At 57.9% G+C, this 245,974-nt stretch overlaps 20 protein-coding genes across 38 annotated transcripts; 9 read left to right on the top strand and 11 right to left on the bottom strand.

The window, feature by feature from the left end:
* The first annotated feature begins 3,147 nt into the window (after window positions 1-3,147).
* On the top strand, window positions 3,148-8,566 carry LOC117650875. Of its 7 annotated transcripts, none has more exons than XM_034394496.1 (5): window positions 3,148-3,302; window positions 3,383-3,416; window positions 3,513-3,563; window positions 6,223-8,297; window positions 8,385-8,566. In XM_034394496.1, the coding sequence occupies exons 1-5, from the start codon at window positions 3,243-3,245 to the stop codon at window positions 8,406-8,408; spliced, it is 2,244 nt and encodes a 747-aa protein (XP_034250387.1). In that variant the 5' UTR covers window positions 3,148-3,242; the 3' UTR covers window positions 8,409-8,566. The 7 variants fall into 7 exon arrangements, with proteins under 7 accessions (XP_034250387.1, XP_034250386.1, XP_034250385.1 ...); XM_034394495.1 differs by having other exon boundaries at window positions 6,220-8,297; XM_034394494.1 differs by having other exon boundaries at window positions 3,492-3,563.
* Window positions 8,567-21,981: 13,415 nt separating this feature from the next.
* LOC117651180 lies at window positions 21,982-37,346 on the bottom strand. The gene is made up of 7 exons (XM_034394988.1): window positions 37,173-37,346; window positions 31,426-31,667; window positions 28,686-28,894; window positions 27,061-27,196; window positions 25,530-25,666; window positions 25,078-25,369; window positions 21,982-22,079 (listed from the first exon to the last, which is right to left on the bottom strand). Exons 2-7 carry the CDS (start codon window positions 31,481-31,483, stop codon window positions 21,982-21,984), a joined length of 930 nt encoding a protein of 309 aa, XP_034250879.1. The 5' UTR covers window positions 31,484-31,667; window positions 37,173-37,346.
* A 27,136-nt stretch (window positions 37,347-64,482) lies between these two features.
* LOC117651179 (glutamate receptor ionotropic, NMDA 2D-like) lies at window positions 64,483-72,069 on the top strand. Its single transcript, XM_034394987.1, has 11 exons — window positions 64,483-64,553; window positions 65,235-65,479; window positions 65,585-65,699; window positions 66,131-66,314; window positions 67,396-67,505; window positions 69,243-69,355; window positions 69,449-69,572; window positions 70,570-70,730; window positions 70,809-71,202; window positions 71,279-71,449; window positions 71,827-72,069. The coding sequence occupies exons 2-11, from the start codon at window positions 65,316-65,318 to the stop codon at window positions 72,067-72,069; spliced, it is 1,779 nt and encodes a 592-aa protein (XP_034250878.1). The 5' UTR covers window positions 64,483-64,553; window positions 65,235-65,315.
* Window positions 72,070-72,938: 869 nt separating this feature from the next.
* LOC117650498 (meiotic recombination protein DMC1/LIM15 homolog) lies at window positions 72,939-75,339 on the bottom strand. 2 transcript variants are annotated; one of them, XM_034393967.1, is made up of 7 exons: window positions 75,193-75,339; window positions 74,657-74,839; window positions 74,327-74,556; window positions 74,078-74,242; window positions 73,742-73,907; window positions 73,378-73,670; window positions 72,939-73,236 (listed from the first exon to the last, which is right to left on the bottom strand). In XM_034393967.1, the coding sequence occupies exons 2-7, from the start codon at window positions 74,756-74,758 to the stop codon at window positions 73,167-73,169; spliced, it is 1,026 nt and encodes a 341-aa protein (XP_034249858.1). In that variant the 5' UTR covers window positions 74,759-74,839; window positions 75,193-75,339; the 3' UTR covers window positions 72,939-73,166. The 2 variants fall into 2 exon arrangements, with proteins under 2 accessions (XP_034249858.1, XP_034249857.1); XM_034393966.1 differs by lacking the exon at window positions 75,193-75,339 and having other exon boundaries at window positions 74,657-74,936.
* Window positions 75,186-86,824, top strand: LOC117650497 (nucleoprotein TPR). 4 transcript variants are annotated; one of them, XM_034393963.1, is made up of 22 exons: window positions 75,186-75,433; window positions 75,830-75,992; window positions 76,062-76,283; window positions 76,358-76,517; window positions 76,598-76,772; window positions 76,844-77,068; window positions 77,144-77,637; window positions 77,706-77,999; window positions 78,121-78,228; window positions 78,315-78,629; window positions 78,705-81,557; window positions 81,639-81,751; window positions 81,833-82,169; window positions 82,254-83,201; window positions 83,281-84,060; window positions 84,147-84,309; window positions 84,587-84,706; window positions 85,183-85,299; window positions 85,400-85,576; window positions 85,664-85,783; window positions 85,925-86,212; window positions 86,327-86,824. In XM_034393963.1, the coding sequence occupies exons 1-22, from the start codon at window positions 75,268-75,270 to the stop codon at window positions 86,509-86,511; spliced, it is 8,523 nt and encodes a 2,840-aa protein (XP_034249854.1). In that variant the 5' UTR covers window positions 75,186-75,267; the 3' UTR covers window positions 86,512-86,824. The 4 variants fall into 4 exon arrangements, with proteins under 4 accessions (XP_034249854.1, XP_034249853.1, XP_034249856.1 ...); XM_034393962.1 differs by having other exon boundaries at window positions 85,397-85,576; XM_034393965.1 differs by lacking the exon at window positions 84,587-84,706.
* Window positions 86,825-87,027: 203 nt separating this feature from the next.
* Window positions 87,028-88,913, bottom strand: LOC117650500 (craniofacial development protein 1). 3 transcript variants are annotated; one of them, XM_034393968.1, is made up of 7 exons: window positions 88,800-88,913; window positions 88,329-88,394; window positions 88,097-88,232; window positions 87,877-88,010; window positions 87,587-87,770; window positions 87,266-87,505; window positions 87,028-87,177 (listed from the first exon to the last, which is right to left on the bottom strand). In XM_034393968.1, the coding sequence occupies exons 2-7, from the start codon at window positions 88,387-88,389 to the stop codon at window positions 87,081-87,083; spliced, it is 852 nt and encodes a 283-aa protein (XP_034249859.1). In that variant the 5' UTR covers window positions 88,390-88,394; window positions 88,800-88,913; the 3' UTR covers window positions 87,028-87,080. The 3 variants fall into 3 exon arrangements, with proteins under 3 accessions (XP_034249859.1, XP_034249860.1, XP_034249861.1); XM_034393969.1 differs by having other exon boundaries at window positions 88,783-88,864; XM_034393970.1 differs by lacking the exon at window positions 88,800-88,913 and adding an exon at window positions 88,550-88,568.
* Window positions 88,914-89,132: 219 nt separating this feature from the next.
* Window positions 89,133-91,511, top strand: LOC117650496 (transmembrane protein 170A). Its single transcript, XM_034393961.1, has 4 exons — window positions 89,133-89,272; window positions 89,533-89,731; window positions 89,835-89,940; window positions 90,026-91,511. The coding sequence occupies exons 2-4, from the start codon at window positions 89,614-89,616 to the stop codon at window positions 90,219-90,221; spliced, it is 420 nt and encodes a 139-aa protein (XP_034249852.1). The 5' UTR covers window positions 89,133-89,272; window positions 89,533-89,613; the 3' UTR covers window positions 90,222-91,511.
* Window positions 91,512-92,254: 743 nt separating this feature from the next.
* On the top strand, window positions 92,255-101,474 carry LOC117650495 (E3 ubiquitin-protein ligase ZNRF1). Its single transcript, XM_034393960.1, has 4 exons — window positions 92,255-92,980; window positions 99,945-100,040; window positions 100,144-100,249; window positions 100,339-101,474. The coding sequence occupies exons 1-4, from the start codon at window positions 92,476-92,478 to the stop codon at window positions 100,394-100,396; spliced, it is 765 nt and encodes a 254-aa protein (XP_034249851.1). The 5' UTR covers window positions 92,255-92,475; the 3' UTR covers window positions 100,397-101,474.
* Window positions 101,475-101,602: 128 nt separating this feature from the next.
* LOC117650494 (putative inositol monophosphatase 3) lies at window positions 101,603-104,263 on the top strand. Its single transcript, XM_034393959.1, has 5 exons — window positions 101,603-102,594; window positions 102,659-102,824; window positions 102,909-103,063; window positions 103,148-103,265; window positions 103,353-104,263. Exons 1-5 carry the CDS (start codon window positions 102,268-102,270, stop codon window positions 103,598-103,600), a joined length of 1,014 nt encoding a protein of 337 aa, XP_034249850.1. The 5' UTR covers window positions 101,603-102,267; the 3' UTR covers window positions 103,601-104,263.
* A 357-nt stretch (window positions 104,264-104,620) lies between these two features.
* Window positions 104,621-134,008, bottom strand: LOC117650491 (cation-independent mannose-6-phosphate receptor). Of its 2 annotated transcripts, none has more exons than XM_034393952.1 (23): window positions 133,802-134,008; window positions 133,343-133,560; window positions 133,132-133,244; window positions 132,793-133,008; window positions 132,538-132,700; window positions 132,307-132,461; window positions 131,957-132,215; window positions 131,722-131,876; window positions 131,076-131,295; window positions 130,676-130,839; window positions 130,282-130,589; window positions 130,043-130,202; window positions 129,785-129,954; window positions 129,567-129,706; window positions 129,234-129,487; window positions 128,921-129,142; window positions 128,678-128,836; window positions 128,411-128,590; window positions 128,075-128,327; window positions 127,920-127,990; window positions 105,986-106,073; window positions 105,749-105,906; window positions 104,621-105,578 (listed from the first exon to the last, which is right to left on the bottom strand). In XM_034393952.1, the coding sequence occupies exons 1-23, from the start codon at window positions 133,948-133,950 to the stop codon at window positions 105,531-105,533; spliced, it is 4,023 nt and encodes a 1,340-aa protein (XP_034249843.1). In that variant the 5' UTR covers window positions 133,951-134,008; the 3' UTR covers window positions 104,621-105,530. The 2 variants fall into 2 exon arrangements, with proteins under 2 accessions (XP_034249843.1, XP_034249844.1); XM_034393953.1 differs by having other exon boundaries at window positions 105,439-105,575.
* LOC117650493 (protein toll) lies at window positions 120,756-127,857 on the top strand. 4 transcript variants are annotated; one of them, XM_034393956.1, is made up of 8 exons: window positions 120,756-121,147; window positions 123,502-123,869; window positions 123,955-124,820; window positions 124,903-125,449; window positions 125,536-125,931; window positions 126,014-126,178; window positions 126,265-126,558; window positions 126,652-127,857. In XM_034393956.1, the coding sequence occupies exons 2-8, from the start codon at window positions 123,528-123,530 to the stop codon at window positions 127,270-127,272; spliced, it is 3,231 nt and encodes a 1,076-aa protein (XP_034249847.1). In that variant the 5' UTR covers window positions 120,756-121,147; window positions 123,502-123,527; the 3' UTR covers window positions 127,273-127,857. The 4 variants fall into 4 exon arrangements, with proteins under 4 accessions (XP_034249847.1, XP_034249846.1, XP_034249848.1 ...); XM_034393955.1 differs by lacking the exon at window positions 120,756-121,147 and adding an exon at window positions 123,087-123,241; XM_034393957.1 differs by lacking the exon at window positions 120,756-121,147 and adding an exon at window positions 123,272-123,415.
* Window positions 134,009-134,123: 115 nt separating the features above from the next.
* LOC117650832 (probable cyclin-dependent serine/threonine-protein kinase DDB_G0278487) lies at window positions 134,124-138,313 on the top strand. 2 transcript variants are annotated; one of them, XM_034394434.1, is made up of 5 exons: window positions 134,124-134,213; window positions 134,580-134,706; window positions 134,818-135,012; window positions 135,103-135,621; window positions 135,742-138,313. In XM_034394434.1, coding segments are annotated over exons 1-5 (1,269 nt in total). In that variant the 5' UTR covers window positions 134,124-134,211; the 3' UTR covers window positions 136,168-138,313. The 2 variants fall into 2 exon arrangements, with proteins under 2 accessions (XP_034250325.1, XP_034250326.1); XM_034394435.1 differs by having other exon boundaries at window positions 134,125-134,376; window positions 135,742-138,312.
* A 337-nt stretch (window positions 138,314-138,650) lies between these two features.
* Window positions 138,651-140,363, bottom strand: LOC117650831 (glycine-rich cell wall structural protein 1.8-like). Its single transcript, XM_034394433.1, has one exon. It carries the CDS (start codon window positions 140,361-140,363, stop codon window positions 138,651-138,653), a length of 1,713 nt encoding a protein of 570 aa, XP_034250324.1.
* Window positions 140,364-143,023: 2,660 nt separating this feature from the next.
* Window positions 143,024-143,665, top strand: LOC117651178 (DNA topoisomerase 1-like). Its single transcript, XM_034394985.1, has one exon. It carries the CDS (start codon window positions 143,024-143,026, stop codon window positions 143,663-143,665), a length of 642 nt encoding a protein of 213 aa, XP_034250876.1.
* Window positions 143,666-143,966: 301 nt separating this feature from the next.
* LOC117650464 (alpha-tocopherol transfer protein-like) lies at window positions 143,967-147,129 on the bottom strand. The gene is made up of 7 exons (XM_034393919.1): window positions 147,012-147,129; window positions 146,119-146,270; window positions 145,358-145,517; window positions 145,036-145,285; window positions 144,844-144,954; window positions 144,665-144,767; window positions 143,967-144,511 (listed from the first exon to the last, which is right to left on the bottom strand). The coding sequence occupies exons 2-7, from the start codon at window positions 146,237-146,239 to the stop codon at window positions 144,360-144,362; spliced, it is 897 nt and encodes a 298-aa protein (XP_034249810.1). The 5' UTR covers window positions 146,240-146,270; window positions 147,012-147,129; the 3' UTR covers window positions 143,967-144,359.
* A 1,425-nt stretch (window positions 147,130-148,554) lies between these two features.
* On the bottom strand, window positions 148,555-149,430 carry LOC117650243 (histidine-rich glycoprotein-like). The gene has a single exon (XM_034393498.1). The coding sequence runs from the start codon at window positions 149,409-149,411 to the stop codon at window positions 148,650-148,652; it is 762 nt and encodes a 253-aa protein (XP_034249389.1). The 5' UTR covers window positions 149,412-149,430; the 3' UTR covers window positions 148,555-148,649.
* A 4,405-nt stretch (window positions 149,431-153,835) lies between these two features.
* On the bottom strand, window positions 153,836-155,402 carry LOC117651177 (histidine-rich glycoprotein-like). The gene is made up of 2 exons (XM_034394984.1): window positions 154,895-155,402; window positions 153,836-154,523 (listed from the first exon to the last, which is right to left on the bottom strand). The coding sequence occupies exons 1-2, from the start codon at window positions 155,400-155,402 to the stop codon at window positions 154,186-154,188; spliced, it is 846 nt and encodes a 281-aa protein (XP_034250875.1). The 3' UTR covers window positions 153,836-154,185.
* An 856-nt stretch (window positions 155,403-156,258) lies between these two features.
* Window positions 156,259-158,679, bottom strand: LOC117650244 (filaggrin-like). Its single transcript, XM_034393500.1, has 4 exons — window positions 157,811-158,679; window positions 157,346-157,605; window positions 157,011-157,102; window positions 156,259-156,841 (listed from the first exon to the last, which is right to left on the bottom strand). Exons 1-4 carry the CDS (start codon window positions 158,107-158,109, stop codon window positions 156,749-156,751), a joined length of 744 nt encoding a protein of 247 aa, XP_034249391.1. The 5' UTR covers window positions 158,110-158,679; the 3' UTR covers window positions 156,259-156,748.
* A 1,019-nt stretch (window positions 158,680-159,698) lies between these two features.
* On the bottom strand, window positions 159,699-169,974 carry LOC117650241 (nose resistant to fluoxetine protein 6-like). Of its 2 annotated transcripts, XM_034393495.1 has the most exons (12): window positions 169,826-169,974; window positions 167,945-168,234; window positions 163,361-163,471; window positions 163,166-163,272; window positions 162,861-163,081; window positions 162,682-162,782; window positions 162,341-162,552; window positions 161,764-162,099; window positions 161,485-161,678; window positions 160,903-161,368; window positions 160,691-160,799; window positions 159,699-160,570 (listed from the first exon to the last, which is right to left on the bottom strand). In XM_034393495.1, the coding sequence occupies exons 2-12, from the start codon at window positions 168,165-168,167 to the stop codon at window positions 160,410-160,412; spliced, it is 2,241 nt and encodes a 746-aa protein (XP_034249386.1). In that variant the 5' UTR covers window positions 168,168-168,234; window positions 169,826-169,974; the 3' UTR covers window positions 159,699-160,409. The 2 variants fall into 2 exon arrangements, with proteins under 2 accessions (XP_034249386.1, XP_034249387.1); XM_034393496.1 differs by lacking the exon at window positions 169,826-169,974 and having other exon boundaries at window positions 167,945-168,504.
* Window positions 169,975-174,761: 4,787 nt separating this feature from the next.
* Window positions 174,762-202,888, bottom strand: LOC117650242 (cyclic nucleotide-gated cation channel alpha-3). The gene is made up of 13 exons (XM_034393497.1): window positions 202,884-202,888; window positions 193,889-194,072; window positions 192,868-193,189; window positions 192,622-192,797; window positions 191,945-192,088; window positions 181,065-181,205; window positions 180,831-180,983; window positions 178,848-178,985; window positions 178,610-178,777; window positions 178,335-178,485; window positions 177,808-177,917; window positions 177,421-177,578; window positions 174,762-177,310 (listed from the first exon to the last, which is right to left on the bottom strand). Exons 2-13 carry the CDS (start codon window positions 193,959-193,961, stop codon window positions 177,092-177,094), a joined length of 1,953 nt encoding a protein of 650 aa, XP_034249388.1. The 5' UTR covers window positions 193,962-194,072; window positions 202,884-202,888; the 3' UTR covers window positions 174,762-177,091.
* Window positions 202,889-245,974: the final 43,086 nt, after the last annotated feature.

Here is a 245,974-nt window from a genome sequence, read left to right as displayed (position 1 = left end):
CGTCTGCGGGGGCGGCGGGGAGGCGCCGAACCCCCAAACGCAGCAAGCGGGCGCGGCGAGCTCGAACAACTCGAACGGCTCGAACGGGCGGGACGAGGCGAGGCGAGGCGCAGTCAACTTCTCCCTCTTCCTGGTGCGAACAAAAGGCGTGCGGAATAAGAAAGTTGTGCGCAGCGCGGCGGCGCGGGTCACGTGTGGTGCTAGGCCGCCGCGCCACGCCTCACCCCACCCCACCCAACCCCGCCCCGCCCCGCCGCGCCCCGCCCCGCGCCGCGAACCCATTCACTCTCATGGAAATGAACTATGCTGGGGCACGCACCGCGAAAAGTAATTATCACCGCTGCAAAACTTTGCCAGCCAAAACTAGCACGACACGACGGTGAGGGAATTAATAATTGGCTGTCAGTCGGCAGTGGCGGGGCGGGACGTGGCGGGGCAGTCGGCGGGGCGGCCCGGGGCAGGGCGCAGCCAGGCGCAGCACTCACTGGCCCCGCGAGGCCTTTTTGGCGCGTATTATTGGTAGCGCCCCAATGACGGGCTGGGCGGCACCGGGCTGGCTGGCGAACACCACCCCCTGCAGGACCGTTTCGTCGCTGTCTCTGTCGCACTCATGCTGTCCCGTCCACGCAGGAGTGCGAGAGAGACGAGAATGAGGCGGCCGGCGCGCTGGCGCTACATCAGCACCTCGCCGCGAGCGGCCGCGAAGCACCAGGCCAGCGCGGCAGGGCGGCCGAGGCTCGGTGAAGCAGAAGGCACTGGGGCGCCATAACTCTCGCGATGAAATATCAAACTCTTGTCGTTGCCTTCGGGCTTCATCGGCCCTCCGAGAGGCCCTCCGAGAGGCCGGCAGGGCGCGGACGGCGGGAAGGAGGGGGGGGGGCTTCCCGGAAAGGTCACGATCACACCGCATTGCGTGGCGATGCCTTGGCGATGCCCGACTGGGCTCGGCTCCACACACGAATTTGCGTGGCGAAAACACCCGCTGCCTGGTGCCTGCGTTTGCCGCCAAACCGGAGAAGCCATGACTGCCTGAAAAAGGCCTGCCTGAATCAGACTTGCCTGCAGGAACGATGCAGGTCTCTATGCCAACCGCTTGCTGAGCAGGCGTGGCAGGCGTGGGCGCAGGCCAGGCCTCTCTTCCCCCTATCCGGGTGAGCTGTTTCAGCGAATAAGAGGAACGTGATGGGAAATCCAATCAAATGTATACTTTGCCTTTGAAAGCGTTTCCGCCCGCGTGCGTGGCGCGTTTCTTTGACGCGCTGCTGCCAAGGGATATTGGTTGCGATCATGGTATTAGAAAAAAAGAAGTGAATGCAACAGCGATATGACGCCGCATTATTCCCCCGTTAGAGATCAACCAGTCGTGTTCCACGCAACATTGACAGGATCGAGGACAGGATAGATCTAGGTCAGCGGTTCCCAACCTTGGGGTCGCGAAAAAATTTCGAGGGGTCGCGGCGAGGTGGTTGGGGTCGCCTGGGGTCGCGGCTGTTTCCCGGCTGGCAGAATTGTTCAAAACGGTCGAAAATGCCTTTGAAAACTCCTGTTTTAGGCCGACTTTAAGCAGCAACTGCGTCTGATCCAAGGCGGCATTTCGCCCTCCCTTAGCGGGCATTCGGTCTTTGGACCTTCCTTTAGCATGCCTTTGTTACGGAGTGCGATTATCGGCCTTAGTTTGGGAGCAGTATTGTCTCAAAGTGGATCAAAATGGCATTCAAAGGCATTTTTTACTGTTTTCATCAACTTTGAGACAATACTGCTCCCAAATTAAGGCCGATAATCGCACTCCGTAACAAAGGCATGTTAAAGGAAGGTCCAAAGACCAAATGCCCGTCGAGGGAGGACGAAATACCGCATCGGATCAGACGCAAAGGCTGCTTAAAATCAGCCCAAAACACGATTTTTCAAAGACATTTGTGACCGTTTTGATCAACTTTGTGGCAATACTGCTCCCAAACTATGGCAGATAATCACACTCCGTAACAAAGGCATGCTAAAGGAAGGTCCAAAGACCAAATGCCCGTTGAGGGAGGACGAAATACCGCCTCGGATCAGACGCAGTGGCTGCTTAAAGTCGGCCCAAAACACGATTTTTAAAAGACATTTGTGGCCGTTTTGATCAACTTTGCGGCAATACTGCTCCCAAACTAAGGTGGATTATCGCACTTTGTATCAAAGGCATGCTAAAGGAGGGGTCGCGTGGGGTCGCGAAATTTTTCCTGGGGGTCGCGGAAATTTTTTGTTACAAATTTGGGGTCGCGAACCGAAAAAGGTTGGGAACCGCTGGGATAGGTGCCACAATTGTGTGATCATCTGACAGAGCAACGTATCTTCATTGAGAATCCCACGGTAGATACACTGTTATGTACGAATGCCACACAATTTTGCCCCACAAAAGAAGGTATTCTGCGCTTGAAATTTGTGGAAGACATAAATGGATGAGACCGATGACCAGTCAGCCAAGTAAATACGCCAGCACTTCCTCTCCTCCCCCTTTTCCTCCTCCGCCCTCGCCCGCTGCTCTGCACTGACCCCGCGGCCCGGAGCCGGAAATTAACCACTTCGTACACACGGACGCACGGGCACGCCGTTTTTTTATCACCAGCGGACGAGCTCAACCTTGATTCCGGCTTATTACACACGTGCCACTGCGACGCTGTGCGACGCTCTGCGACGCCACTGGACATGATTGCGTCGATTTATGACACGGTGACACTGCGAGGAGGCGGGAGGGGAGGGGGAGGGAGGAGGGAGGAGGGGAAAGGGCCGCGGCCGGCGCCGACCGGCGGTCACTAGGTGCGAACAGAAAACAACCTGCTGGTTTCTTGCTCCCGAGCAATGCTCCAGTTGCACCAAAGGACCAGTCAGTTTGTGTACAGTTAGCTGAGATAGCTGAGGCGAGTCAAAGAATTCAGGACTTACGGATCAACTTCGACCTTGTTTGTAAATCCAAATGTGTACCAATGTGTCATTTACACTGTGGAAAACGCGGGGCCCCAGGTGAAAGGGTCACTCGAATGGACGGGAAGTCGCATGCCCCCTCCACCCACAGCGCACGCTCCGCACGCCCACGCGTCGCCGTGGGGCCGTGGGGCCGTGCGGTCGTCAGGCCCTGGTCAGGCCCTGGTCCGGCCCGGGCCCGGGTCAGGCCGCGAGCCTCGTCCTCATTTGCGGCCCGTCCCAGGCGCACTGCACCAGGCCGCCAGGCTGCCCCGCACCATGCCGATGCACTGACGGCCTCCATGACAGCCATGAGGGTGACGGTGCTGGCCCTGCTGCTCTCGGCGTCCTTCTCCTCGGCGGTGAGTGGAGCCCTCTCTCGGCGTTGGCGCACTGCAAGTCACTGACGTCACTGACGCCCTGCTTGTCCTTGCCGTTGCAGGTGGCCGCGGCCTTGAAGCGCGACACGCAGCCAGGTAGGTACTTTTGAAAAACAGCCTCAGTTAGATTCCAGTTGCCCGGCTGAGGCACCACGAGTCGTTTCATTTGAGTGGCCCAACTTTCTGTGCTAGATGGCGCTGCTGCCGGGGCCCTTGCGACGAGAGCGGCGCGCTCCGCAGAAGGTGAGGCAGGTCATGAGGGGGGCGCGTGGCGCCCGCGCAGAGCGCGCAGAGGGGTGGACGTGAGCCTGCCGGGCCTGCCTGGCGGCTCCGCGGGAGGACTCGGCGACATCGGCAAAAAGATCGGCGGCATGTTCGGAGGGGCGGCGGGGGGCGGGGGAGGCATCGGGGATGTCGGCAAGAAGATAGGCGATGCTCTGGGAGGAGGCATGGCGGGTCGGGCGTCTGGAGGAGGCTCGGGACTTGGCGGCATCGGAGACATAGGGAAGAGGATAAGGGGTATGCTCGGCGGAGGAAGTGGTGGCGGCGGTGGCGGCGTAGGCGACGTCGGAAAAAGAATCGGGGGTATGCTGGGTGGAGGTGGCGGTGGCGGAAGCGTTGGGGGAGGTGGTGGCGTAGGCGACATCGGGAAAAGAATCGGGGGTATGCTCGGCGGAGGCGGAGGCGGCGTGGGCGATCTCGGTAAACGGATGAGGGGCATGTTCGGCAACGTGTCCGTAGGTTCCGGGGGCATGACCGGTGGCCTGGGTGGCATTGGAGACATTGGAAAAAGAATTGGGGGTATGTTCGGCGGAGGAGGTAGCGTCGGTGGAAGCGGCCGAGGAGGTGATGGCGTAGGAGACATTGGAAAAAGAATCGGGGGTATGATGGGCGGAGGAGGTGTTGGTGGCCTTGGCGACCTTGGCAAAAGAGTCAGGGGCATGTTCGGCAACGTGTCCGTAGGTTCCGGGGGCATGACCGGGGGCCTTGGTGGCATTGGCGACATCGGCAAAAGAATCGGTGGCATGATGGGAGGCGGGGCCGGCGGAATCGGGGACCTGGGTAAACGAGTTAGGGGCATGTTCGGTAATGGGTCCTTGGGTGGTGGTATGGGTGGCGGACTGGGCGGTGTGGGAGACATCGGCAAGAGGATCGGGGGCATGTTTGGCGCAGGAGGGCCATCGGGGGGTAGCAACATTGGTAGGGGTATGCCAAGAGGATCGCCCCGGGCGATGGAGGGCTCCTGGGGTGCAGGTTCTATGGGAGGGTCCATGCGCCCACTGCCAGGGGGCTCCATGGAAGGGCCCTCCATGGGTGGACTGGGCGACATCGGCAAAAGGCTCGGCGGCATGTTTGGCGGTTCGTCGGGCAGCACCGCGGGCGGGGTCTCCATTGACAGACCAAGTCCCATGCCTGGTTTTCCGGGGACACGCGGCTCGTCAGGCGGTCCGTCGTTTTCTTTCGGCGGCAGCGACGGCAGGCCGCACCAGCGGGGAGGAGGCCACGGTGGCCACGGTGTCCAGGGCGGCCAGTGGGCGGCGCCGGGAGGCAACTTCTCCTTCCGACTGCCTCAGGCGGGCGGCTCCGCGTCCGGCGGCCTCGGCGGCGGCGTCATCGGGGGCATGATCGGCGGGGCGGTGGCGGCGATGGGGGGCGTCCTCGCCGCGGGGAAGGGCATGGTGGGCGGCATTCTGCGCGGGCCTGGGGCGCCGCCAGGCGTGGGCCTGAACGCGACTGCGGGGAGGATGCCCCCTGCCACAGGTGAGTTCGACGGGCCGGACGGGCCGGACGGGCCGCTGCCTGGAGGCGGACGCTGGGGACAGGCACCTGTGGAGGAGCACGGCACCATTAATTGGGCCGCGACTGGGGGGTGGGCAGGGCGCGGAGGCGGCGGTCTGGACGGCGGTCTGGACGGCGGGCTGGACGGCGGCGGGGAGGGCGCGGTCTTGGAAGGTGAAGTCGGGGTCGATGTGCTGGAGAAGAAAATGAGAGCGCGTTCAGAGCACACAGGCCGAGCTGGGCACGGTGCGATGGGCGGTGAACATTTTGACATGGGAGTCAGACCGCAAATTCCTTCCCTCGGACGCCGGCGTCCCGACGGGTCGCGCATCCAGTGGAATGCGGACGCTGGCGCCGACAGGGACGCGGGCGGTTACGGCGGTCCGGAGGGCGGCCGGGACGGGGACCTTGGCAACGCCAAGCCGTCTTCCGACGCCGGTTGGCGCGCAGGGCTTGGGGGAGAGATGGAGGAAGACGGAAATTTGGGGGTAACGGTGGGCGACGTGGAAGGCGCCTCGGGCTTCATCGCTGGCGCCGTGAGCGCACCTCCTCGCGGCCCGAGCGGGGGGCGGGGAGGGGCGGGGTGGGGAGTGGCGGGGCGGGGCGAGGCGGGGCGGGCTGAGGCGGGGCGTGGCGGGGCGGGGACCGGGGGCGGCGATGCGGCATCGGCCGTGATTACAGTGCCTGATCGAAACAGGCAGGGTGGCGTGGCGGGCGACGCGCCTTCGCGTGCTGAGTGGCGCGCGATCAACGACGAGATGTACGACATCAACTTGCGCAAGGGCCGGCCGGCCGGCGTTGAGGTCGCGGACGAGGCTGGAAGGTGGCGGGCGCTCGGCAGGCACCGACGAAGTGTCGGGGGGGACCAGGCAGGACTAGGCGACCCTCATGCCCCTCATGACCGCCAGGGGGAGCGCAGGGAGGAGGGGCCCGACGACGGCACGCCCGGCACGCCCGGCACGGACACACACCAGAGTAAGGGTCATCCACGCAGCGGTCGCGCTCTCGCATTACAAGAGTTTGCTCCTCGCTTGAAATCCGACCGCGCGACCGCGCCGGGACACCATGGCCTGCTGCTTGGCGGTCAGCCTGCACGCTTCACGATACTATCTTGTTTCAGAAGGCTCAGAAGGTGCCGAGCAGGACGAGCTGGAGGTGGCGGAGACCGCCAAGGAGAACCATTTGGGGGAGGGGTTGTCGGGCGAGGCCGAAGACGACGGCCTGAGCAACGCGACGCACGTGCATCGGCCGCACCTCGGGCCACACGTCCACGGCCACGACGGCAAGGCTGGTTGCTACGGCTACCGCTACCCCGTCGTCATCTACGTGACCACCACCACCGAGAGCAGCGACGACGGACAGAGCGAGCAGCTTCGCAGCAGGCGGCCAGCCCGGTCAAGGATGCGGATGCGCGGCAGGCGAGCCGCTGCGGAACGCCTGGGCCTCGGCCTGGCCAGTACGTCGCCTTCCTCGGCAGCAGTCGATCAGGATCAGGGCGACCGTGACGGGGAGGCCGCGGTGCAGGGCGGGCAGCTAGCCGCGGCCAACCCGCTGTACAAGTCCATCACCGACGTAGAGTTCAACGACCTGGACCACGCCAAGCTGGAGGCCTTGCTGGACGACGACGGCACGGCGCGCGTGCGGCGCGACACGGCCCCCGACGTCGAGGACGTCGATGTGGAGGCCGTGACGAAGAGCAGCATCCTGGACTACTCGATCCGCGACCTAGTCAAGCGTTGCGTGGACTCTATCGTGGGTGTTGCGCGAGGTGGGGGTGGTGGAGGCAACGGCGCCGGCGTCACCATCGCCAAGGAGGGCATCAGCCTCGGCAGGACCGCCATCGACGGAGGCGTGCAGGTGGCGAAGATGATCGTGCAGGCCTTCCGGGACCTCGGAACGACTTCCAGCCTCGTCGGCGACGTGCAGCCCCTGGACAGTGTCGTCCTGGACGATGGCGCGAGCCGTCAGCGGCGGGACGCCATCACCAACATCAAGAAGAACCTGAAGACCAAGGGCGAGGTCCTCATGTCGCGCGGCAACGACGTCGGGGAGAAGATAAACGACCGCATGGACAACATGTTCGGCGAGAGCAAGCTGTACCAGAAGGTCAAGGAGATGATCATGACGGCCATGGGGAAGGCCGTGCAGACCGCCGCGTCGGCGGCCACCAGTTCCAGCAGGCGGCGTCGCGACACCGCTGGGGCCGTCGAGCCCGCCCAGGGCGAGGCGCCGGGCATCCCGCGGGGCACCCCGCGGCCCAGGAAGGGCAAGGAGGCCATCCTGGCGCGCGTCCTGGCCGACCTGGACAACATCCCCGGCAGGCGCATTGCCAAGCTGGTGGTCAGCAAAGCCAGCAAACGCGAGGACGTCCAGGACGGCGACGAGGAACGTGCCAGGCCCGAGGACGCAGAGGGAGAGGCGGCGGACATGCTGATGTCGAAACGGTCTCGGCGCGCCACTCCGACCACGACGACGGAGGCGTCATCCGAGGAGGACGACGACGAAGAGACCAGCACGGACGACAACGCGACCCGCGAGGTAGACGAACGGCCGGCGCTGTCCACGGAAGCGCCCAAGAGGGACATCGGCGCGGAGCTGGGAGTGAGGAGGCGCCGCGACGCCGTGCTCGTCAAGAGGGACGTCGCGGAGGACGTGCGCAATATCACGGACCGGATCGTGCAGAGAGGCAAAGAAATGGTGGCCAAGGTGAAGCAGGCCATCGACGAGGTGGTGAAAAAGATCCAGGCGGGCAGGGCCCAGACGCCTGGCGCTGCGGGCGCTGCGGGCGCTGCGGGCGGTGCTGGCGCAGCACCGGAAGCTCAGGGAAAGGCAAGCATGCCGACTGACATGACTGCACCCGTGCCGCAGACTCCGCAGACGGCACCCGAAGCAGCCGGGACGACCGTGGATAAACCTGAGCCCGAAATGCCTTCAGACAACGCCTCCATGGAGGACGTCGAGGAGAAACCTGCCGCCAGACGCCGAAGGGACACCGCCGCCCTGCGCCTCGGCCTTGGCCGCGTGCAGTGGCTGCTGGGGATGCCGAACAAGGTGCTTCCGAACAAGGGAGGCAGCGACGTCGCGCCCCTCGCCACATTCGGCCCCGATGGAAAGTATGTGCCAATCGAAGAGCCTTCGGAGGAAGACGATTCGAGCGCGGAGGAAACTTCGACGGAAGACCCGAAGTACACGCCCAGTGTAAGTGCAACACTGCAGCGTACTGCAGGTACCTCGCAACCATCAGCATGGAGCTCTCATCTAACGCACGTCTGTTTTGTCTTTCAGGGGAGTCTCAACTTCGTCGAGTAGGAAGGCCCAGGCAGGTCCCACCGAGGCGCCCACCGAGGGCAGGGCGGTGCCTTCGAAAGCGGCACGCCGCGGAGGCTACCCCTGCGACGAACCTGTTGTCTGGAAAAATTGGAACAGATAAAAGCAAAGCCAGAAAATAAAACGATAATAAAAATAAATATCGTGCTGTCTACTTGGACAAAATCTTTTCAGGCTAAACAGATGAAAAACACTCCATTTCGTGGATTGTGTGCGCTCCCTGCTCGATTGCAAAGACATTCATTGAAATTTGGGCCAATTTTGCGGGGGCCCAACGATGTGCGCAGGTTTGCCTCGCGGGGCAGTGTCCGTGACGGTGGCGCGCTGCAGGCTGCAGGACGAGAGGCGGCGCAGCGCGCGCAGCGGACCGGCAACCGATTGCCATTCTTTCGCCGCTGCCGCCGCTGCCGCCGCCAATCAAAGAGGAAAGGAAAACGCGCCGGACGCGAGGCTGACGAGCTGAGTCGGCTGCCCCCGCCCCGCCCCGCCCCGCGCCGCCCCCGCTCCCGCTCCACACCCTTGCCCCCGCCCCCCGTTTGATCGCCAAGTGGATGCTAATCAGCCTGATTCCCTTACCCGCGGCCGCGCCTTTGCCGGGGCCGTTCGCGGTACGCCTTTCTTTCGCTGGGCAGGACCGCACAGTGGGCCAGAAGACCGGTGGAGGCGGTCAAAACTCTAGACGCGTTTTGAGCTGCAGAGTCGATAAACAGGGCTCAAACCAAACATGTGACCCCACCAATGAATTGCTCTCCGAACGAGGAATCCATTATTGGTGGGGTCACTCGGTTGGTTCGAGACCTGTTTAGCGACTCTGGAGCTCAAAACGCGTCTAGAGTTTTGGGGCCGCCTCCACCGGTCTTCTGGCAAATCCACTGAGCGGCCGCTGCAGGACTGCCTTCCGGCCGGACCGAGGCGCTCTTGCGCGGCTCCGTCCGTGATGACATTCGCGCGCAACTAAGCCTCTCGCAGCTGGTGTGTTGGTTTGTCGTGGCCGCTGACGAGGGGTCGGACGTCCCCTGGACGTCCCCTGTGTGACAACTCCAGCGCGGCGATGACGCAGCCTGTCGGAATTGTTTCGGGAAAGCGTGGCTTGGTTTGGGCTCGGCTCAAGCGGAGGGAGACACGCCGGGAATGTGCTGCCTCAGTTTTTCCCCGAAGCTGGGCGATGTGGTGGGCGGGGAGTGGTGGGCGAGGTGGTTGGCGAGGAGGTGGGCGGAGCAGGAGAAGATAAGTTTGTCCGGACAGCTGTGGGTGGGCGAGGCGACGCGTGGGAACGCGGGGTCTGGCCGCCATCCGTCTGATTCACGCGTCAGGCGACAATTGGCCCATTGGCCCGGCTGCGCCTGGGCTGCGCGGCTCAAAGACTCCCTCCTTGTTTTGGCCCCCCTCTTTCCGTCTTACCCTTTCGGCCGCCGGAAACTAACGCCACTTTCCCGCGCCGCGCGACACGCCAAAAACCACGGACCGATTAAACCATTATTCAAATGAGCACATGCAGCGCGCGCGGCGACCGCCGTCGAACAGAAAATAGCTGCAATTTGCGGTAATTTCCGATAAACGGAGCAGTGGTCTGCGCCCCCTTTTTTGATACCACGCCGCCGTTCACCCCGCCTCGCGCGCCTCGCTCGCAGGGTGGCATTTCTTTTATTTGCCCCAAAGACCTATTTCGGCGGGCCAGCGGGTCTGGCTGGATTCATATGAGCCCACACTGTTTGCGCTCGCCTCACCTGGAGACTAGGCCTGCCGGCGCTGAGGCGAGGCGAGGCGACGCGCGCCCTCGGCGAGGAGATACTCGCAGACAAAATTCGAATCCTATAGGATTCCTGTATATAAGATCCTATAAGATCCTTCCTGCTGCTGCGGCCACCTCCCCGAGTCTCGCCTAGTCTTCCTCAGCCTCTCCTAGCCTCGCCTCTCCTAGCCTCGTCCAGCCTCCCCTACGCACGGCCGACGCGTGGGGGAAGGCGCGCCTGGGCGCGCCCCACCCTCCATCGCGTCGACCCGCGGCGCCGCACGGCGCACCTCCTCCGGCCATGCCACCCTGGCACTGGAAATATGAAAAATATGCGAGGCAAATCATATACGCCGCACGACCAAGGGCGAAAAATTACAACGCAATTTTTCCGAAGTTTTCTTAAGGGTGCTGTAATGTTTGCGATGATAGGGCCTTTTTTTACACCGCTCCTGCTGCTCTTACTGTTCGTGTCTTGGGTGTTTCAACCTCAGCCACTGTTCCAGCACAGGACACTCAAGTCCTTCCCCCTCCCACGAAAAGTACATTCAGTGTATACACTTCATCACTTCCCCTCTTTCCCGGTGACGTTGTCCTCCCTGCGCGCTCGGCGCCGAGATAAGACTCCTAATCTGTCAAGTCGCCTTAAAGAGGAAAAGTGCAAAAGAAGCTGGTGGCGCCTCGCGACGAGCCTAGCGTAGCCTGGCGAGGCCGCCGCGGAGGGCAATGAAGTGAGCGGCATGAACGTCGTGTTAAAACGCGCGTTTTGCGGCGCGGCCGCCGCTTTTCATCCCTCCCCTCGGCGCTTTTTCATCGTCCCTGCTTCGACGCGACTGGCCGTCCGATGCGGTGCGGTGGCAGGGCCGGTGGCAGGGCCGGTGGCAGGGCCGGTGGCAGGGCCGGTGGCAGGGCCGGTGGCAGGGCCGGTGGCAGGGCCGGTGGCAGGATCGCCGGGGCAAAAGCAGTAGTACCTTGGATGCCGAGGACAGGCAGCTCATGCAAAATGGACCCATTTTCCTGCCCCCGCCGGTTGGCCGGGGTTGGCCGGGTATCCCCTGGCACTGCCTTCGCCGTACAGCGTCTCTCTCCTCCCCCTCCTCCCACGGTGACATCTGCGGAGGCGCGTCCTGGCCGTGAGGCTACCCTGCTACCCACGATTACCCTTCATTTAGAGGCACAGCGGCCAGCAGAGCGGTGCCGGCGGGAAGGGCAAACCATAGAACTGCGATCCGAGAAACTTTTGATTCCAGAGAATCGGCTTCAGTGTAATTCCTCTGGCGAAGAATCTTAAAAAAGTTTTCACAGTACGGCGCGCCGTTGTATTCTATCGCACCAACAGACTACCAACGCACTAATTTATGAAAGCTTCAATTTAACTTAAACTAAATATTTGGATCTTACTGACTCATGGGGGAGAGCTTCGGTTTGCATTCCATTTCTTCCCTCGCCACCCGAGTCTCGGGTGGCGCCCCGCTCGCAGGTGTGTGCGTGGCGGCGTGGCGGGGACGGGCGCGTTTCGCGCGTGTTCTCGGTTCGCTCGGTGCACGTCGCCCCGCCCCGCCTCGCCCCACCCCACCCCACCCCGCCCCGCTACACCACGCCACATCACACCACGTCCTGGTCCGGTCCACCCGGCCGTAGCACGCGCCGCCTAACTAGGGTGGCAAACCGGCTAGGCTCCAGGCTGCGGGCCTGCGGGCCTAGGTGCTGGGGGCCTTGCCGGGCCATGCCGGGCCTCGCCTTGGAAGATGTAGGCAAACATTGAAATACAGGTCCCACCCTCCCCGCCACAAACGGTGTTTGGATTCGGGGCTGGATTGGCGGCGGTGGCGTGCGTGGGCCGGAGAGAGAGATGGTGAGATAGAGGGGAGGGAGGCACATCTCAACACAGCCATCAACACGGAACAGCCCATGCCCATGTCCGACGCGTCTCAGAAATAGGCACGCCGGCACGCTGCTGTGGGTGGGCAGCCACTGCTACCGATCGCTACGCGGGAACAGACAGCTAAAAAAACATCAAGGTTCAGGGAATGTTGCAGCCGGTTGCAGCGACCGGTAGTTCGGCCGGTAGTTCCCGACTGGCAAACTTGGCAAATTTCTACGGTGGCTCGGGAGATGACAAGGAGGGATTCTACAGTGCTTGCTTTATTTAGCGCACTTCGGCATGTTGGACATCCCGCCAGTCCAGCAGGACTCTTTTCCTGGCGTGTCGGCGAGAGACTGCGATTAAATTTAGATGGCTGCCGGTATTGGAGTTTAGCCGTGATTACATCTGATTATCGCTTGCCGAGTCGCTTGCTCGGTGCGCTCGGTTGCACCGCCAGCCCGCGCCAAGCCGCCCCGCCTGACTAGCGGTAAGTGTGACGAACGACGTGCCCGCGTCCCACAGAGGCCCGTGCGGCGCCTGTACACGGCGGATGTGCAGACGGAGCGCGCTGGAGTGCACGCCGGGCCGGGGCGGGGCGGACGCGTACTTCCAAAGTTTCGCCGACATACATCACGGCGGAGTCATAACTTTGAGGATATACGGTGCGGCCAAATTATTCGCGGTGCTCTTTGAATAATGACGCGGGCATTCGTCTGCGGCGGGGCGGGGCGGGGCGGGCGGGGCGGGGCGAGGCGGGGCGGGGCGGGGCGGGGCGGGCTGCGGCGGTGCGACGTCACTTCGGCGTGGTCTAGCCTTTCAAGGTAAGTCAAGTGCAACGCATGATGCCCAGTGTGACGCACTGCGTGCCAGAAACCAGGGTGGTCATGAGCGTCACACACGTCTGGAGTTGTGCTTGAGTCGGACTCGAGTCGAACACGCGACGGTCTTGTAAGGGTTCTCGCTTAGAACCCTCTGAGGACTGTAGAGCTCGAAGGGTCCCGCCCTCTGCGCCCTCCAGTCCTCGGCGCGGCCGGCCCGCCCTGTGCGACGTAGGGGGAAGAGCGATGTGCGGCCCGATCGGCCGTCCGGCTGCACACTGCGCGTCGCTGCGCGTCGGGCACGCAAACGCAACAAGCTGCGGCGCGCGGGCCTCAGCCTCAGCCTCGCGGGTTCGGGGTTGCAGTGCGGCGGGCCGCGTTCCTCGCGCGCAGCGTACATCGCATTCCACGCCAACAAGGCGAAACTATCCCCGCGGCCTCGAGCGAGGCCTCCCTCGGGGCTGCTGCGGGCCGGCGGCTCGCGAGAGCGCCGCGTTCAGCTAAACCAGCCAAACCAAGTATCGGCGAGCACCACCGCGATGAATGCGAGTCTTTGCCTCCAACATTCCGTCGGTCACACAGTCCGCCCCGTCCCGCCTTGCCTCGCCCCGCCCCGCCCCGCCCCGCCCCGCCCCGCCCCGCCCCACCCCACCCCGCCCCGCCGGCCCACCTAGGGTTATTAACAGCCCGGTCTCAAGGCCCCCTTAACGACCTGCCCGGCCTTTAATTCGCTGCCGTGTTCCCGGCGCGTCGCTGCCTCGCTGCAGACCAGACGGCGGCCTCAAAGGGCGCGGACCTCGGCGCCTTCACGGAGACCCTCGGCGTCGCCGTCGTCGTGTTCAGATCGCTCGATAAGTGGCGACACTTAAGGCCAGCAGCTTCCTGTCCAGCAGAGCAGTTTAGACCGACGGCGGTAATGCGCGCTGCGCCGCCCGGGCCTTCGCGCCGCGGTCACCGCCATTTTATGTCGGGACTGCGACATAAGAGGAGGAGGAAGGACGGCCGCTCTCTGTCCGGCCAGCCCAGCCAGCCCAGACCAGCCAGCCCAGGCCAACCCGCCGCAAGCTGGGCGCGGCGTTCCGAACTGGCTTTCCTCCTAAAACTCGATTCCTCCTCCTTCCTTCTTCCCTCCTTCGGCCTCCACGAAACACTTGAATCCGATTAGGATAGTCGGTTTAGAGTGTCCCGCCGCGGCTAATGCATTCCGGGGTGCAGGGTAGGGGGAGTGGGAGGGGTCGCTTAGCGGCTCGCTTAGCGGCGCAGTGGTGGCTGCCTGCACGCTGCCCGCATGCCGCCTGGCTGCTCTGGCCGCCCACTTTAGCGATCGCCGCGGCGAGATACGCCGCCGACGCGTGTCTGCAACACATGTCACGGGGCGCGGCAGCGGGCAGCGCCGGGCAGCGCGCCCGCCGGAGCGAGGGTAGGCCTCCCGCGGTGCGCGGGGGTTGGGCGGGCCGGCCTGGCCGCCGCTCGCAGGCGGCGAGGGCGGCGAGCCGAACGACCGCGTTGTTGGCTTGCAGGCTGCTGGCCGCGCTGGCGCGGGGCGGCCCCGACCAAAAGAATATTGCCCCGCCACGCCAACGCCCCTCCAGTGCGAAAACGCGGACCGATCACTTTAAAGGGAAATCACATGCAAATTGGCCTCGCCTCGCCCTTCGCTAGCGCGCTAGCGGAGCTTCCCACGCCACCCTCCTTGCTCCGCGGCGCCGCTTGCTCCCGACACGCGTTCACGGGGCCTTCGGCCCTTTGTGCTCGCATCGGCGGGGGACCGGCGGACTGGCTGCGGAACCGGGGAACCGCGCGGAGCGTTCCCGGGTTCCTCCCGGCGACTTGACTTGTCGGGCCGCCAATGCAGCCAAGGTCCTGTGTTCCAACCCACCTGTCATCTCGCCGACGGCAACATTGTTGGTGACGGCGGCGCGCTATCGTCCCAGGAAGTCGAAAAAACTTTGGTGACGCTGGTATTCGAACGCCGGCCTGCGGTAACTCGATCCCACGTCGCTAACCTCTCGGCTACACCGGTGATAGGAACGAATGTTCCATCGCGTTTCTGAACTGCTGTGGTAGTCTGATAGCTGTAAGGTCGGACAAAAAGAGGTCGTAGAAAAATATAACAGCGGGAAGGAGGTCAGACGAATTTCGACAGGTCGGACAAAAAGAGGTCGTACAAATGATGTACTCCGGAAATTTCCTATGCCCCCCCCCCACACATACACACACACGCTGCTTCCCTTACCCTCCCCAACACCCCTGCGGGCCGTGCGGCGCAGCAAGAGGGATGGCCGAGGGGAGGAATTGATGACCACGACACGGCCAGAATTGATACAAGTGGGGGACAAAATAAAGACAAAACGCTAGGGGCGGGGAGGGAGGCCCACTGCGCAGGCTGCAGGGGAATCGAGATGCACCTTTGGGAAGCATTGCAGTGGATTTCCCGTGAGAGTGGGGCAGCGAGGTAGCGAGGGGCGGCGGGCAGAGTGATCAGAGACTTCCGCAGCGCGCGATCCGTCACAGAGGCTCGGCCGGCCGGCCGACGGAAAAAAAGGCGAGCCTTCATTACTAATGAACGTTTTGAGCACGGAGAAACGGGAGGAACGAGCGGGAGCTCGCGACACCCTCGACCTCCTAAAATGAAAATGAGGTCGGTGTGTGGCCGGCCATCTTTGTGGCCTCGTCGTGGGGCTGAGGTGTCAAGTTTCTGGCGTGGCCTAAGACTGCCTGAGATAAAACCGTCAAACCGTGCAAATTTTCAGCCGATTCACAGGCAGGTGCAGTTTGGCCAGGTTGGACAAACGACGAGCACCGGGTCAGCAGGACGGGTAGCAAGGCCAGGCTTCTCCGGCGCAGGCTTGGGCGCAGGGCTGCGCACTCATTGCCCTTGGTCGTGGCCCCAGCTGCTGGGGGGGCGCCACGCCGCGCCGCGCCGAGACGGGGCACTCTAAGTGGATTGAGAAGCCAGACGGTTGGTGCCCCTGCACTCCGCACTTGGAAGTGCCGCGCCCTGTGCGTTCGCGGCGTTCGCGGTGTTCGCCGGCGTTCGCGGCGGGGACACGGAAGAGGCGGCCTTATTTATTGCGAGGCAAAACGCGTCTAAACACGCCGGAATATAAGGCGGAGGGCGGTCGCGGAGCGGCGGGAAAAAAGGAGGGCGCTGCAGTATATCACCGGCACTCCGCGGCCTGGCGCGGCAGCAGCTCGCGGCGCAGCGTGGCACGGCGCGGCACGGCACGGTGTGCCTTTTCAACATCCGCTGCCTCGGAGGTCGCTCCGGTCAGCATCCCGGTGTTCAACAGTCCGACAGGACGCTACACCGCTTGGCACTCGACGAAGCCTCTAAAAGCACAACGCGGCCTCTGTTTTTAGACCAGTCGGAGTCGACTGGCCGCCTCCTCGGATAGCGCGCGATCGATAGATTATGTCGTCTAGTGGGATGCCTTTGTTCGGCGAGACCGAGGCCGCCCGGCTTGCCGCCCGGCTTGCCGCCCGGCCTCGCAGCCTTGTAGCATAAATTGAAATGTCATACCGCGATCGGCTGAGGCCGGCCGAGGCCCCAGCGGCCGGGAAGGAGTGGGAGGGTGAGATGTGATCGCGCCGCCCTGCCCTGCCCACCTACCGGCTACCGGGAGGACATTGTCGGCTGGAAATTATTGTGCAGCGCGGCGGGAAAAGAAGAGGGGACGTTCCGGGATAAATACGTCTGGAGCGGAGGGCGGAAGGGGGAAGGGGGAGCGGCAGTGCCGCGGCAGAGCCCACAGGAAATGGGAAGGCGCGCGAAATGAAGGCGGCTCTTGTTGCCGAGGAATGAATTAAAAATTCAATACGGCCCCCTCCCGGACTCTCGCTGCCCCTCGCCGCCCCCGCACCACCCCTTCGCGCCGTTTGAAAAAGTACGCTTAAATGTGTTTTGTGCCTTTGGCGCCGCGGCGGGGCGGGTGGCGGCCGGTGGCTCGCCGGTGATGAGCGAGCGCGGCCTCCCCGCCTCCCTCTCGCCGCCCGTGCCTTGACTTGTTATTTCGCCTTGGCGCTCAGCACGCTCAGGCTCCCCGGGTAGCGGCTGGAGGGCTGGAGAGGCTACTACGGCCGGCCCAGGCACGGCCCTGCGCTTGCAGCACAGCAAGGCAGCAGGGCGGCCGTGGCCGTGGGCCAGCCGAGGAGTGCCGGACCAGATTGGCTTGGCGTCCCGAGCCCAGCTTCAGCCTTCGGTCGGCTCCCTACCGTCGCAGCGGTCCCACCTCAAAGAGGAAGCCAGGAAAACAGGGAAGCCGATGTGCCGGGGTCGCACTTACCTGCGGATTCTGGATTCGCACAGGCGCCTGGAGCAGTCTACTGCTGCCTGAGCTCACCGTCGGCCCGCGCGGGGGACGACGCTGCGCGCCGCGACGCACCGACTCCCCGGCGCCCGGAGGCCGAGCCAACGGCGCCCCGGGGCCGGCCCTCCCCCGCCCCGCACCTCCCCGCTGGCACGCACATTCCGGGCCGCCCTGTCCAGAAACAGCGCAAGGAGGAAGGTCACCTTCCGTCGCAAAACGACAGAATGACGTTTCGTAACAACCGGGGCTTACACAAAAGAAACGCGCCGAATTTTGTTTTGTGGTTAACGGGAGGTTCGGCCGCCCCTGGAGGCCCACGTCCCTGTCGTCCTTTGTTCTTCGCGGCGGCACCCCGCGGTGCCTGCACTGCGCGTGTCGGGCCGCCCCTGCGCCCTGCGCCCCTGCGACGCAGCGGTGCCACTGCACTGACTACGCCCTAATCACGGCGTCTGGATCCGGGTCGTGCAGGTCGTGCAGGCCATCCAGGCCTTCGTTTCCGCCCGGCCTGCGCGCAGGCGTGCCCGCGACCGTGTAGTGCCCGGCACGTTGCGTGCGTGCGCGCCCGTGCGTGGGCTCGACCTGCAAACTCATTCCAAATAGGGCCTCGTCGTGCTGTCCCTGTCCCTCCCGCACCCGCCCCACGGTGCGCCCCACTGGTGGGACAGAGACGCTCTTCGAAATCAGCCGGCTGGTTTATGGCGGAGAGACGCACGCGCGTGTTTGACGGTGCGGTGCACGCGCTCCGGGGCGACGCCGCGCGCTCCACTGGGAAGGCTGGCGCGGCGAGGGAGACCCGCTCGGTGCGTCTTCTCGCTGGTGGCGGCCAGGACGTCCTGGAGGGCAACAAGTGTAGGACTGGCTGGTTCGGGGTGACGCGTTACGGCGCGGCGATGCGAACTCGACTTGCTGCGCCTAAGTGCCTGTAATGTATCGCGCCTAACAAGTTGCCGGCTCGCTCCACCCCACCCCACCCGACTCCCATTTCAAAACCACCCCATCACGCTCCCCCTTTAGACCCTCTCCGCAGCCCTTCGCGCAGAAGGTCATTTTTATATTTTCAATTAAGATGTGTACCCAACGATGCTTCAAGTGCGAATGGCGGAGACGGGGAGGGACGAGGGACCGGTAATAAAGGGAGAGAGTGAGTGGGAGCGGGCCTGAGGCCTGAGGCGGAACAGGAGTTGGATAAACGTTGACTGGTAGTCTGCGTACCACCCAGGCGAGTTGCGGCTGCTTCGGCTTGCCTGTCCGTCCGCTGTGTCCCCTTGATGCGCCCTGTGCCTCGCCCTGTGCGGCCCTGTGGCTTCTGTGATCCGTCCATTCAATTCGCGAGGACGAACACGGAGCACTGCACTGTCACCCATGAAACCTCCCCATGTTTGTAACTCCTGGCAAGACTTCTCCCGCAGGGACTGAGCCAGAGGGGACGGGGCGTGTTGTTGTGTTTTCCGGACCAAGAGAATGCAAACAAAAAAGTCACGGCTGCAAATGCATGGATGTGTTCAAAATGTACCTATTTTCTTCAGTGAGCCTGGTTCCGCTTGCGCCAACGGAGGCACAGTGTGTCTGTAAATACTTTTGGGTGTTCACTAAACGGAGTACGTCAGGTGGGGAACTCCCGCAGATAGGCTATTTCGCGACCGACCGGTGGTTTTAGGCCTTAATGAGCGAGCGAAAGCAGGCTACATCGCTCTGCTGCCATATCACTGCCGCACGAGGTGGGGTGGGGCGGGGCGGACCTCGTGAAACACCCCACCCTCCAGTGGCCACCGCGCGCGGCCGCGTCGGGGTTGTTGGTCTGGACACGGTCCGCTGCGCACCCCACTCGAAGGGCGACATGCGCGGCCAAGGCGCCAAGGCATGCCGGGGCTAGTCCCGGCAGCGCCAAGGGGCCAAGCCGGGCCCAGCCCGGCCAAGCGGAGACGGAGCACGCGGCCAGTCCGGCCAGTCACTGCCGGCCGTAGGCCTTTCAGGCTGTGCTGGCTTTCCGGTGTTTCGGGCCGCGCACGCCAACGAAACACCTCACCACACCAGCCTAGTGCGGCGTCTGGCACAGCGTCTGGCCTGCAGGCTGCAGCCCGCCGAGACGACATTAGCGCTGCCGCGGGCAGGCTAAGGGGAGGCCGAAACGGCAAAAAGGTCCAAAAGGCGAACGCTCTGCCGCGGCAGCCGCTCGATCGCGAGTCCCCTTTGGCTCTAACCGACGCGCCGCAGCTCTCAGCGACTCTTGCGCCTGAAACGCGCATGCCTCTGTTTTTTCCTTTCCCCTCACTTAGGCAACACTCACCGTCCAATCAAACATTCAAGAGCACTTTATGCGCAAAATCCCCCTGTGCCGCTAGCTTGCCGCTTGCTTGCCGCTTGCTTGCCGCCGGCCTGACTCGGTGCACAAGCCGGCCGGTAAACAGGCCGTGCGGCAGGAGTGCCTGGCACTGCACGACGAGGAATGTGGACTTTCAAGAAGCCTGCGAGACGCCGCACTTAATTTAGGAGTGAAATGGGCTTTTGGCAGGGCCCCGGAACGAGGTGCGCGGTGCAGGGATAACTCCAAATCCCTCTTGTTTGTGTCAAGAAAATAAAGTCCCAGTTTTTGGTAGGGTAACATGATGGGACATGAGAAACGTGCGGTGAAGGCAGAAATCATGAGAGACTGCACCCCCCCCTGTTCTATTCCCTCACCCTCCATCGTCGCTAATTGCGAAAAATTTAATCATCCTCTCATTGTTAAGGGGACGGGCTAAAAGCATGTTAATTTATACTTGCCGGACTCGTGCGAGAGGAGAATCCAAACGGTGTGGCGGGGCAGTCCGAGAATAGAGAGAGGCCTCGTGGGAGGGGTGGCGGTGGGCAGAGTGGCGCCGATGGAATTCGAGTTTTCCTGTTGGCAACACTAACAGACACGTAGAGGAGGGGGGGGGGTGCTTCCCCTACCGGCAGTCCGAGCAGGAGACCGAGTCATGCATGTCCAGGGGTCCTAGGCGCTCACCTGGAACAGAGGCTGGACTGGGTAAAAACGAGCTGCGGTTGCAGTCGCCATCACAACCTCCAAGACGAGGACAGGTCTTCTTGGTTTAGCTGCGCGGCAGAGTGCCGCCGCGGGTATGACGCAAAGCCAGGGCTCCGCGCGGCCTACGGGTCCCTCACCCCTCGCGGCCTCGCCCCTTGGGGATCCGTCGTAAACGGCTTCACGATGAGGATCAGGGCGAGGCGGCGGCACCTTTCTCACGGCCCACTGCACCGCGGCCTGCTGCAGCGCGGCCTGCTGCACCACGGCCCGCTGCACCGCGGTGGCACGCGAAGGAGGCTCTGATTAAATCCAGCAGAGTAATGAGTAATTACCCCGAGTGTACCGATGAGGCCTGCGTTACAGATTGTTTTCCCCGCGGCGACCCTCACCGTCCCCAGGGAGCAGCGCCGCCAACCACCCCGCCCCGCCCCGCCCCACCCCGCCGACGCCGCCCCCGAGGCGCTGGACGGAGGCCGCTGGTCTCCTGTGGTCACCGAGGGGTCGGCCCTCCTGCTTCCGGCACGCGGCGATGTCTGAGTCACACTGCGGGCTACCCTCGCCCCTCCCCCTCTCTTCCCCTCCCCCCTTTCCCGCCCCCTCCCTCTCCTCCCCCTCCCCCTCCCCAAAAAAGTGTGACTGCACATTTTCATTCTTTGCTCCTCCTTGAATCTGTTGCAAATCACAAAAACGTTTTTCCGTGACTAGTGCCCAAAAAATACGCTCCCCCAAAATGTTTAGATGTATGTTTGGTAGCGTCACTGGTTTCACGCGAAAATTTGAAACGCTTAGAAGTTGTAAAAGGGTGTCGTGTGGAGAATGGTGATCTTGGGTCAATGTGTCGATCCCGGCGAAGACAGCGCAACGCCTGCTGGCAGGGACTGAATTTTGCAGTGGTCGTTTCTTCCTCAGCGTGCTCGACGCTTCCCCTCTTCACTTATAGATACATCTTTCGCCGAAAAAATTTATAGAACGGTCGTAAGAGCTGCAGTGGTGGCTGGACTTTGCGGCGAGACGTGGAGACTGACGGTCCGGTCGGGCCGAACGGTTTGGTGCCATGCTTGGTGGCGCGTTGAGGCGACGCGAGGACGCGGAGACTCCATCGGGACGTTCCCATCGACTGCTGCCCCCTTTGGAGCGGCCTCGGCCGATCTCGGCACGGCGTGCGCCGCGTGCACTGCAAGGGCGGCGGGGATGGTAATTGATAGTACAACATGAAAGGGGGTGGAGGCTGCAGTCCCCTCCCGTCAGCCTGCCTTGCCAGTGCATTGCCACCGGCTTGCCACCGCGCCTTGCCTCACGCCAGCGTTGGCAGCGCATCCTCGTCTCTCCGGGACTGGTCAGTGGGCCTGCTATGCTAGTGCTGGTCGCAAATTATTGGTTCATGACACTTATTCATAGGGGTATTCCTGCATGCGACATTGTTACTCGAAGAAGTTGCTGCACTGTTTAAAGCAACATGAGGGGACACCCCTGTGCATAAGGACAGGCACCAGATATCAGTCAACAGCACAGCACAGCACAGCGACTGGAAAGCCCCTCGGGCAGAATGAGAAAATGGTGTCGCGCGTGTAACGCGGCCACCCATTTACCATGGAGGGTCCTCCATCCGTCTATTCTCATTTACCCCAGTCGCTGGACAGTCTTTTAAGCACCGAGTACAGAGTGGTAGCCCCCCGGTTCCTCGAACATTCAATCTCGTGATGAAGCCCAGCTCGGTTTGTCCGGACTGACCGGGCGCCACAGACCGTGCGGCCGCTTTTCAGCGCAAGGCGACTGCGGTTGTTCCTGTCTGGCTGCGTCCGAATGTGTTGCACGCCGGTTCTAATCACCGTCCGTCTCAACTTGACCAAACACCAAGGAAGCTCCAAGCAGTTTAGTTTGTAGAGAATACGTGTAAGCTTTTAACGTGAAAGGAATGTCTGAGGAACAACACGACAAAAATATAATACGGTGAGGGGATTCGTTTGCTTTATTTTGACTCTAGGGATAACAAATATACACATCTTCATTTTGATCATTATATATCTCCTCTATTGCGACGGAACCGAAAATGGATGTCATTTATTTTAATAAGGAAAAGGTAACTAACACACAGATCTGATTTTTGTGTGGCTATGTTCCAGAACCATAACGGCAATTGTTTTGAGTGAAGTTAGCGGTACCGCGTGCGATTATGCTTACATTTCACAAAATTAAAGAACCTATAGATGATTATCAAAACGATATTGATATGTTTACATCTACACAACTGTTTTTTTTTTTTTAAGAAGAAAACAACTTGAACTCAAACGTTTCCGTGTCTATTGTGACTCAATAATACAGTAACTCAGAGGAGCAAGGAACTCGGATTAGAAATGTGAATTCAGATTGGGAGGGTGAATTAATTTTGTCCTGACACTCAAACAACGCTCATTCAGCGGCATTAATACTTCTAGGGTTAAAAAAATTCCAAACTGCTTGGCTGAGGGTAATGCTATAGTCGCGCTACAGCCTATCATTGGCTACGGTGTGCAACGGTACCGGGAGAAGGAGGGGGCAAATTGAGTGTGTGTGTGTGTGTGTTTGTGAGTCCGGGTGGATCTCATTTAGCACACGGCTAGCCGTGTGGTTAAATTGGGGACTTTCCGCGATGCGGCTGTGAGAGCGAGGGAGAAAGAAAGAGATGTATAGCTGCGCCTAGGCCGCTAGCTTTCAAATTAGAAATCCGCCCCGACGCAAGTCAGTCTAAACGACTCTGTCTAAATACACGACAATCATCACAATAAAAAATGTCTGCCAAGTTTGGACAAAGTTTGCTGAAGATTTGGCTGCACGGCCGCCAGTCCAATTGGCAGTGTACGCTCACGCCACACCGAGGACAGGGCCAGGATGGCTCTCCCGGCCACTCAGTGCTGCTCGTCAGAGTGATTGGGTTATTCAAATGCTGCGCGTCCTCCGCGGCCCGCTGGCTTGTCCCCTATGACGGCGCTGACGCACTCCTTGACCTGCTGGCGGGGCTGGCGGTGCACTTGACGAGATTGCCCCGCCCTCCATAGAGGCCGTGGCGGTGGCCCTCACGGTGAGAGGGCTGAGGCCAGCAGCAGCATGGCCACGGCCATGGCCACGGCCAGCGCCGAGGCGCGCGTGGCCGCCGCGCCGGCTTTCACTGCAACAGACATCGGAGAAATGGTTCATCATCATCGCCACACCCTGCATGCGCCCCTCCATGGCCCCTCCCTGCACCCACTTTCCCCCCGCCTCGTGTCATTACAGCCACTTTTGGGTGAAAAGAAGGAAAAAACAGGACCCATTTGGGGGAATACTTGGAACCGCACCCCTGTCCCAGCCCACCATGCACCCCATCGAATTTATGTTAGGGAAAGAGAGCTTCTTTTTGGGGGCGAGGGGGAGGTACCATCACCGTTACGAACCATCGAAACAATAGAGCCGATCGAGAACACGCGGCAAGCCACCTCCAGGTACTCCGCCCCGGGAAACGCAAGAGAGGTGAAAGAGATTTTCAACGAAATGGTGAGCTGTCGGTCCAAATTACTGCTGACGTGTGACTGACTGGCCGAGAGGTCGCAATGCCACCACTTTATATATTCAAACCGCTAGGTTCGTCCATGATTGAAAACGCGGTCGTGCCTCGGCTTGAGCCGAGACGGCCCGTATTAGTGCCCACGTGCCGCGCGGTAGTGAGGTGCGGCCCTTATGCCCTCACGCCCTCATGCACCCATGCCACCCTCCGCCGGAGCAGGGCCGTTGCAAGGCGAAACAAGACGTGGGCGCTCATCTCCCCGACAAACACCTCTCAAATTTGGGTTTTCTCACTTGATAAAGCACAGGAGATATATTTGATTTGAGCCATAATTGCAGAGAAACTTCGTCAAAGAGGAACGCAAGAGCAGGCCGCGGATCGTTCACGTCTCTCTTGTGCTTATGATGAAAAGCACATTTGTTTCAATGAAATAATTTACTTGGTCAAAGAACCCTGACCGCATCTGACCAAAAATAAACTCGAAGATTTAAGCGTGGGACATACACTACTAGAGTGGAAGCGAACGGGTGCGCTAGGTTGTCGTGCGGCGCGGTGTGGCACGGAGTAGCGCCCCCCCCCCCACCCGGAGGCGCACCCGAGTCCCACTAACGAAATGAAAGAAAGTGCGGCCCACCCCCTCCCCCCGTCGGGCTGTCACGCGTGAGTGCAGGCGGCCGCGGCAGCCCCACCAGCGTGTGATGATATTTATCTATGCAAATGGAGAGCGACGTCTGGTCACGCTTGCCACGCTGTCGCGGTGCAGGCGCTACCTTTCTCCGCGGACTGCCGGTTTAGGCCAGATGGCCGCTGGCAAGCGGCCGGGGACTTTCTTTTCGACCAGCCACACGTGCCACACTCATGGCAGCCCGTCGCCCTCCCTGTCTACCGCAAGGCTTACGCGGTTTACTCTCAACAGCAACATTTCATCCCCGTCACGGATTTGGGTCCTAAAGATTACTGCGCGGGTTATGACATCGCATCCCGGGTTCCCGTGCCTCGTGCATTGTTTGTTGGCTGGATTCCTTCTCGCGCCGTCCCCTCGCCCTCCTCAAGTTATTAGCCATATCCAAGCCCAATCTCACCTTAATGGCACGAGACCGACTCGACAAAGTTAGCTTCTTACGGATGATAGCGGCCCGGAAAAGCGTGAGACGTGCCCTGGGCCGTCAACCTCAGGTGTTTGATAGGGAAACACGGTGGCCTTCGACCCCTTCACTTCGCGAGTAAGTCCGTCAGAGTGAAAGCAACACAGTATCACTAAGGAAACTCATGTCAGTACACTCAGAGCACTCCCCTGGTAATGCAGTTGCCCTTGGAGTGTGCGCATGCAACCGCAAAAAGGAGAGACGCTTTGTTTTGCGTCGAGCGTGGACGCCACTGGTTCGATGAAGACTTACCCAGGAGCCGCGCTTCCCGGTTGTCGATCTCCATGGCTATCCGCGGCAGTGGCTGGTGGTGGCTGTGCTTGGTGGGCAAGGACGCGGCCGTGGGGTTCGTGCGCTCGGGGGCGGCCTGAGCAGGGGCGGCCTGAGCGGGTTCTTTTGGCTGCTCTGACGGCCGGATGGTGGCGACGCAGCGCAGCGCCATGTTTCCGTCCTGGAAGTGCTGGGGGCCGACCTGCACCACGAGGCGGGCGTGTGTCCGCACCAGGCCGTGGGCCGACATCTGGGCCTCCAGCGTGGGGTCAACCTGCCAAAGATCCACACGCTTTATCCTAGGTCAAATTTTATTGTCTTGTGTAAGACCCCTTGATTTTCACTCACGACAGTTTTCAAACTAGTTTTTACTATGAAATCTTACGTACACTCTAAAGTTGGAGTGCCCACAAACTGGGCGCCTTACCACGCACCTGTCTGTCGTTGATATACCAGCGGAGTTTTGCCGGTGGGAAGCTGCGGTCCGAAGTGCAGTTGACACTGAGCGTGTCCCCCATCTGGTATTCCGCACGGTCCAGTCTCGATATCTCGGGGCCTCGCTGTGGCAGCGCTGCAACACGTTCAGATCAAACATTTAGAAGCATTTCCATGTTTACTCGTTTGGAAATAGCGGACGATCCACCCCGCGACCAGATCGTCCCTGCGCGCCTCTTCCAAGCGCGCTATTTCAGTGAGAGCAGGGGCAACCAGCGAGGGGCAGGAAATACCACCATCCGAGAGGCCGGATGCCCGACTGCGCTGCTACAGCCGATACAGCCGGTTGTCCCTGCACCTTGCCATGCCCGTTGCCTGACTACGCTGAGCCTCGTTCTAGACCACCCAGCCGCGGGACATTGCAAGGGTACTTGGCGAAATGTGGAACGAAGAAAACACAGTCACGACTTATCGATTTTTCTTTAGATTGATCCTGTGGACTTCCCCAAAACAGAACAAGGTCTAACCTAACAAAAAAAAGTCCAATGCTAATCGCATTGCCAGGTGTTCCCATTTTCATAACTGGTTTAAAAGTAAGTTATGAAATACCAATAAAAAGGCGTCCTGGTTTGGGAGCGGTATTGCAGCAAATTTTGTCGAAACTGTAACATATTCGTAGAAATCGTGGTTTGGCCTGACTTTAGGCAGCCACTGCATCTAATCTAAGGTGGCTAATCGTTCTCCCTCAACGGATGGGTACTCTTTGGGCCTTTCCTTAGAACACCATTGTTACGGAGTGCGAGTGCACACACACACACACACACACACACACACACACACACGACAATCGGTACAGAAGCCAAACGATTTTTTAAAGGTGGAATCCAATAAAAATGAAATATTTTAAAGAGATTGAAAACAAGCCGGACGACGGCAGAAGAACCCCATGGTCATGGGCGGCCTTGGGGCTTGGCAAAAAAAGTTAATGAAAAACATCCCGGAAAAACGGGGGAGCTCTCGGCTGATAGGTTACATGTGTGCGTTAGCTAATATACGGGCCGTGGGCATGCGATTCACCCCCCTCCCCCCCTTTCTCACCCTTCGCCGTAGCCGCTGGCGCCATAAACCAGCGTATTGGAATGCAATAATGGGCACGGAGTCCCATTCTTTTCCGGCTGGCCTACGTCGCCTGCCTGTGGTTCTTTGTGGTCACCGATCTAGTTGCCGAAAAAGAAGCGGCAACGCGCGCGCTGGCAGCCGGCGAGCGTCCCGGGCCGATCCGCCCAACCAGCTTGAACAAACCCGAACAAACCTGCCGGTGAGCCCGGGAAGCCACCGGTGGGTGTTCAGTTACCTCATGCGCCGTTTGCGAGGAATACGAGAAGTCACGTTACGTTCGTTAACGTTCGTTTAAAGCACATGTGCCACGAAGGCCCTTCAATTTCCTGTTTGGCACGGACTGTTCATCTGACAGTTTAATGAATGAATGAATGAACGCATTGAAAATGAAGGATGCTGACTGATACTCACCGACCACCTCGAGACGGCCCTCGCCATGCACGGTCTGGAAGGAGGGTGCCTCCGCCGACACTTCGCAGCGGTAGTTGCCCGACGACCTGAGAGTCACGCTGCGCAGCACCACAGTGCGCTCGTCCGAGCTCCGTTCCTGCCAAAGTTGAAGGCCACCGGCATTAGGGCACGGATAATATCCTCTTTTACCGACATTGAACAACAAAAAATGAACGGGAGCCGCCAAACGATCGCCAAGCCACCACACCAGTTCGGAGACCGCCTTGGCGGGAGGACGTGGAAACAGCACGTCCTTGGGGAGACGTTCGTGCGTGCGCTAGAGTTACCGGGCAGGTAGTAGATGCTCGGTTGCCGGGCGGACCATTTCCACGGCGAATGGAACGGATTTGGCAGACGAAGGGACCTTCCACTTCAAAGGGCGGTGGGTGACGCGGAGTGCCTGCGGACGCCGGCGGGCATCTTCGGGGAGTGCAGCTAATTACAGACGACATTCGCGTCAGAGGGAGGGCTTTGAGAATTAGACGGAGGTACGGAGGATGACAATTGAGGCCACGGCCCTCCCCGCAGCATCTGACATCGCCCTGAGCCAACATGGCCGAGCGTTTCAATAATGAGGGAGGGGGATCGTGTCAACGGGGGGTCCTGACACGCCGTGTGTGGTCGCCCCTGTTGCATTACTTCTGCATGGCGACCGATGGTAGAGCATAGTCATTCCAGCCAAAGCTAGGGATTCTCGTGACCTACTACACTGCGAGAAAAAACTACAGAGAATCCTGTTAATTTTCTCACAGCGTCGCTCTGTACCCAAAACTACAGTGATCTCTGTCTTTTAAAAGACGGAGCTCACTGTTGTTTTTTGTGTTCATCTCTCTGTTGTCCTATCGGCCAATGCCACATCGGGACGGCATGGCCAAAGCCTTATAGGTCACCGTTGGGTCCCCGAGGGCGTCGACGGGCACCTCACAGGGTCCCCGATGGCGATGCGAGCATTTTAGACCTAGGTTCCGACCATTCGCTGAAAACGTCTCGTCAAGATCTACTCGAATCAAGAATAAAAAAATTTTCTTGGTCAACCCCCGTTTTTCAAGATTCTGATTGGTCAACTGGATCTTAAAAAAACGGGGTTGACCAAGAAAATTTTTTTATTCTTGATTCGAGTAGATCTTGACGAGACCTTTTCAACGAATGGTCAGAACCTAGGTCTAAAATGCTCGCATCGTCATCGGGGACCCTGTGAGGTGCCCGTCGACGCCCTCGGGGACCCAACGGTGACCTATAAGGCTTTGGCCATGCCGTCCCGATGTGGCATTGGCCGCTCGGACAACAGAGAGATGAACCCAAAAAACAACAGTGAGCTCCGTCTTTTAAAAGACAGAGATCACTGTAGTTGTGTGTACAGAGCGACGCTGTGAAAAAATTAGCAGGATTCTCTGTAGTTTTTTCTCGCAGTGTAGAGTGCGAAACAGCCCCATCCACCCCCAAGTCCATCCGCACTAGTTTCCGCACGCCCCTGCCCTACGGAGGGATTTGTAGCGGTTGCAAGAATCCCTATCTTTGCCTGGGACGACTAGCACGGAATCGACTTTCACCACTTTCAAGATTATCGCGAAAGTGTTGCTACTTACGTCCACGTGCACGCCGTCCACAAGGTAGGAGTGCTTTGGGTTGTTGGCGGCGCGCGGCACAAAGCGGTAGATCTCGTCGTGGTCCTTGTACCACGTCATGGAGTAGAGGCGGTCGCTGCCTAGGTCGAAGTCGCACATCAGCGAGGCCTTCTCGCCCCGCAGCACCACGGCCGGGATGTTGACCTGCAGCATGCGCAGGCTCGTGGCACCTGCAAACAAAGGCCCCGTAAAAGCGCATGCCAAGGAGTGCCAAGAAATGCCGCTGGCGCTTGCGATGCGCGTCGTTAAAATAGACCAGACTAAACAATTCATCCCCATCATCGCTGCAGGTGACGCATCACTTATTACCCCAGTCAGTTTGCCCGGGGACAGATCTAGAGTGAAGCCACACGCATGACTCCTCGCCTTCAGATAGGTGAAAAAAGGTTTGACAGGGCCCCAAAAATTTCCTTCGCCGCCTCTGCATGCTGCGGGGTGCATGAGGAGCGTGGCCCGACTTTCTCATGAATATGATAATAGAATTGCCATCCCGCTCTTTCGGTTAAATGGAATAACGAGGCTTCACCGCAGTGGCCGGAGCTGCTAACTCTAATTTTCGAACCTAGGTGGCAACCCACCGATCGTATCACGTTGATCACGTCCGCGGATGGCAATGTGAATGGGATGATGGAGAAGGCCTTGGGGCTCGCAACAACACCACCGAAGGCGCATATCAAGGAGTGCCAAGAAATGCCGCTGGCGCTTGCGATGCGCGTCGTTAATAAGATAGACCAACCTAAACAATTCATCCCCATCACCGCTGCAGGATACAAAACCGATTCAAAATTACCCGAAGCAATGGGTGAGAGTGTAAGACTTTCGGGCGTGTAGCTTATTGTGCTAAATGTCAACGGGTGGTGCCCCGGTGCCCCCGCGACGCACTCGACCTATGCCGTCTCCTCATCAAGGCGCCCTTCGCACACCGCCCTGCCTGGCCCTGCTGCACTGTGCTGACCTGTTGAGGCGAGGTCGAAGTCCAGCCCGACAAGCGGGCGGGCCGGCAGGCCGGCAGGCTACCTCGCGGTGTACTGGTGCGGCCATTCCTTTTCGCGTGACGGGCGCAAAGATTTCCGGCAGGCCATATAAGCAAAGCCCCGGCACGCTAGGCCAGCAGCCGGCTCGAGCTCACGGCGAACTTTCCCCTTAGTTTGGGTGTGAGTCAAAACCACAATGGAAATTATTGTGACAGCAATGCCGAAGAGGAGAGACAAAACAACTCCAAACGCAACGAAAAATCAACATTTGAGGGTAGCATAACTTGGCTGTCGTTCAGTAGCTTTCTGGTAGGCACTCCTATAGCGCCTTCCAAATTTGGAAACTCTATCTCAACTCCCCCCTTGTACACAGATGACGACGACGACACACAGATACAAAGGCAAATGAATAAGCCCTCCCCCTATTTTTTGAATAGAAGGGCGGGCCAAAAAGAGGCACTGTCAGGAACTCGGTTTGAATCGGGCGGCGAGCTAGTCGCTCCGAGCTCCGACAGACGCATTAAACTCAATCAGACCACCGGGCGTGTCCCTCGGCCGGAGCCGCCGCCGCCGCCTTGCTGCCGCCCCACCCCGCCGCGACTGACGTCGAGCCGTTAGGAGTGGGATTTCCATGGAAATGAGGTCCGTGCACGAGACAGGTCAAACATCGCTGTCATTGACTAGAGAGTAATTGATGCCTCGTTCGGCTTTCGGTTCCACTCAGCCAACCCGACCACTGCGCTCTATTCACTCCAGTCGGCTGCAATATGGATGGAGCATTGCAACGCATCAGTGTGATGCGCCGACCCGTCGAGGCAGCGCGCGGTCGAGCATGACGTGGGCGAGCAGCAACGCCACCCACCTGGGCGCCAGCCGCCTACCGCACGCGCGGGCCACCGAAGACCCTCTCAAATCACACAGCTTGGCTGCGTCAGCCACGCCCCGCATCACCCCGCTTGCGGCGAGAATGTGTATCGCGAGGGCTTACATCGGAAAGCGTTTCGCCCTCAGCGGCGCAGAAGAACGCTCCGAGCATGCGCGAGAGGGGGTGGGGGCATGAAAAGTTAAGAACGATGCCAATGCCTTGCACTGCACACATGTGGCACTGCAGCGAGCCGTACATCGCGTCGGCAAAGTTTGGCACGCGGCCTGCCTGCCTGCGTTCTGTGCGCAGCGCGGCAGCAGCAGCGCGGCGTCAAGACGGCCAGCACACCCGCTGGGCCCGGGCGTTCCGGTGTGGCCTCACGCGCGTCGTGCGGCATCCGTCGCCGTTTTGCCCAATCCCCCACCCCCTCCCTTGTGGGTGCCACGACACCACTCCGACCCGTCGGACTATGTCGGACGGCGACCCCAATCGGTGTGAAGTTACGTCGAGGACTTGATGGTCAGCAAGTCACGCAGCCGTGTCGTCGAGCGCGGTGAGGCTTGGGACGACTACATCGCTAGCGAAGCTTCGAACGGTATCGATTTTGTGATTAGCGGCCCCGGGTAATGGACGTAGGGCCGTCTCTGTTGTGACGCGGCCGACCCAATAGGGAAGCAGAGGTACGTGCCGGCAGCGTGTTTACGATGTGGTCGCTCCGACAGAACTCGTCGTCTAGCTGCCATGGATGTTCAAACTGAAAACGGGCATACCCATTCGCATTCACCCTCTCACCTCTACATTCCGTTGCAGTAAAACGAGAAATCGAATGAGCGCCTCTCCTCCTGAATCTCCATATACTTACCGGATGACAGCAACAGGAGGAGGCACACATTGAGGAGTGCGACGAGGCCCAGTGCCATCTTGGAGGACCTCTCAGGACATGTTGGTGGTGCTTGGAGTCACATCCCAGTCACATCCCTGGACCCGTCGACCCGTCTACCCGCCTCGGCTCCTTGATTGGAAATCGCGCCAAAGTAATTACTGCGCTGTCTGAGGTGCTGCGCACTGCGCGCCGCGGCCTCCGAGTCTCCGAGTCGGCGGCGCCTGCAACAAAGGAAGAGGCGTCAAACGCAGTCGGCGGAAAGATCGGCGACGCTGTGCCTGTCTCTGGCCGCCTAATTGGGGCAGCAGACAGGTGCGCCATGGCGGGCCACCTGCCCGGCTCGCGAAGGCTCGCCTGCTCGAGCACGTTTCGAAAGCTAGGGCGTCTCACGGTGCCTAAGGAACCTGTTTACGCCTCTCGGAGCCCAGAGGGGTTCGCGTCACCCCATCATCCCACGCCCCAATTACAAGCGAGTGAAGTGTCGACAAACAAACAACAAGTCAGCGCAAATTTATGTCAAGTTTGTCGGGTTTTTAAAACATCATTTTTTAAAGAGCCCCCTTTCCTCTCAGGCTCATCTCCCGCTGTTTTCTTTGGAGCCAATCAGAGGGCCTCATCAGAGCACTGTCCGCCCCAGGCAGGACATCCCGGGACGTCCCCGGGATCCGAGAGGTCCATGAGGGAGGGACGCGCCGCATCACGGACCGCCTCATATTTTACTAGCCACGGGCAGGACGAGGACCTCGCTGAGTGGCTGGGTACCTCGCACTGCATGCGTGGCTCTTTCCAGAAAAGCAAGTCCTCCTTTTCATCCAAACCTCCCATTCAGCTTTATATAAATGGACAGCTCTCAGTGGTAGAGTAACGTGTGTTTGCACACCTCCGATTTTCAATGTAAATGGTGCGTGGAGGGGGTGGTGATGGGTGTGAGCAGAGTCCAGCAGAATCCATGAGTGCATTCACCAAAAGCTATTTTCGGTCGGTGTCAGAAGGAAAACAAAATGACAAATGGTAAAATGAGGGGGTGAGAGAGAGAGAGAGAGAGAGAGAGAGAGAGAGAGAGAGAGACAGAGAGAGAGAGAGAGAGAGAGAGAGAGAGAGAGAGAGAGAGAGAGAGAGAGAGAGCCACAGTAATCTCTGAGCCGCGCGGATTTTGACGCGGCGGCGCTGCGGGGCAGCCATTGAATTAAAGTAGCAAAACCGCCTAATGACCTGGCTGGCTGCCAGCCTGCTGCCGGGCGGCACGACGAGGCTGGCTGCCTGGCTGCCTCACGCTAATCCCTCAAATCACTGAACCGGATCACGGCCCGGGTTGCCATCGAGGGGCTGCTCCAGCACGCCCTCTAAAAAAATAACGGCTAAACACGTAATTTTCTTCCCGGGCTCCTTGAGAGGTAAGGGGCGCGGACACGGCCAGGAGAGTCTATCAGGCGGCCTCATAAGCCATCTTCCCAGGACTGTATTCCGCATTCCACTCTGGCAGAGGGCGCGGCCAGCGCGGCGCGGTCAGCCACCCCCGGGGAGGTCGTCGAAGTAGGTGCGCTCGCTTTTCCCGGAGCCCCGCGGGCTGGCGAGCCGCCAAGTGAGGCCCCCCCCCTCCCTCAACCCCGCCCCGCGAGGCCGTCATACGCGATTACACCCTGCAGGACGGACTGCTTACGAGCAGTGGCGCGTGGCGGTGTGATTAGGCCCTCTTCGTCGTCGCGCCGACCCTCGAGGACTCTTCCTCGCCGCCTGGCTGCCCCTGACCTGGTCTCCCCTGTCCGCCCTGTCTGAGGATGATGAGACTTCCTCCTAGACGTTCAATACTTTACCGCAGCCGCGTGAAGGCCGCCGAGTAGTTTATTCATGCCGACTCTATGCCGACGGGCTGAGGGTTGACTGGCTGGTGTTGCATACCGCCAGGCCTGGCATGCGACACTCCTGGCTGCGACGCGGAAGCTCTTGCGAAAAACGATGCGCTTGCAGAGGAAAACAAAAAGCGTGACGAGTCAGCCGATGCGCTCGCGATGAAGGCGGTGCTGCTCCTCGCCGGCGGGCAGGTTTACCAGGTTCGCCTCCCTTGAGGGAAATTGCCGGAAATGAAATATGAAGCACCTGCCAATATTCGGCGCTTCTGAATCATCATTCCGCGTTCCGCCCCTCCATTCGCACGGGGCGGGGCGCCGGGGCGTCGCGCTGGATCTGATTAAAATAATATAAAACGCCTGGTAATGAGGTCCCGGTGGCGGCGCGGCGGCGCGGCGGCAAGTCCCCGGCCGGCCGGGCGGCGCGTCGAACCGCTCGGGGGGCGGCCCGGCCCGGCCCTCGGCCTGGCCTATCTCGCGCACTTATCGCGTGATTTACCGCCAGGGCTTGACTTGGCGCCTTCTAAATCATCGCAGGTGTGCCAACCGCTGCATAGGCCGGCCGGCCGGCCCCACCGGACCGCTCTGCCCGGCACGGACTGGCTGGCCAGCCTGACGCCGTCGGCTGCCGTCCCGTCGTTCTGTCGTTCGCGGCCGGCCGTCCGCGCGTCCAGATTAACCATGATGCGTTAGTTTAGTTTGGCGCGCCGAGCCGACCTGCCGAGTGCGGCGTGGCGCGGCGAGAATGGCCCTTGCCTTATCACCGCGGAGCGCTGGCCAGCCGCAGTGCGAGCAAAGTTTCGTACAATAAACACCGGGGCGGGCCGGCCGGGCCTCGGGCTGAGGGGGGAGGCGCCGCCACCGCCACCGCGCTGGGAGAGGAGGGGAGGGGAGGAGGGGAGGAAGGCCTGCTGCAGGATGTGATCATAGCTCCCGCCACTCGCAATTCATTTTATTGGAGGATATAATGCCCTGGGGAATTTTTCCTCCAAGTAAAAGTTGCCGAAGGAATTCGGTGCCGCAGGCGTCGCTCGAAGCAGGCATCCGCGTCAGGGGCGCGCGCTTCGGCAGCTTCGCGAGCGCCGCTCGGCATGCGGCCGACTCTCGTGGCACCCCGTGGCTCTTCACGGCTCTTCGTGGCTGTTCGGGGCTGTCCGGGACTCTTCGCGGCTCTTCGCTGCTGTTTCGCAGCGCGGCATCCTGGCGATGGCGGCTTCCTCGAAAACGCGCCCCTCAGCTTTCTTCTCTGCACTTGTTCGAGCAGCTGCATTCATTCGCGGGCGGGGCCAGGGCGGCCAGGGCGGCCAGGAACAACAGGCGGCCGATGGTCCGTGCCCGCGGCGGGATAGCAATTAACGCGGAGGAATCCCAATCCAATGGAGTGATGTGAAATTTGTCTGCAGGGCTGCTGACTCGGGCGTCTCTGCCTTATCAGGGCTCCATTATTCTCCAGCAGCCTCCAGCTGACGGCCCGTCGACGAGCCGGGCGCCGCGAGGCGCCGCGACAGGTCAACTTTCTTTCCTCGACTGCGGGTCGCCTTTGGTGCTCGCGCTGGCTCCGGGATTGCCAACAAAAATCGTTGACGCGGAAGTTCGTCCTTCGTCCGCCTGCCCAGCAGTGCCAGCGGTGGGGCCGGCGGCGACCTCAAACGCCGCTGATTTTTGGCTGCGCGCTGGATGCTCGCAGGTTGCTTGCTCAGAAATGCTGCCGTCTTCAGGGAATCTAATATTTAACTCCTGGAGTGCAGTAAGCTGTCACACCGAGCGCTAGTGTTGCCGCATGGTGGAGAGCAGTCTCCCAAAAATCCGCTTAAGCCACAGCCCGCATTGCAGCCGTCGATTGCAGTGTACTGGCCGTTTTGGTTTTTTATTATTTCGGGCAAGGCGAGCGAGGGTCTCCGTTCTGCAGAGACGCAAAGGGCGGAGGGGCGCCCCTCGAGGCTCCCGGAGTCCTTGCCATGGCCTTGCCAGTCAATATCAGGCTCGTTTTCCCTGAGCTGGCACTCCGCAGCCCTGTGGACTAATCTCCGGGCCGAACGAGGCGAGTCCCGCTACTCCATGTCGCTGCGCTGCACCACTTCACATGGCGGGCCGCGTCGGCGGCAACCGCCCGTGAGCCGCTCCAGCAAGTGCCCGCCAACAAGCTCGAGTGAAAGCGCGACTTGCTGCTGCAGACGAAGAAAAGTTTGATCCGTTCGAGGGCCTGTTCCCTCCAGCCAACCGGTCACGGGATCTGATTCACCCCGCTGGGGGCGCTCAGGAGGCTCGGCTGCGTGCCGCGTGCTGCGCGAGGACAAAACGCGGCGACCCGCGGCGACCGAAAACAGCCGTCGGCTAGGCTCGGCCGGCTCGGCCCTCGGCTTGTCGAGTGGACACCGCTACGCCGCGACGCCACGACGGCCCCTGCAGCTTCCGCGACGCGCCACGCGCTCTGTGCGGTTATAATTGAGTTGTTGGAGTCGCCTTCCTCGAACAGCGGGGTGCGGCGTCGCGTCGCGAGAGTTCCTGGCGTTCCTGGAGTCGCCCGCCCAGCCGGCAGTGCAGCCCAGAGGCCCTGCATGACCCTCCCAGCAGAGTCTCCGCTTTTCCTGCCCCGCGAAGAAGGCGCGTGCATTCCACCTGATGGGACATTGTGCTTGGGGCCAGTCACCTGGAAAATCGCACTCCAAAGGATTTATAGCAGCAGACCCTTTTTATTGAGTCTTTTCGTGCTGCTTTCGGGATGCTTTGAGAAGCTCATACCTCTTTCATTCTTTATTCTGTCTGCAAGAACATAGATATGACGGGGAAGCCAAGTGGAGAACTTGGCATTTAACTGATTTCCAATCAAACTAAATATGTTCAAACTTTTTTATTTTTTTGGACCGCTATGGGAAGCCTTGAAGTACTTTCGCGTCGCGTCAATAAGAGTCCTCGATGCTTCACTCCCTTTACTCACTTCTTCAGCCAAAGGAGTTCCTAGAATTGGTCCGTTGTCCTATTGGCCAGCGGGCGTCGCAGGCCAACCGCATCAACGGAAACGGGGTGCAAGGCGAAGACAAACTGAAATCGAAACTTCCCGGGCAGCCGAGAGAACCCAAGTTAAAGCCGGGCGGGGGACGCGGTCGCGGTGAAGACGAGACGAGGCGTATTGTTTTCCTTTGGCAGAAAGTTTGCTGTCCAAAAACGGCGAGTTTGCTCAGTGTATGTAGATACAGCGCTGTAGACTCGACCGAGAAAGCCGCCTGTTTGGCTCTGTTTTCGCGAACCATCGTCACCAACTCCGGTCACAATGTTGTCGACATAATTGTCGCCTAAAGTTTGGCTGCTGCGCCTCCAACTCGTTCTCTCTATCTTGGCGCAAACTTTGCAAACGCAAAAAAAGGCTGCGTGCTCGGCGGGCCAAAGTGCTCTTGAGCAAAGAGACCCCTGCAGCCCTGGCAGCCCAGCAGGTCCGCGCTAATCTGCCCCCGACCAAACCAGCGGCTCCGCCAAGTCTCGCCCAGCCTCGGCCAGCACGGGCCATCCTGGGCCATCCTGGGCCAGCCTGGGCCATCCTGGGCCTCCCTGGGCCAGCGGCCTGGGCCAGCGGCCTGGGCCAGCCTGCAGCCGCCCGTGGTCGTCCACTTTATGACTGACGGGCAGAACGCGGTAACGCCGCTCTCTTTGTTGATAAAACCGCTGCCAGGCTGCCAGCGGTCCGTCTGTCCATCTGGACGTTGTGGCTTTGCGGGCTTGCTCCGCTACCGGCTGCCGCGCAGTCCCCAGGGAAGTCCCGCCGCTGCGCGCGCCGCGTGCAGGGCGTGCAGGCGTGCAGCGGGCTGTAAAACGGGTTGCAAACGGACGGGCGGACGGGCGGGCCGCCCTTCGGCGGGGCCGTTAAAGGAATCATTTACATACCGGCAGTATCCCTCGGGGCTCGGCTCGCCGGGCTCCCTTGTATCCGTAAGCAGGGCGCCGCTAGCACTGCGCAGCGCAACCACAACAACGAGCACAACGGAGCCACGCACGACGGACACGCGACGTCGCGCTCCCCGGCCGGCACGCACGGGCTGCGGCCCCGCTTGTTGCTGGACGCGGTGCTGGAGGAGGACTGCCTGGCGCCGCACTCCAGCGCCGCCACCGCCACGCGCCGCGCGCCGCCACCCCCGCTGCCACCCCCGCCGCCGCCACCCCCGCCGCCGCCGCCGCCTTCCCCGCTGCCCCACCCGCCGCCTCCACCTCCGCGCAACGCCGACGCTCACGCCTCAGGGACCTCGGTGCGGTGGTGTTGCTGTTAGGATTCATTACTTGTTTTTGTTTTGTTTGGCGATGTGTGTCATTATCCTTGCCGTCAGGTGCGTCAGGTTGACCATCCACGTGTCGCTGGCCTTCTACTCTACTCATCTCACCGCGGTTGTTTTTAGCAGATGAGACATCGTGGTTTATTCAGAATCCAGAAGGGGAAAAAATGGCGCCGACAAAAAGATATTGGACGCGCCTGTCTGTCTGTCTGTCTGTCTTTCTGTCTGTCTGTCTGTCTGTCTGTCTGTCTGTCTGTCTGTCTGTCTGTCTGTCTGTCTGAGTTCATGATTCTCTAGGTCGAGGAACTCCTCATACGGATGTCCTTAACGCGTTCCGGCATGCGACTTGACTGTCTGGGAAGATTGAGAGACTCTGAGAAAATAGAGTACCGGAGTACACTGTCCTCGTTCGATATTTTCGGGTGCGTGGTGTCCGGCATGTGATGACGAGCCCGCAATAAATCCTTTGATTCGGCAAAGCAGCAGCGGCTGGTACAGAGCCCAGCACCGACGCTCAGGCACTGTTCGTTTCGTCCCACTCGCGACCGGATCATTATACTTGCCCCGGCTACTCGTTCTGTTTCGCTCTGCTTACTGAGTCCCGTCCAAATGAGCCCCATTTGCTGACCCAGGTGGAGGGGGAAGAGGCGTGGGACAAGATTTGAGGGGGTAGTCGATTACAAAGCAAGAGTGCCCGGATTCGAAACCAGCCGTTCCCCAATAGGGGAATTTTCGAATTTCAGGTTTCTTGCGACGCATCCCTGCCGGGCAGTATTCCACCGACGCGTCGGGGTGTTGATTACCGCAAAACGCGATTTGTGGTTATCAACATCCTAAAAATACGGTCTGGCGCTGAGAAAAACGGACGCCCTTGCCTGGGGTCGAACCTCAGATCTGCCTTGAGCGAGACAGTCGCTGACCGGGGTCCGAATCTCCGGATGTCTCCGGATGGACGATTCGCAAATGAGTCCCGTCCCGTCCGGGCTCTGCCGACGAAGCCACCCCGTGGAGGTGCGAGGCGAGACGAGGCGCCGCGCCATCTCGCGGCCGTGGGCGCGGCGCGGCGCGCGGGGTATCGGCGCGGCACGGCTCCACGCCGCGGACGCAGTGGACGCAGCGGACATACCCCCGGCTCCAGCGCGGCGACGTGTTGCTCGCGGACCAGCACCTCGGCGAGGTTCGGCGGCCACCGTCCCCGACCGTGGAGGGCCCCGACGGTTGTGCAATGCGAGGGTGTCTGGCCGGGACGGTGTTGAATGTCACCCCTCTCTCTCTCTCTCTCTCTCCCTCGCTGCAGAAGGGCCTCCGCACCGCGTAATCAGTTCGCACAAAGTTTCTGTCAAACAAGGGCCACGGCAATTTTTCAATCACTGGCTTGGCACAATCTCCTCGGTCAATATTTGAGCGGCGAGCGGCGCGGCCGCCTCTTTGGATCGTCCGGCTCGTCCGACGAGTAACGAGGAATGAAAGAGTTCCTGTGTGTCTTTTGCCTTTTGTCCTTCGCGGCACAAAGGCGTGCATGAGCTTGGCATTAATTAATTAGCTCCAGTCATGCTGGACCTTCCTCACCAAGACAGATTGCATTTTTAATTTATTTTTCCAAGTTTTTTTTCTTGTTTCAGCGCGTTGTCTGTCCTCCTTTTGCTGGGTGAGAATTAGAATAATTATTCGAACGCGAGGTTCAATGCCAGCGGGTCTCGAGCGCGGGTTGGAGCAGACCGGACGGCCTGGGGACGACTTCCGTCTGCGAAGTACGTGGAGCGCTCCGAACGACCGCCGTTTGGGCAGATGACTAAGTGTGATTTTTTTTTGGGGGGGGGGGGCACGAACGTTTTTTGGAAAAAATCTAGAGTCTACTTACTTATCTGCTGGACTGAGATTCCCTTGCGCACGTGCGATGCCTTGAAGCCCTCCTTCGCCATCCCAGAGTAGGGATTGGCTCGAGGCCCGGGACACCTGTTGTTGTGCACTCGAAGTGGTGACGCAATGGCGGCGGCAAGAAGTGTCGGGTGGTTCAGGAGGAAGTTGCGTAGGTTTGGAAGAACCTGGGTCGAACCCGAAGCGCTGAGCACACGACTCACATGGCCACACCGCGTCGTGGCGACGTTGTGGCGTCGAGGCACCGCGGCGCGGGACCGCCAGGGGCTGCCAAGCTTATCGGCACACACTTCCGCCACCGCCGCGGGCGAGGTTGTCGTTGTCGCCATCCTGACCCACGACCGCTGCCTCATCCGCTGCGTCAACCGCTGCGTCAACCGCTCCCTCATCCGCTCCTTCATCCGCTGCCTCATCCGCTCCTTCATCCGCTCCCTCATCCGCTCCTTCATCCGCTCCCTCATCCGCTCCCTCACCCGCTCTCTCATCCTCTCCCCGGTAATCCGAGGAGCCTGGTCTCGGGTCCTCGCCGTGACCGCCGAAGTCGCCGGGCCGCCGGAGTGGCTGGGCGAGCTGGGCGAGCTGGGCGAGCTGGGTCTGTGGCGCCTCGCGCTGCTTGCGCCTCGGCCGTCGCGGCAGCGCTCAGTCCCTCGCCAGACGCTGCACGGTGAGGGTGGCGGAGGCCGCCCAAGCCCCGAGGCCCCAGGCGCACGCGTGCCCGAGCGCGGATCACGGCACCTCGCGCCCCGCGCGGCGTGGTCGGTACAGTGCGAAACACAGCGCGAAGCACAGCGCGAAGCACAGCGCGAAGCACGGGCGCCGGGGAAGCCCCCCCCCCCACCCGGCGAAGCAAACCCCAGGGGGCGGCCCTCCTTTCCCTTTTTTTTTTGGGGAAACGCCCCTCGGTCGGCCCCCCACCTCCCTTTCCCTCCCCCTTGTCCCAGGGCCGCCCTTGGGCTGCCCGGGGCCTGGAAAGAAAAGGGCCCAGGGGGGAGGTAAAAAAACGGAGAAACGCCCCGTTTCTCCTTTTGGTTTGTGGAGGGCCCCCGGCGGGGAGGGGACGGGGAACGGGGGGCGGGGCCCCCCAAGGGGTCCCCCAACCGGTTTTGAAAATTTTCGGTGTTACCCCGGGTTTTTTGAAAAAAGTCATTTAAAAAATTTTTCACTAAAATTTTCAAAAAATTTTCAAAAATTTTCAAACCAAAAGTTGAAAAAGGTAACAGGAAAAAACAGTGTTTCAGGTTTTCCAAAAAGGGGGGGGTGAAAGGGGGGAAACCTGCCTTTAAAAATGCCATGATTTCAAATGAAACCCCCTGGTGGAAAATTTAAACTTTTTTTAAAATGTCATTTAAGGGTTTTTTCAAATAGTTATTTATTTCTTTCGATGAAGTCATTTTAAACTTTTTTGAAAGTGAAAATGTTCCAAAAAAATTATGAACAATGGTCAGAAAAGTCCTCTGAAAAAGACAAAAAAAGTCAGAAACGATAAGAAAGTCTCAAGACAATCGAATAAGTCATTTTTGACTTTAAAGTCATTCCGTTCGCCGCTCGAATTGGGGACCCCTTCGCTGGGGGCGAAAGCCCACTGGCGGTCTTCGGCCTAGTCCGCCTAGTCCGCTTAGTCGGCCCAGTCGGCACGCAGCATCTGCTGGAGAGGGGCTTTGTGGTGCAGCGGTTCGTGTTTCTGGGCCCAAAGTGCAGCGACAGCTTAGGGACAGCGCCTGGGGGCTGCGGCGATCACGCCCTTTGCGCGCACGGCTTGGCGCCCGACCAGCCGGGCATAGGCAGTCCCGGCGCACAGGGAAGCGTGGCGTGCTGCCTATCCACTCCACTGCAGGCGCTCCCACGGTTGGAGTGGGCCAGGGACTTGCCGCAGGGATTTGCCTGTCGCGGGCGGTGCAACGCATTCGACGTTCAGCCGCGACTGTCACGCCTGGCCGATCAGCGGCGCAGATCGCCCCGAGCGCGTGAGCGAAGGGCGCCCTCGCGGGGAAGTACCGCGCTGTAGTTTTACACGTGACAGCGCCAGCCGCGCCAGTCGCGCCAGCCAGCATCCACTTGTCCCGCACCCCTCCCTCTTTCGCGCGTCGAGTTGTCTATTAAAGCCCGAGCCGCTGTACACCGCTTTATTGACGCCACTGCCTGGTGTTACGCCAAGGGCGCGGCGGGGCGTGGCGTGGCGGGGCGTGGCGTGGCGGGGTGAGGCGGGGCGGCGCCTGGGGCCGCGGTGATAACATTTTTGTTGACAGGGTCGCGGCGCGGTGGGACACGACCCATAATGCAGCGCACAGGCGCAGCCCGCACTTTGTGCAGCCTCGCGGGCTAGCTTTGGGTCAGCACGGCGGACGCGGCGGTGGACGGCGCCGGCAGTGGCGAGGCGGGGGGCCGGGGCCGGGCCGGTGTGGAGCCGCGGGGCAATTCGTTCAGAATTGGTCGCGTTGGAGAGCGCGGACCTGCCGCGCCGGCCGTGGTGACCACCATGGTGGCGCCGAGGGGTCGGCAGTCAGCCCGAGAGAGGTCGTCCGAAACGCCTCAAACAGAGGTCATCGAGTGCCTCAGTTACGTGGACTTGGAGGTGCCTCTGTCATCGTCGATAGTCGACGGGCACGCAGGGAAACAAAAGGTTCAGCGGCTGTGTTTGTAATGGGTCCTGAGTATCAGGGAAGCGGCTGAGGTGAAGCTCGTTTGAATATCGCTACAGTATGGAACGACGTTGCGCAGAGCTTTTCCACTCTCACGCTGTTGTTGTTGTTGTTGTTGTTGTTGTTGTTGTTGTTGTTGTTGTTGTTGTTGTTTCCGTCGTCGTCCCCTTTCCAGGTGGCTGTCTGGCAGAAGGGAGTGGACGGGGCAGACGGCAAGGTGGACGCCCATTCCATTTATTCATTGACTCGAGCCGATTGGCCGATTGGCCATATCCGGCCTGGGGAGCGGAACGGAACACGGCAGGAGGTGTCTGGCGCTGTCCAACGCGGCGAGAGGCGAAAGGCGGCCCAGACCGAGACCAGGGGTGGGGGGTGGTTCTCGAGGGACTGGCCAGAAAACGGTGGGGAGGGGGGAATATTCCATGTCTGCTCAAGTCTAGTCCGGGTGAGCCGTCAGAGCGAGACAGGCGCTCCCTGTCCTCCTGGAATTTTCATCACGGCTGTGTGGCTGACCCGTTCAACTGACCCCCTCCCCTCGCCCTTGCTGCCCGCGCGGTGCCCGGCTGCACGGCTGCATGCGGCTGCACACAGTAGTCATTAGCAAAAGTTGGGTGGAGGGCCGACTTGGCTTTGGCCCTCGGTCAGATTTGCTTGTGGATTATAGACCCACTCGTTGCCCTCGCTGCACTGGAAACAGTGAGAGTTCTTTATCCGAGAGCATTGCACATATGCCCCTGGATTGAGACTCGTGTTTCTTTGATAGTGTGGTGGTACCGCCGCTGTCGGTCGCTGTCAGAGGGCGTCGCGGACGTCCGAGGTGTGCACAAAGCGCACAATGCAACCCCCCCCCACCCCCCCCCCGCGGGCCTCGCACCGCCCGTGGCACATTTTTATCGCTTGTACGGCCTCTTTTTGGACGGCTTGTCCAAATCCCTCCCGACCACGGTGCACTAAATTTCAACGAGTGGCGGGTCGACCCCTCTGCGCGCTGAGCCGCCGCTGATTCTGGCGGGTATGTCGCAGGTCCCACTCCTGGCTCCACACTGTGGCATCCCGAGCAAATCATGATCACGCGCAGGGGCTAGGGTTCGACTCCCATGATTTCGATCATGATTTCCTCGGGATGCCACAGTGTGGAGCCAGGAGTGGGACCTATGCGACATACTCTCTAGAATCGGCGGTGGCTGAGCGCGCAGAGGCGTCGACCCGCACCTCCTGGGGCTAGGGTTCGACTCCCAGCAATATTACATTTTAGCAGTGGCTTTCCCGATGCGGTTTGGACCCGTTGCGCCACTCGGCTCACCCGGTGAGCTACGGTGGCCGAATGTGTAGAGATGTCTTAGTCCTACACTCGGATCGTGCGATCGAATACCAGCTTCCCGCTCTTTTTGTCTGACTATACGGTTCGGACCAGCGGCTTCAAAGTCTCCTCTTCGCACATCGTCTCCCATGGGTCGTGGTGGCCGAGAGCGCAGAGGCGTCGGTTCCCGAACGCGGGGACCGGTGTTCGATACCTAGTACGGTGTCGAATATTTTGACCAAGCTTGCATCGCAAGAAGGCGGTTCAAGTATACAAAATCGGCCGCTTGCCAGCGTGCCTCTCATAGCCCAGTGGTTCCGCTGCTGGGCAGGGTGACGCAGACTCCTGACTACCAGTAGCATGGCCCCTGAGTGGGAAGGGGGCCGGGGATCGAAACCCGACTACTGGGAAAGGTGGCAGCCTGGCCTACTATGAGAGGACTCCTCCACATCACAGATGACGTGACCAATGACGGGGCCACTGCGGTTTAACTCTGAGGTTGCTCCTGTGATGAGATGGGGGAACCACTGGCTCACCAAGCCAGCGGGGAAGAGGGCCGGTTCGCCGGGGTGCCCTCTTTCGCTGAAATTTTCTTTATAGTATTGATTTTACATACTTCTGTTACTCTGAAAACATTTTGCATGAGTCGCATGACAGGTCGCAAACAGGTCGCATGAGGTCACACAGACGGTCACTCACCCGGTCACCGTCCGACTGTGTCTATGCCGCAGGAGGAGGCCGGCAGGCCAAGGCTGCGGCCATGCCGGCGCGGCGGTGGCGCTGCCTGGCGCTGTGCGCGACCGCGGCGTGCGCGCTGCTGGCGTGCGTCCTGAGTGGTGGCGCGGCCCCCCTGCGCCGCGCGCCGCCCGTCGCCTCCACGCCGCGGACGCCGCGCAAGCCCTCCGCGAAGGCTGTCACCAAGACGACGACGCTGTCGACGCTGGGGCCGTCCTCCACGCCGTCCTCCACGCCGTCCTCCACGCCGTCCTCCACGCCCACCTTCACTGCCTCCACGCCCCAGGTGTACTCCTTGTCCGTCAGCTCCGTGGCGCAAGGCTGGCCTAACAAGACGCTGCACGAGGTAGGTCACCCCGCTCCACTGTGTCAGTGTGTGCGCGCGTGTGTGTGTACAAGCATGCCATTGCCTGTCTCCAGCTGCAAGTGGGCGTGCTGCTGCCACACTCCACCTTCCGCGCGCGCCACTACCGCGCCACGGTGGTGAGCACCCTCACCGCCCTGGCCAAGAACAAGCAGACCGGCAGCACCTACCTGGGCCAGACGCACGACCTCGTGGCCACCGTCGTAACCGTGAGCCACAAGCCCAGCCCCACCAGTGAGTAGCGCAGCGATTGGGACTCGGCAAAGGAGGGGGGAGGGGGGGCGTATAGCAATAGCCGGGAAGTCGCGTGAGTCGGATGAGGTTTGCGCCGTCTTGGCCGTCTCCGCCGTCTTGGCTGCGAGCGCTATATAGAATGGAAGGCGGGCGGCGTCGCTGCGCACGGCGGGTGCAAACACGGAGCAGCATTGTCCGGCTCCATCCGGTCCCATCCGCTGCCGGGCCGCTCGGCTGTTTGCCCGCTCGCCTGCGTTACCCGCGTTGCCCGCGTGGCCCCCGTTGCCCGCGTGGCCCGCGTGGCCCGCGTGGCCCGCGTTGCCCGCGTTGCCCGCATTTGTCTGCCAGCCCTGCCTGGCCCGCCTGCCTCCATTGCTCCATTTCCGGGGCGTGAAGGGCCGGCACAGGGGGCCTCGCCTGGCCTCGCCCCTCAAGGCGCCCTCCGTCATTGTATGCCCAGGGCGCCCAGGGCGCTGGGGGGCAAACGGCAAGCGGGCCGGCCAGTGCGGTCTGATTGCGAGTCGGCGGAGCCAAAGCCAAAATAGCGCGGGCCGGGACCAGGCTATCGCTGGAGCTCTCGCTCGCGACAACGCGGAGCGCGGAGCGCGGCCACCTTATTCAGCGCCCCGGCGCTCGGCACGCTGTCCGGGGCCCGGTCACGGCGCGCCGCGGCCGCGGCGAGGGAGAGGGATGTCCCGGGCACAATCTTTGCGGCACTCGGACGGCGAGCTGATGGAAACGAGGAAAGTTATCGGGAGCAGGTGCAGCTACTTTACGGGCGGCCGGCGTGGCGACCCGCCTTGGCCCCCGGGCCCCGCCCCGCCCCGCCCCGGCCGCCCCGACTGGCCTGATGGCCTGGCGCATTTCTCATCTCTCACAGGAAGGTCCCTACCCCGCCACTGGCCCCCGTGGTTCAAGTTCACGATGTCAACAAGTTTGGTTTCCTTTCCCGTTCCTAAAACGCCAAGCGCTTTGTTTACGCTTCACACTAAACCATCACTAAACCAGTGCCCGGAGTGTAATGAAAACATTTGCCGCCTTATCAAGCACACTTTATTGAGACGCCCTGCGTCGGGTTCTTTTTTCGCACTGTTCGCGAGTAAGAGGCTTCGCTGCCACTCAGCCAATCACAGGCGAGTCCCGAGTGCACGCGCTGAGCGCTGAGCGTCCCCTTCCGATATTCACAAAATGATAGTTCCTCTGGCGGGGCGGGCCAAAGGAGCTGCAGTGATAAAGATTCAGTTGTGATTCCATCCGCTTATCAGGCACTCTGTGTGGCTCTGAGTCGGGGGCCGGAAGTTGGCCGGGCCGCCGTACTGGGGGGTTACTAGGGGGCGCTGGGGGGCACGGGGGGCACTGGGGCACCCGATCGGCAACGCGGCGCAGCGACAATGTGAGCCGCGATACGGGGCTCCAGGGGGCATGGCCCCCGGCCCCGGCCCGCTCGTCTTGCTCCGCCCTCCCCCTTAATCCTATCACGGGGCCGCCAAATCTCCCGAAATATTAGCGCCGCGGCCTCGAGCCATCCGGGGGCCGCGCTGGGGCCGCGCTGGGGCCGCGCTGGGGCCGCGCCTGCCCAGCCCGGGGCTGGAGGGGCTGGCAGGGCTGGCAGGGCTGGCAGGGCTGGCAGGGCTAGCAGGGCTGACAGGGCGAGTCGCTGAACGAGGTGTAACAGTTTTCGTCGGCCGCCCCCGCTGCCACCGCCCATCCCCGGCAGCACCATGCGATATTACGTGTTCCCGTAAAGGTCTTTTGTTGTTGTCGTTTTCGTTGCTAAGGCAAACTCAATTTAATCCGACAGTGTTGTGTCCATCGGTCGGGGGGCCCAGGCTGTGAAACTAATCCGCCAAACCCGTTGCCCTGATAGGGCTCCGCCCCCGGCCCTGGGCCCTCGGCCCCACCGCCCGCCGGCTCAGGATTCTACTGCACTCGAGTGGCGCGCTCACGCACTAAAACACCATGCAGTTCTTCGTGCGTAGCTAAGCAAGAAAGAGGGCATTTGCCATGCAGCACCTTGTGCGTCGTTGCGCACGAACCTCGCGCTTTCACGCGTTAGGCCAATTTCGAGCAGAGCTATGCGCCAGAATAACCACATGTTCTGTGCGCTCTAGGGTCTTGGGTTCGCAGTGTGCTGCCATTCAGAGTGCGGCCGCGGGTGCGAGTCCTGCAGAGAGGCTACTGACCCAATAAGGCGCGGCTTTACGACCGCGTTAACGGACCCGTACCTGCCCCCTCCCCTTTTCTCTCTCCCCCCACCCCACGTAATTAAATAAAAGTCGACCAGGAAATTAATGGCTGTCGAAATCGTGACGAAATCGCGCGGCCGCGACTAGGTCGTCGACTTGCCGTGCGAGGTCCATCTAGAATCAGGCGGACAATGGCGGTCATTACGGCGCCCGGCTGGAGCTGCGGAGCTGGAGCACTTGCCTCATTGCCTTTCCGCGAGAGCCAAAAATCAGAAGGGGTTGAGGCGGTTCAGGCAACCCTCATTCACGATGCGTTGCCGGGCATTTCCATACCTCGATACCATACCTCGGCGTAGTGGAAGAGGAGGGTGGCTCTCGCAGTGGACCTGCACCTGCACCGCCCTGCACTCTGCGCCGCTGCGCTCCCCGCCAAGCTCGAGCGGCGTCCGACCCATCCTGTGTTCATCGAATACGCTTCAAAGTAGAGACGAGGCGTGCTTCCGAGAAGCCCCGCCCCGCGTGGACTGGGACTGGCAGGGCTCGGCGAGGAGTTTCTTCGCTCTTCCCCGAAACGAAACGCTTGTTGAGAGTCAGAGAGCCGACGTGTCGCTGAAAGATCCGGCCCCCGCGCTAGAGTGGCCCGCCGCGCTGTCACGACCGTCAGGACCGTCAGGACCGTCGCGACGGTGCGGCCCCGTCGATACACTACAAGGGCGGTCGAGCGCTTTTACCCCGCCCCGGCCGAAGTTACGCGGAAAAGTGGCCTTGAGCCCCACGCCGTGGCGGGGCACGCCCGAGCACGCCGGTTCAAGCCCGAAGCGAGGCGAGGCGGCCAGGCGGCGGGGCGACGGCGGCACCAAGTGTTTGCCTTCAGTTTCGGTGTTGGCGGCAGCTCCAGATTCGCGCTTCGCAGCGCCGGCGAAGTGCGGACAGCGCGCAGCCCATAATTGGGCGCGTTTATTTGGCCCGACTCGCTGGGGTTGCCACCCCGCCCCGTGGCGCCCCGTGGAGCCCCTTGGCGCGCCGCGCTCTAAGCGACACACGCCGCCCCGCGCCACCCACCGGGAGGCAACCCTACACGTACTGCAGTGTAAACACGGCGACACACTGCAATAGCCCGCCATTGTGGTTTGGAGCACGAGTTGATCGGAGCCAATATCAAAGCCAGTTGTGTTGTTTGCACGGAAGCGCTCTGGAGGAAGGGGATGGGCGGGGACGGGGAATGTGGGGCTTGTGGGCGGTATCAGACTGAGTGAATACAACGTGACTGTGTGGGTGCGTGTCATATGAGTAATAGATATAAATGTATGTGTGGGCGTGCCTCTCTGTGTGTGTGTGTCTGTGTGTGTGTGAGAGCCAGAGTGAGTGTGACGAGGAAAGACAGGGGGTGCGTTTTATTGTGGTGACGACATCAGACTCTGTTTGTCTTCCTTTCACAGTCGCCACGTTATTTCGCCGGACGAACTCGGTATCGGGGTGAATGTAAATATTCCCCGATATTAATCTGATGCTTCCTTAATTCCCGATTCCCTTTCAAGATTCGTTTCGACAGCGCGCTTTGATCCGCGCTTTAATTGGAAAGATGCCGCGATGCGTGATTCGGTCAGGGATATCCTTTTGTTCGCAAACAGCGCTGCTCTTCACCTGAAAAAATCTAATTGGTTCCAAAAAGTTTTGGGCGCCTTTTCTCCGCGAGGCGGTGAGGCGGGGCGGGTCAGGCTTCCGCAGCGACCCGTGCCATGCCGGCCTGATCCCGCCTCTTTTCTTTATCGGGCTCTTCAGCTCAGCCTTCGGATGGAATACCCGGTACGCGAGCAGCGCGAGCAGAGGGGGTGGGTCAGCGAGGGGCGTCCAGAGCTCCCAGACAGACAGACAGACAGACAGACAGACAGACAGACAGACAGACAGACACAATTCAATTCAATTCAATTCAATTCAATTCAATTCGTATTTATTAATGAAAACTTAAACAAGGACAGACAGACAGACAGACAGACAGACAGACAGACAGACAGACAGGCAGACAGACAGACAGACAGACAGACAGACAGACAGACAGACAGACAGACAGACAGACAGACAGACAGACAGACAGACACAGACAGACAGACAGACAGACAGACACCTGCCCGTGTAGCGCTGCCAGCGCTGCGGCCACCACAGCGGCCTGCGCTTCCCTCCCGCCCCGCTTCTCGCGGCCAGAAGACCGCGGTGGGATCGGACGAAATTCTAGACGCGTTTTGCGCTCCAGAGTCAATAAAAGGGATTCGAAGTAACCGAACGTGTAACCCCACCAAGGGACTCCTCGTTCGGAGAGCAATCCATTGGAGGGGTCACACGTTCGGGTCGAGTCCAGTTTAGCCGCTCTAGAGCTCAAAACGCGAGTAGAGTTTTTGGCGTCTGCGCCGGTCTTCTGGACCACTGTGCATCGAGGCCACGCACGGCGCCACGGCCGAATGAGTTGAAACCGGACCAGCCTCGGAGCGCGCTTCCGCTGCTTCCTCTGCCCGCGCTGCGGTCCAGCCGCGGTCCTGCTCACCAGCCGAGGCGAGCCCCCGCGCCCCGCCGACCAGCGGATTGCATTTTGATCTTGATTCGCTCATTTCTTTGCAAGTAAAGGCAAAAAACAACGCTCCGGCAGGGCTCTGGCAGAGCTCCGGCATGGCCGCGCCATGGGCGGAAGCAGGGCCCGGCCGGCCGCCGGGACATCCGTCAGTCGCTACTTTTCGGCCTGATTAATGATGCCGAGGCTGGTTTTCCTCTCGCCTCCGTCGCGGCAGCGCGGCAGCAGAGCGGCACCGCGGCAGCGCGCTGAGATTAGCGAGTCGCTGCGGCCGCGCTCGGCAGCGACACTCGCCGCTCGACCACCGATCGACACCCTGCACTAGGAAAAAATAGGTCGCAGCTTTGCAATGCACTGACCAAGGGGAAAATAGGTTTGAGCAGATTGGCTAAACGTGACTAAACAAACAAAACCCACTTGGAAGTACCTTAAAATCAAAAATTAGTTTCCTCTTCTCCGGTCGTGCTTGACATGACATTGACGACAGTGTACACGAGGATTTCGCGTCATTATTTATGAATTCCCTCTGACCAAAGGCAACTGCTTAGAAAAGCCCCCCCCCCCCCGTCCCGTCCCTTTCCCGCGCCATAATTGATTCGGATTAAAAGCAAAGGACAGGGTGCCAGCCTCGGTGGCCTGCCCGGTCACCGGGTCGACCACCAGCCTCGGTTGCCAGCCTCGGTTGCCTGACTCGGTTGCCTGACTCGGTTGCCTGACTCGGTTGCCTGACTCGGTTGCCTGACTCGGTTGCCTGACTCGGTTGCCAGACTCGGTTGCCTGACTCGGTTGCCTGACTTGGTTGCCAGACTCGGTCGCCAACCTGATCGGTCGAGTACTTTGGGACCAACATGGCGGGGTATTGACTCGCGGCCTGGGCTGCACGCCGACCCAAATTCGGGATGGAGTCCGTTAGCACCCCGCCCCGCCGCGCCGCGCCTCGCGCGTCGCTCTGAATACGAATCCGGCGCGCGAGGCGGCTGGGTCGCGGTGCTGCCGCGGTGCTGCCTTGCCTCCGGCTGCCTCGCTCGGTGCCGCTGTTCGCTGTTGTTGTCGCGAGACGCAGTCGCACCAATAATAGCCTGCCAGTATGGAAGAGCGCGGATTCATGCCAGCTGCAGAGGGAGGCGGGGGGGCCCGGGCCGCCGCAACACGAGGGCCGTCGGCCGACGCACTTGTGGCGCTGTCGCCATGCCGTCGCCATGCTGTCGCAGCAGGGCTGGGCGGTTTTTATATTTCAATATCAATACCCAATATTTAAAATATTGAAATTTCTCTCAATATCAATATTTGGTATTGATATTGAATATATTGACTGTCAATATAAATATTGAGATATTGAAATATTGAAAAATTAAAAAATTGAAAAATTGAACTATTGAAAAACGCAAATATCGGAAATAGTAGATCCAGTAAAATGAAAGGAATAAGACAAGAAAAGGTAGGAAACGATGATATATCCATATCATACACGGTAAAAACGGTACCTGGTTTTCCCAGGAGCCCTATGGCGAAGACATAGGCGATTTCCAGGGGGTTCCTGGGAAAACCAGGAACCGTTTTTACCGTGTACATTGAGAGCAGCACGCGGCAAAGGTGGAGGCAGGGGCAGGAAAGGGAAAGGGGGTCGTTTCCAACGCTCGCTGAACTTCCTCGCAACCACCCCAATATTAACTCTGAAATATTGACTTCAATATCAGATATTGAAATATTGAGATCAATATCATGTATTGAGATATTGAGACCAATATCAATATCGAATATTGATATTGGTCATTTCAATATGCCGATATTGAAATTTCAATATAAAAAATATTGAAATTGAAGTCAATATATTGAAAAACCGCCCAGCCCTACGCAGCGGCCCGCCCCGCCGTGCGCCGGCCTGCGCCTGCCCCCGCCTGCCGCCCTGCGTCACAAAGACCCGCATTAGGCCTGGCCGTGACAGCCCGGCGGCCCCGGCGGCCGCGACAGCTGCAAGACTTGCGCTGTACAACTTGCTTGTACCCAGGCGGTGAGAATAGCCGTGTGGACAATGCAGGCCTTAGGGCGGCGGCCGGCCGGCCATCGCTCGCCTCGGTATTGACGCCGAGACCGCCAAGGGAAGGGAGGGAAGGCCCGGTGCACAGTGGGCCAGACGAGCCGCCCAAAAATCAAGATGCCTCCTGAGCTCAAGTGTCGCTAAGCAGGACTCGAACCGAGCGTGTGACTCACCAATGAATCCCTCGTTCGGAGAGCAATCCGTTGGTGGGGTCACACGTTCGGTTCGAGTCCCACTTAGCGACTCTGGAGCTCAAAACGCGTCCGGGATTCTGACCGTCACCACCGGTCTTCTGGCCCACTGTGCGGGGTCCAGGCCGCTGCCCCACCCCCGCCGGGGCCCCGGCGCCGCCCTGACCGTACACTCCGTGCTCCAGCGAGGTTGCAGCCAATCGGGAGTTTTCGAGGGTGGTCGCTGTGGCGTTCGGAGATCTGCGGTGTGCTGGAGCTGGAGCCTCCAGCCTGGAGCCGCTCCTGCCAGCACCGCGCTGCGGGCGTCTCGGGCAGCTGGACCACGACGCCCCGAGCCAAGCGCCCGCGCAGCGGCGGGTAGGCAACACGCCGTGCACGGCAAGGCCGCAATCCCGTGTGCTGGTGCCGTGGACTAGGAAAGCTCGTTGCACGCCGAGCCAGCAGATTTACTCGAGCCAAATGTGTCACGCCCTCGATCGGCCCTGCACCGCCACTACCTCGCCACTGCCACCGCCGGCTCCACGGAGTCTTAGTCGCGATGTAGATCGTGGGCGCGAGAGAGACAGAGCGACGAATCGCAGTACGAAATCAGTCAGCAGGGATCCGCGCCTGAATCCGCATTGCTGGAAGTGGGCAACAGGTGACTCGCCGAACATTCACGAAACTTGTTTTCCTCACCCCCCTCCAAACTAGTTGTCGGAGGCAAGCTCCGGAGCTCAGCCAACGACCAACTCATCCTCCGCCGTTAGTACTGGATGGGCGCGAACGGGATATTGTAGCTGCGGAAAAGCGAGTCGAATTTCCATTTCTAAAACCTGTACATAAACAAAGACACATAAATTGAGCCCTTCACAGAACGTAAACGATTTGGGACCCTGGAAAGTCGTCTCTCGGTCATGCCCTTGAAAGGCCCTTCAAAGAGGCTTGAGCTGAATAGGTTTGCCCAGAAGGCAAAGTTATTAATGCCCTTCCAAAGCCCGTAAGGGCTGTAGTTTTCGTGCCTTTGTGTCCGTGTCCGTTTTTTATATTTTCACCCCTTCCTGCACACACCTTTGACCTGACCAAATGCTCATTTCCTGACGCTGAAATTGGGCAGGATCGGCAGAGGCCACGCCGTGCGGCATCGTGCGGACCCATCGGAAATGACAGTGGCGGTTGGTTTCGGGAAAACATGGTGGAGGCGCGGGGCGGGGCGGGGCTGGATAGGCCGGATGGCGGGCGTAGGGCACATGTGTGCAGGCGGGCCGAGGCGGGCGCAAGGGTGCAGGCGGGTGCATTCCGCGTCCGCGCGGGCGTTGTGTGGTCCTTGTCCGTGCCTCAAAGGCCTCACTCTGCAGGAGGCTGCCAGCGGGGTGGCTGCCGGTCGAGAAAATCAGGTTCTCGCCTCTGTGCCGCATGGCCAATCACCAAAGGGCTCGTCGTCCCTTGGGCCGGCCTTTGAGCCTCCGGCCAGCACGACGCCACGGCTGAGGACGCCACGGCTGAGGACGCCACGGCTGAGGACGCCACGGCTGAGGACGCCGGTGACGAGGAGGCCGAGGACGGGGAGCGCACGCAGGGAGATCCGTTCACCGCGTGATTGAGGCTCGGTCGGGCTCGGTCCAAAAACTACCCCAACCTGACTGATTCGAGTGGAGGTTTGCTGGGCGTGCACCTGCTGCGTACGCCCGCCGCCAGCATTGCCAGCATTGCCACACGCAACTGGTGGCCTGGACAGCCTGGAGTGGCCTGGAGTGGCTCGGCCGGAGGGGAGGGGGCCTCGGCGGGGACGTGCAGTGCCTACCATCAGCCTTGGGGTCGGGACCCAATTAAGGGTCGCGGAAGTGTATTTAGGTGCCTGGGCTGGGATCCGTGTGGAGTCGCGACCGAGGGTCGAGAGCATTTTTTTTCGGGCCAAGAGCATTTTCTTCCGGGGATGGAAGTAGAAGGAAGGAGGAAGAGTCATTGTGGCCATGGGGTCACGATGATTTTTAGCATCCTTGTATGGTTGCCGGGCATAGCAGGCCATTTTTAACAAGTCACGTCGGTTGCGAAGAAGACATTCCATGAGAGTCGACACAGAGCAATAATTCGCATTCCCGCCAGTCGTGAAAAAGAATCAAGCCACACAAGATTGTGCTTCGTATAAAAATATAAAAGAGAAGTGGAATGCTGTTTCAATCGGAGCGCGCACCGAGGTATCGGACTGTGCCGCCCCGCCTCACCCCAGTCAGGACTTCACGGAATCCGCCATCCCGCGTCGCCGTAATTGTGGGCACGGCAGCTGACGGCAGCGCTGGCCGGGCCGTAACATTGTTCATTTCTAGCGGCTTGGACCGCGCCGTAACTGCTGATAATTGCTGCGACGGCGCCCCGCTGGGGGGCTGTCTCGGGTGGCAGCCAAGAAGAGGCCGCGGTCTCCGCTCGCGCGACATGAGGGTTGTCGTCCCTAACGTCGAACCACCAAGCACAACACACTACAGACCACAGACCTTTTTTTTTCAATTATTTTTAGATCCGATATCCTCTTTGCTGCTTCGTAAAAAGAAGTCGATCCCTCCTAAAGCGATGCGGTCGAGGACTGGTTGCGAAGCGCTTGGCTTTCTGTGGGATCTCTGACTGATTCGAGCAGCTGCCAACGCAGCGCGGCGCAGCGCGGCCAAATGAGGGGTGGGGGAGAAAAAGTTGAGCGCGCGTCAACAACTTTCCGTGACCAGGCTTGACGGATGAGAATTTCGTTGAGGTGTAGGGAAACCTCCTCCCCCCTTCCCAAATTTTGTATACTAGAACTAACGCTGAGGCTGGAGCCCAGACTGATTTATATATAAATTTAGACTGTCTGTCGACGGAGTGCGCCCTTCACCGTCTGCGCGTTTAAGGGTTCCGAGAGGGAAGCGGAAAGAAGCCGAGTGGTCGTCCGTCGTTAAGGGCGCCACTCGGCCACCGGCCACCGGCCCAGGGCCAGGCCCTCAGCGCGCTGCAGCGGCGAGGACCTGCACTGCCAGCCGGCACAGCCGGGCCTGTTTACTCTTCTTTCCATATCCCATCCCATCCCCTTACGGGTTGTTTATTGCGCGACCAGCGGCCGAATCAGCCCGCAGCACGTGGCGTTGCCATGACTACCGCCTCGTGGAGCCCGGGGAAGGGGGCATCCTGGGATTCCTGCGCACTGCACTGGTGCACTCCACCCGGGATAACTCGCTTTATTGACTCGGCGGCGCGGGCTTCTCCTGCTTTGCTCCGATTTGATTCCGGGATGGGAATGTCGCGGCATCGCGGCGTGGCGGCAAGGCGGCGCGCCTCGTATTGGAGTGGAGAGACGTGTCCCCCCCCCTCCGCCTGTCTCTCCACCTGTCTCTCCGCCTCCCCTCTCTGCCGCAGCCGTCCTCAGCGTCCTGTGCGACGAGTTCATGAGCCGCAACGTGTCCGCCATCCTGTTCCTGGCCAACTCGGAGACGTACGGCAGGGAGGCCGCCTCGTCCGAGTACTTCATGCAGCTGGCCGACTACCTGCGCATCCCCGTCCTCGCCTGGAACACCGCCAGCCTCGACCGGGTGAGTACAGGGCGGCCTCGTCGCGCAGGAGGGCGAGGCCCCCGGCAAGGCCTTCGGCGCGGTGTGCCTGCGAGGCCCCGCGGCGTGCGCGCCGCGTCGTCACGTCGCTGGCGGTGCGTGGAATCCATCACGCCCAGAACAAGCCTCGACTGCCTCGGCCTCGGCACCGCACCGGCATCCCCGATACGCCGGGAGGGCCGGGCCAGCCGGGGCCTCCGGGGCCCATATCGGGAGCCCAAAGTTGGGTGTGTCCGGGCGGGTCCTTGGGCGGGTCCGAACCGCCGGGGGACGCGCCAGAAAGGGCGCCGGCGACGCTGGGAAGTGCGGCCGAGAGGCCGAAAGGGCGGGGTGGGTGCGCCACCTGGTCAGCCTAAATTCTCCTTGTCAATCAGGGCATTGCCAAGGCATTGCCAAGGCATTAACAAAATTTCTGATGCAGAGTTTTTTAAAAATATTGTTCTTCTTTAAAATAGTTTTTAAACACATTTTAACACATAAAATGTTTTCAGCCAAATACAAGTCAAATAAACTCAAGTTCTGAGTAGTGAATTCCCCCCTCGGGCCGCGGACACTAACCTACGCCGCCGGCCCGGGGAACCAGGGCCGAGGAGACGGGCTCCCTGAAGGCCGAAGTCTGATTGAGCACCCCCTCCCCTTCCCCGCCGAAGCTGCTCGCCACATTGTCTTGCTTCTTATTCGTCCGCCTGTCCGTCGTCGCGCCGCGCTACAATTATAAAATCATTACGTCCCTTTGACAGCGAGTCCGCCAAGCCGGGCTGCTCGGCCGGCTTGCTGGGCCGGCTTGCTACTGCTGGCCGCACGGCCGCGCGCCCGAACCCACTTTTTCTCGGGCGTGGCGCGGCGCCGCAAATTGGGAAGCAAACGCGGAAATGGAGATCCGCGTGGCGCGTCCACTGGAAGGGAGAGGGGGTGGCGTTAGGCGTCTTCATCAACGCCTCGCGGAACGCCTCGCGGCGGAACGCCTCGCGGAACGCCTCGCGGAACGCCTCGCGGAACGCCTCGCGGAACGCCTCGCGGAACGCCTCGCGGAACGCCTCGCGGAACGCCTCGCGGAACGCCTCGCGGAACGCCTCGCGGAACGCCTCGCGGAACGCCTCGCGGAACGCCTCGCGGAACGCCTCGCGGAACGCCTCGCGGAACGCCTCGCGGAACGCCTCGCGGAACGCCTCGCGGAACGCCTCGCGGAACGCCTCGCGGAACGCGCCTCGCGGAACGCCTCGCGGAACGCCGAAAAGGCCGACGGAAGACGCCGACGGAAGACGCCGAGAAGGCGCCCACCTTTTTTCCCTCCCCGCCCGTCCCCGCAGTAATTGGCAGTGTCCGCCGATTTGTCCGCGTCTAATTACTCCGGCCGCATTATCGAGTCGTTACGGCGCCGAAGCCGCGACGCCCCGCGGGATGCGGACAGATTTCTCAGCCCCTCCCCTGCCGCCTGCCGCCCCCCGCCAGCTTCCCAGCGCGGTTTGGCCGTCCGTCGTGGTTGTGTCTTCGGTTTGTATCGAATCGGTGATCAACATCTCATCCAACGTTCAATTTCTACACCAGCACTCGGCCTCTCTTGTTTACCATTTCTAGCTTAAAGGTAACTTTTAGTACTACACGCGTTATCCCCTTTGCCGGACAAGTTTTAATGAAAGTGAATGAGGCAGTGACTGACGGGGCTTCGGCTCTTCTCTGCGCAGAGCGCTTCCCGCTCCAACCTGCAGCTGCAGCTCGCGCCCTCGCTGGAGCACCAGACCACCGCCGTGCTGTCCGTGATGCAGCGCTACAAGTGGCACCAGTTCTCCGTGGTCACGTCGCAGATCGCGGGCCACGACGAGTTCGTCCAGGCCGTGCGCGACGCGGTGCACCGCCGCCAGAGCACCTTCAAGTGAGTACGGTCACTGTTGACAGACAAAGCACTTGCACCGTCTCTACTTGCCGGAGGAGCCGGGAAAGGCAAAGTTTGGGGCAGACGGGGAGTGTCTTCAGACGGACCGCAATTTCGGCTCTGCCATCGCAAACATGTTGGGTGGGGTCGGGAGGGGAAGGAGGCCTTGTCTGGAACCGGGACGCACAGCGAGACGCAGCGACGCGCAGTCACGAGGAAAAGGAGGACCAACGCCGCGAACGTCGCGAACGCCGCACTCGTCAAAAATAGGAAAGTCTGGCCAAACTTTCCTCCCTCGTCCCCACTTCATTATGGATTGGACTGTCGCCCTGGACACGATGCTGCAGCGCCGCGCTGCCAGGACATGACACTGCCATGACACCGCTCTCTGCCGCCAGGATGGTGCTGCTGCAGGTGCTGGTGGTGTCGCCGCAGGACCCGGACCTGGAGCCGCTCGTGTCCTCCGAGACGCGCATCGTGTTGCTGCACTGCACCAGGGAGGAGGCGCGGAGCATCCTGGCGGCGGCGGCCAAGCTGCAGCTCGACGGTGAGTACTGCAGCACGGCGGCGCGGAGCATCCTGGCGGCGGCGGCCAAGCTGCAGCTCGACGGTGAGTACTGCAGCACGGCGGCGCGGAGCATCCTGGCGGCGGCGGCCAAGCTGTGGCTCGACGGTGAGTACTGCAGCACGGCGGCGCGGAGCATCCTGGCGGCGGCGGCCAAGCTGCAGCTCGACGGTGAGTACTGCAGCACGGCGGCGCGGAGCATCCTGGCGGCGGCGGCCAAGCTGCAGCTCGACGGTGAGTACTGCAGCACGGCGGCGCGGAGCATCCTGGCGGCGGCGGCCAAGCTGCAGCTCGACGGTGAGTACTGCAGCACGGCGGCGCGGAGCATCCTGGCGGCGGCGGCCAAGCTGCAGCTCGACGGTGAGTACTGCAGCACGGCGGCGCGGAGCATCCTGGCGGCGGCGGCCAAGCTGCAGCTCGACGGTGAGTACTGCAGCACGGCGGCGCGGAGCATCCTGGCGGCGGCGGCCAAGCTGCAGCTCGACGGTGAGTACTGCAGCACGGCGGCGCGGAGCATCCTGGCGGCGGCGGCCAAGCTGCAGCTCGACGGTGAGTACTGCAGCACGGCGGCGCGGAGCATCCTGGCGGCGGCGGCCAAGCTGTGGCTCGACGGCGGAGTACGGCACCACGGCGGCGCGGCCGACGCCCGCGTTTATTTAGTTTCGTCCCCCTTGGTTGTTGTTGGCCGAGTCCGTAACTACCTTCGGAATTCCTAAACTAGTGCGGCTTTTAAAGTTTGTCCCTTTTCCGCGGGCCGCTATGGCCGTCGGGGGAGGCGCGCGGCCGCGTGGCACCGGCCTGCCCAAGGTCCGCCTCGGGGCCGCCGTGTCCAAGGCGCGGCCTTACGCGGCGCCTCCGCGGGGAGGCAATTTGTATCTCCGCCTGTCCCCCCCCCCTTTTTCACGCGGCACACCGAGGGCCATCCGGCGGGCTGCGTGAGTGTGTGCGTGGGTTTGTGCGCGTGCGAACACGCGGCCAACTAGTTGCCCCGTTTCTTTTGTTTAAGCAGTTTTTTGGCACCACCTATCGGCTCGACCTGTCGCTGGCAGCCTGGCAGCCGGTCTAGCGCGCTGCCGCGGCCTAGGCCCTCCCACCCACGTGGGACTGACGCAACGAGTTTCAGCTAGACGAAACTCACCCCCAGGCCGTTCGGGATGTTTTGCGAAACAGAAACCTCAATTGACAGTGTTGCTATGCTGACCAGTCTATTTCACCGCTCCACCGCGAGCCTGCAACAAATTAAAAGCCGCGTTTTTTTGTGTGGCCACTTTGCCATCAACATCCCTCGATCGCTGATCGCCCCCTCTCCCCCTTTGACACTTTGATCAATCATGAACGTGACGCAACGACCGGCGCGAAACGCGGCGCTCTCTCTCACTCCAACACGTTTCAGCCAGCCGTGTTTTCTAAGAGGACAGTCGCGTCTCATCAGAAATGAGCTGCAGAGCGGAGGTAATTCAATTACATCCAGACCGTAAGGAGAGTCGTCAACAAAAACTTTGCCCGTTAAAACTTCGTCAACGCAACCATTTTTTTCGCAAGGAAACCTTGATAAATCTATTTTAAGAGTTATGAATTAGGTTGGGTTTCTTATATGTTGTGTTTTGGCAGGTACCGACTACCTCTGGCTGGCAACTCAAAGCGTCATCGGCAGCTCCATGGAGGCCCCGGACGAGTTCCCTGTCGGCATGCTGGGTGAGTTGGAGAGCTCGGGGCGCGGTGTGCCAGTGATACAGCCCGCGCCACCTGCGCCGCCCAGTGGCCGGCCCCGGGGCAGCCCGGGGCGACGGCGGAGGACGAAGGGTGAAGGACGTACCGGAAGGGGAATGGAGCCATAGGGCCCATGATCGTCGGCATCCATCAACTAGTGCTTTCGGTTCGCTTGGCGCAGGCATCCACTTCCCCACGGACCCCGACGAGCTGCTGAACCAGCTGAACCGAGCGCTGCGCGTGTTCGCCAACGCGCTCGACTTGTTCGTCAAGGATATGGTGGACTCCGGGAAGGACCCCATGCTGCTGATGCCCGGCCACTACCACCCCCGCGACACGCCCCGCCACCCCCTGCTGCCGCACCTGTCTTGCGACGAGGGTGGCGGGGGGGAGACGCGCTGGTCCGGGGGCGAGCTCTTCTACCGGTGAGTGGTGGCGGGCAGGCGAGGCGAGGCGAGGCGGGCTGTCGGCTCCCCTTCCGGGGTAATTCACGATGAGCGCCACGATGCCCACGACGGGGGCCGCCAGCCGCCCCTCACCGCCCTGCCCTCTGTTCGTGCCTCCGCACCTGTCTGAAACGCGGGTACACTGGTGCACGGATTTGCCTGGATTTGCCCCGGCCGGCTGATCCGAAGTATCTATAGGTGCAGCGTTCAAAACGTAAATCATGACCGGCTTGAGGCTCCTCAGGCGCTGGAGCAACTGGCGCCGACGAAAAACCCGTTCGAAATAACTTGTCACTGGATTCAGATCAAGATAGACGGGAAGTTAGTTGATCAGGACATCGCAACGCGGCACGGCAACAAGACGGACAAGCGGCGCCGCGCCCGCTGGACGCTCCGCGACGCTCCGCCGATGAACGGAGCACCGAAGCGGCGCGTGACTTGCGACGACCGAGCCGCGAGTCGATTCCGGCTCAGTGACTCCGAGGAGGAGCTTCGTTCTGTTTCTCTCGCACCCCTGCCTCATGAGTGCGAGAGGGACAGAGCGACAGAGCGCACAGGCAAAAGGCTTTGATGCGCGCCGTGGCTGCCGGGCCAGCCCACCTTTCGGGCCGCTTTTGGTGCCGACGTCCTCGCCCTGGTGGCCATGGCGGCCCTGGCGGCCCTGGTGGTCCCCTATAACAGCAACGCATTCCCCGGCACGGGCCACCACATCCCTTCCCGCACCCACGGCCGCCCCGCCCACGGCACGCCGCCCCGCATGCCGCCCGAGTGCGAGAGAAAGAGGGAGGCCTCCCCCGTCCCTCTCGAAATCAGTCTGCAGGCCGCGGACTAGTTGGCCAAAGAGCTGGCCCTTTCAGCAGAGATCACCAGGTGCCCGCCGCCCCGCTCCGCTCCGCCACGGCACGCCCCGCTCCGCCACGGCACCGCACGGCACGGTGCCCATTGATTCCTGATTCGGCATCCGCCTGGCCTCAAGGACGCATTGAAATGCAGCCCCCCGCGGCCCCCACCCCGCGCCGGAGATTTCCTCGAGCCCCGGCCTGATCCCCCGCTAATCCCCCTTACCTGCAGTCATACGACGCCCGAATCTCGCCCCGCCCCGCTCCGCTCCGCCCCACCCCGCCCTGCCCCGCCCCACCATTGCCTGGCTGGACCACCCTGGCCTGAATATTCAAAGCGCCCCGCGGACGGTGGCGGTGGCGGGGAAAAGACGTTGAACATTGTTCTAGCGAAAAATCGGATTCGTCGAATGATTCCCCGCCGGCTGAAACCAAATGAACTCGGTTTGCCCCCCCCCCCCCCCACCGCCCCCCGCACTTGTGGCATTAAAAATAGTGTCACGGCGTCGGAAACAGTGACGGCTAAATTGGGGCACAAAGCGCGGAGTATTTCAAAACTAGGGTGTCTCCCACTCCTATTCCTTTCACGCCCCCTGGCGGTGCCGCTGAGGTGAGTCATTTGACGGCTGTGGATGATGTGCGGAGCACGCCGGGCGGGGCGGGGCTGCCTGCACGCTGCGTGGGCAATTTTGAACTGCGTAAAAACAAACTTGAGAGAAACGGCAGGCGGAAGATGGCACGGCAGCGGGGCAGAAGGGCAGCGGGGCAGCGGGGTAAAGGGGCAGCGGGTCGGCGGGGCGGCGGGGCAGCGAGGCAGCGGGGTGGCGGGTCAGGGGGCAGCGGGGCCATCAGCAGCAGGATGGCAATCAAAGGCGGAGCGAACGGCCGCGCAAAATGAATTAACCAGACGCTCATCGTGCCGCCCCGCCGCCCCGCCGCCACGCCCACAGCGCTTTGTCCCTACTTTCGCCCCCTCCCCCTTCCCCCATCCCCTCTCACTTCCCGATATAGTGTCATGATCAAAACTCATCCAGTTGCTGGGGTGAGCGGTGCCAACTGAGCTGGTGAACTGTACACCGCGAGATGCTAAAAACACGCAATTAAAACTGACTTGATGAAGCGCCACGGCCGCCACGGCCCGTTCGCCGCGTTTCCTAGTGTTTCCTCCCCGACGGAGCGTCTCGGCCGAGCGAACCGCTGCCGCGCGCTCTGACGCGCACCGACGGCGCCTCGTTTGGATGCGCCGCGGCGCGTGCGGCAGTGGAGGAGGGAGTAGTGCCGTAGTCAAACTAGTTCCGAGTTGTGAAAGAGCCGAGGCGAGGTGCGGGGGCGCGGCACACTGCCCTTTGAGGCGAGGCAGAGTTGAGGCTCCCCGACGACGGCAGGGACACTGCCGCTCTCGGCCCTCGGCGCCCTCGGCCCTCGATGCGACGGAGAGTGGATCTTGGCACGCTTCGCGAGCTTCGCGTGCTTCGCGCCCCGCCGCGCCTCAGACGCGGCCTCAGAGAGTCTCCCCTGAACTGCGCTGGCCTCCCCGCGGCGCAGGCAGGGCAGGCCGCGATCCGCATAGGTTCCCATTCAACACCCCCCCCCCCCCCCCCGTGCACGTGTGTCTGTGTGTGTGTGTGTGTGTGTGAGTGTAGTGTGAGAGAGAGAAAGAGAGAGCGCTTGTTTGCGCGCGGCGCGCCGCCTCTGTGGGCAGAGACTCGTCGGCTCGGCTTGTCATTAAACGTGTTTGGCTGCTTGTGGCCGTGCCATGCCCGGCCGTGGCGCGCCGTGCAACGCCGTGCCGCGCGCCCCTCAGTGGCGCTATTGGATTTAACCCCTCCGACCACCGCTATCGCTGCGACAAAAAGGCGTGAAATTAGTCCCCCGCTCACTGGGCCCTCGCGATGGCGTCGTCGCGCAGGGCGTGGGGGGCGTGGAGGGGGTGGAGGGCGTGCAGGGCGTGGAGGGCGTGGAGGGGGTGGAGGGCGTGCAGGGCGTGCAGGGCGTGGAGGGCGTAGGCCGCTGGCCGCTGGGCTGTCGGGCCAAAGGCGGGCCTGGAGCGCGCAGCACACCCACCTGGGCGTGACGAACGACGGAACGACGCGGCGGTCGCTGTCGTTGACGCCGAGGGCCCAACTTGCTAGTTCGAGGCATCAGCGGGGCGCTGCCTGACTTTGTATAAGGATAACGTCGGACTATCAAAGAGACTCCCCCTCCTCTCTTCCTCCCCGCGTCCGAATGCCGCCGCGGCCCCGAAGCCGGGAGAGGGTGATCCAATTATGAAGGCGCTTCCCGCCGAGTGTCACGCCGCATCATCTCTTCATGTTTCGCCTTTCTTTGTTTTGCGCGCGATCGTGCGGATCGTGCAGGCGGCCGGCCGCGCGGTGTTTACATGGCGCTGTTGCGCTGTATGCGCTGTATCGCGGAGCATCGCGGAGCATCGCGGAGCAGTATGCGAGGCCCTTGGCGTTCGTCTCACCAGTCCCGCAGTCCCCGCCACAGCGACAAACAGGCGATTCCTATTCCGGGCACTCTGGGCGCCCAGGCCCCAGGCCCGCGGGCCTCTGGACGACTAGGCCACGCGCAGCCGCCGATGCTACCGCCTCCGCCGCGACCCGGGTCCGGCAGGCAGTCGGCCGACGCGGTGGACGCAGTGGTGCTGCGCCACGGGCCCACCCCACCCTAAGGTCATATGGAAGATAGGTCTGCGCAACCGAGATGCATGCTGGGAGACCGGGCAGCTAATCCCTCCCGAATCCGTCGCCGGCCGCAGCGGAGGACCGCCTACCTGCCTGCCAGCCTGCCTGCCGGCTTGCCCGGTCTCCCAGCATGCATCTCGGTTGCGCAGACCTATCTTCCATATGACCTTACCCCACCCCACCCCACCCCGCCCCGCCGGCTCTGTGCTCTGGGGCACCGACGCCCAGTGGACTGGAAAACTGCAGGAGCGGAATGTGGGTGACTGCGCCCCGGCGTCCTGCACCAGTCCTAGGACTCCACTTGCAGGCCTGCAGGGCAGCCCGCCTCGGCCGTGTTCTTGCGTCCGTAATTGGGTCGTTCCGAGACTGCCTCTACTCGGCACCCACCTGCTAGTGCACTCGTAAACTTCAAAACGTGTAATTGGCGCCCAATATGCACTTGTAAATGGGCCTTAGAGCAGAGCATTCACTCCCAAGACAGTTAGGTTCGCAGAGTACATCCCCCACCCCCTTTTCCTCCGCCGAAAAGCTGACCCACCCAAACCAGCAGGCCGCAAGCTGAGCGGGATGGAGGGACAAGAGAAGGGGCAGAGAATTCCGCCGACATTCCAGACGCGGTGCCGCGCGGTGCATTGAGGGACACGGGGTGGCTCGTGGCTCCGGGCGGGGCGGCTCTGGCGCAATACTTTCATCATTGCTGGCCGCAATTCCAGTCCGCTCCTCTGGGTTCAATCAACGACGGTACGTTTTCGCTGCGGGCCAATACTGCGCGCCGCGCGCAACACACTCCACGACTGGCTGTGCCATCCCCCCCCCCTCCCTCTCTCTCACTCTCTCCCTCTCTCTCTCTTTCTCTCCTCTCTCCCCCGCACCACAGTGTGTCAAAATGATGACTGCGGCTCGACACGCTCGACACCAGCCCCGTTTTTGTCGTCATCCGAGACGGCTGTACATTAGTACATTAGTTGCTGCTAAGTTTGTTGTTGGCGGTTTTGTTTTGTTTTTCTGGCCGCAGCTTCCTCCGCCAGACCCGCATCGAGCTGGACGGCCCGCACGGCCCGCACGGCCCGCACGGCGGCCGCGGCACGCTGGAGTTCCAGGCCGACGGCACCCTCCGCGCGGCGCAGCTCCAGGTGCTCAACCTGCAGCCGCAGCGCAAGGTGGTCGGAGCGGCCCCCGGGAACCGCCAGTGGACCGAGGTACAGAGTGCAGTGGCGCTGCAGTGTGTCTACAGCCCCATCGATTGGGTCACATGGGCGGCACTTCTCGCTCGCAAAGCGACAAGTTTTCTGTGTCGCCGTGTCCGCCGAAGGCCGCAGAGAGGCTAACAAAGAGTGACGACTCGCCAGATGGGCTCGGGGACGAGGGTTACGTGTATATAATTCCTGTGACCCATCCGTTCCTGGCTGGGTAAATAAACGAAAAGGCTGCCTCGCGACTCACGCCTCGCCAGCAGCCAGCCCAACTGGGGCGTATCAAGGATCCTTTGCAAGGTGCGGCGTATGCTCGAGTAAAATGAACAAAAGTGAAAGGAGCCAGACGGGGGAGGTGACGAAGCGTGGACGAGGCGCCGACGAGGCGGCCGACGAGGCGGCCGACGAGGCGGCCACTTGTTTCTGACAAGCACCGTGTCTCGCGCCGACCAGCTGGTCCCGGGGGTCCTTTTTCGCGCCAAGAAAGGGAGGGGGAAAAGGGGGGAGGCAGACGGGGACATCTCTGCTGACTCGTTGAGGCGGGAATGTGCTCAATAATGTCCTGGCCGTTTGTCTTATGGCCGAGGGCGTCGAGGCGAGGCCGTGGCCGTCCAGGGCCGTCTGTCCCGGCCTCCTCGGCCGGCGTCTGGCGCGCGGTGCGGTGTGTTATAATTCGCTCGCTCGCAGATCGGCACCTGGAGGTCGTGGGAGGAGCTGCTGGCGGGGCTGGGCGGCGGCCTGGACGTGAAGGACATCGTGTGGCCCGGCATGTCGCACACGCCGCCGCAGGGCGTGCCGGAGAAGTTCCACCTGCGCATCGCCTTCCTGGAGGAGCCGCCCTACGTCAACCTGGAGCCGCTGGACCCCGTCACCAACAAGTGCCCGAAGGACACGGCCGTGTACTGCCGCGTGGGCCGCGAGGACAACCCCAGGCAAGCCCACTGCAAGCCCACTGCTCTGCGGAGCTCCGCACTGCCTGCCGAAGCGCGCTTCCTTTTTTCATTCAAATTCCCGCTTCTTTATCTTTTCGTCGACAGCTCCCGCCGCTGCTGTACAGGATTCTGCATAGACCTGCTGCTCAAGTTCGCCGAAGACCTCGGCTTCACCTTCGACCTGTTCCGAGTGGAGGACGGCAAATGGGGCGCGCAGACGGTGAGCACACTGTGAATTGCAACGAACGGCAAACAGCGACAATCAACCACGCGTGGCTTGCCTTGCCAGCCAGCCAGCCTACCGCTCCCCTCCCCTCCCCTCTTGGCTTCGGCACGTGCAGCGTCGATATGGGAGTCATCAAAGCGGAAGGAGATCTGCCGTGGCGCTCCCTCTTGGATCCCCCCACTCACACTCAGACACACACGCACGCACACACACACACAAACACAAACACACACACACACACACACACACACACACACACACACACACACTAACACACACACGCACGCATCCAAACGTCACCCACAGATGCAACAGTGCTGCCACAGAACTTGTCTGCTTGATAGGCAGTGGGTTGAGGGGCTGCGCGGGGCTGTCCGGGGCCGCCATCTCGCCGGGCGTGCATGCGTGCATGTTGCGTGTTGCAGAACGGGCGCTGGAACGGCCTGGTGGCCGCCCTCATCAACCACAACGCCGACCTCGTGATGACGTCCCTCAAGATCAACTACGAGCGCTCGCAGGCCATCGACTTCTCTCTGCCCTTCCTGGACACGGGCATCGCCATCACGGTGGCCAAGCGCACTGGCATCATCTCCCCGACCGCCTTCCTGGGTGGGTGCATGGAGACGCCTGTGGTCTAGCCCTCAATGGTAATGGGCGCGGAAGGCGCCGGCGCGGCAGGCAGTCCCGCCGAGCACGCGTGCGCCGGGGCGGCCTACGCCGCGGTCCGCGGGCGTTACGCGGGCGGCGGCGATGCGACGACGGCCAGTTCACGGTAAAAACGTGGCCCGGTTTCCCCAGAAGGCCTCTGGTAAACATTTATGCGAGTTCCAGGGAGTTCCTGGGAAAACCAGGAACCGTTTTCACCATGTTCGGCTGGAGGCAGCGTGCCCTTCAGCCCTTGAGGTGTTTTGTCGCCGCGAGCACGGTGGGCCTCGCATGAACGAACGACACGGCCCGGCACGGCCTGTCTCGCGCCGCCTATAAAGCCTTCTCCTTTATGTGCGGTAATCCTACCGCCCCGCCCCGCCCCGCCCCGCCGCCGCGAGATGGCGCTGCTCCACGAAGCTCCGCTCGGCGAAGTGCCGGCAGTGCGTTGTTTACCTGGACGCGCTGATGATGCGACCTGGCGACGGTTCATCGCGCACGGCGAGCGCGACAAGCGCGACTAGCGGGGCTTGAAGCTGTCGAAGGCCGCGGCGTGCTTATTATTGAAACAGGCCCACGAGGAACAAAGGGCGTTCGATGAGGCATGCCTTGCAGGATCATGGGACTGGAGGGGGCGGGGGGGAAGGGGCGGACGGCCGCCGGCATCCCTTGGAGCTGCAGACAAGAGGACGTAAACAGCCGCGGTTAGGCCGTCGTCGCGCTCCCCACGCTCTCGACACCGGCACCGCGGCACGGCGGCACCGCAGCTCCGCGTTCCGAGATGCGGGGCCTCGAGATTTCCGCTTCGCGCTTCGCACCGTGCCGTGCCGCGGCCTTTTTCTTTCTGCCTTTTCGCGGAAAGGAATTGGAGGGGCATCTCTGAGCCCACCCACTCCCAACCGAATCCGCATCTGGAAAATAATTCTCCCTTTTCTTCTTCTCCTTCTCCCTTTTTTACTTTTTGCGTTTCGCCTGGGAGCATGATGCGCATCGATTTGCTCCATTCCGTCATTGCATGTGGCCCGGCGGCCGCGTCTGTTTGCAGAGCCATTCGACGGAGACATGTGGATGCTGGTGGCGTTCGGCGCCGTGCACGTCGCCGGCGCGGCCATCTTCCTCTTCGATCGGCTCACTCCGACCGGCTACGACAGAGAGGTGAGTACGGTCGGAGCCCGCCGCCAAGGCCGCCGCCAAGGCCGCCGCCTCGCGAGCCGTGACACACAGTCACTCCCGCCGACTCCCGCGCAGTCTGTCTGTCTCTCTCACACCTGTCCGGGAAGCGCCATGAGTGCGAGAGAGAGAAGCCTCCCGCAGAATCGCCTGCGCTTTCTGCTGGCTTTGCATGCCCCGACCGAGGCCCCGGCGTGCCCAAGGGCTTGCCCTGCTCCTGCGCGCCGCTGTGCCGCGCTGTGCGCCTTGCCTTCCTGCTCCCCGAGCGTTCGGCTCGGCTCGTCGCGGCTCGTCCTGTTCGGCCTGCCGTGTGCCCATTTGCAGGTTCGCCGCCTCGCCTTCCTTTTCGTCCAATTTCGCAGCCTCCGTCGAGAGGACGGGCCACTCTGCGCGCCGCGCCTAGGTAAGGGTGGATGTAAAGAGGGGGGGGGGGGTGTCTGCCCGTCTCTGCCAATCCTCTGAACGAGGCGTGCTGTCACTGTCCGTGGAGGGAGACAGAGACAGGCCGCTTCGCTGCTTCGCTCCTCACCTTGCACCTCGCCAAGTGCTGGGGCGTGTTTAGCGGTAACCAAGACACCTTTGTGCACTTCGCCTCCTTGCCGCCACGGCTGTCGGCGAGTCAATCGGTCGTTAGCGACCGGGGCACTGCCGCACTGGCGGTGCACCACCAAATGGCCAAATCGCGCTGCCCTCTGATTCCCTTGCTGCCTGTCTCGGCCTGCCTCGGCCTGTCTGGGTTGTCTGCAGCCTCCGCCATCCGCCCCGCCAGCCCCCTGGCCTCGCCACGTCGCCGCCGCCCCACCTGTGCCTGGGCGGCCTGGGCCTTGGCCGCGAGCCTGCCGAGTCTCGTCGTTCTTTCGACTGATTCCGAGGGTCGCCGTCGTCGCTCTGTCTCTCTCGCACTCGTGGGGCGTCCCGTATAGGTGCGAGAGAGACAGAGCGACGAAGGCGGCCCTCGAAATCAGTCGACTGGCTGTCTGGCGCACTCACGGGCCGCCCCGTAGCGAGCGGTGCGAGAGGGATGGAGACGGAGCGACGAAACGACTCAGTCTTCGACATCGCTCGGCTGATCGGGATGCTGATCGCGCTGCCGCCCCGGTCCGGGACGTCCGGGAGGGGCGCGCCAGAGACGCAGGTGTCGCCGCCTGCCCACCTGTGCGACCCGGGAGGGCCAGGGAAGGCTTGGAGCGCGACGCGTAATAATGACGTGGCCGCCATTGGTTCTTCTCTCTCTCTCTCTCTCTCTCTCTCTCTCTCTCTCTCTCTCTCTCTCTCTCTCTCTCTCAGTGTGTGTGTGTGTGTGTGTGTTAAGGGGGAGGCAGCGACCCCACACCGGTTGCCGGGGGGAAACCTCGGGCTGAGCGGCTTTGGGAGACACTGACATGCGAACAAGCTATTTAGTCACCCCTCGGAGTCGCACAATGGGCCTGTCGGGGTGCGGTGGGCTTGAGTAACTCGGGGTAACTCCGAGCTTGGTCCTGTTCGCGAAGACACCTAAAACGAACGTCCCCGCGACCCGGCCCGCACCCCGCATCATTAGCTGACACTAATTGTGCGCCGGCCGAGGCGGCCGAGGCGGCCTAGGCGGGCACCGACGGCGCGACAGAAGGGCGTGGAGGGGGAGGGGGTGCGGGACGTGTCATTTTGCGACGGGCTGCTCGTCGATCTGGCGGCTGAGTGACGACGGCGTGCTGCGATGCTGCTTGTTCTACTGTCCCGCAGCTCGGCGCGCCCAGGGAGCACCGCGTGTCGCTGTGCCGCACCCTGTGGCTGGTCTGGGCCGTGCTGTTCCAGGCCGCCGTCAACGTGGACTGCCCGCGAGGGTACGCTGCCAGGTACAATGCCTCTGCGTACGCGTGTTTGATGTCTGATAGCGTCAAGTTTTACCCCGACAGCAACGATAACGATTGACGACGCTGCTCTCCCAGGTTCGTGGCCAACGTGTGGGCGATGTTCGCACTCATCTTCCTGGCCATCTACACCGCCAACCTGGCAGCCTTCATGATCACCCGGGAGGAGTTCCACGACCTCTCAGGGATAAACGACACCAAGGTAGGGTGATGACCAACGCGCCCGCCGCCGTGTCGCCTCCGTAGAGTTGGCTGCGGCCCGCGGGACTTCCGCGTCGAAAGGGAGGGGGATTGCCACGCCGCCGCGCCTCGGATTGCAGGACCTGCTTTCGTATTCATACCCGCATGCTTGGCGGGTAAGCGCGCCCTCGCCGACCCTCGCCCGCCTTTGGCTCTCGGGAGCAACAGGTAGGCGGGGTGGGGAGGAGCCGAGGAAAGGAGCAAGGTGCAGAGACTGAGGACGGCGGCACCGCAGCCCTACGCGGACCCAGGGCGGCCCGCGCCACGGCTTTACTCTGCTCTGCTTTACTCTGCGGATTACCACAAGAATTAAGGGTGACTCAGCTGCACCCACTTTGTCACTTTACAAATAGTTCGTCAAAATGATAATGTGTTTGGACATTCGTGACAGCGTTCCAGCCGTTTGCATAGATTGCTATCCTAAACGACCCATTCGCAAGTTTTGAAAATCATTCGTCAACATCTAAATGGAAGCCGAGGGCGGGGCGAGACGCGCCCCGTTCCGTCCCGCGATCGTGCCGTCTTTGGAGCCACTCGCGGCTGAAGGCTCGCAGCACCGACCCGCTGGCTTCCGCTCTGGATAATGTATGTTCGTGGCCCCGTTTGTAACTGTTGATGATGATGATGGATCGCCGTCGAGCGCGGCGGGCGGGGTGGCAGCGGGAGAGGAGAGCTTTACCAAGTCACCCCCCGCTAAGGCCGTGCCGTGGCCGTGCCGTCCTCCTCTCCAACCCCCGCGGCACGCTGATGTCTCTTTGACCTCAATGAACGGCATTGCTCTTGTTTCGGGCCACACACCTGGCTGCGCGTGACGCGTCGCTAACGAATGCTGTCAGGCGACACGCGGGGCGGGGCGTTGAGGGAAGGGGGAAGGGAGAGGCAATCATTCAATTTCCGTTCGCCTGTGAGCTGCTGCCAAAAAATGTGTTTTGATTGGTGATTGGCGTGCCTTCCGACAGCTCAACAACCCCTTCACGGTGAAGCCCCCCTTCCGCTTCGGCACCATCCCCCACGGCAACACCGACGTCGTGCTGCGCCGCAACTTCCCCCAAATGCACTCGTACATGCGTCAGCACAACCGCAGCTCCGTGGCGGACGGCATCAAGGCCGTCAAGGACGGGTGGGTACTCTTCACTCTGAGGCCTCGTCGAGGGCCTAGTCTCCCTTTTCGAGAGTGTGACGTGGAGGCGCTGTCTAGGCTGCTGGATGCGTTCGTGTACGACGCCACGGTGCTGGACTACCTGGCGGGCCAGGACGAGGACTGCGTACTCGTCACGGTGGGGTCGTGGTTCGCCATGACGGGCTACGGCGTTGGCTTCCCCCGCAACTCCAAGTTCCGGAAGCTCATCAACCGCATGCTCATGGAGTACCGCGAGAACGGCGACCTGGAGCGGCTGCGGCGCTACTGGTTCGCCGGCTCCTGCAACCCCAACCGCAAGGAGAACAAGAACCGGTCCGAGCCCCTGGCCCTGGAGCAGTTCTTCAGCACGTTTCTGCTGCTCATCCTGGGCATGGCCCTCGCGGGCCTGCTCGTGTTCGGCGAACACCTCTACCTCCAGTACGCTCTCAAGCGGCAGCAGCGCCTGGGGCTGGTGAGTACTAACACACAGTTTCGAGTAGTGCCAACTAACAGAGTTCATGGTTTCTTCATTGACCCGTGTGCCGCAGTACGTCAGCCCCCGCCACCAGCTGTCCCACCAGGTGCACCCCGAAGTGCGGCGGCGCGCAGCTCTAGCCCAACTGCAGGACATGAACGAAAGGCAGTCGGCGCCGGCCCCGCCTGGCCCGCCACCCAGGGCCGACACCTTCATGGCGCGCTGCTGTGCGCTTTTCAGCACGGTGAGAACTGCCGCACCGTCAACATCGTGTCACTGAGACAGCAGGTCATGGTTTATTTTGCCATGTTGTCATCTGTCCCCGGCAGAGTGTGGGCCGCTTGCTGATGGGCGACCCGCCGGGGACGCCGCGCCGCCTGCTGGGGCCTCCGCGGGGCCGGGGACACGCCATGCCGCACGACCCGGCGGTGTGCGCGGCCGTCCACGGACACCTGCAGGTGAGGCTGGGGCTGATTGCTTTCGGTGGAAACTTGGGATGCGAGTGTCCCTGTCTAAAGTTTCCCGTCGAGGGCGAATTACAGCCGAATCCTTAAAGCCGGCGCGGCGCGCGCTGCGCGATTGAGAACAAAGTTGGCACTTCCCTTTTTCTTCCTTGTGCAGGAGGCGCTGGAGGTGACGCGCGCCCGCGTCGCCAAACTGGAGCGCATGCTGGAGCGGTACGCGCGCGACCGCGAGCGCCAGGCCCAACGCCAGGCCTCGCAGAGCACCACCAGCGTGGCCACCATCGCGAGCAGGGCTAGCGTCTCGGCTAGCGTGGTGCACGGGCCGTGCTGGTCTCCCGAAGGCTCACCCGTCCGGCTGCCCTACAGGTCCTCAATAAGACTGCCCCTGGTGTTCACATGATTCGCATGCTTGGCATGCTCGAGGCTCCTGGCCGCTGACGCTTCCTCTTTTGTTGGCAGTCGGCGCTGCGCGAGGGGCGGGGGGTCGCCCGGACGCCCGCTCGCCAGCGCTCCCTGCTCTGCCACCAGCTGCCCCTCGGCTAGCCCCGCGCCCCGCTTCGCGGACCAGCCGACACCGGGGCCCAGTGGGGCCAGGGCTCGCGCCCCGCTGCGCCAGGCGCAGGCTGCGCACACTGCGCACCCCGCGTACTCCGAGCACATCGGCCTCCACTACGCCCTCCGGCGACACGAGGCGCCCGAATCACCCTCCCCGCCGTCGTTCGAGACAGTGCTGTGAACTCATCTTCAATTCAGTGGCATGCGTACCCGGCGCACATCCGCGCCGCGGGGCTCAGAGACGAAGCCCAGCGAGGGGCCACTCGGCAGGCGTCACCACGATTATGCTCTCGCATGATTGTGGACAAAGACTGCAGCATGGAAATACAACCAGCGCTCGCACGCTCATGGCGCCTGTCCGGCGCCCGTCCCGCGCGACGCGTTAGGCCCCACAGCTCAACAAGGGAGCGCCCTTGTCCACGTGATTGCGTGCGTTCGAATCAGTGACGGGTGGAGATTTGTTGCTCAGATTATGGACAACTGCCATTAAGTCGAGTGCACCCTGCACCGTTCGTGGGGGTATACCATTTAAGCGTTTCGCTCATGCTATTTGCTCGAAACAAGATTTACTTTTAAGGATTCGGAACACTTCTGTTACACAAGGCCCTCTAATGATTTATCAGCTAAATGAACTGCACAGTTTTCTTTTCTTCAAGAGTTTTGATAGGCAGGGATTGTGTTGAGTTAATGACCATTAAAGACAACCCTGCACGATAGGGATCAAGAATAAAATTTATTGTAAAATTAAGATTAATATTTATCACTTACAACCTCAAGTAGAAATAAATTGAGTTGATAACCAATAGATAACATTTCATGTTTCAGAGTGTAAAGGTCAGTCACTGACAAATCAAGAAATAAATTTCGTTTTCTAAAAAAGACTGGGTGTGTCACTATTTTACCTCAACGCTCATTTCACCCATCCTCGGCTCGGCTGGCTTCCTAGTCCTTGGCGTCGTCGATGCCCCCGCCCGTGATGGAGAACGAGGCCTCGCTCTCAGGCATGTCGGGACTGCCAACAGGAAGCGACAAGTCGGAGAGCAGCCGAGCGATTCAGAAGCTCTGTCTCTCTCGCACTCATGGGGCTCTTCGCAAGGGTGCGAGAGAGACAGAGCTACAGCTCTGCCGGCCGGCTTGAGATAACTTTGCTCACCTGTCGTAGATCTTGGCGATGCGCGTCTCGCCGCGGCCCTTGCGCAGCGCGATGCGCGTGGTGGACGCGTGCGCCAGGATGTTGCCGCCGATGGGCTTCTTGGGGTCGGCCTGGAACGACATGGTGGCGCCGGGGTCGGACGTCATCTGGTTGGTGATGAACACCGCCACGTTGTACTCCTCCGACACCTTCTGCAGCCGCGACATGAACTGGGCCAGGCGCTGCTGCCGGTCCGCCAGCTCGCCGCGCCCGCTGAAGTCCACCCGGAACAACGCCATCACCGAGTCCACCACCTGCAACACGGCGGGCAACACCGTCAGCCTCGCCCCACTGCACAACTGCACACGAGGCCAAAGGCACTCACCAGCAGCTTGAAGACGCCGCCCTCCTCGTGGAACTTGGCCGCCACCATGTCGAGCAGCTCGGTCTGGTGCTCGCTGGTGTAGGCCCTGGCGTACAGCACGTTGTCCAGGACGGCGGAGGGCTCGAGGCCGAATCGCTCCGATATGGCGCGCAGGCGGTCGGGCCGGCTAGAGAGTAGCATGTAAGGAAAAACGAAAGCGCCCCTTCCGCAGACTGACTCCGAGAGTCGATTTCGTCGCTCTGTCTCGCTCGCACTCATGGGGCGTCCCCTACAGAGCGACGAAAACGACTCTCGGAATCAGTGTGCCGCGCTCGGATGCGCCGTGGCAAAGGATACAAGGTGTGCTCCGTGTCCAAGAAGATGACCTTGCCGCCGTGGTAGTTGACGCCGGGCATCTGCGCAGTGACGCACAGGGTGTGGGACAGCTGCGTCTTGCCCGTCCGGAACTCGCCGAACGCCTCGGTGATGGCCATGGACTCCACGCCGCCACCCAGCAGCTTGCTGCAAGCACAACGAGGCAGATGAGGCGGGGTTGTCGCGGGGAGGGGGTGGGGATGCCGAGCTCAGGGGTTAATCGGGGCTTACTCAAATTCTTTGCTTCCGGTCGTGATTTTGAAAACTTCTCTTCGTTTCTCGGAGACCTGCAGAGCGGTCATGAAGCCGTTCTGGTCGATCTTGGCGCACGCCTCTTTGATCTTGTCCACCTTGGCCTCCGAGAAGCCCTTGATGGCCGCCAAACGACGGCGGGTCGTCATCTGGACACCTTTGATGGTGCATATTCCCACCGACTTCAACTTTTTAATGTCAGCGACGTTCTAAAAGAAAAACGCGACGAACCGTTACATTCCTGCACTGGACACTGATGGCCGCCCAAGCCCGCCTGTCTTCAGTCACAACGCCCCGTACAGTACTCACAATGCCGTGCTCCTGAAGTATCTCCACGTTTTGGAAGAAGCTCTGCTCGTCGTCTTCACAGTCTGAAGCCACGTCTCCGTTCGCAACTACTTGATCCCCCATTCTGATTGAAATGTTGAGGTCTTCTTCTCTAAATTTTTCACTGGATTTGTAGAGTTCACGGCCGTTATCGCGAGCTCTGAGCTGAGACAAGACAACTGTCAACTGCAACGGCGGCTGTGCAAGTACGTTAACCCCGTTCCGTTAAACCGGAGATTCAGAATGGCGCGCACTAATGGCTGGTGGAGTGCTTTCCGCCCACTCGGCCAGACTTCGTGTGACTAGAAACAAAATTAAAGCGGATATTGCGGATATAAATCCGTAGAAAGATACTACGCTGTTGTTGTCGTGTTTAAACGTTACAAAATGTTCTATATTGGAAATGAAAGTGAATATAAAGACCATATATTTGCTTGTGGTAACGCGTGACTTCGCACGTTGGCACCACCGCATGCTCGGTCGGGAGATCGGAAACGCAGATCCGTCTTCTTCCTTACCTTCTTCTTCCCTCAAGATTCAGACAGCAAGATTCGAAACTGGAAAGCAAACTTGAGTGTTTTGTAGTATGGACCATGGCGTCAGGCGGCACCGCTGAGGTTCTGCTTAGCGTTTTGAATACAGAAGAGTACAATCTGATTCCTGAAGATGTTCGTGCGAAAATTAATTCTCACTTTGAAGAAAGATTTGAGGAATTCCTCACTTCAAAAGCTCTCTTCGAGTCGTCCCGAACCAAACATGGTAAGTTGCCTCTAACAACGAAGCCGATTGCGCCTGGGGCCCCACCTGTAAACAACACTGAACTCATTTGACTGTCCTTGTTTAATTTATTTCTATTTGTCTGCATATTAGAAGGCCGAAAAGGAATTGACACTCCATGTTTTCTCTTTTTATAATTCCTTTTATCATCTCCGAAAGCATTTTCTAACCTCTCAATTTGACTTAAACAATATTTGAATTAATCAAACTGTTTGACATTCCTTTCGATTTTCCCGTTTATGAGCTTGTTTTTTTGCACTGTTTGTATTTTCTTTTAATTAGGTATTTAAGATGTCAAAGTGATGCAGAATGAAGGGTTAAAATTCCCAAGTTTACTTGACTTGTCTTAAAGATTGCCTTTGACTTTGTGTGTTGCAGATGAAGAAAGACAGACACTTGGGAAAGACCTGGAAGAGAGTCAGATTGAATTAAGAAGCCTCAAAGCTAGGTTAGCCGAAACTGATTCAGAATTGGACCTTTTTCGTTCCAAAGTTGAAGAGTTGAAATCTGACCTCTCCACACTAAGAGAATCTGTAAAGAAGTAAGACAACATTTCTATCATTCCTCTATGCAACTGCAGAAACTCTTGTTAATCGCATTTAACTTTCAGTTATGAATATGAAAATGGTGATCTACGGCGTCAACGCAATGAGGCTGTTGATGAGAGAGACAGTCTTACGAGAATGGTGGAAAGGAGAGACGCTGAACTGGAAAGGCTTCGTGAAGATATCAAAGTGCTCTCCGCCGAGTTATCAGCTGCTATTAATGCTAAGTGTGAAGCTCTTGCTAATGCGGAAGAGGTAGAAAGTAAACAATCTGCTCTTGATTTTAGGTTGGTTCTTCCCACATTTTGTCTTTTCTATAACATCAATTTGGCTTGCTAATCAACTTGCCTCTCTGGTTTAGGGAAAAGAGCTTTGAACAAGAACGTGAATTTATGAAAAAGAAAATTGCTTCTTTAACTGCTGATCTTAATGAAACTAGTGCTGAATTGACAATGTCACGCCGGAAACTAGCTGCTGCTGATGTTTCTTTCCAAAGTCAATTGGAGGCTAAAAATGAGGAGGTAGGTTGATTGGATTTCGTCCCTTAAACCATCGGAATTGAAATTGTTTTGTTGATATGAATGTCTATGGTGTGTTTTAGCTCCGAATAGTATTGGAGAAGGATAAACAACTGACAGAATCTAATAATGAGTTGGTCGAGAGGATTGAAACACTTTCTGCCAAACTCATGTCACAACGTGAAGGTGAAGCAACAATAGTAGATAACTATCAACAAGAACTTCAAGCCAAAGCAAAACTTGCTGACCTGTATCAACGTATGTTGTTTGTAATTTATTTTTTTCCCTTCATTTGCACATTTCTATGATGTTGTCTTGTTTTGTTGTAGGAATGATGGAGGATGCAAACGCAAAGAGTCAAGAATTAGCTGATGCCATCCGTAGTTTGCAGCGCTTGCTAGAGGAATCGAACAAACAATACTCAGATCTTAAGGCAGAGCTTAATGAGAAAGAATCAAAATTAAACCAGACTCTAGAAGCCAAGAATGCATGTATTGCAACTCTGAAACAGGAATTGAAGGATGCCAATGATCTGATGAAGGCTTCCAAACTCAGTAAGTTTTAACTAACTATTGAATGTTTACTGCTTCTATAGACAGATCATTTCTTACCTCATTGATCTGTTACAGACACCATCGAAAAGGCTATTGAAGGAATGTCTCCTGCAGCTGCCGCAGCAAGTAAACTGATGAAATCTGGACTGTCACTGACTCAAATTTACACTCAGTATGTCACTGTGTTTGAAGAATTGACTCTTCAGAAGGAAGAAAATCACAAGCTTAATCTCTATATCAACACAATAGTCCAAGAACTAGAAGAGAAAGCACCTATCTTGAAGAAACAGAGAGAGAACTATGAAAGTGCACTTGAGAGCATTGCCTCACTTTGCAAGCAGAATGACCAATTGGTTGAGGAAAGTAGAGTTTTGAGAGAAGATGCTCGCGAAGCCAAAAAACTTGCAGGCCACCATGTACGTGAAAATGAGCGGATGAAGAAAGAAATTAGTGACTTGTCGCGGCAAGTGTGTTTCTTAGTGAAGGCTGTAGAAGAAGCACGAGGTGGTGTTATTTCATACGATGATGCTGGGAACTCTTCCCTGAATGGTTCCTTTGGAGCCAATGATGTAAGTACTTGCTTGTCTATAACTTTTGCTTCATCCTTTCTCTGGTCTAACTTTTTGTTTCATACCAGATTATTTCCAAGAAACTTGTAACATTCCGTGACATTGAAGACTTGCAAGAAAATAACAAAAGACTGCTGGCATTGGTCAGAGAGTTGAGCAGCAAACATGAGGAATTGGAAGCCAATCGCCCAGAAATGGACATGTCTGCACTCCAAGAGCGAATAAATGGTCTTGCTGCAGAACTTTCAGCCTCGAAGGAAAATCTCAACCATCAAACAGCATTGGTAGAGCAGTTAGTCCGCCAGAGGGACTTATACAGGGACATGTACCAGAAGACCTTAAAGGGTGATCCTAATCAACAGGTAAAATAATTTGGTGTTATTTTAGTGTTCTATTATCCTTGCAGGTGGTGATGTGTCATTCTCCATTTCCATTTCATTCGGAGGTGTGGTATTTTATTGTTATTCTTTTGCGTGGTTTTAGGAATCTCTACAAACATCAGAAATTAGTCCTGTACCTTCGCCAGTTAAACTTTCGCACTCAACTGTAGACGCAGGTGTGCTAGCATCAAAGCAGAGAGCTCTAGAAGAGGTGAGATCATGACAGTCTTGCAGTATTCAGGTTGGCGACACTCACTTTATTATTATTATTAATTCATTTTTTTATCTTGTCTTTAGGCTGACAAGCGAGTGGCTTTCACTGAAAAGCAGCTTCATGAGTTACGAACTGAGTATGAGGAGTATCGGAGAGAGCGACGCACCAATGAAGACATGCTTACAGAACAAATTGATAAACTTATGTGTGAAGTGAGAGAACTAACTAATGATAAGCTTAAACTTACCACTCAGGCTGAGTTCCAATCAGAGCGGTTCAAGGCACTTTTGGCAAATGGATCTGGGCAAAAAGCTCAAATTGCTGCTCTTGAACAAAAATGCAAGTCCTACAGTGAAACCATAGCTAAACATGAACTATCAGTGAAGGCATTGATGCAGGTGAGTGCCAAAGTGTTTGAGAACCACCATCATTAAGAGATTGCATTTGTTTAATAATGGCTGTCATTTTTTTAGGAATCTCTCAGTGCCCAAGCAAAGCTATCTCGTGCTGAAGTGGAATTGGACAGTCTGCGCCAGGAATGCTCCCTGCTTCGCGAGTCAGAGGCAAGATTAAAGCGCGAGAGAGAGGGGCTCCATCGCGAATCGTCTGGGCAGACCATGCTCCTTGCTAATTTGGAGTCAATCAAGATGACCCTTGAGCGAACTGAGACGGAGGGCCGGCTCAAGTTAGAACAGCGCCTTGATGAATGCACTCGCGAATGTATTGCTCTACGGAGAAGGCTGCAAGAGGAACAAGAAAATTTCAAGGAATTGTCTAGACATTTAGAAAGGCAGACTGCTGCAGCAGTAGCCAGAGAAGAAGAGGAAAGAAAATTGGCTCAAGAAGCTCGTCAAGAACTGACCATGGTTAAAGATGAACTACAAAAGAAGCAGTCTGAAGTTGAAGTTTTGGAGTCAAAGTTACGTGAAGCTTCTAGAACGCCACCAGTTGTTGTTCAAAGAAATGATGAGCAATTAACTTCACGAGTGAGAGAGCTTGAGAGCAAACTTGTCTCTAGCGAAGCGGAAATTATATCTTTAAAGCAGCAAGTTGAGAATGCCCGCAAACATTTACAGCAATACACTGAAATTGCTAGCAGTTCTGAGCAGCAGCTCAATGAATATGTCAGAATGCATGAAGGTCTGAAGTCAGATCTAGAGAAGAAGTTGACAGAATCACAACACAAAGAAGAAAGCTTAATTGCGGAACTTTCCAAACTTCAAACAGAATTGTCTCGACTAAAGGCTGCAGGCAGCCAGACATCCTCTGATCTTCAGCTCCAAGTTAAAGAACTGGAAGAGCAATGCAAGCAGGCAAATGATCTATTGCGCCAGGCATCACAATCTGGTGACAATATTATGAAGGAGCTTCAAGCTGTTCGGCAAGAGAGGGATGCGTCCTTAAGGGCACAACAGGAGTCTGAGGAGAAATATGCCCATGAGGTGACATTACATTCCAAAGATATCCAAACACTGTCACATCTGAAGGAGGTCCTGTCCTCAGTCAATGCTCAAATATTAGAGCTTCAGGAGGCCCGCCGCAGCTCTGAAGAAGCACTCAATGTTGGTCGGGCTTTGTTTGAGGATCGTGAGAAGCTCATGAAATCTCAAATGGATGAACAGCAGCAGCGTTTAAATGATCTAGAAAAACAGAACAGTTTATTGCATGATCAAATAGAAGCACTGGGAACTCAGCTCACTGTTCTACACGCCCAAGTGGGATCACCTAAGAAGTCCTCTACTCCAGCAAGTGCCACTTCTACGAGTGTTAGCTCTTCATCTGTAGAAGGTGAAGACTTCCGAGGGCCAGAACAGTTGTTGGCAGTTATTAAGTTCCTGCGTCGTGAGAAAGAATTAGCTGTTACTCGCATGGAAGTTCTTAGTTCTGAAAATAGTCGTCTGAGAGCAGAGCATGATATTCTTGTGAAACAAGCACGTGAATCTGTGGAAGCATTGGAGCAGATGAAGCAGCGTGAGCAGTGTGAAACAGTTACGGCTACACGGCACCAAGAACTTCTTCGCAAGGTTGAGACGCTTAATGCTATCACTGATAGCAACAGGTTATTACGTGAAGAACGAGATACACTTAGATCAAGAGAACAGGAGCTAGTCACCAGGTTAGGGGCTCTGGAACAGGAACTGAACCCTCTCAGAGAGAAACACAACACGCTTAGCAATCAAGTTGAATCTGTTCGTGCTGAGAACAATACTTTGAAGACTGAGCTAACAAAATGGAGGCAAAGGGTTAATCAATTGATTGAGCGTGCAAATAAAAATAGTCCTGAAGATTGGAAGCGTCTCACAAACGAGCGTGAATCATTGGCAAAGCAGTTCTCTGCTGAGAGAGAAGCTCATGGCAAGAGCCAAGATGAGCTGAGAATGTTGCGACAAGAAAAGACTAAAGTGGATGAGCAGTATCAACTTCTATCTCAGAGGCACAATGCCTTGGAAGCAGAATTCAGGAAGAATAGTGAGACTGCTAGGAAACATGTGGAAGAATTAAACAGTTTACGAAGTCGTGTTGCTACCCTGGAATCTGAGTTGCTAGAACAAAAGAATAATGCCAGTAAGGTTACTGAAGAGGTAAATAAGTTGAATGCTGATATATCAGCCCGTGAAACAAGAGAACAGCAAATACGAAAAATTGCTAAAAAGTACAAAGCTCAATTTGAAGAACTCAAGAAGAGCACTGATGAAGAGCGAGTGCAATGGGAGGCTCAGCGTGCTCAACATGAGAATCAAGCTGCTGCTGGCATGCTGACGCCAGAAGCTAAAGAACAGCTCCGGGAAGAAGGAAGGCGTGAAGTGGAGCAGAAATTGCGTGATGCTGAGACAACGCTCACAGAACAAGTTAGAGAACTGACCAGCCAGGTGAGTTCATCCCAAGAGGAGGCTGGTACTCTACGCAGAGAAATAGAAAACTTCAAAAGTTCTGAAGACAGAGCTAAGACAGTTTTAAAGAATGCTCGCAGTCGCATCATGCTTTTAACAGAGCAAAAAGCAGCCGTAGAGAAGCAACTGAGTGAGTCAAGACAACAGAGAGAGTCTAGAGATGAAAGTGAGGCTAGACTGAATGTACTAAAGTCTCAGTATGAAGGTCGCATTGCACGCATGGAAAAAGAAAAGGCTGAAGCTTTGGCCGAACGCAGTAGAGAAATTGAAAATCTTTCTGCGAGATTAAATCATCTGCAACGCATGTTTGAGAGCCGCTCTCAAGGATCCAGCAAACCCTCTACATCCTCACTTGTTGAAAAGAGTAGCACAGAACCACCCACAGCTAATATAAAACCCATGGCGGGGCCATCATCTTCAAGTGGGAAACAACAGGTCAGTGCATGCTCCAATTTTGAATAATATCATTTAAATTTATTTTGTAATTTATTCTATTACTTGTTTCTCATTTTTAAGACTCAACAGACAGTTACTGTTATACCATGGAGGGCAGGCAATGAGACTCCATTGGCCAGCATTAGGCCAATGTCTCAATCACGGATGGCAGCAGTGCAGCCGCAGCAACCCAGGTAAGATAACAGAAAAGGTGGTGGGCTCTTTTTGTTGGGCCGTATAACATGAGCAGTTGTTGACCATTGACTCTGTTGCAGTGGCAGTACAGCTGTCCTGATGCCCCTGCACCACCAGCAGGCTCAAACACAGCAACAGCCTCAGCCACCCTCTCAGCAGCAGTCCCAAACGCAGCCACCTCAACAAGCTGTTCACACGACCGGCGCTGGGTCGGGCGCTGCAAGTACTTCGAATGGGTCTGCTGGGAGCGGTATGGACGCCATTACATCCTCGGACTACATGGCCGCCACCTCATCTGCGTCTGCATCGCCAGCATCTGTTGGACCCATCAGGCAAGTAGCTGTCCCACCAACCCAGCAAGCCACTGTTGGCCCGTCTACCAGCAGGGCAGAGGAAGCGTCTGCTGAATCAACTCAGGTAAGTTAGCGTTCTGGAAGAAGAACATTAGAAATCTGTGTGCAAGGTTTACTCATTTTTGTTGTGTTTGATGTTCCTGTTCAGGATATGGAGGTAGATGCACCTGAACGTCAAGATGGTTCATCTGCTCAGCAAGCCCGTCCATCTGCGCAGCCAAGCCAACAACCCCAGGCTCCAATGCAGCAAGCTCAGCAGCAAGCTCAGCAGCCGGCTGAGCAACAAGTTCAACAAGAATTTCAACCAGCGCGACAGCTAGTGCTACAGCATGTCCTGCAACATGGCCGACAACAAGCGCAACAACAAGCCCAACTGCAATCGCAGCAGCAGCCTCAACAGCAGCAACAGCCTCCGGCATCACAGCCACTTCAGCAGCAGCAACCACCCACACTGCCACAGCAGCAACCACCACCACAGCAGCAACAACAACAGGCCCCACCCAGGGAATCGCAGGCCGCTCCAGTACAAGCACAGAGCAGCCAGGTTCCATCGCCCCAACCACAGCATCCCCTTGGTCAGCAGACACCACCTCAACAAGTGGTTGACCAGGAGCAGCCTCAAACTACTCCACACCAGCAGCTCACACCCCAGACCCCACAGCAAGCACCAGCTGCACAGCAGCAACAGCCTCCACAGCAGCAGGCACAGCCTCAGCAAGCTGTTGCCATGGTTTTGCCGCGCGAACGCGTTGAGCTACAGCAAGTTCAGCAACAAGTCCAACAGCAGGCCCATGCAGCAAATAATCAGCCACAGCAACCACAGCCACAGCAGGTCCAGCAGATGCAGCCTCCTGCAGGCCCTGCTGCTGGGCCAGCTCAGCAACAATCCACCATAGCTTCAGCTGTAGCTACACCTCCTGCTACGACTCCTCATGCCCAGCAGGAGCAGTCTGTGATAGTGGCAAGCAGCCAACAGGCCAGTAGTTCTAGCACTGTCACTACATCCCAATCTGGTGTGAAGCGACCCAGGGAGGTAGAGGGTGACAGTTCCACCAGCCGAGCTGTACCTGGCGAAGGAATTAAAATGGCGCCACAAGTAAGTTACTGTATATGTTTTGTTGCATTATTTTGTCAGTAGGTAAAATTCCAAATATTTAACTAAAATTACTTTGCAGCTAAAACGTTCCCGTCTGGGTCCTGTAGTTGGAGACTCTTTCCAAGCTCCTGCAGAAAGCTCTGAATGCAGTGGCCTTGATGTGGAATATCAGGTCCCTACATCATCTCAACGTGATCAGGAAGATGATATTATTGTAGTTACTTCAGAGGAGGAGGAGGATGATGAGGAAGAAGGTCCTGAAGACGACGATGATGAAGAACCTGATGATGGGCCTGAATTCCAACCCGATGAAGATGAGGATAATGAAGAAGGCTATGAAATGGAAACATATGACAGGGAGGATCGGGACCTTGCAATGGCAAATTATGATGACGTAGAAGGACCAGACATTGATGATGAGACTGGTGGTGAACAAGATAACGAAGTGGAAATAATTGATGATAGCAATGAAGTTCCAAATCAGCCTGGCAGCAGTAGTAGTAGCAGCGGTGGTCCTATAGATGCCACACCGCATGTGGGGTCATCAGCTTCAGGGGAACAGTTGCAATCAGTTACAGCCACACACATTTTACCTTTGCAACAACCATCTCAGCAGCCCCAGTTACCTCAACAGCCGCAGCAACCTCAGGACCAACAGCAATCATCTTCTGAGGCAACATCTAGTGGAGCAACTAACCAAAGTGACAATGGTAACAGCAGTGGCAGTAGTAGCAGCAATGGTGGACCGAGTGGAATTAGCAATAACCAGGTCTCTAGCCAAGGAACACCTGTGTCTCTTGGCTTTGTGCCCCGAAGCAGAACTATTGTTCCTCCTCTGAACAGACAGCAACTCACTTTGGTAAGATAAACCATTGATACAATTTTTTTCTCTCCTATGCTTAGTTTAGTCTTGTGGCACCTTAACAGTGTTTGATTTTACCACAGGGCTATGGAGATGACGGTGGGGATGACGGAATCGTTCCAAGCACTCCAACTCTCTTTGTTCCTCGACGCACTGATGGTTTTGGAGAGGCAGTTAGCTCACCTCAAGTGCCTTCGGCTGGACGTTTTACTTTCTCTGATGCTAACCCTCCTGCTGTCAGAGCAGGTAAATTACACTGTGATTTTGTGTTGTTGCTTTCTAGTAGGCAGAAAGATTGAAGAATCACGCCCTTAAAACCAGTAGGAGGAGGTTCTATTAATATTTGTTTGTTGCACTAGTTTTGACTGCATTTCTTAAAGCAATGAAAAAGTGATTTTTTTAAATTCCTATTTATTTTGCATATGTGTGTTGACTTTGAATGTTTGTTGTTTGATACATTGATTCAATTAGTGCTTGTAAGAATCAGCACATGCTTCTTCCACTCATAATTTGTTGTTTTTAGTGCCATGTACCCCAACCCTCTTTGGCACAAGACGTGCAGAGGGATATTCCGATGCATTCCGAGCAATGTCAGTCCGCCACTTCACGTTCTCAGAAGCCCCCACTCCCCCGAGTCATACAGGTCAGAGACTGCTCTTCCCGCATATACGGTGTGCAGCTCTCGCTTCTTTTACCTTCGCTCCATTTAATAAGTATTTTACATTGGAATAAAAACATAATTTCTCAAGGCTCTAAATTAACTTGTCAGTGCTGTGGACCTTGTTGCAATTGGTTTGGAATAAGTCTCCTGTCCTTTGGTTCACAGAAAAAAAGCAAGGATTAAAGTTTAAATTTTTCCTCCTAAAATAAATTTGTTACTGATTTGTCAAACTACAGTCTTAATTTTGTGCACTATGCTCCCTGGGTTGTTTGCTGTCTTTTGAATCTTTTACCTTAAAAACCTTTTAACATTGTTAAAAGTTTTTTTTTTTCCTTAAATTTGCACATAAGCTTTCTTTTGCCTGTACTTTTTCCATTTTGTGTTATGCTTTGCTTTTACAGCTTTTATTGCTCATTTCTCTGCTCTGCTTATATATGGGAAACTTTGTTTATGCTCAGGTGTTGCACAAGTTGTTTGCGAAGGAATGGATGACACAAGAGTAGATTTGTCCCAGCTTGAAGATCCTGGCACTGGACGCAGTGTTCCTACCACTCCTCTGCAGGTGTCCCCTCAGGGTATGCACTTGGCACCACTATCACAATCTCTTTGAACTGAAACTTTGTGACCAGCATTGAGCCAGATAATATGTATTAATACTTTCCCTTATTACAGAAGACCTTACATCAAATGAATTAACTGCAGAAGTTGGACAGAGCTCTGAAAATGTAAATGTTAATGTTGATGCCAGTGGAAGTGCAGCAGGTACCAGCCCGCTTCCTCCTTCCTTAGTGATAGCATTGGCTGAACGCCAACAGGTTGAATGTCAGCCGCCTTCAGCACAGGATGCTCTTGGTGAGTTTATCCAAAGTTTCTTCTTACAATAAAAAGATACCTCAAAAAATTTAAAATGACTTACCATGTCTGTGCTGTGCTTTCTAGATCTTGAGATGGAGAACGATCAAAGAGAGTCTGGAGGAGATGGAGTTGAATTGATTGGAGAGCAGGCTGATGAACCTGAGGAAGTCATGGTGCTGGATCTTGAAGAAGAAAGTGCTGATGGTGGGTAGTGTCATTCTTTCCTTGTTACTCCTGTGTGTAATGTTGGACTCGTGGAGCATGTTTCCATCCTTTGTCCGGACGCGAACCCCTTTTAGTGTGCGTGGTATGTGACTTGACACTTTGCCCTCGCCCACGTTGCAGGCGTGAGCTCGGAGGGGTCCAAGCCGCCACAGCCCTCCCAGTCGCAGCAGGCCCTGGACCTCGAGATGGAGGAGGGCCGTGAGGCGGAGGCGACCGAAGCGGAGGCCACAGAGCCCTCGGCCAACAGCCCGCTCGGCAGCCCCCACGGCAGCCCCCACGGCAGGGGCCAGGGCTCGGGCACGGCCAGGAGGTCTCAAACGGGCCCGCGGTTTGCCAGGAGAGGGGGCCGCGGCAACCAGCGGCCCACTCCCATCGTTTGGAACGAGCCAGGATCCACTTCGCCCCGATGTTAGTGCCGTTGCCGTCCAACTGTTGCTAGAGAATTTTGATAGATTTGTTTGTTTTGAATAAAGTGGTGACTAACGCTTACTCGGATTTGATTGGCGTTCTGTTCCTTTCCAGCCGTGGGGGATGGCTCGTCGCGTGGGGGAAGAGGAATGCCTATGATGCCCATGATGCCAATGATGCCTATGATGCCCATGGCGCGGGGGATGCCGCTCGACTCCAGAGGATTCTCCGCCCGCGGTCAGAGAGCACGGCGCGGCAGGAAACCCTACGGCGGAGGCCCGTTCAACATGCCGTACTGATAACTAGAGCTCATAAAGAACTCACTGACTTGGCTGTACATATGATGCATTTTTATTTGTATTAAACTCAGTATTTAGACATCTGAGTCTTTTAAAATGAACTAAAGGGGAAAAAAACGTATGTAGTATGAAGTTTTTTAAAGTCAGTGTACCATGTTATCACCTTTTGTTGCCAAGTTGGGTATCAGTTGATCTGATAACTGAAATCTGTGATGGACCATACAGTGCTTGTGTATTTTTTAATTTAGAAGTGAATAAGTATTTTGTGTAAGTGACATTCATCCTCAATAAAGGTTGAAATGGTTGGTTACAATTGATTTGATTTATTGAAGATGATTTCAAGGAAGTTGACACATTGTCTGTATCAGATAACATAAAATGAATTACAATATCATTTGATTACAAACTTCCAACAATTCATGAATTGCAGAAAGAAATAGACAGCAAAGAGATGCAGCTTGCTTACATGTCATATAGAATCAGGGGAAAATGCATACCTTTTCAAAATAATGTACAATAATTTGTCTGGGATAAGAGTGATTTTTGAAATCGAAAATCAGCAATTTGACTTATCTATTACTCCGTCTATTGTTGCTTCTCAGTTGCTTCTCAATTTCAAATTGACGAAGGTCAGCTCGCTGCAAAAAATCTTGTTTCTCCAAATATCTGAAACATGTTAGAATCGAGCAATAAATAACACATTTTGCCTAATGTTTTTCTTAGCAATTCTCAGCAATTGAGGAATTGAACATACCCATCTTTGCCTCGATTATGAGTCTGGATTTCCTCTTGTAAGCCCTCATCTCTTTTAAACCTTTCCCAATCTAGTTTGGACTTTTCTAGGGTGCTTATCTTTGACTTCTTGCCAATTTGACTGAGAACAGCAGAAAGACCCCCACCTCTACCTCTTGGTGCTGTACCCCGACTTGGACCACCTGCGATTGGCAATGACAGTCTAGCCTCTGTTGAATCAGCCGCCACCTCCTTTGTGACCCTAAACAAGACATATGTTTTGTTTATTGTACAGTTCTTAAACATCTGAAATAAGTATCAGAAAAACAACAGGAAAGCTTACTCCACTTTCTCCCCGGCAAATTCAAATATCTGAGTAATTTTTACTTTGTTTTCTACTTTGTTCTCCTTCTCAGTTGAAACTGTTTTGGGCAGTGCTGTTTTTACTGCAGGTGAAGAGGAGGAGTTTCCAGCTTTGGAGGAGGCTGGAGTTGGCCTCTTGATTGGACCGACATCCTTCATAAAGTCTACATAAGAAAACAATTCAGGTAGAAACAACAATGATATAAGAGCGATTAAATTTCAACAAAACAAGAAGGCTCTCTTTAAAGCTTCACAAAAAAATAATATTACCAGCCCATAAAGAATCAGCTTTTTTCTTCTCCTCTTCTTCAGTTAATTTTTCTTTCTCAATGGCTAATTCTTTTTCTTCCTCTGTTTTAATTTCATCTACAACCTCTTGCACGCTATTCTTCTTTGATCGTTTCCTGATGATGACACAATCTTTTAGTGCTTGCTACTTTGAAAAGACTAATGACAGATACAATTTCCGATTTTATGTCCAATGACAAACCTCTTATTTCCAGGTTTTCCCTTGGTAGTCCTCTTTCGTCCCTTGGCTTTCGATTCATCATCCCCACTACCCCCAGCCTCCAACTCAGCATCATCAGGGCCAGAGTCGTCCTCAGAGGGAAGGTCACTGTCAGCACCTATGGAAATACAAAAGCTTACATTGAAGCATCACAGTTTATGATACAGAACAACAGAGTAGGTAATTGATACCAATCAGAAATGTTTGACAGTACCTCCGGGAACAAAATCCTCATCACTGGAATCACTGTCAGATGGCAAGTCTCTATCATCCATGGCTCCTGTAATAATGAGTAAATTTACAAACGAATTTCGTGTCGCAAAGATCGAATTATTTCAAGTCATGTTTCAAGACGAAGTTACATGCTAGAAAAAGTGCTCTCAAGGCAGAAGGACACAGAATGCAGGTTAGGTGGGAATACTACAAAATGTTAACCTGTATAATTGTAGCTAAGATACAGGACTTCGAGTTACATCAACTCATGTTTAATAAATCAAAGACCAATTCACGACAAAGAATACAACGTGCATAAAGCTCAAAGTAAAGCTGTGCACACAAACACACACACACACACCAAGAGCTCTCCCACTGTACTCTTCATAAGAGATAAACACTCAAGAAGAATAGGGAACAGATTAAGCAGTACAATGATGAAAGCAATAATTTACCGTTTTAAAATACGTACAAATTTGTGTGCTCAGTCAAAACTTTCCAGGAGTAAGAAGCCGGCTATGAAACTACCCAGCGCTCTGGCACCTCCGTATGAAACTTCTGCTTTTCTTTCCCCTCCTCCCCTCCCCCTCCCCGTTTCCCCTCCCCACCCTTTTACTTCGCCTTTCCTTCCTCTCTCTTTTCCTTAAACCTCATTGTTTTAATAAGTTTTATGAGTCCTTTGGATTTTTTTTCTGTAAAGAAAAGTAAATTCCTTTAAATATTCGGATTGGTTTAAAACAATCAAACATGTTTATGTTACCTAGCATGTATGAACAAAAGATGGCTAAGAGGAGGGGGAAGGGGGGGGGGGTGTTGTCTGCTACAGGCATCATGACGGTCGAAACGAAAATTCTCAAGTAGAGGAAGAAAATAAACCTGGATAGGACAGATTAATTTTATTTGTATTTTAAATGGAGTCGGGGGAACGAGTGAATAATTTACCAGGTGCTTGTGCACATCATTTATCGGATTTTCACTTCTGCCTAAGTTTGATCTAGATACTTTAACCAATAAACTTCCATAGCCAAATCCTGCTCTGTTGTTGTCTTTGAAATCATTATTCTCATTTTATGTTCCTCCTGTACTGCGGTTGGCTATTTATTAGTTGTAGTATCTGTCTTCTTCTTGAAGGCAACTTTATTACCATGAAATTCAGACTTTTATTGAACCTCTTCTAACGTGTCTGTCTGAAAATATTTTCTCAGGTGTGATTTGGTTTGGAATGGGGCACCCATTTTATTGTACTGTTGGAAAAGATTTCATTCGACTGCGCTCCTAATTCAAAGATGGAGCAGACCCTTGTCAACATGCATTATAGCTCGCAAGATTTCCATACTTCTGAGCTGGACACATTAGCAAATGTATTTAGTCTCACCCCAACAGACCCACTTAATACTTTTGCAGGTACTAATATTTAACTGTTGTATATTACTTTTTTTCTTGCTGGCATCATGACCTACTGTCTTTGTTATTTGTGTAAATTTGTGTAATTGGTCTTTTCTTTCAGAAATGTGGTACCAAGTCTTTTTATGGGCATTGTTTTCATCTATTTTTGTCCACGTGATTGCTGCTGCAATATCCTTTGCAACACTTCACAAGCATAGGTTTGGAAAGTAAGTAGCCTTGGCCCATAATATGCAGTTTATCTATAAAATTTACAATTATTCATCTTACCTACCAATTGTTCTTATCTCCTAGGTTTTTTCCGGTCATGATATTGATAATGGGAGTGGTGGGTCCACTGACTTCTGGGGTCATCAGCAGTGCAGCCATAGCTTATGTTTATCGTGCGTCTAGTTTACAAATGGCCCCTTTGTACGCTCTTTTCTGGGGTGTTGGACAAACCATCATGACAGTTTGTGTTGGATTCACTAGAATATTAGCAACATTATAATTTATACATCTGTACTGCATTCCACAGCTCTGATTTACTTTAAGTACTCTCCTACATTTTGCATCTAATGCTGCAGTTCATTTTCGTTGTGAGTTTTTAATGCCAAAGTATGACAAGGAAAAAGTTAGCCTGGTCTGAGCTTTTCTTAAAAGGGAAATTAAGAAAATTTGATTACCTAGTTCTGGACTGGCAATGTCTTATTCTATTTCTTACAAATATTGTGTTTGTCATGCACCTTGAAAACACATAAGTTTGATTTGAACCCACCAAAACTTGTACCCCAAAGCTATTTTAATGTTAATGTTAATCTCTGAGAGTTGTTTGTCTCTGAGACTTTTCCTCAATGAGAATGCATTTAAATGTGTATCACTGTTTATCCTTAGAAAAGAACCTTTCCTGTTGCAGTTTTTATATCTTCTTTTCTTGTTTAGAACTCTTGAGTCCTGTGTATTGTCTGTTGTCGGCAATAATATCCTTTTGGACTCTTTGCCTTTATACTTCTATTGTCTACCTGGTGTCTGTAAATAATTTTTTTTTTTTCTGTAATGTAGCACAATGTCTCTTCTGATTGAATATATTTAAATTTGACTATTTTCCCTGCAAAAGAACAAAATACCTATTCAATTGATATTGTCTTGGAATGTAAATGTTAATATTTTGCCTGATCAAGTGAATTTCAGTTAGTTCAGAAATTCAAAACAGATTATTGTATAGTCTATGAATTGTTGTGGAGGTCTTATGTTTTAAGGAAAGGCTGTGGACTGAATATGATTAGTTTGGGAGTTGATAAATGTTCCAAGAGCAAGACCTCACATTATAGTTGATATATTGTTCCAATTGCAAGGCCCCAACCTTTCATTATGATAGGGTGCCTTTCAATCACTCAATGGTCAATATGAAATAGTACTTGTTTTTATATTGACCGTTTCCTTTTGATTTTCTTGTATACATGATCTTGTTTTCTGTTTTGGCTGTATGTTGGCTTCATGTAGAGCTAAACATATTGGTAATGCTGATAATGGTGCTTTAATTATAACTGTTGTGGAAGCTGCAGCTAATATATGGTAAAGTAGGGGTTATTTTTTTATGTGCCGAATACGGTAAATTTAGACAAAATTCTATGTTAATATTTCATTCATAGTTAACTGGTAGTGTCTTTTCTTAATTTTAAACAAAAATGTGTATTATTTTTTCAGTACATATTGTCTTCTGATAATGTTGTATGAACCAGCTGTGATTGTTAATTTTTTATTGTATATAAATAAATGCCCAGGTTTGGTGTGAAAATGTTATAACGTGTTCCTTGTGGGGCCTCCTACAATATACATTCAAGTGGCTCTGGGGAAGAGGATGAGGAGCTGTAAGTGCAGCAGGTGAAGTAGAGCAAGGGGAAGGTAAAGGGGGATCGGCATGAGCTCGGTGTGGGAGCACAGTGTGCCAGGGAGAAAGGCTGCGACGACACGACTCGTGTCGTCGCTCGGCAGGTGTCGTAACCTGTGGCAAGCGTTATAGCACCCACCGGAACAGGGGGTGAGTCGTCGGCTCTCCCCTCGTGTGAATGGAGAGTACAGCAACAGTTATGACACATGGGCGGAAGATAAGATTAAGATGGTGCGCTGTGACTGGCTCTTTCCGTGGGCTTTCCATGCATCATGCATTTCGGCGGGGCGTTACCATACTATGCCTCACCGCCTTGGGCCTTGACTGTACCAACGCGTCGGAGAGGAGGACGTTGAGGAGATGGTAGCACCAGGTTCACGGCCAAATTTCGCGGCTACACGCTCGCGTTACATGTGCACCACCTCACAAGATCCTCAAGCGTGCTTTGAGACTGAGAGGGGTCGTCGCTAGCGAGCATCTGTCACAAGCTGGCCAGTGAGCAATTATAGTCTTCAGGGTTTTCTTTTTGTAGCATAAATGGCGATGCGACACAAGTGTTTCCCGTTCACTTGAATTGTGTTCCCGTAGGTTGGCAGTTCCGCGAGGCCTGCTTCCCACGAATACCGGTAGAGTGCGCGCGGAGCGCTGTTGGCGCAATATGGCGTCTGCTTGTTGGTGTCGGAGGTTGCTGCTGCTGCGGCTGCTACTGCTGCTGCGGATGTGAGGCTGACTGACGGTGACGGTGGTGTTGTTCTGCGACAGAGTCAGAGTGCGGCCTCAGGGCAGGTCGTGATGCCTCGCGACTTGGACGGCGCCGTGGTGCTGCAAGGGCTCGGAAGATCAGTGGAGCAAGTGACAAGGTGACAGACTCGCCATGGGTGCGAAGGCAAGCACTGCGACCGCGAATGCGAATGGCGACGGGGTCGGGGGGCCCATGGGGGGCCATGGCCATGGACCCAGCACCAGGTCCCGCACCTTCTCGGCCAGCAGCAGCGCCGAAGTGGTCGGCACGGGTGTCGCCGGCAGCGTGAGTGGCGTTGGCCACGTCCCCGCGGGCCTCAGCTTCCTCAGAGTGCACACGGACAGACAACGAGAGCGGGCACGGTCCTTGTCCAGTGTGCCGACCCTGGACATGAGCAGCCCGACGGCCATGGCCTCCACCATGAGCCACGACATGGCCCTGCACGGGCTGGCCCACGGCGTGCCCGGCATGCCGCACGGCCACCATGCCATGGCGCACCACGGCGTCTACGACATCTCCGAGTCCGCGGAGTCTGACAGCAGCTCGCTGTCGCACGAAGAGCACGCCCTGGACGGGCTGAACCTGGGCAGGGTGTACGCCGCGCACTCCCTGCCGACCAACATCTGGTCACTCAACGGTAAGTTGTTCCTGTTGCTGGACATGCATGCGATGTTGTTGGCCGCGCCCTGCTCCTGGTGCGCCGTGTCGAGACAGTGCCGCGGAATGGCTTGCAATCTTAGTCGCACAGTCGCGCCTGGGTCGCGGATTGGCGCTTGGAAATATGGCTGCCAGGCCTTGCAGGCTTGGTCCAGTGCTGCTCTGCTCCACTGGCGACAGCTTTTCTCCTCGCAGCGCGGAGCCACGGCGGGGAAGTCAGTCGCAGAGGATTGCGTTTTCTCGTAGCTGCCCGTGGGAGCGGTTGTCATTGAAGCCTTAGGCCGGCCTCGTCTGCGATGTGTTGTTGTTTTGGTTCCTCCTAACCTCCTTAGGCAATAGTCTCTGCTACAGATCCCTTGCCAATTTCTTGTCTTGTTTAGCTGCTTGTGTTTTGTTCGCCGTGTATCCTCAATTCCTCTCTCCTGCCTTAATCATGTCGTCACTTTAAGCAACATAATTTTATTTGGTTTACTTGAACTGGTCCTAGCTTAAATAGCTGTTGTACTGGAATGACCTTTTGGTGGCCTTGTTTCAATTAGAGACCTTGGTGGTGGCATGCCCTCCTTTTGTAGTTGTAATACAGGGATAGGTAAAAGTGAAAAATACAAGCTGATTTTTAAAAAATTAGCTGCAATCTGATTGTTGTTGCTTGTCTTGTGCTTTTAACGTAATGTATATGGTGACAATTGTGGAATAATTTAAGGGGTGAAAAGAAAATTTAAAACATCACTTTGTAATAAGTTTCGTAGCTTTGTCGTTGGATTTTTAAACACCTCACCTGCCCTCGAAACATTCTGCTTGGTCAGTGCCGCCCTTATTACTATGAGGCTATTGCAAGGACAATTGCATGTCCTTCAGTGATTGTGTTGTGACCTGATACTGTCTACAGAGTTATCTCAAGAAGTTCAGATAAACTTGTGTGAGGTCACTGGCCTGTGCCTGCAACTCATTTAAGAATAACCAGGTGGATGGGAATCATGTCGTACATGAGCGTCAGATTCATGTTGGCTTTTTGAAACGCTGCTCCATGAGCAGACGTTGTGCATGGTTCCGGTTGGACTTTCCAGCGTTCTGATCCCGTGAGCGTAATCTGGCCCTGCCCGCTGTGGCGCCGTGACGCTGACGCTCGGGCTCGGGGGAGTTTGGCTTGCTCGCTTGCGCCGACCTTGGCTTTCCCGTGCGCTATGCCCAAATGTTGTGATGCCAGGCGAAGCGGCGAGCGGCGGGGCGCTGCGATAGGGCAAGACTGGCAAGGCAAGACGAGACGACGCGGACGCTTTATCGACGTATTGGATCGCGGCCTGCGCCGCCTGCAGCCTGCAGCGTAACGCGGAGGCCGTTGCCCCGCTGCACCGCTGCATCGCCGGATGCCTACTTATCGGGGGTCGTGGCGATGATGGGGATGGGCTCCGACGTGTCCCCGCTGGGCGCTGGTCTGCCCTGCCCTGCCGGCCGCCCAGCACAGTGGGTGCCAATAAAAGCAGCGGGGCCATTCGGCTCAATGGTGGTGTTGTACCACACAGTAAATAGATTCCAATTCCCCTCCGCGCTCGACTCATTCATAGAGTCCCTCCCCGAGGGACGCGCCGGGCGGGGCGGGGTGGGGTGGGGCGGGGCGTGGGGGCCTAAGCCCCTTGTGCAGTCGGCAACCCGCAAAGCGGTCTGCCTGCAGCACACGTCAATTTTTGAACCTGCGGGCGCCGCGGAACATCAAGAATTGAGGCAAAGCCGCAGAGGTTGTGGCGTGGCTGCCGCGGCTTGCCCCGGCCCAGCCAGACGTGCGCTGACCCCGTCCGCCCCGCCGCGCCCCACCGCCCTTTGCCGACGCGCCGCTAATGGCCGTCGCGTCGCTGTTTAGACGCGCACTCGGCCCGTCACTGCTGCCCGCCCTGCCCGCCACCCCGACACGCCATTAGAATCTCCATTTGGCTATATTGAAAATCTGTATCACCGACGAGCTTAGCCTGACGCTGACAGGCGGGGGCGGGGGGTGGGTGCAGGCGTGGCGGCGCGGCTTGGCGGTACAGTATCCACTCGATGAGGCCTCGGGGAGGGAGAGGCAAGGACCTCCGGGGGGGGGGGGGGGGGGGTCGTCAAGCAGCCGGGGAGACTGGGGGTTTGTTGGTGGTTACCAGACTGATTGCACAATTTCGGACGCCGATAAGTGCATGTGCGCCGAACTGAATAATTGATGGAGGGGCGGGGGGTAGTCAGAGCGTGGTGTTACCTGGCTGACGTGATTACGCGGCAGGCCATGTGGAGCCAATTTGAGGCTGTGCCGAGCCATGCCTCGTTGCCCGGTTGGGGCCCGGGGCCGGCTAGGCTGGGAGCTGGGATTGGCGGGGGCGCACCGGCACCGTCGGCCTGGCCGCTCGTCCGCCTGGCTCCCTCCTCGCTATCTGCACTGCGCGGCCTCCGTACAGATAAGGCCTGCGAGCGCCCCAGCGGCCCCAGCCGCACCGGGGCTTGTGGCGTCGCAGCGTAGCGCAGGGCGGCTCGCGGCCACCGGCCGCCAACTCATTCCGCGCGTAGTCTTCCCTTCCCCGTCTCTCTCGCACTCAAGGGGCGTCCCGCACAGGCGCGAGAGAGACAGGGCGACGAAAACAACGTGCGGATTGAGACTATGCTGGCCGGGGCCGGGGCGCAGAGTGAACCCCCCACGCCAGCCGGCACGTTGCCACTCTGTCTAGTTGGGGGAAGGTTCACTCCACTGTAGTACAGTGCAGGCACGCGGTGGTGACGACGCCGTGGTCTCCGCGGTTCGTCGGCCTGCCGCACTGTTGCCTGTTTGATGTGGGGCTGGCGCTCGTTGGCGCTCGCTGGCAGCGTGGCGGCCAGGCGCGGGTAGGCAACACTGGCGACCGCACGCAGGGGTGCCGTGCGGGCCGGCCTACCTCGACTCGTCGGGCGCTCCGCTCGCCTCGCCGCGGCCCGCCCGGCCCGCCCTGCGGCAGTGCGAGCCTCGCCTCTCTCTCCCTGCAGATTGATTCCGAGAGCAGTTTCCGCCGCTTTGCCTCTCTCGCACTCTTGGGGCAAGAGAGACAGGGCGACGGAATCAGTCTGGACCTGCGCCATCCGCTGCCCCACTTCCCCCACTTCGTTCTCGCGTTTGCCCTCCGGTAGAAGAGGGATCAAACGGAGTGTGCCGCTTCTCCTCGTTCGTCACGTTCCCCGGGCTTGCTTGCCGAGGCTCACCGTGTCCGGGGGTTGCTGGTGGCGCTTGCACGTGGTCCGCGGCCGTCCTTGAGCCGCGGTGGAGTGGGGCGTCGCCAGGCGTCGCCAGGCGTCGCCAGGCGTCGCCAGGCGTCGCGCTGCGCAGCCCCGCACCTCTCCGATTCGCACTTTTATCAACCCGGCGCCTTGCTCCCCTGCCGCGCGACGACGAGGCGAGGCGAGGCGAGGCGCGGCGCGGCGTGCAGTTTGTTGTCCATTCCCCCTGCCTGTCCGCGCCCCTGCTGCCCCTGCTTCGCGCGCTGCCCGTATTTTTAGCCATTGATTCGGCCGCGTGCGAGACGGCGCCTCACTGCCTCGCCGGGCGCCTCGCGCGGCGCGGACGCAGCGTTGCCAGCAGCGCCAGCAGCCCGCTAGAGCTGTAATTGGGCTGCATTCTGCGATCCGCGATGCCATCTGCATTGGGGCCACTCTGGCGGGCTAGCTGAATTGTGCGGAGCCTCGCGGGGCGGCCCGACAAAGGCCCGGAGGACGCCAAGCACTGTGCCAAGCACTACGCCGCGCACTACGCCGTGCACTATCGAGCGTCAGCAGCAACGGCGCCGAGGCACGGCACGGCGTGGTCGGCCTGCGCGGCGGTGCGAATGCGACCCTCTCTCTCCCTCTCTAGGGCCCGACAGAGGCTCTATCCCGCTTGCGTTTCCCCTTCTCCTTCCTTTTCCTTCTTCCTCGTTGCACCCTGGTGCACTCGTCTGCTTGGAATTGAGTGATCCGCGCGGTCCCGAGACTCCCACCTAACGAGGACTGCGTCTTCAATGCAAAGCAGGCCTGCCGAGCTGTTCAGGAGAGTCACCTCGTCGCTGTCTCTGTCGCACTCATCGGGCTCTCCGGAAGGGTGAGAGAGAGAGAGAGACCGAGCGACGAAATCGCTCCTCTGAACCGCTCGGCTGGCAGGCCCGGCCTTTCCCCAGAGGCTGTGCTCGCGAGCTCTTGATGAATATGTCCATAGCGGCGACTCGGCCTGCGCGGTGCGCCAGCGAGTGCAGCCCCGAGATTGTGGGGTCCAGTCCACCGGGAAAGGGGGATGGGGGTGGGGGGTCGCGCGGGAATTGATTAAACGCTCACTCCACCCGGCCTGGCCCGGAATGATTTCACCGCCCGACCCGACGGACGACGGGTGCCGACAGCCCGACCCGAGTGGACCGTATCTCGGGCAGCTGCCGCCTCACTGCCACCACCAACCCCCTGCATTCGCTCCCAATCGCACGTCACAACACCGCCAGTGTGTTGGCTGTCCCCCCCGCCAGCGCCCCGCCGCCTCGCCCTCCTCGCCCCTGCTCACCTTGCCCGCGCGCGCCCTCCTCACTCCACTGGCACTGTCCAGACTGGACACCGAGCCGGACAGGACAGGGGCTGCCGCGTCGCCGCGCCGCCGCCCCATTGTCATCGCCCGGCCCACATTGCATTAGCGACCGCGCGGCGCTGCTGAGCTGCGACGTCACTGCGTGGCGTGGCTCGCCGGCGGGGCCTGTCCGTCCGGCCTTCTTCGGCGTGCCACGGCGTGGCAGCGCCCAGCCGATCGATGGGTTCGCCAAGTTCGTCTAATGCTGCTAATGCTAATGGGGGCGACGAGACCTGGCCGTCCTGTCCTCCCTAGGGTACAGCCCGCCTCGTCCCGGCCAGCCCGGGCCTGCCCCTCTGCCCCTCACTCCCCTTCCGTGGATGGGTGTAGTCAGCCAGACGGGGCGATGGCCCGCCACAACTTTTTACCCGTGGAATGGGCAGGGCGTGGCGGGGCGGCGCGTCCTCGCCGCGTGCCGTCCGCGTGCAGCTCTTGCGTGGCGGTAATGCGTGCTTCGCGATGCCGCCTGCCCGACCCTAGTGACCTTGTACCTTGGCGCGTCGGTGGTGTGCGACATGAATCGATCGGAAGCAATCATGGAGCGTCCGCCAACGTGTGGCCGAGGTGGGCCTGGGCGAGGGGGGTAGGGGTGCGGCGGGGCGGCCGCGGGCTGCACTCCCCGCTGATGAACTTTCCATCCGTGTGTGCCATCCGCGCCCCGCCGCGCCGCGCCCCGCCCCGCCGTCTCGTCCCGGAGTCCCCCAGCTGGCTGCGCTAGGCTGCGCTGCGCCCCCCGGCGGCCCCGGGCGAAGGGAAAGAGGGGTGGGGAAGGGGTCCTTGCAATAACGTTGACAGCTCGGAGCTCTGCCCAGCCCGCCGAGGTGCCGTGCGCTACCGTGCGCTGGCCTGCTCGTGCTCGACCTGCTCTTGTTGCTCGCAGCCCGTCCGGGCAGGCCATCCAGGTCAGCCAGGGGGCGTGGCGCGGCGTGGCACGGCGTGGCGCGGCGGGGCCTTAGCAACGCGGATCCGCGTGGCGCCGCTTTTCCGCGCCGCTTTTCTTTCCCATTTTGTTCTCCCCCTTCCCCTTTCATCAAGAAACTGGTGGTGGTGGGCGAGCGCGGCGAGCGCCTTGCGTCGGAGGTGTCGAGTTCGGGGTGGGGGTTGGGGGCTGGGGTCGCGGCGCTGCCGGTAAACAGGTTGGCTGCCACAGAGCGGCGTTCGCGCTTCGTGTCTCGGAGCTGTACAGATCGAAGCGACTACGCGGGGAGGGGAAAGGGGGAGGAGGGCGTTCCACAGCCCCGGCCCGGCTTTGGATGTTTGGGCTGTACTGGATCGAAAGCATCGGGCCCGTGCGGTTTTCGGGTGGACGCGTATTGGCACGCGTTGTCGCACCCCTTTCACGGCCGGTGGGCTGTCAGTCAGTCAGTCAGGAGCCGCCTTCGCACCGTGCCTCGCCCTCACTAGCCCCCGCACCCACACGACCGGCACAACGCGGGCCTTCCCCGGCACCGGCGCCCACTGCCGCGTTCACCGTTCAGCCCCCGGCCCCGCCTTCGTTCCCGCGTCCCCGCCCCGCCCCGCCCCGCCCCGACCTGCCGCGCTCGCGTGTCGTCCTGGGGTCGACGTCGGTCTGGGCGGCACAGCCGGGCGGCGGTTGTCTGTCGTGGGGCGAGGCGGGCGAGGCGGGCGAGGGCCATCCTTCCGTACTAAGGCAGGCTAGGCCGGGCTACGGGCTGAGGCAGCAGCAGGAAGCAACCCTGCCGAGCCGAGCCCTCTGCCTGCGCCGCCGGTACTGTGGAGAGTGACGGAGGATGTGGTGGAGGGCTTGTGGGTGCTGCCGCTGCTGCCAGACGCTGTGCATGGCCGCCTAGATGGGCATCGTGCTGGGGTCGTGCGTGCCGGACGACGCGGGCCATGCCGGCCTGGCCGCCACCCCCATGCCGCCAGCGTCCAGGCGGCCCTCCTGCAACCCTGACGGCCCTGACGGCCCTGACGGCAAATCGGAGGGCGAAGACCCGGAGGACGTCCCTCAAGTTCCCCCGGATGGCGATGACGCGAACGGCAGCGAGGACGAGGACGCGGCTGCCTCGGATGTGCCGGGCCTCTCGGCGAGCTCGACGCCAAGGCTGTCGCCGTCGTCGTCGTCCCGGGCCACGCGCAGGGTCATGTATGGTAGGGGTTTCGCACTAGAGGCACTGACGCTCTTCCACGCTCTGCCCGAACTTCGCCGTTGTCAGTAGTTCAGTGTCACTTTCCGAGGCTGCCAATTGCCGAGGCTCATTCGCTCATTCGTTGTATCAAGTTGCTGGATGGACATGCCCTTTTGTTTTAAGATCAGTGTTTTGAGACCTGTGTTTGTTGACTGTTGTTTCAGAAGTGTTGTCACTGTCTCTGGCTTCGTAAATTTAATAAATTTGCTTGTTCTTTTCAGGTATCAAGTGCCCCGTTTGTTCGAAATTCGTTCTCTCGGATGACATTGAGTGCCATATTGTCATGTGTCTAACCAAGCCACGTCTTTCATACAACGGTACGTTATTTGAACCTATGCAGTTTATAAGTTTTCAACTAGTACATTTTAAAAACTGAATAAATTAAGTTACACTTACCTCTTTTTTTCTTCTTTTGAACAGAGGATGTGCTTACCGATGATAAAGGAGAATGTGTCATTTGTTTGGAGGACCTATTACAAGGGAACACTATAGCTCGTCTGCCATGTCTATGCATCTATCATAAAAAGTAAGAATTAGGCTTTATACTCACCAATTTTAACATAAAAAAAAATTATGTGTGTGTTTTTCTAACTAATATTATTTTGTTTGTTATAGCTGCATTGATCGGTGGTTTGAAGTGAATCGCTCGTGTCCAGAACACCCAGGTGACTAAGTACAGTTCATCTACGGCTGTGTGTTGCCACCCAGGCTGTGTACCAGGCTATCTTCGGCCTGCGGCTGTGCCTTCGGCTTTGTGGTTTCAATTAAATGTGTTCCTGATTTGTTTTGAGGCCACAAACAACTTAGACTGAAGTGAGGACAGTACAAAAATCTTGGTTGCTTGGCTTGGACTTACTTACAAGCAGCAACTCAAGCCTGCCCGCTCAATATTCAATGTGCTAGTGAACTCATGTGTGTGCACGATTTTCTGCAAGTTCAATGCCCAAGAAGAAGGAGAAGAAGTCCAAGAAACCATTTAGTTCAACAGTAGTACTTTTGGAAATATTGTGGATTCCTTTTTATGTATTTGCATCACTTGTGCAACTTTTACCAGTTCATGATGGATACTTTTCTTTCTTTCTTTCTTTCATTTATTTAAATCGACTGAATTGTGAAAAAATTATAGCTGTATGGTGGAGGAAGAAGAGAAATTTTCGTTTAGACAAATGTTGTGCAGGAAAAATAAACATAAATATACAGATATATATATTGTATAAAAGTACATTTGATGGTTGATTTCTGTTTGCTAATTTATCCATTTCGTTCCTGTTTATATTGCAGCTGTCTTTGTCTACAAGAGCGGTATTCGTAACACACGCGCTTTTATTGAGTTCAAATCTGTTTTGAGTAGGTTGTCGTGAGGTTTGGGGTTGGGGATATCTAGTTCCATCATACTGTTGTTCTTACTCATTTTATCGTTTGGTTTTATTTTATTTAAAAATTTTCTGCTGTATGTTAGATTCTTCCTCTTACATTAACTTCCAAACTGTTCATTTGTGTGCTAAAATCAATGTGATGTGAGGGTTGATAAATGTCTGCTGATGCAGATTTAAAATTAATTCTTAATTCTCTTGCTATGTTACTGATAAATGTTATGGATTTGTGACAGAAATATTTTGTTTAGCTATTATGTTTACCATTGTTATGATTGTGATTACTTTTACCAATTTAACTTCTCATTTGTTATTGGACATCAATGTCCCTAAGTTTTAGTGCAGTATAATAATGTAATATTAAATGCATTAAGTCTAGCAACATGTTATTTATTTTGAAACCCCTCGGCAATCATGGCAGATTTGACTGACACTCTTTCTTTTGCTAGTTCTCCTGCAGCATTCAAAATATCTTTTCATATGGAGTTGCTAAGCCAGCCCTAAAAAATGTTAAGATTACTGTCACCATTCGCGTCCGTATCATTTTTCGCCGGCATCTTTTTGAACAAAGTTTCTCAATAAGCCGTATGGAAACAATTTTTCACACATTTGAAGCATGAAATACAAACGACACGGCGTGATACCCTCCCGGCTTCCGACGTCACGATGTCGTCTTGCTGCCGCTCTGCCTGGCTGCGCCTGCTGCTGCGGCTGCCTTGCCTACCTCACAGGCGCCTGTGACTTGGAAGTCAGTCTAGTCTACTGCTACCAAGCACCCCATCCTAACTGTTGTTCCTTGCACACAACTTCGACATTTCATGGCATCTTCTTATGTGGAAAGTTTAAAAGCGACAAACTAACTGCGACGTAGCTGTTATTTTGCTGTACTAATTTTTAATTACTATTCTGCCGTGTCTCAAAACAGTTGTAGGTTAGGTTATTTATTTTGTAGTTGTTTCCTCCAGGCTGACAGGTCATAGGCATAATATAATGCCACGGCAAATTTAGTTGCACAAGGATCAATTTAGCTAGCTTACCTTTAACTTTGATTGAAACTTCTTTTACAACCGTCTTTGAATGAATAGTTAATGAATTGGCAATAGTTTGTTTTAAAGTACCATCTGTTTCATTCTCTGTATACTTAGCAAATATTTCCTAGCTGCCCATCATAATGAATTTTGCCGGAATTATTCGCCTAAACAAATGTGGCATTCTATGTCTGGTTACCACATTTTTATTGTTGATGTTGTATATGCTAAGTAGAAGCTCAAAAATTGAAGAAAGAACCTCTGTTAATTTGAGAAAATTGCTCATAGCAGCTATTGAGGTTGCTGAAAAGGGTGGAAAAGAAGTTAGTTATGTTCGTAGCCTACCACAGCTAGATGTTGAAAGTAAAGGGAAAACGAAAGAAGGCGCCAATGATCCACTCACCAATGCGGACCGAAGATCTCACTGTGTCATGTTTTATGGACTCACCCAGGCCTTCCCTAAAATCAAAGTATGGAACTTTTGAGATATATATTTGTTGTTTGATATCTATTAATGTTTTTTAAAATTGGTAGGTAATATCAGAAGAAGAAAAGGTAGCCGGAGATTGCAACCCTGTGCAGTTGGTTGAGCTTGATCCCCGAGGCTTGGATGGACAGCCTGATCCTGGTGATGAGTTTGTTCCAGCTGAGGACATAACAGTGTGGATTGATCCACTTGATGCTACTCAAGAGTTTACAGGTATGTTTTCTAAAGTGGAAAAATTCTGTACAATTTTGTTTGTGCATTTTCAATTTCTCACTTTTGCATTTCTGTACCCTTTAGAAAACTTGGTCAGTTATGTTACAACACTCGTTTGTGTTGCTGTGCGAGGGAAACCTGTTATTGGTGTGATTCACAAACCCTTCTCTGATGAGCCAAAAACAACATGGTCGTGGTTGGGGAAAGCGAAGTCTGCTGATCTACAAAATTCCAAGACGGTAAAATTTATATGTTTTCAGATTTGAAATTGTCTATGAAACTAGCAAACATTTCTTCCTATTTTCTATTCTTTTGTTATACAGACTGATTCATCACAGCCTCTTTCCATCATTGTCTCGCGCTCTCATGCTGGTCAAGTAGAGGCGGTAGCAAAGAAAGCCTTTGGACCTGAAATTAAAGTGATCCCTGCAGGAGGTGCCGGTCAGTATACCATGTATTAAATTTTAAGTTTGGCCCATAATATATCCCATTCACTGTTTATATTAATACTTTGTTGATGTTTTCCAGGTTTCAAGGTGTTAGAAGTTATTGCTGGAAATGCCACTGCATATGTCCACACCACCAACATCAAGAAATGGGACATTTGTGCTGGAAATGCTATCATCAAAGCTGCAGGTGGAGAAATGACAACACTAGATAATGAGCAAATTGATTATTCATCAACTTCCAATAGTGTCAATACTGGAGGATTGTTGGCTTCTATAGGACTAAGACACGATGAACTTGTTCAAAAGTTGTCAAGAGCCAAGACATAAAAAAATTCTAAATTTTTAAAAATTAAGGATTCTATTATAGCTAATTAGCTATATGTCTCTTTTTGCGTTTCTGTTTCCTTCATAGTTTTAAGCTTATCTTTTATGCACCATCTTTGGCTAAAAACAAATGCCTCAGCTGTTGGTGGTTTGTATAATAGTAAATTGCCATAGATTAAATTATTCTGTCACCAGTTGGCCTAAAAAACCTTGAGACAAATTGAAAGTTTCCAGCTGTGCTGAACACGCCACTTGGTACAAGTTATAGCTTTGCTGAAGTTTCCTCTTTTCTTTTACCTGTAAGAAGACTGAAAAGCCCCCTTTTTGATAATTATTTATGTCTTATCTTTGCAAGTCAGTAATCTCGCATTGTTTGTTTTATGAGCAGAAATTCTCTTGTTTTATATTTTGTAATGCTATTTTGTTGTATTGATATGTTATGTAGGACATAAAAGTGATAATTTTAATTAATTTTTTTTTTTTACACTGGAGGCCATTGGTTAATAATATTTATTACTATTGTAATAGGAAAGATCTGTGATATCAAACTATCAGAGCAGCTATTGTCTCAGAATTCTGCCTCATAGTGTGTATTGTCATGCAAATGTACAAAGAATTTTACTACTTTCAGGCAATTGCCTGAGAATAAATAATTGTTTCTAAGAAGGTTATTCATTCATTGTACTGAGGCTGGTGTAGTGAACAACCCCGAGAGTTTGTTGTGCTGTGATACTCCTTGGTAATTGAAGCTCGAGTTGGTCTTATATAATTCCTCTTTGACCAAAAAGTGGCAAATCTACACCAATAGTGCTAGAGAGGTAGGCAGGACACTCAAATTACTTGCTTTGACAAAGTCACTTTTAGACCAAATACCTGGCATTTGTCTCTCATAGTTCCATGTCATTTTCTGGAGAATCTGAGAGGGTTGATCATATTTGGTGAGAAAATGGCAAGGGAATATTCGATACTAATGTCTTTGAAGATTAAAAAAAAGGAGGACTAGGAAGCAGAATAAAGATTTCATTTCCTGTGTCGGTTAGAATTAATTTTTTATTAATACAAGGGCTACAATTTATTTTGTGCTTTGGCACTAAAAGATTGTCTACAGTGAGTGATTATGTCATACAGTCAATACTGGGTTCTATAATATTCTTAATATTGGCACAATTAGACATTGAGGGTAAAATAAGAGTAAGGTGACATGGAGATGTCCACACCTATTAACGTACAGGAGGGTCAGTACTCAATATGTGAATATTCACGATAATATTTTTACGTGTTCAACACAAGCTACAAGTGATCGGCTACTGACTACATAGAGAAGTACATTTCTCCTATCCCTACATTAAGTAGTAGTTCTGAAAGCCATCCAACATAAACAAGAGGCACAGCAATAAATGGGTCAGATCAAACAGCGAACATTTATAAGAGTTTCAAGATGAAATAGTGGACTACTGTTATATTGAATAATTACTTAAAACTTTAAGTTTATTGCAAAACTAAAATGCTACAACTATTTTTCTACTTCTCTCTACACACTTAGTTTTTATGTGTCTTCTTAAAGACACTTCATAAGAGATTCTAATAATACTGATCCTTCAATTTAAAATAACAAAAAAAAATTCCACAGCCAATTTTAAACATTTTACGAACTTCCGAAACATACAACTTTAAAAAAAAGGGGGGGGGATTTTTCAGGCATGCAAGGTTGTATAACATTTAAGTGGCAAAACAAATCCACAAACACCACATCTAAATAAATTAGGTAGTAGTTAAAGTTACCAAAACAAGAAACAAAAAAAAAGACACTACATAGTGACTTAAGAAAGATTTGTTTTCTATAAAACTGTGGAAACTGATAATGGTCAATTGTATAGACCAAATACGATAGAAATAAGATATGTTTTCATCCTCTTAATCTTGAGAAGATTTATCAGTCGTTAAGAGTCTCAAACTCTGTCCATTCCTCCTGGGGATCCTGCTGTAAAACAAAGAGTTTTAACACCTTATAGAAGTTGACACGAGTGGGAACACAAAATTCATGTCAGTTTGGTATGTAATTGACCAAAAATTGTCAAAAATTCAGGCTGCAATAATTTGATAACAAAGATGATGAAGACGATTTTAACTCAAGTTCTCAGGAGTACTCACTGCTGTGTACGTAACCAGAGTTGAGTGCTTGTAGCCCATGGATCTGTTGACACGTGTTCGGACAGAAGCCCAAAATCGGGTTTTTCGGATCAAATATAATATAGCCGCACTAACTACTGCGATTGCCATGAGGCAGCCCATAGTCTTCCAAGCAGCAGCTGGAAAGAGAGGGCGTTAGGTAAGCACGCAGTGCGAAAAAATATACAACAAACAAAGGGCGGGAGGGAAAATACTTACTGCGGACGGTTGGAGGCTCCTCTGCGTGTCCGAACTTTCCACACATCAGGGGAGATGGCCACTCTATCACTAAATGACACTCCGTCGCCTGCAACAACAAACACATATATCACTACTCCATGCCGACGAAGACTTTCACAAGCACGGGGTATCCGCATCGGCGCGCCATGTATTATGAGAAATACTTCATCCACATGCAAATTGTTTGAGTGTGAGTGTGGTGGGGGGGGGGCGTATATGGTGCCCATTAGAAGCATTAGGTTCTCAATTTACAGGCCTAGATAGAACGCAACGTACTAATTGGTGTTATATGAAGCAAAGAACATTCGGCAAGTTCTCGCTCTAGATCTTCAAGAGACTTGCGGTTTTCTTTCAATTTTTTTAATTTTTTTTCAATGCAGCCTTTCATAGCCCCTTGTTTCCGTATCTGGTGCCATAAGCTGCACGCCGCGTCGTTCTGCTCCGTGACGTAACAATACGCAATCCCGTGCAGCGCCGCCGGCCCGGCCGGTGCCATGAGAGGGAAGGGGAGAGGGGGGAAATAGGGGAAATGGGGTGTCCGGGAGAAAGCGCGAAGAAGCATGGCGGGAGGGAAGCGAAGCGGACCTCCTGGCGAGGTGGCGGCGTTGGTGCTCCTGCTCCACAAGCAAGCGTACACTGCGTAGTATACGTTCACAAGCACGCCCTTTTTATGCATTTGTCACGAACATCAAGGCATGGCGCAAGCGCGCAAGGTCGCCGTGTCCCACAAGCACACATTTGGGGACGGACCGCAGCAGCCTAGGAGCCTTGGCAGCAGCACTCTGGTGGGGGCAAAAATTAGCATCCAGCCCGCGGACAGTGCAGCGCAGTGCGGACTGTCAGGACACCGTCAGGACTGTGCCTAGGGAGGGAAAACGCGCCAAACGCCCTGTCCCACTTCCGAGCCGCGTCCTTTCGGGAGACGAATTCGCGTCGGACTATCTCTCTCGCACTCACGTCACGTGGTGCGTCCGGTGCGTCCCGCACGGGTGCGAGAGAGAAGCGACGATCGCAGCGCGCGAAGGCGCGACGCAAAGGCAAGGGAACTGAGAAGGAGATCGAAGGGAACAGCGCGTCTACGGCGGCGTGTTGATTGTTGATATTGGAGTCCACGTTGGGGGGTTGGGGGCTGCCCGCGCCCCGCGCCTCGCACCCCCACCGCCACGTGGGCGTGGGTCACACAGGTCACACGCCCCGTCGCCAGCCGCGCGGCGGCGCCCCGCTCGCCCCGCGACACGTGCCCGCCCGGGTTGCCCTGCCAGCCCTGCCAGCCCTGCCAGCCCTGCCCAGACCGGGGCCGGGACTCGGCCAAAGCGGCCAAACACAGTGCCAAACACGGCCCCACGAGGCCATCGTCCCCCGTGCCCCCGTGCAGCCCCGTGTCGCCGCTGACTCTCTCTCTTCTCCCAGCCGTGCCTTTGCACATGTCTTTCGCGGAGAGCAGAGGCACAGCAGCTCACCGCGCCAGACATCCAGCCAAAGGGTGAGACTCGGGACTCTCCTTCACCAGCGAGGGCAAGGGAGAAGTGCTCCACCGTGCATCCACGGGCCGAAGCTCGGCATCTCTCACGACCGCAATTTTCTTTTCCACGCATCCTGAGCTTGCTTTGCTTTCCCCCGAAAAATAAACACAGCCCCAAGCCACTTGTCTACAGTGCCTCCAAATCCTCCCCACTGGATAAATAGCGCGTTCCCCGTTCCCTTCTCGCTCTACCTGTGGGAGGACTGGTTGAGGCATCATCTCTGCGGCCAACAGTCACATTTTGTCGTTGAGTTTTTCGTTCTCCAACTCAATTTTTCGTTGACAGAACGAACCACCTTGAAAATTTTCCTCCACGCAGGAACCCCATCAAACTCGTAAAAGTGAAATACACCGTTTTCTCTTTCGAGCAGTGTACTCGACACCTGGCCGACCGGGTTGAGGGCCCCATACTGATGCTCTTTTGTCTCCCGAATGTTCGCGTAGCCCACAAGCCGGCAGGCAAGCGGGCAACAGGTAGAGAGAGGTGCACGATGACAAAGGAGCAAAGGGGCCTGATAGAAACGTCAAGGGGCGCATCAGGGGGGCACGCTGGGGGGCGGGCCGGAGCCACGTTCGAAAAACAGACTCAGGCAGGCCTTGACCGCGTGCCATCGAGAGAAATACTACATCGGCATCGACGCACCGGGTAGGGGAGTACGTTTTGCATTTCGGTGCGTCCCACCGTTCCACCGTCCCACCACGGCACCTACGGCACCACAACCCGCTCCCAGGGGTGGCCCTGCCCGCCCTGCCTGGCCTGCCGCCCCCCAGAAGGCGCGTTTTCCGCCTGGCCGCGCCCTTTCTGTCGGACGGGGCGGCCGCGCCATTAGCGTCACTTAGCTGCCGAGTCGCCGCGGCACAGCCAGCACAGCCAGCACAGCCACGGCCGCGGCCAGTGCCGAGGACACCCCGCCACCCTGGCGTGGCACTGGCCTGGCCCCTGGCTAGCCGGCATGGCAGTGGCAGTGAAGTGACGGCAAGGGGTGGAGACCAGTGGCGGATCCAGAGTCGCTCAAAAGGGGGGGGGGGCACTCCATGCACAAAGTGCTGCTTTTGCCTACCTTGAGGGCAGCTATCTAGGGGTCGGATGCATTTGTCCCCCCCCTCTTCTGAATCACCGGTCGGTGGCCGGCGATAGAGGCTCCTCCGCCAACGCCAACGAGGCGTGGGAGCTCACCGCCCTCCCCACCCGCGACAAAAGTGACAGCGATGCGTTTTGCCGGGGTGCCAAACGACTTGGGACTCGCTCAGCAGGCCAGGCAGGCCAGGCAGACCCGCAGGTCGGAAACGGCAAATGGCCCGCGCCGAACTTTCGCGCCGTTATCGGCAAAACAACGGCCGCGCCGCCGCCGCGCCGCCGTCCTCTATCCTCTATGCACACGCTCGCTCGCACTGTCGGCGTTGTCGGCGCGCTTCCGGCGCGTGGGAAGCCGCGAGCAGCTAAGCCGCGGCGTGGCCAGGCGTGGCGGACACGGCTTCAGCGGCAGCTTTGGCTACAGCTAGCTAGCTTTGGCGACAACGCGGCCAACGACGTGCAGGGCGACGGCGGCCGACGGGCTGATCCATCATCACTTGAGCAAACAGCTCCTGGCTGGCCGGCCCCGCCTCTTTGAACGGGGTGGCTGCTAATTCAATATCCATCGGCGCCGTGGACGCGGACTACGGGGTGCGAGGGACGGCGGGCGTGGCCGCGGACGGCGTACGCGCGGGGCGGAAGCCTGGCGGAAGCCCCGAGGGGAGTGTTCTGCATACAGTACCCTGCGGCCTGCGCCTCGCCACCATTTTAAAAATCAAGTCCTTGTCAGTATTTTTCTACACGTGCTTGCAAATTACAGTAGCAGCTGTCTTTTTGAGTTCTGTACTAACCACGGTGTTGAGTAGCGTTGGAACCCCTAACTTGAAACTCTATTTACTGCTAGAATGGAGCCTAGAGGCCATTGTTTGGCCATGGACAGCCATCGAGAGGTCGCGTCCCGGGCGGCCCGGCCCGGCTGGCTCGGCGAACACAAAGCCCGAAATGATTAAAACCAGCCGGCCGGCCTGGGCCTGGTTCTGGGCCCGGCATCTCGGCTCGGGTCGCTATTTTGATTAGAGCAGCAAGGGAGGGAAAGCAAAATGGGGCAGAAATTGGCGGCGCGTTTTGTTTACTCTGGGTTGCAGAGCCGCCATGCGCCGCTGCGTTTAGCTCGATCGCTCGATGCAAAAACCTGAAGCACACCCACACACACACACGCGCGGCGTGAGTGCGTGTGTGTGAGAGAGAACCCCTGGACCGTAGGGTGCCGCCGCGCCAAGGACAAGGCTGAGAACAGGAGGCTTGCCCGCGCAATGTTGACTATTGATAAGTCGTTTGTTTTCCCTCTCTTGGAACCGCGAGCTGAGGCTGGCTGGGGCGCTGAGGCCGGCTCGGTGTTGTTGTTGCCGGCAGGACGGCAAAGTAAGCACGGAGCCTTTTCGATTCGAGTGCTTGGATGACGTCAGATCGGGCGAGGGCGGCCCTGGGGGCGGCCTGCATGCCGGACTTCCTCGCCAGCAGGCAAAATGCAGCAGCGCTCCGGGCCGGGGGCCGGGGAGGCGGGGGTCGTTGCGAGCGAGTGGTCCCCGCGGCCGCGGCCCGCGCAGCCCGCGCTGACGGCCCGTTCGATCGACTGAATGGACCGCGCGGTGGCGGTTCGCGTTCGCACACGCAGCTGCCGCGGAGCGCGGAGCCGCGCAGCGCGTTGACGGGGCGCTGACAGGCGTCCGCGTGTCAAAACGAATCAGAAAGGCAAATGGAGCCGATAGGCAAGCGGCAGGGCAAGCAGTGGCACCGCGGTACGTCGTATGCACCGCGCACAAAGGGGACGTACAAAAAGGAGAGCGCTCGCCGTGCAATGCAGTGCGCGGCTCGCCCGGACCCACCCCACGGCTTGGCCAGGCTCGGCGACACAAGTGGTAGGAGGAGCCCAGCGTCGCGACACACACAATGCAACCGTATCGCGAGCGACTATCGCGTCATAATCGCCACCATTATGGATCATTTTAGCCTCCTTTGTGTGGTGATGGAGAGATAAGCGGGGGGACACACTGCATACTTTAAAGCGAAAAGGCCACCTCGCACCCCGACGCCACACTTCGCACCCAAACTGTGCATGCACACACTGTGCACACAGGACACAGTCACACAGTCAACAAACGGAGCCGTGGGTGCAGTTGCACGTTTTGCAGGACGCGTCCACCTGGTGTGCGTGGTGTGCGTGGGGGAAGGGATAAGAATAAGTGACACGGCCGTGACGCGAGAGAGCGAGCAGCGAGTCGCGCCTTGAGAGGGAGTGCGTGCGGGGCAGGGAAGGGCAACGGGCAGTCCACTATGAAGCGTCTCCCAGGCAGAACCACGAGGCGGGAAGATAGGCAGATAGAGCCAAACCACACGTCGCAGGGTCGCACACGACACGCAAGATTAAAAGCCCGGAGGCATCTGCCCGCCGCGGCACTCCCAGGCACACCCCATTGGGCACCGTTTAGGACACGATGCACCGCTGCGTGTCGCAAGTAGTAACCCTTTCCGTGAGAAGCGCTGTAAATCAAAGTGTCTCAACGCTCCAGTCGGAATCATCGCCTTTCATCAGCCACACGGTTCGGTTCTCCTCTGCTGTTTAAAATTTACAAGGGAGGCCCAACCGTTTCGTTTTCATGGTAGACATCTTACTGGCAATTATTTCGGGTGTCCTATACCATCGATTTGAGGGCTGGCAGCTGGAGCGAGCTGGAGTCTACGCGCCCCTTGCTCTCTTTACACTGTTACAAACTGTTTTCACAACACGCATCGTTCACGGACGCATCCTGAACCCTGCGACGCCACCGCGACACTGTGGCGGTGAGAACCGCGCCAGCTGGACGGGCGCCGCGCCAAGGACTTTCCTTGAGGCAGCCGCGACGCCGCGACCGAACTCGATTCCAAATTCCAAACGCACCCGAAATGCTTTATGGAACTCAGAAGGCAATTTGTTTCCACGGCGACGGGTTTTCCCGGCCAGGCACCGCGTCCAGAATGCCAAAGTATCCGTGTCAGAGGCTCATTGATTACGCTTCCCCATTCGGCGTGCAGCGCACTGCAGTGCAGTGCCTTCCCTCCCCGCGGACTTCCACCCCTCCTGCCTATTTCCCTTCACAGATCAAGAGACGCGTTATTTTTTCTTTTTCAAGATAGACGCGACTGAATTTGTGCGCCAGGCATAGCATTGGCCGCGGCACACTGCGCGGCACTGCGCGGCACGCTTGCCCGAGTCCATTGTGCCTAATGCACTCCGACGGGGACGTGCAGCGCGTAGCCCCGAGTGGCGCGGCTGCACACGACGACGCCGTCCTGGACTGCAACCTCGACCCGCGCCGCGACGCACCGCCGCCGTCCTGCTAATTTATATTGTCGGCGGCTCCTGGGTGGTCTCCGCGCTTCCCGTCGTGGACTCGCCATCGCCACGCACTTGGCGGTGCACGACGGCGTACTAGATTGGCAACGGCCCGTTTTTTAATCGAGAGGCGGCCGAACCGCCGCTGCTGCGGACTGGCATTCTCTCCGCCCTCTCTCTGCATTGTTGTTTCCAGCGCGCAGAGGAGTGGCGCGCGTTGTTTTTGAAAGAAATGTTTGGGCAATGGCAGCGCAGTCATGGGGATGGAGGGAAACGAGGAGGATGCCGTCAACGGGTGGCAGCGAGGCGGCGAGCCGCGCGCGGGGTTCGTAATGCAGTATCCGAAGTTGAGCCCGCGGCCGAACTCGAACCCTCCTGGGCCAGCAGGCGGGGCAGGCGGGGCAGGCGCCTCCCACAACAAGCCGCACGCACGACACGCACGACACGCTTCACGGCGCGGACAGCGCGGACGAGCAGAGGCGATCCTCGACTGCGTTTTAGGTTTCGACATAAATAAAGGGCGATTCATCTGACGGAGGGCGGGGCGGGGCGGTGGCTCACGCACGGCGCGGGGGCGGCGGAGTGTCGAACGCAACCTGACGGCCTGTCGGCCTGAAGGGCGGCACCGGGCGGTAGGCGGCACAGCGGCACGCCGAGGGGGTGACGCCGTGACGGTGACGCGGCCTTTTCGGCCACCCTCCGCGCCTCCGTCTCGGCAGTCTCGGGGTGCGTGGAGGTGGTGGAGGCCTCGACGGCCACGCCCCGGGTCCCGGGTCTTTGGTCGCTGGTCCACCCCACGGACGACAAAAAGGAATCGAACGCGCCAATTACAGGCCCGACGCTTTCACTGCCGAGTGCGTACACTGTACACTGCACTGCACGACGCAGCCCCTATGTCGGCCTCGTCGGCCTCGCACAAGCAGCTAGCCCGGCGCAGTCTATAATTTAATCTCGGCCTTTGACAATCGCTGCAGTGGGGTGGGGCGCGGCGGGGCGGGGCGGAGAGCGGGACAATCGGACGACGGAAATCAATTAGCGATTTGGATTTGCGATTCAAAGGCAGCCTGGAATGAGAGAGACTGCCACCCACTGCAATGGCCTGGAGTCTGGAGTGCTCTGAGGCGACGCCACTGCTGCCCCACTGCCAAGCCCTCGGCCAAGCCGCGCCGCCAGGACTGTCCAAGTTGCGCCACTGTTTACGCACCTCGCTCCCTTCTTTAACGCGCGGCCTGAACGGCAACACAATGGCTGCCTTTGGACACGGGGTGCCGCCTTGGCGCGAATCGATTCCAGGGGAAGTAATATCAAATAGTGCAGCGAGACAGAGCACGGACGCGGAGAGGGAGGGTGGGGAGGGTGGCCGCGGAGCTGCGACACCCAAAATCTCGTTGGTCGCGGTTGGAGCGGCTCGGCGGCGGGCCGAGGCTGCAGGCTGTCGTGGACGTGGTCGAGCAGGGCGTTGCCGCCATGGTTGCCGCCGTCGCCGAGCCCCGTTGGCTCCGCCGGGCTCGAGAGGCTCGAGGATCACGGGCGGAGCTCGCCTGGCCTGCGAGAGCATGCGACAGCGACAGCCCGGCGCGCGTTTTAGGGGTTTTAGGCCGTCGGACATGTTCGTCCCGGACACGGCGGGCTCGACCGGCTTAGCAGTTGTCGCCGTGCCCGCGACGTCGGGCTGCGTGCGGAGTGCGGAGGGCTGGCGTGCCGGCGGGCTGCCGGCAGGTGGCGGAGCAAGCCGCCGCCTCGGAGGCGGCCCAACCAAGAGGCACAGCGCCCAGCATGCCCCAGGCCCAGAACAGCGCTCAGCGCGGACGGCCGAAATTAGCAGGGATTGTTCGTCGGCCACTCCGACTTCGACTGGCCAGTCATTAGCAGGGGGCCTCGTCGCCTCGCCTCGCCGGCCTGGCTATCGTCTGGCCATCGGCCTGCCATCGGCCTGCCCATGCTGCCATCGGCCTGCCCGGCGGCCGCGTACGTCCGGTGGCGGCGGCAACGCGACAACAACACAACCACCGCAAGGCGGCGCGATAGTCGCGGGTACGCACCGCCAGGCCAGACCAAGACCAGACCAATGTGAAAAAATTCCAATTAGTACAAAATGCTCTGTGCGCCCTCCCTCCCCCCTCTCTCCGGGGTCGTCTTTACACAATTTTCCACGGCTGCTGTGATGAATCTATGAATCTGACGGTGTCCGCCCAGCTGCTTCATCCCCGATTAACAGGACGCACCTTCGCTCTGTTTTTTCTTTCTCCCGCGAATCGCGGCCAAGCGACGCTGGGTGACGTGAAGCGGCCCATAAATCAGCCGCAGATTAATGTCGGCCGAGTGTCGCAAAACGGCCGGGCAAAACGGCCGGCCGTCGTGTCATTGTTATGACATAAATTCGGGACTTCATCACCGCCCCTCCGCCACTGCGATCCACTGCGATCGGCGATCACGACGCATGGCTGGGGTGACACTCGGTGCGACGCAGTGCCACGGGACGCAGACGCGAGACGAGCGGACGTAATCCGCAGCGAGTCCAGCTTTGGGGAAAACATGACCCGGCCACGCCGCGGTGCAGCGCTGCGACTGGCGGCGCCGTATACTGAACAAATTAAAATCGAAAATGAAACACCACCCCTGCCCGAATAAACGGTTTTAGTGCTACTACACACAGAAATCAACTCACGCAGCACGCCCGACAGCGAGGAAGATTAGAAACGAAAAAAGTAGGGCCCGTAGCGTGACGAGGCAGCGTTTGAGAGGCTATGAAAGGACGCTCCCCTCGCCACCGTGCCGCCCCGCCCTCGACGTGAATGCCACCCACGCCACACGATGTTCATTCCAAACCAATAAATATAAGTAATGCCAGGCGGCGGCGTGAGCAACTGACTACCGCCGCTACCGCCCCGGGCACAAGTAGGTGCTGCCGGCCACCCCTGCCAGGGCGGCCGCGGGCCGGGCAGCGCCTCTCCCTCCACCCCCATCCGCGCGTCGCGAGCGCTTCCGGGTTCCGGCCCTGGCTCCGCTCCGCTCTGCTCCTACCCCATCCTCCACAGCAATATCGGTTCAAAGTGGAGCCAATAACGGACGCCTTTCGGACGAGGCTTTTCCTATGCTTCCGTCCCGAAAGCCATCGGCAGCCCGATTTATCATCGCTCGCAATTAATTAGTGCGTGAGCCATTAGGCACGCATGTGCAGTGCGTCGCGGGACGGGGACCCAGCGCCCGCCGCCGGGCCACGCGGCCGCGCGCGAGACCGCCGGCTGCCGCGGTGACACGCACCAAAAAGAGGACTAGTACTGTACACAGCTCTCGCATCCAGAAGTACAGTGCGCACAGTCCCATCGCCGGCAGTGCACCCGCCGGAAACACAGATCAGCAAAACCGTGTACAAGCGACACGCGGCGAACTCATTACGGAAGCCGTGATTGTTTTGTCGCCTCGCCGCGTAGATTGATTTTACCGCCAGCGCCAGGCCGCCAGCGCCAGGCCGCCAGGCCGTCAGGAGGTGGCCGAGGGTGCCGTTCACGACCGACGATCACAACGCCCGCGCGGACACGGTGGACCAAGCCCACGCGCCGCCCCGCGCCGAGAGAACCATGACCACTACACTGCAGTACCATGCCCGGGGCAGGGGCAACAATGCGCGCCAGCTTCATTTCCTGCCGGCCGAAATTCGTTGCTTGACCCCGACCACTTTGAAGAGAAGCAAATTGCGCGGCGGGTTCGATCTAGTTACGCTAAACTGTCCGCTTAGCGCGGCGGCGTCGTGGCGGGGAGGCTGGGGGCGAGCCGGGAGGCCCTGCGGGGGGCGGCTGCTCGGCCGGGGTGCGGGCCGGGGTGCGGTGTCGAGTGGACGCACCGCTCCAATTCACGAGCGGAAACGCGGCGCGGGCGAGCAGTCGGGGCGCGCGCGGTGCGAACAAGGCGACAAGGACTGGAACAGGAACAGGTCCAGGGCTCCCGAGGGACTCGCTGATAATACCGAGCTAATGATGGGCCCACCCATTTCCATCACAAAGGTCTCGGTGTAGCATTTCCAACCCCTCCGCGACGCTCCGCGAGGCTCCGCGCCCCAGTAAACTCGTGCACCAGCCCGCGAGGCGCGGCACGGCACGCACGGCACGGCGTTCCCGCGGAGCACCTAGGGCATGGCGAATCGCCTCGCCCGGCCTCGCCCCCCGCGGAGCAAGGGTGCCGAGGGTGCAGTGGGTGCAGCTTGCAACGCGACGCCCGTCTCCCCCCTCCCCCTCCCCACCCGCCCTCACTCGCGCGGAACTGGAAAACTCGAGTAGTCGCAGCGGTCTTCCCCTGAATCTGCAGATGCGACCAGCCGAGTGCGCGGAAAATTCGTCTCGCCACCCTTTAATTAGCGCGGGAAAAATGTTACTGCGCGTTTATAAGAAAGCGGCGTGGCGGCCAAGTAGTACAAAAAGCTATAGAGCCAAGGGTTGAAACACAACGGATGTGCGTCCCTGGCTTTGACTGGTCAGCGTCGACCGGGCATCTTCAGGTCAAAGGTTGAAAAGGGGGAGGGGGAGGGGTACGCTCCGGCCTAGAGGAGGCGCGGGAGCCCCGGGGTGCGCCGCAGGGGGTGCGACGGGGTGCCGATCATCACGAAGGCGTCCCTAAAGACCTCCGCGGGGGGTGCCGTCTGCCCCGTCTGCCTTCACCTGAGTCGCTATCTCACTCAACAATGGCGGATGACGCAGACCGGCTTTCCATTGTACATACGCGTTCGGCGCGCGGCGTGTTGGTGCGTGTGTGTGTGTATGTGTGAGTGCGCGCACGGCGTAATGGGGCCTAATAAGGAGATTAATCAAGGCCTGCACCCTGCAGGCGCTGCAGGCACTACAGCCGCCCCGAGCGTCCAAACCAAAGGCCGGCTCCCCCGGGACTGCAGCGCCAGCGCCCTTCGCCGGCTTCGCCCTCCGATTGCAGTGTAGTCGGAGTCGCGCAGCGGGACGGCGCGCCGGTCGGCCGGTCGCGGGTTCGAGGCGCGCCCGGTCGAAAAAAAGGGAACGAACACGAGAACGGCAGGAGATGCACGGCTGTCGGCCGGGAACGTCCCTTCGTGTCGTTAGTACTACATGTATCGCTTTAAAATTCAAAACCTGTTCCATGGGCCTGCCGTGCCGGCGCATCTATGACCCGCTGACGACGCCGTCCCTTCGGAGCGGGGCTGTCTGTCGGGGCTGCCGGCCGCGATGCATGGCGATGCAGCGCGCATACACCCGCATGGCGCGTACAGCCACACAGCCCCAGAGGCCCGGGGAATGTTAAAGGGCGGGGGCCTCACCCTCCTAAATCATGCTTCCCACATATCACATCGCATGGCTTTGTTCGGTGATACCGGGACGGCCCGGCACGGCGCGGGACGCATGCAGCACGCTGTTGCAGCACGGCCAGGCACTCGGCCAGCCCTCGGCCGAGCGTGTTCCGTGTCGGAACAGTGTGTCGGAACGACGAGCGATGCCATGCAGTGCGTCCGGTGGACGGCGGCACCGCGCTGCCTTGTGTCAAGTCAACACATCACCATGCAGCAAGCGTCGCGTCGTCGCGTCGGGAGATACAAGTTGTTCACAGGCGTCACAGGCACGGCGGAAACTATGCGCGCAGCGACAGCCCTGCCCCGCCCCCGACTGTATGACGGCTGCCGGCCGGGCGGCCCGACGGGGGGCGGACTGGCGAGATGGGGCACCAATCAATCTATTGAGCCCGTCAGCCCGTCCCGCATGGCCGTGGCGGTCATGGCGGCCGTGGCCATGATCGTGGTAATCGTGGCCCTCGTCGGCCGCGACCCCGCGACGTCCGGCAGCACTCCGCCCGGGGCTGCCAAGGGCCTGGGCCTGCCGAGGGCAGCGCTGCCGCCCCCCGCCCCCGCCCCGCCTGGGAGAGAGCGGGCCGGGCCGGTCGGGGTTGCACCGGTTGCACCAAGCCCTCGCCGACCTGGTCCCCGTCACCACCTAGGCGCGGCTCGCGGCCGGGCGAGCGGATGGCCGGCGTGCAGGCCGGACTAGAGCAACGAGCAACAAGCCCGACGGAGACCCAATCAACCTGTCCATGTCCACACAAACGGCTTTCTCTGAAGAGCGGAGCGCGGCGACAAATTGTGCCCTCATTCGCCAGTGTGCCACGCCGGCCGCTGCGGCGCTGCATTCGCGCTTCGCGCATTGGCGGCCCGAGATAGCAGTGGTGCAGTCATGCGGCCATGCAGTCGCGCCAAACACGCCAAACGGGAGTAAATATGGCGGGGCTTCCCGGCGGGTCACGGAGTGTCACGGGGCAGGCCGGGCAGGCCGAGGGGCAGGCCTGGCGCCGCCACGCCGCGGCGACACATTCACGACTGAATCGGCACCACCGGCACGGCAGCATTGTCGCACTCACTCGGGTCCAAGGGCGACTCAGGTGTTCGAAAAGAAAACCGCGCGAAGCGAATTCGCACGTAAAGGAGTGTTCTGCCAACCTGAGCTTGTCAAAATTCGGTCGCTAAAAACACCTCAGGCACAGAAAAAATGTTGTATTTTTTACGGTGTGCAACCAAGAAGGCGAACAACGCACGCGAGTCCCGGCCAACAGAAATAGCAACATTGGAGCCTGTGTACAAGTCGTTATTGGCTACCCTGCCAGAGCCTCGTGGAGGCCAGGCGGGCCTCGCGGACCTGGCGGCTGGTTCGGCTGGTCCGCGAGGCACGAGTACCTGGAAACGGGCACCGAACTAACGAGCTTTGCGGGCTTTGCTGGCTTTGGTGCGCGGGTGCGCGTGCCGGGCCTAGCCTAGCCGTGCCGTCGTGCGCCCAGCAATGCCCAGCTTGCAGAAGCGAGGCATGATGCAAATGCTGCAGCGAGGAAGATCCGCAGATCGAAGATTCGCTTGAAAAGAGACGCGACGAAAAACCAGTCAGACTCGTCGAGCCTCTGCCAATCCCGTCCCCGCACCCCGCACCAACCTTGCCACTGGATCTAATCAGCAGCCGCAAAAGCAAAAGCGAGGCTGGACCAGAACCAGGACTACGCGCCAGTCCGGCGTGGACTTGGAACGGCGGTCTCGGCGACGACGTGGACACCAGAAGGCAGCTCAAGGGGCCATCCGCTAATTACGAAGCGCCGGGATGGCGCGAGGGTCAAGGCAAAACATGGCGAGGAGGCCCCCTTACCCCAGACCGGTGGCGCGAGGCGCGAGGCACGCCGAAAGGCACGCCCAAAGGCACGCCCAAAGCCACCCGCGACGACCCCAGAGCCCTCCGCGTCATTGTCGTTGCCCCGCCGCTTCGTCGCCTCGCCGCCACTGACGCGCAGCTCGCGCGCTCCGCGCCGCTGACCGCGTGGCCGAGTCATCTCGCGGTGGGCCAACAGTGGTGCAGCCTGCCAATGGAGCGAGACGGGCCGGCCGATAGTACGTGCGGCGGGGAGAGGAAAAAGCACGGCCGATTTCAATGCCGTCTCCGTCTCTATTGCATTTCCCTCAATGTCCTGCGTCCTCCCTCGCGTGCTTCCGATCCGAATCTGTTCCGACTTTACTTGTCCCCAGCCCCGCCTGTCGCATAAAGAACCCCGCCGAAAGACATCGCGGGTTTACCACCCTATTACGCCATTTTACGAGCTGCGAGCGCAGACAGCGCAGCGCGTCGCAGCGCGTCGCGCGCCCAGCCCGGCCCAGCCCCCGGCATCCCCCGCCTCTTTTACCAAATCGCCGGCGAGTAAATGTTATCTTTATTCCCAACGCGATGCCGGGATGAGCCAACGGGACCGCGGGCGGGGCCGGCGGGGCGGGACGGCCGGCCGCGACAGCGCGACAGCGCGACAGCACCGCGGCCAAGGGCGCGGCTTCCCCACCTCCCCGGGCTTATCACGCATCAGCCCACGCACATTAGCATCACCGGACAGCAGAGCAGAGTGGCGCCCAGTCCAAGCGCCAAGTCCGAGTGGCGAGCGTCACGGGCCTCCAGGCCGTCAGCGGCTTGGGTCTGGCCCCAGGAGCGAAGCGCGAAGCGACACTGTACACGAGGAGCTCGCTTCGTCGCTTAGGCCCGGCCCCGAGTGCCCCGCCTCGCCTCGCCCCGCCTTCACTTCGGAATCAAAACACGTTCCTTGAAGGCGCGCCACGCCACGCTGCGACGGGGCCGCGACCTGGGAAACCGAAAAGGGGGGGGCAATCCGAGGAGCTTGTCGGCTTGTCGGGCCAAGACAGCCAGAGCGGACCCATGCAAATGGACATGGAGGCCTTTCCGCAGACCAACGCCACACGGCCTAAATTTGAAGTTTCCACTAAGGAAAGGTCTTGCTTCGGCGCGATCCTCGGCACAGCTGTCACTGGCAGGGGCGGGGGCAAGCCGCCACTTCACAGTGCGGCCTTCGGCCCTTGGTCTTCCCTCTCGATCCAGCTGCGGGTTCAAACGCCGCGGAGGGGCACAATGTTTTCCTTGCCGTGGTGCACTCGCGGGCGGCCCCCCCGGGCCTCATGTCAACAAAAGCGGCTCGGGGCCCAGCGGTCCCAGCGCGACGCACCTGAGAGGGCGTACACGTCGTGGTCTCACAACATCGCCGGGAGGGGGTCCTGGAACCAGGATTTCTGGGAGTGCGAGCGAGAGGAGAAGATGCGTGCCGAGAGAGAAAAACAAGAGCCGGGTACCCGAAGAACCACGGCGAACAGAGCCGAACCGATCCCGAAGCCGGGCGGCCGGTCGTCGACGGCGTCCCCGTTGTGACGGACTGCCCCCTCTGCCTCCGCCCCGCCCGCCCTGCCCCTGCGCCGCCCAGGCCGCTCGCTGCCGCTCCCCGCTCTGCCGCGGCCGCGCTCGCCTCGCGCGCCGACCGCCGACCGACCGCCGCGGCCGCGCCGCTTAGTCGCGTCAGGACCGTGGAGTCGACCGGAGGCGAAGTGCGTTTCGTCTGCGTTACGTCCGCGTCACGATCCAGCAAGCAGTCGTCACGCGTCGTCACGTCGCTTGCCCCTCAAGATGGCGGTGTTGGTGTAGTGCTTTCAGTGCTCCCGAAGTGATCAGTGTTTGTGCCAGCGACTGTCAGCGCAGCCCGTCGCGGGCCCCAGCTGTGTGGCCGCCCCGCCGCCCGCTGCAACGCGTCACCGCTGCCCGCCGTCCTGCCCGTCCAGTCCGCGGAGTCCTGTGCTGACCTTGCCAGGTCTCCGGCTGAGGCTCCCGATCTCGTGACGCTGCTTGGCTGCGCCCCACTACGCGCCGCCACGGCCCCGTGCCACGGCCAGCGCCGCCTCGACCGGCCAACCACCAGGTGAGAGGTTGAGACATGGAATTCCCGGAGCCGCGCCGGCCCCGCGGCCCCGCGAGCCTGTCTCGCCGGCAGCCGCGGCGCTAGCCTAGACACACACACACAGTACACACGCACTGAATATTCAAGGCGCTATGAGGGGCCTGCCCTGGGCCTGCCCGCGGAACACATGCAGACAGCCCGTGGGCAGGCAAGGCAGGCAACCCGCCGAGCTGCCAGCTATCAGTCTGCCACAGTGATTGCCACAGTCCAAGGCTCGCCGAGTCGAGGTCAGTGCGCCACACAGTGCGCCAGCCAGGGACTGGACTCGGACTCGCGCTGCATGTGCGCGGCACGCCGCACGCCGGCCGCCCTCCAGTCCTCGGCGTGTTATCGCGTCTTTATCGGGGCAGGGTCCCCGACGGTCCCCGACCAGCGCGAGAGGCAACTTTTCATGGAAAAGCGTCGGCATTTTCCCCGCAGCCCTCGATTTCCCGACGAGTTAAGTCGATCTCGGCCCCGGCCGTTAATCCCGCGTCAAAACTCCATCCGATCCGCCACACGGCCTTCGCCGTAGGCCTTCCTTTTCCTCTAGACTCGGCCGGGAAAAACGCAAAACGCCTCCATGCAGCGAGCAGTGCAGCTGCTTGGCGCCGAGCCCGCAGCCGGCCGTGCCACCGCGCCCGTCGTTCCTGGCACTCTGGCACAGGCGGGGCACGGACTAGCAAAAAACTTATCAAGAAATGCCGTAAAACTGGTTGAAGCGTCCCCACGCGTAAGTCGACGGGACGGTGGGGTGGAGAAGGGGTGGAGACGACGAGGTATTCGCGGAGGGCGTGGGGGCCACGGTGGGGGCCACGGTGGGGGCCACGGTGGGGGCGAAGGGCGCAAACGAACCTGCCCACCGCGTGCATTTAGATCTCCGCGGGCCGCTGGCTACTATCGGCTGATTCCGAGAACGTTTACCTCGCTCTGTCTCTCACACTCATGGGGCGACCCGTACCTGTGTGTGAGAGATAGCGACGAACAAAAACGGCTCTCGGAATCAGCCTGCTGCAGGCGGGGGTGGGCCGTTCGGCTGGAGCATGGTGGAAGCGGCTGTTGTTTCCAGCAAGCTGCAACAATGCTTCCCTCGCTGTCTCTCTCGCACCTACACCGGACACCCCAAGAGTGCGAGCGAGACAGAGCGGCGAAAACCACTCGGAATCAGCCTGCAGATAGCGCGCAGAGATGCGTTGTCGCTGGAAACGGCCGTCATTAGTATCTCGTCGGCTCGTCGCCGCGACACTGGAACTGGATGCTGCACCGATTGTCATCGGGACGGCGGGACGGCCCGCCCGCGGCAAAGGCAGAGACAGACGATGCCCTGGGGGTCGCGCTGTCTGCGGCTGGTCACCGAGTACATACTTTGCCGTCGCTGTCAGGTCGTCACCGCTTCTGCATAGCTTCGGCTGCGGTGGGATCGAGGCCCGCATCCTCGAAGGGATAATGTAGGACTCTGCGGTGGGCATGCGATGGGACTCGCGACAAGTCGCTCAGACTTACATACTTCCACCAATGCGAAACTAAGTGAAACAACGGGATGATTAAGTACAGGGCCGTGTACATTGTGCCCGGGATTATGTCTTCTCAGGGGAGTGCGTTCTGCGAAGGGGGCTCCGTCGCTGCACTGCATGCACTGCACGCCCTGCCCGCCGTGGCGTGGCGTGGCGTGCCAGGCAGGGGTCTCCCTTCTCGGAACGTCGCTGGTCGCAGGCGGCAGGCGCGACGCGGCGACAGCCACTCGCAGGTGAGGGTGGGTCCGCGCCGGGGCCGGGTTCAGTGCCCTCGCACGCACACGCACTCGCACACACAGACACACACCCGTATCGGCCGGACGGCTGGCGAAGGGAGGGCGACAGGCGAGGCGACACCAACTTGGCTGTCGCCAAACTTTACTGGGGCAAAGAAAGGCGCAGTGAGTCGACGCGCCACCGGGAGAGACTTGGGTGGGATATAAGGGAATTTAAGCGTGACACCGACGGCTGAGAGGGCGTGCATCGCGTGCAGTGCATGCACAGCTTGCCGCAGACACCGACACTGCAGCACACGAGGACGAGGCCCGGACGCTGCTCAGGGGTACAGTAGCAAAATCAACCAATCAGCGACGGTGTTCCGGCTTGCAGTGGAGCGGCTCTAGCAGACGACACTTTCGACGGGACTCAAATCTTTTTAGTCAAAGCTCAAACCAACGACCCGAATAACAACAAACAAGCGCAAAGAGATCTGCGGCGACTCAGACCAGATCTTTTAGTTGGGTCTGCCTGTCTATGCGAACGGTCGTGTGATGATTATGTGTGCTTCTACTTATACTAATAGCAAATTTTGTTATGTTGCAGGCTGCATGCGGATCGACACCTAGCTGATGGGTACCACCATGAAAAGGCACTTGTCAACAACACTATGGCTGGCCTATGTTGTTTCACTGGCCCTAACGGCAACAAGTGCTCTTGCGCAGGAGTTCTCCTGCCCCAAGAACTGCTCCTGTGCTCGCGAAGACCGTGATGAATTTGAAGTAACATGTCCTAGTGATGGAGAAAGGATAGCCCTCAAGCTACAGCCTCGCAGCAAAGCCATATTTTTATGCCAAGTGAGCACTGTTTCTGAAGACTTCACTTTGCTGAAAGATGTTAGTGTTGATGCTGGTCCTGCCATGGAATTTAGGCTGTGCCCACTCCCAGATGTGGCTTTCACTGATCTCTTGCGGGTATGTTTTTTTACATGAAATCTGTTCTCAAATTATTATTTAATTGTTCAGTTCCCTGCAACTCAGTATGTATTTTTAATTACAGCTTCGAAATGCTGCCAAAATCCAGACATTCACCTACTCATCACATAGAAAGTTCAACGAGACATTGGAGAGAAAATTATTCAAAGGATTAACAGGTGTCACTTCATTGTCTCTTGCAAACAATGGCCTGACTACTCTGCCATTTGATCTTCTCATGGACATGCCGCTTCTTCAGCAAATATCTTTCTTGAATAATATGGTGCAGTTACCAGCGGACTTTTTCCAGCCTGCGCTCAGTCTTAGGACCATAGAGCTTGGAAAAAATGAACTCACAGTTATTCCTACTGATCTGTTCCGTAATCTGAAGAAACTTGATCTTCTAAACTTATGGAAAAACAAGCTGTCCAATTTATCACCAGAAATGTTCAAGGATCTCACAAGTTTGACATCACTTGATCTTCGACACAATGGACTTTCATCACTACCAGCTGATATTTTTAAACATTTGACAAGCCTAAAGAATCTCCGATTGGATGGAAATGATTTCCAAACTCTACCAGCTGATCTTTTCAATTCAAACAAAGGATTGGAAACTGTTCATTTGTCTGATAGTCGAAAACCCAATTTTAAACTTCCAAGTGGATTTTTTGCAAACCTTCCAAACTTAACAACGCTTGATTTAAATAATGCTGGTTTAAGAGACCTTCCAAATGATATATTTTGGGGGTCTAATAAGATAACCAGTATTTCTATGAGAAACAATCAACTGAAAGAAATCTCAAATGAAGTATTTCAGAATGCTACTGACTTAGAGAAGATCAACCTTTCCTTCAATCACATAAATTCTCTGCAAGAGTATGTTTTTCAGCAATGCAAGAAGCTCAGAACTCTTGATATTTCACACAACAAAATGACTAATTTATCACGGTAAGTCATTAACTTCAGTAAATTCTGCTGTTTCAATTTTTTGTAGTGTAAAATACTATAACCCTTATCTGATTCATTTCAGGAATGCCCTGTCTGGTCTTGACGCTCTGGAAGAACTACATTTGGAGAATAATTTGCTTAGTTACATAGACAAAGATACTTTCTCTTCAAACTGCAAACTGAAAGTTCTTAATATGGCTAACAACAGATTATCATTTGATTATCTCATTGCGGATTCAAGACCATTCTTCGAAGATAATTCTCCTCTTTATAAATGTGCTGGTCTAGAGAAAATTGATCTCTCTAACAATTCAATTTCCTACATCTATAATGATTGGAAAAACTTCTTTACAAATTTAAGTTTGATAAATATGAGCCACAATGCCCTTGAAAGTATCAGCTTTTACTCCGATGCATTTAGTCCACATCGTGACCGTGAGATTGATGTGAGTCATAACAAAATCTCTGTTTTTGACATTGACGAGCGATCTGAATCATGGGCAATAGAAAATGCCCAGTTGGCGAATTCCGACAAAAGACAGACATGGCTTTTGCATGGAAATCCTTTCTCATGCAATTGCTCAAGTTATCACTTCTTCAGGTATCTGGAGAAAAAGCTTTCACCAGAGGTAAGACCTGTGCTAAAAGATTGTACGAGATATACGACTGAAGGTTTGATAGTAAATCTAATCATTTCATAATTCTCTCGTTGTAGGTTCAGCGTCTGGTCAACATAGTACCTGGAAATCTGGCCTGTGCAGGCCCAGATGGGTGGCAGTCAACACCAGTTACCAAAGTGCTGTCAAAGGCTATTACTTGCCCTTTGGCCCCGTCTGTTGCATCCATCTGCCCTCGGCCCTGCGCTTGCAATTTCCGGGTTGCGGACACTGCTCTGATTATTGACTGTATTGGGAAGAACTTGACGGAAGCACCTGCTGCACTACCAAGGAGCAGTACATCTAATCACACTGAGCTGTATCTTACCCACAATAAGCTTCAGGCATTGCCAGACTTCACTCAGCCTGGTTATGAAATGGTGTCTAAACTGGCATTAGGATATAATAATATTACTGGAATGCATAATGTAACAAACCTACCAAAAATTCTGCAGGTAAGTTCCATACTTTAACATGGCAAATTATTACAGAGAACTAGTATTATTTCACATCGAATATAATTTGTTTTTCTTTCAGGTCATTGAACTGCATCAAAACAACTTAACTGTAGTTGAAGCTGAAACCATGGAGGCTTTTTCAAATCTTACCAACTTGACAAGTCTTACTTTACATGACAACCCATGGAAGTGCGATTGCCATCTTCAGCCCTTAATAAGCTTTGTTCAGGTCAACTTCAGAAAGGTATCAATTCACTCTCTTTTTATTTATAATTATTCTTTATTGGTAGCCAACAATTTAAGTTGGTCTGTATTTAAAATTTGTTCCAGATTACAAATCCGGATAAAATGAAATGCTTGAATGGTCAGCTTTTGTCAGCGCTAACAGTTTCAGGCTTGTGCTCCCAAACAAGCAGTGTTGTTTGGGCCTCGCTAGTCGTTGCATTGCTGCTCGGCGCGCTCGTCGGAGCATCATTTGCTGTTTACTACAAATACACCCGGGAAATTAAGGCATGGCTTTTTGCTCACAACATGTGTTTGTGGTTTGTTACTGAGGAAGAGCTGGACAAGGACAAACTTTATGATGCCTTTGTTTCATATTCTCATAAGGATGAAGACTTTATTGTAAGTTAAAGATTAGAAACTAGTAATATACTGGTGTCAAATGGTTATTTTCCTGGTTTTAACCCTTTGCCCTTTGTTTCTTTTCTTCCACAGTTAAATGAGCTTGTCCCTAATCTGGAGGGAGGTCCCATTCCCTTCAAGCTCTGCTTGCACTACCGAGATTGGGTTGCTGGTGAATGGATTCCAAACCAAATAACAAGATCAGTTGAAGAGTCAAGACGAACCATTGTTGTTTTATCTCCAAATTTCTTGGAGAGTGTATGGGGCCGGATGGAGTTTAGGGCCGCTCATTGCCAAGCACTTAATGAAGGACGTGCTCGTGTTATAGTTGTACTTTTGGGTGATATTGGACTCACAGAGGACTTAGACCCTGAGCTGCGTGCATATCTGAACATGAATACCTATGTTAAGTGGGGTGACCCATGGTTCTGGAAAAAGCTTAGGTATGCCCTCCCTCATCCTCCTAAAGCTATGAAGAGTAGCATAGATCTAGTCAATCGGAGCACCAGACACACAAATGGCAAATCGAATGATGATAAATTGGAACTAATATGTGAGCCAAATGCTCTTCCGCCCGTAACCACTCCACCTGCTGAGGGCAATATCACTGATCCTCTGTGCATCAAAAACGCATTCAATGGAGCACTTTCCTCACCAAGGAAAGTTATTATTCCAAATCATGAAACAAATGGAACTGCTGCTGCTGTTGGCTAATTTTGACTATTGTAAAATGAATAGAACTCGTGATAATCTGTGCCATAGCACATATCCGTACAGTGATTGTCTCAAATAACGATCTCAGTTATGTTGAAGAATTTGTTTTTTCTCAACATTAAGTACCTGAATCTATGATAGATATGCCCAGTGTTCGACTGTCATGCCAGTGATCAGTTGTATTTCCCCCTTAAGTCATGTATAATCAGAGGTTTTGATATAAACTATGAAAAGACTGATGTGTCAACTACAACTGTGCTCAAAAGACTTAATTACTTGAATTAGTTTGGATGAAGTTTATTAAGACTGCTCTAATGTGTAGAAGAATGCATATTTAATTATTTTGTAAGTGTGTTTGTGTTTGTGATCTTTGTGTGTCCATGTACTGTTAATAGCAATTGTAGTTTGTTTTTGTGTTTTAAAAATAGTTCTGACGAAGATGTTATACTATGACCTTTGATGTGTGAGTTTGTGTGTGTGCGTGTTTTATGTTGTCTTGCCCATATGCTTGTCACATTCGACATGTCAGTGAAATCTGGCATTATGTGGAACCTATATTTAAATTAAACTTCTGAAAACTGTCTCTTTCCATCTTCTTTCTTACGAACCCCACTCTTCTTTTTAATAATACAAACAATGTTACTTACGGCCAGTAGTTTTGGTTTGTGTGTTCTTCCATCTGCAGCACAGGGGAACCAGATTTCAGCACCAGACACTTCTGAAAGCATAAGATGATCCTCATTTCAGAGTTTGTGTGCCACTATGTTCTGAAGCATGTAACACATTTGTGATAAAGTTTCACCTCTATCACTGCATGAAGGTCTATATGTTCCACGGAAAAATATCTTTAGAGTACTGTTGCTGTTGTCATAATAAGCAAAATGCTGGTATCCATATCCTGTGAAATTTCCGTACATATCACCAATAAGAGCACAAACAGCTGTGTCCTTGCATTCAACAGTATTTGTTTCATTCATCCAATGTTGAGGCCAAGAGCATAGATATATATAAAGACTCTCTCCGGTGAGAGGTGGCTTCAGTCCTGCCATCATATCCTGGAATAAGATAGTTCACAGCTCCCTGTAAAATGAATTAACGTAACAAACTCAGCATGACCCTTAAATTGTTTTCACCCCACCTTTTGATAGCTCCTTGGATAGAGTTCAGTAAGATTAAAGGTTTCTTGAGTGGCATGATTTGTCAAGAGGCAACTCTGGCGATCAAATTCAACCTTCTCTTCTAAACAAACTACACTTGTATTCCATGAGAAATGATACACACAATCTTTGTCACCTCTACCTTCATATTTTGGTCGTCCCTAAATGAGAAAGAAACGAAACAATATACTTCAACTTACAGAGGTCTATCATTTTAATAGTCACAGCACTGGTAAAAAGATACCAACCGGGCCAACATTCGGATCACAAATGAACCTTAAATTTGCAGTTGCATTACCCTTAGAGGCATAGGGACAAGGGTCACCTCCACTGTACTTCCAAACCACTTGAGGTTTTTTACCTGGGAGATGGTCTAAGACAGGTCTCGAAAGCGGAAAGCCAAGGCTCTGTCAGAAAGGTCTCAAGTAATTAATTCAAATTTCAAGTTACATAATTCAGGTCCTAGTGAGCTTAACAGTGAGTTTCCATACCAGAGGGGTGTCAGAGATGGTCCGGGTATCAGACTGCAGCATACAAGCAGCTGAGCCATCTTTACATCCCAAATTCTTTGCTCTAGGTAAGGGCCCACAAACATTCACAATGAAGATGTGTCCATCAGAGGACTCTATACGATACGGAGCAGTTGATTGCATCAAGCTTGAAAGAGATAATATTTTCTCATCATAAATTGAAGTATCCACTGTACAGGACAACTGTAACATAACCCAGACATTTATCTTTTTCTTGCAATATTTGAAAAGTACAGAAGTAAAATAAAGCGAATAAGAGCCATCCATTACTTACAGAATCCTTTTCACACACCAGATCAGTATAAAACATGAACAAATGTTTACAACCAACAGTGCCAACATATTGAGGTCCATTCCTAGGGAAAAATTCACTAGAACACATAAATGATATTTCGGATCTGTAGAAGTCTCTCCCATTACACAGCCGTCCACCACCGTAAGTGAGGAATAAGTGATGACCAGTGTACTGCAGATTTTCTGAGAAGATCCCAAGCATGTGTATCTTTTTGTTCTCTTCCATACAAACCCCTGCAAATAAGTTACAGTGGTGTTCATTGATGTATTGTATTCAACATTATTGGCATCATGAAATTATAAATTGTTCTACCTGCGTTATATCCACAATAGCCAAATCCTAACTTAGGTAATTTATCACAAATTGAAATGTAAAACTTATGTCCTTTTGAACCTGGTTCAGATGGAGCCGGTATTACCCAGGTTTTATTTTTCAAAGGACTCAAATTATAACTGCAAACAAAAAGGAGATTTTACTATTTTGTTGATAAAATGGCTGCATAAAAAGGATACATGTAATAAATTATGCACCTGTGATTAGTATTTTCATTTAGAACTTGACAGCTAAGTTTGTTGGGATTGGTTTTCTCATCAGGCGCATAGGAATAAGTGTCAGAAGTCGGACATGCAAATGAAGTTTTCCATCTGAATTCAAAGTGGCAGAGAAAAGATGCATCTTGGACATATTCTGGTGCTGATGTCTGGAAAAGATTTTTTTTTTTTTGTAAAAACAGTTTACAAGTGTAAAATTACAAAAGAAATTTGTACAGTGTTAAAACACACAGCCACCTTGGTTTCCCTATCACAAATAAAAGTTATCGCTGATGAATATCTTTCTTTTCCATTTTTATTTAGCCCGCAAATATCGCCACTTTCAAGCTGAATCTTCAAGGAATCATCATCATCAAGAATGGGACCAGTATAGCCTGCTTCTCCCAGATTAATGAATCTGCAAATCCCAAAATTAAAACAGAAATACACATTAAAAATTACGATTAAAAATAAATATGGGTGAAAGAGAAACTTACATTTCTTTGTCTCGTTTTTCTGGCTCATTGGGATCAGGAACATGCATGCATATCCCAGAGTATGGTGGACATGGAGAATTGGATCCATGAACAACAGACCGACATACGTTTATGAAAATAACGACATCTGTACTGCTATTTCCGTAATTCAATCTCACTTGAGTCCTATGGTTAATGTTTGGGTCGGACAGGGCGGATAGATCATACCATTCTCCAGTTTTTTCATTCTGCACATTGCACGCTGGGCGTTCAGTGAAAGGTGGACATGCTACATCTGTTTTCCAAACCACATAATAGTGACAGGCTTGCTGCAAATAAATATAAACATGATATACTTTCAATTAATGCTTCATGAGTGAAAAAATGCAGAAAATATCAAAGTTAAAATACACACCGTTGAAACATATTGTACAGTGCTTGGTTGTAGAGACTTGGCAGCATGATTGCAAGTTAGCATTACCGTCACTTTAGTGAAGTTCCTATCAGGGTCACATGGTGGTCCATAAAGATCAAATTTCACCATTGCATCATGGTACTTAGGAAAAAGTGCTGGCCCTCCTGTCACAGTAAAAATGCTACTTTGGTAATTTGTTCAATAATAATAAAATTTTGACTAAAAGCATAACATGAGCGGTATCTGTTTTGCAATAAAAAAAACAGTGATAGGTTGCCTCACATCCTTTACTTTGAACTTTGATGGGCATTCTCTTTTGCCCAAGGGCACTGGTGATCCACACTGTTGCATATCTCAACAAACATCTGGTACAGCAAAATAAAAAACACTGCAGTCTTACCAATAGCATATTCTGATCCATTTTTGTACAGACAGAAACTGGTGTTTGATATTCCATTACATGATTTAACAAGAGGTCCACACAAGTTAAATCGTACACTAGGGCTCAAATTTGCTTCAAGAGGAAGAGTTATATCTTCTTTCTCATTTCGTAAGGAGTTCAAGTCAATAGTAGAATTATAACGAGGATCTTGAATTTGACAGTCTCTTCCAATAACATCCTAGAAAAAAATAATTTTTTTAAATCATATTTTTATGACAAGAGAGAAAAACACATAATTAAAGTAAGTAAGCAGAAATTCTACCTTCAAAACTTCTCCAACCAATAGCACATCCTCTAATATGCTTTAAATACTACATAAAAAGGAAAACAAAATGTTAAATAATAATTCAAAAAGAAGATGAGATAGGTGCAGAATAGGAGACAAGAGCATTTACAGATGCATGATCAAACTAATTTAAAATATACCAAGTAAAAGAATATGATGCGAACACATATGTACAGTCACAAATTTAAAGAAACAAAACAACAACAACCATCACATCACCTCGAACGTATACTACAACACATCTCTACAACAAGTTTCCTTGAAAAATAATGAAGGTGCAAAACATTTAATCTACTTGTGACCTAAGTATATTATTACCATGGACGGGCAAGCTACTGGTGTTACATAATTGATAAAAATGCTGCACCCTTCTTCACGAACACTGTTCTTGACATGACTTTTGTCACAGTACAGATCTAAAAAAGTACTGTACCTTGCATTATAATCCCCAGTGTACAAACAGGGGTCACCATCTGAAAGAGCAACAACACATTAGGTACAAAGTCAACTTGGTCAACCAATATATATTTTTTAAATTCAAGTGCATACTTACTGTAATAACTGAGCCGAATAGCTCCATTAGAGAGTACTTCAGGTGACTGGCCTAGCATTCCTAGAACCTTGATTACGTCTTTACCCCCAACAAGACATGCAGCCAAGCCAGGCCCAGAGCATGGAATGTTTACATCTTGTTCCTTATTGATGGGAGCGCAGACAGAGACAACAATTTTGCTTTCGTAGTGATCAAATTCAAGAACTTGCCCTGCCAACTCGTATAGATTAAATTGATCGCCAGTCTCTTCATTGACAGCCTTAAAAAATAAAACAGAGGAATACACATGATATATGATATTCTAACAAGTAAAGTTGTTTGTCAATTTTTTTGTCAGAAGACACACTTACAATACACAAAGGAGGAGGCACCAAGCAACCAAGGGGTGTCCTCATAAGAAAAATTTTGGTTTTCTTCCTCATGAAGACTTGATACACATCATGGGGAGGTCCCATATCAGAGCGCCCTGGTATGCAGCGCAGCCATATTTCAGCTTTGCTACGACCTGAATTCAAGAAAGAATGTAAAAGAATCCAACTGCAAGCATTTGGACTTTTGTCACCCAATCAAGTTGGCATTACCTCGATCTTTCCTGGCAAAACTAATTACAATACCATTAAAACGGTTGTAATAAGAATAAATGGAATCAGCAAGCGATACCGCCTTCTCAGTTGCTCTATCAATTTCACACAGGGAAGTGGTCCCATTACAACGGCCTTGCTTGACTGGTGCACAGATATTAAACTAAAAATAAAGAAAGCCCAGTACAAATTATTGACAATTACAAAATAATGAAGTCACTTAGTTCCAAATGGATTGAAGCTGAAGCTCCCTACTTGATAAGTTTTGTTGGCAACAGCATCTGCTGCAGTCAAAAATGTTGAAGATCTCAAGGGATCCAAATCTAACGTCACATTGTGTCCAATATTGACAGAACATGCGAAGTCATCCTGAGAATACCCACAGAAACCACCAACAGTCCAAAAAACATTTGCCTCACAACTGTTAGGGCCAGCCCATGACGCAGTTGTTCTTGTGTCAGCATTGATGTCCTAAAGAGAATGAAAGAGAGAAAAGCAGTAGAAAATCACTTTCTTTCCCAAAGAAACAGCATGGCAACATTTTAGTTCTATCATGAATTTGTGGAATCTGGCAAAGTCAGAGTAAATACTTACAAATATTTTACATCGAATGTTGAAGTGTAAAACAAAGTTTCTACTTGTATTCGTCTTGCATGCTGCCCCCACCATGTCAAACTGTAGGAAATCATATGATCCATTTCTAAGAACTAAAACAAAAACAATAAAAATTAGTAGGAATCAGGACAGATACTAACAGGAGAGTTTTGGACTCCAGATTGTAGATCCATATTACCACAATACTAACCAATGGTACTGCCAGCATTTGGCTGGTAATGGTCATCAGGAGATTTAAAGATACATGCTTTCCCAGTACTTTTACAAATTTGATTATCTCGGAGATTATCACATATGTCCACCATTAGGTGCATATACCTTCTGTTCATATACCATGTCCGATTGGTCATGAACACACCACGATTTGGTCCTTCAACATCTAAAGCCATAATTTGCAATCCTCTCAAGCTAAAATAAAAAATGAAACAAAAAAGGGAGATGTCAAAGCACAAACTTGAACAAAGGCCTGAAAGAGATTTGAATGGACGACTTGTGGTAAAATGGTTGATTCTTGCTGTAAGACGTTACAGTCATGATCATGAAATTAGTTTAACAACTTTGAAGAACAGCTTAAGACATTTTTCAACTTCAAATTCGTGTTTACAATCAGATTGTGTTTAGGCTCCAGCCGGTTTTTTTCGGCGCCTACCTATTTAAGTCGAACCGCATGGCCTTCCTTCCCCCTCCAGGTCTCAGATAAAACTTACAATCTGAGAAATCATAATCATAATTTACGCCAGAGCGAACGCCCAAATGAAGCAGCATAAATACGAAAAGCAGATAACCATATTCTTCCATTTCGGAGGCGACGGTAAACAGACTTCCCTAACCCTAAACAGACCGTCTGCTCCGTTGCTCAGTTGTTCACATTTCATAATGAGATTGCGATTGAGATTGAGAAAGTCAGTTTGAGATTGGCATTCGTCTGCACGGCAAGCACGGCAGAAACAGAGGGGGCAGAGGGGACAGAGGGGAGGGGAAAACAGGCACCCAGCAGACGCAGTTGAGTGACGAAAACAAATAAAGAAGCTTGTTCACAATCATCATGATCGACTTTTGATGTAATTTACGGGCCCTTTTATCTCCAACTTCGATTTGAATTTAGGAATAATCAGGAAGAAAGTGACGCTTTGTTTCATAGAGATCCCAAAGGAAATGTATTGACGGACGTATATTGTTTATTTGTCTGGCGCTTCTTTGAATTTGGAAGTTCTTTTCGAGAAGGTAAATTAAACCTCGGCCTATCCTTCAATCCTTGCATGGTTTCACTTTCAAATTTTGACCTACTGTAGAATTTCTTTCAAAAATAATATTCTTGTGTGAAGTGTGACTCATTTGGTCAGGTTAAAAAGTCAAAGTGACGGCCTCTGTTGATGTGAGTTGTATTCTGCTTTCTACAGTCTGTGTTTCTTTTCTGTTTTGTTTAGGATGGTTGAAAATTCCCCTGTGGTTGTAACTTGGCGAAATAGTAAACCACCTGAGCGAATTCGCAGTCACTCCAGAACATTCAGAAACCCACCACAACCACACATGTGTATTCAAGATTTTTTAGAGGTAATGTTCAGGTTCTTAATGTCTTTAATCTGTAAATTTTTGCATCTATTCATTCGTTGAACACTGAAGTAGCGGATATTTGATGTATACAAACTTGTGATACTTTTGCAGGGATCTCAAGAACCCTGTTATATTAATGTGTTATCATGGGAGAAAATAGCCTTGCCATCTACTCCAGAAGATTATATTCCTCTGTATGGTGGAATGCAAGTACCACATTCACCACCAAGCCATTCCCCTGTGTTTGCTGTTATGGCTCACCCCGAAGTCTTGCGAACTAAAGGCAAGCATGCAGCGGATCCTCAGGTAGGTTTTGTTCAGGCAGATGTGCAGTGCGGAACCAATACGGAAACTTGTTCTTTATCTTCTACTGTCTCATATTGTTTTTGATTCCAGGAAACTCACGCTCTTGTTCTCATGTTACTTGACTTTGTGGAGCTTATGAACCGTAATCGTGGGTTGCATTTTGCTCGACATTTCCGTATATTACCAGACAGAGATTTAGCTGGTGAGCTGAAAAATGTCTGGGCAGCCGTACAGATGAAGAGAGCCCAAGACACTGCTGCAAGAACATCAATGCAACACATCGCAACTCAAGAGCAGCAGAGACAGCAGCAGCTAATGCATCAGGAGGAACAGATCCAAAGGTACCGGAGGCAACAACAGCAGCTTTACAAAGAAAGACAAGCTTTGGCTCAGCGAGAACAACGTTATCGTCAGCAGCAACAGCAACAGGAGGATTTACAAAGGAGAATGGACGAGTTTGAAATGGAAAAATATTTAGAACAGAGGCACCATCATAGACTTTTGCATGAGCAGCAAAGAGATCAAAAACGCTATGATCGTATGATAATGAAGTCTCTAGAAGACCCCCAAACTGGCGAGTCATCAAAACAGAGATATTCTTCATCTGAGGTAAGCATTTTGTTTAACTCTGCTATTTATCCAGTCAGTAACCCAAATTAAGTTGTTCTGTTTTGTTTTGGCTTCTTTATTTGGCTTAATCTTTACATTCTTTGATGTTTTTGGTTTCAGGATACCTCAGCTGCTCTAGACTTCAGTTTAAAACGTCAGTCTTCTGAAAGTCCTTGCATTTCCAGTGTTTGTTCTACTGACAAAGTTCATGGTTCAGAGCTTGCATTGGAAGAAAACAAATTGGACCCTTCATCGTCCGCTTCCAGCCCAGTTACACCATCTTCTTCTCTCCTTAATTTGGTAGAAAGCAACACTTTGAAGTACAGAGAGCAAGAATACTTGTCAACATCCGCCAGTGAATCAGACTATACGTCGGATGATGGAGACTCGACTGATGTTGATTCCGAGCTAGATGGTGAGAATGAAAATGGAGAAGGAAAAAGACACTTTCTGGCTCGTGTGACTGTGACTGTTGATTCATCAGATGAAAACAATAAACAGGCTAAAGGGGGTCCTGATGGAGATGCCAAGACACTGACTCATTAAACCATACCTTCCCAAAAACTTATCAGTTTTATGATTAAATGCTCATTGTATCCGGGATTAGCAGTTTTCTCACTGTATTTATAAGTTAGTATCTATTTATTGTGTATCGTTAACAGCAATGAAGCAAATTTTATGTAGCTTATGTTTTTGTTTTGTTTGATTCCTTTTCTTTGTTTTTAGTCTACAAGCCAAATTTTATAATTTGTGATCTATATTGAATCAACTCTTATTCTGGGTCATTACCTTTGGTATTGAGTTTTATTGTGCAATTTAGATGAAAGGTGATGTTCAAATTTTGATGGATGTTGCATCTTGCACTGAGCAGAGTTGGTTTGTTTTGTTTCTCATCATTTTTATGGAAATTTTATGTTATTCATTTAAACCTTTAAAAATGTTTTTACTGTCGTACACATAATGTGCCTTTAATGTACATGCATGATTTGAACATTATGACAAATGTATTATTTATCTCTGAATCTCACCATAAAATAATTTAGTACTTTGAACAGTGCCCCCACTGTTACCAATTACCAATCTGATTGATGGTAGAGTAGCATGGACTTTGGTTCTATCAATTGTGTCCAGATATAATATTACAGTGAGTGGATATGTAAATGGAAAGGTGGTGCAATCATATTGTCTATTGTCTGACCTCTTCCCTCTCCCTCTTCTCCATTCCTCCTTTAGTTTGGTTGATGTTGTTTAAGGCCTTGTTTATGCTATCCAATTTCATACATAGCTTACTTCCTGTTTCAAATCGTATAATACCTCAAATCAAATCATGAATTCCTCTTCTGCTGCAAAAGTAATTTCAAAACTTAATTATTGAAACCGTTCCTTGTTTTGCAATTTTGTAATGTTTCTATTTCTTCAGAGAGAAGATGCTGTACTTGATTCATGCTAGTCAGGAGCTGTACTTACTCCCCCAGTATTAAACAAAAAGTACACAAATGTATTCAATGGAATTAGGAGCAGAATGAGCATAAATTGACTTTGTCCAAAAGGGATGTTTGACATTTCTGAGCAAGTTCATTTACTGCGTTAGATTTTCTTCATTTTTGTGTAGGTAAGTGGATTAGATGTGTCCTTAACCATGACAGATAGGTAGGTGCGACTGACTGTGACAGCAGTATGTTTTAATTCCAAATTTGCACAAGACTTGTATTATTGTCAAATTTGTGATCTCATGTTACATGAAAATCTTTTGCCATTGACTGCTATTTGACTAACCCATATGAAATATACTCTGTGTAAATGTAGGCTAGAATATGAAATGCTTTTTATCTACTTGAGATATTTCGTTTGGTCAATGTCTGTTCTGTAAAATTCATAGTTTGATTCAATAATCATTCTTATTTGTCTATGCTTACTATCACACTTACAACTATTATGATTATATTTGTGCCAAACTGTCAGTTTATGATAGACAAGTGGGGTACATGCAAATGCCATCTTTGAATTGCTTCAATGTTTAATTTTTGTAGATGATTGCACTTTTTATTCTATCTGTTGTAAATGTTGAATTTTTATTTTATTCTATTCAAAAAATGTTTTTATGTTTTGTGTTCAAGAACTTGAGGTGGTTCATATCGTACTGGAACGTCACCACTTTTTTTCTATCACAAGCATAAGTGGCCTGTTGAAGATTGTGTCTCTGTATTGTTGTTATTTTACATGTAGTAGGACATTTGCCCTGTCCTAATTGAAAGATCAATGTCACCATTCAATTTGGTTCTAGCTTTTTTTAATAATTGGGGTGTAGAAACATTGATCTGAAACTACTTTAAGTCACCATCAACAATAATATATGAATCAAGTACTGACGTGTTTAAGTAATCATTATAGTGTTGTAGCTTTTACAATGATGATTTCTAAAAGCAATGCTGTTGCTTTGTGGATGAGAAGTATTTTTTAGTTTGAGGATGTGGTGTTCTGTATTCCATTTTGTAGATGCTATTACCAGTCTAATTGTCAATTACGTTTTTATTTTCTTTGTGCAAAGTAATTTCTTGGCAATGATCTCTTGTAACTATCCGGTTACGGCCATAAGCAGAACTTTCTGATGTATAAAGGATCTTGTAATTTTCAAATGTGCCATCTCAAGAAAGGAATTAAAACATTTTTTTATGTGATAAATAGCAATTTAATGAGGACTAGCCAAATCTCCAGCCAAATGCAAAACAGCATTTGAACATCCTAACATTTAACATAAATTAATATTCATAAAACAAAAACAAAACAAATGTGGCATGAATAACAAATAACAAATATCTACAACCACAATATCAACTGACATAACTAAAAATTCATTAAATCCAAGCCACTCCAATATGAAGCCAGATGGGGCGCAAAATGACTCAACAGAGCAACTTGACTCTCTATCACAGACAGCAACACATCCGCACTGGACTCGTCCAAGCCCTGCTTCAAAGGACAGGCGATCCCCTCGGCATGGTGGAGGGCTGGGGCTGCGGTCCCAGGGCCTAATGGTGACCCCCGTAGCCGCCGCCGCCTCCGTGGCCGCCGCCGCCGCCTCCGCCGCCCCCCGATTTGTGGGCGTACTTCTTCCCGGACGAGGCTCCGTCCTTCTTGCCGTAGTCCTCCTTGTGGCCGTACTTGGCTTCGTGGCTGGACGAGCCCTTGTTGGCCTTGTGGTCGTCGGTCTCCTTGCCCTTGTCCACGTGCGACTTCTTGCCCTTGTGGCCCTCGTCGTACGCCGAGCCGTGGTGGCCGCCCTTCTTGTTGGCGCCGCTCTTGCCGCCGTGCGTGGCAGCGTAGTCGCCGCCCTTGTGGTGGCTGCCGCCCTTGGAGTTGGAGTCGTAGAAGGACGTGTCCTTCTTGAACTCGTCCTTGTTGTACACGTTGTGGTAGCCCGTGGACTTGTGGCCCTTCTTGCCGTGTCCTTTCTCGCCGTGCTTGGCTCCGCCGCCGCCCTTGCTGCTCGAGTGGTGGCCGCCGTAGCTGCTGGCCTCGTCCTGGTGCACCTTCTTGGCGCCGCTGGCCTTGGCGAAGGAGCCCTTGTGGCCGTCGCTACCGTGCGACCCAGACTCGCCGCCGCCGGACGTCTTGGTGGACTTGTGGCCCTTGCTTCCCTTGCTGCCGTGCGACGAGAAGCTGTCGCCGGAGTGCTTGGAGCCGCCGCCCTTCGAGAAGCTCTTGCCGCCGCCGCCGCCGCCGCCACCCCCATGGCCGCCGCCGCCGCCGCCGTGGCCGCCACCATAGCCGTGGTGGTAGTCGTCGTGGGTCTTCAGAGGCGCACTGTGGCCGGCGTCACCGCCCCCACCACCACTGTGGCCGTGCACTGCACGCTCCGTTAGGTCCTCATGGTCGCCGTAGTTACCCTTGAAGCCCGGGTTGAATTCGTCACCGATGGACTTGAGCGCGCCGAAGTCCTCGGCCTGGAAGGCCGCACCGTACTCTTCCTCGGCCCGGGCGTTCACTTGCACCTGCGACTTGGGGTTGGGGTGGTTGATCTGGGCAGCGTGGCCGAACTGGCCGCCGTGACCGTAGTTGACGTCGCGCGCTGACTTGAGCGCGGCAGGAACCCCGCTGAGGAAGTCCTCGGCCGCGTCGCCCAGCCCGTGGATCGGGCCGTGCTGGAAGCCGGATGGTGTGTCGCTGAGGTGCTCGTCCAGGCCACCGACGGACTCCTCCGCGCCCCCGCCGTGTCCCGAGCCGCCATGCCCGCCAGGGATGTCGAGATGATCCGGGCCGAAGCTTGGCCCGTGGTTCTCCTGATGGCCCGACTCGTGCCCGCCCACGCCAAGGGAGCTTCCCACGGAGAAGTCGGTGCCTGAGCCAACGCCTGACACCGCCCCGGAGCCGAACGAGTGCTCCACCGTGTCCAGGTGGCCGTCCAGCCCCAGCCTACCTGGCGAGTAGTGGTTCTGCTGCACGCGCTGCTTGTGCTGCGGGGCCTGCTGCTGCTGCTGCTGGTACTGCGGCGCGTCGAACGGCAGGGAGTCCAGGTTGTGCCCCAGGCCCAGACCGGCGCCCTGGCCGGCGCCCAGCTTGAAGTACGTGGCGGGCTTGTCGCCGTCCTTGCGGTAGATGTACCCGGTGGCCGCTGCCGCCGAGTCCGTCTGCTTCCCCGTCGCGTTTGCGACGGCCGGCGCGCTGCCCGGGACTGCCCTGCCCGGCACGAGGGCGGCGCACGCCACGAGGAGCAGCCAGACAGCTGGCCGCGGGAGCCACATGGTGTCGCGAGTCGGTGTTGGACGGGGAGTGCTTGTCCGGCCACGGCGGTGGGGGCTTATATAGGTCCCCGCCGACCCCACCGTGTCGCAAAGGCGGCGGATTTTCCACCCAATTTCAGAAGCCCATTACCAGGAGCCGCCGAGGCAGGCCGAGGCCAGCGCGGAGTGGAGCGGCGCCATGGAGGGGCCAGGCCCTCGGCCAGGTCCTCCGCCAGGCCCTTCGCGAGCGCTTCAACGGCCACTGGCCACTCCGCCTCAAGACCGAGGACCGCGAGCCGCCAGCCGCCAGTCGCCAGGTGCATCCAGAGCTCTGACCGCGGCACGGCGGCTTCGTGCCACCGCGGCGCTCGAGTCCTGTCGCCGGCATCCTGTTGGTCAGCGTCGAGGTTCGGGGAGTGACGGTGCGCGGAGATGCCGAGATGCCATCCGCGCCACACTCTCGTTCTTTGAGACCTCGCCGCGGAGCTCGGCATCTTGGATCTCCCAAGACTCAAAGCGTGCGAAACGCGCATCCCAGTGGTCCAGGGTGCGGATGGGCCCGCGGGGGCCCCGGGTCTGCCTGGGCCAGGGAGCCAGGGTGATGGAGCCGACGCCCCGGGTCCCGGGGTCCTTCACCCCGAGATGCAGAAGAGGCTCCTAGGCTCGAGGAAGGGCGGGAGGGGGCGGTGGCGCAAGCGACCTAGGCCAGCCTAGGCCAGCCTGGGCCAGCCGATCGGCCGGTTGATCGCTTTGACACGCCCCGCGTGGCGGCAGGCGCGGGGGCAGGCGCGGGGGCAGGCGCGGAGGCAGGCGCGGGGGCAGGCGCGGGGGCAGGCGCGGGGGCAGGCGCGGGGGCAGGCGCGGGGGCAGGCGCGGGGGCAGGCGCGGAGGCAGGCGCGGGGGCAGGCGCGGCGGCAGGCGCGGCCACGCAGCTTGGCGCAACCAGCGATCTGTAACGGCACTTGTGCGGCCCAGGGCACCTTGGTTCGATATCCCGGTCCTGGAATGTCTCGTACTTTGCCATCCAAGATTGGCGGCGACGCAGCCGACGCATAGCCAAGCCCACATGTGCTGTGTCAGACCGTGAAGCCCCGGGGCAACCAATTCTGCCTTCGTACCTACCTCGAAGAAGATGTTTGTACAACCTCTTTTTGTACGAGCAGTACAAACTTCACCACACTGTTATAGGTCTTTGAAAACCATGAAGATGCTGGGACTCGTACACCAGTCCAGGGCTGACATGCGGCAGGGTGAATGCTGTGCTGAACAGTCAAACATCAAGACATGTCGGCCAAAGGACGAGATTTTCGCTTTTCAGCCGCACTTGATTGCAGAGCGCCCACAGAATCGACAGCAGGCCGGCCGCTCGCCCGAAGCACGCCAGCACGACATACTCGCCTGGACTCCAGAGCGTGGAGCCTCAAGTCTGGAGCCGAACTGGAATCCGAACTGGAGCCTGGCGTCTAGAGTATGGAGCTTGAGGGGACGACCGCACGTCCGACCGTGTATAAGGCTGCTGGAGAACTGACTGTCAGGACCGAGCCTGCAACGGTGCAGTGGGACAGTGGTGGCACGACAGTGCTACAAAAAGCTAAATCGGCGTGCATTCGGAATAGTGATGTGTCATGCTGTGGCCCGACCAGGCGGGGCGGGGTGGGGAGGAGCGCGACTGGTGGTGGGTGGAGGCCGGCCCTCGAAGGCCACCCTTCTCCAAAATGGCGAAAAAATTACGAGTTAGTGTGGGAGATCAAAGTTGAGAACGGAATTTGATTGTCTTTGCAGCTGTTCTGTTTAGTCGTAGAATGACGACTTCCGTCCGAAGGAACACGTTTCCGATCGGCGTTCTCGGCGTCCCTCGGCTGCTCGAGGCCCGCGGCGGGTTTGGAGAGCGTCAGGCCTGGGTTCAGGCCCCTCCGTGTTTTTTACACCCGCGCACCTCTGCAGCCAGCAGCGCGCTGCACTCTGCTGCTGCGCGCGCCTGTTATAATCGCTTCATTCCACATCGATTAGACAGACCAGCGTTTCAAAACAGATGCAGGGCGAGGGCACGGGGCACGGCGAGGGCGGAGAAGAAGGCAAAAAGCGAGAAGCAAGGCAGTGTCGCGCTGCCGCGGATGCTGGGCTGATAAAACGGCCTGCTCCGCCTGGGCTAGCACACTCGTCACGATGGTGTTGAGGAGGCCGGCGGGCCCGTCCGCGGCGCCCCCCTTGGGGCCCTGGTCCAGGACCTGGTCCAGGACCGCCTTCGTCTTCGGCCTGCTGCTCGTCTCCTCCTGGACGCCCTCGCCGGCCGCGGGTCGCCTGCTGCCCGCAAGGTACGTAGCACGCAGTACGTACTGGCGCAGCTGTCGCCGTGCACGCCACATTTCAGGGCTTTCATCGAGTAACTAATTGCCCTCTCGAAACAAGTTCATTTTGGGTGCATTTTGGGTGGAGAGTGCCTCCTGGTTCTATGTGCTCGCCTGTCTGCTTTCAGCGGAGACGACGGCGGGCTGCAGTGGCGGGAGGACGCGGCCGACCTCACGCCAGCCGCCTCCACCAGGGCCCTCAACGTGACGGGGGCGCTCCCGGCGGGGGCGGCCGGGGGCGGCGCGGGGCTGGCTGGGGGTGGCGCGCGGCTGGCCGGACTCCTCAGCGCGGCCTCCGACCCGAGCGCCAACGCCGTGGCGCCGCCCGCAGACATGGAGGTGGCCGCCTCCAAAAAGAAGTGGAAAAAGGGCGGGGGTAAGAAGCACAAGTCCAAGAAGCACAAGAAGAAAGGCAAGAAGATGAAGAAGGGTTACAAAGGCTCGCACAAAAAGTGGAAAGGGAAGAAAGGCCATCACAAAAAGGACAAGCACAAGAAGAAGTACGCCGTGAAGAAGGGCAAGAAGAAGAAGCACAAGGACGAGGGAGGCTACTTCAAGAAGCACAAGAAGGGCAAGAAGGGCAAGAAGGGCCACAAGTACGTGAAGAAAGGCAAGTACGACAAGGGCCACTCCACGAAGGGCAAGCACGATATTCACAAGCTTAACGAGAAGAAGAAGATCAAGCACTTCCACGACAAGAAGTACTCGTCTGGCCACAAAGAAAAGAAGGGCGGCAAGAAGAAGAAGTGGAAGAAGAAGAAGGGAAAGAGCTTCAAGAAGGGCCACAAGAAGAAGGGCAAGAAGTCCAAAAAGTGGGGCAAGAAGGGCAAGAAGTCGTCCGGCAAGCACCACAAGTCCAGCAAGGGGCACAAGAAGAAGGGCGGCAAGAAGAAGCACCACAGCCACAAGAGCAAGTATGGCAAGAAGGGTGCCAAGAAGAAGCACAAGAAGTGGGGCTACAAAAAGGGCCATTAAGGGCACTAAGGGCCCAGGCTCGCGCAAGGCGCACTGCCCTGCCGGGCCAAGGGCCGGGTCTCGATCTAGTCATTGCACCCAAGGCATTTTTGCTAGATATTTTCTTTGTCGACGGGCTGCCTGCCGAGGGACTGGCGTTCACGGGAGGCCATCCGCCGACTTGTTGTTCTATTTTATTGTTGATTTTGTTAAGTTTGTGTTTTGTGATAATTTATTGCGGCTGTTCACCCTTATGTATGGTTTCTCTGTTATGTTTACCAACGCCAGTTTTCTGTGATTGATTCCGAATAAATACTTTCACTTGCTAAAGAGGGTTTGACTCTTTTATTTTCATTTTCTGCGATACACGTTTTTAGCGACTTTCAAGAGGGGAAACAACTCGAATTTTGGTGTACATTTTCCTTGAAATAACGTGCAATAACGTCGAAGTAACGTCGGAATAACTTTGAAATATCGTTGAAATAACATTGAAGTAACGTGAAATAACGTGAATTTGAAATAACGGTGTACAAAATTTTTCGAATTTGTTTGCCTCTCGTCTACTTTGTACTTTGTCAGTTTAAAAACAGCATCGAGCAGAACTATTCAAACAAGAAGCAGCAACAAAATAAGTTAAAAGCACTCCGCAAAATTCATGGCACTAATCGAGATTCATGCCACTGGAGATCCATGATACCAATCGAGGCCCATGCAACTAATCGAATTCCAGCTTTTTGAAGGACCCTTGCACGCCGAAAAGGTCCCCCTCGGTTTTGGCTTTGCCTGGCCTGCTGGACTCGTCGACGCATCGCTTTTCTTGCTGCAGGAGGAAGCCCTCGTACGTCTTCAAGAGGGTGACCGAGGTTTCTGGAAGGGGAATGAACAAAGTGAATTCAAGTAGAAATGATGGCCGCTAGCTTTATTCAACACTGTTTGGGCAGTTTCATCATTAACACTTTTTTTTTATCAAACCGGTTGCTCCCTCTCCCCCCAGACATGTATGACAAAAAAAAAACTTACCAACGAGTGCGTCGACGCTCTTCGCACTGCCACCGTAATCCGACGGAATGTACCTCTTGTCCAAAAGGTCTTTCAGGGCATCACTGTTTTTGTACGTTTTAATCTGCAACGCGTTGGGAGGGAAATGAACGGTAACAAGTGGCAAAGCCAACAGTAACATCATTCGAGGCACCACCCACCAGAGCCACTATCTCCTTCTTCAAGAAAGGCTTGATGAGGCTCAGGATTTGATCCATTATAGACGTGGCGTTGATGAACACCAAGCCCTGGATCTTGACCGGAAGGGCTTCCTGCGCGCAAGAGAGGGAGAGAGAGAATCAAAGCAATAGGAGTTGACGCTAGCTCATCCACGGTATACGGCCGGAAAGTACCTGAAAGTACACGAAGAACTTGGCCATGACGCTGGGGTTGACGGCGAGGTGGCCGAGGGAGATCCCCTTGACGTCCATGACGCAGACGAGGCCCTCCTCCGTGCCGGTCCTCGCCACCCACGCCTCCATGAGGGCACACCACGCCTTGGCCGCGGCGGTGAACGAGTACGCCCTGGGGTTCGTGTCCTTGAGCTTCATGAGGGTCACGGTGTAGCCGTCCTTGGATTCGCCCGGCAGGATCAGCTGCTGTCTGTGGCATTCAGCAGGGACCATTTTAGGCACTAGGTTCAGGCACATGGGAAGGGGACAACTTGACACTTACGCGACTTGCGTGATGGAGTCGTGCACGTCCTGGTACTGCAGGGTGCGCTCGCTGAACAGTTCCGGTGCGTGCGTGCGCACGGTGAAGTAGGTGTCCAGGGCGGTCTTGGCGGCCTCCAGGCGATAGTAGCACGTGTGCAGGAACAGGGCCAGCTCGGCATCTGCGGAGCATTGCGGAGCAGACACGGACTTTCTCAGCGGCCACGACGTGTCGGCCGCACCAGAGCGCCACAAACGCTCGGTTTCAGCGCGCGTGCTGCGGGACCTGTGACCTGTAGCGCCTGCGAGGTAGGCCGCCGGCCCTCTGCGCAGCACACCGCTGTGGAGACGGTGGCCTACCTCGCCCCTGTCGTCTCTCGCAGGGGCAAGGTAGGCCGCCGTCTCCACAGCGGTGTGCTGCGCAGAGGGCCGGCGGCCTACCTCGCAGGCGCTACGGGGAGCAAACGTCGTGAGGCGGTGTGAACACTGTGAACCGTGGCCGTGCACTTCAGGGAGAGCGATTCCATTTCGAGGACCGCACTGAAGTTGGCGGCACGCCTGGCCGGAAGGTCACCGCTCACAAATAAAGGGGGGGGGAGGGGGCATGTCCGTGGCCCGCACCTTTTTTGCGGTGCGGCGTGACACTCGTGCCGTCACCGCGCTTACGCCGCGAACGCGGCGTACGCATGGCAGCCGCGGCGGCGCTTCCGCTCTGCCGCCAAAGCTCGCCTCAACTACAACGCTGCCATCAAGATCGTCGACGTGCGGACCGTGCGAACCCACCGGTGACGACGGGCAGGTGCGGCTGCTTGTCCACCCAGGCTCGGAAGGCCTCCAGGTCGTCGTCGCAGAGCTGCGGCCTCCTCAGCTTCTCCGCCTCCAGGGTGATGGTGGTCGGCTCCATGGCAGCGGCTGTCGGGGTTTGGCGGCAGGGTCTGGAAGAGAGCGGTGACGTCACAAACCGGTCGGCCAGAAAGTGAGACCGACGTCTGGGCCGGGCGAACTGGGCCGGGCCGCGAGGGCGGGGCGCGGGGTGGGGCAGCGGAAGGATCAGCCGGCCGGCCGGCAAATTTTGGCGGATTGGAGTGTTGTCGGCAAGGTGCTGCGAAGGGCGGAACCGAGACACTGTGCCCAGGCCACCCGCACCAATGGCGTCAGTAGACAGTTTCCTTCGCTATCTCTCTCCCGCACTCATGGGTGCACCTATTGGTGCGAAAGAGGCAGGGCGACCTAAACGACTCTCTGAATGAGTCTACAGGCAGCGGCCACGGCAGGGCGGCACCGCGTGTGGGAACATCTCGGCCACTTTGGCGGGCCGGATGGAAATTAGTAGCGTCTGTCCAGGACTAGCATTAGCATGCCGCGAACCTTTCAGTTCCAGCGCACTGTACGCCCCGCGGCCACGCGCACGGCCTTCATGCCTAGCTTCTTGCCGCCTTTCTGTGAAACTCGAGGAGAACCAATCTTCAAGACATTTGTTTTGTTCTGTTCTAATACTTCACTTTTGACCCGGACCGATATTTTCGTGGTGCGATTTTGGTGAGTGACTATGTCTTCTTATGATTTTTCGCACTATTTCCGCATGCTCAGTTTCCCGTTGTTCATTCATTAGCGACAGTGGCTGGCACAATCCCGAGCACCGAGAGCGGCCCTGGGGCGGCCGGCGCGCAGCTTACCGAGAGTGGGCTGGCGAGAGGGTCCTGTAGTGACGGTGCTGCGCGGTGCTGCGCGGTGCTGCGGCACGACGCGTGTTGGCGGGCTGGCGGTCGAGCAATGTGTGACGCGGTGCGGCGGTGCGGCGGGCGCGGGGAGGGCTGGCCCGGGCTGGCGTGTGGAGTCCGCCGGAGTCCGGAGAGGAGCGTGCAGTGGCGTGCAGCCACTTCCCCTTCCACACAACACAACCTGCCGCCAAAACGAGCGGCCGGCAAGCGTGCACGGCGTGCACACTGTGAGGCAGGTTGGAGCGCTTCCAGTCACGGAGGCGCGCTTTTCTACCATGTGACTGTGACGCTGTGACTGACAGCGCTGACGGGAATGGGTCAAACTGGCGAAGCATAGCCCGCCAGATTGGAATCGAGCTTAGATGCGACTAGTTCGAAAAAGTAAAAAATTAAAGTTGGTTTATAAGTCTAACCTCCCTCCGATCCGGCCAGTTTGGAAATTGGGGAAGGTCCGGACGCGCATGGGATTGAAAGCGAAAGCGAGGAAGCAAGAGGTCGCGCTCTCAGGGTGCCTCTCCTTCCTGCTTTGAAGGTGTGCCTCGAGAGCGCATGATGTGACGTGATGACGTCATTTTGAATGGATACTTTGTATAATGACGGGTCATTGTTGCAAGCTGCCAAACAACATTGTTTGGAGATTCTGGGGTCAAATCTAGCACCTTAATACGTCGCGTAGAAAAAAACAATCGACTTGACGCTCTCAGATCGAAACATCTGAAAAAGGTCAAAAGGTCATTATTTGAAGCCATCTTTCGGCCATGTCGAGTTCTCATATAAAGGGAATCGGCGGGCGGAGAAAAATTACTTTTTGTCAGCTTTTAATTGGTCCTGCTGATGACTCCTCGGTCTTTTCTTTGCGGCGCGAGCGAGCGAAGGTGGCTTCAAAGAAGAGGGAAAGAACGGGAGGAGGAAGGGGGGAGGCGGCGCGGGGAGAGGTGAGCTGACACGCTAACTGACGTGCCGTGGCGGTGCCGTGGCGGAGAGTGAATGACAACCGCCGTCATCACGGCACGAGACTCCGCGGCCCGCCGCACTTCAACAACCACTCGCGTTGTTTCGACAATGGGCACCTTTGGCGGGCAAGTTTTATTTCTTGAGGACAGTGGCAAGTTTCCGGGATGAAAAAAAAATAAAAATCCGGCGAATTTGTGACCATAAATTTATTGACTTAACCAACAATATCACGGCAACGAAATAAAACAAGAAACACTACTACGCATCCAACAAATTACATCACATACACCTTAATAAATAGATGACTATGAGTATCACTGGAGTTCAGTCACGTTAGGAAGGAGACAACACGGACCCGGAGGATTGCGTCATGGGAACTCAAACAGTGCGGGGCTTGTTGCATCCCTCCCGAGAGAATAAATAATTACAATTACAATAAATAATAACAATAACAAATAAAAAAGTGACTACGGTGCAATGAGACAAACGAGGCGTCGGCAAATACGAGAACAAAAACTACTTTACGCAGAACTAGGCTGAAAAATGGAGACTACAGAAGATAACTGACTGGGCACTGCGTCTTCAGCTCGGGCACTCATCGACATGACTGGGACACTGGTTTGACAGGGCAGGGCAGCCTCAGTGGTGGCCCTTCTTGTACCCCCACTTCTTGTGCTCCTCGTGGCCTCCCTTCTTGCCGTAGTCCTCCTTGTGGCCGTGGTGGGACTCGTGGCCGCCGCTGCTCTTGTGGCCCTTGTGGTCCTTGTAGTGCTTGCCGTGCTCGGAGTGGCCCTTCTTGCCGCTGTGGCCCTCGTCGTGGCCGGACTTGTGGTGGCCCTTCTTGTAGTGGCCGCCGCCGGACTTCTTGAAGCTGTCGTGGTGGCCGCCCTCCTTGGCGTGGTGGCCCTCGTCGTGGTGCTCGTCGTAGAACTTCTTGTTCTTCTTGAACTCGTCCAGCTTGTGCACCTCGTGCTTTCCCTTGGTGGAGTGGCCCTTGTTGTACTTGCCTTGGTCCTGGAACTTGTGGCCCTTGTTGCCCTTCTCGCCCTTGTGGTGCTCGGCGTAGAAGCCGCCCTCGTCGTGGTGCTTCTTCTTGTGGCCGGCCTTCTCGTCGTAGTAGCCCTTGTGGCCCTCCTTGTCGTGGTGGCCCTTCTTGCCCTGCCAGTGGTGGTGGTCGCCTTTGTAGCCCTTGTCGGACTTCTGGCCGGACTTCTTGGCGTGCTTCTCGTGGTGCTCGGCCCCGCCGCCGCTCTCGTGGTGATGGCCCGTGGCCGCAGCCACCAGGTCCAGGTCGCCGCCGACGTCGTCTTCTTCGGCGGGCTGGCGGATGTCGCGGCAGTGGACCGCCCCCAGGGCGAGGACCACGCCGAGCAGCAGCAGGAGGATCGTCGGCCGAGCCATGATGGGATGAGGAGGAGGGGCTTGCAGGACCTTGCAGGCAGGCGGTGCACTGATGATTGACCACCAGGCCGCGGCCCTTTTTATAGTCCCCTCCCCGACGGAGGCTGCCTCCCTCCCAGTCCCTGCCAGTCCCTTCGAGGCTCTCCGAGTCCTCCGGGTGCTCTCCGGAGGCCCCCACCCCGCCCCCACCGCGGACCGTCCCGTGGGAGGGCTCTCCTTGGAAGCGCCCGGCCGGCCAGGCGGGCCATGCCGCTCGCGGCCGCCCTCCCCGCGGCGCTGCCCGCCCGCACTTTCACCCGCACCACCCCGCCGTTGTGGCAACCTGGACACTTCGGCGCGCAGAACAACGTTGCTGAATGATTATGATTGCGTCGGATTGATTTTGTCACAGTGTCGGGGAATCTGATGGGCGCTGCTGGCCCGGGGAAAATTCCTAATAGCCATCGGGCTGGAGGACGCTTGGTGCAGCCCGGCCGCGCGGCCGCCTGGCCCTTGCGCGCCCTTGCAACACCAAGTCACCACCAAACGGCACCCGCCACCGCAGACCGGGCGATACTGGCCCCCACCTGCTGCACAAACAGTTCAGGGGACACCCCGCCAAGTACCGCGGACCCGCAACATGGAGGTCCTTCACGGCATGTAAGAATGAAAAACAAAACGTACGAATTTACATAAATGCCGCTTTCTGAAAAACCGAACTGTTAAACCGACATGTTCATTCCCAGCAGCTTGCCGGCGCGGACCCAGGAGTTTCGTAGCCGACTTAAAGGCGGAAAGCAGCGCTCTTTGCCTGACCTAGGCGGCCCATCCATTCTCCAGGAGGGCGTAACCACCCTCATTACCCCTCCCCCGGATACGCGCCCCGCACGACCCAGCGGGTTGGGCAGCTTGGGCAGCTTGCGGAGCGGCCGGTCGTTCCTTATTTAATTGGCTTGCAAGGCTGCTGACGCAGCGCAGTCTATGGATTATGCCTGAGACATCGGCAGCCGCCGCCGGCAGCGAGGCACGTCCTTGGTGGAGGAGGAGGCATCACTACGGGATTGATTTAGGCCCTTCTTTCTACGCCTCGGCTTCCGAATCTTGCTTGAAATTTCTGTGCACCCAGCGCGGTTCGACCCCTCTCTGTCCTGCCCCAACGCAGCCCCGGGAACGACCGAATCTCACGCCCCTAAACGAACGCCATCGTTGGGGACCATTCACCGTTTCGACCGGTTTTGGTGAGTTGGTTTAGCTCGGCAAGGGGTGCGACGTGGCGTCGATGGGCGTGCTGGGCGTGCTCGCCGCGGTGCTCGGCCCGTTCGTCCTTGCCCCAGCGTGGGAAGGGCGGCCACCGTCGCTGGGCGTAAGAAGCGCTCGCGTTGACGTGTGCAGGTGCAGTGTTAATTTTGGATTCATGCCGTGCTTCAGGCGAGCGCCTCTGCCCTGGTCGGCTTAGCTAGTCTAGCCCTGAGCCAATAATCGGGCGTGTCATCGTGTCATCGGCGAGACGGGCCGGACGAACGGGCTGCGGCCGCGCCGGGCCACGCCAGCGCGCCCAGCGCGGTAGCGGCGGTAGCGCGATGCGGTGCTGGAGGCGGTCTTCAGCAATAATTGATTTCGCCACGGGAGTGTTCCTGTTCCGAAAGGAAGGCCGGCGGCGGCCCTGCAGGGCCCTGCCCACTGGCCTTTCACGCGCCCAGACCAGGCCAGACGCTTTCCGCGCGATTTCTCGTTACATTTCCAGCTGGCCAAGTTCATCTGCAAAATGGTCGTGGCGGCCTGTGCGGCTCGCGGCGCAGTCTAACGCGCTGCCTGAGACGCGCCGCGGGGCCGATTTGCGTCAAACGAACCTGAACGCGAGTCCGGATCGACAGGGCTTCCCAAGGAGCGCCGCGGGAAACGAAGGGCGGGGCGGAGGCGGCCCATAGTGGGCCATCGTGGCCCATAGTGGCCAAAAGTCTAGACGTGTCTTGAGCTCCAGAGTCGCAAGGGGACTCGGAACGTGTGTCTCCACCAATGGATTCCTCGCCCGGAGAGCAATCACTCGTCCCATTTCGCGACTCTGGAGCTCGAAACGCGTCCAGAATTTTGGCCGCCTCCATCGGTCTTCTGGCCCACTGTGCGTCGTCCCTTGGGACTCCGACCTTGGCGGAAAGGCCTCTTCAGCTTGCGCTCTAAAGGGCCGCCGTGTGTTTGGCGTTCGGCGCCGCCACCGCCTCGGCGGCGCGGCCTTGGCGGCCTTGCTGGGGACCTTGCCCGCCTCACGCTACGACGACCATGCGGATCCAGGAGTTGCCACGGTTCGCCGCCCCGCTCTGCTGATGCGACGCTCTGGCATTGGTCAGCTTCGGCCGCTAACCAGCCGAGGATGTGGGAAACAAAGCGTGAAAACCTAAACCCGGCATAAGAAGCGACACTTTCCATCGTTGACTGAGGCTGAGGATGAGGATGAGACAGCTCCTATCTTGCCCGGCCTTTCCATACCATAGGATGGAAGGGAAGCTTTCGCAAAGAGGAGACATGTGATGGATTGTGTTCACAATGAAGCTCTTCATAATTAAGGCATCATGTGAGTGTGTTTCAACGATACGTACATGCACCGTATATAAAGAAAGTATAAAAGAAAGTACAACTGTCTGAATAAGAACTTTTGGTACGTTGGTGCTGGAGGAAGTCGACCGGTGGCTGGTGTCGACTAGATGGACCAGGCTCCATCACGTGCCATTCCGTCGCCGCACTGGCGAGCCATTGAAAGGTGGCGAAGCTGGTTCCCGGCCCACTGTAACGCGCGAGGATGGCCCGCACGCCCGAACTGCCTGGACCTTTCTAACAAGTCAGTTTCGGTTTTATGGCGACTTTCTGTCCGGTGCTGGCTGGTTGCTGGGGTGCTGGGGTGCTGGCTGGGCGGTACAACGGCTGACGACGGTGCTGCCCGTTGGTTGGGATGCCTGCTCCCAGGCGCTGCCGCAGGCTGCCGCTGGCTGCCGTGACTCCGGTTCTCAGAGGGCGCCGGCCGGCCGTGCGTTGGGATGCCTACCGCCGCGGCAGAGCGGGTGCTGCCGGTAGCCCAGCCGGTACCAAGAGGACCCAGAGCGCCGTCCCAGAGGCCGTGGCAGCGGCCCCACTGGCGTCGGTACATGCAGGGATGGTGTGTGAACCTCAACGCAGGCGTCTGCTTTGCAGGATGCGCTCCGCTCGGCTCTGGTTCGAAGGCTTGATGGCTGTTGACCTGTCGACGAGAGGATACCCGCCGCAGACGGACAGCGAGTGCCAACGCTGCAAGCCTTGGCAGCCTGGCTGCCGGCCTTCCTCAAGGATGGGCTGCCTTGGGAGCCGAGGGTCGCATCCCTCATGCGGTGGGCGCGACGCTGCGAGGTTCTCTGGTGCTCTGGTGGACGCGGATGGATACGCGCTGGGGCTTTCGAGAGGCGCCTGCCGAAACAGGGCGACCGAACGGGTTGAACGTCGGGTGCCCCTGGTGCCAGGCCCGCAAACAGCGCAGGAGGTGGCCGCGTCCCGCCGCGGCGCGGCAAGGCGGCGCGGCAAGGCACGCGGCTTTGCGCGGGAAGCGTGTGAGGAGGCGGCACCGTTCGATACTGCGCACAGCGCAGCGCGCAGCGTATGTGCCGCAATACCCCCCGCCGACAGCGACTCGCGCCCGGAGTATCGCCACGGCAGCAGTGACAGGGGAAAGGTCCCTGGGGCGGGCCGTGCCGCATGTCTGTGTGACGGCGAAGCACTCCTCCCTCGGGTGGAGCGAGCCTAGCGAGTCTAGCGCCTGGCAGGTGCCGGGTAGGCAACCCACCCGACTCGAGACACACGTGTGTGGCGGGGCGGCCCACCCTCTGCATGGCAGGCGCTAGCTATTGCTCTCGGGCCGTGTTTTGGTATTCGGAGGGGGCTTCGGCGCTACGGGACTGGGAAGCCAGACACAATCTCAGGACGAATTTCAACATTTATTCGTTTTACCTAAAAGTACAAAAAAATGCAACAAAAGTTACAAAACAAATTCCTTATATTAGACACAAATAAATTAGCAACAAAAACAAATCCCATTCAGAAATTAACATTACTAAAGGAAATCACAAAGCAGTCATCGGCGATATTAATGCTTCCCACCGGGACCAGCAGATCTCAATCCAGTCGCTTTTTTCGGAATCGTCGAGAAAATGAACTAACATCTTAAGGGTGGGTGTCGGGCGGGTGAAAGGGCTCCTTGCGCGCTTTCTGACTAGATTGTGAGGCCTGCACAGTGCACGCGAACGGTCGCGGGGGGGGGGCTGGGTTCCGAATGGTGCCTCTGGCCAGTTGTGTCGGTCATGTGGGGAACGGCGACGGCTCGCGCCTCGGCCGGCCTCCCGGCGACCCAGCCGGCAGCACGCCGGCAGCACGCCGGCATGGCAGCCTGCAGCCGGGCTGGACGCCGGAGTCGCCCAGAAAAACGGTTCGGTGTCGACGGGATGAAGGCAGCGGCGCGGAAAGGCGCAGCGGGCAGCAGCCAGCAGCAGGCGGCGGTGAGCAAACGGGCTTAATGAGAGGGGCTTTCACTCGCCACTGTCAACCGAGGCGAGCCGAAGCGAGAAGGCGTCGACGCGGCCAATGAGATGGCGACGTTACGAAAGGGAATGGAATGGCCACCGAAACCGAGGCTGTTTTTGCGACGCCGGTCGTCAGAGCACCGATAGGTGCGTGCACTTTAGAGACGAAACGAAGCATGAAAGGGAGCGACTGTCCGCGGTGGAAGCTGCGCCGCGGTGGCCTCTGACCTGGAGCGTCAGGCCGGTGAGGCCGGTCGTCAGTGGTGGCCCTTCTTGTAGCCCCACTTCTTGCCGCCCTCCTTGCCGCCCTTCTTGCCGTAGTGCTCCTTGTGCGCGTGGTGCTCCTCGTGGCCCTTGGCGCCCTTCACGCCCTTGTGCTCGTCGTCGTAGTGACCCTTGTCCACGTGGCCCTTCTTGCCCTTGTGGTCCTCCACGTAGCCCGACTTGTGGTGGCCGCCCTTCTTGTGGTGGCCCTCCTTCTTCTCGTGGTGGCCGTGGAAGTCGCCGTGCTTCTTGTGGTGGCCGCCCTTGTGGAAGTCGTCGTAGAACTTGTGCTCCTTGTGGTACTCGTCCTTGTGGAACTTGTTGTGGTAGCCTGCAACAAGAGTGTCGTTACCGAGGCACCGTGCGTAAGTACGAGTGCAGGCTGCTAAAATTGCTCTCAGTTAGAACTAGATAGTTTCTAATTAATTGAACTGAAGAAAGGAGTACAGACCCCTTCACTGGCCACAATGTAATCAAGAGACTGTGGCATCATAGTGTTTAGTGACAAGAAGTGAAAAAGCGCTGGTACGGCGAAGTTTAAATGGCTACAAGATAGATTTATATTCTTGTCGATCCTCGCTCGAATTAATGAAACTAAGGTCATGAATTGCGACACGTTTTTAACCGTTCCAAAGCAGTGATGTACAGTTCAGAGTCACACGATCATTCTATTGAGTGAAATGCCATGTTCGAGCAACTTACCCTTGGTCTTATGTCCCTTCTTGTGGCCGCCCTTCTCGCCGTACTTGGCGCCCTTGTGGCCCTTCTCGCCCTTGTGGTGCTCGCCGTACTTCTCGGCCTCGTCGTGGTGCTTCTTCTTGTGGCCGTTGCTCTTCTTGTAGTCGGCCTGGTGGTGCTCGCTGCCCGCTTTGCCCGCGTCGCCGTGGGCGTGGTGGCTCTTCTTCTTGGAGGCCTTCTCCTTCTTGCTGCCGGCCTTCTTGTGGTGCTCCTCGACGTGCTTCTCGCCGCCGCCGCTGGCGTGCGCGTGCTCGTGGTGGCTGGCCGCGGCCTCCAGGTCGCCGCCGGCCACCGCGGCCACCGCCAAGTCCCTCGTCACTTTGTCATCCTCGTTGGGGCGCAAGTCCTTTGCCCACACACTCACACACACGCACAGCACCGCCAGCGACAGCACAGCGACACGAGCCATGGCCAGGCACTGATCCCTCGGCGATGTACGCAACGACAGGCTGGATTGCGGAGGCTGCGCCATTTATACACAGGATGTAAACCCTCGCCGCCCTCCCCCTCTCTGCCCCTCTCCGCCCCTCCCTGCCAGGTCGCCGCCTCCCTTCCCGATGCCTTGCCGGGGGGTGGGGGCGCCCCGCGGCGAGTCTGGAAGGGGCGCTGTCGGCGAGGTAGGGGCGTCGTCGACGCGGTCCTCCGTGCTCCGGGTGGTGGGGCGTGGCGGTGGCGGGCGTCGTCTCCAGGTGGCAGTGCCCCTCGGTGGCCAGGTCGAGCACAGCGGCGAAGGCGGCGCGGTCCCGCCGTGTCACGCTTTCAAGCCCTCCCTGTGCAGCCTTCGGGAACCCCCAAGGCCCGCGGCCCGAGGCCCAAGGCCGGTCGGCGCGGCGGTCGGCGGCTGGCGGCGGTGGTGCACCGTGAAATCGGACGTGACGCCGTTCTACGCAGAGCTCAGAGCGCAGGTCGGTCCGAGGCGCGCTTCGGCGCTTTGCTGCCTTGCTTGGCCAGGCCTTGTCTATCCTCGGCGAGGCCCTTCCGCCCGTCCGCCGTCCCTTCCGCGCGTCTGGCCCGGCCGCCGTAGGCCGCCGCGACTCCGGATGTTGACGCCGTCACGGTGCGGCCCGCGGCGTGGCGAAGCCAAGTGCACCAGCCAGCAGCCCGCAGTGCGTCGCGCCTCGTCTCGCCGCCCAGTCGCCCGGCGGCTTGCGCATCCTGCACGTCCTGCACGACCACAAAGGGGAGTGACAGCCCACCGACCCATTTTCTCTCCCCGCCACTCTCTCTCTTTGAGCTCATCTCTTCTTCCTCATGTTCCCGATCTCCCACAGTGGTCCCAAAGTGTAATGGAGGAGGTGGAGCACAACGGTTAGTGACGGAATGGACGATTGATTTCAACGTTTTTAATAACCACAAAACAACATTTAACGAACAACCGCTAGGTAACAAGTCAGAGGTAACATAAATATAGAGGTGGGTGGTGGACGAGGACGAAGTGTTGCTAAACAGAGATAATGCTGAGACAGCGCTGAGAGAAAGCGCGATGCCGCGCCCAGAGCGCTCGCCAGCGTCACGGGGGTTGGCCGGGATGACTCTTGTTTTCTCCCCTTTCTCTTTTTGAATAAAACTGTGATGAAATGATAAGAAGTTATACAGAAAAAAACAACACAAAAATAAATCTCAAATCTAACATAATAGCCCCCTTGTCCGTCGGCCCGTGAGAGCGCAGCCAGAGCCAGGGGTTGACTAGATCGAACACAATACGCGGAACGGAGCGTCCCCCTTGTCCCCACCGGACACAATCTTAGTGTAAGGAAAGGTGGAAACTCGGCGCTAGGCCGGACAGGTCGGATAGGGTGGAACGCGACGCGTCCCGCCCTAGTAGTCGTAGTCATCCTCGGCCTCCTGCTGCTGCTTCTGCCGCTGGCCGTCGTCGTCCTCGTCGTCGTCGTCGGCGGCCTCCTGCTGCTCCTGCAGCACACACCGTCACACGTCACACTCGTCAAGACACATGAGGAACAGCTGCAAAAAGCGGTTCGGCGCGCGTTTAGCGTGGCGGAGCAAGCGTCGCGACCCTCTCCAAGCTGGCCCTCCCCAAGCTCCAAGGTGAACCCTCCGTTCCTCAGCGGCAAGGCCTTACCGCCGCCTCGCCGTCGTCGTCGTGGTCGTCGTCGTCCGCGGCCTGCTGCTGCTGCTGGCCCTCGCCGTCCTCCTGGTTGTCGTTGCCATCGGCTGCGACAGAGGACCACCATTCCATTATATTCAAGTTTGTGAATTTAAGTTTAACATTAATATTGTACTGCACGTGTAATTTCGGACATCATGAACTTTGTTCAAAACCCATTTCACACTGATTTCAGCCTTTCATTAATATAAGCAATCTCACTCTGCGCGGTTGCCATCAAATGCCTCCTCCACTGACTGCACGGTGGGCTGCCTGCCCTCCGGGTGCACAGTCACTGTGCCACAATCTACCTGAGAACACGAAGAACATGTCGTCGTCGTGGAGGCCGCGGCGGTACTTGGTGTTCTCGTGGTCCACGGAGGCGTCCCCGCTCATGTCCTGCAGCGATTGGGAGCGCGGGCCGTGCCGCAGGCTGGCGGCGCCCTGCTGGCCGCGCTGCACCACCTCCACGTCGGGGTGCGAGCCCGCGAAGCCCGCGTCATGCGCCGCGCCGTACTTCTCGCTCTTGCCGCCCTTCTTCTTCTTGCCGAACGACGAGTGCTGCTCGTACCTGGGGGGGGCAGAGTGACAGAGAGACAAAGAGAGTGAGGAGGGGCACTACGTACCGCGGGCATAGGCAACCGGCCTGCGGCTCGCTGGGTAGGCAGCCCTTCGCGCGCCCCCACCGCGCCGCCACTCAGGTCATCATCGAAACCTCAACTCTGAATCTCGCATCAGAACGCGCTGCAAGAGTGCTGATTCGTGCTTCCACTCACCCGTACTTGTCGCCGCTCTTGGTGTGGAAGGCGTCGTAGTGCTTGTAGCCGTCGTTGCCCTGCGCGGACTGCTTGTGGTGGTAGCCCTTGCCGTGCTTGTTGCCGCCCCCCTTGGCGTGCTTGCTGCGCCCTGTCTGCTGCGCCGCGGCGTGGCCGTGGTTGGTGGCGGCGAACAGCAGGTCGGCGGGGGGCCGCGCGTACACCTCCTGGATCTGGGGGCGCGCGGCATGCAGGGGGAGGAAGGGGAAGCCGTTTTGAGAACTTTGTCCACCGCGAATCGCCCACTCCTTCCAAGGCATCCCTCCGCGGTCCTAAATGCTACACACGAGTTTGCATGCCGTGGCTGCGTGCAAACCACCTGGTACTTGACTCAAGACGGTGGCGTTCCAAGAATCGACAAAGTTGCGCAAGGTTATCGGTCAGTGCCTTTCCCTTGCCTACGTTTTCCTCTCGACAAAAAGAACCTCAAGGGCCGATGGTGGCCGATGCCGATCCGTGTCCCTAATCACCGCCGCTCTCAATGACAGCGCAACAACTATCAGCACCAACGGCCACGCAACCAGCGCAGCCACGGCGGACCTGACCTGGCGAATTACGGGCTGCTTGCTGCTGCTGCCTGCAACCGACTCTGTTTTTGCCGTTCCGCCCGGTGGCGCTTAGAGAAAGATAGGCACACCCGCCGGCAGGCAGGCCGCGCCGAGCCCCGAACCCCGCGGCGGAAAAATACTGCCATACCAATCAAATGCTCCGACTATTTACGTACCCTATTGCCTCTTCTCTTTTACCGCGGGAATGGAACCTTTCCAAACAGTTTGGAGAATAACATCGAGACTGAGCGCGCGCACACATACTCATTCTCTCTTACACACACGCCCTCCCCCCAAAAAAACACCATACGCGCGCGCACTTCCACTCGTGGCGCGAGCCTCGGGCTTCCCTGCCTCTTTTCGCACTCACTGTGGACTCCACGACGGCCGTGTCGCTCCATCGGCGTGCGGGCCCCGGCAAGGGCCCCGCCAAGGGCCCCGCTGCCCCGGGCGTCGTCGCCACCACCACGATGGCGATGCACGGGAACAACAAAGTTCGCGGTGCCGCTCTCCAGCCCGCCATGACGTGAACGTGGACGACGGGGGCGTGGACGACGCGGTCCTGGAGCACGTCAATGTACCTAAGCTTTTCGACAGCGTCTCTGCCGGCTTTTTAGTGGCCTGCCCTTTTATAAGCCGGCAAGCCAGGCATGGCGGGGCGGGTGGATTGAGGCAGGCCCGAGGTGGGGTCGGTTGGCGAGCCCCGCCTCGCCCCGCCCTGCCCCGCCCTGCCCCGCCCTGCCCCGCCCGGTCCAGCCCGCCCCGCCTCGTCCCACCGAAGCCAATCAGAAGCCGATTCTGTCCCTGTCACACTTTGAACGGGGCAAGTGCGATAAAGGGGGTGCGAGCAAGCAATCATCTTTTATCTCTTATTCGAAGATTGGAAGGGTGGTTGATCGATCGTTTTGTCAGTCGGTGGATCCGTGGCCGACCCGTTGGCACACCGGCTGGGCGATCCAGGGCGTGTCAGTGAGTGAAATTCAAAATGCTCGCAACGCACTACAGGGTTGCCTGCTGTCCATTTGACTGTCAGTTGCGGGAACTCTGCGTGTGCATGGACGTCCACCCGGCCTGGCCCGCCCAGCCCCGGCGGCCTGGACCACCTGGACCACCTGGACCAGGGAGCCAGCGTGGCGCGGCGACGGCGACCTTCAAGCTTGGCTAGCCGGGCTGGCACGCTGGCACGCCGCGCGTGGCTCCACCCCCTGCAGTCCGCAGTCTGCAGGGCCTGCAGGGCGACCCCAATGACTCAATGAGTGACGACATCGTCTTAAACGCCCGCAGAAACAACAAAGACCGCATTAGCTCATGGACGCTTTATTCAACAGCAAGTGCTCTCGTACAAAGGTTCATTTATCACAGACATTTAATTAAGTACACGTTTTGTGGAACATATTTCTAAAACATAAAGACAGCGCCGTGCAGAGCCATGCCAGTGGCCCGTCCTCGAAGCCGTGTGCCTCTAGCACACGCAGTGTTGGTGGGAATGAAAATAATACGTTTCTAAAATCTATGTTTGTGCCATGCTGCACTTCTTGTGAATATTCCAACTTAAGTATAAATGATCCGTGGGGTACAGCATTCTACTAATCTAAATTTGCACAGCTCTCTTACTTTGGTGCAAGTTTCAGCTCTGAAAACTCGATGCTTGAAAATGTGTGGCTTCAGCTGCTGCCGTGCTCTCCATAAGCCCAGGAACACGACATCTCTGTTGGTCATCCCGGTAAAGACAGGACTGGTTTTCAGAAATTAACGCGCTCCTCTGTTTGCACTAGGTGGATTAGGTTGACTAGAGATAGAACACAGTTCCTACCCGTAAAGCTACAGCAAGAAAAATACTCCGAGTTCAAAGCTTCAGTATTACACCTAACACTAACGTTTGTACTCAGTTAGGAACGCACGTCAGCTTGACGCGGGGCGCGGAGGCCGCACTAGGTTGACGCCGACAGGGGCTGCACCCCGCCGCACCACCCCGCCGCAGCACGCCGGCGGCCGGCGAGACCTCCGCGTCGTCACTTCTCGGCCATCGTCTCGAAGGCCGCGTTGTCGTATCCGTGAAGGTCGGGCCTGCCGTCCACGGCCCTGCCGTCCACGGCCTCCACTGTGGCGACGCTGCACACCGGCACGGCCGCGGCCGCGACCGCCTTCTTGCTGGAGGGGCCGGCGGGTCGCGCTGTGGGCAAGCGGAGGTCAGTGACGTGCAGGAAGCCTCGAAGGGCCTTGGCGGCCTTGGCGGCCTTGGGGGTCACACTGCCGCAGTCCCCGACTGCCAAGGGCCGGCGGACTGCATTACCTCTTTGCAGCAACACGCGGTCCAGCGCCATGAAGGGCATCTCGTAGGCCAGGGACAGCACCGCAGAGATGACGAAGGAGGTGACGAGCGTGCCCATGGCGCCTTGAATCTGAGTGCAAGCCAAGCAGCTCGTTATTCAAACATCCTGAAAACTGACCTGTGTTTTGACGCGCCATCGCGTCAGTACGTGACTGTAGAGACATAGCGCTCACCGTCAAGAAGGTGCTGAAGTAGCCGGGCGCGCGCCGCAGCCCGTGGCTGACCATGATGACGGCATAGTGGGTGAGGTACACGCAGTACGAGAGGCGCGCCATGGGGCCGAACGGGCGCCAGGACAGCAGGGCCTCGGCCGGGCCGCCGTGGCCCGTGACGCAGGCGAACACCACCCAGGCCACGCCCGCGGCCCAGACCGTGCGGTGCAGGCCGGCGTACAGCGCGGCCTCCAGGGGCGAGTAGGTGTGCCAGCGCTGGTAGAAGCCGAACACGCCGAACAGCACGGCAAGGCACATGGCCGTCGACGCCGTCCAGCCCGCCGCCACCACCAGGCCGGACAGCCGCACCGCGCGCCCGCGCACCCTCGTCAGCACGCAGCCCAACGCGATGCCCACCAGGTAGGGGCCCGCGCGGTTGTACACGCGGGTGTACACCTGGACGAAGACCTGGCCCAGCAGCGACTGACTGCAAAGCACGAAACGTTCAAATAGTTTTCGACGGGCCCTCCTGTTACAGTTCAAGCTGTTGCGTACAATTTGAATGGCCGCCATCAGGCTTTCGTTTGCATGATCTCCACTTACTCGAGGGTGTACAACATGGCGCCAGGCAGCCTCTCGACGAAGGTGATGGTGAAAGGCACGGCGACGGACACCAGGGCCAGAGCCGCCAGCAGCGCGCGGCCCAGTCGCGGCCACCACCGCAACGGCAGCAGCACCAACGGGGACAGCCAGAAGAGCTGCATGTCCACGGCCAGGTACCACGTCTGGTTCATGCACTGCAGGAAGACGAAGACGACACGGTGAGCTGCGGGACTGCTGCTAGGCATTCCGTCTCTGGCTGGAGGGAGACACTGGACTCACCGGCGCGGAGATTTGGACAAAGTTGTTAACGTAGGCCAGGTTGGTCCACCAGTTGGCGCGGCAGTTGTCCGCCTCCACGCCCACCAGGCGGTCCCACAGCGGCCCGCTGCCCAGGCGCACCAGCAGGCTGGCGTAGAACCACATGACGACGGCGTACACGGGCGTGAGGCGCACGTAGCGGTGCAGGTAGAAGGGCAGGGGGTTGAAGGCCGCCTCGGGGGCCTTGGACGAGGACCGCAGGAAGCTGATGGCGAGCAGCGCGCCGGACAGGAGCAGGAACGTGTCCGTGGACAGGGTGGCGTTCATCAGCACCATGTTGCCCCACGAGTCGCCCAGCTGCCGACCGACAACATTTTCCCGTCATTCTTTTGCATTCTGCAGAACGGCGAGTTCGCGATACTTTGCGGCGCCGAGGCTAACTTTCCCAGCCACAGCAAAAAGGGTCGAATTGCGAAGCAGGCGAAGCGGGTGTGAATAACGAGTGTCCTAATTGCAATTAACGGCGCGGCGCATCGACGAGCGCCTGCCCCGCCTGTCACGGTGCCGCTCGGCGTGCTCGGCGTGCTCGGCGCCTCACCTTGGGCACCACGGCCCGGTTGATGTTGGGCGAGACGGCCTCCATGTAGAACGAGTGCAGCAGCACGACCCACGAGATGCTGAGCACGCGCAGCCCGTGCAGGCAGCCCATTGTGTCGCCGGACCTCGCCGTCGACAGCAGCGCGGCGCCGTTGCGGCGCAGCGAGAAGGCCACGAACATCTCCTGCAGGCGCGAGGTGCGGGGAGCGGAGCCTGCAGCCGAGGAGAGGGGCGTCAGCGCGTCAGCACGTCAATGAGTGCAACGGGGCGATGGGGGCGTGGGGCATGCATTGCCCGAGGTTCGTAGAGCAGCCCAACGGACGCAGGGACGCAGGGACTTACTTTTGCTGCCGGGGGTGAGCACGTCCTCCTTGGGCGCGGTGCAGATGACGTCGTAGATGGTGCTGGCCCCGATGATGTACATGGTCACCAGCAGCAGGCAGCTGGGGTGGCAAAGGGCAGCAGTTAGTGGCGCCGCACTTGCCTGTCTGCAGGTTTGCCTGGACGCGCGGAGGACTCACATGAAGGCGATATCGTTGGCCTGCAGAGGGGTGTTCTGGCGGCCGGTGTCCGCGGACAGGCAGGCGCCGTCGTCCACGGTGACGATGGGGCGCGCCGCGGTGGGGCCCACCAGGGTGGCCAGGCGCAGCGACAGGGCGGCCTCCACGTCCCTGGAGGAGCACGACGACGGCACGCAGTACGCCCAGTCGAACGCCGCGCTCGTGTTGCTGGGCGCCGCGCCCTGCAAGCACAAACACGGTTCAGGGCACCTACCAACACTTTGTCGTTCCGAATGTGGCAAAAGGAGAAGGGCGTCGCGGCGTACCGACGCTGTCGCTGCGGCCAGCAGCAGGTCACCCAGGGGGGACTCCCCAGCCGCCGCGGGCATGCGGAAGGACACTTGCGCCGTGCAGTGCTTGCCCCGGAACACGTCTGCGGCAAAGAAGTCACCAAATGTCAGCACCAAACTGGACTGCCAGGGGCGTCACCGCCACCAGCCACCCGTATCCTGGATACGCACCTGAGCCGGTGTCCGAAGCCATGCGAATGGCCACGCACTGGTCGAAGTTGCCCAGCTGTTGGATGTTGCCCGCCATGATGGAGGCGGGGATCTTGGTGGACGAGTCGTACACTGCGGAGTAAGACAAAAAGAGTGTCAGAGCACAGACTGGCTGAATTCAATCCTAAGGCGGCCAGCGGGCAGTGCGTACGTCTCTCTGTCTCGCTCTCTCCTGTAGCCGACGCGAGTGGGATAGAGACAAAAACGCGTCGTGTGCCGGGCCGCTCCCAAACACTCTGAGTGGCCCTTCAAGGCCCTTCCTTACTGATGAAATTGGGGTGACCTGAATACGGGCCGGCGTGAACGATGTGGACGCCGCCGAGGTGGTCTAGCCTAGCCGCTCTGCGCGACGCTGCGCGACGCTGCGCGACACTAGCATCGCCTCGCCGCGCCGGCCCTAGATTCGGCCCATCTGTCAGGCCAGCACCTTGAGGCCGGGCCTTTGGGCCTTCGGGCCCAGGTCAGGGTCGTCCATCCGTCTTTCTCGCGACGCGTTCCTCCCACGCATCGAGTCCTGCGCGCCGCTCGACGCCTCGTCTCCATCGCGTCGTCCAGCGAGGCACCTCAAGGCCGTCCCCGCCCCGCCCGTCCCAACGGTCGGCCCGGACCTAGCGACGCGGGGCGGGGCGGGGCGGCGTGTATTTCGGTCGGGGACGCCACTAGGAAGCGACTAGATTGGGTGGCTGTCGGGGACGTGTTCAGAGAAGACCATCGAAGTGTTGGTACTGGAAGAGACTGACCGTTTGACCCATTTCCAACAGGCAGCGACTACCCCGCTCGGAAACGTCCTTTGAATGGTGCAGGCTCACGCACGCCAACAGGTGAAGATTGCTGGCGAGGACAACTCGTTGTCTAGTGGCTGTGAAAGGCACCCTCGCGTCCCTGCGCGCCACTTTGCCGCGCGGTGACGTCACGCCGCGATAAGCCTGCCGGGGGGCTCGGGGGACTCGGGGGCGGAGGCCGGCGCGGTCGGGACAGCCGCGCTAGCCGCTGCACGTGGCTGCACTTGGCCCTGGAGCGATCAGCTGACCGCCCTGCGCCGCCCTGCGCCGCCCTAGCAGTCAAATAAATCACTTTGCAGGCCGCCGTCTCGGATCCGCCGGGCCGCTGCCAGCGCAACACAATTGGTCTGTCCCTGACGGACTGCCGGCCTGCCGACGTTGCACCCGTGCAGGGACACACCTCCCGCGTCACGGCGGGCTGGGCCTGGGCCCGAGTCCTGTGCCGCTGGGGCCGCGCTGGCTTCGGCACAAGACAGTGTGTGAGGCCCCACTTCGGTCTTTTAGGAATACTACATGACGGTGATGATGATCATCATTTTGAAGGTGAAGTAGGAGCGCATTTGGAAAGAGGGCCGGCGGGGCGGCACGGCGGCACGGCGGCGCGGCGTCGGCAACAGGTTTGGCTCTTTGTCTTGTCTGCCCTGCCGTCTGGCATTGCTCCTTCTTTTCCAAACACGTCGTGAGTTTCGCCCATTCCGCTTCCGGTTTTACGCCGGTGAGGTGAACAGCCGCGGTGGCGTCGTCTCGGCGGGGGCCGGGCCGGACCGGGTCGGGCCGGACCACCGCAACGGCCAGACGGTGGGGCACGGCCAGCACGGCGAGCACGGCGAGCACCAGGACCAGCAGCACGTCGACGATGTCAACGGCCTCGGCGCGCCCCGCCGCCCGCCGCCCCACGCCCCACGCCCCGCTTACTTGCCGGAGTTGGCTAATTAGTGCCAAAGCGCGCTCAGGTGGGCAAGCCGCGTCACCAGTACGTCATCAGTGCGTCACTAGCACGTCACTAGCACGTCACCATCGCGTCTCTAGCACGTCACCAGCACGTCACCAGTACGTCACCAGCGGGTCACCGGCACGTCACCAGCGCGTCACTAGCACGTCACCAGCGCGTCACTGAAATCTCACCAGCGAATACCAGCGCGTCACTAGCACGTCACCGGGCAGAGAGGTAGCGCGCCGCGGCACAGAAGTGGGCGCGGGAGATACTAGAGGGAAGTGAAAAGCAAAGAGGTGTGTCCGCGCCCGCCGCCCCGCTGTAGGCCATCTTTGTGGCCGGCTGAAGGAAAAACCCGCGTCGTTATCCGAAGCGGGTATCGAACAAACCGATCCACTTGGTATAACTGGATCACATGTCGACTAAACGAGACTACAAACTCCGGAAGTTGTGCGACACGGCCTGCCCTGCCATCAGTGCCTTGCGGACCCCAATCCAGGAAATGCCTACATTTTTAACGTCGAAATCTCGAAACTTTCAAGCGACGCAAAAGTGACCTACTCAGTCGGTTCCTTGTTGTTTAGTGACTCGGCCGATGACGTCCGCGCGTCGCAGCGCCACCCAGCGCGCGTGCCTCCGCTGATGTGCCGATTGTTGCAACGCTGCAGCGCCCCCCGCCGCGCCCTGCCGCCACCGCGATCAACCAGCAAGTCCGATAGATACAGGCTGACTTGTAACCTGGAGCAGGAGATAGCTGTTAGGCGGCCCGTGGCGGCCGGGCCGGGGCAACGACCCCCACTAGGCAGCTGATCAGCTGATCCGCCGGGAAGCACTGATCTAGGACGTCACACCGCCAGGGACACTGGCAGGGGGTGTTCATTCGCCCCCACTCGCTGCCAGACTTTTGGCGACAGGTCTGTTTGGACAGTCCGGACGAGCTTTCACTGCACGTACTCTGTGTGCGCGCCCGGCGCCGGCCCGGCCCCATTCAGTTTGGGCGGAGAAGGGACTGGCATGGGCCGTCCGCCACTGGGTCCGCCACCGCCATTCAAACGCGCTCGCTGCGCCTTGGCTGCGCCCGCTTCCTGCTCGAGGAGGCCGCCGTCGATAAGACGAGCCGCGGCGCCGGGCCGGGCGGCGGGCAGGCGGCGGTCGGCCCGCGCCCTGCACATTTGCAATTCCCCGTCCGCCCTATCGTGCCGCACTATCACACCTCTGCGTAATCGGGTCAGTAAACCGCAGCGACGTGGTGCCGCGGTGGCCCGGTGCAGCCTGCGCGCCAGGCCGCGGCGGCCGGGGCGGGGGGCCGCGGACGTGGAGCGGCGGCGCGGCGGCGCGGCCGGGGTAGCCCAGGCGCTGCCGGCACTGCCAGGCGCTCGCCGGTTCAACGACCGACCTTCCGAGGCCAGCTTGGGCAGCTTGGGCAGCTTGGGCCAGCTCCGACTCTCGTCCGGACGGTCCGACTCCGAGCCGAGCCGGCCATGTGTGTAGCCGGGTAGCGCAATGAGTCCTGCCGCCTGCGACGCCGCGCGACACGCGACCGACGCCGTCACCGCGCGTCCTGGGCTTCCCGCCTTCTGCTGCACGACCGTGCGGAACGCCGCGTCCACGGCGTCGTCGCGTCGTCGTCGTCCGATCGCGTGGGCCACAGGGCCGCGCGTCCGCTTTCTAGCCAGCCAGGCCGCGGTCGCTGTGGCCGCGCTGGCCGCGGTGTGACCTGGGTCCGCACCGCACCGCAGTGCTCGGGGGACCAGCGTTCAAACGCCGGCCACTTCGCAAGCTCCTCGTGAGCCCGTCAACTAGTGCGTGCGTGTCTGTATGTATATGTGTTTGCATCGTTGCCTGCGCCAAGGGGCAGCACGGCCGTATTTGACTGCAGCGATAATTGTGCGCCTCACGCCCCTCTCCACATTTCGGGAAGAAAGGCGAGGGGAGGGGGAAGCCAGGGGAAGCACACTTCCTATCTCGGGTCCAAAACTCCAACCGTATAGAAGCAACCTGGTATCGACCAACATTCTTGCCGATGGTTTCGCACGCCGCTCGCGGCCGCACGCTGTCGCCGGTTGACCCGGAGGGCGAGGGGGCGTCGCCGGTCCGCTGCTCTACTGCGAGCCTGAGCCTGCCGCTTCCGCCTTGTCTTGATATTCAGCGACAGGATAGGGCCAAGCCTGGCCAAGCCATGCCGCCGTGCCCTGCCAAATGCCGGCCAGGCAGGGCGGGCAGGGCGTCGAGGGGAGGGGAGGGACGCAATGGCCAGACGAGACCGGACTAAACTGTGAGACTGAGGCAGGGCCACCGCGGCTACCGGTGAGAGGGGCCGCGCCGGCCCGGCCAGCGTGTAACGCGTGTAACTCGGACTCGCCGGTCGGGCCGCGTGCGGCCGTCCAAACGTCGTACAAGCCGGGGAATGGTGTTAAACGGTATGGTGCGGCGCAGTGTGTGACTGTGAGAGTGAATGGTCCCGACGGTGACCTCTTTAGTCTCGGTGATGAGGAGGCACGCCGATAACGGGCGCGGCGCGCGGCGGCCCTACAAAGCCCTTAACAGCCCGCCAGGCACCGCCAGGCCGTACGGCGACGACGCCTTCTTTCGAGTAAATGCATGGAACGGGAAGTTTTATCGGGACTGGAGCGACGAGGTGGCCGTCGAACGGACTGGTTGGGCCGCACCGCGGGGCGCGGGGGCCCCCGGGTCTCCGGGCCAGCGCCGGGCGCCGCGGGCCGTTTTTTGGCGCCCAACGTCTGCTAGACACTCTGGAAGCGCGCCGACAGACGCTTGATGGCAGAGGACGATAAGATAGAGCGTTGGGGAAGGTCGAGACGCACTTACTCTGCAAGGCCCAGGGCGCGAGCTGCGTGAGGTGGTGCAGGTACAGCTGGGAGTGCTGGCGGCACGTGCTGGAGATGGCGGCCTCGTCGGGGGCGAACGGCTTGGTCAGCACTTCGGCCACCCTCTGGAGGCGCGGCTGCGGCGGCGTGGACCGGGCGGCGGCATGGGCGCCGGGGCAGGCCGCCAGCACGGCCAGGAAGCAGGCGAGCAAGGGCGTCATCATCGTGGCGGTGGGCGTCAGGGCGTCAGCAGGCTGTCAGCAGCAACGCATCCCCGGCCCCGCCGGCACTCTGCAAGCGATCTCAGTCACATTAGGGCGGGGCGCGCACGAGTCCGGTCGAATGGGGCTGACACCACAAGCAGCAAGAGGGCAAGAGCAGCAAAGCGGTGTCTCCTTGTGACCGTCTTTCATCGCGCCGCAGCATCGCAGCATCATCGGCTGGCGTCAGTCACTATCTCCCTCGCATCCCGCTCCGCGCCCTGCCCAACAATTATTACTGATATCATTTTGGAGAAAAAACTGTCAACATTCAACACCTCCCTCCCCCTAGCCCGGCCGTATCGCTGGCCAAAATTATGTCAGTGCGGCGATCGTGCCGTGCCGTGCCGCGCCGAGCCGAGTCGAGTCGAGTCGAGCCAAGCGGAGCCGAGCCGAGCGGAGCCGAGCCGAGCGGAGCCGAGCGGAGCCGAGCTGAGCCGCGCCGTGTCGTCGCGAATACGGCCGATGTGGCCGATGTAGGGCGGGGGACAAAGGAAGTGTGCGGCGTGACGTCGCAAACGCGGCGAACGCGGCGAACGCTACGAACGACGAAGTGGGCACCTGCCGGCCCGTCGGGCCGCACACAGTGGCCGCACACAGTGGCCATGATTCGCGAACGTACATGGTGGCCGCACTGTGCAGACGTAACGCGTTCTGCGGCGGCACGGCCGACACTTTGGTCGGCCCGGTGGCGCGCCGCACGGCCGCACGGTCAGCCAGATTGTTTCGTTAGCTCGCGGACGGCCGAACTCGGCCGCACTCGGCCCGGCACTTCGGACAAAGAGGCGGCCACGGCGTCAGCGGTTCCCCTCCGAGCGATTATCCCGGCGCAGTTGTTGACACAGCGGTAGAAAATAGGGGGAAATAGACACGGGGACATGAAGGTGGCGTCTGCGAGGTGGATCGGAGCCAGCTTTCTGAAGAACAGCAGTGTGCCGCTCGGCCGTGCAAGTTGCAATGCATTATCTTGTCGAGATAATGTTCTGGGGCAACAATGTGCACATAATTTTTGTTTCGTTTTTAGGCAAAGCTTAAAAGTTTCATCCTACGATTATTACTTAATCATCTGCATGGCTCCTCACGCATGTTAAGAATTATCTATGCGATGTTGATAACAATGGCAAAGCACATCATTTCCCCCGATTTTTTATGTCCTTTCTTTTTTTTGTAAAGTTTCACATGGCAGGCCTTAAATCATGTCACGATTTAGTTGTTCAAATTAAAAGGGACAAATGGGCAAGGCCTGGGCTGTTATCAAAAGTGACGAAAGATTGCCAGCAACCCCCACTTTACCATTTATAAACTGTTTATTAGGCGTAAAATTTTTGATAAAATAAAATGGCAACGCCACTGCCAAATGAAAGTGGTTCCGATCGAAGTCAGCGCAGGGGACCAATAGTCTGCTTTTTTGGGGTTTGCAAAAAACATGAATGACTCGCTTATGACAGAGCCGTCGGACCCACTACCCGGTTAAGGCCAACCTGTGATTTTGAAAAGTGATAACCTAGTGGTCCGGTTTCGTCAAAAATAGTCTTCAACAACCGATAATCGGACCAACTCCCAGTTTAGCCCAAAATCCTCACGAGGTCGACAATGCATTCTTTGGTTTGAGGAGGACTGACCTGAATCCCGATTCCTTTCGGGCGTTGGCGGTGGAGCACGTGCTGCACTTTGGCGGCGTGCGCGGCCAAGTGGACTCCAAGTGGACTAGGCCCTGCTTGGCTCCGGCTGCGACTGCGGTCCACGCGGGACTGTTGGCGGCGGCGGGCCGTGGCGGGCCGTGCGGTGTGGTCCGCGTCCCCATGTGGACGCGACGGCACGGCGCGGCCGGCACGGCCGGCACGGCGCGGCGAGGGACGGCGGCAGGGGAGACCAGCCCCGGGCGCAGCGGCCCAGCTCCACGGGGCGGGGCGCGGCGCGGCGGGGCGAGGCGGGGTGGGGCGTCAAGTGTAGGTGCCACGGGCATACGCCAAGGGGAGAAGGGTTCCTGCCTGCGAGGTGGGCGCCGTGAGGAGGGTTCCTGCCCCCGCGTGCCTCCGCGGGGAGTCCCGCAATCCCACACTGAGAGAAATAGCCGGCGCCCCACACTGTGTTCCACCCTGTGTCCCACACTGTGTTCCGTTGAACGCCTCAATGGCTACACGAGGACAATCCTTACAACTGTCCAAAGACTGGCAAACAGAGGCAGCGAGTGGACAGCCAGTGTCAGCTTAAAAGGACTCGATTAAACTTGCTTTATTAGTCATAGACGCAATCATGGTCAGTCGTGGCGACTAGCGTTCGGGCAACGAAACAAAGCCCAGCGCTCCGCCGTGCTCGCATACGGGGGCTCAGTGGTCTCCTTACCTGGCGCTGGATAAGAAGTCGCGTTCGGGGATTTAACTCCTCTCAGCGCAATCAGTTCTCCTGGCATAGTATCACAAAACTTTTGTGGTGTCAGGCGGTCGACAGGCGATGGACTGTGGGACGTCCCACAGTGTACACGACGACGGCAGGACTCGCACCGTGCCGCCTGCCTCGCCCCTGGGTCCTTGCACCCTGCCATCGTGGGGCGTGGGGTGCGGCCGCCGGCCGCGTGCCGGACGGCGGTGCGCGCGCGAAGCCTGCCGCCGGCCGCCAGGGTGCAGGCCGCTGCGTTCAGGCCGCTGCGTTCAGGCCGCTGCGTTCAGGCCGCTGCGTTCAGGCCGCTGCGTTCAGGCCGCTGCGTTCAGGCCGCTGCGTTCAGGCCGCTGCGTTCAGGCCGCTGCGTTCAGGCCGCTGCGTTCAGGCCGCTGCCTTCAGGCCGCTGCGTTCAGGCCGCTGCCTTCAGGCAGCTGCGTTCAGGCCGCCGCACTGGCAAATCCACGCCAGCGCGGCGAACGCGGCGCTGAGGGGCGTCACGTAGGTGCACCCCGTGCAGTCCGATTCGTCGCCCTCTGCATGTCGCAATCGGAGCGCGCGAGAGACAGGGCGGCCGGACTATTCTTCGGGGCCTGACGCCGGGCCTCTGGACACTTCGGCGTGGCACACGTGACGTTGGCGCGCGCGTGCTCTTGACCAGGAGGGAGGCGCCATGCGGCACGAGCCTCGCGGACACGTGTGCCAGGGGTCGGGGGCCGAGCGCCGAAGGGCCGGGGGGCCGAGGGAGCACCCCACCGCTCTCGAGACTCGTGACGCGCGTGACGCAGACTCGCCGGCCTCGCCACCGCCGTCTATGCCGGCCAATGCAAACTAGCGGCAACTCTGCGCGGAACGTTGTGCGGAACACTCCATCGACGAATCCTCCAATGACCGCAATCTTGAATAATGCGCAGCTGGTGAGTATAGTAGCGAGTTCACCAGTGACGATACTTTTGTGTATCACCGTTCTGAAGGCAAGGTTTTTCGGTAAGGCCGTTTGTTGGCGATACTTTATGGTATCGCCACAAAATGTACTTAAGTATCGCCTTTGCATTTGCAGTGCGGCCGTCGCCCTCGTCGCCACGAGCCCTTCTCGCCGGCGTCCGGTACTCCGAGTCCCTCGAGACTTTGAGGCCCGGTCGGGTCCGGTTCACACGCGGGCCTGACGCAGGATGAGGCTGTCTCTTTAAACCGCGCGTGCCGCCTGGCCGCGTTATCGGTCACTGTCCAAAGGAAGCCCGCGGCCCGGCTAGTGTCCTTGGCATCAGTCATTGCACTTCTCTCGCGGCACTCGCGGACTCGCGGCGTGCGAAAACAACAAAAAAAAATTGCCTGGTCAGGGCCGGCCTATTGACGCAGGCTTGCGCGAGCTGTAATTTTCCTCTCACCTGGGATGCGTTTATTCACCGACAAAGTGGCGGCCAACTTCAAACTCTTTCAAAAACAAAAATGTAGAAATATGAGAAATTAGAAAAATTAGAAATTAATAAAATTAGAAAAATTAGAAAAAGAGTGAAAATTAACGCTTATAACTTCTTCTTTCTTTGATTTGCAAGCCAAAGCCAAATTTAAAACCTTAAACGCAACAAACAACAAAAATAAAAAAAAACTGATGGTTTATTTTGATTGATATTGACTTTCAATACTCTCACCTCAACATGTCTTTCGGTTCAATTCAACTTAAGTACATGTTGAACAGCACTCGCTCACTTCCTGAGAATGCGATCTGCCACGTTTTTGTTGACTTGCGACTCGTATTTCACCATGCAAGGATTCAGGAAAAGATTCAAATGCGACGTTGCAACGGACTCTTCGTTACGATAGTTGCTCTTCGTCGGGGAATCGGAGTTTTCCCAGATTACAAAATGGCCGTCGTTCTTGCCATCGATTTGGCTTCCCCGAATCCCTGTCTAGTTAACCTGATGGTAAACAGGTCTTGCCCAACGGTCTTGCCTCTTCTTTCCGCTCGCGCGAATGATCCGGGCGTTATCGGATTGGCTGCCACCCCAGCGTCGCGGAGCAATAATATGACGCCGCGGCCGTGCCGATCGGTCCCGATAGCCATCTGGAGGGAGGGTGGCATGAGGCATGAATGAAGCGAGGGAAGGCAAGCCGATAATGCGAGCACGCCAGAAAACCGGCGCGCACAGCGAAACAAGGCAAGCGGCGCCGAGCCGACAATTAGCGAGCAGGAAGTGCTCAGTGTCATCCCTGACCGTCGGGCGTTTCTGTCGCACCCTGGCGGAGTAGTGCATGTGGGCGAGAGAGACAGGGGCAGGGGCGGCGCAGGGTGCAGGCCGGTGCAGGCGGCCCGGCCGGCGAGCGCGCCGTCGAGGAAGTGGTGGCGTGGTGGCGTGGTGGTGATGGCGCTGCCCCGCGCTGCCCCGCGCTGCTCGCACGCACACAGTGGCTGTACTCCCGCCTCGATAACCCATCATCCTGTAATTGAAGCAGGCGAGGGCAAGGTTAAGGCCAAGACCACGGCCGCACATCAGGCCAGGCCTCGGGCCAGGCCGCCAGGCGTTGTACTGCCGAAGAAACCGAAAAAACACCAACAAAAAAAAAACAAAAAACCGCTGCTTCGTTTGCCCACTGGGCATGCCCGGCACTGGCACCCACGAGGGAGATAGCCCCGGCCAGCAATGCGCCAACCCTTCCGAGGCCTGTCTGCAAACTGCTCTGCCTCGTCTAGCCTCGCCAAACCTCGCCTAGCCTCGTCTTCATCACGCTATCATTCAATTCCCTAGTTTCTCTGCTGAGGAGCAGTCTTGTACCCTCTTCCGATTTTCATTTGACGTCTGCACGAAGTGAGTCTGTGATCGGACCAGGAGCGGCAAACAGCGATGCCACTCAGCAGGGCAGCAGGGCAGCAGGGCAGTGGCAGCACCCCTTTTCCCGCCTTGGCTGCCTGCCGGCTAGCGGGCCGCCCGCGCCAGGCCCGCGCCCCTCGCGTTACGCAAGCCGAGTATGAGCGCCTTGCGCGTTGCGCCTTGCGTTACACGTATCGGTATCATCGCCGGTATCGCCGGCCGGTGCGTTGAACTCGCCAAGCCGCCTATCCGCGCGGCCTTGACTCCATCCTCGGCAAGTCCGAGAGGCGCGGCGCGCGTTACATCCTGCTGCCCTGCGGCCGTCGGCGTGCGCCTGCACCTCCGCGACGACGGCCAGGAGCTGGAGCCAGAGCGTGGCGAGGCCAGGCAGGCCAGACGAGGCAGCGCCGGCAAGGCGGAGAGACACCGCGCTTCCAGGCCGACGCGCGCGCGCGGTGGGCTGCCTACCCGGCGGCCGGCGGGCGCTCGCAGCTCGCAGGCCAGTGGTCTGTGGCCTCTCGACCTCCCGCCTGATCTACCCCGCGACACAGAGAACTTACGGGCCGGAGTGCCCGCCACTGGCCGCAACGCGGCCCTACTCCGCTCAGGCAGAGACTTTACCCTTCGGCGGATAAGATCGTTCGGTCGGGGGAAGACGGAAGATCTACCAAGGAGGCGCCGACGTGTGTGGAACGGCGACAAACTTCCGCGGCAGGCAGCCATGCAGAACGGCGTGCGCACGGAGCGTGCAAGCCAGGCTGCACCTAGAGAGGGAGAATGTGCTGCGCATCACGGTGCGGGCCACAGGCAGCCACAGGCAGCCGCACGCCACGCCGCGCCAAAGTTGGTGGCAGAGGCACGCCGGCACGCCGCCGGCGCCGCCCGGAACTTGGGCCTCATTAATCCATAACTTGTCGCGCGAGTGATCTCATCGAGCTGCCGTGAATGCGAGCGAGTAGCGGCGGAAGTGCGCTACATCACGGCAAGCTCTCTGCCTCGGTTCCTCGCGACACGTTGCTGCTATCGGAGCGTTGATTTTGGTTGCCGCCGCGCGCCTCGCTGCCTCGTTGTCTCGTCGGTGAGGCGGTGAAAAATGACGGCCCGGCCGGACTAAATAATGGAGTATCAGCAGCATTTGCGCGCGCTTTGGTTCGGCGAGGCCGCGGCGGGTTCAACTATGTGCGATCAAATTACTCGCCGTGCTGTGCCCCGCCGCGCCACGCCGCGCTACGCCGCGACCGCGACGGGGAAGTGAAATATTGACAAACCTCGCCGCGCTGTCGGCCGCGCTGGCGGAGTGCTCTCATCTGGGACAATCGGCGCGAGAAAACCAGGAAACCCGCAAAACCGTGGCGGCGTCAATGCAATGCACACTTTCAAACCATTTATTATTCCATTTGTGTGCTGGCCTGACGGACAGGCCGAACTGGCCCAAACCGACGAACCATTTTAAACACAGAGACAAAAAACAATTGTATGTACATCACTAGACAAAAAACAAACAAAAAAAAAAAAAAAAAAACTAAAATACATTTCCATTACAAAATTGGCAGACTGTTAGTAGTTGTTACCCTGTGGGTAAGTTACCTGCCGCAGTCGGTAAGAAGACTATACATGTTGCGAGTAAAGTCAAAACGAGTTCTTGCACGTGCTGTAAGCGTATTTTCAGACTACATAAAGTCACTGTACTGGCAGTAGTTTCGTTTTGTCGTTCTACGTCTCCATTCCACAGTCTCGCAGCGTGAGGCAACGCGCTGTTCTAACCAGTGTGTTTCAAACTCCAAAAGTGTTTATCTTTAGTGTGATTTTTATAGCATTTCGTTGATATGCTGCAGGGAATGATCATTACGATCAATGGGTACGACTGATGTTCAATGGATTAAACAAGTCTTTTTTGTAACCAACATAATATATTTAAATGGTCAATAGATTTAGAAATAGATGATTTTATGTACAATTGGGCGCTTTTAATTTCCGGAGTAAGAATATTAGTTGCGCAAGCGCCTGTCCCTGTGACGTAATTTACAATTCGATCAGAAGAAAGGGAAACAGAGCGGACAAGGTCGTTTACACATTCAGGCTTAATTACAAGATATCTGCAAGAAAAGCTTAGAGCAATAAATATAATTTCTTTTAAAACATACCAACAACAATTGATTTAAGTAAAAATGGGTTAGGTCGGCGTGATTTAATTTAGCTATAAATCCTTTAATTATAATGTAACATTAGTTAAACAACTTTAAAGGCGTTTATTTTATGAGCTAAGGCTTTTTAAATGAGAGAGTAAGCAGATAAAACTTAAACAAGTTTCGGGGAACTTCAAGAGGGATAATCCTTTTCTTTCCCACAGGTACGAAAATTGTAGGTTTCGCGGATGATGTGGCCTTGGTCCTTTTATGCTTATTGTTTTGGCTTGTAGGATACGAGTTCGATGCGAGGCGGTAGGAATTAGGGGTCTGGTCTATTACTCTCTGTTGGTGGAAATCAACGAAAATTATCAATTCTGGATATTGCATTCTGATTTTGTCTTTAGAAATGAAGGTGGTCCAAGAGTGAATTTAATCATAATTGTCCCTTTTAGAGTCGCCTGTCTCGGTCGGTACAGACTTGTGAAAAGAGAGAAGGGCCATATAAACTTTTGGAAGACTTCTTAGAATACAAAATAGTGTTGAAACACTGCAAAACCGCGTCGTTCTAGACGATGCCATTTTTGTCAGGTCAAAAAACGACGCGTTGTCCACACTCAACCACAACCATCCCTTTCAACGACCAGAATTTTAACGTCCGGTCTGCACCTCCTCTTAACAACCTCAAAAAAGGAGACTGCCCACCAACACATGGCCACAATCACGAACGCATGCAAGCGCGCGCACACAGACAGTCGGACCCACACACACACACACAACACTCACACGCACACACACACACACACACACACACACACACGCTTGCATCGTAACAGATCGAGACGACAGACGCATCCCGCCGCACAGAGTCTCGGCACACTGATTTAACTTTCCCGTAAAAAATAACGTCACATTGCATTGAGGGCTACGTCACTCGCGAATAGTTCTGGTGGAGTAGCACTCTGCACACAGTCGCCGGGCTTCATGCCTTAAGGAGTCTCTCCCCTGAGTGTGAAGGCGCCGCTCGCGCAGCTTCTTTTTCGAAACGAATGCATCTGATTGAAGTTTCCCTTTTCAGGGATAAAGCTGAACGTTCACATGGACGGGAGTTTTAACGGAACATATCAACAGAGTAAATTGAAATGAGTCCTGCGCCATGACACAGATGCTGCCGGGCGGCGACGCGGCGCCGCGGTGACGGGCCTCCTCACGGCCGTGGTGCTCGCAGCTCCAATCTCTGAACATGTCCTTCCTGCTCTTTCCTCCCTCTTTCTTCACTTAAATATCTTTTCTTTCCTACATATAAAATTAAATTTGTCACTCTGCAGACGCGCAGTGCAGCGCGGTGGGGGCAGGCTGACAGGCTGACCTGAGCGGCCAGGATCACGACGACGACTCCCCCCGCCGAGCTGCAGCAGAAGAGCAACAACAAGTCTGTTGGTGGAGAGTAACAGAGTAGTTGGTCCCGAGTGCGGCTTGTTGAGCGGCTGGCCGGCCTGGGGGGCGCAGGGCTTGGCGCGGGGCTGGGCGCGGGGAAGGCCGGCCCCGGGCGGGGCGGCCCGGACCCCTGCTGCTATATGAAGGACTCGCGGTCGTCGGCCGCAGAGGAGTTCCCCGAAGACGCGCCGCAGATGTGCATCTCGATGTCCATGAGCCGCTGGTCCACCTCCCAGCGCTGCTGCGACAGCTTGGCCGACAGCGAAGCGTTCTCCGTCTGCACGCGCGCCAGCTGCTCCTGCAGGGTCTGGATCTTGGCGCGCAGTGCGTCCTGCGTGTCGTCCTGCAGCAGCACCTGGAACACGTCAGCAGGAAGGGCCTGGAGCCTGGCTCTCGACGTGACTAATGGATGGGGGAGCGAGACTCCTCTCCGCCTTGCTGGCGCTTGCTCGGCACACTACTCACCTGTCCGTGGTGCTGCAGCTGCTGCAGCGGTGGCCCCTGCATCGGCACCAGGCTGCCCGACCGCGACGCGACCCTGGATTCCAGCCTGGACTCGAGCCTGGACTCGGCGCGGGAATGCGCCACCAGGGGAGCCATGGAGTTGCACGAGGCCGCGGTCCCTGCAGCCCGGCAAAGGCAATGGTGGTTTACTTGAGAACCGGCCGTGGAGCCTCGTGCGCCACCCGTCACACATTTGGGGCTGGAGCAAATCTGAGCGAAGGTCGTTGGGACTTGCTCAGGACTTGCTCGGAACTTCCTCGGGACTTGCTCGGGTTTGCTAGGATGTCCATCGACCTTCGCTCAGATTTGCTCGAATGTGTCACGGGCAAGTGGCGGGGCGGGGCTCACCTGGGGGCGCGTACGACGGCGCGGCCAGGTGGACGACGCCCTCGGACGACGGCTGGCTCGAGTTGGCGCTGCTGGGCGAGTCCACGTTGCGCAGGTGCGGCGGCAGCGACCTGCTGGAGGGAGAACGAACGTCAGCGAGCAGCAACGGCTGGGCACTCCCAGGCACTCCCAGGAACTTTCAGGCACTTTCAGGCACTCTCAGGCACAAGCGCACGATCATTCACGCACATGCCCCTCGGTCGGTACTGTGGTACTTCACCCCGGGAAGCGAGTAATCGACAAGCTCGCATGCGACACTCTATCGAGCACAACGAAAGCGGGGAACCAGTACGGCGACACTTTTTACTCGCGACTGTCTACGTTTGGCGGTCGCCCCGCGCTCGGCCACGTCGGCCTCATGCGGCACGGCGAGGCACGGGCCCGAGGACAAGCATGTGGTGGTGAATGTAACGAACCCTCCTGCCGGTTTTGCCGCGGATGGCGGGGGCGCCGCGGCCAAGGGACCCAAGGGGGGCCTGGACATTAACCTTGCAGTCGGCGAGTGGCTGGGGCTGAACATGGAGTTGGCCGTGGCGGAGGAGACCACCGGGTCCAGCGGGGACACCCACATCTCCTCCAGCGGCACGCGGCCGCGCGACTCCACCAGCCCGGGCGTGGACTGCGACCGCCCCAGCGCCGCTGTCAACAAAGAGCTCGTCAATCCTCGGCATTGGCTGCGTGACACTGAGACAAAGAGACCGTCTGGCCGGCCCCAGGGGGCCCCAGGGGGCCTCGCCTCACCGAAGCCACACCGACGCCTCACCTTTCTCCAGCGGCGCGCGCTTGTACTTCTCGAGGCGCTTCACGGCGATGGCCTCCAGCCGCACCCTGGCCGCCGGGTACTCCTTCAGGACGTCCCACATGTCCTTCTTGCTGAGCACGAACAGGTCGCTGTAGCCCACGGAGCGCACGCTGGCCGTCCGCCGGTTGCCTGCGCAGAGGGGGTGTTAAGGGTGCGGGCGAGGCGCTACACTGTGAGCTTGGCAGCGCTTGCAGCGTACCTGCCGTGCCCATGTTGAGGATGGAGATCTCCCCGAAGTAGGAGCCCGCCTTGAGCGTGGCCAGCACCGTGTTGCCGTTGTCCGCGACGACCTGGAGCCGGCCCCTGTTGACGATGTACATCTCCTTGCCCACCTCTCCTGTGAACAAGAACGGGGGTGGAGAAGCCCGTCAGCGAGCAGGCTGCCGGCGTCGCTGCCGGCGCTGCTGCCGGCGTCGTTCAAATTCAAAGGGCGCTGGGGCAGCCTCGAATTACGCCATCACGTCTCCACGAGGAAAGACCGGCAGGAGAGCACGCTCGGCACCCGTATAAAGTGCGGCAGCGTCGCACCAGAGAGCCAAAACCCAAATTATCAAGTCATTTTATTATTTTCTTTGTTTTCGGGCTGCACACTGCGGTCTTCACAAATAAATTAAAATTTCTCCTGCACTGACGCACGGCAGCACTTCACTCTGCCCTTTTGCATCCATTTAGAGGAAACTCTTTGTTTAATTCCGAGAAATCAATATAAAAACTTGGCTACAGCTTCGCCAGCGGGAAGCCACACGAGTCTAATAAACTCGCCTGTCCTTTCACCGCCGAGAAAACAATCCAAACTTTGAAAGCCTCAAGGAGATGATAACGATTCCCTCATCTCTCTCTTTTCAAGTGCGCCCGAGGAGGAAGCCAATATATTTTGTTGCGCGGGGGCTATCAATAATTCAAATCCCCCTCCAAGCTGCTCCCCCTGCCTCCCTGGCTGCCTGGCCTGGCTGCCTGGCCGGGCTGCTCCCCGCCGCCGCGCCGCAGCCTCGGATCAGCGTCATTGAATCAGTTTGCGGAAAGCCTGCGGGGTGGCCCGGTGGCCCGGTGGTGGCCCGGCCGGGACCGCGGCCGCATCCCCCTGTCTTCTTTTGTCGGGCCGTCGCTGCCGAGCGCCGAGCCATGGAGCCGAGCCACCGAGCGTATTTACTCTTCATTGGGACCAAGGATCGAGGGGGCATTCACTCAAAGTATTCCTTGCACCCACCCGGGTATTCGGATTAATAGACAACAAATATGCTCCACGTTATCTTTTTAAACATTTCGAGGCGTTTGTAAGTTTTCACGGTTATTCCATATTATTCAGAGGTATTCACTCGTTCTGTGACTCTTTTTTCGACCGCAGCAGTTTCTGCCACTTTGAGAGATCCCATTACTTTTTCGGGGGGAAGAAAGAGCAGGGGAAACTCCAGCAAACTTTTCCACTGTGCGCTGAACACATGATGCGAGGGTCGCGTAGAGATTTGAAATGCCTGACACCGAAGTGTGTGGCGTTTGTTTTGGTGGCTCGGTTCCCTCGGCCATCTAGCACGTCATGATGGACGGGGGCTGCGGCGGACACGGCAGGCACGGCCGGCAGTGGGCCGGCCCATCACCGCAGCACCGCAGCACGGGCGCAGCGCCGCGGACGCCACTGGCCATCAGCCCGGCGACGCGCAGGCCGCACAGGCCCTGCATTAGGAAGCGGCGCTGTTTTGACGTGAAACCTGACGTGACCCGTGATACGTGACGGGACACGTGACGGGACAAGTGATGGGACACGTGACGGGACACGTGACGGGGCACGTGACGGGACACGCGACGGGACACACGACGGGACATGTGACGGGACACGTGACGGCAATTCAAGTAACGTGACACTTTCCACGTCCGTTTGATAATACGACGCCCGCGTCACATCCTTTGATTGTCGGTTCCAGTTACGCTATGCGGCAATCAACGTCATCACTTTTTCTTGCTTACTTTTCATTCCAGTGCCACGAAAAAAGGTCTGCAGATAGGCGATGACTTGATTTGAGTTTGAATGTCGGGCTTAGTGCCAACTGGAGCCGTAGGTTAGGAGCCCTGAAAGGCATCATAGCCACCCGTCAGTGACAGGTCCGGCAGACTGGTCGTGACGCGGCTGGCAAGACGTTCTGGAATTCACAGTGCCGCTGGTCGTCGCATCCTCTAAACATCCTACCTTTCCTACAAATGTAGTCTCCTGGAGAAAAGAGCACCGGCCTCAGTCGAAGAACGAGCTCGCATAAAAAGCCAGCCTCCGTGTTCTGAAAGATCTCCACCCTCTTGAGCGTGTCGAGGTGCACGTTGATGGCTATCTCTGCCTTGAGTTTGTCTGCAACAGAAAAAAATTGAATCAAAAAGACGGAACGACTCGTCTTGGCTGTATTTGCACGCCGGCCGGCCGGGCTCCTACCTGGCAGGCAGCTCACTGCTCTCTCCTCGTCCGAGCACTTTTGAGTTAACCACAGGTAGTCGAACCACTTGATGACCTTGACCTGCAGGGACCCTGGAACCCGTCGCATCCGCATGTACGTCTTCACGCCGTCCAGCTTGGCTGCAACAGAATGGTTTCTCTGAGTCAGCGCACAGTTTCCAAGAAAAATCTCGCCGGTTCTCCGGCTTCGAACAAGCCTCTGCGGGGTCGGCAGCCGTGAGGCCTTGACCCATCGAAACGACGCCAATCGCACCGTCCGCCGTGGCGCTTGCAGTGGCATAGTGCCCCGCCCCGAGGACCAAAAGGAGGCGTCCCATCCCGTCTCACTCCGAAGGATCGTTAGTCGCTCTGTCTCTCTCTCGCGACCAGTCAACCGCCACGAGTGCGAGAGAGACAGAGCGACGCAGCGTTTTCATTCGGTCGCGGAGGGCGGAGACTGGATGGACCGGCGGGGCGCAGAGTCCACGCCGTGCGCCGCCGTGCGACGCCGTGCGACGCCGTGCCTCGCTCCCTACCCCCGCCATGCGTCCGCTTGCGTCGCAGCGCGGCGCCGGCACGTTCTGCCTGTGCTGCACTGCACCTGGTCTCCCTGAACACGATCCACGCCCCGAATACAAAGTAAAGCCATCGGCCGTGCGGTAACGCCCCCCCTCTCTCGCTCTCAAACAGAAATAAATGAAAAATGGATGCATGACCGAACGAACCAACCTTCATTCCCCCCTCCTCCGGAGTCAGCCTTGACGGGCAGCAATGCCAGTCATCTCACCGCACCATTTTCCTTCTGGCGCGCCAAAACTCAATTCGGCATTTTCTGGGATCTCTTTATGGCTGCCGCTGTAAAGGCCTCCTTCGGCTCGGCTTTCAGCTTTCAGGCTGTGTTTCCATCGCCGCCCCGCCCCACCCCGCCCCACCCCGCCCCACCCCGCCCCACCCCGCCCCACCCCGCCCCACCCCGCCCCACCCCGCCCCACCCCGCCCCACCCCGCCCCACCCCGCCCCACCCCGCCCCACCCCGCCCCACCGTCACGGCGCTCGCCGGGCGCTGCGACAACGAGGCCATCAAGTCGCTCCGGAATTTATTTCCAGTGCAGCAACAGGGAAGCGCGTCGAGCGGCGGAGCTCGTCAGCCTTAAGTACGTCGCGCGGATAGCACTGTTTCAGGCCGCGCCATTCCACCGCCGCCACCTGGGCCTGCCCGGCCCGGCCTGGGGCGTGTGGGCGGAGTGCCACTAACGTCGGCCCGCGCGCAACGCAAGGAACGCGTTGCCTGGGCGGTGGGGCGGGCGGGCAGGGCAGGGGGCGAGCGGGGCTCCTCCTTGAACACCACCTCCCCACAGCCCGCACAGCCCCACAGCAGTCCGAGGATGTACCTTAATTTGGGAAAGCTGTCCAGTGGTCGGCGCGCGGCTTTCCGTCAATCTGGCCCCGGGCCCCTCCATGCAAATGCCCCACACAACAGGCACGGCCGGCACGGCACGGCACCGTAGTCCGCGAGGGGCTTACTGCGGGGCAGGGCGGCGTGGCGGCGGGGCAGAGGGTGCCGTGCGCCCAGCCACGACCAAATTCGGCTTAAGCCTCGGCCAAGGTGCCCCTGCACTGACTTTCGGCTGCGCGCTGCGGTGCCCCAGCGCTCGCCCCACGCCACCTTCCAAGTCTTCACCTTTAACGGGGCCGCCTGACGGCCCGACGGCCCGACGGCTTGACAGCTGTATCGGGCCGAGAGAGCGAGGCAACTTCGGCGGCGAATGCGACGGCGCGATCCGCCCGAGTCGGAATGATTGCCTACCGCACCCCGGCAGCCCCGGCAGCCGCCTGGACCATGTTCACCTCTGCAATATGCGAAAGAGAAATCAGCCTTGCAAATCAGTGGGCGGGGTGGGGGCCACGGGCAGCCGCGTGCCCTATCTCGGGCAGGTGGCCGGGGAGCACGTGGACGCCGTTCACACGGGTCCAGCGGGTCCAGCCCACCGAGCCATGCATGCTCCATGGAGCCAGCCTAGCCGACTCGCAGCACAGGCAATGTGTTTCGGAATGTGCCCGGTGCAGCCCGTGTTCCCAGGCATCGACTCGGGCCGCGCGCCGCCAGCACCGCTAGCACCACGACGAGCACCTCGGAATGACAGGCGCGACACTCGCTGGGGGGAACATTAAACGTCGCTCCAGCTCGCTCTAGTTGCTTTGTATTCCCGGCAGCAAGCCACGCACGGCAGATAGGTGCGAATGATTGTGTCTGGGAGTGTCTGGGTGGGAGGGGGCCTTGAGAGACATGCCTATTCCCCGAGGCGGTCCCCACCAAGGCGCCCCAGCCAGGGCCCCAGCCAGGGCCCCAGCCAGGGCCCCAGCACGCAGCATCGAGCAGGCGAAGCAGCGCAGGGATGTGTGGGATCGCTGGCGCGGACGCGGGGCGGGGTGGCGGGATGGGGGGACTGCACGGCCCGCCGGTTGTAAACTTGGTTGGTGCGGCGACGAAGAGACTCGGGGAGCGTCGGAGAGCCTCGGAGAGTCTCGGAGAGCCTCACCACCCAGGCGCGAACCGCTTGGAGGTGGAGAGGACCGCGAAGAAGCACGGATTAGACAGCACTGCATTTGCGACGCGCGACGGTGAGGCGTAGAGAGAGAGATCAACCCCCTTATTTGTCCCGCTTTTTTTCGATTCTTTTAATGCTTTGTTTTGATTTAATATTTGTATTCAATGTTCCCAATCAGTACCCAACATTTCTATCGCGCAGGCCACGCTCGCATTGTGCACGCACTGAGCACGCAATCGTAGGCAAAATGCATACGCTGAGCACGAAATCGCACGCAAAGCGTTTCGCCTGGGCCAGGGCCAGGGCCTGGGTGAGGGCCTCGGCGGCGTCAGTGACTTCTAGACGGGTGGCTTGTTCCGGGGCTTTGCCGCCACACCACTGCGGAAGGCGGAGGGAAGGTCGATGGATGTGCCGGCCCCCGGCCCTGGCCGGCCTTCCCGCGGCCGGAGCTTGTTTTGCCGGGCCAAATCAAACACGACCCTTCGAGTCCGGTGCGGTCCGGTGCGGTCCGGTGCGGTCCGGTGCGGTCCGGTGCGGTTCGGTGCCGTCGGCGCGGGCCAACAACTTTACGCGCTGGCCTACAACTTGTGGGCCGCGTCCACCTTGACGAGGGGCTGGGCGGTGACCTGGTTCGGGGACCAGCCGTGTTGGCAGAGCGTCACAGAGCGTCCGGATGAACTGCACCGCCGAGCCGCCGCGCCGTGTAGCGTGGAGGCCGGGTGTGCGGAGAGCTGCGGTGGGGCCTTTCTCGGGGCCGTACTCGTTGGTCCCTGGGTCGCAGGGCGTGCAGGGATGAGCCCTGATCAGGCGGCCCACCCCAACCCACCCCACCCCGCCCCGACTGCCCGGCCCTCCGCAGAACCAGTAACTTGGTTACGGATCTGGGATGCAGCGGGCACTGCGGGCATGCATCCACTTTGTTGCGGTGAGCAGCGCGCCGTCAGGTAGCCGACAAGGCAAACAAAACTAATCAGGCAGACACGCGTCTGTTTGATTACTTCGAGACTCGCTGCCGGCTGAAGCCGAGGCTGAAGCCCTTCCGGGCAAACATGGCAGCGAGAAGCAGGAAGCGGAGCGGGAAGCGGAGCGGGAAGCGGAGCGGGAAGCGGAGCGGGAAGCGGAGCGGGAAGCGGAGCGGGAAGCGGAGCGGGAAGCGGAGCGGGAAGCGGAGCGGGCTCCCCGCACGTCGCTCTGCAGGTTCTGCGGCAATCACCTGGCGCTACCCTGCCGGAGTCCATTTGTGGTCTAGCCTCCCATGTCAAGGCGGAGCAGCAGAGCAGCCCGGGAGTTAGGCAACCGGCTGGCAGCCGCGCGGTCACGATGCCTGCTGCCCGGGCGGCCCCTGGACACGCGCTCAAAACCTTGCGACGAAGTAGTTTTGAATACGTAGCACAAACTAATTTACTTTGTTGTACGAAGAAAAAGTTCGTAACAAAATTAGTCAAAATATCTATAAGGTACAGTGAATTCTCAATGGTATGTTACGAAGTCAGCTGCACCACCTTAATATGGAACATTTTCTCCATAAAATGGAGAATCTTCACAGTACAACATTTAGAGCGTGTAAGGTTTTCAGAGTGGTGGCCAGCAGCACCGCAGCGCTGACCTCCGCGTATTATTCGGCTCCACAAAGGGCGGCCGAAGCGGAGTTTGCTGCACAGGGTTTCCGGAAGCCCAGCGAACCGAAAAGCAGCCACGCGATTGGTCTCCCCGAGATGGCAGTGCAGCAGTGCTGCAGTGCAGATCCGCTCGGGCAGCCCTGCGTTGTGTGTGCACCTGTTCGTCCCTGTCAGTTTCTGTAAATAAATGCCGGGCTCCGACATGCTGCCCGCAGAGCTGTTTTTGATCGTTTTCTTTCGACAGAATGCAATTTTCCTTATTTACTCTCCTGTCCTACTTTCAGATGAAAATTGTTTCTTTTTTCCCCTTTGGCTTCCGACGCTAACCCAGCAGCCCGGACGGACGAAGCACTGCCTTTGTTGTCCCTTTTGTTGGACAGGGAGTCTTTTGGAGGGCGAGCCCTGCCACCCCCTGCCACCCCCCGCGGCCCCCTGCGGCCGTGCCGTGTCTTCGGCCAGACCTAGTTCCCGCTGCGAGAGAGTGGCCCGTGCTGGATGAAAGTTCCTGCGCCGCCGCGCCGCTACCCGGCCCAGGACCACCCAGGACCGAGCTGCCAGGACGCCGCGTCGTGCAGGCTGTGTTGGCCCGGCCCGGCTGCAAGGGCCGGCCCCTGTGGAGCTCAAAAGCGGCTCGATGCCGGCGTGTGTTGTTGCTAACCCTTGCCCTGCCGGCCCTGCTCTGCCGGCCCTGCCCTGCCCCTATCCCCACCACCACGGCTCCCCCCTGCGCGGGCCTGGCCTGGCCGGCGGGCGGTCCCTCCGGGAATTCCTACGCTCTGGAAAGTAAAGTACAGCGCACACAGCCGAGGCCAGCCAACCAGCAGCGCCCAGCGCCAGCAGCCAGGCAGGAAGTAAAAAGCGGGTTAGGTTCGCGAACGCCGGGTCAAGCCTGCTCTCTAAACCTCGCACGACGGAGAGATTTCCTCGTGCAGAACTATGGCGAAATGCCTGGAGTGAAGAAGGCCGTTTAGGGACCCTTGGTAACTTACCCGAGTTACGGGACTGGCTGAGCCCTCAACGGTTTTCTCCCAGCATTCCCCGTACCACAACGGAGTTTGACTGGCTTTCTTCAGTGCTTCACCCGCGTTGTTTGGAGGGACTAAGAGGGAACTGGGGTGACTGTGCGGCAGCATGCCGTCTGGCGGGTCGCGCAGGCCATCCCGCAGGCCGTCCCTGGGAGCCGAGACTGCCGTGTCAGTGCAGGGCCCGACCAGGGCCGGCCACGCCAGCAGACTGACTCCGAGCGGGAGGTGTCTGTCCCTCTCTCGCACCCCCGGGGCGTTCCGCCTGGGTGGGAGGGAGGCTGCCCGACTCCAACTTCAGACCGGAATCAGCCCGCAGCAATATCTCGGAGACACATCGGCTGTGATTTATCGAGGGGCAGTGCGCGGGAATGCGTTATTGCTTGCCGCCCACTCGGCCTGATAGTCGCCGGCAGCGCGCAGACAGAGCGAAGCGCGAAGCGCGCGAAGCCAGGGCGCGGCGGCGGTTGCGCAGGTTCCGCAGCGGCAGGCTCATTGTGACGCGGAGGCCTCTTTGTCAGGGAGTTGCCCGCCCGGCCAAAGCCAAAGCCAAAGCCAAAGCCAGCGGGGCGCAACTTCCTCGTCACCAGGTGCGGACAAAGGCAGCGGCGGCACGGCCGTCGCGCCGCGTCCCCCGGTGAGGCGGAGGCTGAGCGGGAGTACCCACCGGTGTGCGAAAGCCGTTTAAACCACACTGAATCGCATCTGGGCTGCTTCGGTTCGGAAACGAACCAATAATGTGAATAAATTTACGAATCCACCGTTTTGACCGTAACAAAAAAAGGGCAAATTTTGACCGTTTTGGGTACACACTAAATGTTATGTACAATTTTGTTCGAGACATCATAGTTTTTTGTGCACACGAAATTTTCGTACAATTTTCGTACAAAAACTGCACATTTTTCGCTATTTTTGTACAAAATTGTACAAAATTTTGTACAAATTTTGTACGCCAGCCGCCCCTGATTCACTTGATTCACTCCAGGAGTTCACGCCCTCGTCACCTCGTTGACGCGGCCCTTGGCTCCACCACGGGAAGCAAGAAGGGAAACAAAGGAAAGAGGAAAACCGATGGCCGGGCCTCGTCTTCGTCTCTGTCACCGGGACGGTTTTTGCCGGTTTCTTTTTGCCGCCGCGTGTCGTTTGCCCGGCCTCGGCGGGGTGCTCGGCAGGGCGCTCCGGGGAGCACCGAGGGGAGGACGCCGTGACGTCACGGAGCCCATCATGCAGGTGGAGTACGTAGGGCGTCGCAGAGCCCTGCGGGGGGCTGAGGGGCCGTGGGGCCGTGGGAGCAGGCAGCGGGCGCCGAGAGCCTCTCGGGAGCAGGCCTGGAGCAGGCGGGGGCCGCTAGCGCTAGCGCGCTGGGCACGGACAAGTGGCAGCAGCCCTGTCTTTCTCCCTACTTCTTCATCGGTGCGTGCCGCGTGCCGCGTGCCGTCCTGACAAGTACTTATTACACCATCCCGGGGAAAAAGGAGGAAATTACGTTCCGTGCACTGGGCGGCGCCTGGGCGGCCCCTGGGCACTGGGCCCTGGGCACTACGCCCGAGGTAGACCCCCTGCCCTCGTTATCCTGCCGTACAACCAATATTTTGCCGGCAACTCGGTAATAACCAAATGAAGTTACGGCCCCGCAGAAGGGGCCTTGCGTCTGCCCCCGGGGCCGCGTGCAGCGGCGTGCGGCGGCGCTGGTCTGCTGGGCGGCCTCGACCCACCGCCGTCCCCGCTATGTCCCTGTCCGTCATCGCGCTGCCCAGAGAACGCGGCACTGGGCCGCCCCGCACGGCCCCGCAGCTCCGCGGCTGCTTGGTTTGAGACTTAGTTACGCCACTGAGGCGTGCGCCGATCGGCTCGACCCACTCACTGCCCCCAGAGAACACCGAAACCGGTTTCGGTGCTGCCGGGCACTGCCGGGCACTGCCGGCCGGGTTATTGCTGGGGTCGGCGCAACGGGGGACGAGGCCGCCCCTCCCTCCCCTTCCTTCCCAGGGCCCTCGGAGAGCCCCGCCGAGAGCGCTTACTCGCTTTGGCCATAGGCACGCCATCGATGCAAGTTTCTATAGTCGAATAGAAACAATGGAAACAGGCCCCGAGCAGCAAAGGGAAAAGGATTGAAGACCAAAGTGAAACTTCGTGCCCCCTCTTTGGCACGGCTCGGCACGGCTCGGCACGGCTCGGCACGGCGGCACCCTGTCAGCGAGTTTAAGGCATGCCGGAGCCCTTTTGGCCGACGGCAAGCCAAGCAGGGAAGGGGGCTCGGTGGCTGGGCCGGGTCCTGTCAGGTGGGATGTTGGCCCAGGGCCTGGCAACGAGGCAACGTGAACAGGAAGCAACGAGGCAGGGAGCCCCGCAGCCCCCACAGCCCCCACCCTCAACCCTCCCACCAACGCCGGAAAAAGAATCCCCCAAATGGCTAATTTTCGTGCCGATTTCCCGGCGGAGTCCATAATGGGGCGTACGGACTCAAACTCATCACAATTTTAGGGCATGCTCTAAAATTGCAGGTTCAATTCTTCTTCCACCGGGAAGCCGCAATTGCGATACTGAAACTTCGATATCGCCCACCCCACCGGCCGGCACTGAAGACCACATAAATGGTGCAACTTTTTTTTCAGCCTTTCTTGGATTGCTGTTTGTTTTATGAGTGTACCCGTCGAGGGTTTCGGTGACATGCGCCCAAGCCTCGCAGCCACCCCAGGTAGACCGTGCGGAGTGGCCTCGTAAGCCAACACCTCGGCGCGGCGCGGCCGACGCCACGCCACGCCCCCTCGAGGCCGCCTCTTTTTCGCCACGATGCCGGGAATCGCCACGCCGCAGCCCGCCCCGCCCCGCCCCGCCCCGCCCCGCCCCGCCCCGTGCATGGCATGAAAGTGGAGCGCTGCGACAAGGACGTTTCCTGTCCTTGTTCGTCCCCAAAGGGCGGCACCCCTTCGTCAGGCGATGAGGTGACGGGGTGGGGCGTGGTGGGGCGGGGCGGGGCGAGGTGGGGCGGCGGGGCGCACGCCAGCGAGATGACGTCACGCCACGGTGGCTTCCATTCAATTTAAGAGCGATCCTCCCGGCAGCGCCGCGCGCAGCCTGGGGATTTAGAGATTCGCCATTTCGGCCGCCAAGGTGCAGCGCCAGAGGCAGCGCCAGAGGCAGCGCCAGAGGCAGAGGCACGAAGAGTCTCAACCACTTTCATTTAAGCCGCGAGCCGCCGCCCCGGATTCCTACTCGTCCCAGACAAACGTCAGCTCGCGGCTCCGGTGCCTCGGAACGTACCGCACAGTGTACCGCAGAGTGAACCTCAGGTACCGCAGAGTGAACCTCAGGTACCGCAGAGTGAACCTCAGGTACAGCAGAGTGCCGCGAAATGCCACAGAGTCTGCGTCAGGCTGTGCTGCGGAGTGTAACGCACCGCAGTGCAGAGGGGCCAGAGGGGCCGGAGGGGCGGGCGATGCGAGCTGATTGTGTTTCTAACGATCATCGCGACCGTATAATGCAGGTCGTGGGAACGTGCGCACCCCGCCCCGCCCCGCGTCGCCCCCCCTCACCCCGCCTCACCCCGCCCCGCACTCCCCACATCGCGCCGCGGTTCCTGCCTCGCAACATCCTGCCAAACGCCTAGCGCCAAACTGCTACCCCTCCCACGCCAAATCGCATAATTCTCCCTTCCCCGCTTCCAGCGCTCAATTCCCCTTCTCCTGCTTCCCCCTGCTTCCCCCTCTCCAGCCCCAGCCCGCGGGGCCCTCGCTCCCGCAGGCCTCTACCGCAATACGGCACGGCTCGGTTGCGCCAATATTACCCGCCTCCACGCATACCGCTGTGTGCGTGGACCAATCCCCACTCCATCTCCCGTTCACTTTGTACCTGGTGCGCTTTGGTGCACCATGGTGGGCCGTGGTGGGCCGTGGTGGGCCGTGGTGGGCCGTGGTGGGCCGTTGTTGGAGCTACCCTATATTCCCTACGTCGCCGGCGGGGTGGATGCGCACCGCGTTGCTGTGGCGGGGTCTATATGGTCGCTGCGCGGTCGTGGGCTCCACCATGGCTTGGCCTGTTGGCCATGGGTCCACCATGGCTCCACACATGTCCCAAACGGCCGGCCGGGGCACTAAAACATCGGTTACACCCCCCGCCCCGAGACGCCCGGAGACGCTCCGAGTCATGTTCATGAAAAAAGCAGCACGTTCAGGCGGTCAACTTGTTTCCGCTCCGTTGCCGCGGGCTGCTGCGCTGGCGGCCCGGCTGGCCGCTCTGGCCGCCCGACTGGCCGCCTGGCCGGCGGGGAGGGTAGTAGTGGTCGTGGTGACGCAGCGCAGGGCAGTCAAAGTTTGCGGAGCAGCAAGGGGGGGGGGGGGGTGCAGAGGAAGACGAGGAGGACGAGGAGGACAAGGAGCACGAGGAGCTCGAGGGAGAGGAAGAGGAGCACGTGAAAGAGGGCGAGGATCACGAAGAGAGGAAGAGGAGCACGAGAGAACGAGGAGCACGTGAAAGAGGAAGAGGAGCACGAGAAAGAGAACGAGGAGCACGTGAAAGAGGGAGAGGAGCACGTGAAGGAGGAAGAGGAGCACGTGAAAGAGGAAGAGGAGCACGTGAAAGAGGAAGAGGAGCACGAGAAAGAGGAAGAGGGGCACGTGAAAGAGGACGAGGAGGACAAGGAACGGCGCCCTTTGAGCTCGGTTTGAGCGCGACGTGTGCGGACTGTACTTTTGGTGCCATTTCTTGCCCTGAGCGCCGCCCACACTGTGGCCTCTGCCTTTACCTCTTTCACCCCTTTTACCCGCTGGCCGGGTGTCGTCGTTCTCGGCGAGGCTCGTGCGCACCGACCCTGTACTGCACATGCTCTGCCTCCGCTGCCCGACCCCCGCCGTTCCGACGCGGCACGCTGCGGCGCGCTGGTCGCTGGTCATCATCGTGCGCACATGACGGCCGCCGTGACGGCCGGCGTGTCCTTGTGGTCGGAACGAGGCGTTTTGTCTTCGGTGAGTGATGGGGCAGCTGGCCGGACTGGCCGAGCTGGCCGCCGGCTGACGTCACGACCCAGTTCGCGCCGCCCCGTCTGCGCTGCGCAGCCTGCGCCATTTGACTGCCTGGTCAACCTGGTCAACCTGGTCAACCACCCGCGGGCCGCAGGTTCAGCTACGCCTGCGGGGCTGGCGCGGGTGGCGGGGCTGGCGCGGGTGGCGAGGCTGGCGCCGCTGGTGGGACACTACTACAACCGTGCCCCCGAACTCACCGCGACAAACGCGTTACGCGGGATCCTGATGCAGCCATTTGTAGGTCGCGCAAACTGGATGGCTTTGGAACGGACGGGATCAGTCGGCGCGCCAACTCAGCGGGATTGCGACTTGTCACGCCAGTCGGGCCTGGCGGGGCGCGGGGCGCGGGGCGTGTGTGCCCGGCGGGGCGTGTGTGCGCAGCGGGGCCGGTGAAATGGGCGTGTCCGCCGGAGTCCCTCACGATGGCTGCCCTTTGATGCCCTGCCCCCCACCCCACACACTTCCACACGCACTCGCACAAACACAAACACACACACACACACACACACACACACACACACACGACTCCGTGCCTTTCCTTTCCCATGCGACCTAAAGGGTATCTGGTCCCAGTTTTCCTTGTGTATTCCGCCTGTTCGAGGCGCGTGTCTGGCACGACACGGTGCCTTCGCCGACGGCAAGGCGGCAAGGCCTTGGCGCTGGACTCACCTTGGAACTCCTTCCGCGCCGTGCTGACGCTGGTCACGATGTTGGCGACGTGGCCGAGCACCGTGGCGAACAGGAGTAGGCCGAACAACAGCTGTCCTATCACGAACATGTACTCGCCCTTGGAGCGTGGCCTCGGCAGGTCTCCTGCGAACAGAGGGAAGCCACGTTAGCCCTGACATGCTCCAACACTCCGACGGGACGTTGGGATAGGGGAAAACAGGCACCCGCCCCTCACCACCTCCGTGCCGCCCCCGCACCGATCGCTGTCTTCCAGGAAGGCCGTCCAACCGCGCCCCTCACACTGGTATCTGCGGGGAGGGGGCGTGCCGTGCAACAGGTTGACAGTGAGGGGCCGGGCCTCGGGCCGAGCCGAGCATAGGGGTGCGGTTGCCCCCCTCCCCTCGCCCTCCTCTTGGCCCGTCCCTGCTTCGCGTCTCTGCAGCAGACACCCCCAGTCGAGTGCCTAGTAACAACATCTCAAGGGCCTGAAGGGTCTGTCTAATCGGAGACCCTTCGCGTCCGCCTTTCCCTGCAGGGCGCGGAGCGGAACCAAAGGACGCTCATTAGATCGGGAGAAGCCCGCTGCTCTGCAGTGTCTGCAGCCACGCGCTGAGGAAACCAAACATCGCTCGAGGGCATTGGGGCCCGAGCGCGACAGAGCGAGGCATGCTGCTTACCTATCGTGGTGAGCGCGAGAGTGCACCAGTAGTAGCTCTGCAGGTACTGCTTGACGACGTCTCCGCTGTCGTGGTCCCCGAACACCCAGTTCTTGCTGCCGAAGCCGTTGTTCTTGTACACTATGTGGTACAGGCAGCCGTTCCAGTGGAAGATGACTAGAAGGTAGTGGATGAGGCTGCAACAAAAGCAGAGCTGCAGTGGCCGGGCGGGGCGGGGCTCGGTGGCTCCTGGAAGGCAGACCGCACCTGGTGGACCGGAAGAGGTTGGGGTAGTTGGTGTGCCTCTCGGTGCGGTCCATGAAGGCCCAGAAGCGGTAGATCTTGACGAGGCGAAACCCCCGCAGCACCGAGTTGAAGCCAATGGACAAGTAGAGGAAGTCTAGCGGCAGCAAACACAAGCAGTCGATGTAGAAGGTGGTGGAGTTCATGTAGTGCTGCCGCAGCTTGCCCGCGTCCGTCTGCAGCACCCCGTCCTCCAGGTAGCCGGTGCGGAAGTGGAAGACGATGTCGGCCACGTACAGGAAGTCGGCGAGGTAGTCCAGACAGAACCACACCACTATCGACTCTCCTGCAGCAGAAACAAGAATCAGTGTCGTGATACAGCCGAGAAGGCGTTGCCATGGAGGGGCGGAAGGCGCACACGCGGTCACTGGCACGGAGGCACGGCGGCGCGGCGTGCTCGGACGGGGCGTGGTTTACTGCCAAACTTTGTCCTCGCTGGCCGTCGGCTGGCCGGCTCCATTGTGGCGGGCCTGCAGCCCCTGAGGCGACCCCGGCCACTCCGACCACTCCCGCCCAACAACACCGCGCCGCCGCCGCCGTCAAGGCCCCCGCGGTGGACGAAGCAATAAGCGGGCACTCCGAAGCCGTCGGGCCTTGCGTCGGGCACTGCGTCGGCGAGGCGGACAAGTTGCCAACTTTGACGTCGCGACGCCAACTTCCGCAGCGAAATGTCAATTACACAGAAAGTAGTTGTAAATCTGATTGCGGACAGGGGCTGCACTCGGCAACTCTCGCAAAGGAGTGCCTCGTTTTAACTTTGACGGCGTTCCCTTGCCACTGCACTGCCATTCCATGCCATTCCATTCAATGGAATCCGTGTCATGGAACTGGATGAGTGGCAGGCGACGCGAGAGGTTGCCGTGGTCAACATTCCAGAGGGGACAAAGGACGCTCGGCGACGCCTCGGTACAGAAGAAGCGCCAGTGGAGGGTGAAGCTGGAAGTGGAAGCAATGAAGGGCGGGACTACACTGCAGAAATACTCACGGTTGATCTCTTGGAACGCGAAGCGGTAGATGATAACCCAGAAGTTGTAGAGGAAGGCCAGCGAGACAACCATGGACCAGTAGTAGCAGAGCCGGCCCGCAGGGTCGAACACGAAGGACCACGACGGGCCTGGGTGCGGCCTGCCCGGCCCCCGCGTCGCCGTGGTGCTGCCCCTGCCTCGGTGCTGGATGCCGCCGTAGCCCGCGCTGCCGTGCGCCACCGAGCCACGCGGCAGCAGCGCCGTCCCCGAGCCCATGGGGCCCGCGCCGTGGGCGCCCATGCCCGCCCGGGAGTCCCCCATCGAGGACCCCGTCATGCTGGCCACGGCCGCCGGCAGCTTGAGGCGGCCCCGCAGCTCGCGGCGCCGCGCCTTCCGCGACAGGTCCAGCTCCGAGGCCGTCGCGGCGCGGTTCACGTAGCTCGCCGCCAGCGAGTCCCGCGACGACGAGAAGTACCTCTGCTGGGACAAGCATTAGCCACATTACGGTCACAGGCCGAAGCCTCGCAATCAAACGCGGAGCACACCAACGATTCAGCGAGGATTTTCGCAACTGGCTTCAGTTGTGAGTTGATGAAACAAGTTTTGGGAGTAGTGAGATTGACTCACCTGGTGCTGACGCTGGTTCCTGCCCACCCCCAGGCGGCATCCCACCAGGTCCAGTAGGCTCTGGCGCGAGACGGACCGGGCCTGGGGGTGGGGGTAGGGGCCTCCGTAGGGGCGGCCGAGCCCCCCGAAGCTTCCCAGCCCCCCTCCCAGCCCCGCCAGCCCCGGCACGCTCTCGGCGGAGCTCTTGTGGTGAGCCACCGGGCTGCAGCGCTCGCCGACCCCGGCCGGCCCGGGCCCGCCCCCGCCCCCGCCCATGCGGACGCCACCACTCGTGATGATGCCTGCAACAAAACCACATTCATGAGGCGAGGTTAGATTGGCGCAGCGGCGCGGCTGTCTCCCGCAGTAATGCATAGCCAGCAATCCCAATAATCCGGGCAGCGGCCGCGGCACCGCCGCCAGTGGCGCAGCAAGAACTCGTTGGACGCCACGCTGGAGCGGAGCACATGACGCAACAAACGTCTCAAGTCTCCGAGAACCGGTTTCGCTCGTCGTTGTTATTTTCTTTCAGGTTGTCTCTGCTCGGCGCGGTTTGGGGTTTCGCGCGCGAATGACAGGTATTGTATTTCTCCTCTTTCTTGGGAAGGGGGGCTGCGGAGTGGTGCGGTGGGGCGACCCCAGTGGCACCCTTGCCGAACACGTTACATCACCGCGCGCGCGGAGGGGTGCCGAGCCGAGCCGCCCCGGTGTCCCAGCGCGTCGCCGCCGGGTGTCTTAGCTCACGCCGCGCGCCACCCGCCCCACCGCACGGCACCGCACCGCCATCGGCTCTAGCCGGTCTAATTAATTAGAACGCGCGGCAGGTGCAAATTGGCCCGCTTTGTGTTCCGAGCGCGGATGTGTGGCGGCGTCGTGTGGTGGCGCGGTGACGAAGCCGCGCCGCTCGCACAGCCAGCCACCTGCCTCAATCCGGCGCCGCCTCGCACTTCGCCTGCCCTGCCCTGCCCCGCCCTGCCCTGCCCTGCCCCGCCCTGCCCCGCCCTGCCCTGCCCCGCCCTGCCCCGCCCTACCCTGGCCCTGCCTTGCGCCGGAAGGGACGCAGGGCAGCCAGACGCAGCGCTCACGGCGCAGGGCACCGAGGGTCCGGGGTCCCAGGGTGCAAGGGTCCGGATTCGGGTCCGGATGGGCGGGGAGGCGCAAGCACTGCTTTAATCGATTGCTTCACGCGGCGCTGCGACGCTGCACCTGCACTGCACGAGAGCGGGGCGCAGCGGCGCAGCGGCGCAGCCGGCCTGCATTTCGGTAGTGCCACTCGTGTCCGAGCGCGTCCGCCCGCACACAAATCAACCGTGTGCCGCCGAAACGGGGCCATGCATGTCTAGCGCGGGGTCACGGCCTGACGTCACAGCCTGACGCCACGTCACGCCCCACCACGGCCGCCCCCGCCGCCCCCGCCGCCCCCGCCGCCCTCGCTCCACCGCACGGCCTGCCCTCGTCCCCGCCGCTGGCGCTACACGTGACAGCGGAATCGGCAAAGAATAATTACTGCTGTTGGGGGGCGGCACTAGCGGGGCGGCACTAGCGTTGCCGGGGGCGGCTCAGTGGCGGGCCATCAATTCATCGCCGGGCGCCTGCAGACAGCCGGGTAGGCAACACCCCGCAGTGGCACGCTCGGCGGCGTGGCGCGTTGCCTACCCTGCCGTTTGCAGGCGTTCGGGGTGCCTTGCCCGGCCTCGCCTCGTCCGTGCGGAGCGTGGCGCGAGGTCGCTGCCGTCTGATTCCGAGCACTGCTTTCGTCGCTCTGTCTCTCTTGCACTCATGGGGCGGTCCGTAGGGGTGCAAGAGAGACAGAGTGACGAAGCAGTGTTCGGAATCAGACGGCTGGCTCGGCAGTGGCGCCTGCCATAGTGATTTCGCGCGAAACAAGCGCGAGGATGGCTGATGCTGCATGCGCCCGCATGTGTGTGTGTGTGTGTGTGTCGCGTTGTGTGAGTGCGCGCCGTGCGGGCGACCCTGCGACGCATTACGCGCGTCATGGTGCTTCCAACACGGCGCTCCGTAACGACTCTTGCTGGAATACGGGCCTCACAGCCCCTCTCTCCCATACAGAGACACTCGCGCGCACACGCATCAGGTACGCATGCGCACGCAGTCACGCACGCACACGCACCGGCAAATGGGACCCCAATGGGACGCGGTGGGACTCCCCCCGGCGCGAGGGGGTAGGCGCTCAGACACAGGCGCGCACACACGCGCCGCACTTGGTAGTAGACAGTGTTGGCGTCGGGGTTGAATAGGCTTCAAGTCCAGCAGCTGACTGGCCGGCGGGCCTTGCCCTGGCCCCGCCGCACCCCCTGCCTGCCGGGCCTGCCGAGCAGCCCAACATGTAAAGGGGCCAGCCACTCGGCAGTCCGTGCCGGGGCGCAGGAGGCCCGAATTACAATGTAGCGCAGCACGCAGCGTCGCGCCACTTGTGGAGTCGAGAACAGAACGAACAAGGGTGCCACAGTGCCACAGTGGCAGTGCCCCTCGCGGACAAAGGCAAAATCGCGGCGACGGTGGGCTCCGTTGTTTTAAGTTTCCGGCCCTCCAGCAACAGCCCGTGTGGCTTTGTGCAGCGCTGCCGGGTGGTCGGGGTGTTCGGGGTGGTCGGGGTGGTCGGGGTGGTCGGGGTGGTCGGGGTGGTCGGGGTGGTCGGGGTGGTCGGGGTGGTCGGGGTGGTCGGAGTGGTCGGGGTGGTCGGGGTGGTCGGGGTCTGCCCCCGCCTCGGCCCGCCGCGTCGCCGCCAACGACTGGCGATGGATGGAGACGCTCCGCGTCCGCACTGCACTTCTGGCTCGGCCCACTTATAATAATCCGTTCAGCGGCGAAGCCGGGAAAAGCCGGGCAAAGCGCGTCTCGTCTCGAGTGGTGCCCGGAACGCCTCGCAAGCTGTGCCGCGGTGCCGCTGTGCTGCGCACACGCGTGGTGGGAATGGGGAGGCGGCGCGTTAAGCGCGGCTTGCCTTGCCTTGCCCGCGGCGCACAGAGAGGATCCCTTACGCAGTCACCGCCGTCCTGACTGCCTGCCTCTCTGCATGCCTCCCAGCCTGCCAGCCTGCCTCCATTTTCGAGCTGATTGCACCAGACTCCGGGGTGGGCTCGGGGCGGGGCGGGGTGGGGCGGGGCGGCCTCCAAGTGGAGGGGAGGGGGACACAAAGAGGGCCGCGGCCGCCTGCCTCGAGAGCCTACACTTGGCTGTTATTACTCTTTGCCAACTGAATCGAATCGATCCAAAGCGAGGGCGCGATTCGCGAGAGCTCGCTTGAGAACGGAAGAGGCGGGCTGTAGAGGCCGCGTGTGGACGCCGCGGGGGTGCAGAGGCTTGCCCGGGCTAGCAGTAGCCCCGGCTTGCACCAGTAGCTTGCTGCGCATTTCCTCCTTCGACTTGGGAGTGCAGCGCTCTGGCCTTGTTTGCACTGCAGAGGAAGTCCACAGAGAGGAAGCGAGCCTCTTGCGCCCTTCATTGGCTGCAGATGGCAAATTTTCCAATCCGAGATGGAACCACTGCCGCGCCAGCAATAAGCTGGCCCCGCCGGGCCCCGCCCCGATCTAGCTTATCGCGGATCTTGAAGCCCTCAGAACCACTCGACGCCCTCTCCGCCGTGCGGTCCAACTTCGACCGCGCCAGCCCTGTCTCTCTCTCTTTCGCTCTCTCCATCTCTCCGTCCCTTTCTGTCTGTCGTCTCTCACTTCTCTCTCGCTCCCCCCCCCCTCTCTCTCTCTCTCACACCAGAATGCTAATGTCTGGAGACGATAAATAATTTGCAACCGCCTCTCCACCTTGGCGATGGTCTGACCTGGCCTGACCTAGCGCGGCCACCCCCCACCACCACCAAGGCGACCCCTGCGGTCCCGCGGCCCTGTGGCACGTAGCCACTGGCCTGGGTCTTGGCCTGGCTCTTGGCCTGGCTCTGAATCTCGCAATGGATCCTGAGCATTTGTGACCCTTGGCCTGCAGGCCTGCAGCGTGGCCGTGGCCAAGGCAAGGCCACGGGGCGCTACGATTCAGCCACGGGCGCTAAACCACAAGCCCTAAACCACTATTTGTACACATTTACCACCGTCGTGACTAACTTCGCGGCAATATTAGGTCTGAACTTAAGCGGGAAATCGTACTCCGTACCTCTCTAAACTGACCTCTGAATATTGATTGTTCCTTACAGATATTTTATCCAATTTCCTGGAGAATACCGTAATATCCACCATATTACGTTGTTGTTGCAGCTTTTCACCGTGAGACATTGAGAGTGCGGCACGTCGGGCCATTCGGAGGCCTTCCACGGCGCAGGCCCACACCGCCCCTTCCCCCTACGCCACGCTGCGCTGCAGCTTTCACCTCAGTCCTGTAAAATTCAACCAAATTCGTAATGAATATTTGATGCCGCCGGAAGGAGGGAGCGGCGCAGACTTTCCAGCAGGCGCAGCACGAGTCCCCCCCCCCTCCCCGTCGCACCATCGCCCGCAACCGGCACCGGCCGCTCGGCCTGCTCGGCCTGCTGGGCCGGCCTGTTTGGCTTGGCCGTTCCGCAGTGGCCCCGGGCCGCGCCGGGCCGCGCCCACCCCCTGGACGGGGGGAGAGGCTACGTTTGCTCATCAGGTTACCGCTGGCGCCACGGACCTCCAGCCTCCACTACTGCTGGGGCAAACTGGCCGGGCCGGGCCGGGCCGCTCAGGTGTGGACCGAGTGGACGGACGGCAAGGCCGGCCAAGGCGTCGCTCCACGAGCTCGCCAGCCCCAGCCCCTGCATGGCCGCCCGGCGCGACGCCCTCCGATACGGTAATGGCTTTTCAGCGAGCAAGGCGGCTGACGAGATCGGCATGGACATGCCAAGTTCCAATATAAAACGGGGAGGAACAAAACGAATCGCGCGCCGGAGCGCGGGGGCCGGGACGGGGGCTCGCTTTAAGATCCTGTATTTTTGTTTGTTTTATTCTCTTTTTTTTGTGGATCCGATCTCCATCTTCTCCGCATTCTCCGCATTTCCCGCGTTCCCCGCGTTCCCTGCGTTTTCTCCTCGTCCTCCCACGTCCCCGTCGTCTCCCTAGGCCCTCGTCCCCTTCGCCCCCCTCGCCCCCTGATCCCCCTCGTCCCCCTCATCCCCTCCGTTCCCCTCATCCCCTTCGTCCCCCTCATCCCCTTCGTCCCCCTCATCCCCCTCGTCCCCCTCATCCCTTTCGTCCCCCTCATCCCCTCCGTTCCCCTCATCCCCTTCGTTCCCCTCATCCCCTTCGTTTCCCTCATCCCCCTCGTCCCCCTCATCCCCCTCCGTTCCCCTCATCCCCCTCGTCCCCCTCATCCCCTTCGTTCCCCTCATCCCCCTCGTCCCCCTCATCCCCCTCCGTTCCCCTCATCCCCCTCGTCCCCCTCATCCCCTTCGTTCCCCTCATCCCTCTCGTCCCCCTCATCCCCTCCGTTCCCCTCATCCCCTTCGTTCCCCTCATCCCCCTCGTCCCCCTCATCCCCCTCCGTTCCCCTCATCCCCCTCGTCCTCCTCATCCCTTTCGTTCCCCTCATCCCCCTCGTCCCCCTCATCCCCTCCGTCCCCCTCATCCCCTTCGTCCCCCTCATCCCCTTCGTTCCCCTCATCCCCTTCGTGCCCCTCATCCCCCTCCGTTCCCCTCATCCCCTCGTCACCCTCGTCCCCTTCGTTCCTCTCATCCCCCTTGTCCCCCTCATACCCCTCCTTATCCTCATCCCCCTTGTCCCCCTCATCCCCCTCCTTATCCTCATCCCCCTTGTTCCCCTCATCCCCCTCGTTCCCCTCGTCCGCACACTCGTATGCAGCGTGATACGGCGTGGCGTGGCACGGCAATCGAAATCGGTTCTCCACAAAGCGACGATCTTCCCCGCCATGAAAAAGTGGCGCGGTCGAGCGATTTGAATCGGCGGTTCATCGAACTGTCCCTCTCACGCTTTTGTGGCGACGCCCAGGAGTGCGACAGAGACAGAGCGACGAAACTGCTCTTCTAAATCGCTCGGCAGGCGGGGGCGGCTTTCAGGGCGGACAGATAACACCCGAACTCGTTTCTTGAGCAAACCGAGGACTGCGGGACTGGGATCGCGGAACAAGGGGCGGGGGCGGCGGGGGCTGTGGGGCGGCGGGTGGGGAGCGCAGCGGCCCGGCTGTTTACTCCGGGGATTGGCTGGAATAATCATCGCGGAAAACTTAAGAACGGCACACTGGAAGGCCGTGCCTGGGGGTGCCTGGGCGTGCCTGGGCGTGCCTGGCCATTCCTGCGGTCCAAGTCCGGCAACACACCGCCGGAGACGGTCTGTCAATACCGCAAAGTGTTCCGGAAACAGAGAGCTCGTCATTATGTATGAGTCTTGTCGGCGTGACGCCGCAGCCGCGGCGGGAAGCTGCGAGTGTGGCTGCGCTTGCAACTTTCGCCAAACCAGTTTCACCATAGCAAAGAAAATCCTGTTTGGTTTTCTAATCCGCGTGAAAATGTTTTTCTTCATTGTCACTTTAGCTTAAAAAATTCAGTCGGTTTCGACGTCGGGACGTCGGAATGAGCGAGGACAATGTCGGAAAAATTATTGCATTTTTGATCCGAATCCAGAACATGGACGCCGGCGTCCGTATTCAGCGCGCGGACTGCGGCTGGCGACCGTGACCCCCCCCCCCCTCCTGTGCCCCACGCCCCACGCCCCACATCCGCCACGCCCCGCCACGCCCCGCCGCGCCAACACAAACGGCGGCAAATTCAATTTTGAGGACGCTGTATTCTTGCGAGATGAAAGCCGGGGGCGAAGCGGAATTTAAAATGAGGCATGATGAGAGGGGTAGCGGCCAACTCGCCACCGACCCGCGGAGACTCGACTCGCAGACTCTTCCTGTCAACACCCGAGAAGAGGATCACATTCGTCCGCCACGGCCCCCGACGGTCCGCGACGGTCCGCGACGGTCCGCGACGCGAGCGACGCCAGACAACGAGGATGACGGGCGGGGAGGGGAAGCACGGGAAGAAAGCGGAGCACCACTTGGAATTCCCGCCGGGAATCCCCGCCGGCCGGTCATGGTCTGCGCGCGAGCCACCGAGGCGCGAGCCAACGCCTTTACTGAAATGACAAGATCACTTCACAGATCCATCTAAACGTTGTTCCTTTCTCCGGAAGAATGGTTTAGCTGTCACCCGTAAACTGTTTTAATAGAGTTTTGAATGTGTTTAGCTGCCACGCCTTGTTGAGACATCGCTGTTTAGTCCCAACCACAAATATTTTAGTCAAGGCAAATGAGCCTAAAAAGTTTGGGGTACCACACCTTAACTTTTAGTCGTGGGGTCCAATCATATTTCTCTCAGTGCGGCCGGTGGGAGGCAGGCGAGCAAACACGTCTCTGACATGGCCCGGCCAAGTAAGCAAGAGATCAAAGATGCCGGAGGAGTGCTGGTTGACGGAGCGCCTAATCTCAAATCCGGAGCCCGCGCTCCGTACTGCCAGTGCTGCCGTGCTCCGGCCGTGCCGCCGTATTGCCGCACCGCCCGCCCCGGCCGTGCTCCGGCGCGCACGAACCGGCAGAACAAGCCCGACTCGGCAATCTAATTTGGCCGGTAGCGAGGCGAGGGCACACTGTTACAGCGCCTCGTGCAGGCCTCGTGCGAGCGCGACTCAAACAAAACGCATCCCGCGCGCGCTGGCCGCCCTTGCTATTCAAATCGGATCACTACCCCAACAAAGGGTGGCTGCGGAGCAGTGCGGAGCGGAGCGCCAAGCGCGAGGCAGTGTCAAGTTGCGCCGCTTCGTCCTTCGTCCCGGCCGCCGCTGGGAAACACAAACACACACCACCTGTTTTTATTTTTTGTGGTTTTTCGTTTAGTATTTTAAAAGGTAGCTGTTGCCGAACGAAGTTCTCTGAACCCTCAGAACGCCCTTTCCCGCTCTCCCTGTCGCAGTTCCAGTCTAAGAATGAAAGTCATCAACAGTATCAACAACGACGACGACAACAATAGCAACAGCAACGACAACAACAACAGAAGGTCTTTTGTTGTTTTGGTGTTTCAGCTCCGCGGAACACACCGACGGGCACTGTCGCAGCGCATCCCAGGGGAAGCGACTTGACACTAGTTTTGTCATCCGAGGTAATCCGATGTAATCGTGATCCGGCAGACGCCAAATGTCTCAGTCGTTTCCTCCTGGAGCGCAGCTTACTACTGCCTTTTCGCAAACTGAAAAAATTAATCGCTAGGTTCAGCGACTGCAACGATGGGAACAACGCATTTTTGTTGAATGCACTATCTGTCATAAGTACTACGTACTTGGATCAACGGTCTAGGCACCTGGGGGCTATGGCTGAACTGACTCAACATCGATGTTGCACCTCTTTATACTGCTGGAGTCTGGCTGCCTAAGCCTAACATGCGCGGCTTACGTGCAGTTGTTGTGCAACTAAGTATGACTTTGTACAGACTCCAGCAAGGTGACTACAAATGGACGTAATGAATCTTGTCTTGCATCGTCAAGCCTCTCCTCGTGGTACACTGTGGTACGCCAGGTACCACACTTAGCTCCCGTCGATTCAACAGTGACGTGCACAGCTCGACGTCGCGGAGAGGGCGGGAGGCCACTTTTGCTGAACTGACAGGGCTTTGACTAAAAACTGCGCCGATACTTTTTTGGGAGAGGGGGGCTTTTTGGCACGCCAGTATGCACGAACTCACAGGGTAGCTTTCTCGATGAAAATTCCGTTGAAGCAATAAGTCCATTCGTTGCGGCCTCTTGGCCGCAAAATGTCCGACCAGTATTACTAGGGGTACGCGCCGTTTAGTCTGGGCGCGTAGTGTGGCTGAGCGAAGCGAATTGACATGGTTTGTGCACTTTGGACTTTGCTTGAGAAGACGAAATGTGCATCTTAAGGACTCATATTGAGTGAACTTTAGACCAGGGGTACAAATGGAAGTGATTTTCGTTATCAGAACACCAAAAACTGCTGGGATCAATGCCAAACTCGATTTAAAAATTTTGGTCCAAAATTGGTTAAAATTCGGTTAAATGTGAGTCTGGGAAAAGTTTGAAGGTCATTTTTGAGTTCAGCACACCAAAAACTGCAGGAAACAATATAAAACTCGACTTGAAAATTTTGGTCCAAAATGACCTAATTTGGGATGAAAATATAAGTCTGGAGTCGAAATGAGAGTGATTTTCGTTATCAGCACACCAAAAACTGCTGGGATCAATGTCAAACTCGATTTAAAAATTTTGGTCCAAAATTGGTCAAAATTCGGGTAAGTGTGAGTCTGGGAAAATTTTGGAAGTCAGTTTTGAGTTCAGCACACCAAAAACTGCAGGAAACAATATAAGACTCGACTTGAAAATTTTGGTCCAAAATGACCTCGTTTCGGATGAAAATATAAGTCTGATGTCAAAATGGAAGTGATTTTTGCTATCAGCACTCAAAAAACTGCAAGAATCAATGTGCAATTCAATTTAAAAAATTTGACCCAAAATCGGTTAAATTTTGGGTCTGGGGACTATTTAGAAGTCAATATTGAAGTCAGCGCACTGAAAACTGCAGGGAAACGCATGACTCTCAAATTAGAAAGTTTCGCCCCAAATTGCGTAGCTCTAGGTGAAAATGTAGGTTTGGCATTGAAATAAATGTAGCTTTTGTGACTAGTACACTGAAATCTACAAACAACTATCTAGACTCAATTTCTGTACATTCCTACACTGTCTTCATGAAGCACCCACTGTCATCACCAATTCCCTGATGCCACACCAATGTGAATCCCTCAGTCGAGTAACATTCAATTGCCAGCATTGAATCGCTTAATTGGTTACTCGTATGATTGGGTCACTATTCGATATCTCTTTTTTCTTAACTAATGAATTCTCAATTTTATAAGTAATATCTATGAAACATTTTGTCATTCTTTCATTGTGAACCAGTGAATAAAACAATATTGATTGGCCTACGTTATCACAGTTAATATTAAGAGAGTCAGTTTAGGGTAGGCTGATCTGAACCAGTTAACGGGGACCAATTATTGTCAAATCCAGTGATTCGTCATATATGTTGAGAAATGAGCAATCTCGCCCTGGTGTGATCTCCGCCTTGTATCACTTGGAATCTCTGCCTGGCAGTGCAGGTGCCTGTCCAGTGTCTTCGTCCGTTCCCGGGCCCTCTCTGTGTGTGTACCTTGTGTGAGAAGGACGTATTAAATCTTGATCCCAAAGTTCATCGTGTTTCATCTGTTATTCTAAATCCCCAAACCTGATATCACAACAGGTTATGGGCCCAGTAGTATTCTGCTTAAATATCAAGTGAAAAAAAAATAAAATCAAATTCAACTGTGGTTCGTGTGATACGAAAACTTAAAACTGTAAGTACATGTGCGAACTCCTGGTGGAGTCGAAATTGTCTCTTGGAATTTGAGAGACTTGTATTGTGCTTGAAATTAACTCTTATGGACGGTACTTGTACTGGAATTGTGCACCACCGGCTGATCACCGGTTGGGAATACTCCAATAACTGGAGGAATACTCCAATAACTGGAGGAATACTCCAATAACTGGAGGAATGCTCCAATAACTGGAGGAATACTTCAATAACTGAAGGAAACTTCCAATAACTGGAAGGAACTCCTGATAAACACAGGAGGAATGTACACTCTGGGTGGAAACCTTAGAGGAAGGAGATGTGCCGGCCTCAAGTGAGGTTAAACGGCCTTCTCCAAACACGCGTGTTGCGCGGGAATAAGAGAGGTTAGGTGCCCTGTGGAGAGTGGTAACTATATGTGCTTTGTATTCTTCTAGGAACAATCATGGAGGATGAAAATCGCTTCCGTGTTCCGCTGTTTGATGGCAGGAATTACGATGATTGGAAGTTCCGCATGGAAGTGTTCCTCCGCAAGGAGGATGTGCTGGAACTGGCCGAGACCGGTTTGGTGTCGCTCCAGGCGCCACTGGAGGACCATGAGGACGACTCGGACAGAGTCAGGCGGCGGAAGGCAGAGGCTCGGGAGGACGCCAGGAAGCGCGACCTAAAGTGCCTAAACTTTATCGTCAGCAGGGTCGCGGATTGTCAGCTTGAGTGTCTGAAAGGCACCAAAACCGCGAAGGAGGCATGGGATGCCTTGAAGTCAAACTTCGAGCGGTCGACATGTCTCAGCAGAGCGGCCATCATGAAAAAGTACATGAGCCTGAAGTACAGACCGGCCTCCTCAACATTCCGGGAGTACTGCACGGAGTTTGACAAGACGCTCCGAGAGCTCCGGCAGACTGGGGCTGTGAAGGACGAAATGGACACAGTGCTGGAGTTCATTTTCAGCATGCCGCCGGAGTACGAGAGTATTGTGTCCGCCATACGGATCGTGGAGGCGTCGAGGCTGACTCTCGCGTTTGCTCGTCTGAGGATCGAGGAGTATGAGCAGAGTCGACCGGTGCAGAAGCGTGCCCCGAAAGCTGAGTCGGCTTTCTCTGCCAAGGGCCATCGGACCCAACCGTACTCTTGCCACAGGTGTGGTGGTCTCGGGCATATGCGGAAGGACTGCGAGACTCGTGAAGAGAACATCTCCCAGGTCAGAGAGGCGGCTGCTCGTGCCCGTGCCCGTGGCCAATTTCAAAATTGGCGCTCCAGCCGGGGTGGCGGGCAGGCACATCGAGGCGGCTACGCGGAGAGGGCGCAGCCAACGGCAGCTCCCCCCTCCAGAGGCGCTCCATCCGGCCGTGGACGGGGACTCAGAGGCTTCGGTCGAGGTGGCCGTGGCGGTGGACATCAAAACAACAGCCGGGCCATGAACGCAGCAGAAGCTCCAGCAGACGACAACAACGGCGGAGTGATTGACAAGAGCTTCAGCTTCATGTGGAAGGAGGATGACGAGGTAGTTGTGGTAGAATCTGATTTTGAAAAACTAACTGCTGATGTTTTAGCTCTACGAGTCGACGAGAAACTTACTGAAGTCAGGTTTATTTTGGACTCTGGTGCGTCGAGACATCTGGTCAGACCTGATGTGCCGGTCTCTAACCTAGTGAGGCTGGAAAAACCAGTGGTGATCCAAGTTGCAAAGTCTGGAGTGGCTCTAAAAGGCTGGTCCAAAGGAACTCTGTATGGTTGGGTGAAAGTCCATGGAGTGGACCAAAGACTTGACATGGAAGTCCTTGTGGTAGATTGTCTTTCACATAATTTGTTATCTATTTCTAAATTAGACGATAAGGGTTATATGATTGCATTCTGGAATAGCCAGTGCAATATCTATGATAACGGGTCCTTAGTTGCTACAGGAAAAAGGGAAACTAACCTGTATGAATTCAATGTTTTAACGTCAACAGACTGTGGTGAGTTGTCGCTTCTGACTGAAGAGGAACGACTTTGGCACAAACGTTTTGGTCACCCAGGAAATGACAATTTGAAGAAAGTGTCTCAGATGGTGGAAGGTATGGTGAGACTAAAGTGTGAAGGTCGTGAATTCTGTGATATTTGTGTACAGGGAAAACAGGTTAAATCCCCCTTTCCAGGTTCTAGGCCGAGGACCACCAGAGTACTGGAGAGAATTCATAGTGATCTATGTGGTCCTATCCGTCCCATTGCATACAACGGCTTCAAATATGTTATGACCCTAATTGATGATTTTTCCCATTTTATAGTGGTGTTTCTACTAAAAAGCAGAAGCGAGGTGTTTAGATGCTTAGAGTCTTTCATTGCCAGAGTGAATGCAAAGTTTGGTCATGGTATTAGTGTATTTCGGTGTGATAATGGAAGCGAATATGTAAATAATGAAGTCCAGGAGTTGTTCAGAGTAAAGGGCATTAAAATGGAGCTTAATATTCCATACACACCTGAAAATAATGGAGTTGCAGAAAGACTGAATTTCACAATCCTAAATAAAGCTAGATGCATGTTATTTGGTAGCAATCTCAGGAAGAGTTTCTGGCCCGAAGCTGTACTAACTGCTGTCTATCTGTTAAACAGGTCACCAACTCGGGCTATTAACCAGGAGGTCACTCCATTCCAACTGTGGTCCGGGGAAAAGCCTAAAGTCTCCCACCTAAAAGTGTTTGGGTGCGTGGGCTATGTGAAAACACCAAAGGAACTCCTGAACGGAAAATTTGATTACAGAAATAAGAAATGTGTTATGTTGGGTTACTGCGACAATGGATATAAGGTGTGGTGTATTCCTGACAGGAAAGTTATGTTTGCAAGAAATGTTGTGTTCGATGAAAGTAGAAATAAGTTTGATGATGAAGAAGATTGGATATATGGTTCAGAGAACGAACCAGACTTACAGGTTGGAGAGGAAGATGTTGCTGATGAGGAAGATGTTGCTGATGAGGAAGATGTTGCTGATGAGGAAGATATTGCTGATGAGGAGCCAGTGCCAGGAGGGGGTGACGAGGCTGTCCCTCAGGAGGGGCCAGCGATTCCTGATTTCCAGGTTGAGGAGTTCGACGAGGAGCACCCTCAAGGAGTAAGGAGAGGTGCAAGGGTGCGAGTCCGTCCACAGCATCTCGAAGATTATGTTACTATGGCCTTGATTGCTGAATTTGTTGACAAATGTGAATGTGAACTTATTGTACCTCCCCAGGAAGGAAACTTGTGTCTTACCGATCAGGAGATTGCCTTGTCTGCATTGAGCTGTTGTAGTAATGCCCCTGATTCCTACAGGTCAATTGAGGGAAGGGAGGATGCTCATATATGGAGGGAGGCTGTGTCGGAGGAATTGACATCCCTGGTTGACAGCAATACGTGGGATCTGGTCGACAGGCCTGATGGAAAAACTCCACTTAACTGCATGTGGGTCTTTGCAGCAAAGGAGAATGGAGAAGGGGAGATGGTGAGGGCCAAGGCCAGGCTGGTAGTTAAAGGGTGTGGTCAAAAGCCTGGAGTCGATTTTCATGAGATCTACGCTCCTGTCGCCAAACTAATTACTGTACGGATATTTCTTAGCTTAACTAATCAACAAAATATGACAGTGTTCCAGCTTGATGTCAAAAACGCGTTCCTGAATGGGGACCTCAAGGAGGAAATCTATATGTGGCCCCCTGAAGGTTTAGTTCTCAAAGATTACAGTAAGGTATGTAGACTAAACAAGACACTCTACGGCTTAAAGCAGGCGCCCATGGAGTGGAACAAGAAGTTTGATAGCACGGTTAAGTCCCTCGGTTTTAGTCAATGTCATAGTGATCAGTGTCTCTATGTGTATAAAAATAATGGTGAGTGTATGTATCTTCTGTTGTATGTTGATGATTTCCTGTTGGCAGGTGTTAATGTAGATTTATTGTCCAAAGTTAAATCCAAGCTAATGTATATGTTTCAAATGAGAGATTTAGGTGAAGTGTCATATTTTCTAGGAATTAAAATAAGTCGAGTTAATGGGGGCCTGTTCCTGAGTCAGGAAGCCTACATTAATAAAATGTTGTCAAAGTTCAGAATGGAAAATTGTGCTACTATCAATACTCCACTTGAGATTAAACCCTCTAGGGTTTCTAATGGTGAATCTGTACTTGGTGTTAAACCTTACAAGGAGTTAATAGGAAGCTTGATGTATGCTTGTATGGCTACTCGCCCAGATATTTGTGCGGCTGTTAATCATTTTAGTCAGTTCCAGACCAACCCTACCACAGATCATTGGAAGGGATTAAAACGAATTCTTCGGTATCTCAAAGGCACCTCTAAATGGGGACTGTGGTTCAAATCTAACTCTCTCAACCCTCTGACTCTGCATGTAGATGCAGATTTTGCCAACGAACCAGGACGAAAATCAGTCTCTGGGATTGTGGTGGAAATGTACGGTGACTGTGTTGCTTGGGCAACCAGGAAACAAATATCTGTTGCTCTGTCTTCTACTGAGGCAGAGTATGTGGCTTTGGCTACTGGTGTGAGAGAGCTATTGTGGTTAAGACAACTTCTAAATGAGTTAGGAGTAAGGGGTTTGGACAAACCCATTCCTGTCTTTGAAGATAACCAGGCGGCCATTCATGCGCTCAAAACGTGGGACATGAAGCGCCTCAAACATGTAGATATCAAATACAACTTTGTTAAGGACTTGTACCATAAAAATGTTATATCTGTCTTCTATCAACCTACGGGTGAACAAGTTGCGGATATTATGACAAAAGGGTTGTCAATCGATGTTTTCTCCAAGCATAGAAAAGGACTTGGTATGTGCTCGATTGAGGAGGGGTGTTGAGAAATGAGCAATCTCGCCCTGGTGTGATCTCCGCCTTGTATCACTTGGAATCTCTGCCTGGCAGTGCAGGTGCCTGTCCAGTGTCTTCGTCCGTTCCCGGGCCCTCTCTGTGTGTGTACCTTGTGTGAGAAGGACGTATTAAATCTTGATCCCAAAGTTCATCGTGTTTCATCTGTTATTCTAAATCCCCAAACCTGATATCACAACAATATAGAGTCCAATGCCAAGGCTACTCAAGGCCTAATGAACCGACACAATTTATCTTACTCAGGTATGCAATACTGAGTAGTACCAGTTATATTAACTTCAGTGAAGTGAAAGGAATCGTCTCATTAAATCCATTCACTAATTCACTCACCGCTCAAAACCTGAGTCGTCTCTTTGAACCCAATATCAATTCAAACTCTATTAGGATTATATATACACAACCATACATTGATTCTATTAATAAACACATGTTAGTACTTTTGCACTCTTGTCAGCTTGCAGCATTGCAATAGAATGTATTTCTCGAGTCCAAACTAAGTATGCCTGCTAATTTCAACACAAGTTATTTATGCATTTCCCTGATTTCCTCTACTATGAAAATTTAAAAAAGAGGATGACACTATAGAAAATGAAACAAGTAGATGCCCACAATACAAAAGGTCAAAATAAAAACATTCTTTTTACACTGCTCTGTCAAGTGCACTGACCTGAAGAAGATTCCCTTCGAAAGGGGGAGGGGGGAGAGGGGAACGAAACACGTAAATCATTTTCACTGCCATTCTCCATATTTTGCTGTGTTGATACTCTAGAATGGTTTTAATCATTCTAGAATGTGGAAAAACTATGGCCGATCTCATTTCCAAACTCTTCTGCTCGTTATTTTGTTTTATTTGCTTTTGCTTCTGTCCCGTATTTGAGAGCCGCGCCGCAGGTATGAGAAATTCGTGAGTGCTGAGTGCTGCCAACCTAACCATGCTAATAACCTGATTCAAAAGTATGTTTTGAATATTTCAAACGATACTAAACAACGATTTGAAACAAACTCGTGTTGGGGGGTACTAAGGCGACGTTAAATACGAAATCTTGAAACTATAGCCACTGTAGTTGCTGAGAATCGTTGGTGAGTACAAACAGACAGACGCACGACCAGTCACTTTTCAGCGCGCCCAAACACGGCAAGGGCTTCGCTATCGCTCAGCCAAAAACAAGTTCCATTTTGTGGGCAGCGGCTCGGCCGGCGAGATCGCTCTCGTCGCACTCGTCCGTGCCGGCCGCTCTGCTAGCTCTGCCAGCCTAAGCCTCGCGGCACGGCGCGCGCTTTATACTGCGTTTTTGAATCCCGTCACTGTGACGTTGGAGGCTGGCGGGACGGGGCGGGGCGGCTCACGGCAGCGGCTTACACTGTGAATCCTGTGAAGGTCGCAGAGCAATTCCGGCGGATCAGGGCGTTGAATGGGACCGGCGCGCTTGAGACTAGGCCAAGCACCAGCCCGGAGCGGCCGGAGCTCTGGCCATCTGGCCAGCAAGCTCGGGGAGGCTGCGACTGGCTGCAACGACGAGCAGGACGTCGAGGCCATCCAGGACGAGGCGAACGAGTCGACGTGATGGTGCGGGCAGCACTGCCGCCGACCCTCCCAAATTTAGAGCCGTCTGTCGCTGTGAAATTATGTCTCGGCTTTGAAAGGGAATCTATAAAGAGTGGTCGTAAATGGATCCGCTTTTATTCCGACTCGAGTGTCGGCCGTAAAGAGCTTTAGTGGACGGCCGAGGCCCTGGCTGCGTTCCATCGCGGTGGCGCGGCAGGCAGGGAAGGTGAACTTTACCCACTTGGACCAAGGGTGGGGGAAGACGCGTGGGTCCGCCGCCGCCACGCCGCCCCACGCCGCCCCACGCCGCCCCACGCCACCCCACGCCTCGTTGCAAACTTGGTCTCACCCAGGGCGGTGCGGAGCGGCCTGCGTTTCATCCAAAAGTCTCTGCGTCGAACCGACCGGTGCAGCGGGGCGGAGGGGTCGTGGGGCACAACCTGTGAGCGAGGGGAGAGAGAGAGAGAGAGAGAGAGAGAGAGAGAGAGAGAGAGAGAGAGAGAGAGAGAGAGAGAGAGAGAGAGAGAGAGAGAGAGAGAGAAGGGGGGGAGGGGAGGGGGCATCACCGTGCCCAGAAGAATGGAAGGGTTACTGCCCGCGGGCCATAAACCCCGTGCTATCTTCACAGCGTAAAACAACAAGGGATGCGGAGGCCTTGATAAGCCGCTTTTTATAGAAATCGCAGCCAAACACGGCTGACGGTGCATTACGACCGCGGGGCGCAGCGCAGGCAGCAACACACGTGTAAACCGGAGCAAAAACGAAAAAAACACACTCGCACTCATAAAAAGTGCGACTTTTGCCTCCTGGGATTGTTCGTCCAGTTCGAAATTTCACATTGTTTCGTGGAAGTCACTGCTTTTAGCCTGATTCTGCGAAGTTTGTAATGCCGGGAGCACAGGATGTCGGCCTGTAACAGCAGCCGCCAGCCGCATCAGCCGGTCTAACAAAAACCGTGATAAAGTAGGCTCACGCAGAACTGGAAACCGACCTGTAAAGCCCAGTGGAGCAGAATCACGCATGTGCACGAAATGTTGAGATTATGCACTCAGAGGCACTCTCCGACAGCCACATTTCGAGCATTACTCTCACTCCCATTCCTGTCATCGAGTCATGGCTGCAGTGCAGACGTGCTCTTCTCGCTGATGTCTCTGTGCCACGGTCGGCCCATGTCACTTCCTGCTGCCCCAGTCACATTTGAAAAGAAAGTCAGAGGCAAGAGGGCGCAAGAAGGTGGGCGTCGTTCGGCGTTGCTCCGCGTTGCTCGGCGCTGCACGAACTGGAGGCGGGCGGACCGCATTCCAGCCAAAGCGCCGGCCCGGCCAAGCGGAGGCAAGCGGAGCCAAGCGCATCACAGTGGATCGGGCAGGTGAACCCAAGGGTGAACAATTCAAGAGGTAACAAGCGCGATAACGACTTTCAATTGGTTCGGAAAGCCGTGGCCACTGCCGCCCTTGCCCCTCGGAAATGCAGATCAAGCCGCAAATCTCCGGGCCGCGCCCGGCGAGTGAGCAAAATTCAATTTCCCTTTTTCAGTCGGCAGAGCCGATCAACGGCAGTAATGCGTGTGCGGGGTGGCGCTTCCCCTGGTCCCCCGCACCTTGCCCCGCACCGCGCTTCGGCAACAGCGAGCGAGCCAGCGGCGGGGACCCTCTCCCCGCACCGCCGGCCCGCCACCCCGTCGGTCTGGACCGGTTTGGACGCCTCATTGTGACGCGTGTCACCTATTCGCTGCCAGTGACGTCATTGTGGTCCCGCTCACAGCCGTCTCCGGCCCGGACGCACACGCACCTACACACAGAGCTCACACGCCGCATGTGGGAGAGCCCTCCGAAAGCCAACGCGCACCACGCCGAGTCCCGCCGTGTGGACTGCCAGAGAGGTTTTGCGGTGCCATCCGACCGTGAGGATGGCCCGGCTGACAGACCAGTACGTGTGAAGAGGGTTCCAACCCGCGGCAGGTCATCGGCGTTTGCCTCGCTCAGCGGGGCGCCGCCCTGCGCTCGCTGGCCACCCTGTGCTCGCTGGCCGCCCTCCGCTCGCTGGCCCCCGTTGGCCGGGCCAGCCAGAGGGGCAGCTGCAACATTATCGGCGCGTCAGCACGTTCGCGTCAGCGCGTCAAGGTGTCAGGGTTGAGCCGCAGACTGGCAGTTGGGCAGGGTCTGGCCGGGAGCGACCACGCCGTGCGGGGCCGCGTCCTCAGCGAATCGGTGGCAGCGAGCAGGACAACTTTTGATGGACAGAAATGAGCGCTCATCAAAAGGTTTCGAACTGCTGAGAAGAACGAGTACATCCAAAATGTCGTTCCCAGTACGATAATTTGTCAACTGATAAAAGAAAACGACTCGAAGATTGACCATCGCAGGAAAAGATTTAAGGGGCTTGGGCGGCTCTGTTTGTAACATCTCTATTCTAGCAGAGTAAGTCTCGAGCAGTGAGGCGTTAATCTAATTTGTTTGAGTTATGCCATGACGTACTCTGCGATTGGAACTAAATGGCGAGCACGCCGACATGGGGACAGCGGGACTACCCTTCTCATCCCAGGCGGCCTGGCAGGCCTGGCGGGGCTGGCAGGGCCCAGCCAGCAACCAGCACCCCGTCGTCCTCGAGGGGGAGGTGGGGTCGCGGCGGGGCGGGGCGGGGCGGGGCGGGGCGGACCCACAGCAGCCCTGGTCGAGCCTTGGCCCGGACCACCCCTTGCCGGGACCCAGAACCCGGAGACGCGGGGCCACTGCCAAAAACGGGGCCACTGCCGTTGAGACTTGGCTGTGACTCCGGCACTCCCGCCCGGACAGTCAGTCGTTCCGACTGCCGGCGGCTCCGTCGAGGACCGACGCGCCTCGCAGTTGTTGTCACTACCTCCCGAGTGGTGCTGTGAGCAAAGTCCAGCGCCAGCCAAAAAAAGGAAATTAATTTATTTTGTTTTAATAAGAAGGTTGAGGGGCTCTTCCGTACGTCCGAGTCGGTTCGAGCCACTTGGCGGGCCCGGCGGCGGGCGCGGCTTGACTTGGATGGAGCGCAGAAGCAGGGCGACGGCGCGACGGCGCGACGGAGTGACGGCGTGACGCGGCCTAAGAAGGAAGACAAAGGGGCCTCCCCCACACCAAAGCGGCACAGCGGCACAGCCACCGACCACGGCCACCGACCACACTCTTCTCGCCCCACTCCCCACCGCGCGACTGCGGCGTGGTGGGCGTGGTCGCGGAGAGGCGCGGAGAGTCGCGAAGAAGGACAAGGACCGCGCCCCTGGCCCTCGGCATCCTCGCCAAGAGGCTCCAGGTGCACGCACGCCTCCGGCAACTTGGAGGGAATTCCGCGGACGACCCTAAAACTCGCTAAAACTCCTTGACAGCCAACTTTGTGACGACGGCCGGCCGGGCTGCCGGGACCACGGCCGGGACTGCCGGGGCGGCTTCCTCACCGCCTTTGACAACTTGGTGCCGCGTGCGGCTGTGGGGCCGGCCTAGGGCGCAGGGCGCAGGGCGCAGGGCGCAGGGCGCAGGGCGCAGGGCGCAGGGCGCAGGGCGCAGGGCGCAGGGCGCAGGGCGCAGGGCGCAGGGCGCAGGGCGAGCCGCAAGGCCGCAGCAAGGCGGCACGGCCGCACGGCCGGGTCAGGGGGCGGCGCCGTGGAGGGAGCGGGGGGCTGAGGGGAAGACCGCATCCAAGGCAGCGGTGCTCCCCGCCGCTCCGTGCACGCCTCACGGACGCCGTCCCGGACGCCCTCACGGACACTCTCACGGACACTCTCGCGGCTCTTAATCCCCACCTGCACTCCCCGTGGGCCGCTGGCGGCGCAGGCGGCGAGGCCCAGCTGCCGCGCACCCACGGCGAGGCAGCGAGCGAGCACACCGCACCGCCTGAACCAGCGAGGGACTCGGCGAGGGAGCCGTAATCCTCGACCGCGTTGCGCCCTCCCGGGTGGTTCAGTGTCAATAATTCATCCAATCATTTCTAGTCTCATTTTTCACTCCATTATGATGTTTTCAAATACCCGAATGAACACTGAGCAAATTGGTTGTGTGCACACGTTTAGAAAGGTAATTTTTGCCCGGACTGCGACTGAATGCGACCTGAAAAACTTTACAGACGGTTTTGAGCAAACGGAAGGTTCTAAAGTGGCTTTCTTTTGTCATTACTTTATTACTGCGTCATGAAATTTAGAATGTGTTTTCTGTGTAGCTCGCTTTAGCTCACGCCTTGGCGATCGAGCCTGGGACAAACAACGCAAAGGCAGGGCAGCTGGATCACGCAGAGGAAGTAGTGGGGGCATTGCGGGGCGGGGTGGGGCGGGGTAGGGTAGGGTGGGGTGCGGTGGGGCAGGGTGGGGCGGGGTGGGGCGGCGGGGGAGGAAGTGGGGGGCGGGGATCCGGCGGAAGAAAGGCGCCACATCACTTCCGGGACAGCGGGGCAGGCTGCGTAGCGCTGATCGGGATGAGCGGAGGAAGCGACGTTTCAGAGCCGCCACAGCAGCAACGCAGGAACCCAGCCCTGCAGTGGCTATTTTGGGCGCTGCCTGGTCCCTTGTCAAATGGACTATAGACTATGCAGTGCGGCTTTTTCGGCCGCAGGGAAGTTCCCTTTCAATAGTCTGTCTTCAATGGCAATGTCATTATGCGAGACATTTGAAAACGCCGCTTCACCGCTTCACAGCTTCCCCTCGCACTCTGAGCTGCCAGTGGCCACGGACCGGGTGCACGGACAGGGTGCAGGGGAGGTGCGCTGCGCGGGGCAGTGGCGGGGCAGTGGCGGGGCAGTGGCGGGGCAGTGGCGGGGCAGTGGCGGGGCAGTGGCGGGGCAGTGGCGGGGCAGTGGCGGGGCAGTGGCGGGGCAGTGGCGGGGCAGTGGCGGGGCAGTGGCGGGGCAGTGGCGGGGCAGTGGCGGGGCATGCGCGCAACATCCGTGGCACCAAGGCCTGTAAAGTGGCGAAAGAAAAACAGGAGCGAGCGGCGCCAGACTGCATTCGAACAGTGGAGCAGCGCTGGCAGTGCTCCCGCCGGCTCGGCTCCCGGCCCCGCACTGCCCCGCACTACCCTGCACGCGGTTGGACCGGCGCCGCCGATTTGGACGCCAATTCGCATGCATTTTGGCGTGCAGAAATTTGCACACGAAATGCACGCATGCTCGAACAAGCGTCGTGCGCAAGTGTGTGCGTGTGTGTGCGTAAGAGGGTAAAAGGGGAGGGGTTTAAAAGCGCGCGTTCGCCAACGAGTTGAACACCTACAAAGGGACTCAGGTGGAGGTGGCGCGAGACGACGGCACGGCCGGCGGGCATGATTGGGCCGCTGGGCTCCGTTGGCTCCGTTGGCTCCGTTACGATGTGGCCCTGCCTCGGCCCAGCCCCGACCCCGGCGTAGCCGAGCAGACCAGAGCGCAATTGGATTAATTGCCTCAATTACGTGGAGCGTTGGCAGTCGACCGCCCAGATAACACACAGGCAGCCCTAAACGAGTCTGGGCAGCTCGGCCTGGCCATGCCTGACGCTGCGGGTCGGTAGCGCGGCAGCGTCGGGGCGGCAATCGGGCCGAACGCGTTACCGCGCGGTTACCGCATGGTTACCGCATGGTTACCGCATGGTTACCGCATGGTTACCGCATGGTTACCGCATGGTTACCGCATGGTTACCGCATGGTTACCGCATGGTTACCGCATGGTTACCGCCACCACGCGGGCCGCCCACGTCGGTGTCCCGACGTCCCGACGGCAACATGGTCGTTATCCTTGGTCTGCCCCTCTTGTCCGGATTGGTAACAGAAAACAATGTCATCTTGCGTTTGCATTTAAATTCAAACCAAGTAAGATAAATCTAAGAATCCACGCGAAGTTTCCCTACATTTCGTCCACAGTGTGGCGACGCGGCGCCACGCGGGCACATTGTCCTTCCCAGTGGCCATGATGGGTCTGTCGGATCCTCGTCTCGGTGCGGCACATCCTCTGCTCTCTCGGACGCTTATCCGCAGCTCCGTGACGCCGTGGCGCCGTGGCACCGTGACGTGACGAAGCAGACAGACGGGACGAGCGGGGCCAAGAGCGGGGCGCGCGGAGCGACATGTCGTCTCGCGGGTCGCGGAGGGACATGACGTGGCTCCCGGCCGCCAAGAGTCTCCTGGGGACGCACCCTCGCCGCCCTCGCCCCGACGGTGTGTCAGAGTTTGGAGTGTAGGCGTATACATGTATACACACGGAATCCCTGAACTCGGCGCGCGGGTCGGCAGGGACGTGACCGTTGCCACGCTTCCTGGCAGGTCTGGAGGCCCCGGGGCGCCCCTGGGCCGCGCTGGTCTTTGTGCGCCCACGTGGGGCTGCCGCCCGCCGGGCCGCCAGCAATCCATCGCGAGTCCATTTCGGGCGCCAGGCTGCCGGGCCGGGCCGCGCTGCCAGGCTGCCAGGCTCCAGAGGCAGCGCGGATGCCATTAGGGAGATCTAGCAAGTGCTAGTCGCGACCGGGGCGGGATTGATGCGCTCTGCCAGCCACGCCCCGCCCGCCTCGCTTTCCTCTGGCCGCGTCCACGGATTTACTTGTTCGCTGCTGGCGTCGACGACGCCGCCACGCGGCCGAACTCGGAGTCTTCCTCGCCAACAGCACCGAGGGCAACACCGAGGGCCTGCGCACCCTTACGCTTAATTGTTGGCTGCCCCTGACAAACTGAGGGCCAGGTCAACTCGGGGGTAACTCGGGGGTAACTCGGGGGTAACTCAAGGGGAAGTCGGGGGGAAGTCGGGGGGAACTCGGGGGGAAGTCGGGGGGAACTCGGGGGGAAGTCGGGGGGAACTCGGGGGGAACTCGGGGGGAACTCGGGGGGAACTCGGGGGCAAGTCGGGGGGAACTCAGGGGTAACTCGGGGGCAAGTCGGGGGGAACTTGATCGACTCGCCCAAACACTAGAAATACGCTCCAAACTAGCACCGTTGCCTTTGTCTCGTTGCCCCGATTCTAAAAGTGCCCCTACTTGCCCCTCTAGCTCAGCGGTTCCCAACCTTGGGGTCGCGACCCCAAATGGGGTCGCGAAAAAATTTTGAGGGGTCGCGGCGAGGTGGCTGGGGTCGCCTGGGGTCGCGGTGGTTTCCCGGCTGGCCCACACGCCGAGCACTGGCTGCTTAAATGCCGCAAAGTTGATCAAAACGGTCACAAATGTGTGTAAAAGATCGTGTTTTGGGTCGACTTTAAGCATCCACTGCTTCTGATCCGAGGCGGTAAATCGCCCTCCCTCAACGGGCAATTGGTCTTTGGACCTTCTTTTTGCATGCCTTTGTTACGGAGTGCGATTATCTGCCTTAGTTTAGGAGCAGTATTGCCGCAAAGTTGATCAAAACGGTCACAAATGTCTGAAAAATCGTGTTTTGGGGCGACTTTAAGCATCCACTGCGTCTGATCCGAGGCGGTAAATCGTCCTCCGTCAACGGGCAATTGGTCTTTAGACCTTTCTTTAGCATGCCTTTGTTACGGAGTGCGATTATTTGCCTTAGTTTGGGAGCAGTTTTGCCACAAAGTTGATCAAAACACGATTTTTCAGACATTTGTGACCGTTTTGATCAACTTTGCGGCAAAACTGCTCCCAAACTAAGGCAGATAATCGCACTCCGTAACAAAGGCATGCTAAAGAAAGGTCTAAAGACCAATTGCCCGTTGACGGAGGACGATTTACCGCCTCGGATCAGACGCAGTGGATGCTTAAAGTCGGCCCAAAACACGATTTTTCACAGACATTTGTGACTGTTTAGACCAACTTTGCGGCAGTACTGCTTCCAAACTAAGGCAGATAATCGCACTCCGTAACAAAGGCATGCAAAAAGAAGGTCCAAAGACCAATTGCCCGTTGAGGGAGGGCGATTTACCGCCTCGGATCAGAAGCAGTGGATGCTTAAAGTCGACCCAAAACACGATCTTTTACACACATTTGTGACCGTTTTGATCAACTTTGCGGCATTTAAGCAGCCAGTGCTCGGCGTGTGGGCCAGCCGGGAAACCACCGCGACCCCAGGCGATCCCAGCCACCTCGCCGCGACCCCTCAAAATTTTTTCGCGACCCCATTTGGGGTCGCGACCCCAAGGTTGGGAACCGCTGAGCTAGAGGGGCAAGTAGGGGCACTTTTAGAATCGGGGCAACGAGACAAAGGCAACGGTGCTAGTTTGGAGCGTATTTCTAGTGTTTGGGCGAGTCGATCAAGTTCCCCCCGACTTGCCCCCGAGTTACCCCTGAGTTCCCCCCGACTTGCCCCCGAGTTCCCCCCGAGTTCCCCCCGAGTTCCCCCCGACTTGCCCCTGAGTTCCCCCCGACTTCCCCCCGAGTTCCCCCCGACTTCCCCCCGAGTTCCCCCCGACTTCCCCCCGACTTCCCCTTGAGTTACCCCCGAGTTACCCCCGAGTTACCCCTGAGTTACCCCCGAGTTACCCCCGAGTTGACCTGGCCCTCAGTTTGTCAGGGGTGGTCCTTCCTGCTCCGCCCTTCGCCCTCGGACTCCGCTCGGGTAAGCAAAGCAGACCGGGCCTCGCTGCCGCGCCAGCCGCGCCAGCCGCACAGAGTGTCAACCGAAGCACCAATTATTGTCGAGAAAGCCCTTTGGTGCGGCGCTGGCGAAAAGCAGATCGGGTATAATCACACCTGCGCGCGGCGCTCGGCGCGCGGCACTCGGCCTCAAAGCAAAGCCGTGCTTGGCGCCGCGCCGCGCCGGCTGGCTGACAAGCGCGCCTGATTCATCCCCCCTGTCATTAATATTAATTTAGCTCGCTGCTCGCGGGGCTGCCTCTGAGCGCTGCGGTCCAGTCAACCCCCTCTCCCCTTTTATTTTCATTTTTTCTGTCCTGTCTTCGCTTTGCGCGCCCCCGCCGTGCTCTGAATGTGCGATTTCTTTGCTCAATACAGAGCAAGCTCGCAGCAAGCGACCGACCGGCTGGGCCGGCTGGGCTGGCGCCCCCCTGCTTGCCGCGGCTCACGGCTCACGTATTCTCGACTCCTCTCATGGCGCCACACGGCGCGAAGAAATCGCCCGCTCAATCTGTGGAGATCCCGCTTTCAAAAGGACAAACGAGGCGGTGGCGTGGGGGAGGGGGACGGGAGGTGGGCCGCCCCTGGAAAAGCGGCGGGGTCCTGAGCCGGGGCGGCGAGGGGTGGGGCTGTGAGGCTGGACCCATTGAAGTGGAAGGGGGTCGTGGCGGGGTCGGCGTGGCGCCCCGGGGGACTACGGACTCCGGCCAGTATCAGCTGACACGCTCAAGACGACAATTTCCACTTTCTCCCTTTGTGTACGCGAGAGGCTTGCCCGCCCTACCTGCCTTAGCGCACCTTGGCCCGGCCCGGCCCGAGTCCCAGGACGCCGCCCCGCCAGTCGACGCCCTGGCGGGATGGCGCCCGGCGCGCCTGGCGCGGCGCGATCAAAGGCCCGGCAAAGGCTCCAAGGCGGCGGGCACGGGGACGCCGCGGGACGCCCTTCGACGGGACTCGGACCAAGCCAAGCGCACGCCGTGCCAGTGGCGGCTCGGCGGTACCGGTATCCGCTGTTGTGATTACGCGCCCCGGCGTGCGTGGGCACGGACCGAGGCACGGACCGAGGCACGGACCGAGGCACGGACCGAGGCACGGACCGAGGCACGGACGGCAGGGACTGCCCGCGCAGGCATTCCACATGCCATTCCTCGCATCCATCGGCCCCGCGATCGGCCCCTTTTGTGGAGTCCCGCTCGTTGCCCGCAATTCACCTTTTTTTGTTCATTTTTTCGGCTGGCATCGAACAGCACGCTACACCGCGGTGCCCCTTTGTATTGCATATTCCGCGTGTGCCAGGCCGTGCCAGGCCATGCCAGGCATACCAGGCATTCCGCAGCGTTCCCGCGCGGTCAATGGCCGCTGCGATGCCGCGATCGAACAACGCTTCCGACGAGTCGCTGGAGTTACTCCCGCTTTCTGACAGGACTGAACAGGGCAGCAGGGCGGGGTGGACTCGGGCCTCATAAACGCGCCTCTTACAAAGCAACCGCCCCCTCCTCACCTCCACAGAGGTTTCGCACGCGCATTCGTAAGCAGGGAAGAGGCATTGTGAGCGGGAAGGGGGTTGGGGAGCCCTTCGTCTGGCTGGCGGGGGGAGGGGGAGCCGGGAGAAGCGTCCCAGCTTGGCCGAGTTCCCAAGTAGGCCTCTCCATGCAGCTCCCTCTGCGTCCCGCGCGGCCTGGGGCCCCGCGCCGCCCTGCGCCACCCTGCGCCGCGTGGTCCACAGCGAATGGCTCTGTCGGCCGTGGGGCGTGGGGCGTGGGGCGTGGGGCGTGGGACGTGGGGCGTGGGGCGTGGGCCGTGGGGCGTGGGGCGTGGGGCGTGGGGCGTGGGGCGTGGGGCGTGGGGCGTGGGGCGTGGGGCGTGGGGCGTGGGGCGTGGGGCGTGGGGCGTGGGGCGTGGGCCGTGGGGCGTGGGGCGTGGGGCTGGGTGGCGAGGATGTGGGCGCGGGTTGGAGCCGTCGAGCCGTGGGCGCTGTGGGGGTCGTGGGAGCCATGGGCCGTCGCGGTAGTTTGTTGGCGGGGGCCAAAAAAGGTGACCACGGGGGACACGGCCTGAGTGAAAGGAGGAGGGCGAGAGAAAGGGAGTATTCGGTCTGATGCACGGGAGATACGAAGCGCTGCGCGGCGCCGAAGAAAAGTAGGGGCCGCAATGTTGGCCGGGTAGAGAAGAGGATGTAAGGATCCAGCGGGTTGTGTCGAGATGGGTTGGGCCCGGTTCCAGAGACGGGTTTTAGGGCTTTGTCCCGGTCTGCAGACCTGGCTCGGCTCGACCCGCTCCCGCTGGGCTATAGCCTGGCTGCCTGGCTACGGCCAAAGCTAAAAGCTGTCTCTGTCGGCGACGCGGCGACGCGCGAGGGGTGGGGCAGTGTGGCCCGGGGTGGCCGCAGGGATGGCCGGGGGAGCCAGCCACGACACCGTAAACGGGGATACCCCTGGGTGAGGCGCCCATGGGCGACCAATGGTCCGTCCATACTGCAACCTTAGACACCCATGGTGAATCCATTGGTGCCTATGGTCGTGAAGGGGTGACCATGGTCGATCCGTGGACAGGCCATGGACAATCCATGGTTGGCCCATGGGTCATCCATTACAAATGGACAACCAATGGTCATCCTCAGACAGTCCATGGACGGCCAATTGACAATGACTTCCTCGTGCATCTAAGTCTCCAAGTAATTTTCACAAAGTCCTTTTAACTTTTGAACCGTTAGTCCGAAACAAAATCTGAATTTAGAATTGAGTGAAGCGCGAAAAGTTCATGTAGAGCCCACCATGTTATTCTGACTTGGAAGGACTGCTTAATAGTGGGAGGACTTTGCCAGAGCAATATGCAGCCAGTGTGGACCCTCCATGGGCCGTCCATGGGCCGTCCATGGACTGTCCATAGATATCCGCTTTCAATTTCCCATGGACCGCCCATGGATCGCCCATGGGCGCCTCACCCAGGGACGAAACGGACCGCACGCGCCTAGGGGTACCGCCACCCCCAGTGCCGCGAGAGCGCGTAATGCACACGCAAGTGTGTGAGTGAGTGAGTGAGCCGCAGCGGGTCCGAGCCCTCCAGAGCTCTGCAGAGCAGCCCCGCGCTCCGCCCGGCCACCCGGCCTGACCACCTGCCCTGTGTCAACTGTCCTGCCCCACGGCTGTTCGTATGTCCGTTCGTTTAGCGACCGTCCGGACGTGACTAATCCCGTGACAGGCCGAGTGGAGAGCTACACAGTGCACTACACGGCCAGCCGGACGGGCCGAGCCGGACGGGCCGAGCGTGCACCGCGCAATCGCGTGAAGGAGCAGCCTCGCTGCGACGAACAGGTGGCCGCGCTGCCGCGCTGCAGCGTGGCGTGGAGCAATCCACTTACGGTGCGGCAAACCCGGCAAACTGCCCAGGACGAGGACCCTTGTCCCAATACAGTACAGTGGCGTGGCCGTCGAATTCCTGCAAGTCGGCCGTCGCCATGGAGACGTGTCCCGAGGCCCCGAACGGCGAGGCCAACGGCGAGGCCAACGGGTGCGGGAACGGCGCGGCCATGTGGCGCCGCCAAATAACAAGAAGGCCACGCGCTGCCATGGCGCTACCATGGCGCTGCCACCACCCCCTTGTCGGCCCCCTGGGACACGGTATGATGCGCGACGATGCGATGGGCTCTCGCGGCTCTCGCGCGCCAACTATCATCGTGAGTACGAAGTGGTACGAAGTGGTACTACGAAGTGTGCGGAGCGGGCCCACTAGGCGTGCCTGGCTGCGTGCGGGCCCCGCGCGGGCCCGGGCCGCAGAGCGCCTGGCACTCAGGCCGTCCGCACGCTCCAGTGTGCAGCGGGCCCGCCTACCCGCCGATCCGCAGGCGGCGTGCCTCTGGCGTGAGAGCGCAGCACTCGGCTCCTCCACTCTCGAGAGGTGCGTCAACAGCTCCACCCAGCAACTTTCCTCCCTAATTGAACCGAATCGATTCAAATCTGTACGACAATGAATGGTCTTTCCGTAGCACAACCGATCCTACGCTGATTTGATGCTCGAATTCCAGCCCTTCTGGTCTTGAATAGAATCAGCCGATTTTAAACCACTCTAACACTCTCCGAGGGGCAGCCGGGCGCGAGACGACGCCGTCCACCGCCCGGGAATAGGAAGAGGCCCTCCCCTGGACTCGTCAGGCTGGGGCCTCGCTCAGCTCCGAGGGGGCGGGTGGGAGTACGGTCCGATGTCGAATTAATACTTGATGCCTACGCGGGAGCAACTGCCTGTTGTGCTGCCGGGCATCGGTCCCGTCCGCCTCGTAAGCCCGTGGCGGGGACGTCGCGGGGGCGTCGCGGGGGCGTCGCGGGGGCGTCGCGGGGGCGTCGCGGGGGCGTCGCGGGGGCGTCGCGGGGGCGTCGCGGGGGCGTCGCGGGGTCGTCGCGGGGGCGTCGCGGGGGCGTCGCGGGGGCGTCGCGGGGTCGACGAGCGGGCGTCGCACCGACCACTCCAACGAGGGCAGCAGCGTGGTCGCCGCGGCGCCACGCAGCGTCTTCGCAGCCCCGTCTGCTGCGGTCGCGGCGCGCCGTCTGTGAAGTTGGGAACAAGCAGGGAGGTGGTGGCGACACCTCGGCATTGCGGCCCGGCTGCACGCGGGCCGCAAAATGGGCAGAGAGGGGGGGGGAGTGCCTGCCGCAAAATGAAGCGGTTGAAGCAGCAGACCGAATGGCGAATGGCTGCCGCCCCGTCACGTGCCAACGGTGCCTGCGGTGCCTGCGGTGCGCGCGGTGCCTGCCGCGGACACGGCTTTGGCTTCGACACGTGGAGGCAGAGGCTGTTGGAGAGTGCGGCAGGCCGTGGCAGGCAGGCCACGCTGCCGCCTGAGGCGCTCGCTGAGGCGCTGGCGGAGGCCCTCTCTGAGGCCCCGGGGAGGAAGGGCTGTGTTGATGGGGTTTTAATTACGTGACTCGTTCTGGCGGAAAGGAAAGCACTGGGTAACAAAAAAACAAAAACAAGGAGCCTGCCGAAGAAGCGGCGAGCGGTGCGGTGCGCGGCGAGCCTGCTTCGCCCGCTTCCTAAATTGTCCCGAGTTGTGTTAGCGGGCTTTTCTTTTCGACGCTGGCGACTGGCGCGCTGCCATCGCGCCTTAATGTGCTCCTCATCCCGATGATGCTAATGAAGGAGATAAGTGTCGAGGTGGCATTGAGGAGCGAGAGGGAGGCCGGGGGAGAGAGACAGAGATAGCGACTCGTCCCGTGGAAGGCCTGTGCCGTGCGCCCGCGTGCGTCCGCTCCGCTGACTCGACAGCAGCCCGCCGAGCTCCGCCCGAGCCCCGAGCGGCCCGAGCGCACCCACCAGTCATTAGGCACGGCGGCACGGCCACTTGATCGACAATTTCGAGAATTTCCCTTTGCTGGGGCGCGGCACCTTCGTGGAAGCACCTCTCAACCCGTTCCCCGTTTGGGGCCCGTACAAACTGTCTCGCTCTAAGCTTGCAGCCCTGCCTGCGGTCGGTGTACTTACCCGGCACGAGGCGCGGCCCGTTGGACGACAGGTTTCCGGAGCCGTACTTGACCTGGCCGCCGGAAGCGTTGGACACGATGGCGATCTCCTCCAGGTCGGAGCCGGCCGAGCCACCCGGGCCGCCGATGCCGGATGGCGTGCCGAGCGGCCCGAGCCCGGACACGGAGCCGCCGCGGTCCACCAGGCGCGTCGAGGAGCCCGCCGACGAGGTGGCGGCGGGACTCGAACCCTCGCCCCGCCGCCCGGCCAGCGTCAAGACGAGCCTCTTGGCGGCGGACATGACGCACTAGGCCCCCTGAGCCCGTCATCGGCCGGCCAGCATCGCTCCCCCGCTCACTGCGCGCACCGCCCCCCACGCCGCCCCCGACTGCGCCGCCAGCACCCCGCCTGCCGCATCCTGGAACACAACGACGGGAACGTTAAACAGGTCACACACACACACACACACACACACAGACACCATACACACACAAGGCACCATACACACAAACAAACAAACAAACAAACAAACAAACAAACACGAGTGAGCGCTTCGAAACGAAACGACGGCGCCCACCACAATGGCACGAAAACGCAGGAACTTTCTGCAACTCATCAGCGTTTTAATGATGTCGCTTTTTTTCGACTCCCGGAGAGTGTGTCAGAGAGCGAGGTCGGGAGGGAAGGGCCGCACGGAAAACAACATGAAGGGCGAGGCGGGCGAGGCGGGCGGAGAGGTTGCAGAGAGCGCTCCGCCGCTTCCACCGTAACAAGGACCTGCCAGGACACGCGCCATTGTGTCGTTTGCTCTCACCGAGTAGCGAAAGAGGCGAAAGGGCCGATGAGATGAAGGCTAGGACTCATTGCTGCGCATCGCTGCCGCCCCGCTGCCGCATCGCTCCGCGCTTCCAAATTAGTGAACGCGCACTGCGCCGCACCGCGCAGTGGTCGCAAAGTTCGGCCGACTGGCTGCGCTCGCTGCTGACGCCGAGTGGGGCCCTTTTGTACGACCAGCCCTGCGTGCCTATTTGCTGCCCGCCTACCGCCTGCCTGCCCTGCCTGCCCCGGGGCCCCGGGGCTGCTAGCCGGAGCGAGGCAGAGCGAGGCCGGCGCCGCCATGGGCTGCGCTAGCTGTGCTGATGGGACTTTATGGGCGTGATGATTAAGCTCGAGCAGAACAGGCGAACACAATGGCCGGGCCGGGCCTGGCCGGGCTGGGCCGGGACTGGCCTGGCCGGGGACGGAATGCGGATTCTTCCATCCCTGAAACTCAGTTCGGCCGGCTAATGCCGTGCAGAGGGCCCGGGGCAACGCAGCCACTCGGGGCAACAAAAGTTGGGGCTGCATCGTCGAACTCTGGGCGTGCTTCGAGCTCCGGCATTCAAACTCCACGTAGTTAGGGCGTGGTCGTGCATTCCTCGTTCCAAGAAGGGTAAGCCCGCTTTGATGCGCCATGCGTTTAGGCCCAGCCGAGACCCGACCGCCGACTCGTCATCCCGAGTGGATGCAGGTTGACGTGGAATGCGTGCCTGCTTGCGGCGGACGGGCTCGCCTGCAGACCAGTGAATGCGGACCGAGCGACGGCAGGGGCAGGAGACTGATTCCGAGAGTTCGTTTCGTCGCTCTGTCCCTCTCCCACCTACACTGGACGCTCCATGTGCGAGAGACACACGACACCGACTCCCGGAAACGCACTGCAGGGCAGCCAGCAGAGCGCACCGGACACTGCCAGGCAAACTGCGGCGAACGCGGTCACTGTCAGTCTCCATTCCAACGCGTCCAGTGCACCTGCCCATCCACAAGATAGCCCAGCGGTTCCCAACCTTTTTCGGTTCGCGACCCCAAATTTGCAACAAAAAATTTCCGCGACCTCCAGGAAAAATTTCGCGACCCCACGCGACCCCTCCTTTAGCATGCCTTTGATACAAAGTGCGATAATCCACCTTAGTTTGGGAGCAGTATTGCCGCAAAGTTGATCAAAACGGCCACAAATGTCTTTTAAAAATCGATTTTTGGGCCGACTTTAAGCAGCCACTGCGTTTGATCCGAGGCGGTATTTCGTTCTCCCTCAACGGGCATTTGGTCTTTGGACCTTCCTTTAACATGCCTTTGTTACGGAGTGCGATTATCGGCCTTAGTTTGGGGGCAGTATTGTCTCAAAGTTGATGAAAACAGTAAAAAATGCCTTTGAATGCCATTTTGATCCACTTTGAGACTCAGTGGTTCCGCTGCTGGGCAGGGTGACGCAGACTCCTGACTACCAGTAGTATGTCCCCTGAGTGGGAAGGGGGCCGGGATCGAAACCCAACTACAGGGAAAGGTGGCAGCCTGGCCTACTATGAGAGGACTCCCCCACACCACAGATGACGTGAACAATGACGGGGCCACTGCGGTTTAACTCTGAGGTTGCTCCTGTGATGAGATGGGGGAACTGTCTGGTGAGCACCACTCCCGCAGGGAAGAGGGCCGGTTCGCCGGGGTGCTCTCTTTCGCTGAAATTTTCTTTATCGTGTTTATTTTATGTGTTTATCTGAACAGTTTGGTGTTAAAATGTGTTTGTAAATTATTTAAAGGAGAAGAAACATTATCAAAACCAATCAACAGGTTAAGGGAGCTCGTTCAGGGAAAACTGTCCTTCAGTCGCGTCTTGATTGGCATGGAGAGCAAGCCGCGGCGGATTGGATGAATGAAACAACAGGAATATTTGCACAGCGTATATCGTGTTGTCTTGGTACGGTTTCGAGTTTACCAAGCACACACACAAAATAACAAAACATGACATATTTCCCAGCGGTGTTATAGTAGAATGCGAAGAAGCCAAAAAGCCACTTTCATTCCACCTTCGCAAGCAGTTTGGCAACGACATCGGGGATAACACTGTTAACCTCTCGACGGCGAAGCGAAAAGACAAGACCAGCGCCGCACCGCCGTGCCTCCGCCAATCGAGAAACTTCCGGGAAGTCACCGCCAGTCGCCGCCGTCGATTTCTTGTTTTTGTCACTATTGCGCCTGAGATGAAAGAGGACTTTGAAGTCGGAGCCATGCCAGTGCCGGTGGTGATCGACGACGGTCTGTCGGTCGCTCCGCCCGGCTCCACCGCCCCGTCACACTGTAGCCAACCATAATTTTTCCGCCTGATGAAGTGCACCGCTGATGGAGAGCGGGCAGCTGCACCGCCCTTGTGCAAATTTGCACGGACAGAGGTCGGCCTGCTGGCCGCCCCGCGCTGCCCCGCGCTGCCTGGATATTCCGGCCGGGCCGATCCGCGTGGCGGTCCAATCGCGCCGCTCCACACCGTCAATGTTGGCACAAGCAAATGGAATTATTTGGACCGAGGGTGGAATCCCCGCGCAGGCCACCGCCCCGCCCCCGCCGTTTTTCATATAGCCGTTTTAGCGTCGGGGTTGGCCAGCCCGGCCGGCGGCCGTCGGGGCAGGGCGTGCGGGGCGTGTCGGGCTGGGTTGGCAGCACCGTGCCGCGTGTTGCCGCTGCTTGTTGGCAGCCCTGCCTGCCCGCCTGCCTGCCCGCCTGCCCGCCTGCTTGTCTGCCTGGATGCAGCCGGGTCATTAGCAACGGCTCCGTTGCACGGAGAGTCTGGGGACGCCGGTGACGCCAGGGCTTGTTCGCGGGGAATTGCCTGGGCCGGGGGTCTGGGAGGGGTCCGGCACGCCTGTGCTGTTTCATTCTGCTCGCTTAAAAAAAATGAATTTTTTGAAACGAACGCAAATGACGTTATCAGCAGTCGGCGCGCTGATTAACTCCACGCCGTCGCGACAAATATGGCGCGGAGCCCAGCGACCACACCAAATGAGTCATACATGGATGGAGGGGGGCAGTTGCTGGACCGTCGCCTTGTTTGACGGAACCCCAGCGAGAGGGCGGGCGACAAAGGCACCCAGTTCCAGGGCATGCATACCCTTTTGAGAGCAGCTAACCTAACCTAACCGTCCTCGCACGCCGCGCGGCGTTTGGTCGGAAAGCAATCACCGTGGCGCGGGGTCGCCGGCCCGCCCGCGCCGTGGAAACACTTCCTTTCAATTCGCCTCGCGCCGCCCTTCGACGCCCTTCCCGCCCGCGGCCCCGCGGCCGGCCGGCCAAGCCTTTGGCCAAGCCTTTGCGTCGCCGCGCGCCGAAGCCGCACCTCATCAGGGGACGCCTGTTGGGGAGAGACAGACTTCATTTTCGCTGAATAGTCTGCCGGCGAGAATGATGAAGGACCGGGTGGGGCGGGGCAGGGCGGGGCGGGGGGTACTACGCCCTAATGACCACATTCACGTTTTGCTGTTTTCCTCTCGATTTTATTTATTTTTTGTCTCCGCATCCGTCAAAGAAAACAAAAACAATAAACAAAAAAACCTTTGAACGCAAGGCACCAGAGGTTGATGGTAGACGACCGGTGGCACAGAAGACCGGATAAGGCGGACGCAGCGACGCAGCAGCCTTAGATCAGCAGTTCGCAACCCATCTGGGGTCGCGTCCATAGCGCCCGCCAGCCGCAGGATAGGCCGCCCCGCTGCAGGGCTGTCGCGGCGCTGCCTACCCGCCAGGCTGGCAGCAGGCTGGCAGTGTGCTCGCGCCTCGCGGCGTGCTGACGGCCAGGACAGCCCGAGCTGGCAGCTTCCAATCACTCCTTTCGTCATTCTTCTTGATTCGGGGCCCACCCCACCGTCTTCTTCTGAGAAGCACGTTGAGGGCGCGGAGGTCGGGCCGCGGCGGGGCCGTGACTGGGCCGCCTCTCCCCTCCCATTCCAGCGTCCCGTGTTCCCTTCGGTTCCCTTCGGTTCCCTTCGGTTCCCTTCGGTTCCCTTCGGTTCCCTTCCCCCTCGGCGTGCATTCTGCCGCGTGCCTCGGCCAAGCACGTCGTAAAAGCGAGCAACACCCTTTGTGCAGCGCGGCCTGGGCCTGGGCCTGCCCGGCGGGGCGGGGCGGACGGGGCGCGGCCGGCGGTGTGAAATTAAAGACGCCGGAGGGGGCGGCTAGTCTCGCACCGTCTAGGCTTTGCCTGGACTGATTCCGCACAGCGCGACGTCACCCTGTTTCTGACGCACTCGTGGGGTGATCCGTGCGCGTGTGGGAGAGAGAAACAGAGAGAGAGAGAGAGAGAGAGAGAGAGAGAGAGAGAGAGAGAGAGAGAGAGACCGTGACGCACCAAAGTGCCAGAGAGGCAGAGAGGCGGGAGCCGCCTACCCGCGGGGCACACACAGGCGCACGCGCCCCGGGGTGCAGGAGAGGAGTCCCGGCTGAGTCGACCGGAACAACAACGCGTTTGAGAGCGCGTTCAACGGGGTGGACGCGTTGCGACGCATTGCGACGCGTTGCGACGCGTTGCGACGCTTTGTCCGCGGACGGAACGCTGCAACGAGCGCAGAAATGACGCGCCGCGCGCACCGCGCAATTTCAACGCCCATTACCCATTGCCCATCGCCCGCGGCGAGCACCAGAGCGACGACCAGCGCGACGTTCCGATACAAACAGCGAATAAATGGGAATCAATTCGAGCAATGAATTCGCTGCGACCCTCAACTAATGGGGATGGCGTGGCGGCTTGTCGTCTACACACACCAATGGGTCGACGCCTGCCCGCCTGCCTCTGCCTGCCTCTGCCTGCCTCTGCCTGACTGCGACGCGCCGTCATGCGGAGCGATATTTGCGTTGCGACCGACGCACATAACAAAAGCAGGGACATGGAACAATGGCTCACCGGGACGACCGGGACCCGACCCAATACATAGTGGAGACGCGCCGGAGCCAGCGGGGCAGCCGTGTTGCCACGGCCTCCGGAGGCTTCCTCACACACACAAACACAAACTCACGTGCGCGCACACAGACACATTCCCACGCACACTGGCGCAGCGTGAGAACTGGCAGCGCCGCAATGCCTATTTACTTTGCCGCTTGACTCATACTCGCCACCTTTCACCGACGTTCCAGCACGTACGGACCAGTCGGGGTGGGGTGGGGCGCGGCAGGGCGAGGCGGGGCGGGGCGCCCAAGCCATTGCGGAGGCGTGAGAAACCTAATCCCCTCGTGACAAACACTCCCTCTGTCTCTCTCTGTCTCTCTCCGTCTCTGTCTCTCTCTCTCTCTCTCTCTCTGTCTCTCTCTCTCTCTCTCTCTCTCTCTCTCTCTCTCTGTCTCTCTCTCTCTCTCGCACGTACTTTTTTGGCTGGCCGAAAAATAAAGAAAGAAACGAGAGGTGGAAAAAAGGGAAGGAATATCAAGCGGCAGCCCAACCCCGCCGCCGCTTTACCTCGCCGCGATGGGCGGAACGAAAACACACGAATAATGACACATCCGAGGGATTAGGGGCAGTAAAAAGGCACGAGGCTCGGCTTGACGGGGGGGGGGGGCTGGAATGAGGGGCGGGGACGTGTTTGTCCAGCGTGTCTCACTGGCGGTGCGACTCGGGCGCGGCTTACACCTTCCAAACTTAGCAAGAGCTGCTCCGCCTCCGTCTGCCTTCGGCAAAAGCAGTACAGTACCTGGAATTTCCAGGCGGCCCCAGGAAAATAGACTCATACTTCTGTTTTTGCCGTGTGCCGCCAGCGGCCTCCAGCCCCCGGAGGCGTCGCCGCACGTGGGCGTCGCTCATATTGTGCGCGCAGAGTTTGCCCAACTCAGCGAAACCTGGAAACCTGGCGCATTAAAAATGGAGCGAGGCGGCGAGCCGAAGCGAAGCGCTGCCGCGGCCCTGCGCCCAAACTTGCAGCTGCCCGAACAGTGGTGCAGTCGATGTTGTCTGGCGGCCTTTCGTCCTTCTTCCTCCCTCCCTTCCTCCATCCCTCCCCCCCCCCCCAACCATGTGGTGTGGGTAACAGAACAGGATATACACAACGCGGCAGCCTCCTTCCCCCCTGCCTCGTTCAGCAAAGTCTGCACGCAGACCGCGGCTGGCGGGGCTGCCTTGCCTGGGCTCGGCTGGCCACCGGGAGCGGCGAAGCAGCAGGCCAACTACACCGTAACTTTCTTTCCCTCCGGTATTCGGGCCGTCCGGGACACTCGGGACGTCGTGAGCGTGATGGAGTCCGCCGCGACCGCCGCCTTTCTTGCAGTCGGGTTTGGAGCGAGGAGCGACGGACGCGCGCCTTGCGCCCTCGCGTGCTGAGGGCCTTTCCAGGGATGGCGGCCGAGGCACTCTTCCAGGACGGAGCGCGGTGGGCGCGGCGCGGACCCAGGTGAGGTGGGTGCGGTGCCACTCGGCGCCACCAGCCACCAGGCAGCCACACGCACCGCCCTCGCACCGCCTAAGCTGCTGCTAATTGGGTCTCACTTTCCTCCAGCCTCGTGCCGGAAGGCGGCGCCAAGCTTCGCGCCCACGTCGCCAGCAAGCGTCCTTGGCGAGGGCCACACTGGGCCTGCCCAGGCCTGCCGCACACCACCCGTCGCGCTTCCAACGAATGGGTCTGGGTTCGACGCCCGCCGCCGCCCACGCTTATTTTGACGGAGAATTACGGCGCCGAAGTTGATAGCGCTGGGCCCTGGCATGGTGCCGAACAGGGACCGCGGGGCGTAGCGTGGCGTAGCGTGGCGTAGCGTGGTGGAGGGTGGGGGCGCGGGGCGGAGGCCAACACAACGCTCTGGACGTCGGCACTGCGCGCCGCGCCCCCCTCGCGGCCCGCACCAGTCCCGGCCCCTGAGGGTCGTCGTGGAGAGGACCCGGCTGGGCTGGCTGCTGGCTCCAGTAGTGCCCGCCCACTGCGCCCACTGCGCCCAGTGCCTGCCAGTGCCTGCCAGTGCCTGCCAGTGCCCCGGGGGGCGCCAGTGCCATTGTCGGGGGCGTTGCTCGGCAACCAGTGCGTCTCGCTGGCGGGCTGGCGGGCTGGCCCTGATCGCCTCGCGGCCTCGCGGCCGGCAGTCGGCATTGTGCCGCCACCACCGCATCGCACTCCTGCTTCTTGCTTCGCCTCGGGAGCACCCCTTCCCTTCACCGTGTGGTGGAATGGCTGGAATCGCCTCGCCCGACGCGCGGGCCTTCGGACGCTCGGCCACCCGGCCCCGCGGCAACCAGCCTGAACCAGCCGCAGCGCGTCGCTCGGCGTCGCTCGGCGTCGCTCGGCGTCGTTGCACACCACTCCAAAGCCTCCAAAGGCCAGGGGGTGGCGGAGCAGCCAGCCTTAGCCCTGCGGAGTCATTCCATTCTCAAGACCGACTGGTCATGCCGTGCCGCGGCGCCGTGGGGCGGGGCGGGGCATTCGGGGCGCACCGCCCGCCTCGCCTCTCTATCGCGGCCCGAATGGAGCTCGCTGCCTTCCAGTCTTCGCCTCTCCGCGGCCATAAATTTGGAGGCGCGGAATGAGGGCGCGAGCGTCGCGGCCTTGTCGGGAGCGGACAACCAATTCCTAATTCCTAAATACGCGCCGAGCGCCGAGTGATATACGGGCCGGGCGTGGGGAACGGCGGCGCACCTCCAGACGCGTGGAGCCGTGCGTGGCGTGGCGTGCCGTGGCGTGGCGTGTGGCGTGGGGTCCGAAAGTTGGATATAAAAAGAGGAGACAGGTGTGATGGATGCGCCACCCCTCAGCCGCAAATTACAACAAGGCCCCGTCGCGCACAGCACCCCCCCCCCCCCGCTCGCCCCGCACAAGCAGCACATTCCAGCCAAGATTAGGCTGCAGCGTCGCGTTAAATTTGAAATGGACCCAGCCTTCGTCACGGACTTGTCAACGACGATGGCGCCGGCGGTGCAAGAAGTACAGTACACCCCACGATGCCCGGCCGAGGACGTGAGAAGGGGAGAGAGAAGGCAAAAGTACACAAAACAACAACAGAGCGCCAGCCCGCCCCGCCCCAGCCTGCGCCTGCCTCGGACGGAGAGCGGGAGGCACCGCAAGACAAGTGTTAACTCTTACGGTGACGTTGGCCTCGCCGCCTGCGCTTGTACGCCGCTCCCCCAGATCACCCCAACCCTCCCTCCCTCCCTCCCTCCCTCCCTCTAACTCGGGATGGAACTCGATTACCGCCACCACACGCACACTCTCACACCCTCTTGCACACATACACTCACGGACGGACACACAAACACACACACAGACGCCAACGCTCACAAAGCTTCTTTCCATTCACTGCGTTTTCGCCTTAGACCGCCCCAGGGCTTCTCCAAGGCTTCTCCAAGGCTTCCCCAAGGCTTCTCCAGCCTGCCGCAGGGCTGCTCCAGAGCTGCCCCAGCCACCATTAAATGCACATCGGCCATGGCTTCCGAAGGCTTTGGCCTCGGTGCGAGCCTCGGTGACCTACACTCTGTCTCAGGTCGGAACGAGCCTGGCGAGGTTCACTTGCCTCCTCAGCAACTGCAGCAACACCTCTGAAATGAAAAGGGACAGACCCTTCGCAGCGGGGGTTCGGCACAGGCCGCTGCCACCCTCAATAGCAGGTAGCCGCACTACCGCTGCAACAACGCGACCGTCTCCAGGCTCGTTCCGACCTGAGACAGACTGTAGGCGAGGGCGGCGTGGGTCGCGCTCGCCAGCGAGGCGGGGCCCCTCCCTGGGACCCAGGGTAGCCGCGGCCCTTGCGGTCTCCCCTTTCCCTGCGTCGCTCCGAGTCAAAAATGCCCGGAAGACTCCCGAGCCGCACCTCGCCTCCCTGCGCCTCGCCTTTCACGCCCCGACGCGCCAAGAAATGCGGCTGCATCCCTTAACCCTTTAATCGTCGGCAAGTTGGCGTTGGCCCGTTTTGAGTCAAAGTTTCGAGCGGCCCGTTCTGGCGAGAGGCGCTTGGCGTGGTCAAGAGCGTCGCTTTTGAGGAGGCGGGGCGCGCCGCGCGGGGCCGGGCCGGGCCGGGCGCCCTCGACGAGGCCCTTGCACTTGCTGCACTCCAGCCCCAGGCCTCGGGCACTACGGGGCCCGACGGGGCGGCCCCGCCGACCGCGTCCTCGGCCCAGGAGGCGAGGCAGAGTGCGCGGCGAAGCGCGAACCGCCGGGCTCGCCGCGCTGTCCAAACGGCACCATCTGGTCCATTACGGCAGGCGCATTGCTAGTAGAGGCTCAGTGGAGGACCTTCTTGAGCCCCGCGTTCATTGAATGCGACTCGAATTGAACTCATTAGAATGCCATTCAATTCCAGACTCCTCGATCGAAAGGTAGTCCATTGACACAGGCGTTTGATTCGAGCCCCGCTAGGCGCCCGACGGGCCCAAGCATTGTGTACCTGCGCCACGCACTGGGGGTTTGCGGGTTTGCAGGGTAGGGGCAGAGGACGCACACGTGTTTGGTTCCAGCCCCCTTCCTCCCCCCCCCCCCCCTCCGGCCACCGACAAGAAGTTTTCGCCCGGAACACAAACCCCGAGCCGAAGCGAAGAACGCGGTGAGTGTGGGAGAAGTGCTCCTTGGGGAGGGGGGGGATGAAACGCCATGGCCTGCACGAAGGAATAAAGGGAGTGCACCAAAATGCGGAAGGCGCGCTGTAGAGTCTTGCCAGTCTTGCACATCCGGACGGCGCTGCGGACGATCGCGCAGTCGGTCGATCAGGCTGCGCCCTCGCGGCCTTTAGCGTCCCACAAGTTTACGGTTGCGGACGAGCGAACCAGCGCGACCTCCGAGGGTGGCCGTGCCCGGGCCCTGGCCCCCGGGCCGAGGAAGGGGGGCTCATTTGCATGGGTGTCGCGGCCAGCTCGTTTACAGGCTCACTAAACGGGGCGATGCTATCGCACTCACGGCTCGCGCGGCGTGGCGCGGCGTGGTGCGGCGTGGTGCGGCGCAGCCCGCAGCCATCTCTGCCGAAAAGTGGAAAAAGGGTCCGCGTTAAATCTGTCCGCCACTCGCCCCCGCCGCCCCCTACCCCTCCTCTTTTGCACTCGCACTACACACATTCACACCCAGCCCCCCCCCCCACACACACAGAGTAATACATACACAGGAGCGACTCTAACGCGGCGACGCACTGCGCGCGCTCTGGCGCCTCTAGGCAGATTACACAAACTTGGGAAAGTGTTTATTGGCTTGTTTGCATGCACATGGGGCTGGCTGGCTGGCTGGCTGGCTGGCTGGCTGGCAGAGCGCACCGCCCACCACACCGGCAGCGCCGCGAGGCCGCGAGCTGGGAAGCCGTCGGCGCAGTCGGTGGTGGTACCCGCATCCGCAGCCTCAGCCAACTTGTAATCAAACAATTTGGTGGCCGTCACCTGGTGAGCCTCGTGAACACACGCACACCAAGGCGCGCTGAATGATTTTGGAGCTGGTTCGTTCCATGACGGCCGCGGAGCACCACGTCGTCACCCCGCCCCGCCCCTCCTCCCCTTTTCGCCGGGGAACATCGAACGAGATGTTTGCGGTGCGTCAGCCGCATCTATTTACTGTCCGTGTTGTTGGCGAGCGCGGCCAGCGCGGAGAGCAGGCGGCCGGGAAGGCGAAGTCGTTGGCGAGGAAAAAAAGGGACAAGGGTGGAAAACAACAGAAACATGCGGGAAGGGGCAGTGCCGCCGAGCGGGCCGGGCGGTGCGGGCCGTTGTCTGACTGCGCAGTGGCGCGGTCGAGTCCGTCGAGTCCGTCGAGTCACCCACCAGGCCGCTGGACGAAGCTGGGCGACGCGGTGACCGTATGACCTTAGGTAAGGCTGGGCCGGGCGAAGCCAAGTTGAGAGAGGCTGGCTGGCGAGGCTGGGCCTGGCAGGCCTAGCCCTCGCCTTCCCCCCAGGCCCCCTTCGGCTCACGTATCTGATACACGTCCCCTGAATCCCAGATTCCGAGCCTCGTTCCGAGCCCCCTCCCCTTTCTCTTCGGCCTCCGCGAGACATGGCGATGCTGCCCTATTTGCGTCGCGCCAGCCAGCCAGCCACGCCAGCCACGCCCAAGGAAAATAAAACTCAGTGTTGATCCGCGATGGATCCCCGGGGAGGGGGAGGGGGAGAGGCAAGAGGAAGGCTGGCGCCCAAGGCTGCCACACAACAGGGCTTATCTCCACTTGATTTTTCTTTTTCCTGTCCCTCACCTTTTCTTTCGTTAAAGTTGACGAGGGACACACACGACAAAAGCTTGTCTGGCCCGCTGCAGGTCCAGAGGGCCCTGGAGGCCGCTGTCAGATGTTGGGCGCGACGGCGGGGCGGACGTCCCACATGGCTTTCGATCGGACTCGACTCCCGGTCGAGCTCTCGGCAGGACCGGGCCGCGCCGCGCCGCGCCGCCAGGCTGCTCTGCCAGCGCCCCGCGCGCCCTGCTGCAGGCCGCTCGTTGCGGCGTGCGGCCGACTGCGGCGCGAGGCCGTTAGGGTCCTGGGTCTAGTTCTGCCGACTCGATGATTCTATTAATCCCGCAGCCCGTGAACGGTCCGGCCGGCGGCTCCACCGGGGCGGGGCGGGGCGGGGCGGGGCGGGGCGTGGCGTGGCGGGGCGAACCGGACCGGGCCTCTGCTGACTGCCCGGGGAGAGAGAACCCACCACGTCCATCCGCAGCCTTTATTAGCCAATTGCACCGCGACCAGGATTACAAATTATTCGCCTATAACTCAACTGGGAGACGGCCAGACAGCGGCGGAGCGGGGAGGGGGAGGGGGGCTCAAGGTGCCTTTGCGGGGAGCTCTGTGACGTGATTACCACGGTCTGGATGCAGTCGGCAGGCCGGCAGGCCAGCAGCCCCGGCCCGGCCGGTCCGCCAGCATCCGCTTGTCGCTGCTGGCTGGCCGACTGGGGAGCCTTTCGCTAACTTGGTATCACTTCGATTTGGCGAGCACCCAGCAGGCTGATTCCGAATTAGCAACTCTCTCTCTCTGGCTCGCACTCATGGGGCGCTCCCTAAGGGTGCGAGAGAGACAGAACGACGCAGGACCGTTCGGAATCACTCTGCAGGGCGTCCTCAGTGCTGCCAACCGCGTCGGGTCGCTGTGTGGACTGACAGACGAATAATTCAAACCGATCAAAACTTCCCGCGACAGAAAAAAAAGGGAATGAGTCTACTGGCTGGCTGTTTTCACAAAAGTGTGTGAAATGAATGGGAAATTTCCAGGAACTCAGGGAATTCCTTGGAACGCTCGCGGGAAAAATAATCACCAATCGGGAATACGCCGGTAAAATGATCCCAATACATAGGAGGGGTGGCTGCTGGCTGGCGATGAAATGTGGTGGGACGGAACGGGAACACGCGACAGTCAGCACTAATGGAAAGACAACAAGCTCTAGGTCCTCTAGGTCGAGGGTTGACTCAAACTTAAATCAAATGCTGTGCGTGTGTGTGAGTGTGTTGGGGAAGGGGCCTGATAATGCATTAACAGGCTTCTCCCCGCCCGCGCAAACTGTCCTGAAGATGGAAGCCGGGGGCTGCGGCGCGGCATGGGCAAGTTCCACTTTTATCCAACTTTTTCTTATTGTTAGTGTATGCTGACTCGGAAACTTTTTCGTGTTCACAGACCGTATTCTCATGAAAAGGCTGCAGGTTGCTTGTTGTACGCACACATGACGCGCGCGCACCCCACACACGGAGGCAGCAGGAACCGCCTGGGTTTCGGCGAGGGAGCGCGGTCCCCCACTGAAGCCGCGAATAAAAGATGAATTAAAAGGCGCTGGACTGCGCAGGTTTGAAATTAAAATCCGAGTCAAGGTGGTCGCCCCGCCCTTTTTTCCCAGCCGCTGCCGCCGTGCTGCCCAGGACCCTCGGCGGCCTCGGCGGCCTCGGCGGCCTCGGCGGCCTCGGCCCCGAAATGATTTCTCCATCGCCCAAAGTCACTCTGCAGGCATTCCGGAGGGCATTCCGCGCCCCGCGCCCCACGCCGCACCTCGTTTCTTGGACGGCTTAACTGGGAGCGGGCAGCGGCCTGGCAGCAAGGACCTCTAGAGGGGGCGGGGGCGGGGCCGAGGGCCGCGCCGAGGGCCGTGCCGAGGGCCGCGCCGCCACCAGGTGGGGCCGGGAGGAGGGCGTTGAGGCCGGCCGTGTGGCCCCGCGACCGTGCGGACGAGGCAGAGGCCCGCCAGGTGGGCGGCGAGGACCGAGGCGAGGACCGAGGCGAGGACGCGAGGAAGGGCAAGCCGGAGGAGCACGGCAAGCCGAGGCTGTCGTCAAGGATCGCAGCGCCGCCCCACGCAGTAATTGCTCCGGGAAACTGATGATGAGGCGGGTAATGGGACCCGGGGTGGGGGGGATGATTTTTTGGCGGGGGGGGGGGGGGGGGCAGCGGCGGAGAGCGTACGTGCCCCGAGTGCTCCGTGTGTTTGCTCTCGAAATAGTGCCGCTAGACAGGAGGCGCGGCCAGACGGGACGTGCGAGGCCACTTTCAGAAGTCGCCCGGAGAGAGACGAGTGGAGACAAAACAGTCGGACGGGGTCGCGGGCGCCGAGCGTCTGGTGACCAGCAGACCGATCCTGAGAGTCGTTTTCGTCGCTGTCTGTCGCACCGATCGCACTCAAGGGGCGTTCCATTCGGCGTGAGAGAGACTCTCGGAATGAGTCAGCAGCCGAGAGACGGCGCGGAAGGTCGCAGGTCGCTATCAATGCGATTAATTGGTCGTCGATGAAGCGCGCCAGGCTTTTGTTGAGCGGCAGAACGCGGCAAAACGCGATAATTAGGATAGCCAGCCGGGCTTGCCCCCGTCGTCCAGCAGCGCGCCGCCAAGGAGGAGGCTGGCTGAGCCGGAGGCCAGGGTAAGGGGGAGGGGGATACTCTCCTCGTCAACGCCTCCAACTTAGAGGACGTGCTAATTCTGGTAAAGAGATTCGGCGCACCGCGCGTAGCGAAAACGAAAAAGGAGAAAACGCCGCGTCCGAAGAGGAGTGCGGCGCGAAATAATGTGAAAATGGAAATTCTAATCAATCTCTGGGGCGCGTTTCCACGTCAGCAGCCGGGCGGCGTGTCGGCAAGCCACGGCAGCGCCCGCAGCGCCTTTCAATGGATTCGGTCTTTGTTGCGCTTTGTTGAGCTCTCTCCCCTTCCCTCCGCTCCCCTCCTGCCCCAAAGCAGCCAGATTGTTTCAGGTATTTCGCTTTCGCGTCATCGCGAGGAAATCGGAGCGGCGGAGCGGCGGGCGCCTGGCCGGGCCGCGTCATTTTCCCAAAGCGCGAAGAAAAAGAGAAAACACAATGGCGCAAAATTACGGAGTCCGCACATTTGGACCGTTTCGACGGCCGCCGGACGCGGACTCGTGCAGAACGAAAATGACGGCGGACTCGGCCCATTGTCTTTTCTCGAGTAGATTCGGAGCAAAGGCCGGCCGAAAGGGAAGGGCGATGGTCCACCGCGCGGCCCACACGGCCTGAGGCCTGCGCCAAGGCCTGCGCCGAGGCCTGCGCTGCGCCCCCGCGGCTGCCTTCCGTCGGGCACATGTCACCAGCTGCCCAAAAAATGAAGGGGGTGGGGCAGGGCGGGACCGGCCTGGGCGGAGACAAAGCCTAACGACCGGGCCGCCGAACGGCGCGCCGTGGCGGCGGCTTCTATAGAGGCGTTTCCCGGTTGGAAGGGGTGGGGACCGGGTGGGGGAGGGGGTCAAAGCAGTGAATCAGGGGCACGGCGGCGACGACTCCAGGAACCCGAACACTCCACGCCAAAGAACCATCTGACAGAAACGTCATTTGTTTGGGAACAATGGCAAAGACAAATTAATCAAACGGGAACTCCCATCCGCGGTGGCGGGGATGGCGGGGATGGCGGGCAGTGGCGTGGCGGAACGGACGAGTCCGCATCGTGTCCCCGCGCGGAAGGCTGCACGGCGCGCGGCCCGGCCGTCCGGTCCGGTCCCCGGGGAGGCAGCCAGCAGCCAGGCAGAGCAGGCAGTAGCGAGTAGCCTTTACAGCGAGGACGCTTTCCGAGAGCACCGGGCCATGCCGAGCCATGCCGAGCCGCAAGGCCGTGCGCCAGGCGCGCCCCGCGCGCCCCGCACCGCGCGCTTCGCGACTGACCCGGAATGTGAATATCAATGTGAATACCAACCCTGGCAGCTGTCACTCCGGGCAGCGCACGGCTGGCGCGGCAGGGGCGGAGAGGCGTGTCCTCGCGCTCCGCCCCTGAAAGCCACGCCAGGCAAAAGTGGCCCTACATACGTACCACGTCCTTTTTGCTCAAGTACATAGTCACGCACAATTTTAGAACTGATTCGTCACGAATGTCGTGCGAGTTTGCGCATTCCGGCGTTCTTTTCACGAAGAAAATGTATACGCGCCAAGTTGTGCGAGACCACGCGCAGGTGTAGACCGTGTAGGTGGGAGAGGAATGGAGCAGAGAGCGATAAAGGGCTGTGCCGCCCGGCCCCACGCCTCGATATCTTGGCGCGCACACACTCTCGGCTGTGATTCCGCGATGATCCCGGCGAGGGGCCGAGGGGCCGAGGGGCCGAGGGGCCGAGGGGCCGAGGGGCCGAGGGGCGAGTCGAGGGGGCGCTTCTTAATTAAACCGGCGCCTTAGTCGCGGCCGTTCCTTCAGGGCGTTGCCGGCGTTGGCGGCGTTGCCGGCGTTGGCGGGCGCCGCCACCAACTCGAGTGTTTATGTTTGCCCTGTCCTTCGTCCTTCGTCCTTCCCCGCGACGCCGTCTTGCCGGCCGAAGGGGAAAGGGCGGACCAGGGGCGGACCGGGCGGGCCGGAGGGAGTCGGGCCTGATTTGCTGCCGGGGACTTGGTTAATTCTCATGTCCACCGGAGCGTGTGTCGTCCTCGAGCGGAAAGCCCCGCCCCGCCGACCCGGCTCCGCTTAAGTCAGATTTGAGCCGCAGCGCACTCACTGCACGCTGTTTGGTGCAGGCAGGCAACCGGTGGGAGAAAAGACCCCGGCCAACTCTCGAGGGCGGCGGCCGCCACCCCGCCCCCGCCTGGCCCTTGGCCTGGCCCTCCGCGCGCCGGCGAGTTTCGGGAGTGTAAGTCGGAACAGCCCACCGCAGTGAGCGGCAAAAACGCGGCCACTTTGAATTTGAACCGCGGGCGCGGGGGGCAAACGCTGCGCGAAAGAGGCGGGCATGGGCAGAAAGCGTCTGCAGGCCCATGCTAAACGCTGCAGTGCCAACACGCGGCGCCGAACTCCGCAACCGCTCCGCATTCAGTGCTTCCCACTGTGGCCAAGGCGAGAAACCTGTTACCCGAACTACCGAAGCTCCAACGCACGTCACAGCGCCGGGTAGTAACGGGATAGCGATCCCATACCCGCATGGAGAATATGGAATCTAATCTCCATTATGACGCGGTCGCTTTTCTGCGTTCGCTTTGCCGTGGTCACTTTTCCGTGGTCACCAGGCTGGATCGGAACGGTCATTTGAACGCTGTGTTCCTGTCGCAGGCCTTTGGGGCAGCCAATGCGTGACTAGGCGTGGACACAGGATGGACACCTGAAAGGTAAAGCCAAGCTCTACCCTGACAAAAAATGCAATCCCCCCCCCCCCCGGGCCACCTCTGCATCCGCCACTGTGAGTGCGAGAGAGACAGAGCGGTGAAAGCCCTTCCCCGGAATGAGCCTGGTGGCGGACAGGCAGACAGGGGCGACTCGCTCGCTTCGCGCTTCGCGCTTCGCTCCACCAGGAAGGGGATCACGTAATTGAAGTGGCCTTTTGACATCCTCGTCAAACGCTGGCCGCGCTGGCACTGACCAGCACTCGGCCGGGATGGAATGGGTGGTCTCCATCGACGCGAGGGAAGGGAAGGGAAGGGACGCCTGGCTTTGTCGGGCAAATGCACATTTCACCCCGGCCGACGTCAAGGGAACCAGAAGGCCGCGCCGCATATTGGCGAGCGGCGCTGGCAGCCCACGACCTTTGCGTTTTTTCCCCTCCTCTCTCCCCTTTATGGGTTTTACGTAAAAGACACTTCGTCGAACATGCGTTAGATGCTTTTGATGTATTTCTCACGTTGTTTCGCCGTATGACGAGCTTTAGTTGTAATTTAGACCTCGATATGATGTGATGTTTTTGAGATGGGTTTATCTTGCGGGGTGCAGCTTATGGCACAGGCTGGAGCTGCCCGACCTGAGGCACGGCCGGAGGCATTGACGGTTGGCAGCACCAGGACAGCACTGCGTTCCGCGGTTGGCAGGCAGCATGCGGAGAGCACTCTCGGTCTCTCTCGCACAGCGTGCGGCAGCGAGCCTCGTCGCCACCGACCACGCAATGGAATGCTGCAGTCACCGCGGAGGGAGGGGCAGGGCCGGCAGGGCCGGCAGGGCCCGTTGGTGTGGTCGGCCTGCCCCGCCCCGTCCCGTCCCCCAGCCACCAAGTAGTGTGCTCCTCGTTACACACATGACCTATTAGCTGATTGCCTCGGCTCAGTCGGACGGCCTTAACGAGTGCGGGGATGGTGTCCACGCTGATGAGGGGGAATATCGAGTTACGCTTCGGCACGCCCCGCCACGCCCCGCCACGCCCCGCCACGCCCCGCCACGTCTCGCCACACCACACCCCACCACGCCACGCCACAGCGTTTCACAAGCGGTTATCGGCTGGACCAAAGTAACAGGGTGGCCGCAGTGCCAGAACCTCCCCCCCCCCCCCACCCACCACCCACACACACACACACCAGCGCGCAGGGCCCAGTCCGGCCACGCCAGCAGCCTGCTTGTGGGTGCAGCGCGCGCAGAGCGGCGCAGAGTTGAGTTGGCCTCGTGAACTGAACTGGCCCATGTAGTCCCGGCCCAACTTTCGCGAAACGCAGAAAGCTGGCTTTGCCGCCGCGCCGCTTGGCCTGGGCGACGGCAACGAAATGCAGGCCATGCCGGTCTGCGCCCCGGCGAACTACAGGATTTACTGGACGTCCTCGACGAGCGTTTTCACCGGACAAACCGGATTTTCGACAGCATTGTGTGCCAAACGAAAGTGTGATAGGAGCAGGTTCGGAAATCTGTCTCGGTCGTCGCCCTCGTCAATGTTGTGCATTTGTCGGCGGTGCAGCAGCGCAACAGTGAAGTGGCAGCCCGAGTGCCTGGTGGCCTAGTGGCCCCAGCCTCCCACAGTCTGCCCGGGTTGCCCCTGCCTCGAGTGGGGTCGAGTGGACTTCGCGATCGGAGCGATCGGAAATGCCCCGCTGCGCTGCGAGCAGTCGGACGCACTTCGGTCGCACTTCGGTCGCACTTTCGGACGCACTTCGGACGCACTTCAGACGCACTTCGGACGCATGCCGGACGCACTGCGACGCAGCTGGAAGTCCTCCCACTCCATAACACAGCAAACACCGCAAAAACAGCAAACACGGCAAACACAGCAAACACAGAAAACACGGCAAACACAGCAAACACAGCAAACACGGGAAACACAGCAAACACAGCAAACACGGCAAGCACAGCAAAAACAGCAAACAGCAAAACTGTCAAACACAGCAAAAACAGCAAGCACAGCAATAACAGCAAACACAGCAAAAACGGCAAATACTCCAAAACCAGCAAACACGGCAAACACAGCAAAAACAGCAAACTCAGCAAAAACAGCAAACACAGCAAAAACAGCAAACACGGCAAACACAGCAAACACAGCAAACACGGCAAACACCGCAATCACGGCAAACACAGCAAACACGGCAAACGCAGCAAAAATAGCAAACACAGCAAAAAATGCAAAAACAGCAAAAAACAGCAAGCCGATCTGGCTACAGCGCGCAGCCTGGCCTGGCGCTGCGCCCTCTGCAGGCCCTGCACTCACCCTGCACGTCCTGCAGGCCATGGCCTCATTCAACCGCGGCAAAGCGTAAACGTCAAACAAAGCAAACACACAAAAGTGCACATTTTGTCCAGCGATTCCACGCATCGGCCTGCAGCCCAAATTGGATCCAGCGGATTGGGGCGCCGGTGGCGCCAGCGGAGCGGGCGGCGGGCCGTGCCGGGCAGTGCCGGGCAGGTGTGGACTGGGTGTGGACGCCGACCGACCCGCCCGCTTTTATTTTGCTGCCATTCAGCGCGTCGCTGCCGTTTCACTTTATATTCCGCTCGGCCGGCGAGTGGCGCCCAGTGGCGCCCAGCGCCGCCACCTCCATGGGCTCGCTTTCACAGGCAGCAAAAGCAGCAAGAGCAGCAAGAGCAGCAAAAGCGCGAGCGGGACAAGCGGCGTTACGGCCTTGTCCCGCTTTCGCTGTTTTTCCTTTATTTATAGCGCCTCGCCCAGGGCTGCCCTGGGCCGTGTGGGCCGCGGGCAACATGGTCTACTCGGCTCCCCCTGCGGGTGCGTGCGGCTGCGGCTAGTTCTGGTCGGCTGGTCCAGTGCGGCGTCAGCCTGGCGTCAGCCTGGCGTCAGCCTGGCGTCAGCCTGGCGTCAGCCTGGCGTCAGCCTGGCGTCAGCCTGGCGTCAGCCTCCCGCGACCCGCATGCACGGCTTGCTCCCCAAAACAGCCAGCCTCACACAAAACGAGAATGGTGCCTCGGTCTGCACGGAGGTCACAAACACACTGGCGCACACCAGCCTGCGGCCCTGCGGTGGGCACCGCGGCCTGCTCGCTCTGTGGGGTCCGTGGCGCTGCGTGGCGCTGCGTGGCGCTGGGTGGCGCTGGGTGGCCGTACGGCGCCCCACGTGGAACCCCTCATTATTGCTGAGCGAGCTGCGACCGCTGCGCCGGCCGGCCCTCTCTGGGGACGGGACGGGTGGGGAGTGGCAGCGGGTCATGGCCCTGTGGTAACTGTACAGTAGGATAATCCCCAACTAATAAATTGATGCACCGCTGCCTGTAAATACACAACCAGAGTAAACGCGGAAAGAGGTGGGATGTGAGGACGCTATTCGTCGCTTCGCACCCAGAAAACCGTTTCATGGAGTCAAAGAAGAGTCAACATGTTCACGAAATTTTTTTTGAATCCGTGACAAATATTGACATGGACCATGCCATTCCATTGAATCTACCACCAATCCTTTCCCATGAGTTGGACGAAAGGGCGTCTCTGCGCGGGGACAGTAAGTTCTCATAAGTCACGGGCAACGTGTGTCAGAGAAGCCGAAAGTCGGGTCGAATCGGCACCGATGAAAACTTGAACAAAGCACGCAGGCGCGGGAA

Source organism: Thrips palmi, unplaced genomic scaffold, assembly GCF_012932325.1.
Source record: "Thrips palmi isolate BJ-2018 unplaced genomic scaffold, TpBJ-2018v1 HiC_scaffold_5, whole genome shotgun sequence".
Classification (NCBI taxonomy): Eukaryota; Metazoa; Arthropoda; class Insecta; order Thysanoptera; family Thripidae; genus Thrips; species Thrips palmi.
This window is presented reverse-complemented; position numbering and strand designations above follow the sequence as displayed.

Excerpts from the sequence above, each read along its gene's own strand:
- LOC117650494 (XM_034393959.1), top strand. The coding sequence starts at position 102,268 with ATGAATTTTGCCGGAATTATTCGCCTAAACAAATGTGGCATTCTATGT. Across the intron at positions 102,595-102,658 it reads AGGCCTTCCCTAAAATCAAA|GTAATATCAGAAGAAGAAAA; the intron begins GTATGGAACTTT and ends TAAAATTGGTAG. Across the intron at positions 103,064-103,147 it reads ATCTACAAAATTCCAAGACG|ACTGATTCATCACAGCCTCT; the intron begins GTAAAATTTATA and ends TTTGTTATACAG.
- LOC117650491 (XM_034393952.1), bottom strand. The coding sequence starts at position 133,950 with ATGGAAGAATATGGTTATCTGCTTTTCGTATTTATGCTGCTTCATTTG. Across the intron at positions 133,561-133,801 it reads ATGCGGTTCGACTTAAATAG|CTTGAGAGGATTGCAAATTA; the intron begins GTAGGCGCCGAA and ends TTTTTATTTTAG. Across the intron at positions 129,488-129,566 it reads CTATTGTGGATATAACGCAG|GGGTTTGTATGGAAGAGAAC; the intron begins GTAGAACAATTT and ends ACTTATTTGCAG.
- LOC117650464 (XM_034393919.1), bottom strand. The coding sequence starts at position 146,239 with ATGGAGCCGACCACCATCACCCTGGAGGCGGAGAAGCTGAGGAGGCCG. Across the intron at positions 145,286-145,357 it reads GACTCCATCACGCAAGTCGC|ACAGCAGCTGATCCTGCCGG; the intron begins GTAAGTGTCAAG and ends TGAATGCCACAG. Across the intron at positions 144,512-144,664 it reads GAGCGTCGACGCACTCGTTG|AAACCTCGGTCACCCTCTTG; the intron begins GTAAGTTTTTTT and ends TTCCCCTTCCAG.
- LOC117650497 (XM_034393962.1), top strand. The coding sequence starts at position 75,268 with ATGGCGTCAGGCGGCACCGCTGAGGTTCTGCTTAGCGTTTTGAATACA. Across the intron at positions 84,707-85,182 it reads CACTCCCCCGAGTCATACAG|GTGTTGCACAAGTTGTTTGC; the intron begins GTCAGAGACTGC and ends GTTTATGCTCAG. Across the intron at positions 85,300-85,396 it reads TCTGCAGGTGTCCCCTCAGG|AAGACCTTACATCAAATGAA; the intron begins GTATGCACTTGG and ends CCCTTATTACAG.
- LOC117650498 (XM_034393967.1), bottom strand. The coding sequence starts at position 74,758 with ATGGGGGATCAAGTAGTTGCGAACGGAGACGTGGCTTCAGACTGTGAA. Across the intron at positions 73,671-73,741 it reads GCGGCGTCTTCAAGCTGCTG|GTGGTGGACTCGGTGATGGC; the intron begins GTGAGTGCCTTT and ends GCCGTGTTGCAG. Across the intron at positions 73,237-73,377 it reads ATCGCCAAGATCTACGACAG|TCCCGACATGCCTGAGAGCG; the intron begins GTGAGCAAAGTT and ends TCCTGTTGGCAG.
- LOC117650831 (XM_034394433.1), bottom strand. The coding sequence starts at position 140,363 with ATGTGGCTCCCGCGGCCAGCTGTCTGGCTGCTCCTCGTGGCGTGCGCC.
- LOC117650500 (XM_034393968.1), bottom strand. The coding sequence starts at position 88,389 with ATGGATGATAGAGACTTGCCATCTGACAGTGATTCCAGTGATGAGGAT. Across the intron at positions 88,011-88,096 it reads GGAAAACCTGGAAATAAGAG|GAAACGATCAAAGAAGAATA; the intron begins GTTTGTCATTGG and ends TGTCATCATCAG. Across the intron at positions 87,506-87,586 it reads TTTGCCGGGGAGAAAGTGGA|GGTCACAAAGGAGGTGGCGG; the intron begins GTAAGCTTTCCT and ends TGTCTTGTTTAG.
- LOC117650244 (XM_034393500.1), bottom strand. The coding sequence starts at position 158,109 with ATGCCTTGGAAGGAGTGGGCGATTCGCGGTGGACAAAGTTCTCAAAAC. Across the intron at positions 157,606-157,810 it reads AAGAGCGGCGACAAGTACGG|GTACGAGCAGCACTCGTCGT; the intron begins GTGAGTGGAAGC and ends TGCCCCCCCCAG. Across the intron at positions 157,103-157,345 it reads CATGTTCTTCGTGTTCTCAG|CCGATGGCAACGACAACCAG; the intron begins GTAGATTGTGGC and ends CCTCTGTCGCAG.
- LOC117650243 (XM_034393498.1), bottom strand. The coding sequence starts at position 149,411 with ATGGCTCGGCCGACGATCCTCCTGCTGCTGCTCGGCGTGGTCCTCGCC.
- LOC117651177 (XM_034394984.1), bottom strand. The coding sequence starts at position 155,402 with ATGGCGCAGCCTCCGCAATCCAGCCTGTCGTTGCGTACATCGCCGAGG. Across the intron at positions 154,524-154,894 it reads GAAGGGACATAAGACCAAGG|GCTACCACAACAAGTTCCAC; the intron begins GTAAGTTGCTCG and ends CTCTTGTTGCAG.
- LOC117651178 (XM_034394985.1), top strand. The coding sequence starts at position 143,024 with ATGGAGGTGGCCGCCTCCAAAAAGAAGTGGAAAAAGGGCGGGGGTAAG.
- LOC117650875 (XM_034394491.1), top strand. The coding sequence starts at position 5,858 with ATGTACGACATCAACTTGCGCAAGGGCCGGCCGGCCGGCGTTGAGGTC. Across the intron at positions 6,075-6,219 it reads CGGCACGGACACACACCAGA|AAGGCTCAGAAGGTGCCGAG; the intron begins GTAAGGGTCATC and ends ATCTTGTTTCAG. Across the intron at positions 8,298-8,384 it reads ACCCGAAGTACACGCCCAGT|GGGAGTCTCAACTTCGTCGA; the intron begins GTAAGTGCAACA and ends TTTGTCTTTCAG.
- LOC117650242 (XM_034393497.1), bottom strand. The coding sequence starts at position 193,961 with ATGGTTGTCTCGCTGGCCTTCCTCTACAACTTCTGGGTTATCATCTAC. Across the intron at positions 193,190-193,888 it reads CGCGTTCCAAGAGATCAACC|GAGAGTCGATAGTGGTGTGG; the intron begins GTGAGTATTTCT and ends TTTCTGCTGCAG. Across the intron at positions 180,984-181,064 it reads AGCAGTGAGCTGCCTGCCAG|ACAAACTCAAGGCAGAGATA; the intron begins GTAGGAGCCCGG and ends TTTCTGTTGCAG.
- LOC117651180 (XM_034394988.1), bottom strand. The coding sequence starts at position 31,483 with ATGGCACTGGGCCTCGTCGCACTCCTCAATGTGTGCCTCCTCCTGTTG. Across the intron at positions 28,895-31,425 it reads CCTCCTGTTGCTGTCATCCG|GTGCCACGAGCCTGCGCATG; the intron begins GTAAGTATATGG and ends CTTTGTTTGCAG. Across the intron at positions 27,197-28,685 it reads TGGACGGCGTGCACGTGGAC|GAACGGAGCTCGGACGAGCG; the intron begins GTAAGTAGCAAC and ends CAACTTTGGCAG.
- LOC117650495 (XM_034393960.1), top strand. The coding sequence starts at position 92,476 with ATGGGTGCGAAGGCAAGCACTGCGACCGCGAATGCGAATGGCGACGGG. Across the intron at positions 100,041-100,143 it reads GCCACGTCTTTCATACAACG|AGGATGTGCTTACCGATGAT; the intron begins GTACGTTATTTG and ends TCTTTTGAACAG. Across the intron at positions 100,250-100,338 it reads CTATGCATCTATCATAAAAA|CTGCATTGATCGGTGGTTTG; the intron begins GTAAGAATTAGG and ends TGTTTGTTATAG.
- LOC117650832 (XM_034394434.1), top strand. Across the intron at positions 134,707-134,817 it reads GTATTCAAGATTTTTTAGAG|GGATCTCAAGAACCCTGTTA; the intron begins GTAATGTTCAGG and ends ATACTTTTGCAG. Across the intron at positions 135,013-135,102 it reads AGCATGCAGCGGATCCTCAG|GAAACTCACGCTCTTGTTCT; the intron begins GTAGGTTTTGTT and ends TTTTGATTCCAG.
- LOC117650493 (XM_034393956.1), top strand. The coding sequence starts at position 123,528 with ATGGGTACCACCATGAAAAGGCACTTGTCAACAACACTATGGCTGGCC. Across the intron at positions 125,450-125,535 it reads AGAAAAAGCTTTCACCAGAG|GTTCAGCGTCTGGTCAACAT; the intron begins GTAAGACCTGTG and ends CTCTCGTTGTAG. Across the intron at positions 126,179-126,264 it reads TTCAGGTCAACTTCAGAAAG|ATTACAAATCCGGATAAAAT; the intron begins GTATCAATTCAC and ends AATTTGTTCCAG.
- LOC117651179 (XM_034394987.1), top strand. The coding sequence starts at position 65,316 with ATGTCGCACACGCCGCCGCAGGGCGTGCCGGAGAAGTTCCACCTGCGC. Across the intron at positions 65,700-66,130 it reads GCAAATGGGGCGCGCAGACG|AACGGGCGCTGGAACGGCCT; the intron begins GTGAGCACACTG and ends TGCGTGTTGCAG. Across the intron at positions 70,731-70,808 it reads ATCAAGGCCGTCAAGGACGG|GCTGCTGGATGCGTTCGTGT; the intron begins GTGGGTACTCTT and ends GGCGCTGTCTAG.
- LOC117650496 (XM_034393961.1), top strand. The coding sequence starts at position 89,614 with ATGGAGCAGACCCTTGTCAACATGCATTATAGCTCGCAAGATTTCCAT. Across the intron at positions 89,732-89,834 it reads CCCACTTAATACTTTTGCAG|AAATGTGGTACCAAGTCTTT; the intron begins GTACTAATATTT and ends CTTTTCTTTCAG. Across the intron at positions 89,941-90,025 it reads CACAAGCATAGGTTTGGAAA|GTTTTTTCCGGTCATGATAT; the intron begins GTAAGTAGCCTT and ends CTTATCTCCTAG.
- LOC117650241 (XM_034393495.1), bottom strand. The coding sequence starts at position 168,167 with ATGATGACGCCCTTGCTCGCCTGCTTCCTGGCCGTGCTGGCGGCCTGC. Across the intron at positions 162,553-162,681 it reads GCTCACCCCCGGCAGCAAAA|GCTCCGCTCCCCGCACCTCG; the intron begins GTAAGTCCCTGC and ends CCTCGGCTGCAG. Across the intron at positions 160,800-160,902 it reads ACTTCAGCACCTTCTTGACG|ATTCAAGGCGCCATGGGCAC; the intron begins GTGAGCGCTATG and ends GCTTGCACTCAG.